General features: G+C 41.0%; 3 protein-coding genes across 14 annotated transcripts; 2 read left to right on the forward strand and 1 right to left on the reverse strand.

Moving 5' to 3' along the window:
* Positions 1-21,674: 21,674 nt before the first annotated feature.
* LOC129150106 (protein TsetseEP-like) lies at positions 21,675-25,474 on the reverse strand. Its single transcript, XM_054720296.1, has 4 exons — positions 25,325-25,474; positions 24,662-25,001; positions 23,980-24,408; positions 21,675-21,751 (listed from the first exon to the last, which is right to left on the reverse strand). Exons 1-4 carry the CDS (start codon positions 25,472-25,474, stop codon positions 21,675-21,677), a joined length of 996 nt encoding a protein of 331 aa, XP_054576271.1.
* A 15,356-nt stretch (positions 25,475-40,830) lies between these two features.
* SCEL (sciellin) lies at positions 40,831-154,369 on the forward strand. Of its 10 annotated transcripts, XM_054719882.1 has the most exons (33): positions 40,831-40,935; positions 41,057-41,231; positions 56,387-56,448; positions 57,080-57,197; positions 59,833-59,892; positions 64,768-64,836; positions 69,679-69,747; positions 70,317-70,355; positions 71,369-71,449; positions 74,017-74,082; positions 93,721-93,801; positions 96,300-96,365; positions 98,405-98,464; positions 101,247-101,291; positions 102,862-102,921; positions 103,224-103,283; positions 103,923-103,982; positions 105,575-105,634; positions 107,831-107,890; positions 115,247-115,306; positions 115,908-115,967; positions 116,860-116,919; positions 120,032-120,082; positions 129,345-129,404; positions 129,546-129,605; positions 129,734-129,790; positions 137,685-137,747; positions 139,576-139,668; positions 140,393-140,464; positions 142,275-142,349; positions 146,277-146,385; positions 148,387-148,489; positions 150,156-154,369. In XM_054719882.1, exons 3-33 carry the CDS (start codon positions 56,406-56,408, stop codon positions 150,170-150,172), a joined length of 2,037 nt encoding a protein of 678 aa, XP_054575857.1. In that variant the 5' UTR covers positions 40,831-40,935; positions 41,057-41,231; positions 56,387-56,405; the 3' UTR covers positions 150,173-154,369. The 10 variants fall into 10 exon arrangements, with proteins under 10 accessions (XP_054575857.1, XP_028004788.2, XP_054575854.1 ...); XM_028148987.2 differs by lacking the exon at positions 41,057-41,231; XM_054719876.1 differs by lacking the exons at positions 40,831-40,935; positions 41,057-41,231 and having other exon boundaries at positions 55,910-56,448.
* Positions 154,370-175,191: 20,822 nt separating this feature from the next.
* Positions 175,192-237,323, forward strand: SLAIN1 (SLAIN motif family member 1). 3 transcript variants are annotated; one of them, XM_054720235.1, is made up of 8 exons: positions 175,192-175,805; positions 190,492-190,631; positions 213,579-213,728; positions 214,952-215,101; positions 218,155-218,496; positions 228,586-228,741; positions 232,630-232,912; positions 236,253-237,323. In XM_054720235.1, the coding sequence occupies exons 1-8, from the start codon at positions 175,192-175,194 to the stop codon at positions 236,326-236,328; spliced, it is 1,911 nt and encodes a 636-aa protein (XP_054576210.1). In that variant the 3' UTR covers positions 236,329-237,323. The 3 variants fall into 3 exon arrangements, with proteins under 3 accessions (XP_054576210.1, XP_054576212.1, XP_054576211.1); XM_054720237.1 differs by lacking the exon at positions 213,579-213,728 and having other exon boundaries at positions 175,192-175,478; positions 175,536-175,805; XM_054720236.1 differs by lacking the exon at positions 213,579-213,728.
* Positions 237,324-288,358: the final 51,035 nt, after the last annotated feature.

Raw genomic sequence — 288,358 nt, forward strand, 5'->3', positions numbered from 1 at the left:
AACAATCTAGTCCCGGAGGCACCCACTCTTTACAACCCTCAGCCCCTATTGCCTATAATCTGGTCCCAGGGCACCTAGAGACGCCAGCCCTCTGCAACCTCCCCCCTCCCAGCCCGCATGATTATCCTTTGCCTACTTTCCCACGTAATATTTATCCTTCTACCCAACAAAAGCTGCTGGCTTATGGGAAGAGGCAGAGCAGATTTTTGTGGGGGACCTGCTGCTCTCCCACACTGCCGGCATTATTGGGAAAAAATGCTCATATATAATTCAATTCTGTCTCTGTTTAATTGTCGGAAGTAGTGACAGGCAGCCTGGAACCTTTGGTTGTCCAGTTACATAATTTGGTGACTCTGGTGGGACACAAGTGGGGTGTCCTCTTGGGTGAGTATGGACGATCCTGTTTGCTGCCTGGACTGGGGGTCTCCAGGGCTGAGGCCAGACCTTTTCTACTTGTAGCGCTGCCAGGAATTTTCCCGTTTTGAGCCCCAGCCCCAGCCTCAGCAATCCCCATTGTCTCACCGAAATCCTAAATTGAATGGAGCATTCTGGAACTATGTAACGGGGGAAGCCAGTTGTCTGTTGCCCCCTGTTTGGGGTGAGTTTGATCAGCTCCTGGTTGCAAACAGCCTCTCAAGGTTCTTGCCTGGGTATTTGGTCTGGCTGTGCATGGTAAGGTCTGGCTGTGCAGTTAGCCACAAATGGTTGTCTGTCTGTTGTATGCACTTGTAAATATTGTATATTAGGGTGGTTTTAGCCTGATGTAACTTTGCCTGGAATCTTGCTTAAATTGTTCAAGGATGGGTGCTGGTGGCTCGATCCCAAAAGATACTCCATTGGGACAGATCTTGGGGAATTGGGCTACTTATGCTTATCCACCAATGAAAAAAGGGTGTTTTACTGCAATACTGCTTGGCCTCATTCTTAAATATCCTCTTGATTGGAGAGAAGTGGACATTAGTGTTTAGGAACGCATGGTGTGAAGCTCTTGTCTGTGGGTTGTGCACGCCAGCAATATTGTATGTAAGAGTGTCTCTGTTGATTGTTTTGTGTCTCTTTGTTGTTTGGTTTAATTTTTTAAAATTCTTTATTGTTTAAAGTATTACATATGCCTCCTTTTTTCCCCCATTGACCTCTCCCCAGTTGTTCCCACTCTGGTTTAATTTTTTTAAAGATGGGGCACATGCCACTTTGCTGGGGAGCCCTAGCTGCTTATGGCAGGCTGAACCCATGGCCATAGATTGCAAGAACTTCCTAGCAGCTGCTGAGGGTTTTTAATCCCTACTCTCCTTCTCAAGGCATCAGCCGCCCCAAATGCTTAACTAGTAAGAGTTTTGTCTGTCTGTAATGTAACTTTGGATAAGGATGTTCTTTGCTTGCTTTCTTACCCTTTGGGGACTTAGTTTACTCTTCACCATTTTATGAACACAGGGAATCCTCTGTCTCTGCTATTTGGGCTTTGTGCCACTCAGAACCAAAGGTCATTTGCTGTTTTGGATTCTCAGTCCCTCCTTTTGGGAGTACTCATTTATTTACTTTAGGAATTGTTTTTGTTTCTATCTTGAAATAGGATACGATCTCTTCTTATATGCAAGATTTCATGTTGTTACAGTCTAATCCGAAAGAAAAATTTAAGAAATAAACCCTCTAAACCCCCCAAGTTTTTCTCCTAGAAGGGCCAGATCTGCAGAAGTGGCCTCGAGCAGGGGCAACTCCCACTTTGTAAAGAAAAAAAAAATAGTAAAGTCTTTGATAACTTAAAACTTTGGAGCTCTGCTGTTTAAATAGCAGAAATTATTAAATATCTAGGTATTTTGAAATAACAGGATACTGAAATATTAATTTATTTGAGTTTATCTACTTTTGACCTTTTATTTTAGAAAAGGTAGAAAAGACTTGAAACTATTAGTGGATGTTTTTTATTAGAAATATGTCTCTCAAAAGTGTAAATGTATTTGCCAATTTAAAGAATACTAACTGCTTACTTTTTAGTGATCACCTAAAAATTAAGATTTCTAAGAGGTAAGAATTCTAACCAAGTGAAAAGAAATTGTATAGTTTTGGTAATAGAAAGCATGAGGCATGAAGATGCATTTTAAAGGAAAAAAGAAAGTGAATTCTAAAGCTGGTTATGTCTGAATGGGTAAGAAGGTTTGTGAAAGTCATTGAAAGGTTGTAAAGAGAAACCTTAAAAGGAAATTATAGATAATCTGAATAATAAATTTAATTAGATAAATAAATCTAAAGTAAGCTAATGCAGAAATTGTTTAGTCTTTTCTAGTCTGTTAAAAGGGAAAAAGGTCTTTCCTGGTTTTGCTCAGGAAGCAAAAGTTCTATAAATTATTAAAATGATTATATATTATGTTATATTAATCAGGTATTTGATTACTTAAAAAGGCTGTCTTCTTAATTTCGGGAACTGAAGTTTTGTTAGCCTATATTTGTGTTTAATACCCTTTTGTCACTTTGAACGAATAATCTAATACTGTTTCATAATAATAAGGATGATATATAATCTTTTGGTAAAATAAGTTTAACAACCTTCCCAGGGTTTGAATTTTAAGAAACTTTTTTGACCTTTAATTGGCTTTAGGTCATTTCAATAGGCCCTGGAATGCCTTAATGATTTGTTTTTCTCTCCTTATGAAGGAAAATGTTATACTTAAGGTACATGGGAAGCTTTGTCAAATAAAGAAATAATAACTATATTATATTTGTATATGTATATTATTAAAATAGATGCAAAAATATCCAGGAGTCTATAAATTTATCTGGATTTATAGAAGTATTGGTGAGTCAAATCAGAGAAACAAAAATTGATTATGGGACTGAATGAACTGAAAAAATTACATAGTTTTTGTACTTTTGTTGAAAGTATTGCTGATTCTTAATTTTTGTTTTTCAGACATAAGGAAACATATCTTTTCTTAAAGCAATTCAGTAAATTATGTATTTTTCTCCCTATCCTATCCCCCCAGAATTTGGCAATTCTTAATAAGTGAGTCATGGCAAGACATTTCTTTGTATGAATTCAATAAGATCAGTTTCTGATTGTGGTTTTATTACCCAAGACTTTGACTGAAATGTCATGTCTAAAAGAGACATGCCTGGACTCTGGATGTTGCCAGAAAGTTTTAAAGAATGAAGACTGACTTTGAAGCGAGTAAGAGTACCTTGGAGAAATAGCCTGGTACCTTGCTTGGTCAGTGGTTCACGGCAGTCTTTCCAAGTAAGGAATGAAAGTTGCTTTCCTGAGAGATGGCAAGGAAGAACCTCAAGAATGTGAGGAATTCACCCAAGTCTACAGGTATTACAGGAAAACCTGATGGCAACTAAGTGGCTCCCACTTCTTTGCCCTGAGGGGCTAATTAAAGCTCAATCATGAGATTCCAGCAAAGTAGATTTTTTTATAAAAGCCTATATGATCAACTGCTATTCTTATTGTGTTCATGCAAACGATCAGGCCAAATTGAAACTAGACTTAAAACTGTAAGTAAGTTGGTCTTAATTTGGCTTCTTAATAAAAATGAGGGTGATTTTAGGGGGAAAATTGTATTTTAGTAGACTCTATAACTCACAGTTGTGAATATTAGGTTCAAAGCTTTATTTTTCATTTATGAATTGAAATGGATCCTGGATTTATCTCTAGCTTTTACCCCAATAATACTAAAAGTTATAACACAGTTTGTCTCCACCACGTTACAAGCCCTACTTGTACTCAGGGAATACCACCTCTAGACTCCTTCCATGCCCAGGCCTCATTGGCCCTTAGTATGTCCATTACTCTAAGGATCTCTTGGCTCTGAAAGAAAACTTCAACCCTCCTCAATATGAAGCAATTATGGAAGCGACCCTACACCCCTTTTCTCTGAAAGAATTCAATGCCAAGATCCTTGAGGGGATGTGGTAGGCAGTTAGACAGACATGAGCAGAGCAAGGATGGTGGGCCAACTGGAGGAGAAATGGACAGGACTCTGAGACGTGCTTCTCGCCACTCCAACTGCTCTGACGCTGGCAATGGCAGGAACCTATGTAGAACAGACTTTTACGTCTTGCCAAGTAGGAGTTGGGACACCTATTACTAATATATAGAATTATACTCATTCTATTCATTTTGGGAGGAGAGTCACATATGGAGACCTTTATGTGTTGGGACACACTGTCCGGGAAAAGGATGCAGGGATGTTTTCTCTAAAGGTTGCTGTAGTAGCTTCCTGTGGTGACTGTCGGACTTGTACTGGGTGTTCTAGTTATTGCCTTTAAGTATCTAATAACTACGATATAAACTCTTCTGATAAGTTCACCGTTCCTTATAGTAATAGACATACTAAGCTGCTGGCTGATTGGTTTCTGATATGTGGGGTAACTGTTTATTCATATATCCCTGCCAACTTTACCAGGGGGCCTTGTTCCCCAGAAATACTAAGGGTCTGAACCAAAAGAGACCTTCTCACTCTGACTGCAAAACGATCACCTGTGGAGCCCTGATGACTATATTGCTTTAACCATTTATGTTATGCTGGTAATTGTAGGTTCCCTTAAGGCAGAAGTGACTCGGCTGGCTTGTAGCACGGTAAAAGCCCTGAATGCCACTTCCAGGTGTGTACATGAGATAAAACAAGAGCTGAGCCAGGTCAGGGAAGCAGTTCTAGAGAATCAGGCTTGATTTTTCCCCTGTTTATTTTTTTAGACTGATTGCTTGCTGCTTATTTAATGTCTTTTTAGACCCTGCATTCCCTGTTTTCCATCCCCATGAACTGCTTTCAAGACAAAAGCAAAGGAAGTCCAACAGGATGAGACTTTTCATTTAAAACTAATCTCATAGATATGAGATGATGGAAATAGCAGTGGGAAATGTTAGGGGCAGACATAGAATATTGGGGACCAGCTACCATTATAAGAAATATCAATCTTGCTCTGTTAACCATAATGGTTCTGTTCTGATTAGAAAGCACATTCTAACCTGGCTAGGAGTTGTACACCCTGGGACATGGGAGCTAACACTGGAATGCAGTCCATTCTCCTGTCCTGAGAACTGCCTATATGGAAAGATTTACAACCTCGTGGCTGAAACAATATAGTTCTGGAAGCACTTGCTTTTTACAACCCCGAGCCCCTGTTGGCTGTAAGCTGGTCCTGGGGCACCTTGAGGCGCCCGTCCTCTGCAAACCCCCTGTAGTGATTATCCAGTGCCTTTCACACCTGTAATTCCTACTTTCCCACATAATATTTGTCCTTCTATCAAATATAAGCAGCTGGCTTATGGGGAGAGGCAGAGCAGATTTTTGTGTATTGACCTGCTGCTCTCCCATACTGCCGGCATTATTGGAATAAATGCTCATATATGATTCACCTCTGTCTCTGCTTAATTGGCTGAAGTAGTGACAGGCAGCATGAATTCCTTGGTTGTCCAGTTACATCCGGACATCTTTCTTGTCTTTTAGTTTGTTTTCTTGGTCTCCAGGAACTGGCTTATTGTTTCATTTACCCCTACCTATGGATAAGTCAGTCTTCCTTATTGAAGAAAATAACAACAACAAAAAACACTTCGTGCTCCACCACCCGATGCTGGTATTCAAGAGGGTCATACTTAGGTCACCAGTGATTCACAGGACCATGACAATGGACTCCCATTGAGAAACAACAGGAGACTCAGCCCTTTGCTTAGAGTGACAACTCAGCTTACCTCTTTAGTCTCCCTGATTCTACACCCAGCAGATTCCTCCCCTCCAATAGAGAAGGAGTTTTACCCATATGCAGGCCAACAGAGTACCTTCATGACCCAACATTGGATTGTGCCCAAAGTAAGCAGAACCACAACAAAACTATAAGGATAGTGACTGACTTCACGTTGGGTCTCATAGGAATCCTTGAGATGAAACGGTAGGATTCCTCTCAAGCTTTTGGCATTTTCCATGATTGACATGGCCTGTGGAAATAAGGGTAGAGTTAAAGAGACATTATTATCTCCCTATACACACAGTGCCCTTAGGACTGAAAATGGTCACTGTGGAGGAGGGCCTGTTCTGGGCCTGAAGCCTATCATTCCCCGTGGGATGTTAGAGGTACTTGCGTCATCCTTACTGAGTTTCCACCATGCACCCCGAATGTCAGGAGCTGTCTCTGGTGTTCCATGAAGGGAAGTAGGTATGATATTTATGCAAAAGATCCAGTATTAGTTCCATCCTGTCCTTGGTTCAGTACATTTGCCAGAGTAAGTTTTGAGTTTTGTTTCAATATTTTAAAGACGTCAGTAGGGAAGGAAAGCAAAACTACAGGTGCTTTAATGTGAATGTGGATTTCTGGATAAAGACAATTTAGTAGTGCTTTCCTGTAGAGAGGCTGTAGATAATCCTTCGGCCCTGGCTGAGGAACTTGCTCTTTCTGCCACACCTCGTGAGGAAGGCAGAGCTGCCAAATTCCTCTGTCTTTGCCTTTGCCAGTGTATTTGCTCAGGCCTTGTCAGATTTGGCTGTGCAGGGTGGGTCAGCCCACAGGGCGGGCTGCATACCTTCCCTGGGAGACCCAGGAAGCTGCCAGCCACTCACATGGCCGGGAAACTTCAGGTGGGACATTAGGGTTTGTTTACCGTGGTTAGGCATTTGCCCAGAGGTATCTGAAGTGCTTCAGTGAGATCCTCTTGGTGGTAATTTTTTTTAGGTATTTTAAAATAACTCTGTTTACCTTCAGTAAATGACTTCAACGACGTAATTTTTAACATTTCTTGATTTGCCTCTGCTATCTTGACAAATTATATGGTTATGTGAAATATGTTGGCTTTCTTTCCTTCTAATCTTTGTAGTCAACTCAGGAAGTCCCTGAAAGAAACCCATCCCCACTGTTTCTCTCTGCCATCAGCTCTGCTGGGTGAGTGAAAGGAAAAGGAAGGCATTTAATACAGCTGTTTTGATGATATGACCCATTGCTTCACTATCCCAGTCTTGTCCTACTTTATTGGAGAGTCCTATGGGCTGCCTCACCTAATTTGACTCCACTTTTTTTTTCTCCGTTACTGTTGCAGAAATACAGATTTGGATGAAAGAGTAAAGGACAACAGATGCTATGGAGTAGCTTTATTAGACCTTGCTGCAAGATAGAAGTTTGCTCCCATTTGAACCTATCTATTTTAACAGAGGCAAATTGGACTTGATTGGGAAAGGAAAGGCAGAGAAGGAATATATGCTTCTAGGTTTCAGTAATCTGAGGATCATGCATTTTATATATGCCCTTTCCTATAGTCTAAAATGGAAATAAAAGTGGGCAGACCACATAACTTCTTAAATAAATGGACAAGTAATATGGCGTACATTCATGAAGATTAATATTGAATTCTGTGACATGAACACATCAATTTATAAAACTTTTTCTTTTTCAGCTCAGAGCTTGCCATCTGTGGTGGCTTTTTCTTTGCTTTTTCTTTTAATGGTGTGACACTTTCCAAACCTTCATGAGGAAATACATTTATTCAGATAAGAAGTGTGCACTGAATGTCTCTTTATTTCTTCCTACATTTTCTATGCCTACTTGTTCCACAGAGCTTATGAAGAAACAAAGTGGGTGAAGTGGATGGATGCTGATGTAGTACAATGTTAGGGATGCTGGAAAGGCCTGACTTTCTAAAAAAAATCACACATTTTAGCTGTGAGACAAAAGGGAATTATAGTCCAGTTTGCCTGGGGCCTTCCCTGGATGCCTGATGACTTAGACACTGGAGTGAGCCCCAGAGTTGCTCCAAGCAACTAACAGAGTAGGAGGAACACTTAGGTGGGTCTTCTGGGATTGGTGTTGCATAAGCCAACAGCAAACACTTCCATTCTCAGCCTTTCTACGTGGGGTTGGCCATGGGTGTGTGAAGTCAAGGTCCACTCCCTGTTTCTGTGTTGCAGAATTACAGTTAGACTGGATTGACAAGTCAGGTTATGCGAGTACTTCTGGGGGGAGAAATTCCTAACCATGACACCTTAGGTCAAATGCAACAGTGGGAAGTCTAATGTTGGCTTCCAAGGACAGAAAATACACAGACTAAAATGAGCAAGCTTTTCCTCGAGGAGATCATGGGATAGTAGCAGTGGAGAGTGGAATGGCAGGCATGTTGCAACAGCAGCAGCAGGAGAAGCAGCAGCCAGTAGCAGAGGGTTAAAAACCCTGACTCTTTCCCTACCATGTGCCTGCTGTGAAACTCTAAGCATGTTACTTAACCTCTCTGAATCTCAGTTTCTTCATCTGTGAAATGAAGATGGCAGTGTTACTTTAGAAAGTTGTTAAGATGAAATCAGGTGAGGTGGAAGTGCTTCTAAGCTTACCAGGCATGGTACGTGGTCAAGAAGTGTTCCATCATTTTGAATGGGCTCTGTTCTCATTTCCTCACAGATGAACTTGTTGGGTCTTTGGCAAGTCACCTGACCACTCAGAACTTCAGTATTTTTGTTTTGAAAGTGAGGTTTCAACTTTATTACCTTTTTAGCATTCCCTCTCCCCAGGGAGAGGAGGAAAAATAAGAAGCATGTGTTTTTTCCCCCATAGGGTTAGTTGCACAGACCAGAGACTGACCCAGTACTGCCAGCTCCAGCCACTCCAGACCATTCTTCCCATGCCCATTCTTTTTTCTTTTAAATTTTTAAGTTCCTTTTTAATTTTATTTTTTATAAGTCTTTATTGTTCAGATTATACAGTTCTTCCTCTTTTTTCCCCCCCATAGCTCCCCTCCACCTGGTTCCCATCCCACCCTCTTCCCTCCCCCACACTGTCCTCATCCATAGGTGTATGATTTTTGTCCAGTCTCTTCCCACATCTCTCACACCCCTTTACCCCTGAGAGTTGTCAGTCCACTCCCTTTCTATGCCCCTGATTCTATTATATTCACCAGTTTATTCTGTACATCATATTTTTAATTCACTTGGTTTTTAGATTCACTTGTTGATAGATATGTATTTGTTGTTCATAATTTTTATCTTTACCTTTTTCTTCTTCTTCCTCTTCTTAGAGAATACCTTTCAGCATTTCATATAATACTGGTTTGGCAGTGATGACTCCTTTAGCTTTTTCTTATCTGTGAAGCTCTTTAGCTGCCCTTCAATTCTGAATGTCAGCTTGGCTGGGTAGAGTACTCTTGATTGTAGGTTGTTGCTATTCATCACTTTGACTATTTCTTGCCACTCCCGTCTGGCCTGCATAGTTTCTGTTGAGAAATCAGCTGATAATCGTATGGGTACTCCCTTGTAGGTAACTAACTGTTTTTCTCTTGCTGCTTTTAATATTCTCTCTTTGTCTTTTGCTCTTGGCATTTTAATTATGATGTGTCTTGGTGTGGTCCTCTTTGGATTCCTCTTGTTTGGGGTTCTGTGTGCCTCCTGGACTTGTAAGTCTATTTCTTTCACCAGGTGGGGGAAGTTTTCAGTCATTATTTCTTCAAATAGGTTTTCAGTATCTTGCTCTCTCTCTTCTTCTGGCACCCCCATAATTCTGATGTTGGTACTCTTGAAGTTGTCCCAGAGGCTTCTTATACTATCTTCAAATATTTGGATTCTTTTTTTTTTTCTTTTAGCTTTTCCAGTTGAGTGATTTTTGCTTCTTTGTATTTCAAATCCTTGACTTGATTCTTGCGTTCCTCTGGTTTGCTGTTGGGTGTCTGTATAATATTTTTTATTTCAGTCAGTGTATGTTTAATTTCTAGTTGGTCCTTTTCCATATCCTCGAGGGTCTTGCTAAATTTATCGGCCTTTTCTAGGAAATTCTTGAAAAACCTTATAACCGTGGTTTTGAACTCTATGTCCAGTCTTTTGTTTTCCTCCATTTCTTTGGTTTGTGATCTGTTTCTTTGTCTCCCCATTTTTGCTGCTTCCCTGAGTTGGTAGGGTAGCTTTGTGTGCTAGTTGTCCTATATGGGCCAGTGGCTTGGCCTCCCCAGTTACCTGAGGTGGACACTCTTGGTGCACCCCTTTGTGGACTGTGTGTACAGCCTTGTTGTAGTTAAGTCTTGATTATTGTTGGTATCAGTGGGAGGAGTTGACCTCCAGGCCAATTGGTTGTGAGGATCAGCTGTGTCTATGCCAGGAGACAGCCTTATTCGACTAGACTTGCACAATTGTAAAAGCCTCTGTGCTCAGCTTGGATGGGGCGGAGTTTCAGAGTGGAGCTTCAGGGTGGAGCCTACAGCCTTAGCTTCCCGTCAGCCCCACTCTATGAGGTTCCTGGGTCTCAGTGTCCCTCGGTACTCGATGCAAGCACCTCTGAGAGAAAGGCGCCCTCGAGTTTCACCCACTGCCAAACAGTCTAATCTCTCCCCCAATGAATCTGGATTCCCAGATTCTTGCCCGGAACTTGGGTTCAGTGCAGTCGGAGCTGGGGTTTAGCGCAGTCCAGAGCTTTTATCTCCTTCCCACTAGAGAATGCCAGCCAGACACTCAGCCGCCCGTCCTCTCTGGCTCCGTCCTCTCCGCAAGCGCACGCCCGTGTCTCCGTACCTCAGTCTTTTACGGCTCCTCTGATTTTCCTTATGGTTTTCTCTTTCCTTCTAGTTGTAGGATTTCCAGTCAGCCAGCTTTCCTGTGGTTCTGGATGATGTCCGTTTTGTCTTTTAGTTGTATTTTTGAAATTGTTGTGCAAGGCTGCAGTTTAGGTGTTTACCTATGCCGCCATCTTGGTTTCTCCTCCCCATGCCCATTCTTTACCATATTGTCTATGGCTGATTTATGTTACAACAACAGAGCTGAGTTTTTGGACATTGCTCACAAAGGCTAAAATAAAATATTTACTATCTGACCCTTTAAGAAAAGGATTGTTAACCTGTGGTCATAAGGAAAAAAAACAAAGAGGAGGGTTGATTCTGAGTTGCATCAGTTATGTTAATAAAAACTTTATATTTTTTATTTTATAACATTTTTATTGTTTGATGCTACCATATCAATCTTTGTCTCTTTCTGTGTTCAGAGCCAAGGACTGTCATATTTTATTTGCTACTGTAGGGTTTGTGAACAAGGATCTTGATGGTTTCTCTAATTGGGAGGAAATATTCTATAAGATGCATTTTTTAAAAGTAACTGTAATATTTTAAACAACATTGACTTTGGAATTATAGGTTAGTAGTGCCCTTTATGTATAAAAAGTGAATTTAGTCGAGTCTTTAGATTACTTTTTAGTATGCCTTAACCCTATCAGACCTGAAGCCCTGAACCTAACTGTCCCCTATACCTGGGCTCCTGAGCATTAAAGAGAAAAAATCAACATGATATAGAAAAATGTTAGTTACATGCAAACAAGTGGTTAGAATAAGATGGAACTTGGAGACATTGTAGAAAATAGGTCTATGCAAAGTACCGAAAATTAAGTACAGAGGTATAGTGGCAGATTCAGAAATTACTGAAAAATCGGTACAGCGGTCTGGAAGGTTTAAGGGTTTGACTGGTTTGTTAATTGAAAATTTCCTCACTTTGTTTATTCTTCTTTAGGCATTAGTGGTAGAACTGTTAAAGTCAAGATTTGTTTTTATGGTAGGTAGACATCTGAATGTATAAACATATATAATTTTTTTAAGGAGAGGAATGGAGTGTTGGCAGGGGGAATTGTTGTGAAATCAAAGTGATGATAATGCACATTAACTCCAAAGAATTTTAAAATCACTGTTTTTTAGGGACATCATTAATGTTGTGAATTTTGTTTCAGTAAAGGTTAATCCATTAGTTTAAATAATGTTTGGAAATAATTCTAGAAAACTCTTCTGTAGGATTTCTACTTTGCTTATACAAAGTGAAAGAAATGGAAGACCATTTTGAGATGAATTGTGAGAAGGAATGTGTGTGGGGGGGAAGTGAGTGGGAGGAATGGGTACAGGAAGTGAGTGGGAGAGGCTGAAGTTATGGTCAGTGGGGGTTCTTCAGACATTATGTGTGGAGAGACACAATTTGGGAGAGATTCAGTCAATTAGAATGTGTAGGAGGTAAATAGCAACAATCATAGGCATGAAGGAGTCTAGCAAAGGCTGAGATACCGAGAAGGTAGATGCAAGAGAAGATGATTTCATTTTCTTGTCAGGTGTCTTCCAGTCCATGTTCCCATGTGCCCCATGGTAATGTGAGTATGTTCCATTAAGAAACAATCACTGAGCCCTGGCCATTGTTGCTCAGATGTTTGAGAGTCTCCAGTGCACGGAAAGGTCATTGGTTTGATTCCTGGTCAGGGCACATGCCCAGGTTGTGGATTTCATCCCTGGTTGAGGTGGGTAAGATAGGCAACCAGTTGATTTTTCTCTCTCACATCAATGTTTCTCTCCCTTTCCCTTCCTCTATCTCTAAAATCAATAAAAAATAAATAAATGGAAAATTAAAAGCTCCATTTTTTTAAAAAAAGAGAGAAAAGAAATTATCACTGAGAACTGGCTAGATCAGGCCCAGGGTAGACACTTGGGCTCCTGCCCTAAAGACGTTTACAATTTTATTTTTTGTTAAACCTTACCTGAGGATTATTATTCCATTGATTTTTATGGAGAGTGGAAAGGGGGGCAGCTAGGGAGAGAGAGAGAGAGAGAGAGAGAGAGAGAGAGAGAGAGAGAGAGAGAGAAACATCAATGTGAGAAAGGCACATTGAATGGTTGCTCCCTCACGAGCCTTGACTGGGGCCAAGATTGAACCTGCAAACCAAGTATGTGCCCTTTACTGGGAATTGAATCCATGACCCTTCCATGTGCAGGCTGACACTCTAACCACCGAGCAATGCTGGCTGGGAAAAGACATTTACATTCTAATAGGGGAGATAAGTACAGGTAGAGCTATTGATGGGTATATATAAATCTAATATACATGTGCTCTATGTGTGTAAATCTAATATATATGATATGCATGCATAAATATAATATATGTATTACATGTGTGAATATGAATATATGGAGGTATGCATATATATGAAGGTATGCATATGTGTTTGCTTATATATATAGCTTATGTATGTTTTCCCTAAGATTTAGCTGGTAACCAATACTCAAGCAACCAGTGATATTTTAAAAACATGCCTAGTAAGTTAATATTGTTTATCTTACTCATAATTGGAATGTAGAAAACAACTGTTTAAAATATTGCATGTGTTTCTAGCATTTTGTGATTTTTAATATATCAAATTTTAGATGCAATCCTAAAAATGTCACTTATTTTTAAGAGCATAGATTTTTTTAAAATTCACTAAATCAAATAATTGCATGCATTTTGAACTTTGGGTTACTTAACAAAATGTTTAGCTGTTTAAATTGTAAAAACATACAAAATTATAGAGAACACTGAGGAATAGTAACCATGCACCCCAGAGTTTCAGGATGGTTTGTCAGCACTGTTTAGGGACAGACCTCAGAAGGCCTGGTCACATAGCAGAATGTGCCTATGTGAGTAGCATGGTGTAAGGAATTCCAACGGAGATCCCTTTGAGTGTTCTCTTCACAAGTCAGTGTTTTTTTTTTTTTTATGAAGTGAAAAACTTTAATTTGCTTGATTTGGGGGTTAGGTGCATGAGTGCATGATTCAGACATTTTTCTACCAATTGAAAGGTACGGAATAGTATAGACTTTCTCCACAATTTCCCTTTCTTTCTTTCTTTCTTTCTTTCTTTCTTTCTTTCTTTCTTTCTTTCTTTCTTTCTTTCTTTCTTTCTCTCTCTCTCTCTCTTCTCTCTCTCTCTCTCTCTCTCTCTCTTTCTTTCTCTTTCTTTCTCTCTCTCTCCCTCCCTCCCTCTCTCCCTCCCTCCCTCCCTCCCTCCCTCCCTCCCTCCTTTCCTTCCTTCCTTCCTTCCTTCCTTCCTTCCTTCCTTCCTTCCTTCCTTCCTTCCTTCCTTCCTTCTTTCTTCCTTCCTCCCTCCCTCCCTTCCTCCCTTCTTTCCTTTTATTGTGCATTTTTTCATATGAATTCAGTTGTTCTTGGTCTGAACAAGTGGGTCCTATAAAGATGCTTCCAGGGAGAAGATAACTGGAACTTGCAAGTGTCTCCTCTGACCTGTTACTATGAGACAGCCTTAGCTGTGACGCTTATCTTTAATGTGCTTGCTACATTGCATCTCTTTCCTATAATTAACTGCAGATTTATAGGTATTATCATTTTGGGTGCTGTGGGTCTTCCCTGTTGAATGACCACTGTTAGTGGGTTCCTATCAACTGAGTTTTCTGGAGCTTATCTCTGATCTTTATAGTCTGAAGGAGGCTGACAAAGTAGAGGAAAGATTTGAACAGGGAAGAGCCCAATAAGCAGGTGATTATGGTAGTATTCCCTCGAGATGATTAGGTTGGAACCAAAGCAGGGGTGGTGAGAGTCAATGGGTAGGTGAGCGTTAGACTGAATTGGAAGATAGACTTGACAGTGATAGGCTAGTGACCATTTAATTGGATGTGGATGTGAAGAGAGTGAGGGAGGAGGTTCCAACCTTGGGCAATAAATTCAGCTATGGTAATTATTATTTGAGCAATCTCTATATAATCTAGAGAAACCTTCTATAGTTTTAAGAGAGCAATGTTACAAGTGAGTTGAAGATCTAATTTTATAGTCTTTAAAATCATATTTATACCAGTAAAACAGATAATCCAAATTTTTGGGAAATGGTGGATACCCTTTGTGTATTCATATTTACTGTTTATGATCCTCACTCCTTTATTCAATAAACAATTACTGAGTGCTATTATAAGTCAAAAACTGTTCTATGTATTTAGAATAAAGACAATTTTGAAGGCCTGGTCTCTAATCTCAAGGGGCTTACGATATAATACTAAGAAATATTTAGTGATGAAGAGACTAGTGCAAAGTGGATGAATTGATTGCAAATTGAAAAAATCAGAAATGATGATCATGAAATTACAAAATAATAATCTAGATATAAAAGTAAGATTTTAATTATAAAATTAGATTTGTGATTCTAAGTTTTTCAATGGAAAATAGAATGATACTTCCAATCTTTGTGAAATTGTTTATTTCAGCCTGTGGCCAGGAGGATTGCAGTATATTTGTAGTGTATCTCATGTTTCTCTACTGAAGACCATGAGACTAGGAAATTGTAAGCCCCCTAGGTATTGCTGAGCTGCAAAAATGCTGGATTTGGTGGGTAGGAATGAGTAGAAAAACTTTCAATCAGGGTATCTCAGTGTTGGCACTATTAAGGAGAGTTTGGCTGTGAGTCCTGTTTACCCAATTACAGCTCTGCTCCTACTTCTCTCACTAATTAGAGAGATTAATGATTGCTCAGATTGCCCAACTATGAACTATATCCATAAGAAGAACAGAATTTAGAAGACATTAAGAGGAAGATCTGGGAAGGCAGAGTGGATGAGTGACACTTTTTCCTCTTGACCATCTATCTATTCACTGCCTATTCAACCTTAAAAGTCAGTCAACATCACCTCCCAGGTCCAGGTAGACTTTTTTAGTCTCTCTGCTATACCATACCCAGCATTGAAAATTGCTCTGTATGACTTTATTCTGGTGTATTATAGCTATTTAATTCAATGTCTGTCTCCCCAAACATGGTGAATTCTTGGAGAGCAAGCACTAGGTGTCACTAATTTTTCTATCCCTTGGTACTGAAACAGTGCTAGAAGCATATTGGGTGCCTAATATCTTAAATGAACAAATAATGAAAGAAGCTAAAGAGAATAAGAGCGATAAGTTGGTAAATCCATTACAGAGGACAATCTGGTAATGTTTATCTACCAAAGTTAAAATGTACTAATCCTTAGATCCAGCAATTACATCTCTAAAAATTAATCCTACAGTCATATACAACATGTGCCAAAGATTTATGTACAGTGTTATTTACTTTAGCATTGTTTGTTAGCAAAAGCTTGGAAATGATGGAAATGTCCACTAATATTGATGAAATTGATTGTGAAATAATTCATACTGTGGAATGCCAAGCAGCTGTGAAAATTAAAATGTAGAAAGGTCTTCAGGATATAATGTTAAAGGAAAAAAGCAAGATTCAGAACAGTGTAATATGCAAACAATAGTGTAAAAAACAGAGGAAATATCTACATCTTACATTTGCATAGATAGAAAGATAGATATACGTATATCTTATATAAATAAAAACGTAAATGTTCGTTTGTTCAAAATCTTAAATCTCCAAAAGTTCTTCACCGATTGCTTTGAAATTTTGACACAACATTGCATTCGAATATGCGCATGTTTTTATATACCTTATACCTACTATTATATAGATGTCACACCTGTGACAGGTAAAAACATGCTTTTTTGAAAAACAGCACCATCTGTTGGACGTAAAAGCAACACACGCTATACTAAATATTTTATGATTTCATTTCAATGTTTCTGATTTACGATCCATTTACGATTTCCAAATTTTCAATTTTACGATTCCATTTCAATGTTGATAATGATTGAATATTTGTGCTTAGAAATCGCGAACGAAGTTCTCAATCAATTGGGAATGCCATCACCGAATCGATCTGCTGCTGCTTTGTTCAATGTAGAATTGCATCGAGAACAAAATTACAACACGGGTGATCTTTTGTCGTATGTGCAATCAAATATTCCTAAGCTAATGCTTGAGCAAAAAGGCATTTACGATCAAATAATGCAAACTGTCAATATCGGGGTTGGAGAAATCTTCTTAGATGCGCCAGGAGGAACTGGTAAAATGTTCCTAATTACATTGATTCTGGCAGCAATTCGATTCCAAAATGACATAGCCTTAGCTCTTGCGTCGTCCAGAATAGCTGCGACATTGCTACCAGGTGGAAGAACTGCTCATTCCGCTTTGAAATTGCCATTGAACATGCAATTCATTGAAACTCCCACATGCAACATTTCCAAAGCATCCGGCATGGCAAAAGTATTGCAGAAATGCAAACTTATTGTTTGGGATGAATGCACAATGGCGCACAAAAAATCACTCGAGGCTCTTGATCAATCACTGCAAGATTTATGTGGAAACAGACCATTTGTTAACGCATTAATATTGCTTGCAGAAGATTTCAGGCAAACATTACCTGTAACTCCTCGATTAACACCAGCAGACGAAATAAATGCTTGCCTGAAATACTCTACTTTGTGGTGACACGTAAAGACATTAAAATTAACTACAAATATGCATGTCCAGCTGTAAAACGATCGATCAGCTGAGATATTCTCACATCAATTACTGGAAATTGGGAACGGAAAGGTGCCGGTTGATCTGACCTCAGGATGAATTTCATTGCCTCATAACTTCTGCAATTTAGTGATGTCAAAAGAAGAATTGGTTGAAAAAGTATTTCCCAATATTTAAACCAATTATAAGAATCATGATTGGCTGAGTAAACCAGCTATTCTTGTGAGAAGAGGGCGAGGCAGAGGTGGTTAGGAGGATCAGCAGGCAGGTGAACACTTAGGAGCCAGCGGTCCCAGATTGTGAGAGGGATGTCTGACTGATGGTTAGGCCTGTTCCCACTCAGGCCTAAACTGACAGTCAGACATTCCCCAAAGGGTCCCAGATTGAGAGGGTGCAGGCCGGGTCCTGCACGATTTTCATGCACCAGACCTCTAGTCCTATCTAATAATAGAATAATATGCAAATAACCATCAGTCTGCTACGCCCACGATTGGGCGGCAGGAGGCTGGGGGGCGGGACTTGGGGTGGACTCTCAATGTCAGGATCCGTGGCTGCTGAGTGGGGCTGCTGCGGACAGGACATCTGGCTCCCCTGCCATTGGAGGCGGGGAACCGGGTGTCCGCGCCGGCTCCAGGCCAAAAGCCTAGGGTCATCACAACCAGAAAGGCCTACCGGTAACCAGGAAGTGCATGGAGCACTTCTTGGTCCCTCCCCTCCACTTCCCCCGCCCCCGGTCCACAGGCTCCCATCAGGCTGGATGGCCAATGGAGAGCCATAGGGAACTGGCCTGGGTGGCAGCGAAGCGGGACTGGGGATTGGCGAGCGGGCACAAGGCAGACCTCCTGCTCCCTCCCCCAGCTGACACTCTTCTGAAAGGCACGTGGAGCCTCCACTGCACAGCCTTCCTGGACGAGGACTCACAGCTGTGAGAGGCTCCAGAGCAGAGACTTCAACAAGGACTTCAGTGCCTCCTCAGGGGGGAAAAACCACCACCTCCCTACTCCCCAGCTGCTTCAGTGTCTGCAAGAAACTGCGCATGCTCCTCCCTGAGAGATGGGCGGTTCCCTGGTGGCGGTTGGGCCAGTGCAGGAATGGAGGGAGGGAGGGCGGGGCAGGAGCAAGGGGGAAGCCCCGGTTCCCTGCACCTCCTCCCACAGGCATAGCCCTTCCAGGTGTTATGATAAAGAGTTGTGTTTTTCTAACTCTGTCCAGGTAAAGGAAACAAGTGTCTGTTGACTTCTGATCTTACTCTCCGAGCCGCCAGTTAATCCCTCTGGATGCATCATATCCAACCTCCAAAGGATCCAAGGGGCAGGTTCAACCTTCGTTCCACAGGTGAGGAAACTGACCAATAAACACATGGGTCTCATAACTCAGTGTCAGCTCCCGCAGAAATCTCCGGGTAATAACTCAGATTGTATATCTAAGGGTATATTTTCTTTTATTTTCATGTTTAATTCAACCCCAGGAATTAAATAATACAATCCTATCTAATAAAAGGGTAATATGCAAATTAACCATCACTCCAACACACAAGATTTCCATCCCCATGTGGTCAAAGATCCTGCCCCCATGTGGACACAAGATGGCTGCCACAAGATGGCCAGGAGGGGAGGGCAGTTGGGAGGGACCAGGCCTGCAGGGGAGGGCAGTTGGGCGGGACCAGGCCTTCAGGGGAGGGCAGTTAGGGCCAACCAGGCCAGCAGAGGAGGGCAGTTAGGGGCTATTGGGCTGGCAGGGGAGTGGTTAGTGAGTGATCAGGCTGGCAGGCAGAAGAGGTTAGGGGCAATCAGGAAGGCAGGCAGGCGAGCAGTTGGGAGCCAGCAGTCCTGGATTGTCAGAGGGATGTCCAACTGCCTGTTTAGGCCCTATCCTACCTGGATCTGGCCTAAACAGGCAGTCGGACATCCCTCGAGGGGTCCCAGATTGGAGAGGGAGCATGCTGGGCTGATGGACACCCCCCCCCCCCGTGCACAAATTTTGTGCACCGGGCCTCTAGTAAAGAATAAAATGAGTTCAGAGGGCTCAGCATTGTATTCCCAGAGCCTTTGGTCCCACACAAACCACAGAGCTCAGTTATTCTGAGATGAAAGAAAAGGAAAGAGAAACATGAAAGGTTTCCTAGCTCAGTCATAGAGACATCTCATAGCCACATACTAAGGACACGGCATTAACTTAGGGGTGGAAAGGACACAAATGGAATAGAAGATGGAGCCATTTCCATTCAGATTCAAACCAAGTTAACAAGGCAGAAAAAACAATGGACACCATGAAAGAATGAGATGAAATGGTTTGGTAGGGAGTGTCACAGACCTCGCAGGGACAGCACCTGGGGCTCCAGACATGATGGGAGGAGAGAGGGGGCTGGTTCAGAGGAAGTGCGTGGAATGGCCTGGGAGTAGGAACAAGAGGGTGATATGCAGAAGGTGGGCCCCACCGGGTGATGATAGGGGGCAAGCCTGCGGGAGGTGGCCAAGTGCCCCCACCTCTGCTGAGGGGTGCATGCGTCTGTCCTGGGAGCTACGGCTGATGGAGAGGGAGGCTGTGGCTCTATGTGGATGAGTTGCCAATGAGAGCTTCCCTGCAGCCAGAGTACTCAGTGTTCTCAACACGGTGGGAGCACAGGATCACATACACAACGTAACGAAAGAAAAAGCATCCTATTACCAACTTTTTCACAGACTTCTGTTTCTGGTATCTATATTCCCAATGTGTCCACAAGTAAATTGGAAAAAGAAAAAAGATTTGTACATGATATGACTGCATCTTTAGAAAACCCAAGTGATCGCAACCAGAGCACTTTTAACACCTCATGAGCCAAATACACTGATGAACAAAAAGAGACACAGATGCATGAATAGACTGTGGAACCTCAGAGGGAAGGCGGGGGAGGGTGGGTGGGTGGGAAGAGATCAACCAATGGTCTGTGCACATATATGTATCATCCCTGGACACAGACAATGGGGTGGTGAGGGCCTAGAGGGGGTTGTAGGCTGCAAAAGATTAATGGGGGGAAAGGGGACCTATGTAAACCTTTCAACAATAAAAATTTAATTAAAAAGAGTAAAAAATAAAAATAAAATAAAAGCTAAGAATAACTGCCCTGGCCAGGTGGCTTCATTGGTTGGAGCTTCGTCCTGTACATTGAAAGGTTGCGTGTTTGAGCCCATGTCGGGGTGTGTCTGGGAGGCCACTGAGCAAGTGGTGCCTGGAGAAGGGAGGCTCCTCAGAGCTAAACACAGTCCAGGCCTCACCCATGATCCCAGGCCCATCCTCTGCTGAGTGAGACCAGACCTCCCAGCTTCCTGTCGAGTCCCTGGTCTCTGAGTCATAAGGCCACTTCCCCATGTTCCCCAGAATGGACTGCTCAGTAACCATCCATACTAATAAAAGGGTAATATGCTAATTAGACTAGGTGACCGGACATCTTCTGGACATCCAACTTCCTTCCAGACAAAGCCACAGTGGTGAGGGCTGAGGCAGAGGTGGTTAGGGGCAATCAGGTGTGCAGGGGAGGGCAGTTGGGGGCCATCAGGCCAGCAGGGAAGGGCAGTTGGGGGCCATCAGGCCAGCAGGGAAGGACAGTTGGGGGCCATCAGGGGAGCAGTTAGATAGCGATTAGGCCAGCAGGCAGGCAAGCAGTTAGGAGCCAGCAGTCCCGGATTGCGAGAGGGATGTCTAACTGCTGCTGCCCTGTGAATGGGGCCTAAACTGGCAGTCAGACCTCCCCCAAGTGGTCCTGGATTGGAGAGAGTGCAGGCTGGGCTGAGGGGGATTCCCCCCGCCACCCCATGCAAAAATTTTGTGCACCGGGCCTCTAGTCATATATAAGTTGCCTGTTGATAAAAGGAGAGAATCAGTGGGGTTTTTAGAAACCAAAGGTCATATTAAGAACCAAGAAAAAAAAAATCCTTCTAAAAGTGCATAGAACAGAAGTTGAACCCCAGCCAGGTGAATATCATTCTCCCACAAGTACACATGGGGAAAAAATTCTATTGACCATGTTCAATTATTTTCAAACTAGAGTCCCGGTGCACGAAATTTGTGCATGGAGGGGGGTGTCCCTCAGCCCAGCCTGCACCCTCTCCAATCTGGTACCCCTTGAGGGATGTCCGACTGCCCGTTTAGACCCGATCCCACGGGATCGGGCCTAAACGAGCAGTCGGACATCCCTCTCACAATCCAGGACTGCTGGCTCCCAACTGCTTGCCTGCCTGCCTGCCTTCCTGATTGCCCCTAAATCACTTCTGCCTGCCAGCCTGATCACCCCCTAACCACTCCCATGCCAGCCTGATTAATGTCTAACTGCTCCCCTGCCAGCCTGTTTGCCCCCAACTTCCCTCCTCTGCCGACCTGATCGCCCCCAACTGCCCTGCCTTGCAGGCCTGGTGCCTCCCAACTGCCCTCCCCTGCTGGCCATCTTGTGATGGCCATCTTGTGTCCACATGGGGGCAGGATCTTTGACCACATGGGGGCAGCCATATTATGTGTTGGATTGATGGTCAATCTGCATATTACTCTCTTATTAGATAGGAGGATAGGCACATGGGGAAAAAATTCTATTGACCATATTCAATTATTTTCAAATATGTGCTCTGAATAGTTTAAATGTCACACTTGTCTTTAGAGTATCCAGTATCTGCTTTCTTCTGGCTAAAAGAACTTTCATTTAAACCAGAAACTAGGCAAAAATTAAACTGTTAAAAATGTGACTTCTTTAACATATCTTTTTTATTTTGGTTAAGTAAGAAAAACAATTTTTTACTTTAAGGATGTGTTCTTTTTTTACTGGAGTGTAATATTCCATTGTGTAGATCAGTGATGGCGAACCTATGACACGTGTGTCAGCACTGACACGCGTAGCCATTTTTGATGACACGCGGCCGCATGCCGAGGATGAAACATTTGCTGCTCCTGAGGATGAAACATTTGCGAAATAATGTTTTTTCCTCAAAGTGACACACTACCCGAGTTATGCTCAGTTTTTTGGCGAAGTTTGACACACCAAGCTCAAAAGGTTGTCCATCACAGGTGTAGATGTACTCATGAGTAGATGTAATCCACTCATCTGCTGATGGGCACTTAAGCTGTTTCCAAATCTTAGCTATGGTAATTGTGCTGCTATGAACATAGGAATGCATATATCCTTTCTGATTGGTGTTGCCAGTTTCTTGCGATATATTTCTAGAAGTGGAATCACTGGGTCAAATGGGAGTTCCATATTTAAGATGCCCATGAAAAACACACACGGTGTCAAAATGAGCCAGAGGAAAATCATTTGGGCAAAAAATGAAAAAGGGAGTTCCATATTTAGTTATTTGAGGAAACTCCATACTAAAAAGAAGGAATTCTTACCAATTACAACAGCATGGATGGAACTGAAGAGCATTATGCTAAGTGAAATAAGCCAATCAGAGAAAGATAAATATCACATGATCTAACTCATTAGTGGAATATAATGAACAACATAAACTGATGAATAAAAACAGGTCCAGAGACAGAGAAGCATCATTCCGACCATCAAATCTCAGAGGGAAGGTACGGGAGGGTGGGGGTGAGGAAGAGAGATCAACCTAAGGACTTGTATGCATGCATATAAGCCTAAGCAATGAACATAGACATCAGGAGCGTGAGGGTATGAGTGGGGGTTCAGGGGATGGGGAAGATAAGGACACATATGTAATACCTTAATCAATAAAGAAAAAAAAAGGATGTGTTCTTTCATATTCCACAAAATATTTTGAAACATATTTTTACAAAGAGGTTTTGACTTAGCAATCAAATAAATGAAAAAATTAGGTTTGAACTGTGGCTTGAAACCCAACTAAATCAAAACAGAAAGATTAAGAGTTAAAATGTTAATGTTTTTAGACACATGTAAAACTTCAGTCAATTAAAAATATCATTTTTACATGAACTTCTTGGTTATCAGAAAAATAGTCAGAAATTAGAGGCACTTCTGGTAAGTCAGTATTTTCTTTTAGGACATCAAACTCTACTTCATTATTTTCTTTTCAATTCATGTGAGAGGAACCCTGAGCTCTTAATTTGTCAGCATGTAGAGACCCCTGCACCGGCTTTAACAGAAGCTGAGCTTCCCTCCTCCACATGGACCAGGATTGGTGGAGCCCATCCCCTTTCAAATTGCCTGCAATTTCATCATTGCACGACGGGTAGTTCAAAAACGCATTTTTGAAAATTTGTGCAAGAATGTCATTGAGGTGACCTCTTAGGGTGAGCGCTGCTAGGGGAGGTTGTGCACCTGTAAGACTTTGACAGTTGTTCTCCCAGAGGAGGGGACTCCCCACTGCTCCCTAGAAAATCTGCTGGCGCCCCTGCTGCCTCACTTTGTCCCCAGGACTGGTCCCCACTAGACAAGAAGCCTGTCAGTCTAATGGTGACAGTGCTCTCTCCCCAGGGTTCACAGTGTGTATCTCCCCTTTGGGGAGGTGGGGCATCTCTGAGATGGACTGGTGTGTGCACTGCCTCTAGAACAGTGGTTCTCAACCTCTCTAATGCCGCTACCCTTTAATACAGTTCCTCATGTTGTGGTGACCCCCAACCATAAATTATTTTCATTGCTACTTCATAACTGTAATTTTGCTACTGTTATGAATTGTAATGTAAATATCTGCGTTTTCTGATGGTGTTAGGCAACCTTGCTAGCAGTTCTCAACTTGTGGGTCATGTAGAGCCTAAGACCATCGGAAGGATAGTGATGATCCTTGCTCAGCCTTGTGAATGTACTTCATGTTCAAGAATGGCACCATTTAAAATAAAACAATAACTTTATTATTCAAAAGGGATTTTACAATGGAAAAATAAAGGTCAAAACTGGAAAAAAGAAAATAATAAAAGCAAAACTCGCCCAAAACCCCAAAGTAATAAAAGGATCAAAAAAGCAAGTACGCCATGGAGAACATAAAGACAAAATAAGAGCAGTAAAGAAAATGGAAATATCAAGAAGGCGGGGGACGACAAGTTCTTTCCTTGGGACGGGGTGAGGGCATTCAACAAGCGGCCCTTGAGTTGGCTCCTCCACAGGCAGCTCCTCCTCTGAGGCAGGAACCAGCAAGGGTCCTGGGGAGGGTTCTTCTTCCAGCGCTGGTGGGGCCTCAGTTGTGTCTGGGGCCGGCCCTGGCTCCACAGCTGCAGCTGGAGAGGCTGCTGGAGGTGGCACGGGCTCTGGAGGTTCACACGCCTCCAGCTCTGCCTCCAGCTCTGCCTCCAGCTCTGCCTCCAGCTGTGCCTCCAGCTCTGCCTCCAGCTCTGCCTCCAGCTCCTCAGGGTGGACTTGGGGTGTTACAGGAGGAGCCACGTCTGCCCCCTGGGCTGGTGCTGGAGTGGTGAGAGGAGAGAAGGTCACCCACGTGCCAGAATTCCCTTCTGCCCCCCAAACACAGAACACAGCTAGAGCCCAGGACCCACCACAGGACGCCCTCCCGCCCAAAGTCCAGCAGGCGGGTGGTCTGAGCCAGTCTTTGCTCCTGGCCAGGCTCTGGGGGGCTCCCTGCGTGTCTGGCAACAATCCCTCCCCATAAGCTCACAGGGACCTCCCCACCCATTCCACCCCCACCGCCCACCTCCTCACCCTTGGGCTCTGCTTCCATGGGCTGCAGGAGGTCTTCTAGCCACGGGACAAAGCACGGGAGCCCCGAGTTGAAAAGTGCCATCTGCCTGTTGGGACTGAACGGCTTCCGGGTCGGAGGCTGGTGGGGCCTGTGTGGCTCGGGTGGAGGAGTCCATCTCCCTGCACCCATGGGCCCTGGCTCCCCAGACCCCCAGGTGGCCACACGCACTTCAGGCCTGCGCTGGCCCAAAGCGGTGTGGCTCACCAGCCCCTCCCTGAGGCACATGGGGCGGGGGTATTCATAGAACAGATGCGGCTGCTCCACGATCATATTCATCCAATCGTTGACCAGGGTTGAGCTCTGCAATGACAGTGATGGGCAGCTGACTGGGAGGACTCAAGCCTGGCCCTGGTCACTGCTGCTTCTGCCCACTGGACCTTCTGCTCCCGGATCGGGTCCAGCCCTGTGTCTACACACACATCCACCCAGCCAGCCTTGACCTGGGGTGTGAACATCACTGGTCCTGACCCCCAAACCCAGCCTGTTCCTCTTCTGGACAGACCCTCCCCAGGTGAACACCCCCTCTACCCCCCACCCCACCCCCCAAACACACGGGGAGGGGACATGGGCTGCTCAGGTGGGATCAGGGCGGTGGCCTGGCCCGAACAAACCGCCTGTGTTACCTCTGAGCGCCGCCGCCGGGAAAAGGGCCACAGGCGTCCTTTGCGCTGAGTCCGGGTCCGGATCCAGCGGCGGCCACGACTAAACACACTCTCCTCGCTGCCTCTCTGGAGGCATCGGCCTCGGGACACGGGGAGACAACACGAAAACATGGTGTCCTCTCCAAGGTCTCTATCCGAGTGAGAGGGAAGGGCAGTTATAGAATGTGGCTGCCTGGTTACCGGGGCTCCAGGTTCTGTTGGGCTCCATCGTCAGGAGGTGAGGTCACTGCTCATGTCTGAGGAGGGGCTTGGGCAAGGGGACCCAGCCAGTGACCTCACTTCCTGACGATGGTGCCGCTGGATCCGGACCCGGACTCAGCGCAAAGGACGCCTGTGGCCCTTTTCCCGGCGGCGGCGCTCAGAGGTAACACAGGGGGTTTGTTCGGGCCAGGCCACCGCCCTGATCCCACCTGAGCAGCCCCATGTCCCCTCCCCGTGTGTTTGGGGGGTGGGGTGGGGTGAAGGGGGTGTTCACCTGGGGAGGGTCTGTCCAGAACAGGAACAGGCTGGGTTTGGGGGTCAGGACCAGTGATGTTCACACCCCAGGTCAAGGCTGGCTGGGTGGATGTGTGTGTAGACACAGGGCTGGACCCGAACCGGAGCAGAAGGTCCAGTGGGCAGAAGCAGCAGTGACCAGGGCCAGGCTTGAGTCCTCCCAGTCAGCTGAGATCACTGTCATTGCAGAGCCCAACCCGGGCCAAGGAGAGGCCAAAGCTGGTCAAGGAGGAGCAGCAGCTGGTCCATGAAGACCCCCGCCCCATGTGCCTCAGGGAGGGGCCGGTGAGCCACACCACTGAGGGCCAGCGCAGGCCTGAAGTGCGTGTGGCCGCCTGGGGGTCTGGGGAACCAGGGCCCATGGGTGCAGGGAGATGGACTCCTCCACCCGAGCCACACAGGCCCCACCAGCCTCCGACCCGGAAGCCGTTCAGTCCCAACACGCGGAGGTTACATTTCAACTCGGGCTCCCCATCTTTGGCCCGCGGCCACAAGACCTGGAGCCCAAGGAGGCAGAGCCCAAGGGTGAGAAGGTGGGCGGTGGGGGTGGAATGGGTGGGGAGGTCCCTGTGAGCTTATGGGGAGGGATTGTTGCCAGACACACAGGGAGCCCCCCAGAGCCTGGCCAGGAGCAAAGACTGGCTCAGACCACCCGCCTGCTGGACTTTGGGCGGGAGGGCGTCCTGTGGTGGGTCCTGGGCTCTAGCTGTGTTCTGTGTTTGGGGGGCAGAAGGGAATTCTGGCACGTGGGTGACCTTCTCTCCTCTCACCACTCCAGCACCAGCCCAGGGGGCAGACGTGGCTCCTCCTGTAACATCCAAAGTCCACCCTGAGGAGCTGGAGGCAGAGCTGGAGGCAGAGCTGAAGGCAGAGCTGGTGGCGTGTGCACCTCCAGAGCCCGTGCCACCTCCAGCAGCCTCTCCAGCTGCAGCTGTGGAGCCAGGGCCGGCCCCAGACACAACTGAGGCCCCACCAGCGCTGGGAGAAGAACCCTCCCCGGGACCCTCGCTGGTTCCTGCCTCAGAGGAGGAGCTGCCTGTGGAGGCGCCAACTCAAGGGCCGCTTGTTGAGTGCCCTCACCCTGTCCCAAGGGGAAAACTCGTTTGCCCCCAACTCCTCAATATTTCCATTTTCTTTACTGTTCTTATTTTGTTTCTATGTTCTCCATGGCGTACTTTCTTTTTTGGTCTTTTTATTACTTTGGGGAATTGGGTGAGTTTGGCTCTTATTATTTTATTTTTTTCTCTTTTTGTTCTTCATTTTTCCATTGTCTAATCCCTTTTAAATAATAAAGTTATGGTTCTGTTTTAAATGGTGCCATTCCTGATCAGAAAGTATATTCACGACACTGTGTATGCATCAGCGCTGTCTGGCTGCAGGATGTTCCATGACCGCAAAAGGAAACCCTGCTCCAACAGTAATCACTCCCCACTCCTCCTGCCCCTGGAAACCCCTGATCTGCTTTCTCTCTATCCCTTTACCTATTCTAGACAATTTATACAAGTGGAATCTTACAATAGGTGTTGTTTTGTGTTTGTTCACATCTTTTTTTTTTTCATCTGAAATATCATTTTTGCTATTTGAAAAGGAAATTTGAGCTAGAGAACAGAGGTAAAAGAAGAAGGAGGAGGAGGAGGAGAGGGAGGAGGGAGAGGAAAGGGGGGAGGAGGGGGTAGAGGAGAGGAGGGACTGGTGAGGAGGAGGAGGAGGAGGAGGAAGAGGAGGAGGAGGAAGCACTTTTAGTAAGTGTGTGCCTGATCTCTGATCTCTGTGTGAGACCTCCGTGCTAAGTGTGACCCTAGGGCCAGAAGCCTGTCAGACAGTGGCTGGCTCTTGCAGTGACAAAACAAAACAAAACAAAACCAAAACAAAACAAAACAAAACAAAAAAACGGAAAAAAGGTGGTAATCTGGAAAGAAACCACCAGCTGGAAAGCATTTCTCACAGCCCAGAGAAAGTGTTAGCATCCCTGTGGTGCCGAAAACCCTCTAAAGTCAGTGTCTCTACCGGGACAAAGGGCAAACACAGGTGCTTCCAACCAGAGGCAGTGCACACTCCAGGTTGTGTCAGAGTTGCCTGACTAACCCTATGGGGACACACACAGTATCTCTACACTGGGGAGAGGGTACTGTCACCATCAGACAGGCAGGCTTCTGGTCTGGTGGCAATCAGCCCTGGGGACAAAGTGAAGCAGCAGAGGCCCCCGCAGATCCCCTGGGGGAGGGGAAAGGCCCCTCCTCTGGGAAAACAGTGTGCAGGACCTGCCGAAGCTCCACAGGTGCACGCCTGCACCTGATAGTGCTCATCCAAGGAGGTTACCGCACAGAAATCCTTGCACAATTGTTCAGAGATGCATTTGGAGACTACCCGTCAGAGCACTGATGAAATACCTGGGAAGGGAGAAAACACTAATGTCCATAGAAAGGGGATGGGCTCCACCAGTCCTGGCCCACATGGTGAAGGACGCTGAGCAGCTGCTAACGTGGGTTCAGGCGTCTCAGATAAAGACCTCAGGGGTCCTCTCATGTGAGACAGGTGAAAAAACTGTCTACATCCAGGACCCCATCAGTTAGACCACATATATGTGATGTCAACATGTACAAAGAGAAAATGGCAAGATGATCTATACTGTATATAGGGAACCCTAAATATTCTACCAAAAACTGCTACTATATATGTTTGCGCTACTAAGATCTGATTACTTTAATCAATCCTTCAATCTTACATATATGCTGACCAAATAACTCAGCTATCTTGCTGTTAGCTATTTATCAAAAGATTTTAAAAATTATGTCCACACAAAAGTCTGTATGTGAATACTTATAGTAGCTACATTGCCAATCATCAAAAACTGGAAGAAAACAAGGTATTTTTGTACAGATGCCCTTGAATGAATAGGACTATGGTACATCCATAAAACAAAATACTGTCCATTGATAAATGGAATAAGCTATATGACTTATATGAAAACATAATGAAACTTAAATGCATTTTGTTAAGTAAAATGAAATGGACTAAAAATGCTATACATTGTATGATTCTATTTGTATGATATTCTAGAAGTAACAATTATTAGCAGAAAACAGATATATCTGGGAGTGAAAGTTTACTACAAAAAGGCCACCCAGGACTTTTCTTAGAGTGATGAAATATGATACATTGATGATGTATTCTTCATATATTTGCCAAACCCACACAGAATGTACTTTGCTGAAAGTGGTTAAAACAAACAGACAAACAAATCAACAAACAGAATCAAAGAGGATATAGCGGCAGCCCAGAATAGGATGGAAACAGTGACAAAATAATCAAATAACAAATGCGTGACATAACCTCACTGAAAAAGGTGGAAGAAAATGGAGTTGACCTGATGCTAGGAACAGAATTGTTGTGTCTCAGCTTCTTATGTTGAAGCCCTATTCTCCAGGATGCTGATATGTGGAGCTGGGGCCATTAGAAGGTAATGAGGTTTAGCTGAGGTCTTGAGGGTGGAGCCCCCGTGATGGGATTTGGGCCCTTATAAGAAGAGACCAGAGAGCTTGTGCATATGCTCCCTTTCTCTCCACCATGTGAATGCACAGTAAAAAGGTGCCTTTCTATAAACCAGAAAGAGGGCCTTCACCAGGAGCCCGGCTGTACCAGCACCTTGATCCTGGAGTATCAGCCTTGGTTTTCATTTGAAATATCCTGAGTCAGGTCCTGGCTCGTGTGGTTCACTTGGTTGGGCATTGTCCCATGCACTGAAAGACTGTGGGTTTAATTCCTGGTCAGGGCACATGCCCGGGTTGTGGGCTCAATCCCCAGTAGAGGGCATGCAGGAAGCAGCCAATTAATATATTTTTGCTCTCACATCTATGTTTTTCTCTCCCTCTCCCTCTCCCTTCCTCTCTCTCTAAAATTCAATTAACAAAACAAAACAAAGAAAGTCTTTAAAATATGCTGAATCAGAAAGGAAGATTTTTTTTTAAGGAATGAAAAGCATATTCCTAAATATGCGCATCTTTACCAATTGATCATAGCCATGTCCCTGTTATTAGATGGGGTAAAGCCTAAAAGAGTTTCCAAATAAAAAAATTTAAGAAGGTTTCTATCTTCAAACATATCCACAAACATTGTAATTGTCAATATTTCGAAAAATAAAGTTTCTTAAGGAAGATCATTATATCAAAACAATAAAATAATTAGTATGTTGATATAGAATATATTTTAGTACCCCTTTATATCTTTCTTGCATTTGGAAATCTTTGTTTTCATCAGTGTAGAAATCTTGTAACATCATCCCTCCTTGTCCCAGTTTGATTTTCAGTAACACTAATATGAATGATAAATTTAATCATTTAAATGATCTAAATCAAAATGATTATTTTTATAAAGTTTAAAGTAGTTTGAAAATTCAAGAGATAGCTTCTTTAAGAAAAATAAGTATAATAGCAAATACAATACCCAAAATAATAAATAAAAAATTGTCAAAGTGTTTCTTTGCTTACATTAGTCTGTGGTATTCTCACTAAAATAATAATCATTTCAATTAATTTAATGGCTTCTGCTGGAATTTAAGATTTTGAAAAAAAATAATTCATATAAGTTATTTCCCTAAAAATTTATGTTTTTCATATTTAACCAGTTTATTACAAAAAGAATAATAGAAAGTTGTGACAGCTATTTTCAGGGAAAAAATCAATTGCAAAAGATTGAAAAATAATTTTAAGCTGTTAAAGGGGGTGCATTATAAACAGCACGTGGAAAGGTAGATAAGCAGTGCTTCATAGCCTAAGATGTTCAAAACTAATATACCCTAACAATCCCTGTTAACCCACCACCGTCACCACTCCTAATAGCATATGCAATAATATTTCCTAAACTGTGCATACAAGCAATTATGGAAAGTTTTATCTAATACAATTTCATTGAAATTCAGAAAATATTATGACTGAAAGTTTTTGTAATAACATAGTAAAGTGCTTATAAATGAAATTTTAATATAATCTTTTGGAGATGCATTTTCCCCCAAAAGAAGGAAATAGAAATTATCATTTTTATGAGTAATAATATCTAAGATACATGATAGCTAAGGAAAATACAATTATTATATCCTATATGTTTTAACATTAAATAGATTTATTCCTTTATATACATGCTAACACATGCACACACACAATGCAGGCTGTACCGTGCATTTATTACATACGTATTTGCTGAGAATCCTTTAGTAGTCCTAGTAGAGTATCTCTTTCAGTACTAGAGGTCACAGCAATGAACAAAATGGATAAAACTCATTTCCTCATGCACTTCCATTTTAATGAATGGAGAAGCAAATACACAAACCAAATCTATATATATAAAAGCCTAAGTGACCGGCCAACCTGCTGACCAGCTGACTGGCTGGTAGCTGTGACGTGTACTGACCACCAGGGGGCAGATGCTCAACACAGGAGCTGCTGAATGCCAGCAACTTTGCAAAGTGCCCTCTCACACTCCAGAAATGCAAACTTATTGTTTGGGATGAATGCACAATGGCACACAAAAAATCGCTCGAGGCTCTTGATCGATCACTGCAAGATTTGCGTGGAAACATCAGACCATTTGGGAATGCATTAATATTGCTTGCAGGAGACTTCAGGCAAATAATACCTGTAATTCCTTGATTGACACCAGCGGACGAAATAAATGCTTGCCTGAAATACTCTACTTTGTGGCGACACGTAGAGACGTTAAAATTAACTACAAATATGCATGTCCAGCTGCAAAACGATCGATCAGCTGAGATATTCTCACATAAATTGCTGGAAATTGGGAACGGAAAGGTGCTGGTTGATCTGACCTCAGGACGAATTTCATTGCCTCATAATTTCTGCAATTTAGTGAGGTCAAAGAAGAATTGATTGAAAAGTATTTCCCAATATTCAAACCAATTATAAGAATCACGATTGGCTGAGTGAACGAGCTATTCTTGCGGCCAAGAACAAAGACATCTAGAAACTTAACAATATTCTTTAGTCTAACATTCAAAGCGAGGCAGTCACATACAAGTCATCGACATTGTTGTGGAAGCAGATGAAGCGGTTAATTATCCAACAGAATTTTTGAATTCACTCGATCTCCCAGGGATGCCACCGCACGTACTGCAATTGAAAATCGACGTGCCAATTATCGTGTTGCGAAATATCAACCAGCCAAAGCTTTGCAACGGCACGCAGCTTACAGTAAAAAAATTAATGAGCAAAGTTGGAGAAGCAACAATCTTGACAGAACCTTTCAAAGGTGAAGATGTCCTCATTCCTCGCATTCCTATTATTCCAACGAATATGCCATTTCAATTTAAGAGATTGCAATTCCCCATTTGATTGGCGTTTTCAATCACCATCAACAAAGCTCAGGGCCAATCTTTAGAATTGTGCGGTTTAGATCTAGACACGGATTGCTTCTCACATGGACAATTATATGTTGCATGTTCTAGAGTCAGCAAACCAGACAATCTCTATATCTGCACAGACAATGGAGCAACAAAAAATATTGAATGCCCACAAGCATTGTGAAATTAAACATATTAGAAATGTGTGCTTTCTCTTTTCTTTCTTTTCCATTTAACCAGAATGAGCCCCAGCAACATGTGGCTGTGTACATCTAGTATCTATATATATATCTGAAAGTACTCAGATGAAACTAATAATTGCTTTTTATTTGGAGGGAGAGAAAGGCTTTTCATTGTATTCCTTTTTATACTGTTATTTTAAAATATATTTTATTGATTTTTTACAGAGAGAAAGCGAGAGGGACAGAGAGCTAGAAACATCGACCAGCTGCCTCCTGCACACCCCCTACTGGGGATGTGCCCACAAGCAATGTATATGCCCTTGACCGGAATCGAACGTGGGACCCTTCAGTCCACAGACTGACGCTCTATCCAGTGAGCCAAACTGGTGATGGCCTTATTATACTTTTAATTTCTGAAAAATATAAATAAATTACTGATTCAAAATATTGTATAAATAATATTTTTAAAATCTGCATATGTCCTGGCCAGTATGGTTCGGTGGTTAGTGTTGTCCCATACACCAAAGGATTGCAGGTTTGATTCATGACACATACCCAGGTTGTGGGTTCCATCCCCAAACAAGGCGCATGTGTGAGGATTAGAAAAACAACAACAACACAAAACTGCATTTGAATGATTAGAGAAACTTTATAAACATTGCCAAGACTTGGAAGCAGCCAAGTTGGCTTCGTTAAGTGAATGAATAAATAAACTGTGATGTATCAAGACAATGAAGTATTATTCAGTGCTAACAAAAAAAGAGAGAGTTACAAGCCATGAAAGACATGTAGGAAACTTAAATGCATATTATTAAGTGAAAGAAACCAATCTGAAAAGGCTACATGCTGTTTGATTCCAACTATATGACATTTTGGAAAAGACAAAACTGTGTAAGACAGTAAAAAGGTCAACAGTTGCCAGGGGCTCTGGGGTAGAGAAGGATGACTAGGCAGAGCGCAGAGGATTTTTAGGACTGTGGAACTATTCTGCATGATAGTATAACTAGAGTTCCCGTTGCAGGAAGATTCCTGCAATAGGGCTTCCTGCTGCGCTCTCCCCGGCCCTGCCTGCTTTCAGTCCCTTCTCCCCCTGCCCCACCTGCTTTCAATCCCTTCTCCCCCAGCCCCATCTGCTTGCAGTCCCTTCTCCCCTGGCCCCGCCTGCTTTCCTTCCTTCTCCCCGCCCTGCCTGCTTCCCTTCCTTCTCCGCCGCCCTGTTTGCTTGCTTCTCCGCAGCTTCGCTCCCTTCTGCAGGCTTGGCTTCTTTCTACACTGTCTTGATATGCAAATTAACCACCATCTTGGATGGGTTAATTTGCATACTCGCTCTGATTGGCTGGTGGGCATGGCTTGAGCATAGCAAAGGTGCAGTCAATTTGCATATTACCATTTTATTAGGTAGGATGGCAGATACATGTCATTATACATTCATCAAAACCCATAAAATGTACAGCACCAAGAGTGATACCCTAATGCAAATTAGGGATGTTGGGTGATTATGATGTGTCAATGTCGGTTCATCAGTTGTAACAAATGTACTACTCTGGTGGGAGATGTTGATAATACACGAGGCTATGCATGAATAAGGGCAGGAGTATATGGGAACTCTCTGTACCTTCCTCTCTATTTTGCTGTGAACTTAAAACTGTTCTAAATGTAGTCTATTTAAAAAGGAAAAAAAAAACAACAACTAGTAGTTAGATTTACACTATCATTCAAGGGCCCTAAATTCTGAAGTGATACCTGGTCATTCTGTGGTCTGACGTTGTGATTTAACGTATGTGGGCTGTGATATATTATTTTTGGTGCTGTGAGTGTATAGGTGCATACATCCATGCATATATACATACATTTCCTGCCAGAAGCCACTGCGCTTTTCTGTCACCCAGTAGGCGGGTTCAGGCCTGCTGTAAATTTAGCTCACCCTGCTGTATGGCCAGTCTCCTGGCCTAAATGCCTGTGCTCTTTTCTGGCTCTTTGGAGAGACAGTAGAGCCTCATACCCAAGAATGTGGGTTCAAAGTCAGCCTGTCTAGCGTGGGATTTTAGACACATCTGCTTCCTAGTTATGTGACCTTGGGCTTTTGTGTTGTTTTTTTTTTTATCTCTATCATGGATACAATAGCAGTTCCTATATTGTAGGGCTTTTGTGAGGATCAAATGAAATAATACATGTAGAGCACTTAGTAGTGATTGGCACATACTAAAACTATTGTTGTGTTGTTATTGTTATTATCATCATTGGCCATGCCTAAGCTCTGCTGGTTTCTTTGGGCAAGAGTAGTTGCTGGTTTGAAGCATGAAGGAGAGTCAGAAAGCCTCATTTAGGAACTCTGGCCTGTCTTCTTGGTTCCTCGTTATGTCCTCTATTGGAGCACAAGCTCGGAGTCCTGGTTTAAAGCACATGACATCATCATGGTGATCTGTCCAGTTGATAAAGAGATTGACTCATCGGTCTTATGGCACCAAGGCAGACATGGGCATGAGGGCTAAGAGCTTTGCCGTAGTGAATAGTGGGTCTGCACAGAAAATGGGTGTCAGGCTCCTGAGGGCTCTCTGCTGTGCTCTGCACCTGCATCATGGTGGCGCCATCGAAATGGATCAAGCAATCTACCAGATCCTGCAGCACTGACCTCTGTCCACTCCCAGCCAAAGAGAAACGGGTTCTGTAATTATCACCATAATGATATGTCTCTTGTTTTAACATGCACATAACATTTACTTTCTCCACTTGGGAGGAAGATTGGGGACCCTCTATCTTTCAGCTCCTGAAAGTCCCAGCATAATAGATTAGAGATGCTGATTTGTTCTAATATATATACTAGAAGCCCGGTGCATGAAAATTCATGCACTGGAGGGAGGGTCCTTCAGCCCGGCCTGCCCCGTCTCACAGTCCAGGAGCCCTCAGGGCAGGAGGTGACCTGCGATCAGGAGAAGGCAATGCCCCCATCACACCTCTGATACTGCCACTTCCAGCAGCACAAGCCTCAGCTGGTCCTGGTTACCTGAGCCTCGGGCGGCCCTGGGAGGATGGGCAGCTGCCTTCGGAGGCTTGCCTGTGCCTTGGGCAGGCCATGGGCAGCTAGGGGACTGAGAGGAATGGGGGACTCCAGAGGCACGCATGTGGAGTAGCCGGGACTGCCGTGCCTTCCACCCTGGTGGGGCTGAGGGGACTGGGCGCCACCATCTTTAAGGGTGTGACAGTCAATTAGCATATTCCCTCCTTATTGGCTGTGGGCACCACCATCTTTGAGGGAAGGGCAGTCAATTAGCATATTCCCTCTTTATTAGATAGGATATATATATATATATATATATATATATATATATATATATTAGAAGCCCAGTGCACTAAGTTCATGCACAGGGTAGGGGGTTGTCCCTCAGCCCAGCCTGCACCCTCTCCAATCTGGGACCCCTCAAGGGATGTCCGACTGCCCATTTAGGCCCAATCCTGGAGCGACTGGGCCTAACTGGGCAGTCGGATCCCTCTCACAATCCAGGACTGCTGGCTCCCAGCCACTCGCCTACCTGCCTGCCTGATTGCTCCTAACCGCTTCTGCCTGCCAGCCTGATCACCCCCTAACTACTCCCCTGCCAGCCTGATTGATACCTAATTGCTCCCTGCCGGCCTGATTGCCCCTAACTGCCCTCCCCAGATGGCCTGGTCGCCCCTTACTGTCCTCCACTGCAGACCTGGTCACCCCCAACTGCTCTCCCCTGCTGGCTTGGTAACCCCTAACTGCCTTCCCTTGCCAGCCTGGTCGCCCCTAACTGCCCTCCCCTGCAGGCCTGGTCACCCCCAACTGCCCTCCCCTGCTGGCCTGGTCACCCCCAACTGCCCTCCCCTGCTGGCCTGGTCCCTCCCAACTGCCCTCACCTGCTGGCCTGGTCGTTCCTAACTGCTCTCCCCTGCAGGCCTGGTCCCTCCCAACTGCCCTCCCCTGCTGGCCTGGTCCCTCCCAACTGCTTTCCCCTGCTGGCCTCATCACCCACAACTGCCCTCTTCTGTAGGCTATCTTGTGATGGCCATCTTGTGTCCACATGGGGGCAGCCATCTTTGAACACATGGGGGCAGCCATCTTGTGTGTTGGAGTGATGGTCAATTTGCATATTACTCTTTTATTAGGTGTGTGTGTGTGTGTGTGTGTGTGTGTGTGTGTGTGTGTGTACATGGCATTTTTAGCACAACTTTTGGAATCTTTCAGAGGTGAGACGGTATCTTAGTCCATTCAAGCAGCTATAACAACATACCATAGACTGGGCAGCTTAAAAACAACAAACATTTGATTCTCACATTCTAGAGGCAGCAGGTTGACATTAGCATGCCAGCAAGCGTGAGTGAGGGCCCTCTTCCTCATTCATAGCGGGGTCTTCTTGCTGTGCCCTCAGATGACTGAGGGGGCCAGGGAGCTCTGTAGGGCATTTTATAGAAACACTAATCCCATGAGTGCTCTACCCTTGCGACCTAACCACTTCCCAAAGGTCTCAGCTCCCAGTACCATCATCTTTGGGGCTTAGGACTTCAACAGATGAATTTGTCAGGGTGTGAGGGACCACAAACATTCAGACTATAGCAGGAGGAAACTATCATTTAATAACAGTTATTAAATTAATGCATAAAAAGTGTTTAGAAAAATGCGTGGCACATTAAAAATGCTATATACATTTTACTATTATTATTATTATTATTATTATTATTATTTGTTCCTAATCAACAATATATTTTTATTTTTATTTATTTATTTTTTATTTTTCTTTCCCTTTTTTAAAAAATTTCTTTATTGATTAAGGTATCACATATTTGTCCTCGTCCCCCCATTTCCATCCTACCCCCGTCCCCACACATGCCCCCACCCCCCTGTTGTCTTTAACCGCTGGTTGGGCTCATATGTCTGCACACAAGTCCTTTGGTTGATCTCTCCCTTTATCCCCACCCTTCCCTACCCTCCCCCCGAGGCCCAACAGTCTGATCCATGCCTCCTTGTTCCTGGGTCTGTTCTTGTTCATCAGTCTATGTTGTTCATTATTTCCCCTAGATGAGTGAGATCATGTGCTATTAGAAATACACTTATAAGAACCGAAAATGAGACAAGCAATAATGGTTATGGTGACAGGCAAATGAATCGGTCTGTAGTGAGTTTCTTTCTGGGCCAACAGTTCTTTTGAGACCCAATTTCAATGTCCAACAGTTCCTTATGTGTACATGTCAGCACTGACATTTCAGTTCTGGATGGTGGACAACTGGTGGTAATGCAGGTCCGACTCTGTCTGGTTTGGTCCTGGGCAATCTGCAGTGATGCACAGCTTCTAACTGCTAGTATGGGAAGGCCACATCAGCGTCTTCTGTCTCTGGACTGCTTCTCTTCTGTCTTCATGGCTGGAGTAGTCCTGTCGATTCTTCTCTTGCTAGAATCCACATGGTCTCGGAGTTGTTTTCTGAAAATATACAAACATATTCTCGACCAAAAGTTAATAAAGGAATATTTTCTATAAATTTGACTGGGGATCCTATTTCAATTTTTGCCCAAATGATTTTTCCTCTGGCTTGTTTTGTCACCTTGTGTGTTTTTCATGGGTGTCTTGTTTTTAGCCTTACAGTTAATTTTCTAAAGTATTAAGTTTCTAGATGTAATTTACTTACAGGATATTTTTCCTTACATGATATTCCTCTACTATCCCCTCCTTTTTTGATTTAAATGTTAGGAGGCTTTTGAAAATTTTATAATGTAGTCTTGATGGCTTTTAAATTTTAATTTTTGTACTATAATATTACTGTTTTAGGTTCATTACATGGTGCACAATTTTATCGTGAGATGAAGTACCAATAAAAATTTTAGTTGACACTTTAGGAACACCTTTTTGTCCAGTACAATTATTTTTTCTAGAATATTCACTTGTTTCGACTGGTCAATTTAAATTTGACTGAAAACTTGACTACTATTTTACTGTCAAATTTACTACTCTAACAATAATCTTGTTTTACCCTGTAAATATTGTTGGAAGGGATTATTTGCCTTCTTGAGTAGGTCCTGAGCATTCTACTATTTTTATTATTACATAGTAATATAATTTTCATTATTATGCAGTGCTCATCTTGGCTGATTGTTTCTTTGGATACAACACATAGAAAAAGTACTGTCCTGTGTTGGGAGGTAGGGTCAGCAAACACTCCCTCATCTGAGGCCTGTGGCAGACGCTGGAGGTTGGCCAGCTGGAGAGGGACTACGGGAGGGCTCCAGGGTTTGTCCAGCCCATCTCGCTCAGTCCCGATTGGCCAGACCCCAGCAGCAAGCTAACCTACCAGTTGCAGCGTCTGCCCCCTGGTGGTCAGTACACATCATAGCGAGCAGTTGAGTGGCTCTAGCATATCATTAGCATATTATGCTTTGATTGGTTGACTGGCTGACTGGATGACCGGACCCTTAGCATATTAGGCTTTTATTATATAAGATCATTTGTGGGCCATATGAAATTATCAATTAGCCCGCTATATTTGGTTAAACATTTAATTAACTCACCCCTAATGCCTTAGCAGGGCTAGACAGAATGATTTCACAGGCCTTACATGGCCCCCAGGCCGGGTGTTCCCCACCCCTGCAAACAGACCTCAGGTACTCAGACACTCACAGTTAAATAGGCGTGGTGAAGTCAAGTTATTCTAAGTATGCTCAAGACTTCCCCATTCAAGGCCAGAGTGAAACCAAGGCCAAACCTATTTGCCACCTCCACACCCAGGCAGGCACATTCTTGATTGACCTCTTCACACTGAGATTTTTAATTTGGGCCAGTTTTTTGGTTTTTTTTTTAAATGTCTGCTCAGTGATAAGTAGGTCTGAAATTTTCCCCAAGTGTTTAGAATTAGCTCTTCTTTTGAATCAAAGGTTTGGTTCTAAATTAAAAGACACTGGTGTGGTTTAGTGATATAGGTTCCTAGTCCATAAACTAAAAGAAACCTTCAATTACATGCAGAAATAATTGCTTAAAAGCTCAAAAGCCTTAAATGTACTTTGAGCATTGTATTTTACTTCATTACAAGGTAAAAAATTTTTCTGGTTCTATATTTTATGAAGAACAAAAACATACATTTAAACATTCTATAATGAAAGTTACTACTTATCCCTATAAGCCAGCTCTGAAAACTATTTTAGCCTTTCATTTGGGCTCTCTAATTTATATTTTTAGTTCAGCCACGTCATACTTGGGCTTTTTAACTTTCTCATCTGTAGTATTAATATCCAACCTCAATCTAACCAACGTTTATGAGCATCACAGAAATTTAAAACATATTTCTAGAATATTTTACATATATAAAATTCCATAAAAGGGCTGAATAAACACACACACACACACACACACACACACACACACACATGTATATATGTATAGACAGATATAATTTAAAAAATTATTTTCCATTTTAGATTTTCAAACTGCTTAGCCTAGAATAAAGGGCACATTCAGGAAGTCATGTCCCAGTTCATAGTGACTGCATATTGCAATTGCTTGTGACCTCCAGTCCGAATTTTTCTACCTCTTGGTATAGTCACTTCTGTGACTATAGCCCAGCTGGCCTGTGGTTTCCAGGAGCTGTCTTGAAACTGGGAGGGTTGGTTAATTGTTGGTGTGACAGATGAATGAGGGTGAAACTCCCATGACCCGGGTTCCCTCAGCATTGTTCCAGACTTGCTAAGCTTCTTTAGGCCTCCCTGGCCATTGTGGAAGGTGCAGCTCAGAACCCCTGCATTAGGGGCCCCTCCTAGCACAGCCCTCTGTATTGCTCCTTCCTCGCCAGAGCAGGTGTTGACAGTGGAGACTGCCGCTGCCCTCAGATGTAGAAAACAGTGTGAAGCATCCTTTCACATGTGTGTACATGGTAAAATAATAAAAGGATCAGAACCCTTATATCTCAGAATGTATTTTCCTCCGACTGTTTTACAAAATATTCCATGTGTACAACTTGTGTAACAGATTCCTTTCATATTTTCTGATCTCGGGGTGCCAGAGGACTTTTCTCTCCTAAGAGATCTTGGTTCCTATGGGCAGTGTACTTCCTTTGGGCGTACCTGTGCCCCAGCCTTCGGCTACTGTGGGCAGGTGGAGATTCCTCCTTCCCTGAGTGCTTTGTTTTGGTTTTTAAAAGAGAATCCAAAATAGGCTGAGTTCTATGCCACCTTGCCAGTGATAGAGTCATGTGTGTTGCTGATACCAATTTATAAAAGTGATAACAGCAGCACTTTTGGTTTTGGCCAAACAAGGCCATAAATTGTAAGAAGAATTCACCCAACAAAGACCGTAGGTCCACGAGTGAGCCTGTTTTCATTGAATTGGTATTTGTACAAGGTGACACCCTCTTTCACACCACCCACCTCCTCCCTGAGTGACTCACCCCCGGAGGGAGAAGCCTCTGAACTGCTCATTAACGCAGGCAGGTGAAGTGCAAGCGCCACTCAGCCCCCTCCAGGTGCACAGGCGGTTCAGCGGGACCCGCCTCGGGAACCAGGCAGGCTTTCCGACACAAAGTCCTGTTTTCAGTCAAGAGAGGTAAGTTGAATCATATTTGCAGACAAATATGTCCGCTTTTCTTGCATAACTTCCTTTGTTTTCTAAGCAAATGATTAAAATTAGAACTTAGAACTTAGTATTAACTTTGTCTTTTTTCCAGTTAAATTTTGACTTCTTCCAGTGGGCTGTCCTGCGTGTCCACAGCTCCTTATTCCTTGTCGTGATGTAGATCGCATTGGCAAGTTCACGCATCTTCGGGCATCTCAGTAATGAGAACCTTTTTTGTGTTTCCGCGTGGGAGCTGTCAGCTAGTGAATCCTCTCAGACACAGGATAGTAAGTTCTTTAAGTCCAGGGGCCAGCACCCCCTGGTCTATTTTCTCAAGTGATGATAAGAAACATTTTTTAAAAAGGCTCTCCCTGTTTTCACAGATAGATGATGCTTTTAGTGAAATGATAAACCCTCTTGTTTTACAGATAATGTTATATTTGTGTTTGTTTTTTTTTACTGCCCAAAACATTACGAGTCACTGAGCTGTGAGAGAGGTGACAAAACCATTCCACACCCATTCTATTTTCTCCATTAAGAAAATCACATATTTTGCATTAATGTACCAAGGAATGAATCAGGGTGGGATTAAATGGGGGAGGGAGGGAGAGGTGTGGTTTCACAGGGATTCATGCACATTTGGCTCACTTCTCTATGCTGTACCCTGAGTTCTAACCTAAGAATTGACTAATGTGTATGGGGCAATTTTCAATTTCTATTCATATCTAGTCCTGAAAAACCAGTTTTAAAAGCCCTTTGATAAGAATAGAAAGGTTATTTTAGTCAGGCTTTCCTTGATAAATAATAGCTAAATTGGCTTGAGGGACTTGTGTTTTTTCTCCACCGTTTCTATTTGTGATACAAAGCTGCAGTAATCAAACCCAGGGGCTCCTCAAAATTTGCAACTAGCAGCCCCTTCAAAGGGGCGTTTCCCACAGCGGCCCCAGGCTCCATTAAGTTCTAGAGTTTTCATTGCTTCCTTTGCTGACCAGGTCATGTGCATCTCAGGGTGGTTTAGAGCTCAATTCCTGAAGGTTTACTGAAGAATTTGATAACTTGGCGTTCCAACTTATAGTAACCAGAGAGCTAAAATTTAACATTTGTGGATTGTACTTTTATTTTTCATGAACTATGATCAGGTTTAAAACTGGCTTTCACTTCCACAGTTTATAATGCAGATAGAGTTTTTTTGATATTTGCTTACTCCAGTGTTTAAAGTATTGGAGAAAACTGAGATATGACATCAGTAAAAATTTTAGTAAAACATTTGGTTGATTTTAAATGTCAGAATAGAGAGAGAATGTAGATAAACCTGCCAGGAATTTTATTACAATTTTAACTTTGTGTAAATCTTAGATCTAATTGACATAATTTTCAGTTGGAAAAAGTATAGGCTCATCCAGTATAACTCATGGGTTTTCTAGATGAGGACAACAAAATATATAAATGTTAAGCAATTTGCCAAGACCAGAGTAACAGGACCTGCAGGAGAAGTCAGGTCATCAGACTTTTGTGTTACTAAATTTCTTCAATGATTTTTCAAGTTTCTTTCACATTAAATATGTATTAGCAATAACTGGGCATTCTTCTGGATCTATAAATGGACTACCACTGATATGGAAGTGAAGATTTTCTTACCCAGTTACACTTGAAAATTTATGACAGTATGTATGGTATGATTATGACATAATAGGGTATATTTTTAATTTGTGGCTTATGAAGTCAATCTTGTTCTTTATTATATGAATGGGTTTTTAATCTCAGGAACTGTTAGCCCATCTGTAGGAAGGTAATGAGTGTGTATAGGTTGTGGTATAGCCAATCAGGGACATACTCACCTCACCTATCATTCCATAGGTGCAGCCTACCTACCTGGCTGTTTTCTCTAACATTGGAATGTTTTTAAATTTATCTTTTGACCCTTCACCCATTTCTTTCACCCACCACCTTCGCATCTGGCAACCACTTTTCTCTGTATCTATGAGCTAATGTGCTCAACGTCCATCCATGTTGTTACAAATGACATAATATCCCCCTTTCTTATGGCTTAATAATACACACTTTATAGCTGATAGATCAATTGATTTTTTTTTCTTTTCAGACTTAACCCATTGAAATTAATAATTATTCAAAGAGTGTATACATTTTTGGGGGACACCTGTATATATGTATATATATGTCTATGTCTGTATGTATGTCTATGTCTATCTATATCTATACCTATATCTATATCTATATCTATATCTATATCTATATCTATATCTATATCTATATCTATCTATAGCACATTGTTTTTATCCATTAATTCATTCATGGGCATTTAGGTTTTTCCATATCTTGGCTATTATGATATTATTAGTGTTATAATAAATATGGGAGTGCATATATCTCTTACATAATCCTATTTTCATATCTTTTTGCTATATACCCAAAAGTGGAATTGCTGGATTCTACGGTACATCTATTTTTAATTTTTTGAGGAATCTCCATATTGTTTTCCATACTGATTGAACCAATATCCCCACCAATAGTGCAAAAGGGTTTCCTTTTCATCACATCCTTGCCAGTACCTATTGTCTCTTACCTTCTTGATGATAGCCATTCTAACAGATATAAGGTAATAAATATCTCATTATAGATTTGATTTGCATTTCCTTGATGATTAGGCATATGAAACACCTCTTTTCATATGTGTTGGCCATCTGTATGTCTTTGGAAAACATGTTTATTCAGATCTCCCGCTCATTTTTAAATCAAATACTTAGCTATTAATGTTTATGAGTTCTCTACACATTTTGGATGCTACCCACATGTAAGGTATAGGATTTGCAAATATCTTCTCTCATTTAGTAGGTTGCCTTTTTATTTTGTTGATGGTTTCCTTTGCAATGAAAAAATTTGACCAGTGATCTCACATCTAGAAATATATCCCAAGAAACTAGAAACACCAATCAGAAAGGATATATGCACCCCTATGTTCATAGCAGCACAATTTACCATAGCTAAGATTTGGAAACAGCCTAAATGCCCATCAGCAGATGAGTGGATTAGAAAACTATGGTACATCTACACAATGGAATACTACGCTGCTATAAAAAAGAAGGAGTTCTTACTATTTTCAGCAGCATGGATGGACCTGGAGAGCATTGTGCTAAGTGAAATAAGTCAGTTGGAGAAAGAAAAATATCACATTATCTCACTCATTTGTGGAATATAATGAACAACATAAACTGTGAACAAAACCAGATCCAGAGACAGAGACACATCTATCAGATCATCAAACCTCAGAGGGAAAGCAGGGGAGGGTGGGGGTAAGGTGGAGAGATCAACCTAGAATAAATCTCATTTCATCATGGTATATGATCCTTTCAGTGTATTGTTAATTTTGGTTTGCTAATATTTTGTTGAGGAATTTTGCATTTATGTCTTCAGGGACAGGGTTATTTCTCTGTAATTTTATTTTCTTGTGGTGTCCTTGTCTGGTTTTGGTATCCGGGTAATGCTAGCCTCATAAAATGAGTTTGAAAGAGTTTCTTCCTCTTCTATTTTTTTAAAGCATTTGAGAAGGGTTGATACTAATTCTTCTTTGAATGTTTGGTAGAATTTTCCAGTGAAGCCATGTGTCCTGGACTTTTGTTTGTTGGGAGGTTTTTGATTAACCACAGGAATTTTGATGGAAATACCTGAGAGATCTATTTTTCTGGTGACTTTGTAAACAAAACAAAGAGGATATGTTTTGAATGACTGAACTCATACTGTGGAATGAACTGCATATAATCATATAATTCACCAAGCACTTAACTTAAGCAAACATGATTTAACTGATAATGTCACATATGATTTTCCCATTAACTTGAAGCATTCTTTAAGGAGGAAGTTCAAGGGAAATCTTTGTTGGTTTCACATGGCTTATCTGTTGACGTTATCCTGTTTACATATCATTTGTTGATTTCTTTTTCCTTGCTAAGAATGTTGAAATAAGGGCTGCATGTATTAATTGCTGTGTACCTGTCTACAATTGCTCAAGTTCACTTATTTATCAAAAGTCTTTATCAAATGTATTTAAGTGTTTTTAGCTTACTGTTGTAAAAATCTATGTGATTTTGGAATTTAAGAAAGATCTTTTCTCAAATGGGTGCTTTGTCAAATGACAACCACATTCATTAGGTTTGCATTTTATGTTAGTTGCTAAATTTTTTAGAGATATAAATCATCCTTTTATTGCGATCATTAATTGGAAGAGTGTACTTTATAGCTGTCCATTAAAGACAACTGGCTTACTTCTAGACATGAGAACTAATAGTCCTAAGTACACATTGTAATTGTATACTTGAGAGCTCTAAGTGTCTAAATAATTTATTCCGTGTTTCTAGAAGCAATTTCTCTGGCCTAAAAAGTTATTAAGTTTCCTTTATATGGAACCTTTTGGGGCAAAGTAGTGAACTATAAACCACATTTTTTAAACTGGGATACACACATCCTGAGAGACTATGGCAGTACTCCAGAAAATGCACAGAAGCCACAAGATTAGTTAAAAGCTTTTGCAGAAAACTGCTCATCTAAAATCCTGCCTTCTTCCTTACTCCTCCCCAGCATACTCTCTTGTGTCATTAGTTAGAAGCTTGAAAGGAATTTATACAGGAAGAAGTGCAGGAGGCTGGAATCCTGACAGACGTGGATTTAATTATGACCCCACTTTAGCTATGGGTAACTTGTATGATTGTGCTCATCTCACAGTACCAACAGATAAAAAGAAAATTTAGGCCCTAACCTGTTTGGCTCAGTAGATAGAGCATAGGCCTGCGGACTGAAGGGTCCCAGGTTCGATTCCAGTCAAGGGCACATGCCTGGGTTGCAGGATTGATCCCCAGTGTGGGGCATGCAGGAGGCAACCAATCAATGATTCTCTCCCATCATTGATTGTTTTTCTCTCTCCCTCTCCTTTCCTCTCTGAAATCAATAAAAAATATTTTTAAAAAAAGAAAATTTAGGGTTCTTAGTGAATTTTAGATAGAGAGCTATAGCTAGGTAGATATAAAAATACATATGCCATATGATATAATATGACATTTTATATTACTATGTCTTTCATAGTAGCACAAAGAAGTGTAAAACATCAAGAAAAAAATCTCTACAAGAAAAATATGGTACTCAGATGAAGAAAATAAAGGTATTTACTATAAGACATCCAGACTTACTTGAGTAAAAGCTCCTTTGAGTGCTGTTCCTGGATAGACAGATTAAATATCACAAATGTCAGCACTTCCCAAGCCATTACATAGGACTCATGCAATCATAATAAAAAATTCCAATAGAATATTTATTTTAGTACCAGACAAAATGCTTTTAAAGTTTATTTGAAAGAAATGAATGAGTAAAAAGAGCTGATATAATTTCTACAAAGAAAATTAATCAGGGATGCATGTACTAGATATTGAAATGTATTATTAAGAAAAGAATAATTAACAGATTTCTTGATTAGAACAGACAACTATAAAGTACATTCTAAACTATATTAGAATTTAATATGTGACAAAGAATCATATATCAATGAGCAAGGGATTCATTCCACCATTACCAAAGTAAACCCATATGCATTAGAATTTCCATGTAATGATAAAATATTTTTGAAAAATTAGAAGAATAATTATGTAAATATTTAATTAATCTGATTTGTCCAACAAATATTCTTCTACTAGAGGCCCGATGCATGAAATTCGTGCAGGGTAGGCCTTCGCAGCCCTAGCTGCCGGGGCCCTTGCAGCCCTGCGGCCCTGCCCCCCCGCTCGCACCCCACTTGGCCTGGTACTGCCTGCATCCACCGCCACACACCCCCTGGGCCTCCCTCTGCGGGGCGATCATGGGGCAATGGCCGGGCCCCTCATCAATCGCATTGCATCCACCTTGGCTGGCCTGGCGCCAGTGGATGTCATAACATGGTCGTCCGGACAGTTGTTCCGCTGTTCGACAGTTTGGTCAATTTGCATATTATGCTTTTATTATTATAGATAACTGATTATGTGCCAGATGCTATAATAAGCTTTAGAAATACAGCTGTGGGGAACATGATCTTGGTTAAGATGTCAAGATTTACAGTGTGTGGGGGTGGGGGTTGGAGAAGAATATTCAGCCACACAAACAGGCAGTCTGTATAGTAATGTTATAGAGAAGTATTCTTTGCTCTTTGAGTACTCAGCCTGGGGAAGTAGGAGTGGGGCAGGTTGGGATGGTGTCACTGAATGTTTCCGGAGGATATTTAATGCATGACTTCAAATAGAAGTCTTTCCTGGAAAGAAGTTAAGTAGTAAAGAAAACTCAGAAATAAGAATGTTTTAGGCACAAGGCACAGAGTGAGCACAATAGCTTAAAGGTGATAAAAAGGATGAAGCCCTTAGGGAACTGGAATGACTCACTGTGGCTGAATGAAGTTAGAATTTGAGTGAGGGAAGGGGACTGGGAAGAAATGAGGCTGGAGAGAATGGACTGGTGAGCCTTAACAACTTGGATTTTACCCTGACTGAAATAGAGCACCATTGGTATCTTCAAATAAAAAGAAATGCAACCAAGAGATATGTAGAAGTAGAGTTGTAGACTTAGTGATTGCTTGGATTTTGAGGTCAGAGAGAAGGATCATGGATGGGCTATAGGGATTTTTATGTTTTTATTTTTTTAAATATATTTTATTGATTTTTTGCAGAGAGGAAGGGAGAGGGATAGAGAGTTAGAAACATCAATGAGAGAGAAACATCGATCAGCTGCCTCCTGCACACTCCCCTACTGGGTATGTGCCCGCAACCAAGGTACATCCCTTGACCGGAATCGAACCTGGGACCCTTGAGTCCACAGGCCGACGCTTTATCCACTGAGCCAAACCAGTTAGGGCTATAGGGATTTTTAATGAGTGGAAGAGTTAATAGGGGAAAGATATAGAATAAAAATCAGAAGCTGCTGAGAAAAAAATCACAATTAGAAGCTTAGTGAGAAACTGAGAAAACATGGATATTTCTGATAAATAAAGAAAATAAGAAATCTATAATAATAACCAATGGATAATTTACAAAATAAGAAGTAACCAATAAAATTAGAAAATGTGCAACTGAAGCAAAATGATAACACTTTCATCTTTTAAATTATTAAAGAGATTAATAAATGATCATTCTAAATGCTGGCAACTGTATGGACTCTCATATGTTGCTAATGGATTATAAATTATTATAAGGTTTATGGAAAGAAATTTGACAATAGGAATGAAGAACATTTTAAAAGTTATAGCCCTTGGCAAATAATTACACATTTAAGGATCCATTCAAAGAAAATAGAAGTGTGTTCAATGACTTTTGTATGGTTTTGTTGCAAAAAATAGAGGAATTACATTATCCTGATAAATAGACCCATAAGATGAAATATTCTGTAGTCACAGAAGAAATAATTATTTTTTAAGTGGCACTGAAAAATGTGTACCTGTAGGATCTAATAGGCAAAAAAATAACAGTGACCGATGAAAGGTGGCTGATTTTTTTCTTTGTGTTTTCTTGAATTTTCCATATTCTCTGTAATAAGCATATATTACTAATATACTGAGAAAGATTATATCTGAAGTTGGGATAAAGAATGACCACATGACAGAGCTGTTGTGAATATGAAATATGATAAAGTATTTAAGGCATCTAACAGGATTTTGGCTCTAGTTTGTGATCTAAATTTGGATTTGCATTCATTCAACAAATATTTTCTTTTAAAAAAATATATATTTTAAATATGTTTATTGATTTTTTACAGAGAGAAAGGGAGAGGGATAGAAAGCTAGAAACATCGATGAGAGAGAAACATTGACTCAGCTGCCTCCTGCACACCCCCCACCGGGGATGTGCCCGCAACCAATGTACATGCCCTTGACTGGAATCGAACCTGGGACCCTTCAGTCCACAGACCGTCGCTCTATCCACTGAGCCAAACTGGTTTTGGCAACAGATATTTTCAATTAGAACTGACAATAACCTATGAGGGGCTCAGGTGACAGGTCATTTTTATTAGCTATCATTCTTATTAATAAATATTAACCCAGTGTTTTTGTAAAATTAAACAGCTGTCCCAGAGAGTAGGACACTTTATGCTAATACTTGATGTTATCATTTGCAGAAAAGATAGGTGGCAGAAACAAGGGTGGGTGGGAGTCTTACATTAAAAATAAAAACCAACAGTAAGAAATTTTATGGTTGGTGGTTATTAGACTCAGAAAATTGGTAGCATATAGATCTCTGACTAGCTAAAAGATTTTCATCTGTGCTACATTCTGAACTGTTTCACCATCAGTAAGCAAGTTTCCCAATGTTAAAATCAGACTATGAGGCCCTGTCTGAGAAATAGCCAACTTACAGCCATTGCAGCAGGCTAAATCAGTCCACCGGCCTGATAAGATTGGTTTCCTTCTACACTGCGTATTTAGAATAAACAGCCCATTAATTTAAATGGGCTTGTTGACATTTATGCTTCATGAAGCTCTGTTTTCTCCTTACATAATATTTCATGTTCTTTTAGGTGATAATTAGTTGTTTGATGGTTTTCTTTGCCTTCTAGAAGACAATGCTTCTGTTTATTGGTTTGTCATTATTGGGCCCCACTTACTCTTCTATTGAAACTGGTTTAATAAAATTTGTGCTTTTCAAGTTCCCAGGGAGTTCTCCCTATTACCAGTGATTGCTGAGATTTAAATACTAGTGGGTATAGAACCATTATTGGGTTATGAAACCCTCAAGTCTTTTTCATACACAAAGGTAAATACCACCAGGGTGGGTACATATGCCATTTTCTGGACATTTTAGCTGTATTTCTTTCCTTATTCTATGTTAGCTTTTTAATACTTTCCATCACTATAAAGGTTTCCCCTAGGTGACTATTTATATTTGGTCTTTTCCATAGAGATATCAACTTACATAAGTATATTAGAAGCTTGATACATTGATTGGAAATGTTTGGAGCAGTGAACATACTCAGTTATCACTCTGTGCTGAACTCATGAGACTTTGGTAAAATGATCAAAAGTCTGCTCCAAGTCTTAATCTTGCTGGAGGTCCACCATGGATGTCTGCAATAAAGGAAATTCCGTTCTTCTCACCCTTTTAGTCTGGTAACTTTGTACCTGCTGGCCCCTTTTTGCTCCCTGGGCTTTTGGAACAGGAACTTTGGTGTTAGGCTGATTTGGGTTGGAATCCTAATGGTGCACAAGCTATGTAACCTTAGGCAAACTAGTCAGCCTAAAACCTCTTTCCAGAAAGAACTAGTTTCACCCACTTCCAACTCCTTCCCTAGCCTTCTTCAAAAAGACTCTGACTTCATTAGAATTATTGGTCATAAAGTTTCACATGAGTGTACAATGAGGGTAATAATAGTGGCACCCTTAAAGCATTGTGTGAGTCTTAAATGAAATAATACATATAAAATTTAGCTCAAAAAGCTAAAACTATCACATGATCCAAAATATCAGCCATCAGAATGGAATTCTTTTCTTATGCTTTCTGTTGTCTTGTTTTTTGGTCTTCTCTTATTCTCTATTTTGTTCACTTGTTTTTGTTCCACAGTTTTTCCTTTTCTGTCTTACTTTTCCTATTCTCTTTTCTTTTTGCCCCACCCAATTCCAGTTTCTTTGCCCATATATTATCTTTCTTAAAAGAGAAAGTTAGCAGGGAATGGTGAAGTTATTATTATAAGGCAACTCAGGAGGCATTTTGTTCTTGGGTGGGAAGGGAAGAGTGAAATCTACAAAGTCTTTATGTCAAGAGGACCCGAAAGGTGAAGAATAAGATTGTAACTTGGTTGGGAGATGGCCCGGGGAATCCTTGGAGTTGGGACAGGAGGAGATGAGGCTGGGGTCAGGCTATGGGAATAGCAGATTAACGGTTCTACGTGGTCCCCAGGAAATGCTATAAATTAAGAAAGACCACAAGGAGATAAAGAAAAGCTGAACAGAAGGCAATTTAAGGAATGAGATGTATGATAGCTTCAAATACATCCAGAGAGCACTAAGAAAGTTTATTAGTTTTGTGATTGAGAACTTCAGATGAGTGATTTCATCTAACACCTAAAGACAGATGTCCTGGGGCAGAAGCTGTAGGTAGTGGGCCAGAAGTTGAAAAGTTTCTTTTCCCCTCTATCCTAATTAACTGGGACGTCATGATTTCATATAAGAGTTTCCAGCTTGTGTATTCAATGCTTTAAACTCAGGAAAAGGTTTTTGTAGTTCTCAGCATAATAGATACACAGCTTTCACACATTTTTGCCCATAATATTCCACACTTAAAATATAGTTGCTGGTGTCCGCCATTGTTAGTCGTATGTACTGGTAACAGCTTTTAGAGGAGCCAAGATTGGAGTTTCATCTTTCTTAAGAAAGTGAGAAGTTAAAAACTTAATTAGAATGAATGAAGGAACTTAGATATGAGCACAGTTGGCTGAAATGAGGCTAAAAGAGTGTTGAGTAGATTTGAAACTCAGGATAACCTCAGTCCCTACATAAATAATGCCTTTAAAGACAGTACACAATTAACATTGTGTTGCATATATTTTTTTATACTATCAATTTGAGAGGATTGTAATCTCTAATGCACGCTATAAAAGGTTATTTTAACAAGGGCATTATTCACAGAGACATATTTTAATAACAAGAAATGTTCATGTATAAAAACATTGCTTTATATTCTGGACAAGATGAAAGGAGTTCCATTGCAGTAAAATTTCTATGCAATTAGAAGGTGATGAAATAGAGGCTTGTACTCAGGGTGAAATGGCCAATGGGTTTTAAGGGGGAAAAAGAAGCAGAGCAGGTCGGGCTGAAGGAGGTCATGCAGGAGATGTAGGAGAAATACACATAGACTTGATGAGAAACATTTTATTTCCTCACAATATTGGTCATTTGCATTAAAATTACTGCATACTTACTGAACTATTATAATCTTAAAAATAGAATACATTGGTTTCCTTTCTCATTTACCTTCTGTAAATGAATAGCATGGGCCTAGGGAAGAGTATAAAATGATATCCAGCTACCTAATGGGGAGATAGATGCAGGGAAGGATTAGGGCCAGGCTACTCACGGCTTCAGTGTGGCCATGGGAGGGGTAAGGCTTGAGGCTGAGCCTTTCCAGGGATGATGGAGCAGTCATTCATTACTGCTGTTCCTTCCAGCTACTCTCCCATTATCTTTCTTTTGTTTAAATTTTCTTTATTGATTAAGGTATTACATATGTGTCCTTACCCCCCCAAATCCCTGCTCATGCCCTCACCCCCTGTTGTCTGTGTCCATTGGTTAGGCTTATATGCATGCATACAAGTCCTTTGGTTGATGTCTCCCCCTTACCCCCACCCTCCCCTACCTTCCTCTGAGGTTTGACGGTCTGATTGATGCTTCTCTGTCTCTGGATCTGTTTTTGTTCATCAGTTTATGTTGTTCATTATATTCCACAAATGAGTGAGATCATGTGATATTTATCTTTCTCTGACTGACTTATTTCGCTTAGCATAATGCTTTCCAGGTCCATCCATGCTGTTGCAAATGATAGGAGTTCCTTTCTTTTTACAGCAGTGTAGTATTCCGTTGTGTAGATGTACCACAGTTTCCTAATCCATTCATCTGCTGATGGGCACTTAGGCTGTTTCCAAATCTTAGCTATGGTAAATTGTGCTGCTATGAACTTAGGGGTGCATATATCCTTTCTGATTGGTGTTCCTAGTTGCTTGGGATATATTCCTAGATCTCCCATTATCTTTCCTCTTTCGGAACTCCAAGACATTTCCCTGAGTGTTTGGTGTTGAGCATATCACATGATACTTTGAGCAACATATAATGTGTCCTGTAAAGAGCCCATGGAGCTACAGTCACAGTTCCTCGTTCTGCCACTTACTGTATGACCTTGGGCAGGTTATTTAACTTTTCTGAATTTTGGGTCCTATAATGAAGTATAATAATGCTCATCTGGAATAATTAAATATATAATGGTCATAAAACATGTAGATACTCAACAAGTGAACCTTGCTGGGAACATCAAACAAATAAACATATTGCTAGGGATAATATTTTACTAATAAAAGAGTCACTAATATCTTATGTTTTGTAGATCATCATGGGCTTTTAGACCTTCTATTTGCTCCACAATGGCCTCAATAACAGGTAGAAAGAACATTATTAGGCTCAAGAAACTGAAATATAGAAATACAATCTCCTGAACAGCTTTATTTTTTTCTCTTGCAAGAAGAAATTCAGAGAGAGAGATAATCCAAGACTATTGTGGCAGCTCTAAGATACTGTCAAGGAACCAGACTCCTTCTAATTTCCCTCTCTGCCATGGTTAGTGTGTGACTTTAGTCCTGGTGGTTAGTCCATGGTCCCAAGGAGGCTACTCCTACCTTTTGCAGGGCATCCTAGTTCCTGAGAAGGGAAGGGTTAAGGCAAAATGCCAAGGCACTTTCATGGAAGAGGCAACAAGATAAAACTGGGAAAGCAAGTGGGTTTGTTGGAAACTCTTCCTAGAAAATACATCACGGACTCGGGTGGAGTTAGTGAGGTGTTTATAGGATACCCAAGGCTAGCAGTTTGCAGGGAGAAGGAGGTTAAGAGCCATGATATTGTTTGAAAGTCTTATCTCATTTGATTCCTTTAAGCTAGGACTTCTGGAGAATGCCTACCTACCAAAGGCAGGGAACTAGCAGACCCTCTTGTAGGATGTTGGATCTGACTAGAGCAGAATGTAAAGAGGTGGTATCTGCTTTTCTCTAGACAACTCTCTGCAGGAAGTGCTGACAATCTGGAGTCCCTGGCATAGAGGAAAGATGAGGAGCCTCGAGCTACAGAACTTTAGGTTGAGTCCCAGCTTGGCCCGTCATCAGCTACTCAAGCTTCTGTACCTGCTAAATAGGGGTTATGTCACTCTTAAAACACTGTTGTGGAAACTCAGTGAGATAAAATGTAAATAACTATAAAGTCAACGAAAGTATTAGTATTGTCTGAACTCTCCTCCCTGCCTAGCAGAGCCTAAAGGGAGAATTGAGATGGAATATCAAGGAAAATCTAAAAACAACATCCATATAGAATCATACAGATGTCATGGTTTATGCCTGGCTTCTTTCATCACTTAACATGCTTCAAGCTTCTTTCGTATTGTAACATGTATCAGTACTTCCTTCCTCTTTGTTGCCGAGTAATAGTCCATTGTATAGATATACCACATGTGATGTATCCATTCATTCCTTGATGAGCATTTGGGCTGTTTTCAGTTTGGGGCTATTTTAAATGATGCTGCTATGCCCATTTGTGTACAAGTGTTTGCGTGGACATATGCCAAGAGAATATCAGGGAGAACACCGAGAAGGCTGTTCTGTGAGGGTTTGTCTGCTGCAGGGATTCCTTGAGAGGCTGCTCTAGGTCTCGTGCTCCCGGGCACTGGAGGCAGAAGTCATGGGACTTCCACAGAGAGAGATGCCAAGAGTCAGGCAGGCCCCTGCTCTCTACCTTCCTTCTCTCACTCTAATGCCAGAGCACCTGTCTGGACTTGTGAAGATTCGTGATGAGCATTATTTCTGGTTGCTGAAGAAGGACTTGGCTTTGGTTTAGAAATTAGATTCTGCTTCTTATCATCTTTAGCATGTTGGATACGCTCCCTGAGCTTCGGTTGTCTTATCTGGGAGATGAAGGCAACAATAACTATCTCGCAGACTTTATTCGAGGCTGAGAGACAGGGTCTATGAGGTAACCTGTTCAGAGTATGCTAAGGATCTGGTCGTCCATTCAACCTATCAAAGCGTAATATGCTAATGATATGCTAAGGCCATTCAACTGCTCACTATGACATGCACTGACCACCAGGGGGCAGACAGTTGACTGGTAGACCAGTTGCTATGACATGCACTGACCACCAGGGGGCAGACACTTCACCCGGTAGGTTAGCTTGCTGCTGGGGTCTGGCTGATCGGGACTGCGCAAGATGGGCCAGACATGCCCTGAGCCCTCCCACAGTCCCTTCCCAGCTGGCCAACCTCCTGTGTCCCTCCCTGGCCCTGATTGTGCACCAGTGGGATCCCTCGGCCTGGCCTGCGCCCTCTCACAATCCGGGAGCCCTGGGGGATGTCGGAGAGCCAGTTTCAGCCAGATCCCACAGGCCAGGCCAAGGGACCCCACTGGTGCACGAATTTGTGCACCAGGCCTCTAATAATAATAATAATAATAATAATAATAATGAATATATAATAGTGAAGCCAGCATGAATTATTCATCTTTATACTAAACAGTCATAAATATAATTTTAAGTATATGTGTGTATGTGTATGTGTGTAAAGGAAATTTCTAAAAACCTGATATGTCCTGTATGTTATCAGTTGAAATTTAAAAATGTATGTTACAGAAAAAGAAATTATTTTTTAAAAAAAGGAAGAGGCCCATGAAAAAAAAAAAGTGCCTAATACAGGCCTGAAACCCAATCAATTCCAGGCAAACTGGGACTGTGGTTTGCCTTCACCCCTTAACAGCTTAGAAGTGGTGGTTGGTCATAGCTAAGAAATGTGGGGCTTCCCCAAGCAGTGGTTACCTAAAATGATCAGAGTGCCCCAGCTCTGTGATTGCCATGCCTCTGGCTGCCTCCTTCCTCATCACACTTTGGCTGACTGGGCTTACCTTGGCTCCCTCAGAGGAGCCATTCGCCCTCCTTCGGGTACTCTGCATAACGTGCTGTCAGTTCCACATCTCATTTTATTGGCCTGGCTAGACACTTATCTAACTCATCTTTTGTCCCCAACTACTGGCTCAGTGCCTGGCATATCATAGGCATTGAGTGCACATTTATATATTTTTAATTTTTTTCATTATCATTCACATATATATTATTATTGACAGTGTTACAAATGTCCCTCTCCTCCTCCCATCCAACGCATATTTACTGATTGAATAAACAGATTAACTGGTGGCCTAGTTCAGCCACTTGCTTGTTCTATAACATTGGGGACACTAAACACTCTGGGTCTCAGTTTCTTCATCTGTAAAATGAACACAGTGAAATAGATGAACTCTCAGGCTCTTAGGGGGCACTTTATGTCATATATTCATTATATCAGATCCTGTGACTTTGTCAGTGCCAATGAAAAATGTGTCTAGGCCCTGGCAGGTATGGATTGGTGGTTGAGCATAGACCTATGAACCGGGAGGTCACAGTTCGATTCCGGGTCAGGGCACATGCCCAGGTTGCAGGTTCGATCTCCAGTAGGGGGCGTGCAGGAGTCAGCCAATCAATTATTCTCTCTCATCATTGAAGTTTCTATCTCTCCCTCTCCCTTCCTCTCTGAAATCAATAAAAAAAAATTTTTAAAAAAAGAAAAGAAAAATGTCTCGTTATCAATGGAGAGTCCCTTGCAGATTCTTAGAGTCATTGTTGTGTTTTCTCCACCCCCATTTTTCTTTTAGATCTGTACTGGAAGGCAGCATGTCCAATGTTTCCTTAAGAAAAACATCTCCCACAGGAAACGGTATGTAGGTGATTTTTCCCTTCCTCAGAAAACTGAAAAATCTGGGGAAAACAACTCACAGGTCCTAATGATTTTATATACATATTGAATGCTTAGAAGCAACCATCTAATTAGCATTGCTAAAGTTAGGCTGAAGAAAAAAGAATGCAACAGCTTTTACTCATGTAATTGCAATCCAAAGATTTTAAAAAATAAAATCAGTAAAAATGTCCTGTTTTATGTATGGCCTTCTATGTTTCTGGCTCCCATTAGATCAAAGAATTAAGTTATTCATAATCAAAAGCTTTTAAAATAGTCCTATATATACTTTGGAAGCATATTTCTTTCTTGAGTAAAAGGCCACCCACGAAGCCCTAGTCTTGTTTATCCTAGGCCCGTGGTTCGATGTTCCCAGGTGCCAGACCAGGCCTCATGAGCTGCATGGGCAGTTTCAGTTGGCACCTGAGCAGTTACATGTTATCTTTGATGATGGGGTGTGGGATTTGTTTTTTCTCGCTAGTACATCCTACTTTGAAACAGTACTGGGCTTGCCAGCCTAGAAGGCTGATGTTGGCCAATCAGATGGGACTTTCAAAATTTCTAGGTTAACAAACCCACACTCAAGTCCATTCTTTCATTTTTCTGTTGATAGCTATGAAGAGTTCTACTCAGGGAACAGCACAGAGACAACAGGGTTTTCTCGAGGTGAACAAAAGAAGGACTTTCTTACAGGATAACAGCTGGATAAAGAACCGTCCTGAAGAAGAAAGGTAAGAGGATGTGGAGTGGGTGGAGGAGTAGAGAGCCATTCTCTGTTTGGGAAGTGAATGGCCATCTAAAAAGGGAATACTTTCATTTTAAGATACTTTGCTACATGGCTTAATTTTTGGTAAGATTTATGAAGCATAAATTGGTAGCAAAAGATTTTCAGGAACATCACTACCATTTCTACTGTCCACATACTGAAGAGGCTGTGTCTCTAGTGAGAGAAAGCAGGGTTTTATTGTTATAACCAAATAGGTGCTTGTGGCGGGGAGATTTCTAGTGCATGTGGACCATGTCAGTTGAAACAAACACAGAATAGTATGATTGCACATTTACAAATGTAATAACAATTTGAAATAAAATTTATTTATGCACAAGTGAAGTCAATAAATTTGTAACTAATTTTAGTCCCAACTAACTATCTCCCTCCAGCTGGTGGTAAATATGGTATTACTTTGAAAGGGAAAAGACTTACCATTCAGAAATCTTTGTCTGCTTTGAGCATTGTTTCAATGATGATTTTAAAGCTATGACCATATTGTCTTCCTGCCAACATAGATTTACAATAGACATTTGTCCATCCCAGATATATCTTTATTATAAATTATGTATATATGTGCACACTTTTCTGATTCCCTTTTATGCATCAGGCTTGATACTAGGTACTTTATGTATCAAGCATTAGTAAATCTCACAAGAATCACACAAAGTGGGTATAATATCCTCATTACACAGATGGGAAATCTGATGCTCAGAGAGGTTAAGTAACTTGTCCAATGGCACACTACTATTAAGTGGTGAAGTCAAGATTCTAATGTGACCATTATCTTTCCAGTATACAAATGGTTTTCAATCCAATCAGGGTAATTTTACCCTCAGGGGATGTTTGGCAAGACATTTTTAGTTGTCAAAAGGGGAGGAATACACCTGACATCAAGAGGGTCAAGGACAGCGATGCATCACAGGACACTTCCCAGAACAAAAAAAATGATCAAATCCATAATGTCAATAGCGCTGAAGTTCAGAAAGCCTGCATTACAGAATACTTACTCTGAATTTACTGTCTGTGGGTGGTTATTTGAGGAGTATACTTGTAACTGTTAAATAAAAAATGTCTAGTGATTTCTGTGATTAAACATTATTTTAAGGGACTATGGGGGTATTTGGAGATTCACACTAACTTTTAGAGTTAACACTCTTGGACAACAACCACTTCCTTCTGTGAAGCAGCATTATGACTTCTGTCAGAGCCTAATATGGCATTTCTGTTTTTTCATAGTGCTAGAGTGATGTCAAATGTAGAGCATAAATTTTGGGTTGCCAATATTTGCACAGATGGGTAAAGACAGAGATGTCTAAGACAAATTACACTTGGCAGGGATGATGGTTTTTATGCCAAGCATGCCTCCTTAAAAAGACCCAGGGAAGCCAGCCTGGGTGGTATGACAGCTGCTAAATGAGGGGAAATTGGCTCTGATGTTTCTCCTACTCCCACTGGCCTCGTCCTGGGCTACGTGCTATAATTTTCTTCAGGTGAAAACATGTCTGGTGTCTGCTACTCTCTTCTAAGTTTAGGGAAGGATACCAAGGAAGATAAAGAAGTTCTCTTTGGATATTTGAGGGTATATATTTGCTGGAGCTGTTTCACTATTCTTCTTTGCTTCTAATTGTCTACTATTATATTTTTATAGCTTTATTATACATGGTTTCAGAGTGTTGAGTAACATTAGTGGAGCAGAACCAGGAGAAATGTGGTATTTCAGGTTTGATTGGGTTGACATGAAAATGGTTCAGGTACTTACTCTCTGCCTTGGCTCAAGACCAAAGGCTCTACTACATGTTTTGACATTTCCTAAAATTGCCTGTACTTTCAGGCCTGCTGTGCAAACTAAGAAGGACATGGCTTTGGGATTTTCTGTCTGATGGTCTTTTGCAGGGTTGACCAATAGGAAAAGCAAAAGTTTGGAGTAAAATGGGTCCTAGACCCATCTCTGTCACTTGCTAACCTTTTGGCCTTAGGAAAGCCACAAAATCCCTGATCAATTTCCTTATCTGTGAATTGGATAGGAGGGTCTCTTCCCTGCCTAATTCATAGGGTTAAAGACCAGAGCAGACTGTGTATTCACATGGATCAAAAATGGACTATATCTCCTGTGAATAATTACCAAATAATATTAGTAATTATTTTCCTACACTTGTCAAGGAAAACTATCAAGTCCATAAAATGAAGATGTCCAGACATAATGGGCTTAATTAATTTTAGAACGTTTTTATAGAAAGCTTTTGCCTTCCTGTAAAAAATGACTCTCCTAATACATACAAAGTAGGCGGCCTCGTGTTCCCACACTCTGATGGAAAATCAAAACAAAACAACAAGCACTCACTCCATTGTTGAATCACATGGAAATCTCATGGAATAAATTAGAATAACGATCATTTGTACTGACAAACTTGTTTCTTTCCACCGTGCTCTTTCAAGTGGGGACTGGTTAAAATGAATACGTAGTTGTGCTTTTATGCCTGAAGTCAAATGAATTGACCTTGCCAAAAATTGTGAGCTGTTTAATGTCTCCCTTATTTAGCGATTGCTAAATACTGTGGTAACTTTTCACGTGACTTCATTTTGTTCCTTCTCTGCAGAAATGAAAATTATGGTAGGGTGGTGCTGAACCGACATAACTCCCATGATGACTTGGAGAGGTGAGTGTTTCAGACGAACGACATCATTAGCAGAAACACAAAGGCGGTCGTTTTTGAGAAGACTTGTTCAAGACAGGCTGCATATTTGCGGTTGCCTCGGGCTTTCCTGGATGCCTGGGCACGTGAAGGATGCTCTGTGATATCACCAGGGGTTTGTACAGGGCAAACCTTGTGCTTCTCCAGCTCTATGCTTCCCTACATGCCGCTTGAAGAGTAGAGTAACCAATCCTCTGCTTCTGATGGGAAAGGGAAAGAGAAAGGGCTCCCCCAGAGACTTGACCAGATAAGATATCTCTGAACCTCAGGGAAAGGAACTCTAAAATGAAGGTCTAACAGCTCCAGAGTTCACGTGCTTTCTGGGATAGTGCACTCCTTTTCAGAAATTTCTAGGCTTGTAGAAAACCAGCAACTAATACTCAGTGGCAAATGGACTGACAAAGGCAAATTAGTAGGGAAATTCAGACAAAACTAGTAATCATAATGATTTAAATAATCTAAGATTGATCAAAGAAATAGATAATATTCTTATTAAGACACATTTACACTTGCACACATACAACCACACCCATCAAAATAACCCAATTATTTATCAGACACAAGTTTTATCTGGTCCAGTGGCCTGCATGTCACCAAGACGTACATAAGAAAGGAGTGCAGTTGTCTTTCATGGTGTGATCTTTAAAAAGTCTGTCTATTTTGGAAACTTTTATTTGTGGACTTTTCTAAACTCTTTTAAACCTGGTCATAATTTTGGCCTGTTGTAAGGTGCTGAGCTTACAGCCCTCTGCACAAAGTGTCTGGTTTTCTGGTTTCCAGCCTCAGTGCATCTGGTTGAGTGACTGCTCTGTGATTCGGCAGCCCCTCCCTGTGCCTTCTCCTTGTTCTTCATGATTTTGAAGATCACAGCTTTGTTCTGAGTGGGCCCCATTCACCAAACAAAGGGAGCCTGATCACTGAGTCCAGCCTCCCGTGGAATTGCTCCCTCCACTTTACTGGCCCATCTATGGGACTATTAAATAACATGAACAGAAAAACTAAGCTTCATATTCTCAGTGTGTTTTAGGATAACAGGATCTTAAGGCCTTCTGTGCTTATTTTATATGTGAAATTATTTTGGTTTCCTGAAACTTTCCTGTTGGTGGGCAGCATTTTGGCTTAAGCAGCACACTTTTATCTTCAATAACAAAAAACCTTTAAGCCCAAGGCATTTTCCCGTTGACCTACATCTAGTGTCTCAAACTACATTTTCTGAAAGGGTAGTATAGATGATTTTTTTCCTTGCACTTGCTCAAACAGACGTCCACTTGACACTTGTTTGCCCCTTTTCCGAGGCTATATCCACTTTGGTGTTTACTCAGCACCACTTTGGAGTACCTACTATGTGTTGACATTGTGCCAGGTGCTGGGAATACAAAGATGCATCAGACACCATCCTTAAGGAGCTCTCACATTCATGAAAAATGGATGGATCCATAAAGTAAAATATTAAATAAAATTTCCTGTGGACAGTGCTCTTGTGGAAGTGTGTTGGAATGCTTTGGGGAGAGAGAGGAGAGAGACTAACTCTGCCTAAATAGAGGCTGAGGTCATGCGGGTGAGTGCTGCCACCTGAAGGATGAAGAGGAAAGATTCCCAAGTAGGAAAGGATAGCTGGTGTACATGGGGCCTGGAAAGAAGCACTCCCAGCAGAAGTGACCAATGTGTGCAAAGAGCTCCTTGTGATCAGAGACTGAAAATAAAGAAAAAGAAAATAATAAATTCTCATCACCTTAGATAAAAAGCTTCATTTTATCACAAACTAGAAAATTTTACGGTGTACTTCTCTGTCAGACCATTAAAACATCCTACCTAATAATAGACAAATATGCAAATTGACCACACCTCCAACACACCCACAAGCCATGCCCACAATCCAATCAGAGCGAGTATGCAAATTAACCCAACCAAGATGGCTACAGCCACAGAGAGCAAGGTTTCCTAGGTAACAGAGGAAGCCAAGCTTTCCGCCTGCCCTTGCCAGGCCTAAGCCTCCACTCAAGCTACAAAGTTTCAATTATAGAAGGTAAACAAATTCAAACAGAAATGGAGGCAGAATGGAGCTTGAGAGAGCAGGCCAGGGTTGCCAGCGGCAACAGGGGAAGCAAAGCTTTCCACACACCCTGGCCAGGCCTACCCGCTTAAGGCAACAAAGTTTCAATTATAATCCCAACACAAATGGCTGCCAGCCCCAGGCTTGGCTCCGCTCCAGGCTACAAAGTTTCAATTGTAGAAGGAAAATAAATTCCAGATACCAGGGCCTCCGCTTGGGTTGCAAGGGGTCGTGGCCGGCATGCAAACCACCACAGGCCCCTTGCTCAGGCCACCCCACGCCCCAAGGGAACCCCACCCTGATCCGGGACACCCTTCAGGGAAAACCAGCTGGCCCCACCCCTGTACCAAGCCTCTATCCTATCTATTAAAAGAGTAATATGCAGATTGATCATCACTGCAACACACAATATAGCTGCCCCCATGTGGTCAAAGATCCTGCCCCCGTGTGGACACAAGATGGCCACCACAAGATGGCCAGCAGGAGAGGGCAGTTGGGAGGCACCCGGCCTGCAAGGGAGGGCAGTTGGGAGGCACCCTGCCTGCAAGGGAGGGCAGTTGAGAAGGACCAGGCCTGCAAGGGAGGGCAGTTGAGAGGGACCAGGCCTGCAAGGGAGGGCAGTTGGAGGTGATCAACCCTGCAGGAGAGGGCAGTTAGGGGTGACCAGGCCGACAGAGGAGGGAAGTTGGGGGCAAACAGGCTGGCAGCGGAGTGGTTAGGGGGTGATCAGGCTGGCAGGCAGAAGCAGTTAGGGGCAATCAGGAAGGCAGGCAGGCAAGCAATTGGGAGCCAGCAATCCTGGATTGTGAGAGGGATGTCCGACTGCCCGTTTAGGCACGATCCCACTGGAATCGGGCCTAAACGGGCAGTCGGACATCCCTCGAGGGGTCCCAGATTGGAGAGGTACAGGCTGGGCTGAGGGACAACCCCCCTCCGTGCACGAATTTCATGCACCGGGCCTCTAGTGTCAAATAAGCGTAAAGGATACTTGCACAGATGCCTACTTTGAGCCAGGTGCTATTGTAAGGTCTGGGCACAAAACGAAATCCCTGCTGTCATAGAACTTGCAGCCCAGTTGAAGGCGGAGGAGGGAGGGAAGGAAGATAAATAAACACAATATAGAATGTTCTGTTGTGGTAAGTGCCAGGAAGACTAAAGCCCACTAATGGGCGTACAGTGACAGTGTCTGAGAAGGGGCAGCTTTACGGAAGGGTTGGATGGCCCTGCAACACCTACTTGCATTCGAGCATTGCATGCAATGAGGAGCCATACCACGGTTTGACGCTGAGTTTCTAAAAACTGGGGGAATTGTGTGAGGCATTTTCCTTTACTTCGTTCTTGCCTTAACTGACACTATTCTCTCTACTCTGTTTCAGTGTGTTCACATTTATGTATCCTCCAAGGTCCTGCTCAAACTGCACCCCACCCATAAAGCCTTCTCTGATTCCTACCTCTGGAAATAAGCTTTCTCAGCTTGGAACTTCCTTGTACTTTACCTGAGCCTCCTTTACAACACTGACCACTTTCTTCCTGTGGGTGTGGGAAGGTATCTAATTTGTCCCTCTAGCTCTGCATGTGTCAGGTCCACAGTTGTTTCTTAATTTCCTTAGCAGCACTGTGCATTGTATACTGTGTACCTCCAAATATTAGCTTAATAAAAATATACAACATCAAGTTGAAAATTAAATCTTAAATATACTGTTTCTGGACTTTTTACCAATTTAATACCTTTGATCTGGCAGCTTCAAAGGAAGCTTTGATGTGCAAACACAGTAAATCATGGCATAATTCCCCAATGAGCTTGCTTTCCCTGTCCCACAGGGTTATGTAAGACTTTAAAAAGGCTTTATATTTTTTGCTGATTGATCATTCTGATCAAGGTATTTCCATGATTGATGATCATAATTCCTACTATTGAGACTTCTATCCTCTCTGCCCTGATTTCCTTGTCTTCTTCCCTCTCCTTTTCTTTTGTCTTCCTCAACTCTCTGTCTTCGGTTTCTCCTCTCCCTGCTTCTTCCTATATCTTTTCTCTTCTCCTCTCCTTCCAACATCCATCTGTTCTATCTTCTCTCACTTTCTTTTTTTTTTTTTCATTTCTTTCTAATTTTTCCTGTTTCTCTTTTCCTTCTTTCCTCTCCTTCCCTTTCTTCTGCCAATATGTTCTCATCTTTCAACCCTGTCCGCGGTGCTGAACTTTAAATAAAGCAATTTGTAATAGGCCTATTGGGCTGCCTTATGTGCTGGAAAAACTCTGCAAACAAAATATAGCTGATTGTAGTAGACTGACTTCCTGTTATGTAAAAATCAACAACATTGACAAGAGTACATACTAATCATTTTGCATGTTGTGTTGTTTCCTCAATGTTACATTCTAGTTAGAAATAAGTGGACTTAGAGAAGAATTCCTTTATTAGCAAGAGATATAACCTGCTTTATAGAACTTTAATAGCATGTTTGGGAGAAATATCCTGGGCAACCCATTTCCCAGGCAGTCATGTCTCCCAACAGTAATCTATATCTCTCAGAGTGTGGAAATAAATGTTTGGGAGAGGACACAGGGGTCAGTATAGAAAGCAAGTGCTGTTAGAAGGAGTTTGGTCCCATAATGTAGGGTTTTCCATAATTTATTTTTTCCAAGTAAAAATATTTGGATACTTAAGGTCTATCTTTTATTGATAACATATATCATCTCCTACTGACTAGGCCAATATTTTACCAAATGCATGGTAGGTTTTATAAACTATTTTTTATCATTTATTTGATTTTATTTATCTTTGCTATAGGAAAATAAATGAGATAAATGAGCTAAAAGCCACAATTAGCCGGTACAGATCTGATGACAGTTTGGACAGGTAAGACAATTTGAACTGTGTAAACAAATGCATGCCATATATTAAATCCCATTTCCTATAAAGCCTGGGGTATTTAAATGTTTACCAAGGTAAGCTTTGAACCATTATATTTTATATGCAGGCACAGAAGGGCAATAAGAATTGAATTTTCTTCTTCAAAACTCAAAATCTTGACTCAATAACACAATTTTCCTAAAATCCTGCTAACAGTAAATTGATAGAAAAAAAATGGAAGAAACTGGTTTGAGTATAGGTAGGGTGGGCATTGTGTGGAATAGGTTCAATTTAAAAGGAAGACTATAGTTATTTTTGTGAATATGAGTTGTCATTTCTTATTCCAATTTTTGGTCTTTCCATCCCAATGGTGGAGAAACAATAGTTTCTATGTCACTACTTTATGGAGAGAGTGTAAATTTTAATAACACAATAGTTTTGATCACTATAGGATAACGACATTAACTCTTTACTTTAGAAAGGGAAATGATTCTTTCAGCCCTGGTGTCACCATATGAATTATAGAATGAGTACATTATTGTTGTGCCTGTTGTTAGGAAAAGGCTCATCTTTATAGAGAAAGTTCAGAAATGTATACTCAGGTTGAACTGTAAATGCTACAAATCACATTTAAATTTTATATTTGGTAGAGATGCATAGTAAGCATAAGTAAAGAACATAGTTAGCATCTTTAATTGGAGTCTAGACAGAATGGACACCTGCAGCCATTGATAATTGAGGCCACTCCCTTTGGCTCAGGATGTGCTATTATTATAGACAAAAATGCTGTCTGCTGCATTTAAAGCAGATATACTGAAACTTATAATATCACATTTGTTCGACATTCAGGCTATGCCAGTGTTAATTGACACAGCAAATGTATATACTTTACTCACAGATTTTCAAAATCAGTTACCTAAAGGAGGACTGTCAGCACTGCTATCCTTAATGAGATGACACCTCTCTTATGATTAACAGCCTTAACAAAGATGAGTTTGTAGAAGTATATGTGCTAGATCTCATCTCCACAGCACTGAGTGGAGAGAGGAGTCAAAATGCCTCTATCCATTCACCCTGGCCTTGCTGGTGTTCTATGCATCGTTAAATCAGAAGAAGAAAATGAAATTTCTAGGAGTGAATTTGAAAGTAAGATAATTATGCCTCAAGAAAGGTAACTATGCAGGAGAACTAAGCCTTTGTAGGCTCTGTGTCTGAAAGTTTATCAGGCCAGTCAGTATAGAGCCTGAAGCATTAGCCAGACCAGACCAGACCAGACCGGACCACATGGGCAAACTAGCTGAGCCACCATCAGCTCAGCTGCATGTTAGAATTACTGAGAGAGCTTTCAACTGTCACTGTTAACTTGTTCCCACCACCTCTCATCCCAAAATTTTGGATTTAATTAGTCTGAAGTGGGATCCAGACTTTTTTTTTTAAAGTTTATAAAGTGATTCTAATGTGCAGACAAAATTCAGAACCACCAATATAGCCACAAACCTTAATTTTATACACTAAAATATGAAGCCAGAGATAACCTGCTTTATTGATGCAGAACTTTAGTAGCATGTTTGGGATAAATGTCCTGGTCAACCCATTTCCCAGGCAGTCATGTCTCCCAACAGTAATCTATATCTCTCAGAGTGTGAAAATAAATGTTTGGGAGAGGACACAGGGGTCAGTATAGAAAGGCAAGTGCTGTTAGAAGGAGTTTGGTCCCATAATGAAGGCCACTCCTAATGCAAGATATGGAATAATTTTAGTAGGAAGATGACAAAATATATATGGTGTATGGGTATATGTGCATTTCAATAAAAATGAATTTAGTTTAAATGAAATGATAAAAGTACTGAGTTTACATTTGAAAAGTTCCCTTTAAATATACATATTTAGTTTAAAAATATGAGATATTATAAAGAAACATAAATAAATAATAGTGTATGTAGCATGTTATATGACACAAATCCTGACAGTGGTTTAATGATGAAGTTGGAAAATCTAAGTTAGGGCGACCTCTAGTGTTTTTTGTGGAAATGTACACCAAATAATATTGTTAATGACATTGGGTATTTTCTATCTCCAAAACCGATTCCTATTAAATAACCTATTTATCACAAGTTTGCAAAAACTTAATTTCCCAGAGTAGCACAAAGTAATCTCTCTAAGTAATAAGACATTGGCATACATATTGGAATGGTGGTTTAGAGTTCTCCCCATGATTATTCATAGACTGGAAGAGATAGAGGAGGTGAAGAATAATAACTGAAGGAGGTTTGGAACAATCCACAACAGAATCCGATGTGTGATGACCTGGGGCCCTACTGGACAGAGTTTGGAGATAGACTACTTCCTGGTTATGTGGCCAAGAGAATGTCACCCACCTTCTCTGAGATTCCATTTCTTCATCTATAAAATGAAAATAATTACACCTATATTATAGGGATGTTCTGAAGAGTAAAGTAAAATGTATAAAATGAGCAGTAAAGAGAAATAGGTAACCATTTGTATTATTAAATGCTATATTGCCTTCTTAGACTTACACTGTAGAATTTTTATTAAATTCATTTAATGTCAGAACTCACCTTTACTTAAACCTCAAGAACGTTTGGTATTGAGGTTCTGTTTGCTTTAGACTGATTGTTGCTTTCAGTGTTCCACAGTAGCAATTTCCCAAGATGATTTTTACTTTATATGAAGATCTCATAAGCAGCTATAAAGTCTGAGTAGAATTTCCCAGGGGCATTTAGGATTTAGGATTATCTGACATCTTACATATGGTACCCACAGTGGTTTACTGCAGTCCTTTACATAGAAACATCTTGGAGGCTCAGTAGCAGTTAGTGCAGGAGACATATTCATAGTCTTTGCCTGATGGTCCCCTTAGGTAGGAGATTTTTATCATGGACTCTAGGATTCTGTATAAGCTAATGGCTGTATTGTGAACAGTCTGTTGAGAATATGGAGCTCTGGAGCTTCCTTCCCTTTTACATTTAAGAGTTATCAGTTTGTGGCATCCTATATAATAAAAGCCTAATATGCTAAGTGTCCAGTCATCCAATTGTCTGTTCAGCCAATCAAAGCATAATATGCTAATAATACGCTAAGGCTGCTCAACTGCTTGCTATGATGTGCACTGACCACTAGGGGGCAGACAGTTGACCGGTTGACCAGTCGCTATGATGTGCACTGACCACCAGAGGGCAGACACTCTGACCTGTAGATTAGCTTGCTGCTGGGGTCTGGCTGATCGGGACTGCGTGAGACGTGCCAGACACACCCTGGAGCCCTCCTGCAGTCCCTCCCTGGCTGGCCAACCTCCCGCATCCCTCCTCGGTCCATATCATGCACTGGTAGGGTCCCTTGGCCTGGCCTGCGCCCTCTGGCAATCCAGGATCCCTCGGGGGATGTCAGAGAGCTGTTTCAGCCTGATCCCGCAGGCTAGGCAGAGGGACTCCACTGGTGCACAAATTGGTGCACCAGGCCTCTAGTTATTTACCATAAACAGAAACTGTGTTTGGGGCTGACTCATAAAATTTTGATGTATTTACCCAATATTTTAGTTACACATGTCAAAATGACATCTAGGAATTTAAATTATTTTAAATGAATGACAATTGAGTCATATTTTTTCTCACATAAATTTTTTTAAGAATGAGGCATCGTGTCCATCTTCCCAGAAATGGTTTATATAAAGCCCTGTACTAAAATTGTTGGTAAAAGTGAAAGTTTCGAGACGGTCATAGTAGACCCATAGTGTGGGATCAGTAGAAAAGTCTCACTGACCTTCTGTTCTCCTGACCCTAATTTTGTTCCATCCTAGTTTTATGCAAGTCTGCAGAATGTTCCAGAAGACAGCCCACATCTCAGGAAGAGCCTGGTGTGAGGGAAGGAAGGGATGAAACAGGGGCTACAATCATGAGATCCCGCCATAGGCATAGAGACTCCAGGGTTTCTAATTTGTCTTTTTTGACCCAAGGGACAGACAAACACACCCTATCTAGACCCATCCTCCTTGAGGAGAGCTGAGAGTAGAGTGATTAAACCCTCTGATGGCTAGTAGGCCCTATTAATGAAAAGTCAAAGTAAATTAATTCACCAGGGTAATGTAACTCTTTTAACAAGTTCCTTCTCTCACCCCCAAATCTCTGTGGGTTAGCACAATAGATTACTGCTTGCTCTCATCAGAGTCCAATGTGATTGATGGAAGAATAGGGGACTCTGCTCATGAAGTCACTCAGGGACCCATGTTCTTTCCATGATTTAAAGCTGCCACCTTCAATCCATGGGCACCAAAGCCATAAGGGAAGGAGAATAAGGAGCATGGGTATCATGCAAGAGGTTTTAGGATGTGTCTGGAAGTGGCAAACAAGATTTTTGCCTACATTCTCCAGTCCAGAACTCGATCACGTGGTCCCAACTTAATGAAGACTGAGAAATGTGGTCTTCCTGTGTGCTCAGAGGGAAATAAAATGAGATTGTCTATGCCACAAAACATTTAAAAAATACTTGTCTTCCTTCGGTGTACTTTACCAACATAGAAAGTACTGTTATTGTCTATGTGTATTACTAAACAATAATGAATATAAAATAGTTAACGAGTTAAATGCTCAATGAATCAGAAAGGCTAATTGCAAAGCATGAACTTTAAAAATTCCAAACTCTATCAAAATTACCTCATAAATAGATTTTTGCCACAGGTAGCTTCTTAATTGTAAAAATTTTCTAAATGTAACACCTTTCTCTTTTTACTAGAGAAAGGTTATGTCATGAGTTATTCTAGCATAAAAGAAGTCTAAAAGGAGTTTAATAATGTAATGTTCATCCAATCTTTTGTCTTGTTTCTTCATAAAGGATCTCAGACAGACATGATGCTGCTAAAACATATAAGGCCAAAACCTTGGATAATCAACTAACCAATAGGTACCAGTATCTACTAACTTTGGGAAAGGCTCAAGTTCAATATATTTCTAAGCATGACTTATTTACTTACAATTCTTCAACCTTACTTAATATATTTCTGTAAATTCTTATCCTCTATGTTGTTGTTTTTTAACACAAAAAAGTCTGGAGTAAAAATCTTTATTCCTGTTCATGGTTAGAGAAATGTAAAATCTTGTTTCCTGGCTTAAAGTTCAAAAGAGATCATTGCTTCAGGCCATCGTTCCTACCACATTTATGCTTGTCCTGATGGATAGATTAGCAAATATACGTAAATGTCAACTTTTAAATTCTTATTGCTAAACAAAATTACTGAAAAAAATACTTTCCTGAAAGAAAAAAATTTCCTCTGCAATCTAGTACAAGACAGTAAAATATTATAAAATCACATTACCAAATTTACTCAAATTCTGATGCTTTCCTTTTCTTTCTCTCAGATAATCTCTAACCCTTAACAATCATAATTTAAAATTCATGGACAATGTCAAATAGATGCAAGTATGTATTAATTCTTCGTGGCTGCTCAAACTTTTGTCTTTTTTTTCTTCTAGAAATATGTCCGCATTTAGATCACCAGAAGCAACAAAAATGTATGTACTTTTCTAATTGAAGTTACGTTTTCAGAATAAAGTGTATTTCTTTATATGTGTTAAAAACAAACAAACAAAACAAAACAAAACAGGATATACTTCCATCAGGCCAAAGTTTAATTGTAATACAATTGCTTAGGCAGGGGGAAACTGTAGAAAGACTGAAATGGTCTGCAAAGCTTCAAATATTTCCTATGTGGACTTTAACAGAAAAGATCTGCTGAGCTCTGCTCTTAACCAAACACCAAAGCCTAACTACTTCTTTTCTTTTCTTTTTTAAATCTAGATTTTTTTGTTTGTTTTGTCCCCACAGAACCATTTTATTTTTTCTTATTCCCATGCAATTAAATCATTTTTTCCCCACATTCAAGTGCCTCTCCAAACACCCATCATATCTACAACTCAACTGAGTCATGCAATCATGGTTTTGTTAACAACCTATTCAGATGAAATATATTTTCCCTTAATGTACTATTGGCAGTTGTAAATTACCCAAACTAGGTAGATTTAAAATGTTTTTTCTTTAATCCTCACCTGAGGATATGTTCATGGATTTTAGAGAGAGGAAGGAAGATATAATTTTTAGTCACAATATAATTATAAGATTAAAACATATATACATAAAATGCATATATATATATATATTTATATATTTGTGTATATATATACATATACATGTATATGTATGTGTGTATATATATATATATATATATATATATATTCATAGCACACCCGAATTGATTGGTCTGGATTTTAGACACACAATTAATGTCATGTAATGAATGATTTCCTCATTCAGTTCCCTGGGTTTTAGTTACTAAGATGAGAACCTGTCAATTTATAAAATAGATAAACTGAAGAAGAACTTTTTATTTTTGTCCTCCATCTTCAAGTTAAACATTTTGTGGTGGATGGCGAGTGGGTGGGAGTATGAGAAGGTTATAAGTCCTTGAACGGTGAGATAGAATGAAAAAGTTTCAGGAACGTGAATATTTGTTCTTGTGATTCAACAGGCGACCTGGAGGTTTTGTCAGTCCGAACACCACCAGCACCCTCCCTCCCACCTCTGCTACAACCCCTGTAAAGAAAAAGAGGTACGGTGGGCCCCTTGTGTCAGCCTCTTGCCCATATTCTCTCAGGGATTCTTCTTTAATAATTACGGAACCGAATCACCTACCAAGGCCCCAGGCAGCATTCAGAAGTTGCTCTGCCCTTCCTCCTCGCCCCTCCGCTTCCCAGGGATCCGCTGCCTGGTCAATTCTGTTGTCCGCAAACTTCAGTCCACCCCCCACCCCCCAATCTCCATTTCAAACGTGGGATCTTTTCTCCAGTTCCCTCAGGGCCTTGAATATCTAGGTGTTGTTTTTGACAATAGAGCCCAGATATTCAGGTAACACATTTTAATAAAATCCTATACAGGGAATGTCTTTCCCTGAAATAATGACCGGTGTGGCCACAGGGGGCCAGGCTCCTGAGACCAGCTTGCTTGGTGGTGCCTCCTCTGCTCTGTGGATCCGGCTGACCCTCCTTCCAAGCAGAGAGTCATATGAGAGCAATATTTTTAATATTTTGAGGGCTCTCCATATTGTTTTCAATGGTGGCTGTACCATTTTACATTTCCACCAACAGTGCACAAGGGAGCATCTTGGGAAGGGCCCTGGTTCAGGCAGAGGCCAGCCACCATTTGTGTGGGTTTTGGGGTTGTGTGGTAGGAACTTTAGTGCAAGCTGAGGACAGCTGTCACTTGTGTGGAGCTTGAAGGTGTTTGGAAGAGACTGCGGTGTGAGCAGAGGCTGGCTGCTGCTTGTGTAGAGAGTCTGAAGCCTCGGGAAAAGGCTCTGGCTGGGTAAGCTGGCTGGCCAGGGCCAGATCCCAGGGAATTATTAGAATTGGGAAATTAGTGTTAGCCAGGTTAATGGAGAGTGCAGATTTTACAACCACCTGTGCAGGGATAGCTAGGTAGGAGTAGAGCTCAGCAAAGAAACAATGGAACCTGCCAACCCTTCTGTCCCAAGAGAGAGTTTACAACAATCCTTGCCCTTGCCCTAAAGTTATTCAATTGAATTCTTCCTCTGTATGACCCAGGCAATTCTGGAACTGCTGCCTCTGTGCTAGAGCTTGGAGCTAGTGAGTTTGTGTGCATACCCTTTAAGGCCAGTATCTCAGTCTCCCACAGACCTTTTCCTCTCTCAGATATAGTCCTTGCCAGATGTTATGGGAACTTTGTTTCCCAGCACAGGTGCCCCCAGCTGAAAAGCCCCATATGGGGCTCAGACTCATTGCTCCTTCAAAGCCGAGATATCCCTCTGGTTTATTAATTGTGTGTGTTGGAACTGCTGGGACCTTGTCTCTATCCCTCTTATCTGTCTTGATGTGGCTTCTTCTTTATATCCTTCGTTATAGGATCCTGTTAGGTAGTCTTCAGGTGGTTCTCAGTGAAGGTTGTTCTATAATTTAATTATAATTTTGATGTGTTTGTGGGAGGAGGCGAACTCAGGGTTTACCCACTCTGCCACCCTGACTTTGCCTTGTGTTTCAGGAATTTAAAGCCAACTCTATGTCCTCCTACCCAAGCCCTCTCTGCTCTAGGCTCTGTCACTCTTCTCTGAACATCTTCATCTTTGGTTTATATCTTAATCTTTTTGACAGAGCCCTTAGCTATTTCTACCAACTAAAATTATGCCCTTGTAATGGGAAAACATTTTTCTAATTGGGTACATATGTATTTGTACATAAGCATGTACAGGGCATCCCCAAAATATATACACACTTTGAATAATTATAAAGGCAGTGTTTATTAAAATACATTTCCTTTTCAAAATGTAATAGAATTTACAGACATTGTGTGTATACATTTTTGGGGGGACACCCTCTATGTGTGTGTGTGTGTGTGTGTGTGTGTGTGTGTGTGTGTGTGTGTAATTGAGGTTAGCATTGCTGTGGTGTTCATTTATGTTTTCAGCATTCTTACTTGTCAGAATTTTCTATCACAATTTTTTTAAAGCCATATTTTAAGTAGAGCATAAAATTGTTATTATTTTTATTGCGAAATGCAGAAAATAGAGAGAAAAATGAGGTATTTTTATGGATCTACTATAAAAAGATTTAAAAAATGTTATTATTTTTCAGATTTCCTTCAGCTCTCTTTTTAAAGAAATTTCCACATTGTTTAGTGTTAAAAGACACAGGAGAGGAATTTATGTAGGGAAGCAGATAGCCTTGTGTAGAGGATGGTTAGTTTCTTTGTTGTTGTTTTATTTTTTAAAATTGTTGCCAGTATTACAGATGTCCCCCATTTTCCCCTCCTCCCCTGCCTTGCCCCCTTCACTGAACCCCTACCCCATCCCAGGCCTCCACTGCACTAGTGTCCATGCCAGGGGCTATGCATATGTGTATATAGGCTCCTTGGTTAATCTCTCTCCCACCCCCACTCCCACCCCTGTCCCCCTTCCTCCCTCCTCACTGAGATCTAGGACAGTTACTTTCTACTGCATTTATGAAGTATCCTTTATTTTATTTCCAGGGCCTTGTAAAAAAGTCATCTCGTTGCTTTTGTTTAGTCTAATTATTTTCAGCTTTTCCTGTAGACATGTGTGTGGTGGGGGGGCGGGGGTCAGGCCTTTCGAGTACAGTGTTGATAACAGATGCCATTTCTTAACAGACAGTCCTGGTTTCCACCGCCCCCTCCAGGATATAATGCCACTCCAAGCACAGGAGCAAGCAGAAGGTAAGGGAGAGGTGCCAAATGTAGTCGCTATGTAATTTGATGGGAAAAAGTGTTAGATATTGACAATGTATAATTGTGGATGTGACAGTTTTGTGAACTCTGAGTGCTGAACAAGACAATGCCCCTTGGAATGCAGCCCTGGTAGGAAAGCTGACAAACTGTAAGGAGTACATAAGTAGCTGAATTAGTTTGCTAAGGGCTGATGTAACAATGTACTACAAATGGGGTGGCTTAACAAAAATGTATTGTTTCATAGTTCTGGAGAATAGAAGTCTGAGGTCAAAGTGTCAGCAGGGTTGGTTCCTTCTGAGGGCTGTGAGAGAGGATGTGTTCCATGCCCTTCCCTAGCTTCTGGTGGTTTCCTGACAACCTTTGCCATTCCCTAATTTGTATAACCATCATCCTGATCTCTGCTTCACTTTCACATGGTGTCCTCCCCGTGTGCGTGTCTGTGTCCAAATTTCCCTTTCTTATAAGGACACCAGTCATATCAGACATGGGGCCCATTCTACTCCAGGATGACCCAATCCTAACTTAACTAATTACATTTACAATGAGCCTTTTTCCCAATAAGAGCACTTTCTCAGGCACTGTGCGTTAGGGCTTCAACATACGGATTTAACCGGTAAGAGTGGCAGAGGAGAGAACAGAGTCAAGCACTAGGCGGGGCTCCCACATGGGCTCCTGGTGCACAGCAGCTTCTAGTCTGTGGTGAACCCAGATGACAGCATGGGGGTATGTGTGGCAAGTTCTCTGCAAACTCTAAGTGATAGATGGGTGTTTTCTATTTTTATTTTTTGTTTGTTGAGAGCAATAATTAAACTAAAATTATAGGCCATGTTGGAGACAGCTTGTTCTACAATTTCTAAACAGGAACGCCAGCAACAATTTAAATTAATAAATATTGAGTAAGTGTTACTGTGCACAGTTATGGTTCTAGGATCGTGGGGTGTGTATCTAGGATCGTGGGGTGTGTATCGTGGGGTGTGTATCATAAAACATGGAGTCTACACTCTGGCCTTCAGAGAAGCAGGCACAAGTGTGGATCACTCCTATAGCCTATGTCATCACTAACATGTGAAGAAAAACAGGTCTCCTATTTGGTTTTGATTTAGGGTGCCTAAAATTGTTTTCATGTTTTCAACCCCTGGAATATCTTTACCAAGTATTTCCATGTTTCAATGGGATTTACACTGAGTGGCCAGATTATTATGATCTCTGAACACATAATAATCTGGCCACTCAGTGTATATCCTATATAATAAAAGGCTAATATGCAAATTGTCCCCTCGACCAGGAGTTTGACCAGCAGGCAGGCCGGCTAACCGACCATGTCCCCTACTCCTGGCCAGGCTGGCCGGACCCCACCCATGCACGAATTCATGCACTGGGCTTCTAATACACACACACACACACACACACACACACACACACACACACTGAGTGGCCAGATTATTATGCATTCAGAGATCATAATAATCTGGCCACTTATTTCTTAAAATTTTCATCTGCTGTGCAGGCTTTTAATCTCTCTTTTATTTCCAAATAATAGAAATATTTGAAAAGAAGTGTCCTTTGTTATAATTCAGGTTATATCTATATGGACATAAACATTAGTCCATGAATAGACACAAAGAGATCAAGGTGCTTTTCTCATGCCTGTCATTGCATCTCTCTCTCTCTCTCTCCCCATGTGTGTGTATTCTATTATTTATATCTATTATATTTATACTAGAGGCCTGGTGCACAAAATTAGTGCATGGGGGGTGTCCCTCAGCCTGGCCCTCACCCTCTCCAATCCGGGGCCCCTCAGTCGAACATCCCTCTCACAATCTGGGACCACTGGCTCCTAACCGCTTGCCTGCCTGCCTGCCTGCCTGATTGCCCCTAACTGCTTTTACCTGCCAGCCTGATCGCCTCCTAACCGCTCCCCTGGTGACCTGATTGACCCCTAACCGCTCCCCTGCCAGCCTGATCGCTCCCAACTGCCCTCCCCTGCTGGCCTGATCACCCCCAACTGCCCTCCCCTGCTGGCCTGATCGTCCACAACTGCCCTCCCCTGCTGGCCTGATTGCCCCCAACTGCATTGGGGAGGGGGCAGCAAAAAATAGAAGACATCCCTCCCTATTGCACATGGACCCTATATACAGGCCCACCCAGCCCAGGCCAGCAGATGCTTGGCACATTCTCAGATCCCTGCTCAGGGGCAGGAGGGGTGACTGGTGGCAGCACACGTGAGAGGGGACCTCCGGGTGGACACTCTGGTCCTGGCTACTGGTCCTGGCACTTCCTGGTCCTCAGTTCCTTCCTGGTCCTGCCTTCAGCCCTGGTCCCCCTACCTGGCTCAGCCTCCCGTCTCCATCCTGGCCTCAGATGGCCCCCTTGGCTCCTGGGGGCTCTGTCCTCCCCTCCCAGCCTGGAGGTCCATAGGGGAGGTTATGGCTTCTCAGAGACTCCCCGGCAGCCCTGTCACTCGTGTTCACACAGGGGAAGGGGTGCGTGTGGCAGAAGCAGCTGTATAAATGCGGGTGCAGGGGCAAGTCCTCCGGGGTCACTTGGACAATTTGCTGATGATGCAGATCAGAGCCGCGTTCTCATCCTTGAGGCGCTGATTGTCAGCCCGGTGGTTGGACAGGCCCTTCAGCTCCTCTTCCAGCTCAGCGGCCATGTGCTCCAGGGCCCTGCACTCAAATCTCTCCAGCTCCAGGAGGGCTGGCCTCTCTGCAAAGTGCTCCTGCCCCTGCGTGGCGCACTCCAGCTCCACCGTGAGCTGCGCCAGCCACAGCGTGGGCTGGGTCAGGGCCTCACGAAGTCTCTTGTTCTCAATGCGCAGCTCTGCAGAGAGCTTCCTGAAGCCCCCTCGGGCTCTTCTGATTTGGGCTGGGGTTCTGGGTTGAGGGCCTGCTGCCTCCTGGGGGAAGGGCTGGATTCTGGGCTGATGTCCGCTGGCTTGGCCTCCTCCCCCTTTGCAGGCCCTCTCCTCTCCTTGCCAACTCTGCGGTGCTCCCTGGAGGCCTGTGGTCCCTGTCCCTGCCTGTCAGGCACCTCTACTCTCTGGGCAGGGCCATTAGAATTCTCAACCCCAGGGACTTGGGGCTGCCAGGAAGGGTCCAGGCTCTGTTCAGCCCGCTCTTGATTGGAATGGGAGAGTCTGATCAAGGGCAGGCTGGCAGGGTTAGGGGCTGTGAGGTTGGCTGGCCCCAACCCCTGATAGAGCTGGTTTGCTGGCTACAGTGGGCAGCGGAAGTTTGCTTGAGGCGGGTGGGAGCGCTGATGCCCGCAGGAAGCGGGAGCAAGAGGCAGGAGTGAGCCGCTGCCCGTGGGAGGCAGGAGCGAATTGCCACTGCCCACGGGAGGTGGGAGGAAGCTGCCGCTGCCCGTGGGATCCAGGGGAGGGACCAAGAGGTCAGCAGTTCAGCCCACTCGCCAGTCAATGCCACCTCATGGTGACCAGTTGTTTGGTTGTTTCGGTCATCACGGCCCCTTGCTTTTTATATATATGGATATAACATTAGCGAACATGCTGAATAATCACAACTTGGAATTATATCCACCTTCTGTTAAAATGTTTTTTAAAAAAGCCTACTCATTAGTAGGTGACTTCCAATTATATGAACTGTCAAGTATGGATTATATTTCTAGTTTAAAACCTTCTTTCCCTTCCAGCTGTGTTTAGATATTTCTCTATGAGTGATACTTGGCTACCTAAGTGGGAAAAGTTTTAAGTAGGAGTTTTACTAGCTGCTATTACTTCCTGAGTATTATAAAATCCATCAACTTTTGTCTTGATAGAGAATAACTGGCACTTAGAAATATATATATTACTTATTTCCAAAATAACTTAGTACATTTGTCTTCTATTTAGTATTCCAATATTAATGTAAATTATTATTATAATAAGCAACTGGTTATATAACTGTGCAAAAATGTGGAAGGATTATTCATGAGTTAACATCTCATGTTCTCAATGCGCATTGAGCTGTGGATCTATGCACAGAACTGACAGATCTTGGCTATGTGCCCTTACAATGAATGTTTGCTGAATGTGATTTACATGGAAGATAAAGTGCTCCTATTTCTGATTCCTGGCTCAGATCCACAGCACCAGAACTAAGGAAAAGAGAAGATTATTGGACTAGGTTGATCAGTTTAGATATTCATTCCTTTTATAGAGCACAGATTATTAATATAATGGCTAAACTGAAAGACTTCTATGTGAGGATCAGAGCTAATGCCATGCCAAGCTTTCGGGGGGAAGAAGAGAGTAATAACAACATAGCAATGCCTTTTATTTCTAAAGTGATTTTCTTTGGAAGAGCTCAAAGTAAAGCTTCTGTTTCTTACCTTTAATGCCAGGGCATTCCCAGGGCTGAGAAATAGTCTTTTTACTAAAATCTGAAAAATAGAAGCAATTATTAAATGATGAAAGAAAGCAAAAGCTTCAAAAAGAGACCTTTGTCCTCAGAAGAGCCCAAAGAAAATGAAAATAGGTCAAACACAGATTAAAAATATGTTTTTTTCTAAATTCTCATCTGAGGATAAGTTTGTGTGTTTTTTTTAAACTGAATTTAGAGAGAGAGGGAGAGAAAGGGAGAGGGAGAAGGAGAAGGGGGGAGAGAGAGAGAGAGAGAGAGAGAGAGAGAGAGAGAGAAGAGAGAGAGAGAGAGAGAGAGAGAGAGAGAGAGAGAGAGAGAGAGAGAGAGAGAGAGAGAAAGAGACATTGTTTGGTTGCCTCCCATACATGCCATGACTGAGGATCAACCCCACAACCTAGGTCTGTGATCTGACTGGGACTCAAACCTAAAACCTTTTAGTGTATGGAATGCTCCAACCAATTGAGCCACCTGGCCAGAGAAAAAATGTGATTTTTAATATTAGCTAATAGCTCAATGTTAACCTTATTTTCTTTCATCCTTCACTTATATACTGGTTTCCTTCTCCCTTTTCTCTCCCCTCCAATCTTCTGCAAAGGAATTTTCCCCTAATACTGACACTCTCACTGTCTTTTCTGTTCTTCATTTTGTGAACCTTCTTTTTTTTTCATCACATGATCTTTATCAGAGATTTCATTTCTCCCACACATCCCTGTTTGTGTAGCACATGTGAAAAAGGACCACCATACTCTGCAATCATTATAAGAATTAGCATTTTTACTGAACTTTTCATTGTTGCTGTTTATCCTCAACCAAGGATATTTTTTTTTCATTGATTCTTAGAGTGTGTGGAAGGGAGGGAGGGGGCAGAGAGAAAGAGAAACATCAAAGTGAGAGAGACATATGGATTGGTTGCCTCCTGCACATGCTCACCAGAGTAGAGGATGGAGCCTCCAACCCAAGTATGTGCCCTTGACCAGAAATGGAACCCTGCAGCCTTTCGTATACAGGCCAACGCTCTGACCACTGAGCACACTGCCTGGGTCACTCAACTTTTTAACCTTTGACCTTTCTGTGGCCTTTGAAATCAAGGTCCACTCCAACCCTCCTTTGTTCCTTTCTTGACTTATATAGTGTGGAACAATCAAATTTAGTTGTGTTTGGATTCAAACTTCTGTTGGCATTGTGTTTGGATAAAAATCTATCACTGGCATGATGTAAACTGCACCTAAAAGGTCTCAAGCCTTTTTTTTTTAATCAACAGAAGAAAATATAAATAATATTTATATTTATATGTTTACCTATACCTATGACTACATAAGTCTGTGTTTATGTCTATATTTATTTTCATATCTACATCTATAACTATATCTACATATAATTCTATATATTCAATTAATATAAGGCTATTGAAGTCAACTAGAGCTTAAATGATAAAATTTAATTTTCTAAAGTAACCATAAATTTTAGCCAAAGAAAAAAGCAATTTCCTAAAATAAGTATCATTTTATGAATGATATCCATTAGTTTTTCAATGAAAGGGTCAAGAGCTGTGTGATCAAATAAAATTCTGGAGTTAAGAACTGAATATCTGTGAAAGCTTCTTGCCCCCTTTTTGATAAAACAAGATTAAAGAGATACGTTGTAATTCATGTCAGCGAGATATAGCATGTAAAGTTTGGAGCTTAAATGAAACCTCTATTAGCTGATTTCTAAGGTAGCTCCTTGGTCATCAGGAGATAAATGTTCTCTGACCTCCTCTTCCTTCTCTTGCTGAGAAGGGAAACAACAGCATAGTGTTTGGAATGACCAACCTATGTCAACACTATTGTTTTCTCTGAAATCTATCCAAGGCCATCAGAACCGGTAATTTTTTTCATTTTCATAAAGACTGAAACAAGATCTTAGCTGTTCTTCATTACATTCATCTGTCTCTCTTCCTACCTCTCTGATCAAACCCCTGCTTCACTGTTTTTCTCCCCTTTCCACGTCTAAATCCCTTTCATCTTAAAATAGTGTTTCCTAAAATTTAATAGCCCAATCTTACAAAAAAAAGTGAAAACCCACGAAGTTCTCGGAATTGTTAATGATACTTTCCATCTCCACTTTCTGGTTCCTATCATCATTAGTTCATGGAAATAGCTCTCCCAGGTCACTAGTGATCTTGCTGATAAATTCTTTTTGACCTCTCAGTCCCTACGACTCCTTGACCTTTCAAAAGGCATCACTGGCCATTCCTGCCTTTATGAAGTCTCTCTCCTTGTTTTTTTGAGAAATATCCTCCTCCCCACCACTACCACACTCTCCTGGGTTTTATTTCTCTAGCCATTCTTTCTCAGGCTCCTTTACTACCCATCATCCTCTGTCAAGCATGACATGCTGATGTTCCTAAAGGCTCCAACTTGTTCTTCTCTTCTGAGTCTGTGCCCTGTCCTTCTACAGCATCTTCCATGCCCAGGGCTCCAATGGCCACTTGTTTGCTCTCAAATCCATCATTTATATCCATTCCATACCTATCTGAGTTACCTTGGGTGACCAACTGCCTACTCGACACCTTCACTTCAATATCTGAAAAGCACTGCAAACTCAACATGTTCAGAATAAAATTCACAATTCTCCACGCCAACCTGGTTCTCTATGTCAGCCAGGCAGTGCCACTGAAAATCTGAAGTTATTTTTTACACCCTTCCATTCTTAACCACCAATATTCAATCCACCAGTCAGTCCTGTCAATTGATTTCTGAATGCCTCTTGAATGTATATATGTCTTTCCATTTCTATCATCATGTCTCCCCTGGATCACAACGGTATCTACCTAAGTATTCTCCCTTCTTCACACTGATACACATTTCCCTAATCTCTTTTTCACACAGTTGCCAGAATGATATTTATTTACTTTTAATTGGAACATATCATGCTCCTAAATAAAAATTGTGACCTTTATCATTCTTAGAATAAGGATACAAATCCTTAGTGTTGACTGCCAGCTCAGACCCTCATAACTTCCCTGTGCTCTCTGTTCCAACCTTCCACAGACCCTTCACATATAAGGTTTCCTCTGCCCGGAATGCAAGAGGGTCAGTTGAGCTCTTGTGGCCATGTTTTAATCTGATTCCAAAATGTCACTTTGGGCTTATCTCTGTTGTGCTCTCTCTGCTCCGCACTAACTCAGGCATAGGTGATAGCAGCTTCTTTTCCTTGGTTTGTCCAAATACCACTTGCATAAGATTTTAATAAGGATGTGGGATGGCGGGAGTGGTAGTAATGCATTGTAGAAGCCCAGACAAAACTATGTAAAATGTTACATTACAAATTCCCATTTGTAAGTTCGTTGGCCACCGCTGCTATTGGTCCTTTCTCATTGGCTGACATTTCTCTGTAGGCATGACCCTGTTGCTAGTCTGCTCAGCACCCCCTCACTTCTTCTTTCTTCCATCTCTCTTTTCCTCATTTTCCTCTTCCTCTCTTCTTCTCCCTCCTGCTCACCTACAAATTACTTAAGCCAGGTAGTTTAGGTCTCTGTATCTGTGCCAGACTATCCTCATAGAAGCTTGTCCTCATAACTAAACATAATGTTATACTCACTCTTTGGGAGGCACTCTATGCTGCCTTTAAAAATAAAATTATTTTTCATGTCTCAATAATATAAACATCCAGTCACACACACTTAAAACGTCAAAACTGTCATTGACCTCTCTGTCTCCCTTACTACCTTTATTCAGTCATTGTAGTTCCGGGGATGTGCTGATCAAGAAAAAAGATGTGACCACCTGGTGGCAGTAGCACACTGTAGGCTTCATTCTGATGGTGCTTTGACAGGTTGTCATGGGGAGAAAGTGACTGACAGCATGAGACTTGGGGGGCGGCGGGGGAAGGGGGTTGGTCAGAGATGAGGCTTACATGTCTAGGTGACTCCACTCAGCAGCATAGTGGGAGCTCCAAAGGATAAGAGCAGCTTGGGGTCTTTTATAACTCCAAAATTTGGATAATATATGGTGGCACAAGTAACCATAACACAAGATTAACTGTGGGATCATGAGAAAAGCATCAACATTTTTTGGGAACTCTGATGTGATAAGGAGAGCTTCTAATAAGGGATTCAGGAAAGGGTCCTGAAAGAAGTGGGGTTGAGGAGAGGCAGGAGAGAAATTACACAATGCTAGGCTTTCGATCCCAGGGTGATTTTAAACATAGTGGTGTCACCAATCAGTGTAGGAAGGGATAGGAGCAAATGAGAAGTACACAGTTGGTCTTATGAAGCTGCATGTGCGTTGAGTTTAGCAGGTAGAGCCTGGGATACTGGAAAAGTATATTTGTGGAGGTAATTTCCAAGCAGTGAGAAATGGGAGAGATGTTCAGACAAGAGGTTGGCCAGAGATTTGATTTGGGAATGAGCCCCCACATTTTAAATATGGTATCTTCAGAGTGAAGTTACCTATGGATAAAATATTAAAGGGGAAGAGAATGAAAGTTGAACATTGACAGTGTCTATACATGGAGTGGTAGAGGAGGAATCAGAAAATGAAACCTTAACTAGTGCAAGTACGTGGTAAAGGTGCAGTGCAATGAGAGGCAGCCAACACCAGCCCATTCTTCACATTGTTACTTCCTCCACACAGCTCTCTCAGCCCAAGGGGTGGTCTTTGTAATCTGAACTCAGAAAGCTCATGGTCTGCAATCTTCACTTGGCAATTCATTGTGGATGACCTTTAAACATTACTTACCTTTGGGGTATACTCATTGACTAGATAGCATCATCTTATAATCCTTTGACTCATCAATAAATTTGTCCATAGTAATTTGTTAATAAGTACATAGTGATTAATTACTTTTAATATTTCTTAGTATATACAAGATAAGGAATTTTCCTCAACCCATTATCAGAGTTGTCTCGTTGTAGTTAGGCTTTATTCTATGTGCTTAAGTTATGATGACTGTTTAAACATAGCTCTCACCCTGGTTGGTTTGGCTCCATGGTTAGAGCGTTGGTCCATGGACCAAAGGGTCATGGACTCCATTCCTGGTCAAGGGCATGTACCTCGGTTGCAGGCTCGATCCCACTCTGTCAGGGAGTGAGTGGGAGGCAACCAATCAATGTGTATTTCTCACATTGATGTTTCTCTCTCTCTCTCTCTCTCTCTCTCTCTCTCTCTCTCTCTCTCTCTCTCTCTCTCTCTCCTCCTCCTCCTCCTTCTTCTCCTCCTCCTCCTTCCTCCTCCCTACCTTCCACTCTGTCTAAAAATCAATGGGAAAAATATCCTCATGTGAGGATTAAAAAATATAATAATAAAATAAACATAGCTCTCTTGTTCTCTCTATCCCACTGTGTGTCTGTCTCTCTTTCTTCCCCAAAACACTTATTGAGCCCTGACTGTGTGCTAGGAAAGACCTTTGCTAGAATTCAGGAATGCAGAGATGTGTAAACCCAGTCCCTATTTCGAGAAATTCAAAGTCCATGGGGGAGTCAGTTTGAGCCAGGGATGCTAAACATGAAGCCTGTCCCCAACTGAGTGGCTGTTTGGGGGTATGATAAGCACAAAGGCTGAGACAGCCACAGAATATGTGGCAGCACAGGGAGGAAGGCAACGGAGGGTGTGTTTGAGGTGCAGTAGGGTCCAAAGGGGAGATGTCTGAGGTAAACCTTAAAGAATGGATGAGAGTAAGCCAGGTGCAGAGGTGAGGAGAGGACAGAGCTCTTCCAAGCAGCAAGGAGAGAAGGAGCAAAGATTCTAATGTCAGAATGCATGCTGTGATGTGTGTGTATGCGTGCATGCATGTGTCTATTTGTGTGTGCAGAATTATGGGATTTCTATCCAGGACACCTTCTCTGCATTCCTCCTTTATCAGTTGTATTTAGTAGCAGCAGGAAATCCAGTAATTCCAAACATGATGTCATTGGAACAATGTTATTTAGTATAAGAAATTATGGGGACATACTCATTTATAATTTGTGATAAGGTCCGGTACCTTTTCAGAATATCATTTCTGTTTTAAGAGTTAATGCTTTGCTGTTATGTAATTTCAGCTCTGACTATGCACTAGAGATTGTGAAATATATATTTATAAGAAAGCACAAATATAATCATTGTGCAAAATTATTAGAAGGTCAGAGCCAGTGAGAGTTTTTCCTTTCCCACTTCTTTCATTTGAAGATTTATTAAAAGGCCAGACACCAAAACTGTTTGTCACTAATCATTAGTATATGTCCTAACTTTCAAGTTCCTAAACCTTTTCTCACCTTCCAGTCCTTCAGGAGTGATAACATTTGCCAGGCTTGATTCAATAGAGTGGATAGTAGGTGCCATTCATGAGAAATGCTTAGTTGCATCACAATGAAATATGGAAACAAGATTTCTGAAAAGTTGATGTTGAAGTTGCTTCTGATTTCAGAACCTACCTTTCAATATTAGTATTCTGTTTATAGCAAATCCAGTGCTTCTGACTATGCACTTAGGTGACTTAGAGACTCAGTGGTTAAATGCCAAATGAAGCTCTTGGAAGTTAAGTTAAGGTAGTTGCTCACCAGGCAGCATGAATGTTTACAACTGTTACCTAATGTTTAATGATTCAGAATTAACACAAAAGCCATCACCACCAGTAACAACAAAACAACAATATGGTGTGTGTGTGTTTTTTTTCTGAAATCATTTTCAAAGACAGAGAACAAAATACGTAATATCTGATAAAACAAATCATGGAGAAACACCTAGGAAAATGACCATATAGTTAAATGCTTGCTTGCTATGTTCCTTCATAATTTTTCATCCAGATTTGTTTCAACCTCTTTTCCTTCAGTGGTTTTCACTTTCTGTTAGCTGATTGGTAGATTTGGGGAAAAAAAAATCCTGATTGAGAAGTGTGTTGCCATGGCAACCTTGCACTACAGTGATATATTTTTGTCTGTTACTATAAATGGTAAAATATAACCTATCTAATTATGCTGCAATGTTTTTAACTCTTTGGGTACCAAACCCTCTACAAAGTTTGCTGTCATGCTAAATAGAAACAATATATTTTATTTTTACCTGAATAAAAAAATGTGTATATTAACTAGAATCTGCTTTGTAAAAATTAAGATTCTAATGCACTCAGTAAAATGTCTAAGTGCAGTGATTTTAAAATCTTATTTGAATGCCTAAAATGCCCATTCAAAACATTAAACACACACACACACACACAACACACACACACACACACAACATTATCTTGAGTTAAGGGGTATTATTGTTAAAAGTGTTATTCAAATAAAATGAAGAGGAAGCGGATTCACAATGTGGAATGAAGGTGTGAATCTTTAGCAATCAGCTGCTTTTTCCTCAGTCCTGTGGGATCAACATAGATAGTCTCTGACCTCCTGACACTAGTTTTAATTAACTCATACATTCAAACAACAACAAACAGAAAATATCCCTGTTTCCCCTTAACCCAGATTCCCACTGCCTGTCCCTCCCATAGAGCCTGGGCTGTCTCTACCTTGACAGGGGAGCCCCTTGAAGTATGACAAAGGAGGGAGCCTTCAGGTTCAGAAGCAGGGGCAAAGAAGAAGCTGTGAGAATCAGGATTCCTTGGGGCAAGCTCTCTGCCCAAAACATCACCCTCCAAACTACAACTCCCTCTGCCCAGCCATAAAAACCAAACTCTTCCATTAAAAAGAATTATTTCATCATTTAGTATTGCCTAAAGGTTATCAGGTATAGGTTATAAGTCTCACCTCAGTTAATAGCATGAACACCTGACAGGCTAAAGGGCTGTCTATGGTCATTCAAATCTTAGTGTCAATAACATAAACCAGGGTTTTTTTTTCCTGCTAAAACTGAGCAGAATTGGAGCACATTGAGGGAATGGTGGTTTTGATTTTGTGGAGAGCAGATGGCTTTGGAGCAAGTAGACCCTGGGAGGTAGGGAAGCCTGGAGTTGGGTGGCAGGAGCATACTGTGACATAGGGATGGTACTTCCATGAGCCTTGGGGGAGGACAGTGGTAATATCAGGTTGCGGGGTGTGGGGGGGGATGCAAGGACCAATGTTTTATTTAGGACTGTCCTCATACTTGGCAAATGGAGGGCTATTTTCCCTCTTGGGCATGTGCAGAATGCCATGTAAGTGGAATCACACAGTATATAGAACCTTTTGAATCTGCCTTTTTTCACATAGCATAATACATGTGAGATTCATCCATGCTGTTGCATGTATTAATAGTTCAGTCCTTTTCATTGCTAAATAGCATTCCACTGTACGGAGATAGGAAGATCATTTATTTATTCACCAGTTGAAAGACGTATATATTCCCCCCCCAAAAAAAGATGCTTTAAATATTCACATACAGGTCTTCATATGACCATATGTATTTATTTCTCTTGAATAAATGTCTACAGGTGGGATTGCTAGGTCATATAGTGAGTATGTATTTAACTTTATGAGAAACTGCCAAACACTTTTTAAAGAGGCTGCACCATTTTGCATTCCCACAAGCAATGTATGAGAGCTCATGTTTTCCACTTTCTAAACATCACTTAATATTGTCAACTTAAAAAAACATATTAGCCATTCAAATAGGTGTGTAGTGTATCTCAGTGGTTTAAATTTCATTTTCCTAGAGACTAGTGATGTTGAGCATACTGATGTTGTGCTTATTTGTCATGTATACATCTTCTTTGGTGAAATATCTGTTCAAATTATTTATCTAATTTTTGATTGGTGGTTAGTTTACTTCTTGTTTACTTTTGAGATTTTTTTGAAAAGGCGTTCTGTTTACATGTTCTTTGGCAGGTATGTGATTAAAAAATTTTTTCCCCCAGTGTGTGGCATGTATTTTCATCCTCTTAATGTCTTTTGCAAAGTTTTTAGTTTAATGAAGTCCAATTTATCAAGTTTTTTTTTAAGAGAATTGTACTTTTGGTGCTGTATCTAAGAACTCTTTGCTACCCCATGGTCACAAATATTTGTCTTCTAAAAGTGGTATAGTTGTATGTTTTATATGTAAGTCTATGATTCATTTCTAATAGACTCATTTTGAATGCTGAAAATGCTTATAATTTCACCTGATAATCATTGAACTGTTCTTACCATGTCTTTGAGAAAAACATTTAAGGACCAAAAGATGCTATGACTTCACCAAGACTTAAAAATTTGTCTCTTTGTATCTACTGACCACCTAAAAGGGTTATTAATGTTCTTATAGATCCAACATAAATTATACTAATTAAGATTTTATGAACCACAACAGCATCCACATACATTAGGAAAGTGCAGTAGACAATGTGCAAGGTGCTTGGTCTACAGCAAGTACTTGGGGCACCATGGAACTGAGGACTCCTTATAATAACTCTGCCGACCCATAGTTGTGTAATGGTTTGAAGCCATAGCACTGGGCCAATCTTTTCCTTTTATGCATAAACTAGAGACCCGGTGCATGAAAATTCATGCACTGGAGGGAAGGGTCCCTCAGCCCAGCCCTCTCACAGTCCGGGAGCCCTCAGGGAGGTGACCTGGCAATCAGGGGAAGACGACACCCCCATCACACCTCTGCTGCTGCCACTGCCGGCAGTGGAAGCCTTGGCCAGCCCTGGTTACCTGAGCCTCAGGCAGCCCTGGGTGGCTGGGGGGCTGAGGGGACTGGGTGCCGCCATCTTGTGGCTGTGGGCACCACCATCTTTGAGGGTGTGACAGTCAATTAGCATATTCCCTCCTTATTGGCTGTGGGCACCACCATCTTTGAGGGCATGGCAGTCAATTAGCATATTCCCTCCTTATTGGCTGTGGGCACTGCCATCTTTGAGGGTGGGGTGGTCAATTAGCATATTCCCTCTTTATTAGATAGGATAAGCAGAGGTTTAGAGAGAATCAGTGCTCTTTCCAGGTCCAAACTGAAGTTAGTGACAGAGTGAGTCTAGGACCTAGATCTCCAAATTCCAGCCCACTGCATGCCCCGTTGTACTGTTATGACTTATTGAAATGGTCACTGGCTGCCACCAAGTGCGACATCAGCAGCAATCATTCTTCTGAACATGTATCTTGCAATCTATAAGCTCATTGACAGCATGGGCCACACTTTTCTTTGAATCATCAATTTTGCTTCATACACTGCTGTGTGTCCTAACAGTATAACTGAGTAACTGTGGAATAAGTACTTGCTGAGCTAATGATTCTTTCCTTGGGCAAGGAAATTATGCAAGACAACTTGTTGTTATTAGATTTTCATTGGAAATACCTGAAGAATTTTCGTTGGCTAGAGTATGACATAAAGAAAAAAAGCATGGGATGTGACCTCAGAAAGAATAGAATAAAACCACTGACTAGCCATGTGATCCAGGGCAAATTACTCAACTTTTTGAGACTCAGTGAGTAATAATAATGATAATAATAATAATACACACTCCACAGGATGGATGGATGGGTTCAATAAAATAAAGTATACAAGAGCCTGGCAAATTGGCATGTTGCTGGGACTCATTAAATATAAGTTCCATCTCCTTTGTCATCGTTGGAATGAGAAATAAAATTTGTGGGATAAAAAAGCCGGGAAAAATGGAAAGTGAAAATGAAACTCATAATTAAATATTAGGGTCCATTGTTCTAGTTTCAACCTAGACCTGCGCTGCAATAATAGAAATATTCTTCACCAAGTCAGTTTTGAGCAGAAGTCACAGAGCTAAGCTTATTATTAAAAACAAACAAACAACACTATGAGAAGATGTGATCTTTGCAGTAGCACATGAAAAGGTATAGGAACAGCTTTACAATGTTATTTCTATTAGCTCTCGTCCTTGCACTACTATCTGCAAGTTTTTACATGCTTCTTGTGAGTGCTGCCATTTTATCCCTGAAAGTTATTCATTACAAGTTGTAGCCTCTAATGTGTTGGCATTGGTCCTGCAAAGGTCTTGTGGGACTGAGGGAAAGACAGAGGGGAGAGCCAGGGTCAATTAATCCAAGCTTAAACATATGTCTCAAAGTGGTATTCAAACAGGATCATTCTACATGAATATCTCTTGTTTCCTTCCCTTCAATACATTCCAGGTCCTAGCTTCCTGCTTTGCTCTTGTATTTTAATCCCCCTGCTTGGCATCACCTCAAGCTCCTGGCATGACTTGAATGATTTCTCTCATTTTCCCAGAGGGCTGGGGTCCTATCATCTGGGACTGTCATTGCAGAGATGCAAATGAAACCTTCTTTGAGATGAATTGAAGTCAATGTGGCATTGCCTAGCCCCTGCCCAGCAGGGGTGTAAATGCATTACCCTCGGAAATAAATATGCTCCCCAACTTTTCTTGGCTTTGACAACTCTACGCCCACCTTTTCTTTTCTTTCCTGGGTATGCTCCAAACCATCTCCACACATCTCCGCCTCCCGGACACACCCAATCAGTATTCACCCGCCTCTTTGGGGCCTTAGCCATTCCAAGCTGGAAGAAACTTGGCTTTTCATCAATGAGTTCTGGCATAAGCACCGTTTGGCATCATCCTTTTTAAATCCTCATTTTCATCTTGTCACCCTCTCCTGCCTGTTCTCAGATATCCAGTGCCCTGTGCAGATCCATGATTACCCAGGACTGACCACTTCCTTACCCCTATCCTTTACCCCTGGGAGAAAACATATAATTAGCTAATCCACACAGGTACAATAAAGACACATGATCATGTGAGTGATATCAAATTACCCCCAAACAGGGATATTTTTTGAGAAGATGATGGCAACACTAGTAAATTACTATCTAATTGTAAACTCTAACTCTGAGCCACAACAGGAGACCATTTTTATGTAAATAGTTTTTCCCAGCATATCATGTAACACAGAAACTCAGCTGAACACCTGGCACCTACTAGGTACTCAGGAGTGGAATCAACAATGGACTTCTTCTGTGGTGCAGCTGAACTTGAAGATTTTGAAAGTTTCAGATCCCGCTTCAAGTACCCATTTCCTTCTTCACCAAATAGAAACTCATCTAATCACTCCTTTCACTCATTTCGCACATCTTTATTGGACACCCATGTCATACACAATTCTAGTACTTGAGATATAACTATCCTTTCAGGAGCTTACAGTCCAGTGTGGAGACAGAAAATGATGTGTAATCCAAAGCATCATGATATGTTCTGTGAAGAGGGTGTGCTGTGAGAAACACAGGGATATTCCCAACACAGCTTTGGGTACTTCTAGAGACAGTAACACACAAGCCAAAGTCTGAAGGGCAAGGAGGAGGTATCCAGGTGAAAGGGAGAAGGCAATAATCCAGAGAGGAGCCAGAATATGGTGGTGTGTGTGTGTGTGTGTGTGTGTGTGTGTGTGTGTGTGTAGGGGTGAGGGGGATAGGAAATGCAAGTAATTGGCACAGGTTCAGTTTTGGGTTTCTGTGGGGTAAAAACAAAGACCATAGCACTAGGCATTTCTTGAGCACTTACAGTCAGGAAGTGCTCTAATGCGTTCATGCCCTTCTCCTGGCTTCAGTGCCACCATCAACATGAGAGTCAGGAAACCCACCATGCTCCACTCTCTGTTGCTTCACTGCCCATCACCCAGTCTCACTACCACACTCTGGAGAAAGCTCTGGGACTAATTCAACTATGTCTGCCAACCTTGTTAACATCATCCTGATCTCCCAAACGCTTCCACAGTGCCTCATGGATGTGCCATCCAGTATCATCAAAACTTGCTGCTCTTTAACCTAGTCTCTGACAAAATGATCTCTCACTTCTTCGTTGGGTTCTCCCAGAGGACCCTGTTCCCACAGCCTTCCTCTCAGGGAGGACTGTTTTGCTCCTAACCCCACACATCATGGGGCTCTGTTTGCTCCTCGTTGCTACTTCCTATCAATTTAAACTCCCTCCTCCTTTGCACGCCTCATCTTCTTTGAGCCATGCCATTATGCACTTCTCTTCCTCACTGGAATTATCTGAAGGTCTCTGGATCACTCTTTTCACTCCTTGAAGATTTTAGCACCAGGCTCATTGTCTCTCATAATCATGCCTCCTGTCAGAATGCTTGGTGATTTCCAAATCTATGAAGAGGGTCTTTTTCCACCCTGGCCTTTCATCTTCTTGACCCCTCCAATGATCTTGTCCTTGAGCATACCTGAGCCACCCATAGGTATTGCCCTTGTAGGTAACCACACACAATATAAAATTTCAGTTTCAAAGCTTTCTCTCTCTGGCTTCCACTTTCTGTCTGTCCAGCTCCCACCCCTCCAGTTTTCTGATTCCAGAAATTTCTCACCCCTACCACAACCACCAATCCATTGATTTTATTATCCTTTCACATTGCTCCCCCTCCCTCCATATCCATATTTCCATCCATGTCCATGTCATGGTCCCTCATTGTAATTGCTTCTATGTGTACCCCTCCCCTCCCTTGCTACTATTCTTTTATTGTACTTACTTGGATGAATCCTAAACTTAGTTGAATCCAACTCTCTGTATATTCTCCCAAAGCAACTTAATATGGCAAGATAAAACAATGTTAACTAGCCTTATTTTAATTCTATGAGTACTAACCTCAACTGATCCATTGGCGCTGCCCAAGGAGCCATTAAGAGGCAGTACAGGTTGGGGAGGGCTCATGGAGCCAGATTTCCTGGTTCAGAGTCCTCATTTTTTTGCACCATCAACTGTAGCATCTTCATTGGATCATTCCCATCATCATATCTACCTACTCTAGTAACCTTCCTTGACCTTCATGTAGCTATGCATCTCTTCTCTCTTCACGGTGGAACACCTCAATGTCACTACTTCCCATTTTCTCTTAAATCCACTCCTATACTGTTTATTCACCACTGCTCCATCAAAACTGCTCTTATCAGAGTTACCAATGACCATTATATTGCCAAAACCATGCTAACTACCAGTCTTTGTTTTGTTTGATTTATCAATGGCATTTGGCATGGCCAGTTACTCCTTGAAACACTTTTACTCCTTGATACTACACCCTCTCATTTCTCCCCACACTCTTTTGCTGTTTTCTTTTCATATTCTTGACATCTAAAAATATTGCAGGGCCCAGGGTTCAACACTTGCCCACTTTTCATTTCTACTTACACTGACACCCTTGGCGATTTCATCCAGTTCCAAGTATTAAACATTACCTGTAATTTGATCATGCCCATATTTATATGCTCTGCCATGGATGTTCTCGTGGCTCATTTATCACTTCCTTCAGGTCTTGGCTCAAATTTTACTTCACAGAGAGGCCTTCCCAGGCCATTCTATATAAAATACTATTCCTACCCCTTATTCTGTTTTATTTTTTCTTCATAGCACTTTTTCCATCTATCATATATTTATTTGTGTACTGAAAGCCTTTTGAGAACAGGGAAATTGTCCACTCTGTAGAGTGCCTTATACATAGAAAGCTACCAATAAATGTTTGTTAAATAAAAGCATGATTCCATTCAGTTCTGACAATACCCCAGCAGTCCTAGTAGAAGGGTTATTACAGATGAAGAAATTGGATCTGGTTAACTCATTGTCACACAGCTGACAGTTTAGGCAGCCTGGGTCTAGAGCCCACATGCTCACCTAGTGTGCTGCAGGGACCAGAGAGGTACACGGAGTCTAGATCACAAGGCTACTTTCAGTAGGTATGGAATTCATCTTGAGAATGATATGGACAACTGGGGTGTTTGTGGTGGTGAGGGGAGTGACATGCTCTGGGTAGGATGCTGACTCGATTCAAAACAGCACATCATTTCCTGACTCCAGTTCCTAGTTCATCCAGTCAGGCACTGTTGCAAAGTTTAGGCTGGCAGTATGTATATGCTTTCTAGCATCAAACTGGCCTGCACTAACAATATTTAAGGGGGATTTAGAAAAGAGTTTCAAATCAACTTTACCTTGAGGTCTGTGGAATTGAAAACCTTCCTTGCTGTTTCTGTAGCTGCCTGATAGTTGACATAATTCCTTAAGGGGCTTATATATTAATACCCAAGAACCATTTACTATGCTCAGGCGCTGCTGACCCAAAATGCCACGACTTGAGCTAAATAGCCTAGCAAAATATTAAGCTGTTTAAAAAACACACACATGTTTCAAACCATAGTTTAAGAAGATAAGACTCCCCAAAATTTGATTACATACTTAAAGTATCTATAATTTAAATATTTGATTTCTTTAAAGTTTAGTGCTTTTTAGATTTGACCTTTTATTTATCTCATGTGGGGGGGGGTTGTAAGATGCATAAGATATTTTCATGTAGGTAATAAGTGCATTCGGTTAATAGATGCTAAAATAGATCACGTTTCCATGGTGAAATGAACTGCTGTGTTCTGTTTTAAAGGGAACCAGCTGTTCACCCTCCAATACCACCAAAGCCCAGTTCTCCTGTTTTATCTCCTAACCAGCTGAGACGGGATAATAGGTAAGACCTAGCACTCCAAAATTTCTGAAATGAAGAAGTTCAAGGAAAATGAAAGCAGTTGAACTGTGACCTGTTTTGTGTAAAGTATGGGTGTGTTTTGTGTGTACATTTATTGAAGAAACACTTGTAAAACTTTCCTACTTCTGTTTGTCAACACAAGTGTATGTTTATGTTTGCCTCTGAATGCTTATGACCATTAATTGTCTTTGGAAATACAATTTCTAGATAGAAACTGAACAATGTCAATGTCCATGAAATGTTCATGCTCAGATGCCCTTTAATTTATGTAGTAGGAACTGATATGCAAGGAACCTCTTTCTCTCTCTTTCATAAATATACATGCCCACATATATATGGTTTATATTACATGCAAAGATATATACATATATATATATATATATGTGTGTATATATATATACACACACATATATATGTGTGTGTATATATATACATATATATATATATTTGACATATGTATGGTTTATATTCAGTTATAGTTAGGTTTCCCATTAAGAACTATAATTTCTGATCAAAGATGTTTTTGAAATTTTTTGTTACTGCTCAAACCCTCCCTAGGTAAGAAATTCCGCTGGGTAGTTTTTTAGTTTTATTTCAGCTAAGGAATTTGTAATTTACTTCAAAACTATCACAAATTTTAAAAAATGCTCTAATTAACTTGTCTCCAAATCAGGAATAAAAGACAAACTGCTTTTCCACTTTGAATCTGACACTCTGTAATTAGTACTGAGAAGCAAATTCAGAGACCTGAACATCTTCCCATGTGTTTCTATTAAACTGTTTAATAAGCTCAAATCACTTTTCAAGATTTACATTGCACATTTCCATTATTATTGTGAAACTTAAAAATGGTGTCTCAATTAAGACAATACATCAAATCCACGTCATTGCCTGCCTTTGATTCTTTTGTATTTTTGCTTTTTAATGGTGATTTTTTTTTTTTTACAATATGTAAGACAATTCTGGAACTATTCTTTAGTAAGAGGGTAGCTGTAGCTAGAAAATGCTAATTAGGCGATGGAGCTATGTAGCATTAAGTGTTCAGCTCATTGAGTTAAAAACTCAGGTCTGAATTTCTATCCAATGAAACTTCATAGGGCCTTTGAAATGTTCTTAGAATAAGAGGATACATTTTAAAAATATATATATTTTATTGATTGTTTTCCAGAAAGGAAGGGAGAGGGATAGAGAGTTAGAAACATCGATGAGAGAGAAACATTGATCAGCTGCCTCCTGCATACCCCCTACTGGGGATGTGCCTGCAACCAAGGTACATGCCCTTGACTGGAATCGAACATGGGACCCTTCAGTCCGAAGGCCGACACTCTATTCACTGAGCCAAACCAGTTAGGACAAGGATACATTTTTTAATGCGTCAAGAGAATATGTCTTCATTGAATTAATAAAAAAATATAAGCCATATTTATAACTTATTTGTACAATGGTTATAATTATACTCTTAAAAAATAACTTCTGAAGTATTTTTATCTTACATTATATTTCTTTTATAACATTGAGCAATTAAATCTTTATTTAAATAGCATTTTTGGGGGGCTAACATAAATTGGATTTAGTACTCCTAAATTCTAATCTAAAATCAGCAACTCTAGAGTAGTGAACTTATGTAGATTCAAAAGAAGATACATTTCATGGGAATTGGTCTAATCCATTTTAAGTAGTCTAATTTATTTCTTCCACCAATGATCTTAAAAATAAAATTAGGACAACTTATATGCTTTAAGTTCTGATTACTTTAATCACAGCAAGATGATTTTAATGAAAGAATATGAAAGGGAAGTGTTTCCTATGTAATTAACACATGTCCTCAGGAGTACAAAAAAAAAAGTTGAATACAATTTCTTGAGAACAAGCAAGAATGTGTAAGTAGGTCAATAAGATACTGGGAAAAAGAGCAGAGAAAAACCTATATCTTAAATTGTGACAGAACCTAGCATTGTAAAATTTAATTCTGTCAATTCAATGTGAACATTCTGGATATAGTGGGTATACTGGAAATTTAAAAATATTTCCCATCATATTTGAGCGGTTATATTTCTTGATAGTATTCAAATGGAATATCTTTAAGAAAAAATTATCCCTCTGATGTCTAATATCAAAAAATTATTAATATTTTAAAATATTATATCATTATCTAAAAGAGATAAGTATGAAAATGCTTTATTGATGACTGAAAACTAAAATAAAACAAACATAAATGAACATATTTAGAATAGATATTGCTATATATATACTCAGTGGGTAAAAATATATTAAGTGAGATAGATTAAATTGCGAAGTTACTATATTAGACTCTATAATTTCAAATGGAATCTGTGGTTGAGTTCTAGAGAAGTTTGTTATCTCAAATAGTGTTCTAATACACTTTGATTTTTTGGACATAAATGTTTTACTAACAATTTAAATTTTACAGAGAAGTGTTTTCTTACCTAACAAATATTATTTTAACTTTTAAAATACAGGCAGATTTGTCCACCTAAAGCAAGTGTATATACAGAAACCAACAGATCTGCTGAAAGAAATATAAGGTAAAATGGACTATTTCTATGTCTATGCATTTGTAGAAATGATAAAATATGCTTTATTAGAACACTTAAAAATACTAAATAATCCTATATAATAAAAGCCTAATATACTAAGTGTCCTGTCGACCAGTCAGCCATTCAACCAATCAAAGCATAATATGCTAATGATATGCTAAGGTCCTCAACCACTTGCTATGACATGCACTGACCACCAGGGGGCAGATGCTCCGACTGGTAGGTTAGCTTGCTGCTGGGGTCTGGCTGATGGGGACTGAGCGAGATGGGTAGGACATGTCCTGGAGCCCTCCCGTGGTTCCTCCCCAGCTGGCCAACGGGTGATGTCGGAGAGCCAGTTTCTGCCTCATCCCATAGGGGGAGCGCTGCTCAGCCAGAAGCCGGGCTCACGGCTGGCAGCGCAGCAGTGGTGGCGGGAGCCTCTCCCACCTCTGCGACAGCACTAAGGATGTCCAACTGCTGCAGGCCTAAGCCGTCAGTTGGACATCCCCCAAGGGCTCCCGGACTGCAAGAGGGCACAGGCCAGGCTGAGGGACCCCCTCATGCACTGGGCCTTTAGTTAATAATAAAATAGTTTTCCAGCTGATTTCAATATAGTGGGAAATAAGTATTCTTATATGTACCTTAGAATTCTATTTATTTAATTTCTATTCTAAGATTTACATAAAGAAAGCAACCAAAATTGTCTGAACATGATAACAGAATAAGATTAAACCCCTTAGACAGGAAACCACCTCTTCATGTCCCAAGGCTGGTGTTGTATAAATGAATAGGTGGAAATCTAGTCCTTCGATTGAACTTGTTCTACAAAAGCTTTGCCCATGGCTGTGTAAATAAGGTCACATCCAGCTCTACCTGCATCATCAGGAAGAGGCCCACACACTGTATTGACATCTTTGGGAAAGGTTTCCCCAGGGCAGTCCTGAGTTACGCCTGTTGTCTTGCACATCTCTTTTAGTTTAGTATTTGTTTTGGATATATCATTATGACTTATTTTTTAGAGAAAACACTGTTTGAAATTAGCTCTTGAGCCAGTGCTATTTTATAGACCTATCAATTTGATAAGCCGATTTTATTATTATAAGTTTACCATTTTAATCATTATGGTAAACCAATTTTCCAGTCAAAACTTCTTTTTGAAACATACATCGCACAGATACCTTACCTATGGGAAACATCATGTTTCTCTAGTATCTGGTAACGTAAGGTGCAGCTCTACTTCAACATTTCCCAGACTGTGTCCCATGTGCCACCAGAGGCTAATGCACGTCCTGCAAAGGAAGGGTTCGCTGGCCCAGCACATTGAGGAAATACAAACAGCGTTCTCTGACATAAGACTTCTCAAAGCCTTCAGTATGCATGTGTATCTCCTGAATCTCCAAAAGTTGGTTACACTTCTCAAATTTACTAGACTACAAAATTTTTTCTTTATCAAACATTGTTTGTGAAACACAGGTCTTAATTACAGGGAAACCTATAAGGATTTTCCCAATTATTCCTTTTCATGATGTAGAGGGACCCACATCGATTTAAGCTGTCTGGGTATCCTGTCCTGTGTTTACAATGTACTTCCTTTCCCTTTGGAAGCCTAAGAAGACAGTGCCTCTTCACCTCATGTGAGGGATGAACCAATCATCTGAATAGGCTGCTTAATACTGCTTGGTTCCGGTAGAAAAAGTTCTGAACACACTTCTGTATTTTCTTTTCCACATCCTTCTTTTTAGGTATAGAACTTCAGCCAATTACATCTTAGGAGAAACTATAGTTGTTTCAATGAGCACTAGATGGCAGAACAATGCCCAAGTGGAATGACAGTGTGGAGTGTGTGTGTGTGTGTGTGTGTGTGTGTGTGTGTGTACCATGAGTTGATATTATAGAACTATTTTGTTATTCAGTTAGACTCAATAATCTCTAAATATCACATGAACTATGGCTTTTTTCCCCCCACTGAGAACAGTGAGAAATGTTAGCTGCTTCAAGGGTAGCTCTACTGTCATTGACCTGTATTTACTTTTCATTGTTTGAAGTCGTCAGGATCTGGAGAACATCGTCAAAGTGGCTACTTCACTTCAGAGAACTGACAAGGGGTGAGATCTCAGAGCTTTGAGCTTGTTTTTTTCTTCTCTTTATGTTTCAAAATGCTTTACCAGTACCTTAAAGTGCCCAGTATAAGCAACATTCTGATGTTTGTAATATAATACAGAATTTAAAAGAAGAAAGAATCAGTGTCTGTGGATGTGTCCCTGAAAAATTTGCTTATATTTATGGATACTTTCCTTCTTCTGCTTTCTCTTCTGGTGACAGTACACAGCCTAGTGACCTCAGCGTCCATGGTCTTGACCTCATTCCAAACCACCAGCCCTGTAATTATGTTGCTTGTCCGATCTCTATTTATTTCTCTCCCAGCACTCCCATTTAGCATGTCCTAGGCCATATTCAACTTCCTTCCTAAAGAGGCTGCTTCCCGACTTCTCCTCTGTTCTAATATTCATCTTTCTGGAATCATTCTTGATCTGTCCAGGTCTTTTTCTCTCTATGTAACCAGACATATATGGATTAAATGTCTAAAGTATCCCTCATACCCTCATGGCCTCACCCCTGTTCAAACTTTCATTGACTCCAGCGCAGGTTATTAGAGTAGCTTGTCCAGATTTACTTACACTCCTCCAGTCTCTGCTCCCACTGAACCATGACTACCCATCATCCCCCCCAAAGTTCTTTTCCTAAGTTTCTGCTTGAACCATACTCCACTGGCCCCCCATTGCCCACTCAATCACATAAAACCTCATACAAGGCCCTTGCTGAGCTGGCCCCAACCTAACATTCTAGAGTTATTTCTGACTTTACCCTAGCTTTATTTATCCCAGCTGCTCTTTGTGAAGTTCCTTTGTGAAATTCTTATCTGATTAAAAGCATTTAATTTATTGCAAATGCAATGGTGAAACTTAATATCCAAAGCTTTCATCAATTTAAGGTCATTTTAAGAGCTGAACTTCTTCATTCAGGATGTAATCTCTATTTTATTTAATTTACTACAGAGTGTCTCCTCATGATTTATGCTAATTTTCTTGTGATAAACATGAGCAACCCCTAATCCTGATAATCTCATTCTTGTGACTCATACCAGTCAGAAAGGTCTGTGGCTAAAATTTACAGGATTGTTAGGTTTGCTCTTTCCCTTGGGGACATGGACAGATTCACAGCCTCAGAGTTGGAAGGTAGAATTTCAAGCAAGAAAAGACAATGGGGCATTGTGTCAGGGGCCTGGGTAATGTTTGTCCCACATAAGGAGAGAACATTCTTTTTTTTTTCACAGTCAGTGACTTTTGTATTTCAGTATTTATTCTCAGCCTTCAGTCCTACCATAGATTACATAATATTACCTGTGATATTCAGCTATGTGATGGTTGTTGACCTAATGTGTTCTTAAGGGTCTCTAAGAGGACTGTTGTTGCTAATTGTGTCAGGCCTCTTCAAAGCACATACATGACTCCGCAACTATACCTTTCTAAGGCTAAGCCAATGTCTTGGCATCTCTAAATGCAGTTCAAAAGTAAAAAATGAAAATTTTATTATTGACTGGGAACTGTTTAATATAATGGCCAAAATTAATTTATGGCTTGCCAGGCATCATAATAAGCACTTTATCCTCATTGGTTTATTGATTCTGTGAGGTGGGAATAATTTGTATTCCTATTGTACAGATGGAGAAGTCAAGGCAGAGGTTAGGTAGCTCACCCAGAGTCGCCAACTCGTACGTGGTGAATCCTGCACTGGATTCCAGGTATCCACGTATTCCTCACTTGGGAGCCTGACTGTGTAACTATCAAGTTACTGGGCCTCACAGCCTCCTGGTTAACACCAGTAATGAATCAAGAAAAAAAGAGAAACATTGAGAAAGTATGAAAAACATGTGGCTCTCGATCAGGAAGCAGAGAGAACCAAAATTTTTTAATTGACAAAATGAATGAGGAACACCAGAGAAATGGTGGTGAAGAGGGTGGACCTATGAGGAAAGGACACACCTGAGGAGGGAAGAGGACCATGAAAACCCACTGAGGCGGCCTTCTCGGGGGAGAGCTGAGCTCGTGTTTCTAAGGAATATTCTGGAACCCAGGGGATTCGCTGAGACAGGTTGCTCTCGAAGAAGCAGCCAGTGAAGACTTTACAGTCCTCAAATACAAAAACAGGCTACCGAATTTAGCTGGCCTGGGATGAGGTTAACAAAAATTCAAGAAAGCAGTCAGACTTAACGAGGAACAAGTGTTATTGAATAGCTGCTTTGTGCAAATACATTGTGCAAGAGTAGGATCTATGATTAGCCAATGTACCTATATTTGTTGATTCGGTTAAAAATCGGTATTAAGCATCTACTGGATGAAAGATTGACCTGTAGTAGTGTATGTATGTGGGTGTGTAGTAGTGTATGTGTGTGGGTGTGTAACTCAAGTCTTTTTACTATATTGAAGACTGAGGAGGATCTGAGGTAAAACACAGTTCTAAATTCTAAGTGGGATATGTCTGTGTGCACACTTGTATGCGCAGGAGCAGGGACAATCGTAGGGGACAACTTGCAGTTGCCATGTTAAGTGCAGTCATGTAAGTGCCCTAGAGGAGGTGCAAATAAACAAAATGCTGCTGGGATTGCAAAAATGGAGGGACTCTATTCAATTGGAAGACAGGAAAGAAGTTCTTCAAGAAAGAGGTGTTTGAGGACAGTTTTGAAGGGTACATAACATCTTCATAGATGATAGAGGTGGGACACATGTTGTATTTCAGAGAACTCAGAAATAGTTGTTTTAAGGTGAATCTGCTCTTTGATTCTGGTCAAGCTTTGACTGAAGTGAGATTTTTCTTTTCTTCCAAAAGTGAAGAATTGGATAATATCATCAAAATGAACAAAAGCTTGAATAGGTAAGATTTCAATACATTTATTTTTTGCTTTTATTACTGAATTACATAGCATGACTTCTTATGTCTTTTCAATATTGGAGCATGAGGACCCACATTCTGGGCTAGTCAAAAGTATCCTACAAATTTTGAATAAAAAGCTTGCGGAAATCATCATTGCACCATTATTATGAATGGTTATTACAATGCAAAGACTCTAATATTAAAGTGACTTTGATTTTCACATTCCATTTAATAAAGCAGTTAAATAAATAATTATATTTCTCTTCCCGAAATATTACCTTAGTATATAAACAGAGTTTGGTTTGATCACTAACTACTGTTAGTTTAACCATTACATAAACCACTTATTATCTTAGGTAACATTATCTCTGTATTTTGAATCATTTATAAGTGTATACTTTAAAAATTATAAAAAATTGAGGTTTGTGTTAGAGATGTGTGAAGTTTTTTTTAAGATATAATTTTATTGATTTCAGAGAGGAAGGGAGAGGAAGAGAAAGATAGAAACATCAATGATGAGAGAGAACCACCGATCGGCTGCCTCCTGCAGGCCCCCCACTGGAGATTGAGCCCGCAACCCAGGCATGTGCCCCTGACCGGAATTGAATCTGGGACCCTTTAGTCCACAAGCCGATGCTCCATCCACTGAGCCAAACCAGCTAGGGCTGGAGTTTTAACTATCTCTCTGTCACTTTGCATTCTAACATACTGAAGAGACCGGGACCAAAGAAAAGGAGAAAAAGCAAATGTCAAATGAGTTCATTGATCAAGAGATGTATTTTTCATACCCTGTTCTGACAATAATGATCCACATGAGAAGGAGGTATGAGGTCATGAGTCGCAGACTCAATGGCTTGTGGAGGCCAGGCCGGTGTAAATGACTGTATAACACTTAGGGGAATGGCCTTTCCAAAGAGCACAGCTGCTTCCCAGCTCCAGCTGAGTATTGCCATGTGAGAATTTGAGCCAATGTTGCAGGACATTTACAGGAGGTCCTGAAAATTCAGGTTTCTATAGGTCAGGCCATCTGGTAAATATTGGCTCACATTAAAATAAAAAGCACTCCATGGCCTGGCTGGTGTTGCTCAGTGGTTGAGTGTTGATTGAGGCACCAAGAGGTCGCTGGTTTGGTTCCCAGTCAGGGCACATGCCCGGGTTGCAGGCTCCATTCCCAGTAGGGGTTGTGTGGGAGGTAGTGGATCTCTCATCAATGTTTCTATCTCGCTTTCCCTCTCTATAAAGAAATCAATAAAAACATATTTAAAAACTACAAAAAAAAACAAAAAAACGAAAAAAAAAAAAAAACCACTCCATGAACCCAAACAATACACCTGTGTACCTGTTATGGGTTATATATCTCCAATTTGTAACTTTTTTTTTAAGTTCCACTGCAATTTAAATGTTGAGTCTATCAAAGTATCTGTTTGGAATAAAACATTTTCAAGAATGTGGCTTATCTTTCCCAACAAGCTTCTATTTCCTGTCTTAGATGTAAACTGGTCTATGTTTCTATAGAGTCTATGTTTCTATTATTACCACTGACAAGGTTTTTTATTTAATACATTTGAAGAAATCAAGGTCTTGATAGCATCTTCAGAACAACTCCTAAGGCAGAGCAAATAGAGAAAAGGTAAGTGCATCTGTCTCTAACCTGAAAATGTGACCTCCCAGATGGCTTGTTTCATTCTGTCAGACACTAGCTGGGAGGGAGTTGTATCCCCTGGCAGGAAAATGCACTAGCAGATGGGGTGGTGCCCTCAGCATTGTACATTTAGTTCAGACATAACTGCTCAGAAGCAGTTCTGCTCTTTTGTTCACTAAGAGTAAATGAGCAATTCATGAAGAACATTTATTGTAGCTGACCTTTCAAGATACCACCTAATTTTATTGCAATATGCAGTTTTTTTATTTGAATTTTTTTCTGTTTTACAGAGCCCAAAGCCTTGACAGTCTCCTCTTTCTGAATAGCCGGCCAAACAAAGATGGCAAAGGGTAAGGCGTTATTAAGACTCTAACAGGCCTCTTTGGTTGAGTCCTAGCCTGTATTTGCTGAGGGAGACCATCGGCTCAGAACAGGGATCAGGAAGGCTGGTGGAACAGGCCGCCCAGTCAGGGTCAGGGGATGGGTGGATATCTTAGGGCAGGCTCTGCACCAACATCCATCTGGGTGACCCAGAGCGCGTCACTTAACCTCGGGGGACCTCTGTTTCCTTATCCCATAAAATGAAGGGTATGACCTAGATGATCTCTAAGTCTCCTTTTAAATCTAAAAATGGAAGAAATCTGGCTACTCTAAGTAGTGGACAAAAGGCTGGTTTATGAACTAAATATATTTATTATAAGACTTAATGCTAGGAGCACAGCCCTTTACCACTGATGTATTTATTATACACTAAGGCCATTTTCATTTGAAATCTTAGTTGAGTCACTTCATAGATATATTTCAAATATATTTGTAAATATCTCAAAGTCAAGAGCTATGCTTTTGTTTATTTTGTCTCATTGAAAGGGTTGATGAATGATTAGTAACTGAACTGATAGCATTTAAGGGATTAAGTTATAGTTCTAGACTTTCACTGATGTATTAGAAAATTGACTTGTGTTACTGGTATTATTTTTTCATGTTGAAAGAAACCAAACTCTCGACAGTTTCATTAAAGAAAACCCCAGAACACTCAAGAATGACAAAGGGTAAGGATTTATGAGAGCTCTGTTTTTACCTCAGGTTGGCTGTTTACTTTGTATTTGGTTAGTCACTAAGTTTGCCTTCCTAATGTGATAATTATTTCTTTTGTCTCGGTTATCTTTTAAAATTATTTATCTGTGCCAGTCTGTGCACAGAATGGTATTCTAGCTTTCCATGCCACTCTTGGCAGATGCATTCTCAACTTTCTCCAATGTAGAACACTGAAAGTGTATTTGACAAAGGTGTTAGCGATAATAATCCCACAGACATGGAATGCTTGTTAATAATACGGTATATTATTATAATGTAAATATGCAAGTATTATTACAGGTTAATTTTTCAAGTGGAGAACAGATGAAGTGGGAAACTGGTCAATTCTCTGTAAGCGATTATATAAACTTTGCAGGAAAAGGTGGGATTTCAGATATTTAAAAAATGAAGTTTAGAAAGGTCCACAAAAGTAATAGAAAATAGGGAGAGTAGAGTGAGCATCACAAGTAAGCATTTCGTGGGCTAGAAAGGAGGACAAAAGTGATTTGTAATCTGGAATAACTTAATAGCAACTGGGCTTTGATGCAGGAATGACTGATCTTGTTTGTGTAGTAGGGGGAGTTCACAGTTCCTTTTTATTCTTCCATCTCTCCCTCCCTTCCTTCTTTCTTATTTTGAAAAAAATTAAAATATCAATAGTCTTATCACAGCGAAGTCAGAGACGGATGAAAATAGCCAAGGGGAATGCTTGGATAATTGGGGACTTGAAAGGGATAAGTTCTGATATTTCCTAATAGTTTTATGCTATTGGCATGTGAAAATTTTATTGGTTATGGTCAATTTATATAACATGCTAGAACCATCATAGTGTCATTTCCACTTTTCCAAGATTACTCAGAACTTTGGACTTTTTATTTAAAAATGACTTCTCCAACTGTTCAACTTAAAGAAGATTTAAAATGCTGATTATCTGACTTATCCCCTGTTGTGAATGATGTTCATGTTTAAAGAAGACAGTGTCTGAACAGATATATTAAAGTTACTTCCCACCAACCCATCCATAAAGGACAAAGAAAAAAAAAAGCTCAGAGCTGGAGGAACTTATACTTTTAAAATCTATATATATTTTTTATTGACTTCAGAGAGGAAGGGAGAGGGAGAGAGATAGAGATAGAAACATCAATGATGACAGAGAATCATTGATCGGCTGCCTCCTGCATGCCCCCTACTGGGGACTGAGCCCGCAACCCAGGCATGTGCCCTTGACTATAATCAAACCTGGGACCTTTCAGTCTGCAGGCCGTCGCTCTATCAACTGAGCCAAACCAGCTAGGGCGGAACTTATACTTTTAAGCTGATTTAATCATAACTGAGGATGGTTAGGACCTTGCTATTAAATAGCTACTATATCTCGTCAGCATATTGCAGGAGTAGAACCACTTGAACTCAATATTTCTAAGGACTTCTGATGCTTTGATGCTTTAGGTACTGATAACATCTTAACTCCTGTTGTGAGAAATCTGCTATTGTCCTAAGAGATTGAATTGTTCTCTCTTTCTCTGTCTCTGTTGCTCTGCCCACCCACCTCTGCCCCAATGTGATCAAGAAATCAAGGCCTTGGAAGTTTTATCCAAGTTAATCAAAGGACTGACCCGTATGAGAAAGGGTAAGGAGAACTCCTACTTGATGGGGCTCCCTTTTTTAGGTCAGCTTTTCACACCTCATTAGAAATGGGAGTGCTGTGCTTCCCTCTGTCTCAGATGAAGCTGCAGTTTTAGGCCTATTAGAGATAGCAGGCGAAGGAACAGGACGAATGCTGTTTCCATAGGACCACATGTTTGAGTTACATTAAATTCAGGAAAACCTGCGACATAATCTCTTATTCTGTATCGTCCTAAACAATTTTAAAATGAGCCAAATGTTATATTTAAATGAAGAAATATAAAGGACAAAATTACAAAGTGAGAGTTATGTGAGCAAGTTTTTCTAAACTGATTTATAGCAAGTATTACTATGGAAATTAATAAAGATAAGCTAAGGATAATTACATCAAAAGTTTTTCTGGTCATCTGGCCCTGGAAACATCTGACACCCTTTCCGGGGCATTCTTGTTTGTATGGGTAAAGCTCAGATAAAGCTCAGATGTGACTTAACTGGCATGAATTTTTCATGGTTTTCCAAAGAAGTCAAGATCTAGAAACAACTATCAAAGCAAAAACCAGGGCAGATAAAACTAACAGAGAATGAGAACCGTTTTGATGTTTCAGAATCTTGGTTATTTTCATCCAGATTGATCGTGTGATCTTCTCAGTGATATTGAAGGGGTCGCATCTTTAAATTTGTCTTCTCTCTTCTGTGTCTGACCCCTACTGCCCTGGCCTTCACTTTGGAGACTCTATAGTACATTTTGTATGAATTTACATTTACATATAGGCCAACTAAACCCCCAAAGATTAATGTAACTATATTGTTTATAGGCAATTTTATAATAAAAATGAATTTAAAATCAGTATAATAATTTTCTTTAAAATCTTGAATTAACCATTAATAATATGGAATATATATATATATATATATATATATATATGTATAACACACAATAATGTTTGAAACTGATTTAAACTTTTAAAAAAGTGGTGAAGACCTTGACAATGTTAACAAAATTAATCCCAGAGGAAGTGAAAATACCACTGGCTAAGACTTATTCGTGCCTTAAATCTGATTTCTGTAAGTGATAATTAATAAGAAAAATGATTTAGCATTTTGACTTTACAGACATATTTTATTAGCATGGAATTAGAAAATAGCAATGGGCCGCATGACCTTCCCTCTTTGCTCTAAAAAAAAATCACTTATTTTTTAAGAAATGTCCCAATGTTGCCCTTTCTCCCAGATTTTAGACTTGAATTGTTTTTAAGGATGAGCTACTGAATTGAATTTCTTGTGTTCAATGAAAGCACAATCTAGATAATATTTTCAAAGTGGATCTCCAAAGTGACAAAGATAGCCAAGAGTGGGGTTTGACTAAAACTCTTGAAAACTAACTTCTCTAAGGATGGTGGTCTCAGAAGGCAGCCCAGTGGAGGGCTGGGCAAGTGCGCACAGTGGGAGGAAGGACATCCTCCACCTCTCTTCCCGCTATGTGGACATGGCAGCAGTAGTCAGTCACCTACTATTGGCATCCTCTACTGTCCCTTTGGGTTCAGCTTCTGCTCCTTTTGGTATTACTCAGTGCCTTTTAATGGGGGAACATATGTCCTCTGAGAAGGGAGTCATTAATTTTTCTACCATCTAAGGTGTTTATTTTGGCCTTTGTAACTCACCATAACTCGATTATTTTTAGAAGGTTTGAGTTGTGGGAATGGTTGAGTTTATATGAAAGGATATATTTTTATTATTTTAAAATATTTATTATTAATATGTATTAATAACTTTGATATTTTAAAGTTATTAACATTATTACTCTTAGTTAAAAAACAGAATAGGCAATTATATATGATTTATGGAGTAGAAATTTATATTCTGATTAGATCCAGCATAGAACTTTAACTTCAATGCTGACCATTTCGGGTATTCTTACAAGATGTATCTGAGGGCAAAGTTGATTTTATTAAATAACAAGTTTCACATTTACTTATGCATTTTGAGAATAGAACAGAAAACATGTTTCTTGTTAACAAAAAAAGGAAACTTAAATGGTCTCCAGCTCAAGATGTAAGAGGATTTTTATTTGTACTTAGAGCTTGAACAATTATAATGATAGAGAACTTGTATATTTACCACTCAATTTGTCGAATCATTGTTCACTTAATTAGTGTTTTATTTTAACAACATTCAGTAAAATTTATTTTCTTTCTCAAAGAAAACAAGACCTCAGTGGGCACATTAAAGTGAGTCCTGAAACAAATAAAAATATCAAGAGGTAAGACATTTAAAGCTTTTCCCTCCCTTTGTCTGGCATTTGTAAGCATATTAGCATCCTAAGTGCTTGTATTCAGGAGAGTAAATTGAAAATCAAGCCGAAGCAGAACTCTCTTTTCCTGAAACATTAGATTAACCAATTGTACTTTAGATACACAGAAATATCTCTTGCATTTTATTCTTGGTTAAAGTTTGCTGCCAGGTAGATTTTGAGATATTAAATGAAAATTTTGACTGAGCTCCTCTGAGCTAAGTGATTTCTATGTATGTATATATGTATGTATGTGTGTATAAGTAGTACATGGATAACAGGGTGGGACAAAAGTAGGTTTATAGTTTTTCATATGGAAATAATATAATAATCCTCTATAATAAAGAGCTAATATGCAAATGATCCCCAGGCCCTCACACTGTCATACAGTAAAGGCTCAGACACTTGACACTAGGGAGAGAGGAATGGGGACCAGTCAGGCTGTGGCCCAGGAGAGGGACAAGCTGCCCGCTCGGTGGTCCTGGGTGCCTGCAGCTGCAGCCCGGGCAAAGCCACCCAACCATGGAACCCTGCGGCTATGGCCAGCCCAGGTGAAGCCGTCCCAGTTCCTGGGTGCCTGCGGCCAGCCAGAGGGAGGGATGCCCGGGTCCCAGATGCTTGCGACCAACCAGATGCTGGCTGGGTCCTGGGTGTGGGGCAAGGCAGAGGCAGTTAGGGGCAATCAGGCCAGCAGGGGAGCAGTTAGGAGTGATCAGGCTGGTAGGGGAACCATTAGGGGTGATCAGGCAGGCAGGCAGGCAGAGGTGGTTAGGGGTGATCAGGCAGGCAGGCAGGCAGGCAGGCGAGCAGTTAGGAGCCAGCGGTCCCAGATTACGAGAGGCATTTGAACATCCCCCGAGGGATCCTGGATTGGAGAGGGTTCAGGCCTGGCTGAGGGACACCCCCCCCCCCCCGTGCACAAATTTTGTGCACCAGGCCTCTAGTTAATAAATAATAATATAAGAATAAACTCTGTTTCACATACTCACAACTATAAACCTACTTTTGTCCTTCCCTGTACATATGTATATGTATATCCTACCTAATCCTATTTAATAATAGAGTAATATGCAAATTAACCATCACTCTGCGACAAAAATGGCGGTGCCCATAGACACAAGATGGCAGCGCCCAGTCTTCTCAGGCCCGCCGGAGACCCCCAGTCCCAGGGAGGGCTGCCGGTGAGAGCTGGCAGCACGGCCCAAGCTGTAGGCCTGGGAGGTGGCCGTGCCCCCCCCTCCCCCCGCACGGATCTGCTACTAGCCTCGGCCCATGCAGCCCTGGCACAGCCCTGGCTGTCCACCTGGAAGACTCCCGCACCCCCCCCAACCCCCCTCCCACGATTGGCTTCCAGCCCCGCCCGTGGGCCTGTGAGGCGGCCACACCCTCCGGCGCGATCCACTCCCAGCAGTGACCCAGGTCGTTGGCCTGTCGGCTGGGAGGCACCTGCACCCCTCTCAGCACGATCTGCTCCCAGTCCCGGCCAGGGCTGTAGGCCTGTCAGCTGGGAGGTGCCCATGCCCCTCTCAGCATGTTTTGCTTCCAGCCAAGGCCAGGGCTGTGGGCCTGGGAGGCAGCCGTGCCTCTCCAGTGCAATCCGCTCCCAGACGTGGCCCGGGCCTTAGGCCTGTTGGCTGGGAGGCTCCTGCGCCCCTCTCCGCACGTTCTGCTTTTAGCTGCGGCCATGGCTGTGGGCCTGGGAGACAGCCGCACCTCCCAGATGCGATCCACTCCCAGCTGTGGCCAGGGCTGTAGGCCTGTCAGCTGGGAGGTGCCCATGCCCCTCTCGGCCCCTTTTGCTTACAGCCTTTGTCAGGACTGTGGGCCTGGGAGGCAGCCGGGCCCCTCTCCGCATACTCCACTTTCAGCCGCCGCCAGGGCCAGGGCCGAGGCTGGTCGCCTGGGAGATGCCTGCGCCCCTCTCAGCGCGATCCCCTCCCGCGATCTGCTCCCAGCTGTGGCCCTGGCCGTAGGTCTGTCAGCTGGGAGACACCTGCACCCCTCTCAGCGTGTTCCGCTTCCAGCTGTGGCCAGGGCTGTGGGCGTGCCTCTCCCGTGCGATCCACTCCCAGCCATGACCCGGCCTTAGGACTGTTGGCTGGGAAGCATCTGCGCCCTTCTAGGCACATTCCGCTTTCAGCCGCTGCCAGCTTCTTCCCAACCTGCAAAACTCCAGCTTGATTCCCCTATAAAGGGAAGAGAATAGGACAGGACGTTCCCAGGAAACGGTGACAACAGGTTGCATGTGTGGACTGTGCTGGAGCTGTGTCCACGGCACTGTGGGAACACTGAGGAAGGAGCAAGCAGATCTGGCTGCAAGGATGGGGAGAGGGCCACAGAGACTTGGCCAACCCTCAAAGGGCCCAGTAGAACTTTCATAGGTAGAGAGGATTGAGATTATTAAGAGGAGAAAGGCACCTTGGAAGGAGTATTTCTAGCAGAAGGGGAAAAATGGGCCAAAAGTTTGTGGGAAAATGGATAAGTACAGTGTTAGTAGACCTCTATGTGAAGAAGCCTTCCATCTTGACACCTACATTACTTAACAGACTTGGCTCCAATTGACTTTGCCCTTTCAAAATAATTTTTGGAGGGAAAGATGGACAGTTGATTACATGTCTATTGTTTATAAAAGAAAAGGAAACTTTTAGAAAATATGAAAAAGTGTGAAATCACCTATAAACCTTCTACTTATTCAAATATATGCCCAACAACCACATGATATCACCTTTCCAAGGTCTCATGAAATTCCTGTTTAAGGAGTTTATTTTATGACACCTTTAGTTTGGGTTTACATTTTTACTGGTTTGTCAAGACCATAGCAGGTACACTGTCCAATATGTTAAAGAAAAAAACCCTATCTAATAAAGAGGGAATATGCAGGGGAGGGCATTTTGGGGTGACCGGGCTGTCAGAGGAGGGCAGTTGGGGATGACCGGGCCGGCAGGGGAACAGTTAGGCGTCAATCAGGCTGGCAGGGGAGTGGTTAGGGGCAATCAGGCAGTCAGGCAAGCAGTTGGGAGCCAGCAGTCCCGAATTATGAAAGAGATGTCTGACTGCCTGTTTAGGCCCGATCCATCGGGCCTAAACAGGCAGTCAGACATCTCCCAAGGGGTCCCAGATTGGAGAGGGTGCAGGTTGGGCTGAGGGACACACCTCCCCCCCAGTGCACGAATTTCGTGCACCGGGCCTCTAGTAAAAGAGTAATATGCAAATTGACCGTACCTTCGCTATACCCACAAGCCACGCCCACCAGCCACGCCCACCAGGAAACCATCCGCCGGAGGCTTTTCCAGCCTTGGGCACCAGCGGGGAGCCTGCGATGGATGGCAGGCAACTGGGGTCCGCTTCTGCGAGGGGGTCTGCTCCTGTGGTGGATTGCAGGGAGCTGGGGTCCCCTGCCCAATGGGCAGTGTCTGCGATCACAGGGAGCTGGAGGTCCCCTTCCCAGGCCTAAAGCTTTGGCCAGAGGCTTTAGGCCTGGGCAGGGCACAGCCGATGATTGGTGTGAACTATAGAGGAAACACCTTTTCTGACTGCACATTGGCTAAGCTTCCTGTATGCAACTGGTAATATTCTTAGTAACTTGGGTAATAAGAATCCAAAAAGGTGATCTAAGGTTTTTCCACCACACTCTTGGAGAAAAAAATGAAGGTCCGCTGCTAGAGGGCTAAGAAATGTCATATCCTGCCCTAGCTGGTTTGACTCAGTGGATAGAGCCTCGGCCTGCCGACAGCAGGGTCTGGGTTCGATTCTGATCAAGGGCATGTACCTAGGTTGCAGGCTCCTCCCTGGCCGGGGCCCAGATCAGGGCTCATGCAGGAGGCAACCAATCAAAGTGTTCCTCTCACTTTGATGTTTCTCTCTGTCTTTCCCTTTCTATTCCACATTCTCTAAAAGTCAATGGAAACATATCCTTAGGCGAGGATAAAAAAGAAAGAAAGAAAGAAAGAAAGAAAGAAAGAAAGAAAGAAAGAAAGAAAGAAAGAAAGAAAGAAAGAAAGAAATGCATATCCTATGAAAGACACATCTTGAAAATGCCTAAAGAAAGTTGTCATTTTTTCTTGGTGAAGGGACTGGAGTCCATGTTGATGAAAACACCTTGGTGGCTGCGGTGATTGGCAGTGGCTCCAGCAGCAGAGTGATGGGGCTGGTGCCTTCCCCTGACCAGCCCCATTGCCTCCCACAAAGGGAGGCCAGACTGCGGCTTAGGCCCGCTTCCCGTGGGGATCGGGCCTAAGCCATCAGTAGGACATCCCCTGAGGGCTCCCAGTATGTGAGAGGGGGAAGGTTGGGTTGAGGGACCCCCCCCCCACCCCCAGTGCATGAATTTCATGCACCGGGCCTCTAGTATATATATAAGTAGTGTGTGTCTATAAGTGTATGTATTAATTAGGGTTCTTCAATGAAGTAGAATAGGAGATAGATAGACATATAGATAGATATAGATAGACAGGTGGGGAGAGAGAAAGAGAGAGCTTTATTAGAAGGAATTGGTTCATGCTGAGAAGTCTCAAGCTCTGTATTTATGTAGCAAACTGTAGCTCCTAGTCCAAGTCTAAAGGCCTGAGAACCAGGAGAGCTCATGGTGTAAGCTCTTGTTCAAGGGCAGGAGAAGACCAATGTTGCAGATTAAGCAGTCGGGCAGGCGAAGTCCCCTTTTTCTTAGACACTTTGTTATGTTCAGGGCTTCAACTGATTGGATGTGTCCTACTCATGTTAGGGAAGGCTATCTGCTTTACTCAATCTAAGCATTCAAATATTAATTTCATCCAAAAACCTCGAAGGCACACCCAGAATAATGTTTGACCAAATACCTGGTCACCCTGTGGTCCAGTCAAGTTGAAACATGAAATTAACCATCACAATGTATGCATATAGAAGTATATGTGTACATGTATATATAAGTAGTGTGTGTGTGTGTGTGTGTGTGTGTGTAGTAGTGTATGTATGTGGGTGTGTAAGTAGTATATATGTGAACTGTCTTCATGTGTGTAGTGTATTTATGTGTACTATATGTTATGTGGGTGAAGCATGGTGTGTGATTAAGATGAAAAGCTTAACCAAGTGTACTTCATTAAGAGGTCTCCCACCCATGAATTGTCAAGTAAATCTGGAAAGCTTATGTCCTCTTGCTTTTTATTTTTTAAAAAGCAGATGGGAATAGATTTGAAACTGAGCTTGTGGGCTTGTTGCTGAAAACAGTGTACCAGATAGTTCCATGTGGTTTTAGTAGAACTCGTTTCCATTCAGTTAACTCAGGACATGATATTATTAGATTCTAAATGTGTCACTGATGCCTGTAGGCCCAGGGAGCAGGGCCAGGGCTGGGGCAGCGGCAAAGCTGGGGAACTCACTGCCAGCCCGTCCTGCTCTCAGCAGCCTGGCTTGGTCAGAGGCCCACAGACCTGTACAACTTTGCAACCAACAGATGGAAAAGAAAGCATTGATTTCCTTGGCTACTTGGGTGGTTCAGGGAGGTATCTTGAGGTAGTGAATGTGAACAAGGAGTCCAAAAGACTGGGACTCAAATTCTGACTCTGTCACTGGCTAGCTATGATTCTGTGCCTCAATTTACTCATCGACAAAATAGGAATCATAATACTACCATGTCCAGCACATAGTAGATACAAGTAACTGAGCAGTAATAAAGATCAGGTGAATTATGCTTTCTTAATGATTTATTTACTGTTCAAATATTTAATTTACTTTGACTCTCTAAGAAATATCCATTTTCCTTTCTAATTTTTATTAGACTATTTCAAATCATCACCTATTGTTTTTCATATGTTGGTATGTATGCGTGTACTGCATGCCTATGTGTGACATGTGTACACATACACACAAAAGTTTGTGGGGATTCATGTGTGTATGATTATGTGTGCAATATTCTGTAGATTTTTTTTAAGTAAAATAAGATTATGTTCCCTTCCTTATTAAAAACTTTCAGCATTATCACATTTCAGATAGAATTAAATCCTAGCCCTTGGTGATGGTCTTTGACTTGTTCAATAAGTCCAGCCAAAACTATCTTAGATTCCAGGCTCATTCCTACCTTACTGACTTTATGAACTTTGAAATTTTAATAACCTTACACTAATATGTACTTTATTTAATATGTTTAAAGAGATCAAAGTTTTGGCAATATAATGAAAGCAAACCTTACAACCAACACCAATATTACAAGGGAGGCGTTACAATGCTTATTGTTGTGTTATTTATTTATTTATTTATTTATTTATTTATTTTTGAGTACTTAAATGTGGACATAGCATCCTAGGAATTTTTATTTTCAGTCACTGGCATTTAAATCTCACATACTTGGTTTAAGCAAAAACCAACAAAGTGTTTGAAAAATCAACAAGGAGTTTTCTGGAGTAGAATAGCTATTTCTGTTGGGTTAACTGTTTCATTATCTGTATGGAAAAGGTTCAAATATTTTAGCTGCTTTTAGCCTGGGTATACACATTCTCAGACATTTGGATACAAGTAAAAACTTGAGTCAACATCTGGTTGCTTCCAAATATCTCTATCCTTGATGTATAGATGCAATCACAGAGACTTTATGATATGATCTTAGTAGGGCCACAGGGCGTGGAGAAATGATAAGAAAAGCAAAATTCCATTAAGATCAGATGCAGGTACTCTAAAGGGTAACAATGAAGTCCTGACATGTTTTCAGGGGCTATGTAGAGTTTTATATTACAGTAAATATATTTTACATTTCAGAACTCCACGGATTTTAATCTTTATATTGTTTGTTGCCAACACAGAACTAGTAAAATGGTGTAGTTTTAACACACAGTTATAAGTACTAGAGGCAGATACCAGGCTGTATATCATGAACATTAACAAACTGGTATATTAATATTAATCCATTATTGTGAATAGCAAACTTGCTAAAGAGTGTCATTTACAAAATATATATTCTCCAAAGTTAATTTGAAAGTTCCTCAGCATGTTGAAGTATGATATTAAGAGGGTGCTTCTGGAATGTGCCATGAGACATATATAGGGACTACTACAAAATGTTTAATGCACCTGGCAAAGGTCAAGAGTATAGCATTAGATAAATCAGATAGAAACAGAGTCCTAGTATGGCATTTGCTACTGGCATAATGGCTCCAAGATTAAAATCTCTCGCTGAGTCTCCGTGAGTTTTAGAGAGTTCCCGCATTCTTCTGCATAGTCACCTTCACCAATCTTCAACTCTTTGACATGATCTCACCAAGTGTTGATACTGTTTCTGAATTTTAATAAATAATTTTGCCCACTTGTTATTAATCTCTCATTAACCTCATCATTGTTTTTTTTTTTAATGTTTTAAAGGGGCCAGAGTCTTGGCAATCTCAGCAGTGTGACCCCTGAAGTGAGCAGAAGTGACTCAGGGTGAGGATTATGTCTGATCTTCCTTCCTTCCCCAGCCGCATCCATTTGTGGCACTCTTCAGAGAGGCTGTGTTGAAAAGTCTTTGAATTTGAATCAGGAAGTCTGGGCTCCATTATTTGCCACATGGGTGCCTTGAACACGCTGGCTTAGGCTTCTATAGTTATAAATGTTTCTCCCACCTTTTTCACTTGATTATTGAAAGAATGGATATAAAAATAATGGGTATAAAATCCCTTTAAAGCAAAAAATGTACATCATTAACAGAAAAAGAGTATAGCTATAGCATCAGAGGGGCCAGGTGAAAGTTTTTGGAAAATCATTAAATAATTCCTGAATGTTTTTTAAAACTCAATCTTGCCTACTTTTATGGTTTTATTTTTAGGGTAAATGACAAACTTGCCAGTGTATCAGTGATTTGTATAGAGGTTTTTTTTTTTTTTTGTTTTTTTTCTCTTTTAAATGAAGGGCATAAACTGGTATTAATTCAAATACCAAAACTTAATAGTATAATTCATCTTGAGTACATATATTCTTTAAATTAATATACTTAGTTGATTTAATTCCATTTTTACTTACCATGTGTTTGTTTTTTGATTTAAAGTTCCAAAGACCTTGATAACCTCATCAAAGTGAATCCAAGAACAGACAAAAGTGTGCAAGGGTGAGATTTAATAAGCTCTTCTTTTCCATTTCATGCTGACCCAATGCTTAAAATAGAATTAAATCATCATTCCAGCTGACTGGCACTTGAGAGTTCAGGAAAAGCCATGTAACCTCCACAACCTTATATCTGAAATGTTAACAATTTTGACCAATTAGGTGAATAGTTATTTTTCCAGGATGGACAGGACACTTTTATTCATTGATTTGTTTATTTTATTTTTTTGAGCAGAGGGATGGCACGGGAAAGGGGAAAGAGAACTGGACTGGAACCTGCACATGTGGGTCCAGGCCTGGCTCTGCCCTCACTAACTGTGTGAACGCGATTGGTTCTTTCCCCGTTTGGGCGTCAGTTGTCTCATCCTCAAAGCGAGGAAGCTGGACCAACTGCTCTCTTGTTACTTCCAACGCTAATTCCATCACTACGTCTCAGTAAGATGGTTGGAGTAATGGAAAGTGCATGCACTCTGGAGTTAGATTACTTAGCTTGAAATTTCAACCCTGCCAACCTTAGCCATGTAGGAAAATCTTAATCTTCCTGTGTCTCAGTTTTTCCCTTTGTGAAATTGGGATGATAGTTCTGTCATAGATTTGAGGTGAGGTTTAAATCACATTAATTACATAAATCACTTAGAACAGTGCCTGGCCCATCACAAATTTTCTAAAAGCTTTAGTTGTTATTTATTATTTTTATGCAGTTATAATTAGGGCCACAATAAATATATTCACAGTCAGCATGGAAAAAACTCTAACCCTAGGAGGTACCTCTGTTATAATAAATACTTCATAATAAAATGTTTTTATAATAAAATGTCCCTAAGTCTTAATAAATATTTGCAACTGCGTGATACAAATTGACCATTGACCTGATCATTTCTTATAATGTTTTAAAGGAGCCAAAGTGTTGACAGCCTCATCAAAGTGACTCCTGAAACAAAGAGAACTAACCAAAGGTGAGATTCATGGAACTCTCCTATCTCTTATCCCCCTTTTTTCTATTCAGCTTAAAAACATGATAAAATGTATTGTCCCATCATGGAGACAGCCAGTGATGGGACTCAAAATCAATAACTCTGTGTCAGCAATCTGGCATTTACGTCCTTGCTCAGGGCTCCCTGGCTGTGAGCTTTAGTGGAGGAGAGAGAATTCTTTAAAGTATCTCTTATCAGTATGGGATTTGTGTTCCATGCTTGGGGTTCCCTCAAAATGAATCAGAATTGCCCAGGAGATGAAACATCAGCCCAAAACAATTTCCTAGAGATAAGTACTCTAAATAATGTTGTTTTTTATTTTTTTATTTCTAAAAATCTTTATTGTTGAAAGTTTTACACATGTCCCCCTTTTTCCTGTTGACACCTTCTAGCCCACTCCGCCACGCCCAAAGGAAATTTCTCCTTCCTTCTTCCTCCCTTGTTTATTCCCTACTACTTTGCTGTCTACCACTAAAAAAAAAAAAAAAAAACACTAAAATTGGAAAGTCATTTTAAAAATTATTCTTAGTTCATTGAAATAATAGGGAATATAAAAATTGACATTTGTCTGCCTAGCCGATGTTGCTCAGTGATTGAGCATCGACTCATGAATCAGGAGGTCATGGTTAGATTCCCAGCCAGGACACTTGCCTGGGTTGCAGGCTCAATCCCCCACAGGGGATATGCAGGAGGCAGCCTATAGATGATTCCTTTTCATCATTGATGTTTCTATATCTATCTCTCTCTCTCCCCCTTCCTCTCTAAAACCAATAAATGTCATATTTTTAAAAAATGACATTTGTCTTTTACATAGAGAGAATTTTCTCTAAGACACATCATGTTAAGGAAGCAAAAAGAGGACAAAACCATTAAGCTATAAACATATATTGTTATGGTAGTTTGAACATGAGTTAAATACAAAAGGTACTAAGAAATATATTTTTTTTCTGGTAGATTTCCTATCTTTGCACATAGGAATGCTCTTCTTTTACACTATGTAGCTATCATAAAAAGATTCTTAGGATAGATCAGGAGTCAGCAACTTTTGCTTGAAGGTTCTAGACAGTAAATATTTAAGGTCTGGGGGGTCCAAAACAGTTCTGTTTTAACTAGTCAACTGGCAGCCATACATAGTACATTATAAACAAATGGGTGTGGCCATGTTCCAATAAAACTTTATTTACAAAACCAGACTGCAGGCTGGACTAGATAGTATTTTATGTGAGTGTGAAAGATGAATTCTGAATATAGTTGGGATAACTTCCCAAACACAGCCTACTGCCCACCCATCCCCAACCTTGCATATATTTTAATTTATTTTATGGTTACCCAAAAATTTCATCACTCTTTTATCTGAATATTTAGTGCTAAATTGTTCTTCTTTTTGTTTTATTTTTCACCAAATAAGAATATAACATTATTGTCTTTGTCTGGGAGTCAGATACTGAGTTTAGAGGCTATATAATACTTTACTTTGCAGATTAAGATTCAGTGAAAGATAGGTCTCCCTTGTTCCTCTTCCAAAAAGACTTAATTTCTACAGTTGTACACTCTTGGACAATTGGCTTAATCTCCTTTAAGCCTGAGCTTCTTTACCTGTAAAGTGAGTTCCTACAAAAATTAGGTAAGATCGAACTTGTAAAACATTCAGAGCTCAAGTACTTATTAGCCATTATCTATTAGTGTCATTGTTACTGTTACTATTTTTTCTTCATTGTTGGGTCCTTGTAGCACTACTCAATGCTTAAGTCAAAGAAGATAGCAGCCCGGCCAATGTGGCTCAGTTGGTTGAGCATCATCCCATGCATCAGGAGGTTGCCAGTTCAATTCCTAGTCAGGGCACATGTCCAGGTTGCAGGGTCAATCCCCAGTAAGGGATGTGCAGGAGGCAACCGATCAATGTTTCTATCTCCCTCTCCCTCTCCCTTTCTATAAAATCAATTAAAAATCATTAAAAAAAGAAGATAGCAAAGAAATTATCCTATTATGTTGAAACTTCTAAAATGATTGAAATTCAACCATTTTTGACCCACCAAATGATAATTTCATATAGTTCAACACAGTGCACATGGAAAGATATGTACATAAAATGAGTTTATAGGTTAATCCAAAAATTATTTAAGTGATATAAGCCTTTCTGATCTTAGTTTCTCATTAGGATCTATAACATTGTCCCCACAATAAAGTACATCAAATTAGGGTTCTCATTCAGGCTCTTTGGTATTAGGGTTTGTATGAAAGCCCAGTGTACTAGCAGAAATGTCCCTTTAAAGTTATGATTACCTATTTGAATGTTTAGAATAAAAACAAGTTTTATAATCTGAAGTCTCACTAGTTCTGATTTAGCATTGCATAAAGTATGATTCTGAAGTTATTTGATTTATATTTTGAAGTATCCTCAATATTACATATTCATGTCATATACATTACTATATGCCGTAGAATCAGAAAATAACTTTTTTTTCAAAGTCTCAGTTTTTATATTTGTTTAGTTGGTTGGGTTTTTTTGGAGGAGAGGGAGAGAAATATAGAGAACACGAAAATGATGAGCAATTTTGTATTTTCCTCTTATCCATTAAAACCTCCAAAAATATTCTAAATGCTAATTCTACTATAAAAATATAATATGGATAATAAGGAATTTGTAAGTAATTTAAATTTGAAGTTGCCTTTAAAGAAATGAAATAAAATGAAAATGAATTTTCATAAGTACAAAATTATGCAAGAAATGGATAGTAGCAATCTGGTTTTTCCTAGGGCTAAAAAGAGAATTTAAGTAATGATGAAGTTTTAAATTAGCATCAATCAGCACTGGCCAGGTAGCTCAGTTGCTTAGAGTGTCGTTTCGATCTGCCAAGGTTGTGGGTTTGATCCCCAGTTAGGGCACATACAAAAATCAACCAATGAATGCATAAATAAGTAGAATAACAAATCTGTATTCTTCTCTCTCCCTTCCTCTCTCTTTGTCCCTAAAATCAATCAATAAAAAATTAAATTAGCAACAATCATTTAATTAAATATTAAGGTTGAAAAAATGTACATTATTGATTTTAGTTGATTTTACCAGCTATTGAAACTTACAACATTGTTTTAGGAACCAAGACCTGAACAATCTTATCAAAGTGACCCCCTCAGCAAACAAGAGGTAAGCTTATTAAGGTTATTCAAGACTCCTGAGCAAGTCTCCAATTTATGCCAAAAAATAAAATTAGTTATTTGGCTAAGGATATTTTGCAAGGGGACATGAGAAATAATGAGAACAAATTGATTTTATTTGTTTTGTCTTATTTTGTTTTTAATCCTCACCAGAGGATATTTTTCCATTGACTTCTAGAGAGAGTGGAAGAGAGAGGGAAGACAGAGAGAAATATCAATATGAGAGAAACACATTGATTGGTTGCCTCCTGCATGCACCCTGACCAGGGCCAGGGCTGGGGAGGAGCCTGCAACCAATGTACGTGCCCTTGACCAGAATGGAAACTGGGACCCTCTGGTGCACAGGTAGATGCTCTATCCACTGATCCAAGCTGTCTAGGACAAATTGATTTGTTGGTGTATAATAATGCTATAAAGATTTTTCTTTTATTATTGCTTTCATTTATTTCATTAGAATATAGTTTAAAATAATAATAAATATTGAACCTAATTCTGTATAACTAGAGGCCCGGTGCACGGATTCGTGCACCAGTGGGGTCCCTCAGCCTGGCCTGTGGGGATTAGTGGACCTCCATCCCTCTGCAGCCCAGCCTTATCTGCCAGCTTGTTGGGGAGGGGCGTACAGGGGGAGTGTCCATGGGAGAGGCTCGCGCCACTGCAGCGGTGCTCACCAGCCCTTGAGCCCAGTGTCTGGTGCCTGTTGGTCAGCTGAGCGGGGCTCCTGCTGTGGGAGCACACTGACCACCAGGGGGCAGCTCCTGCATTGAGCGTCTTCCCCCTGGTGGTCAGTGCGCATCATAGCTACCAGCTGGTCATCTGGTCGCTTAGGATTTTATAGATATAGACTAGAGGCCTGGTGCATGAAATTCGTGCAAAGGGGGGGGGGTGTCCCTCAGCCCAGCCTGCATCCCTCTCCAATCTGGGACCCTTCAAGGGATGTCTGACTGCCCATGTAGGCCCGAACACACCTAAATGGGCAGTCAGACATCCCTCTCACAATCCAGGACTGCTCACCTGCCTGCCTACCTGCCTGCCTGCCTGCCTGATTGCCCTTAACCTCTTCTGCCTGCCAACCTGATCACCTCCTAACCACTCCCCTGCCAGCCTGATCAATGCCTAACTGCTCCCCTGCTGGCCCGGTCACCCCTAACCAACCTCCCCTGCAGGCCTGGTCCCCCCCAACTGCCCTTCCCTGCAGGCCTGGTTCCCCCCAACTGCCCTCCCCTGCTGGCCATCTTGTGTCCACATGGGGGCGGCCATCTTGTGTGTTGGAGTGATGGTCAATTTGCATATTACTCTTTTATTAAATAGGATTATTACTTGAGAAATTCATTTTGACACAAAATACCAAAACTAGTTTATTACTGTAAATTTACAGTAAATAAATATTAAGTTCATAAAACTGAATAAATTAATATTAGCTTTCTACTCCTTCACAAACCCAAGGATTATTTTTTTAAATGACTCCTAAGAAAATCAGCAACATAACATTCTTATATTTAAGATATTTTTTGTGACATTTAATTTGTTTCTGTCTTCTTGAGAAGTTAAGACCCATTATACAATGGAACAGAAGTTAAGAAAAGCATGGCAGAGCAACTAACTCCAAGCTACCTTTCATTCTTGTGAAGATAATGTCAGTGAAAAGCCCTGTGCAGATGTAAAGAATCATGAACAGAGAGAGAGGAAGGGTGTTAGCAGAAAGGAGCATGGGGTGTGGGATCCAGTTGCCATGGTTTCAATCTTCAATGCTGGGGCAACAGCATCACAGTTTTTCAATCCTGGTTCACCCTCTCAATCTCTTCTTAGGTACCTGGCCCCAGGAGTGTCTTAACTTCTCTGAAGTCGAGTTCCTTTATTTATAAAGGAGGGGTGGTAGTAAACATCTTATTAGGTTGTTTTGAGGATTTAAAGAAGATAACTAATGTACAGTTATATAAAGTAGAAACAGTAAACTTATTGCTTTTTATATAGATTCCATTGAATGATTCAAGTGTCAAAAGAAAAAAATGCCAGTGATAAAATTTGCTGATTTCCATTGAATTTGATCTTTTATTTTATTTTAGCAGTTAACAAGTTCTTAATACATTTAGTAATCTAAGCCCCAAAGCTGTCAAAAACATGGCTGGGTAAGAGAAGGATGTTTCTTTTTGTTGTTGTTGTTTTGTAATGTTTTGTTTATCCTTAACTGAACACAACAAGAATATAAATGTCTTATAATCATTGTATTAACAAATTGAATATGTCTTTTAACAGTATCGTACATTTTTAAATTAATTAATTGTTAACCCTCACCCAAGGATATTTTTTCCCTTGATTTTTAGAGAGAGTGTAAGGGAGGGAGAGGGAGAGAGAAAGGAACAGAGAGAGAGACAGAGAAACATTGATGTGAGAAAGACATTGATTGGTTGCCTCCCCCACATCCCCAACTGTGGCTGGGATCACACCTGCAACCCATGTACTTGCCCAAGACCTGGAATCAAACCCACAGTCATTCGGTGCACAGGCTGGTGCTCTAACCACCGAGAACACTGGCTGGGGCAAAAACATCACAGTTTTTAAAAGTCCCTGAAATTTTAGATTACCCATTTGTTAATAGCAGGAAAGAAAAGCAGCTGAAAAAAAAAATGTGGTGGCTTCACTTTTTTTCAGCTTCAAGTAAAACAATTGAAGAGCGTGATTGTGGTAGCAACATAACTAGTCTATGTGCTGTTTGTTTTGTAGAATTGATATTAATACCTTTATCTCTTTAATTGATTAAAAAATAATATAATTTTTAAAAAATACTCAGACACTTCATTAGACTCATGACCAGCAAATATCATTCACCCTTGTTTTAGAAGAGTATTTTTTGATAGTTAGTGGAAATTTTATGTTGTTTACTGTTTCTTAGATTGTTTGCTGCTCCCAGCAAAGTTATGGCCCTAAATTTTGATAATTCTTTAAGTAGTACACATGCGTAAGATGATAAAATTCACTTTTTGTCTCTGGTTATATGATTAGCTTTATATCACTATACATTACTATTATATATATTATACTAGAGGCCCAGTGCACGAAATTCATGCATACAGGCGGGGGGGTGGGGTCCCCTCAGCCCAGCCTGCACCCTCTCCAATCCGGGACCCCTTGGGGGATGTCCAACTGCTGGTTTAGGCCCAATCCTAGGGACTAAACTGACAGTCGGACATCTCTCTCACAATCCTGGACTGCTGGCTCCTAATCACTCACCTGCCTGCCTGCCTGGTCGCCCCTAACTGCCCCCCCTGCCAGCCTGATCGCTCCTCACTGCCTCTGCGTGCTGGCTTGATCGCCCCTAACTGTCCCCCCTGCTGGTCTGGTTTCCCCTAACTGCCCCCCGCTGCTGGCCAGGTCGCCCCCAACTGCCCCCTCCCTGCTGGCCTGGTTGTTCCTAATGGCCCACTCTGCTGGCCTGGTCACCCCCAACTGCCCCCCTCTGCTGACAAGGTTGCCCCACATAGCCTGCTGTTCAGTCATTTGGTTGTCCCTCACTAACCCCCCTGCCAGCCTGGTTGCCCCATGCAGCCTGCTGTTCAGTCATTTGGTCATCCCTCACTAGCCCCCCTGCTGGCTTGGTCGTAGGCAGCCATCTTGTGAGGGCGTGAGGGTTAATTTGCATATTATCTCTTTATTATATAGGATATATCTTGACAATGTTTTCATGATTTTTTTTTTTTTTTAGTTTAGTTGGTACATATGAAAATTGCGAAATCTTAGAGGTGAAATGAAGGAACTTCAAGGAACTCATAGCCCAGTTAGTTTGAACAGTTTTGAAAACCTCTGTTTCAGTTTAACCTAATCAATTTACAGAAGAGGAATTTAAGATTCAGAAAGGGTAGGTGATTTAACCAGGGTCATAGAGAAAACTGGTGGGAGACTGATAGTAGTTCTGTGCTCTAAGTAATTATTGAGCACCAACTGGTTTGAAGTTTACAACTAGGTGTCATGAGTAGCACACGAGATATAATTATAGGCCATGAACGCCAAAAAGAGAATTCAGCAGACATACTGAATCCTATTAACAGCAGGCAATTATCATAGATTAAAGCTAATTGTATACCAGAGATGTTATTCTGAGACAATAATAGGTTGTCAATTTAATATATTACATTTTAGAATACTCATGTACTTCTTGCTGGATATAGAATGCATTCTTAGTGTGTTACATTTAAAAAGAAAAAAAAAGGCATTGAATAGCTAACTTAATAAGCATGAAAAGTGATAAATTTCAGATTCATAGATTCCTAGGAGTAGGAGATGTTAGAGATGGGCAGAGCCTTAGAGATGACCCAATCCAATCTCCCCATTTTATATGAGAATACTGAGGCCAGGGGCAAAAATCTGTCTTCTGTGAGTTCTTCTAATTTCTAGCCTAACTCCCAGCCTGACTACCATTCTTTAAATGACAGCACACAGACTTCGATCTTAAAATAAATGAAAGTTAACTGAGAACCTCGGGAAATAAAGGAGGCTGTAAGGCTGGGATTATTGCTCTTGCCATGGGACAGCCAGGAGGTGTCTTTACTGCTTTAAAGGGTCATTTGAATGATTACTTCATAGAACGATTACTGCCAAGTACTTTACAGCTTTTAGAGTACTATATGGAAGTAATAATAGGTTTTAATATTCCAATGTATCCCTTTACTACATCCTTAAGGCAAAATAAATGAAATCAGTAACTTCAGTAGAAAAAATGTTATATTTTTCCTGGATAAAATCTATACATATAAAGAGGTAATATGCTAATTTGTCCATGATGGTGCCCCATAATGACCTATTTGCATATTGATGCACACACAGCAGGGGGCGGGCTGCTGGAGCCAAGTTCCCAGGGGTCTGAGGAGAGTGCCTGACAGGAGCCCGGACTGCAAAGAAGGAAGAAGAAGTGGCCACAGAGAGATCTTCCAATCTCCCTGCATGGGCACCCTACCCCAGCTCCCTCACCCCTGGGGGGACAGGGAGGCTGACCGGACGGGGAGAAGATGCAGCCTCTGGGGTAGCTGCAGCCTGCACCTCTGACTCCCAATCTCTTCCCCCGCCACCCCTGCCAGGGGCACCCACAACAATAGCACATCGGCAAACACCCATCAGCGCCCCCGAGGCACCCGGGGCCTGTGGCCCGTCCTGCTGGGCCCCCTCCACTGGGGCTGGGCATGCCTCTCCTCCCTACAACTCCAGACCCAGGTGGAGGCAGGCCTGAGTGGCCCCCCAGGGTCAGACCCTTCCCCCTGACAGCAGCAGTGCCCTCTCCGCAGAGGAAGTGTGCTGAACCTCTCTGGGGGTGCGGCTAAACCCGCCCTCCTAGCCCGCCTGGCTCCGCCCTGGCCCGGCCCCTGCCCTGCTCCAGGAGATTGGATGCCCCCCACCCCCTCCACCCCAGCACATACAGCTGTGAAACAGCCACATAAAATTTAAAGAATGGTGCCAAGCAGGAAGGTTTGACAATTACTTCCCCTTCGGCCTCACCGCCCCCCCTAGCACACCCCTAATGCTCTTCTCCCTGCCAGCACCTCCAGGAACGACCACCACTACAGGGGTGCAAAGCTTCCATAGCTACAGTCCCATGAAACAATCATGCCCTCCTCCCCTAATCAGCACCTGCTACCTGCGAGGGTACCCGTGAGCTTAAAAATAACAATCCCTTCCGGTTTAGACATCACTTACTTGATGAAACATTTCTAGGTTTATTAGCTCAGAACCTCCTCATGACAACCCAGTGAGGCAGACGGAGAAGAGATTACAGTTCCCATGGTATATGCGTATGTATTCAGAAATGAAGCTCAGAGAGGAAAAGTTTCACGCCCAGTGGTTCCCAAGGTGCAGCACATGTCCCCCTGGCAGGGGGAGGGGGCGCAATTTGATTTTAAGTGGGGGCAATTCGAGAATGAGTTAACAGTGAATTTTTTGCATTTCTTATGGTTCTAGGGGGCCTCATCTACAGCATATCCTACATAATAAAAGGCTAATATGCAAATGACCGAATGGTGGAATGACCGGTCACTATGATGCGTGCTGACCACCAGGGGGGCAGACACTCAATGCAAGAGCTGCCCCCTGGTGGTCAATGTACTCCCACAGGGGGAGCGCCAGTCAGCCAGAAGCCCGGCTCACAGCTGGCGAGCACAGCGGCAATGGTGGGAGCCACTCCCGCCTCCGTGGCAATGCTAAGAATGTCCAACTGATGGCTTAGACCCACTAAGCCATCAGTCGGACATCCCCCAGGGCTCCTGGACTGAGAGAGGGTGCAGGCCAGGCTGAGGGGACCCCCCCCCCCCAAGTGCACAAATTTCATGTACTGGGCCTCTAGTGTAGATATAAGATTCCTGTGGTTGCAGGTACTCAGGGCCTGAAAAAACAACTCTATAAATTTGTTGTTTTCAATTCATTGAGATAAATTGTGTGTGCTGGCAATCAAGGCAATTCAGGACTGTTTCTGAGATCCTTGTTTTATTAACACACAGTATTGTCTTTTTAGGACTAGGGATAGAATATAGCGTACATTTATGTTTTCTAAGTTAGTATTTCTCAAACTGTGGGTTGCAAACCATTAAAGGGTTTTGTAATTAATTTAGTGAATAGCAATCATAATTTTTTCTCAATTAAGTAAAATTAATTAAATAGAATATAGAAAATGAGAATTTTTATGTAGTGAGGGTATTAGTTCATGAAATTTATGTTTCATTGTGTGTGTCTATCTGAATAAAGAAAGTATTGGGCTGTGATGTAAAATACATTTCTTAATGGGCTTTACAAAACAGTAGCTTAACTATCACTGTTCTAGGTAGTTGGATGAATCAAATTTTTTATGTTCAGCATAACAGTTAAAATGGAAGTTCTCATGTTTGTGGTTAATTTTATATATTGAAAGGTTCTGGCTTTTGAGCATTTTATCTCCTCTACAAAGTTTTATTCTTTGTATTTTTTTTCTTCCAATATGTCACATTAACCTAATTTTAAAAATTGTTATCTTTCAGGCATGGTTTTGCCTTATGACAGATTGATAGGTTTTTTTGCAATGGATATTTTTCATATGTTAATCATTCTTTTAATAGTAATTGTAGATACCAGTTGATTATTTTTGAGAATAATATTATTGAAGACTAGAGGCTCGGTGCATGAATTTGTACACCAGTGGGGTCCCTCAGCCTGGCCTGCGGGATTGGGCTGAAACTGGCTCTCTGAAATCCCCCAAGGGGTCCCTGATTGCGAGAGGGCACAGGCCAGGCTGAGGGACCCCACCGGTGCACGATCAGGGCTGGGGAGGGATGCAGGAGGTTGGCCAGCCAGGGAGGGACCACGGGAGGGCTCCAGGGCATGTCCGGCATGTCTTGCTCAGTCCTGATCAGCTGGACTCCAGCAGCAAGCTAACCTACTGATCAGAGTGTCTGCCCCCTGGTGGTCAGTGCACGTCATAGTGAGAGGTTGAGTGGCCTTAGCATATCATTAGCATATTATGCTTTCATTGGTTGAATGGACAACCGGACACTTAGCATATTAGGCTTTTATTATATAGGATAATTCAAAACAGTGAAAATTCAATGAGTGGCTTTTCGCCTACCCCAGAGATCTAAGAAAGGTGATGAGGAGATCAAACTGAGTGAATCCATGGGTTGGTGGGAAGCACATCCTATGGAGAGGCCTAGGCTGGGGACCTTTCTCATACCTTTTTGATGATTAACCTCTAAGAGGCTCCCCTTCTCTTGCATCAATGTTTTTCATGGGTAAAATATATTTTATTTTTATACTAGAGGCCCATTGCATGGAGATTCGTGTAAGAATAGGCCTTCCTTTCCCTGGCTGCCAGCACCGGCTTCCCTCCAGCATCTGGGACCCGGGCCTTCGCTCCGGCTGGAGCCGCCTTTCGCCTTCGCTCCGGCCCTGCCACCCTCCTATAGCTCCCTCCATCCCCCACCCCCCTCTCATAGCAGGCATCCCACCCTGCCCCGGCCGCTCCGCACCTGCACGCGCACGCTGCCCAGAGGCCCGGCGTGGCTGAGGCAGGGCGGAAAGCCTGCATCATTGCCATGGTGATGATGCAAGCATCCCGGCCTGGCCACTGCCAGCTTTGTCACGTCAATTTGCATATTCCCTCCTTATTGGCTGTGGGTGCCACCATCTTTGTCGTGGAGTGATGGTCAATTTGCATATCCCGTCTTTATTAGATAGGATGATTAAAAAGGGTTGTTGGAGGGAAGGTGGTACAGGCAGGTTGCTGTCCAAGATAGTGCTGGGAACAGATGTCAGTCCTGTGACTTCTTGACATGGCGGGCTATTGTATTTCTTTGAATAGATATTAAAAAGGAGTTTAGAGGAACACTTTGAAAAGTCACAACTTTCCAGCCTTTAAAACAAGGCATTATACACAATGAGGCAGTGAATGCTGGCAAACCATGTGAAAGCAAATATTGTTCTGTGACTGGGAAAAGAAATTGGTAGGACTTCAAATAGGAATCAGACATTTTCAGAGGATGTTATTCATTTGACCATGAACAACAGAGTTTAATTTGGTTTTGCAGTCATCATAGAGGGAAGAAAACTCAATTTTGATGGATTGCTGAAACTCACTTTTGCCAAATCTTATGTTAAGTGTAATCCTAATTTTAGAGCTTATATTTAAATATATATATATATTTAGTTGGTGAATATGATTTTTAAAATAGCAAGGTCATTAGAATCAGTTTGTGTCTTCATAAAGTTAAAACATTTCAGAGTGGCTCTAGCTGTTTTGGCTTAGTGGATAGAGCGTTGGCCTATGGACTGAAGGGTCCCAAGTTCAATTCCAGTCAAGGGCACATGCCCGGGTTGAGGTCTCGACCCCCAGTAGGGCGTGTGCAGGGGGCAGCCAATCAGTGATTCTCATCATTGATGTTTCTATCTCTCTCTCCCTATCTGAAATCAATAAAAAATATATTTAAATTAAAAAAACAAACAAACATTTCAGAGTGAAAAGTTCTGAATCACCAGATGTCCGCTGCAAACACTTCATCAGTGTGTGCCCTAGGCTCTGACAAGGAAGCATGTGAAATCAGAGTAACTTGCCTTCTGATCCAGCATCATTCATCCTCCCCTGGATTGGTTAAAAAAAAACAAACTTATTTCAAGGCTGTTCTGAGCCAAATCAATATGTCTCAAACTAAGTGATAAGATAACAAATCCTTTCTTCCTATTTCCAACCAACTTAAACCCTTATTACCACTAACCGAGCGGCTTTCATTTTTTTCCACTTAAAGAAATCAAGATCTCGACAAGCTCATCAAAGTGAATCCTGAAACTCTCACCAACAATAGGAGGTAATAGAACTGTACTAATTTTTATGCTTTAGTCGGGAAGACTATTTTGTTTTATCAGTACTCTAGGCAGATTTGTAACCTTCATGATCTTATCAAAAGAACCTTCTCATTAATCAGCAATCTTTTTATTTTTCTCTAAAGAAACCAGGATCTCGATACTCTCATCAGAGTGAACCCCGCAGCGGTCCGAAGCACTCAGAGGTGATCACATAAAATCCGTCATATCATGTTTTCATGAGTCTGTTGTCCCAGGGTGCAGCGGGTTTGTTGAACTAGCACCACCAAAAACCTATCGCTAACTTGAACTTATTTTTTTCTCTTTTGAATAGCCAAGACTTGGACAATCTTATTAAAGTGAAACCGTCCGCTCTCAGGAACACGGCGCGGTTAGTGACTTTGCCTGACTATCATGACATGTTCTTAAGGTTCTGGGTTAGGTATTTTCTTTCTTTTCTTTTCTCGTCTTGCCGTTCTTTCTTGAAGGCTTTTATTTTTTTTAGTGTCAAACGGGGACACATCTATAACCCAGGTGTCTCCTGTTCAGCAAGGAAACATGTTGTACCCTTTTGGAATCAATGCAGTGTTTTAGACTCAGTTCTGTACTTTTTATTTGCACCAAGACAATGTGGTGTTTGTTGTATTTAGGAAATAGACTGTCAGAACTGAAATGAAAAATGAGCGAAATTAAGTAAGAAAAAATGTTTTGGGGAAGCTGAGCCAAACTTATGGTTCACGTAGATACCTTCTGAGATCCGAAAGGCTATTCAGGGTCTTTGAAACCACAGATCCACAGCTCACAATATGACAGCAGATTTTAGCCTTGAACTTCCATTTGAGTTCTGCAAACATCTTATTGTTCATCCACTTTATGTCATATCATTCACCTAAAGAGCTTTATTAATAGTTAATAGATAATGCACCAGAGTGCATTAGAGGTCCAGACTGTTCTACTGACATGAAATTTTCTCAGAAGAAACATATAGATGGGAATCATAGTCTCAATCTTCTGCGGGGAAGAAAGCAATTAGGACACGGAAAAGTGCTTTAATCCAACGGGAGAAAGAGGACAGACAGGGCCATTTTCTCATTAATCTAGATCTTATGTCTTCTACTTGGTTTTCAACATTAATGCTTTTTTCCACCTTTTCTGTCTGTATGTTTTTATCTGTTGTGGGGGCTTCTGAAGCAGGAAGGAACAAAGGCAGTTGCTACTTAGAGAGTAGCATTTATTAGGCGCCTCTCATGTAACTGGCAATTTATACACATTTAATCCTCACAACAACCTCATGAGAAATATATTCATTCACCCTACGTTATAAAAGAGGAAGCTATAGATCAAAGATGTGAAAACACATTCTTGACCTAAACTCACTATCAGCAAGAAAAACAAAAGTTCTGTGGCTAAAACAGCTCAGAGTCTCCTTCTCTTTTAATTCTTTACACTCTGTACAGTCCCTTCCCTTCTGTTCCCTTCCTACCTCTGCAATTAAAAAACTACAACCAGAAACATGTATTCTAGAAAGTTATTGTTAAAATGAGAGGGAGGAGAGAAAGTACTGTCTCAGAGACTTTTTCTAGCAGCTGAAATACCAGCAGACTTTTGGTGTTGCTTCTGCCACTGAAAATCATATGAAAACATCTTTATTAAGTAGAACCATTTCTCCATAGTGTACTGGTTGGGGCAGATTTCCTTTTTATTAGTAACAGTTTTAGGAATGATTAGGTTTAATAACCACATGTGGCTACTATAGCAAACTCTTCCCTCAGTGGGCCATTCCATAAAATGTTCTCTTTCTCTCTTTCCCTCCCTTCCTCCTTCCCTCCTTCTTCCCTTCTTTCCCTCCCTTCCTTCCTTCCTCCTCCCTTCCTTCTCCTCTCTTCCTCCCTCCTCCTCCCTCCATCCATCCCTCCCTCACCTCCTCCTTCTAACTTTCTTCTTCTTCCCTCCCTCCCTCTAGCAAATGTGCTATGTTGTCAGACCATGGTAACTTTCTCATAAGAGTTTTGCCTTTTATTAGAAGAGGCTAATTTTATAAAAATATGGTTTTTATCAGCAACTCCTGATAAAAATATCTATAAAAAGAAGACATTGTTCTTACATAGGTAGGATTTCTATAATTTTTAAAAAATATTGGCCTTCGTGTTGTTTTCAAATGGCAGCTTGATCCACAAATGTAACCTAACTGATACCTGATGATTCTTTAGTATTTATACCAGATTTGACGATAATCAGCTTGGAAGTTCAAGAATTTTCTCAAAACAGCTGAGCAAGGATGACTAAGCTGCCTATTTGAAAAAAGTGACTTCATTCAGTCGGTTCAGCCACCTGTATCTAGAATGTATTTATGCTGGCTGCTTGATTTTAGTGGGTAAAGGGAGAGGGGTCATTTTAAAGTGCCCCCCAGTGGGAATAACAGCCACAAGGCACTTTTACATCCAATGCAATGTGACGTGAACGCTGATTATTTAATAGTGTAACTGTAGTGAATCAGAGTCCTCTTTATGGGACTTTGCTGACATTTCCAACAGCTGTATATTTAATTCGCAGTTAGGGGCAGAATAAACTTCAGCCGTTGATCCGAACGAATGTAAGCAGGTGTCCCTGAGCTCCTTCTAGGAACACAGCAACCCGAACAAATGCAGATGTGCACAGAATTTTCATCGATTCAAGGAGAAACTGCAGGCTCTTAGCAGTGACAGTTTCATATCTTCATGAAATAAGAGAAACTAAAGGGAGATATTCAATTATTTGTAGCCTGTAAACTGCTGCTCCCAAATGAAGGTTGAAAAGCATCTCATGACATTTAGGCCTTTACAGTTAGAAAAAGCATCCTTCATCTGAAGTAGAAAAAATACTCTGAACTGTTGGGAGTATTATCCTTCCGTTGTTTTAAGGGCTTCCCATTTGCTGAGAAGGGAAACATACCTCCACGTTTTCAGTATTCCAACAAGAGCTCCTTCCTATTTTACATTTCCCATATTTCTGCTTAAGCAGAAAGCTAGAGGGTGGGGGAGAGGGAGACACTGACTCTTTCCATTGCTTCATTCCCCGTAATCAATAGGTCCCTTTGGATGCTTCTAATAATCTCAGGAACTGAGATATTTCAGCATCCCCAGGACTACTATAGTCTAGATTACTGGACAGTCTCCTAACTAATTCCTCAGCCGCCTGTCGTACTTTCTGCCCTGCAGTCCATTGGCCACATTATAGAGTGATTTTTTTTTCTAAAACACCAATCTGTTCACCTCATTCTTCCGATTAAATGGCTTCCCATTGCCATTGCCATTGGATAATGTCCGTACTTCTTAACCTGCTTTCCAAAGCCCACCCTATCCTGCCTCCACAGCCTTCTCACCACATCCTCTATTATGTCCCACCCACATACCCTAACTTACCCACACTCCTCAGTCCTCTTTCATGGCTATTGTATGGTTAACTTCTGCTTATCCTTCAGGTCTCAGCTTAGGCGTCAATCTCTCCGGCTCCGGAAGGCTCCACCCCCTGCCATCACATCTGTATCAGGTCCTTAGATGTTCTCAAACTCTCTATCCTTTCTGTCCCCTAGCATTTGTCTCTTAGAGGGAATGGTTACTTAATCATCTCTCTTCAACTAGAGGATTTTTAATGGTAACATTGAGTGTCTTGTTCACTTCTTTATCTACAGTGCATTGTACAATGCATATTAGGTGCTTAATAAACTGTCGACTAGTGGTTAAATCTCAAACTAATCAAGTCCCTATAATCCTCCTCCTAGATAAAGTCTATTGCTTTCCAGCTCTAACATTCTGAGCCCCAGGAGTGAAACCAGAATGAAGAAATCTGGTGTCTTCTAAGTGATCTCCTTTAGCCAGTGATCATCTCCTGGTCATAGCATAATCCCAGTGAACCATGGTGAATTAGAGCCATTAACATTCTTGGTCACATCTTATATTTAAAATATCTAAAATGTCCAATTCTTTATGGAACTGTAAATTTCTTTAATATATAATCTTTATGACTCCATCATTGAAAAGAGTTATAAAAATACATAAAGTTGGGCCCATTTGGGGGTGTCAACAGAGTTGAAGAATTATATGGTTATCTCACTGTATTCTATACTCCTTTCAGAGAGACAAAATTTCCTTTTGCACTAAAGTTAAAGCCTAAGATTTAGTTCTTGGCATGAAAGAAGTACCATAGTAAAACTTTTATATGGAGACTCTTAATTTTGCACATGTGTTTGATATTCTATGAAAGCAATTTAAGTAAGCTGAAGAGAGAGAAACATATTGAGACTTTTAATAACTACCTCTCACATCTCATGGGAGAGGAAGAGCAGTTGGGAGCGAGCTGATAACTTTCTCTCATACAATACCTATCTTAGAAAAAATTATCTAGTAAAAGACCATCATTAAAGGGGATCAAATATACGGTGATGGAAGGAGGCTAGACTTTGAGTGGTGAGCACACAATGCAATATACAGATGATGAATTATAGAATTTATACTTTAAAATTGTATTGTGTTATTAAATAATGTTACACCAATAAATTTAATTTATAAAATGAGACAATAATACCGTGGTCCCCCAAATCTCTATTTTCCCCTTAATCTGCTCTGTAAAGGACAATGGAAAATAAATTACATAACGACAACACAGATAAATGCTTATATATGAAATTTATGCTATGGCTCTACATAACAGACAACTAATATTTTCTCCCAAACATTTTGAAATCTACATAAAGAAAAGCATTATTAGTTGCTATGGTTAACAAAATTTCTTTTTAGCGTTTCTCACTGTATCCACAGAGAAGTGATAGTTTTTCTTTGAGTTAATTCCAGCTGCTCATAAACTATACAATTATAAGGTGCAACTGACACAGGAAGGGTTTGGAATTAAGCCTTTGCTCAACCCTGAAGCACTTGGCTAGGCTTCTATAAAAATCTTTTTTTCACACTTTGACTCACAGCTTTTCATCTTCTACCACAGTGTAAAAGACACGATGCAATAGATGTGGTCTTAATTAAAGAATGAAATTTATTTTTATATCCTTCAGCTTGAGAAGTTTATGGGCAATCTGAACTTCTTTTACTGGATCTTCAAATCTAGCTAATGACATCAATCTGGGTGAACAACCAAAGCAGATACACATTTTATACTTCACATAATCTAGAACTTTTTATTTTGCTTTAAATATTAGTGTAGACTATTCAGAATTAAATCTTATACTCCACCCTACCAAATTGATATGTGACACTGTTTATTGAAAACTCCACTAATAATATGGTTTATTCAGTGATTCACTCTGAGGTCACTTTGGGAATGTTCTTCTTTGAAGGCATGCATAGGTTCCAATTTTGGATGATCTATCTATAATTATTGCATTTGTGAGATTCTAGTTTCTTTTCTTTCCTCAGGTTCAAATCCATTCCCCTTCTCTGTCACAATAGCTAGGGTCCAAAATGACTTGGGGGCAGGGAATGGGGAAAGTGTAGGAGGGGGTGGAGGAAGTGGCAGTGGGAAGTGGGGGTGGAGAAGAAAACACAGTACCTGCAACAGGCAGGAGTAAAAAATGCTGGAGGAAGTGAGGATGCCCACCATCGGGCTGAGAAACTAAACCTAATCATGTTGTGAGGGCAGAAGCATACCTGTATTAGTTTGCTAGGGCTGCTGTAACCAGAACCACAGACTAGATAGCTTAAAACAGAAATTTATTTTCTCACAGTTTTGGAGGCTGGAAGTCCAAGATCAAGGTGTCAGTAGGGTTGCTTCCTTCTGAAGGCCATGAGGGAAGGATCTGTTCTAGGTCCCTCTCCTTGACTTATAGAAGGCTGTCTTCACCCTGAGTCTTCCCAATGCCTTCCATCTGTGTGTGTCTGAGTCTAAATTTCCCCTTTTTATAAGGATACCAGTCATACTGAATTAGGACCCATCCTATACCTCATTTGAACTTGATTATCTTCGTAAAGACCCTATCTCCAAATAAAGTCACATTCTAACATAATGTCATTAGGACTTCAACATATGAATTGGGGGGAGGGGGCATTATCCAATTTATAACAACATCCCAAAATAAGGAATAAGGTTATGGCCATGTGTCTCTACTCTCAAGTTGCAATGAGAAAGGTTCTCAGTTCATCCACAGTTAGCGGAGAATCACTTTCTGGGACAAAATTCTAATTTCTCAAGATTCACATTTCCTGGTGATCTCTCACTGCTTACTATGGTATTCCCTAGTTTAGCATTTGTAGGAAGCTGGATTATGGAATACCATGATACTCTACTTTTTTATTCCATTGTCCCCAAGTATTTAGTGAAGTGTTATTTTAAAATGTTAAGGGGAGAATCACTTCATGCCTAGGCTATTAAGATAGTACAGTGGCCCCAGAGGCCAATAAGGTGGCACTAGGAAGTAGTGAGGGACCATCAGGGGTTAGGCAAATGCAAAGTCTTCGGTCTCCATTGCTGAATTTGAAGGATGTAATCTAGGAGGTTTCCTTATACAGTTCTAGCAGTTACGTTGAGGAAGTCATTTTTTGAATTTTATATATTTAAGCTGCAGAGTCAAATGATTTTGATACTTCTGAGAGATTTCTGTTGAAATCCTATACATTTTATATATATTAATTGGCATATTTCCTACTAAAAGTGTGAAGCTAGGATTTTAAATGTGAGGAGTAAGTGTAGCTAAGGAATGTTGATTAACTTGCAGATTTATCAATTATCAATGGTTGGGTGTTATAAAAAAGAATATTAAAACTTATTTCATATATAAGATAATTTTGAATATTATTTTTCATCCATATAAATATTAATTTTGTGAGAGTCCTTTTACTGATTCCATGTAAAATAACCTTTTTTAAGTGTACTATTCAGGATCAGAAGGGAGATTTACAAAAGCTGAAATTCTAAAGTTGTGCAAATTTAAAAGAAAGAGAGAAAAATGAAACAGTCCCTCAAAATTTTGGAATCAATTGTGCCTACTATCAGTGTTATATCACAGATATACTGTAAATAACTATAATTCTCTTAACTATCATTTATCTATGCTTATTCAGTTCAACTACAATTGTAGTCATTATGCCCATAAATTTTATTTACATTAACTCATTTGCTCTCACTGCAACCCAATAAGATTGGATTTTATTATCCTCATTTACAAAAGGAACCTTAGATAGGTTGTCAAACTTGCCCAAGAAAATGGAGGAATAGATGGCCTCACTTTTACTCTTTTTAAAAAAATATATATTTCTTACTGAGTTCAGAGAGGAAGGGAGAGGGAGAGATAGAAACATCAATGATAAGAGAGAATCATTGATTGGCTGACTCCTGCATACCCCACACTGGGATCAAGCCCGCAACCCAGGCATGTGACCTGACTGGGAATCTGACCATGAGTTTTTGCTTCATAGGTCGATGCTCAGAACCATGCTGGCCAGGACACTCAAACTCGTAAACTATGTTCCTAACCAATGAAGTTCATGACAAAGGCTTTTCCAAACTCATGGGGGGAAAAAAATCAAGAACTATCAGTGTTAAAGCAAAGATATATTATAAATAACTAATATATAAATAACATACCACAGGATATTTATTGTATCTTATGAAAGTGTGTCAAATCATAAATGTAGCTCAAGATTTAAGAGTCTAATTGTCCCATTTATCCTGCACATTATGAATTATTGATTCAAATTTTATGTTGATTTTTCATGTTTCTGTAATCCAAAAAGTTGGAATGAAGTCTCTAATTAAATAGCCAAGAATTGATTTCAGAAGGACAGGTGGCTCAGCCTCAAATCTTGACTCTTTTACAAATTAGTTAATTGACCTTGGAAAATTCACTTAGCCTTTCTGAGCCCCAGATGCTGTCCTGCAAGATTTTGTGAGATCTGAATGAGATAATCCATATGGAAATACACAATTAGTACTTTGTGACACAAAGTGGTACTCATTGAATATTCGCTGAATGTGAATATCAATCAGTTGTTTCTTTTCAGACCAGATTTCTCAAACCTTCCAAAGATTAGTTCTTTGTCTCATAATATCATGCTCTCATCCTTGAGTTGTATAGATTAACAGCTCAATGTCAGATTTTCAATGTCCCATAGCTTTATACCACAATATCTATGTCTAAGATTGTGTACTGATTTTTAAAGTTTTTATTCTGTTTTTTTATTTCCTAAAATTATATTGTATATATATATATGTGTGTGTGTGTGTGTGTGTGTGTATATACAAACATATACATATACATATACTTATATATATATATATATAAAATTTATTTTTTTCTATAGAGATCGGGACCTGGAAAATTTAATTGAAGTAAATTCTAATGTGCCCAAAAATAAGAATGGAAGGTAAGGCTTAATTTAATTTACTTTTATTTTATGAATTCTATCTGAGCTTGCATTAATTATGTAAACTTGAAATGTTTTCTAAGGAATTGCACTATAGTATGGTATTTAAGTATAAATACTATCTCAACACAGGACAATGTACAAGGTGATTAATAAGCTGATATAGGAAAAAATTATTAAAATTCAAATTCTGTTAAAATTTCTGACTAAAAGCCTGCTGTGCTATTGCTTAGTATAAAAGGCATCATGAAAATTCAAATTTCTGCACTTGGCCTGTGAAGACTTATTTTTACTTACTGTTGCTTGGTAGATTTTTCAGTGGTGCAGAAAACACACTGAGAATATTTTCTTTGGCTGCCTGGTGCTAAAAGAATACACAAATTCATCACAGCCACAAAATAGGACCTAATTTTGAAGTTTCTTTATACCACACAGCATAATGGCTTTAAAAACTATTGTACCTTGGTTGCTTTTATAGGAGGGTTTGGGTAGAAACTATACTTTATTGTTTTTCCAGACTATTTAAATTAGGAAAGAATAAAAAATTATTCCATGGCAGCAAATCTTTTCCCCATATCTATATAGAGGGAACTCTAAAAACAATAGGGTTCTATTTTATATCTTCTTAAGGTGCAGCTGCCTTTTCTGTTTAAAAGTTTTTTAATCTAAAGAAGTGATATTGTTGATATTTTGTGCAAGAGAATATAAAATCAGGAAAAGAGGCAGGTTACTTATTCCTCCTCCCCTCCTCCCTCAATTGTATAGAAGGCTCTTGCATCTAACAGGTAGTTTTTCTGTTCTCTTAGCTCCCCAAATCACCTCCCTCCCTCCCTCCCTTCCTTCCTTCCTTCCTTCCTTCCTTCCTTCCTTCCTTCCTTCCTTCCTTCCTTCCTTCCTTCCTCCCTCCCTCCCTCCCTCCCTCCCTTCCTTCCTTCCTTCCTTCCTTTCTTTCCTTCCTTCCTTCCTTCCTTCCTTCCTTCCTTCCTTCCTTCCTTCCTTCCTTCCTTCCTTCCTTATTTATTTATTGGTATTAAGAAAATCTTTGATAAAATGAAAGAGTAAATTTTCAATCACATCGCCTGGCCAGCGTCGCTTTGTGGTTGAGCATCTACCTATGAACTAGGAGGATGCAGTTGGATTCCTGGTCAGGGCACATGCCCAAGTTGCAGGCTCAACCCCCAGTGTGGGGCGTGCAGGAGGCAGCTAAACTTTCCTTTTGGTTTTCATGTCATTTCTATATTGAAGTTTACTAACATAGAGGAGAATAAGGAGCTAAACCTTTCACTGTTTTTGCATTAGAATTTTTCTCTGTTTCATAGGAAAAAGCAAATATGCCTATACTTTGTTAAGCATAGTGACATTTTGAGTTTAGCAGAAATCTAAGTCAAAGTTCTTCTACAATCTTTGAAGTATTGCTTTCCATTAAAAATAAAATGAAAACTGGAATTTCTCCAAGCAACCTCTGGATGATTTTCATTAAATTGATAAACTCTCAGATATATTGTACATTAAAAGCTTTCTAAAATGGCACTGCTGCTGTGAAAATGTTACCAGTACCAACTTCAGGTGGTCCCTGCCCTTAATAAAAAGTATTCCATCCTAGTACTAGATAATGTGTCGTATGCTGAAAGATTATTCTTAAAGGTGGTTTCTGTGAATAAGTAAAATAGGACATGTATTCTGCTTGTGTACCTGTGCAGAAACCCAGCAAACATAAATGGGTTTCTGTTACTTAACAGAATTTTAATAAAATTTAAAAAAAATTAAGATAAGAAAAATTCTAAATCGCTTTGATTTTTAAGTGGCAAACATTTGTTTGCTTTCTCAGGCTGGAAGACCAAGTCAATGGACTGACTGATGCTTCCAACAACCGGTCCCCCAGAACGACTACCCATTCTTATGAAGCGAGGAAGAATCTCAGGTAGTGTCACGGTCAATTATAAAACAAAGGACAGGACTATTCTTCTTCTGTTTTTAATAAACATCACATATCCAACCTGACCCTTCTTTTCAAACACAGAAATTTCTCATTTTATTAGTGGCTAAACAGGCTTACACAAAGGTGTTGAGTTAGCAACTTGGTCCTTGGTAAATTGTGACATCTGGATAAGAAGATATAAAATGTAATTTTTCCCTAAAAAGTCTACAGTGTGGTGTGTTTTGTTGTTGTTTTTTATTTAAAGCATGATTGTGATATTGGCGTTGACATTCTTTAGCTAGATTTAAAAGTTTTATTAAAGTCAGATGTTATGTTTAGTTAAGATCCATTTTTGTTTGAGATTTGGGGGACAAGCATGGTTTGGAAAGATGAATGGAACATCAGGGAAACTAAATGTCCCATTAAAGACACTAAAACATAGTGCACAAATACTCAAAATAATCTTCATGCTCTACAACAGATTTAGTGAGTGACCAATTTTCATATTAGTATTCTAGAAGGAGGCCAAGCCAGTGGAAGGCAGGAATGAAATGGGAGACATAGGAAATTTTGTAGAAATAAATTAATACTACTTTAATGTTGATATTTCAAAGGTAATAGTTTAGAAGTATTATAGTATTTTTTGCATTGGATTGAATAATAGCCTTGTTATTTTTTATTATTCTTGTACATAAACTTTAAATATAAAGTTAATATTTTTCTCCAGTTCCAATGCTGACCCCGGGCCTGCAGGACCAAAGGATACCGTTGTATACACGAGAACATATGTGGAGAACAGGTGCTGGAAGTTTATTTTTTAAATATTTTTCTATACTTACAATTTTGAAATGATCTATGTTTAAGAAGAAATGGTATTATTTTAGAGTGTACTTATATATATTTTTTCAAATAGAAGACCATTTAAGAGTACATTGGATTCTAGGTATATAATTCTTCATAATGTTTCTAATATTAAGTAGTTATCAAATAATCATAAAAAGTCATTTGGTAGACTAATAATTTAATATAGCACATGTATACATAACAGGATAGACATTTGAAAGTTTTCATATATGTTTATGTGAGAATATGACTATTTATTTATAATTAGCTTTATAAAATCACACAAGAATTTCTATGCTAATTTGGACTTGAACTTTAATTAAATGGTAGTATCCACTGTTGTTTGCCATTTATCTGAAATAGGGGGTATACCTTTTGGTAGATATACTCTGGCCCAAATTCCAGGGAATTGTTGTCCCACAAAATCTGCTGGTTATGTGATGGATGTTGAGGAAAATATCAACCAAGGCCAGGGACGTGTGCATTTGATTTTCAAGGAGAATAAAAACAAGAATTAGTCTAATTGTGGGGTAATGTAATGGCGGGGCATGCAAATGTAGATATAGGTGACATGTGTTAATCAGAGCCCATTTCAAAGAAACCAAAGAGCAGAGCATCTGGGAGGGCTTTTGGGGGAAGGAGACTCAAGGAAATTCAGTCCACTTAGTGTCAGAAGGTGAACAACCATCCAAAAAAGTTTCTAAACCCCACACATAATTTATAAATTATAAATTTAAAATGCAGCCTCCAAATTTGATTTTTCTGCTGAATCCAATTCTCCCTAAAGTCTACATGGATGGTTCAGTGCAGTACCGAGGCCCCAGAATCAGACTTGGGATTGAATCTTTGTCATTTACGGACCATGTGCCTTGGCAAAACTGCTTAACCACTTCAAGTCTCAGTTTCCCCATCATTAAAATGGGAGTAATGATATACGTGTCATGCAAAATATGTGCAAACTCTTATTTAGCATTGTGGGTTATGTGTTCCATAATATAGATTCTATTTCTGACAGCAGTCTGCCTATGGGCAATTGGGAGGGAAAGAGAGTTTTCTCATTAAAAAAATCTCAGGGGAGGGCAGTGGAGTATTGCTTACACAAGGAGCATATTGCTTCCATTCCTAATATATGCACAGGTAACATATGTACCTGGGAAGCAATTATGAGCAGCCAGTTGGTTAGTGCACTACAGATTTCATTTGTCTCGAGGAAAGAGTGACGTTTAAAAAACTGAAGCCACCTAAGAAATGGAACATGGAGGACTTTTAAAAATTATGCTTTTTTTTTTTTTTTTTTTTTTGCTTTCACACTAAACTAATCTTTCTTGGCTGTATTCAAGTAAAAATAAAATCGTCTATAGCTTGTGTAAAAGTTGAAGCGTCTCTAGTTCTCCATGTGAGCAATGTACATGTACCTGTGCTTGCACTGGCTCTCACTTTATGCATTTCCTTTATTTTAGACTACATGTACCTTTCTTATGGTAAATAAATGAGAAAGGTGCAAGCATAAATTTTATGAAAAATGACATATTTTGCTGTGCACTCTTGCCTCGTTCTCTATGTGAACTTGGAGATGGCTATATATCAATATTTCTCCAGATTGAAAAAAAAGGTATTAGTATATTATCCTGGCTTGTACATCACAAAAAAATATAATAATAAGACTGCATGAGGAGGTGTGTTTGCTTTCTCACCTGTCTACAGGTATATACATTAACACTAGGGAAATAGCCCAGTTCTCACATGTCCATATGTGTTGTTTGTAGTAAATCTCCAAAGGATGGCTACCAGGAGAACATTTCTGGAAAATACATACAAACTGTTTATTCAACTTCAGATAGGTGAGTATGTCTATATTTCCATACATAAAATTCTATGCACACACATCTATGTATATTTTATACACACACATTCTTGTTGTCTGTTGTACTTGGAGATGGTGCTCCTGATGGTGATTGTTATACACAGGGTGGGGCCAAAGTAGGTTACCGTTTTGAGTACGTGAAACAGAATTTATTCTTATATTATTATTTATTAATTTTTGTATTATTTCCCATACGAACATCTGTAAAACTACTTTTGCCCCAGCCTGTGTGTAAAGTACTACAACCTCTGCACCCAGGAATTTGTTCCTTGGTTCTGGGCTGTTGCTAATGCATTTTATTCCAATAGAGCTTCTGTGCCTTACAGCTGCCCCCCCGCCCCGCCCCCGCTCGCCCCAGGCCAGCCCCTCTGCTTTGCTGATTCCCAGGAGCCCCAGTACCACCACATCTGAGAGTCTAGGTCTCATTGCATCACTAGACTGTGCCCTCAGCCCTCCCTCGTCACGGTTTTCTAAAGCCATCTCACCTTACAAACAGCTGCGTGGATACTGCCATGACCCACTCTGGGCCCGCACTCAGATCCCAGGAGGGGTTACAATGAGTATCAATTTTGTGCTGGTAAACCGACCCCAGGCTTTTGCTGTTAGCGATCATCTTTTAACATTTAATGCTCAGTGGGGCACATAGATGACCCTCATGAGAGTGTGGCCAGCAGATTGCCAGTGGAAGAAATGAAAATAAATAATTAGCATTATATCCCAACCACTAGAAACCAGCTGCAATGCAAATGTCTGATGTCCTACTGATGGTGTTTCTCTATAGAAGAGCCTGGGAATAAGGCTCGTTGTGGGTAAAGACATATCTAATTTTTATGCACAACCTCTATTTGTAATGAGGTGCTTGTCACTGACCAGTTATTCAATAAATGTTTTCTGTTTTGTTTTTTTTGTTAATCCTCACTCGAGGATATTTTTCCATTGATTTTTAGAGAGAGTGAAGGGAGGGGGAGAGACAGACAGACAGAGGGGAAAACAGAGAGAAACATCGATGTGAGAGAAACACATCTATTGGCTGCCTCTTGCATGAGCCCTGACTGAGGCTGGGGAGGAGCCTGCAACCAAGGTACATGCCCTTGACCAGAATTGAACCTGGGACCTTTCGTTCCGCAGGCCAGCGTTCTATCCACTGAGCCAAATCGCCAAGGGCAATAAATGTTTTCTGAAAAGCATGAACCTATGTTCTGTTTGCTAAGGGAAATATGGATGGACCAGGAATCAAAATTGTATCTCCTGCCCTAGCCAGTTTTGTTTAGTAGGTAGAGCGTTGTTGGCCCGTGGACCGAAGGGTCTTGAGTTCGGTTCCAGTCAAGGGCACGGACCTCAGTTGCAGTCTCAGGACCTCAGTTGCAGGCTCAATCCCCAGCCCTGGTCAGGAAGCATGTGGGAGGCAACCAATTGATGTATCTCTCTCACATTGATGTTTCTCTCTCTGTCTCTTCACCTCCATTCCACTCTCTCTAAAAATCAGTGGAAAAATATCCTTGGGTGAGGATTAACAACAAAACAAATATTATGTCCCCTCTGTCGCTTTTATAACATTTTGCCCATTACTAATGCTCTCTCAGTGTCTTAACTGTAAGTCATTGCTCTTTGAGGGGTGAAATCTACCCAAGCGTGAGCTATAGATACTGCCTAGGTGACCAAATACCAGAGCTGGATCCCTCACATACTTAGAAAACACCTTTGACTAACAGTGTGATTTTAATAAGGACAATACCAGCATTGGAGCTTTCCCTGGGCTCATAGCTTTAGTGTTAACTTAAGGAAGGAAAATATTCTTCATAGAAGTATTGCTCTTAATATGAAGAATTTCAGTCCTGGTCCTTAAGTGGTCCTTGAAATTTTTCTTAGTCATGAAAGCAGAAGTCAATTTTCTAGTAAGACCAGTCAGTCCAGCAACTTTTTATGTTGATTATTGTGTGACATGAGCCATGTCCCCACAGTTCTTATCGAAGCACACTAATCCCATTTAAAGTGGCTTCCCACTTCACAGGATTAAGGCAAACTCCTCCGCACATTATTTATGGCCTTCAGAACCTGCTCCTGCATATCGACTACTGTTTAATCACTCCAGACACCCTCATTGAGTAGCACTTTGGTACAACCTGGTTACTCTGCTCGGAATCCCCCATCATGCCCCTCCCCACCTCACTGAGCTCACCTAGCAGGCTCCTTCTTCCTCAAGCTGTAAGTCACATGATACTTTCCCACAAGCCTTTCCTGCCTTCACCTGGGATTAGTTGCTCCCTTGGCTGTTCTCTCCTAACTCTTTCCACGTGTCTATAATATGCTGCGATCATCTAGTCACACACCTGGCTACCCCAGTGGACAGGAAGCTTCTCGTTGGAGGAGACTGTCTCACTCTTCTTTATAGTCCCAGCTCCTAGCGCAGTGCCTCTGGAATGGAAGAATGATAGAGCATGCCTGTCTTCTACTATTGAAGTGCTTGCATGGGACATGAAGTGTGTGTACATATGTGTAGAGTCCATAGGAAAATATTTGCCAGGATTATATAAGCAAGTAGCTATGGAGTGAGATGGAAGAGGAAGTTTTTATTTCTATACATAAGGTTTAGGAAGAGGTTACTTGACTGGCTGAACGCATAAAGCCAGACAAGGTTATCTACTCCAATCTCTTTCCTCTCCACCTCCTCCTCCCTTTCATTTCCCTCCTCTCTGCTTCTAGTCCTGGGCTAGATGACAGGATCATCCTGGCTCTTGGGTATGACTCATTCATTTCAACAATGTGAGCCCAGCAGTCTGCATGGGCAGGCCCAAAGGTAGCCCAGGGACCCTGGGGCCATGTGGCCTTGCTCAAACCCTACCTCTGCTACTCACTCACTGTCTGGCAGGCACCCTTCTGTGCCTCAGTTTACTCTTCTGTAAAATGATGATAAAAAGAATAGCATCTGCTTCTCAGAGATGTGAAGAATAACTGAGTTTAAATAAGCAAAGTGCATGGAAAATATACTGTACATATTAAGCATATTAGCACCATATAAGTATTGGCTGTTTTTATTTCACCACTCCATTATTTACCAGCTCTGGAAATTTCCGGCCTGCATGCCAACAACCCTGAAACTAGTAAAGTCCTCAAGGTGCTATTTAAGACAGTCCTAAGACCCTCCAAAAGGAAAACATCACATAGTTATTGGCTTTTCTTAAGGCTCTGTTGTGACCCAAGGTCTTTTTGGACATGCTGATTAAATATGTACAGTTCATTTATTATTAAACATTATTTTTCCAAAGTAAATAATAAAACTATTTTTTCTTCATCAAATTTGTGTGTGCAGGGGTGTTGTATCATATTGGAGAATATAAATTTTGTCATAAAATGTAGCCCAGTATTCTGTCTTTTAATGATACCAAGAGTAGTGTCATAGGAGAGCATTTTGATGACTAGAACCTAGACCCTAAGGTCCTAGGGATCCATCATTTATTAATTTATTACCAACACACTCTTGAATGAAGTTCTATTTTGTCCTATTGAATGTTTTGAGAGTTAAAATTTTATATTAATCTATAGTATAATTTTTCTATGATATATATAAATTAATAATTCAAAATCCTCTTTGAGCTTCAAGGGGTACTTATGAATTAGTTCAATTAGGAAACTGTAATTATCTTTGCCCTGCCCAGACACACTTTTGATTGCTAATGGATTAATAATTTGAGACCTTCCTTTGTGTTAATTCTTTGATGTTATTTTGAGGAAACTAGAAGAATCAATTCTATCACTAAAATAAGTAAAATCTAAAACTTTCCTCAATTTCTACAGCTTCCTAAAGTATCAACAAAATTAACATCATTTCCACATGACTTTATGGGGAATACATTTGTCTTTTGTAAGATGACAAATTTATTTTTAATTGCTAATATCTCTCTAGGTCTGTCATTGAAAGAGATATGTGCACCTACTGCCGAAAGCCCTTGGGCACAAAAACCAAAATGATTTTAGATGAATTACAAATTTGCTGCCATTCCACTTGCTTCAAGGTAAGGTTATGTTTATTGTATTTAACTAAATACAAAATTGCATAATGACTGGAATAAAAATAATTATTTAATGAAATAGATGAGATGAAGTAAAAGCTTTCAGAAACACTCTCATCCACATTAATAATGCACTACTTAAGTATTTCTCAGAGTTCTTCAGCCTAACCTCAAAGGTTTTTAATTACTGTCTTGGTGTTAGGCTTAGAGTTGATTACTGAAACATTTATTCCTCTTACTCTAGAGATTTAAACCTATGAAAAGATAAACACTTGTTTTCTTTATAAAAGTTTTTGCAACATTTTAATAAATCATGCATTGCATAAAATATATAATGAATGCAGAAAGGAAAGAAATTTGTTGAGAAGAAAGCTAGCAGCTCCTTATGAGTCCTATCAGTTAGGACTGATAAGGGTAACAGCAATTGAAACTCAGTCTGCTTTTGAGAGCACTATTAATGATAGTTAATTGTGGCTCAGTATAATAGCAATGAAGCTTACATAGTAGAATGCTTCAGTTTGTATTTTCATATTGCATTGCTTTTATTTCTCAAAATAACATTGAGTAGGTCAACATCTTAGTTTTTGGTGTAACTGGATGAGCACTGAACTGGAATCTAAAGATCTGAGTTCAAGTTTTCTAACTCTGTCACTAACTATGGCTGTGCGACTTCTGGACAATCACCTAACTTAACTTGGCCTCAGTTTTCTCATCTGTAAAAATTAAGAAGCTGACTAGAATAATGACTATACATTAAAATCATCTGGGAGGTTAGAAGAACAATAGAATGCTTGGGACCAGCACTAATTAAATCAAGACTCTCAGAGATAATTTCTGGGCATTGGTAGATCTAATGGGCAGCCAGTATGAGAACTATTTGCCTGACTTTATAGGTTCTTTTTGTGTTGACATTCTATGGGTTGATGGAAATTATCTATTTCAGTCAAGTAGCTGTAATACTTTGACAACTAATTGTTTCTCCTCCAAGTAGCTTCAGTGATACATAGCAATCAGGAATAAGATGCTTAGTTATGAACAACAACAAAAATCTAATTTTAGGCCAATCTATATAGAATACTATATAAAATATATTCTGAAAATTTTATAATTGTTTAATGATGAGAAAATTGAATTTTCTTTTAGTTATTAAAATTTACTCAGTAAAAAAAAAAGATTATAGTTCTTTATTTAAAATTAGTATGCAGAAAAAAATTTTTAAACAAGGAAATTCTCTTGGTTGTGGGTATGGGTAAATACAAATAATTTCCATTTATTATATTTTGGATTATTTATTTTCAACTTAATTATAAAATTCTACTAAGAATAAAAATGTCCCCACACTCCTAGAAAAAGATGGATTATTCTATAGCCATGGTAATAGAGAACCACGTAGAATAGTTTAAACAAGATGAATTAATCAATGACAATTTGCTTCAATGAACTGGCTTCTGAGAACCAACCAATCAATGATAGCTTCATGCTTGAAAGTCAGCCAATGGACAGTGGATTTGCTCCATGAACATAGGTCTAAAGCAAGCTAACCAACACAACTCAAAACAAGCTTTTCCCTATACCCTCTTAAAGGTATAGAGGAACAAACAGAAATTTGTTTTGCTTAATGTTTGCTTAATGTCCTGTGTGTATTCCTGAACTCTGGATTGCATAGGTCTCCTTAATAAGCAAACAAAAAATATGCTTTGTGTTTCTGTTTGACATATCAACTGGTGATCTTGTCCTTAGCATAACCAATTTTTTAAAATTTATATCTACTCTATAGTGAGTTAAGTAGAAACTTTAATGATAGATATGCCCTGAAATGCACAGTTTTGCATGTGGATTATAGACAAGTATACTCTCACTTTCTCTGTGGATTCTCATGAGGCTGCACCTGAGTGCTAATATGGAGAACTGTACTGACTGAATTGAAAGGGCTTTTTATCCCATTACACTAAGAATCTAGACTTTATTTGTAATGTAAACTTTATATATTGCCTTTTCCTTTAGTGTGAAATATGCAAACGGCCTCTGGAAAACCTGAGAGCGGGAGACAGTATTTGGATTTATCAACGGACAATACACTGTGAACCTTGCTACTCCAAAGTTGTGGGTAAGTGTTAAGCTCTTTAAGAAACGGTTACTTTTGCTAATATTAATGAGAATTTAATATTGTTAAAAATGAAGGATTTCAATAAAGCAAAAAACATTTTATTAATTATATTTAGTTAGGAATTCAGTTGCAGATAGTATGGTAGTATTTTGTTTTATGGTATAAAATCAGTCAACATTTATATTGTCTTCTGATATCAGACCTGGCATAGGTACAATTAAAAAAAGAGATTATTTATTATAGAACATTTTCCATTTTTTCTAAACAAAAATAGATCTTCTCTGCTCAAATAATTGGAATTGAAGTCCATATCTGTGAATTACCTTTTACATTTGCACTGAAATATACTTTTCTACCTAATTTGGTTATTATGCTAAATGCCTTGTAATGTTTTTCATGGGAAATTTAAAGTTAATTATATATAATTAAATATTAAATTCTATATTAAATATAGCATGTATCTTTATCAGTTTAAGATCAACATTCCTATAATTTGGTCTTTTCATTGGCATAAATGATGTGAGAAGCAAACATTAATGACTTGCATTTTTAGCTCACATTTCCTGTAAATTTATCATGAAAGCTTTAAAAGTTTATTTAAAAGACATGCACAGTGCCCAGTAAGTTAGGAAACTAAAGTCCTATAAAACTTGATTCATGTTTTTAAAAGCCAGTATCAACATTTTATTTTTAATTCATAGTAAATAGATACAATAACCAAGATAATATTGGGGAGCTGGTCAAAGCACTGCATGGCCGGCCGGGTTCCTGATGTTTCAGTGGTGAATGAAAGGGGAACATTTGTGATTCTTACCTGGGATCCAAAATATGGAATTTGGTGACAAATGTGGAAAATGCTCTAAGAAACCCCCTTTTCATCAGGCTGCATAATCAGTAACAAGAACAAACCTAATTATATTCATACTTTGCCTTTTATTTTCTGCTCTCCCCAGCCAGTTCTCATATTCTACTTTCTTCCTAAGTTAGCAGCCTTTTCATGATCCAGTATTATATCAAGAGCCTTGATGATATGGTAACAGCTCTAAAACTTTCAGCCTCCCAGAAATCCATGGTATGGCTTAGGAGGTGTGGCCACCAAAAGACTCAGCAGTCATTGTGCCTTCCTCCCTGTCTATGTGTACTCCATAGGCATTGCATTTTTTAAAAATCCTCTCCTGAGGATATGTTTTTACTGATTTTAGAGAGAGAGCATGGGAGAGAGAGAGAAAGAGAAACATCGATATGAGAGAGAAACATTGATTGGTTGCCTCCTGTACACCCCCCCTCACCCCTCTCTCCCGCCCCCTCTCAACCTGGGACCTAACCTGGAACCTAGTATATGCCCTGACCGGGAATTGAACCTGCAACCTTTTGGACAAGGCTCTAACCAACTAAGCCATACCAGCCAGGGCAGCATTGCATTTTTATTGTAAATTTAAGTTGTCAAACCATAACTCTCAGTCATCTAAATATGAGTACCAGGCAACAGTCCTTCATATTTATGGTGTGACCCAAAGCCATAGTGATGAATGAAGTAGAAGGAAAATGTAAAATGCTGAATCTACCATGACCCTCTTGATGAATGATTATTTTAAAAATTTTAGTTATCGAATTATTTTTGTACTGAATTTGCATATCTAACTGTTATTTTCTTTAAAAATTTCAGCAAAGTGGATTCAATAATTCTGGCACATGGAAATCAAGATGAAAGCATTCATTAAGGAATTAAAAAATTATTTTAAGAATATGTAATTTAGAAAAGCTTTTACTCTGAAGATTGAGTTTTGTATACAATGAACAATTCTGCTATTGCATAAATAACCTAATTGCCTTCAAAAAGGTCATATACATAAAGGGAACCATCTGTTATCTGGCTAGATTCAGTCATCAAAAATTCAAGTGGTTTCAGTTACCAATGTCAAAGGAATGATGCTCCTGATGGCTGTGAGCATCGTCACCCCAAGCAGGTCCACCCCTGCTCCATCAAGCTGTGCATCGTGATTTCTATTATAAACAAATTTCACATTGTCTCACCTTTGTTTCCCTAAGAATTTGGATTTGCAGACATTATTGACAAACTGTCAAGAAAGCAAGATATGTTTCCTTCATGTGCAAAAGAAATGTTGATAGAAATTTTCTTATAAAGTTTGGCCAATAATAACATAAAGTCATATGGACCTCAGAAAGTCATCTGAACTTTCTGGTCTCTCTTTTTTATCTACAATATGAAGGGCATTGAAAACTGTCCCAAAGGTCCCTTTCTGCTCCTCAAATTATTCTAAAGCAAGTTTTTGTTTGCTCTTTAGAAATATATCTGAATATGTGTTTGTTAATCATTTTGAACTAGAGAGGACATCTGAATAGCTTAACTTCAGTGTCATTATTCATTTTATTGCAGATATAATTTTAAAAAACAGAAAGACATTGGCTTATGGGTAATGGGTAAAATTATATGACATGTATTTTACATATTATAATTTGTTAATTTTTTGCATGTGTTTCAAAATCTGGTTATATAAATAATCTATGAGAAAATAATGGTTATGGACTACAAAATACATGTTCTTTAGCATGTTACATCTATTCATATTACATAGCACTTTATGTTTACAGATGGCTTATGCAAATAAAATGAACTATCAGTGATAACGAATCATTTTGTGGCCTGTCTATAAATATCATTCATTGGCATTGATTTTGTCAATTACAGTGATCACACTTTATTATATTCTATACCACACTGGTTAACTTAATTATTTAGCTTCTAAAGCTATAGCTTTTATTTTCAAAGAGCTTTTTTCAAGGAATTGAAAATCCAGTAATCATATGTGAGGAACTTAGACTATTGTTAAGATTGAGAAATTGAACTTATAAACTATTTTATGTGTACATAGCAACTGCTTCTTGAAGGAAGGCATATGGAACAATGAGGAGAGGGTGTCATTTGGGGGAAGTTTAAAGCAGTTGTAATCAACTGACATAAATTAGGGAGATTATAAAAAGATAATCATGTATTTTTCAAATGTTGATAAATTTAAAGAATTAGTCTTCTGGATGATGATTTCAAGCATCTGCTCTTCTTAGAGACTAGTCCGTGGTTGTAAACACAAAATGCTTATCAAAATTCAGCAATGTATAATTGTTGTCCTGTAAAAAGGAGCCAGGAAAAAACAATTAATAATAATTTGATATTCATTAATTCATGCTTGATGAGAAGCAGTGGTAATTGAGCCATATGTTTTATTGTTCCTTAATTACATGCTATCAGAGTGGATCAAAAGAAATCATTTTCTTAGAGTTGGAATTCGTGGCAGAAAAAGATGGATGGAATAGTATCCCTGCCTTTTATGTAAAGTGTATTAACATCTCAATACATTTGTAGTAATTAAAAATCATTTGAATGCCATTTTTAAAGTAGTCTACTTTATAATGCTTCATTTAAAAAAAAAAACCCTAAAAGGAACATATTTCTGAAGCTGTTTAATGGACCCTTTCTTCCACTATAATGTATTCAATTAAGCCAAAAGCTGTTGTAAAAATGGAATAAATATGGAGTGGAGAGAGAAGGGCTTCTGATTCACCTAGTCAGCTTCATCATGTCTGGGCTTATTCACACCATAGGAATGACAGATTCTTAAAACAATTTGGAAAGTCTCTTTATATTGCAGCCAGTTAAAAGATGTATCTGAAAGAGAATGAATTGCTTCAGGACAATATCCTTCTAAAAAGCAAAATGGCAGAAATATAATAATCTCAGAAATAGAATTTGTTAAAATAGTATCCTCTCTTTTAATAAGGCCAAGAAATAAAAATGTATTCAAGAAGTAATCTGTACATCCCTAGCTGTTTGATTGCAATCACTTTTACAACCAGGCCTGAGTGAGGAATGGCCAGCTCTCACTGTGGTTCACTCACCGAGTCGTTTCCTACAACAGAAAATCCTGAGGGTTTGGCACATTTTCCTGATTCAGAGCTCTACCAAGACAAGGGACTGTTTGGTCTACAACATGGCAAACTGACAATGAAAAGTTTTTGGTACTACTGAATTTACTGGTTATTTTGGTACAATGTAAATAAATGGCTTTTAGAGTTTTACCTATTCCATATTACTCAATAATTCCCAGAGGCACCCATAAATATCTGCATTAATGTGGGCAGACCATTTCCCTGATAGGCCTATTCCCTGCTATTTCAAATGCAAGGCTTAGATTATTGGCTTTCTAACATACCCCATGCTTAGATGGTCTCTCTTGCTAGGTGCCTAAGAGCTGTCTGGTGTTTTGTATGTAATTTAGAATTGCATGTTAACTTTATCACAACGCAAAATTAGACACCATTCTGGAATTTTACTTACTGTGTCTTTGTCCTGCCATTTGAGAGGTATGGTTTCTGAGAGATATTCTGAAATGTTCAAGTGCATGAATTAGGTAATGGTTTCAGTTTTGTACTATGAGAGGAAACTCAACATCATCATTGTGTTATAAATGCCATGTGGGAAAGATGTTTTACTTCTTTGCCTCTGTATTCTCTTTGATATATTCTTCTCATTAATACATTGAAATGCCCAATTGTGCTAGGCTCTGAATTTTAAAAAGCCTGGTTTATAATCTACCATCATTCATTCATCCATCTATTCTATTATTCAGTAACTTAAAAATCTTCATTTAAAACCAATATTCCAGATCTTAGTGCAGATCAATACCAAGGCTCCTGCCCTCATGGAATTTACATTCTAAAGAGAGAGAGTGGAGGAGGAGTTTGAAAGGCAGAAAACCAACACAACAATTTCTGAAAGTATGAAGACCCGTGAAGAAAATAAAATACAGTGGTAGGTGAAGGGGGAGTTTAAAAATAATTTGGTAAACAATAATGGTCAAAACCAAACCATTTTCTGGGCTAACCTTGTCCTTGCTTCTTAAAAAAAAAAAAAATGAGATGGAAGTTCAAAGATGCTAGGGGACAGAGACCAGTGAAAGAATTTTCTCTATTCCTCATGCAAGATAATATTCAGATATCACTTAGATAGCTTTCAACTCTCTGCCCTGGGGTGAGTTACACCAAATGGCTGCTTCCTCCTGGACCTCAGACTAAAGTCACCCACTTGGCTACAGGAGCCCCCAGGCATGCTCTGCTGACTGCCTCAAGGCTGGGTCTGAACCAGCCCCAATCTGGAGTGGAATCAGCGGGCGGGTATGGTTTCCTCACCTCTTTTAAGGCATTAAGAATCAAGTCCCTTTCTGTTTTCCAAATAGAAACATTAGAAGATTAGGCAGCATTTCAGATCGAGGAGAAACTTCTCCCAGGAATTTTATAAACATTACATTGTCTCTTGTTGCAATATGACCAATGTATCTGGTGGAAAGGAACATTCAGATCTTGGTGTAACTTTTTTGATAGTTAAAATTTGTTAATTTTGCATTTTTTCCAAAAAGAAAAGGAAAGTTCATGAGTTTCAAGAGCCCTACTGGCCCACAAAGGCAAATTGGATTGAAGGCAACTGCAACTTTGGTGTGGTTTAGGAATAGAAAGACCGCCAGGGGCTGGAAATAGTGAGCATGGAGAGATGAGGTTGAAAAAGCAGGCAAGAGACAGGTCATGGCAGTTTCTCTCATAATGGATCATTAAAAATCTACATCATCAAATGAATGTTGGCATTTAGTAGAATTTATACCTTTTATATTTGTGTCATTAAAATGTCATTGAATATTTTTAATTTCATGAACAGTTTACATTATGTTGAGACAAATATAGTCTACTGATTATGAGAAACACAAAGGCAATTCAATGGAGAAAATATAGTCTTCAACACATGCAAAAATTGTGCTAGAACAATTTGACACCCGTATGCAAAAAAAAAAAAAAAAAAAAGAAAAAAAGAAAGAAGGAAAAGAAAAGAAAGTCAACACAGACCTTATATCCATCTTTAAAAAAATTAACAATTATCTCAAGATGGATTGTAGATTTAAATTTATAATATACAACTATAAATTTCTAGAAGAAAACATAGAAGAAAATCAATATGGCCTTGAGCTTGGTAAATAATTTTTAGATACAACATAAAAAGCACAATCTATAAAAGAAAAAATGAAAAGTTCAACTTTATTAAAATTAAAAAACTGTGCTCTGTGAAAGACAATGTTAAGAGAATGAAAAGGTAGCCACATACTGTGAGAAAATATTTGCAAAACACATATTTTATAAAGAACTTGTCCCCATATATGAATAACTTAACACTAAACAATAAGAAAGCAAAAAAAATTTTAAATGGGCAAAATATCTTAAAGACACATAACCAAAGATCTATAAATGGTAAATAAGCATGTGAAAGATGATCAACATCATTTGTACACAACAGTGAGATAACTACATTATGTTTACTAAAATGACTGAAAACTAAAAACTGAGAATATCAATTGCTGGCCGGGATTCAGAGAAACAGGAATTCTCCTGCATTGCTAATGGGAATGCAAGAGGGCACAGCCACTTTGGAAGACAGTTGGACAGTTTCTAACAAACCTAAACATAGTCTTTCCATAGGATTCAGCCATTTTGCTCCTAGGTATTTACCCAATGAATTTGAAAACATGCCCATACGAAAAGCTGAATGTTTATACCAGTTTTGTTTATAATCATCAAAACTGTAAGAAACCAAGATGTCCTTCAATAAACAAATGTCTCAACAAACAGTGGTACATTCATGTAATGGAGTAATATCCAGCAGTAAAAAAGAATGACCTATCAAATCTGCAGAAACACGGATACTTCTTAAATGTATATTGTTAAATGAATAAAGCCAATCTGAAAAGGGGCTCTATATGTATTATTCCACTTATATGACATGCTGGAAAGGCAAAACCTACACATTCAAGCAGACAAGTGATTGCTGAGGGCTCAGAGAGATGGAGAGTTAAACATAGGGAATTCTTTTTAGCACAATTGAACTATTCTGTATGGTACCATAATGGTGAATAGGTAACACTTTGCATTTGTCAAAACTCATCAAACTTTACAGTACAAAGAGGGAATCTTGATATACGCAAATTAAAAAAAAATCTAATTTAGATGGTCAGGGGCACGGGATCCAAGGATGGAATGCAGAATGTAACAAATAAATTCAACTGTATTACAAATGCTTGAAACAGTCTTACTAAAGGCTTCCAGTCTATTTGCTTCTAGTTTGTTCTATGTGAAAGTGACCTTAGCAAAGGCCTTGTGTGGTCATACTTCTGTCTGCTGATTCTCTTATTTACTGGCTTCTGTGCTTGGCTTGTTCCTCTCTCCTTCAATTAAATCAGGGATGAGGAATGTCGGGCCTGCGGGCCATATAAGGCCTGCAGAATCATTTGGTCTGGCCTTGCCAAGGCATTAGGGGTGAGTTAATTAAATGTTTGAACAAATATAGCAGGCTAATTTTTAAGTTGATAATTTTATATGGCCCTCTAGTGATGTTATAAATATCCAAATGGCCTTTGGCAGAAAAAAGGTTTCCCACCCCTGAATTAAATGCTCTTTGCAATTGTCTTGATTCCTATTTTCTGAGGAAGAACATTTAATGGAAGACCTTGTTACAATTTCTGAGAAAATGCTATCTCTAGCTCTTTGCCATAAAGTTACAATTGGTTTTTCTGGCTTGGTTAAGCCCTCTATCACTAGCCTCTTAGTCCATTTAGATTACAGGTCCTGACAGAGCAGAACTACAATGTTTAAACATTTATGTTTGCTAACTGGCTAATTTAGGCCTTTCATCTCTCTCAAGGTATCTTGTTAAATAAAGTAAGAAGCAGCTAACATATAGCTAATATTCTGAATGATGGGCTCCATAGCTAAGGTAAGAGAACTTTGCCAAATATTTTGCCATGGCATAACAAGGGTCATCAGATTTCCAGCCTTCAGAATTTATTTCCTTACTAGAGGCCCAGCAGGCGAAATCATGCATGGTAGCCCACTGCTGCTTGCAGCCCCCACCCGCCCACCATGCTGCCATCGGAGCCTGTGGCTTTCGGGGGAGGGACCAAGAGGTGCTCAATGCTCCTCATGGTGACCAGTCGTTTGGTTGTCCTGGTCGTCACGGACACTGGCTTTTTATATATATAGACTAGAGGCCCGGTGCACGAAATTCGTGCACTGGGGGTGGGGGTGGGGGGGTGTGCCCCTCAGCCCAATCTGCACCCTCTTCAATCTGGGACCCCTCAGGGGATGTCCAACTTCCAGCAGTCGGACATCCCTCTCACAATCCGGAACCGCTGGCTCCTAACCACTCACCTGCCTGCCTGCCTGATTGTCCCTAACCCCACTGCCTGCCTGCCTGCTCGCCCCTACCTTGATCTCCTGCCAGCCTGATTGCCCCTACCTTGTCCTCCCCTATCAGCCTGATCACCCCAAACTGCCTGTGCCTTGGCCCCCAGTCTGGCCTCCCTCTGGAGGCACCACCCCCATAACCCCAATGCTGCTGCCACTGCAGCTGGTTATGGCTGCCTGAGCCTTGGCCTTTGTAGCCACTGCGGCTTTGTCTGGAAAGATGTCCGGAAGACAACCACTCTAATTAGCATATTATCCTTTTATTAGTATAGATTTGGGGACCATTAAAACCACGCAGAACTTGAAGAAAACACATGGCCCTGGTCAGTTTGGCTTAATGGAGAGAGCATCGGCCTGTGGACTGAAGAGTCCAGGTTTGATTCTGATCAGGGGCACACATGCCTGGGTTTTGGGCTCAATCCCCAGTAGGGGGCCTGTGGGCGGCAGCTGATCAGTGATTCTTTTTTTTTTTTTTAATATATTTTATTGATTTTTCACAGAGAGGAAGGGAGAGGGATAGAGAGCTAGAAACATCGATGAGAGAGAAACATCGACCAGCTGCTTCCTGCACACCCCCCACCAGGATATGTGCCAGCAACCAATGTACATGCCCTTAACCTGAATCGAACCTGGGACCTTCCAGTCCACAGACCGACGCTCTATCCACTGAGCCAAACCGGTTTCGGCTGATCAGTGATTCTTATCATTGATGTTTCTATCTCTCTCTCCCTCTCCCTTTCTGACATTTTAAAAATATATATTTTTTAAAGAAAACACATGAGCTTCACTTTGGGCTTTGTCATCTTACAATATCCTTTGTGCAGTGTTTTAACTTCCCTCAACTTTCCTTTACCCACCTTTAAAGTGCAATCTATTTTGGGGAAGATGATCAGGAAAGTGATTCCAATGGGTAGAAGTTTTTTTTGGAGGGGATGGGTCATGAAGATATTTAAAAATTGAGCATGGTGATGGTTGTACCACTCTGAATTTACTTTAAAAAACCAGTTCATTGTACACTTTAGGTGACATGTACAGTATATGGATATTTCTCAACAAAGCTGTTCTTTTATTTCTTTTTAAATAAAGACCAGTCTTATAATCAATTGCAGATGTTTTCAGAGGCCCCTCAAGATTTGCTCACCATGTCCCAAATCACGGCTGTGATTCCCAGTTGCCTCCAGTCCTGGTGGATCTGGATGGTGTGGTTTGCAAAGGAGAAGGTGGCAAGAGGCTTATGGAATTTCGGCAACCCCATTCCCCCGGTCTCCTCATAGGGCACCAGGGCCATTCCCACTGTGCCAGCTCTGCTCCCTTTAACCTGTTGGGCAAAAGAATCCTGCGTGCTCTGGCCAGAAAGTGCATTCTTTCTTAGGTGGCCCGGATGCTTTTTTTAAGGTCGTTTTATGGATTCAAAAGAATAAACAGAGATGTGGAAAGCTTTTGTCAAAATCCTTTTACATGGTTCTTCCAGTGTCATGGGAAATGAGATGTGGCTCTGAATTCATCCCAAAGTGTGTCTTTGGGCAAAAGCACCCAGAACGGCACAACTCCTGCAGAATGCCCCACACACTTTGCTGTCAGGACTCAGGGGGGCTTGAGGGTGAGCGAGGCGGCGGTGCCAGCACAGGACCTGGGAGAAGGTAGCGCTTTCTACACTGCCCAGGCCACGTGGACTACAGCAGTACCCGCCCAGGTGGGCAGGGTGTTTCTGCTGTTTTGTTTATGGTCTGGCCTCCACCCCGTCAGCCACAGACCTGTGCCTGCTCCTTCCACTGGCCCCATTGATCCCTCTCAGCACCAGCCATTTAGGCGAGGGTGGCGATTGCCCAGGGACATCACCCCTGGAGCGGCTGGCTGGGCCCGGCCACGCCCCCCAGGTCGCGATGGGTCCCGGTACCCCAGGGAGGCTGCTGGCTGTGCCCGGCCACGCCACCCAGGTCGCGATGGGTCCCGGGACCCCCGGGAGGCTGCTGGCCGTGCCCGGCCACACCCCCCCCACCCACGGGTCGCGATGGGTCCCGGAACCCTCGGGAGGCTGCTGGCCGTGCCCGGCCAAGCCCCCCCGGGTCACGATGGGTCCCGGGACCCTCGGGAGGCTGCTGGCCGTGCCCGGCCACGCCCCCCCGGGTCGCGATGGGTCCCGGGACCCTCGGGAGGCTGCTGGCCGTGCCCAGCCACGCCACCCCGGGTCGCGATGGGTCCCGGGACCCTCGGGAGGCTGCTGGCCGTGCCCGGCCACGCCACCCCGGGTCGCGATGGGTCCCGGGACCCCGCGGAGGCTGCTGGCCGTGCCCGGCCACGCTCTCCCGGGTCGCGATTGAACCTGGGACCCCCGGGAGGCTGCTGGCCGTGCCCGGCCACGCCCCCCCGGGTCGCGAAGGGTCCCGGGACCCCCGGAGAGGCTGCTGGCCGTGCCCGGCCACGCTCCCCCGGGTCGCGATTGAACCTGGGACCCCCGGGAGGCTGCTGGCCGTGCCCGGCCACGCCCCCCCGGGTCGCGATGGGTCCCGGGCCCCCTGGAGGCTGCTGGCCGTGCACGGCCACACCCCCCCCACCCACGGGTCGCGATGGGTCCCGGGACCCCTGGGAGGCTGCTGGCTGTGCCCGGCCACGCCCCCCGGGTCGCGATGGGTCCCGGTACCCCCGGGAGGCTGCTGGCCGTGCCCGGCCACACCCCCCCGGGTCGCGATGGGTCCCGGGCCCCCGCGGAGGCTGCTGGCCGTGCCCGGCCACGCCCCCCCCGGGTCGCGATGGGTCCCAGGACCCCCGGGAGGCTGCTGGCTGTGCATACCACGCCCCTCTAGGGTTGCCATCACTCACCAGGACCCCCGGAACTAAGAGGATTTGGCGCCGCCATCTTGGTTTTCTCAATGGCCAGTTAGGCCACCTGGAGTCCCGCCCCCAGCCTCTGGCAGGCCCAATCATGGGCATAGCGGAGGTGCGGTCAATTTGCATGTTTCTCTATTATAATGTAGGATTCCATACTCACAAGCAATTAGCCAATACCATGTATGTTCAGCTTTTGTATGATAGCACACTAGTTCTAGCACCAGTTTCCAAATAAGGTATGGCACAACCAAGTGGCTAGGACAAAGAACCACTAAAATGCAGTGGCTCAAACAGACGTTATTTTTCTCTTTGTCATAGCAAAACAGAAGTAGTCTCTCTGCTCATGAAGTTGTGCTGCCACCTCCTAGTGTCTCATGATCAAAGCCGGCCCACCGGCTCCATAACTGTGCCCCTGCCTGAGGGAAAGTAGAAAGAAAGGATGCGATGAAGCTGCCCCCACTCCTGATACACACATCCCAGTGGCCACACCTAACTGGAAGGGAGGTTGTGAAATGTTGATCCTAATCCTGTGTCTGCTCACACATGTTGAGGTTTCTATTTCTAAAGGAAAATGAAGAAATGGATTGTGGGAGCAGGTGGAAGTCTCAGGGTTCCTGACCCATCCCCGGTGATAGCTTATCAGTGGATGGTAGCTCAGGGTCTCCTGTAAAACGTCTCTTTGTTTATACAAAGACACTGTGATGAGACCCTCCATTCATTGCTAATATGTCTTTCCTGATGAACAAAGGATTTGAAATCTGTGTGGCCATTTGAGAATGATGCTGGCCTGATGCCCTCAACTTACAGGATCTGTGGATAAAGAGAATCAGGGACCTGGGTCCCTGAACAGTTCCGTAATATAGCCAGTTTATCAGAGGCAACACTAGGGCTGGAAACCAGCACGCTGGAGTCTCTTTCACTAACTATGGGGTTTTTAAATGAGTACAATGAATGGCAAAATGATCTTACCAGAACAGAACACAGCAACAGACTTAGCCTCACATGCCATTCTCTTATTTAGATAATTCAGGATTTCATTAACTTTTAAAATTTCTGTGACGCACTGCTAACTCCTACTTAACTTGTGGTTTTTATGATTCTGGATTAATTTTTAAAAAAATTTTTTTGGGGTGACATTGGTTCACAAAACCATACAGATCTCAACAAAACATCATCTGCACACTGCATCGTGCGCCCATTGCCCAAAGCAAAGTCTCTTTCTGTCCCCATTTCCCCGCCTTTGCTCACCTCCACCTATTCCCACCCCCTTTTCCCTCTGGCTACCACCACATTGTTGTCTGTGTCTCTGTATTATGTGTGTGTGTGTGTGAAATATATATATATATATATATATATATATATATATATATATATATTTCTTAATCCTTTCACTTTCTTTCATCCAGTCCCCCCACGCCCTTCCCCTCTGTTCCATGTATCCATGCCTCTGTTTCTACTTTGTTTGTCAGTTTACTGTGTTCATTAGAGTCCACATGTAACTGAGATCATATGGTATTTGTCTTTCTCTGACTGGCTTATTTCACTTAGCATAATAACCTCCAGGTCTATCCTTGCTGTCACAGAAGGTAAGATTTCCTTCATTTTCATGGCTGAGTAGTATTCCATTGTGTAAATGTACCATTTGCAAAAATAAGCTCTGTTTTAGCTTGCATTTCTATAAATTTCTTCTTTCACCAGTTGCTTTTTGTACTTTGTATGTGTCACTTGAATTTGTTGAATTTACAGTCCCTTTGAATCCCATTTAATATGAGATGCTTTATAAAGTGAAACCCTGATACTAAATAAAATTTTTTACTAAAGTTAGTATGTATTATATCCATCATATGCTGCCCCCTCCCCTAATTTACTGTACTTGCCACTGTTGTAAAAAAGTTAGATTGTGATTTACTCCAATGGGGAAATGGGGTAAATCAAACCATATACCAATATTACTCACTTTTTTCTTGCGCAGTAATAACTTCCACTCACCAACTGTGTTTCAGGCATTTTAAATACATGTGTTTCTGTGTCTCACCTTTTCAGAAATTGTCACAACCTAGGAAAATTTTCAATAGTTAAGTGCCTGCAAAATTATTCAATAAGTACTATAGTAATTCAAGAGGTCCCCCAAACCACTGTTAGATTCATTACACTCTCTTTAGTAGAAAAAAATGAACTAGAGAAAAACTTTTTCTATTATATATATGCTTTAATGGTATCATTCATTCATTTGCTCATATACATGTTTCAGGATGAATTAAAACCAAATTTAAAATGTGATTTGTAACTTATTCTACTGGCAAAAGTAAGTAACAAATCTTTCTTTTCCACCTTCCCTCTTTCATCCCCACCCTACTCCAACTTACCTCTAGAGACTGGTTCAATGGTAGTTAATACAGCATGCTTGCTGTATTACACTTACTATGCTTACATTTAAAAAAATACAGCATAATATCATCAATCTATCTCCCTAATCAGCTATAATTCTTTAGTCTCCTCAAATATCCAGGCAGTGCTCACACTTCCCAAAATATGCTATCAATGTTCTTTCTATATTTAAGTCTGTTTGAACCGTGATTCAAAAAGCTCTATACATTGCATTTGATTAATATGCTCTTATCTTTTATAATATACTAGAGGCCTGGTGCATGAATTCGTGCACCAGTGGGGTCCCTCGGCCTGGCCTGTGGGATCAGGCCCAAACTGCCTCTCCGACATCCCCCAAGGGGTCCCTGATTGCAAGAGGGTGCAGGCCAGGCCAAGGGACCCCCACCAGTGCATGATCTGGGCTGGGGAGGGATGTGGGAGATTGGCCAGCTGGATAGGGACTATGGGAGGGCTCCAGGGTGTGCCTGGACCGTCTCACTCAGTCCTGATCGGCTGAACCGCAGCAGCAAGCTAACTTACTGGTTGGAGCGTCTGCCCCCTGGTGGTCAGTGCACATCATAGCGACCAGTTGAGCAGCCTTAGCATATCATTAGCATATTATTCTTTGATTGGTTGAACGGCAGACTGGCTAACCGGACACTTAACACATTAGGCTTTTATTATATAAGGTAGATACTTTCTCCATCTCCCTCCCTCCTTTGCAATTATGTTGTTGTAGAAGAAGAAGGAGAAGGGGAAGGAGAAGAGACCAGGAAGGAAGGGGGAAAGAGAAGCTGAGTCATTTGCCTCTTAGTTTCCTACAGTTTGTATGTTGTTTTGTTTTGTTTCATACGTGTTTCTTGGCCCTTGTATTTCTATATCATGAGACTCAGTCAGATTCAGTTGGTGGTGATGGTGTGGTGGTGTGTGTGTAAGTGTGTGTGTGCAAAGTCTATGTAAATGATCGTGGGTGCTTTTATCGGAAGCACATAACGCCTTTCATTTTGTGCTTAGCAATTTATTTAAGTATTTAAATCTATTTTGAACTAATACATTTCAACATATTTTATGTGTTTCGATCCATGGGAGTTATTGTTCTTCTTGACACTTAAGAAGTATAATGTTTGGACAGTGGGAACTTACTTCCCATTGGTTCCTAAGTCCTTTTGACACACTCCTTCCAGCTTTGATGAAAAGTTCCAGGCTCGCCTAGTCCATTTCCTTCCTACCTTAGACCTGCAATCAGCACCTTTTTTTTCAAGACCCCTCGACTCTCTTTATGAAAAATGGTATTTAAAAACCAAAATCTAGTCACTAGGGTAAATCATTGCTATTGTGCTGGTCAATATCTCTAGGCCATTCCAATATATATAAAAATTTATTTTTTCTTAATAAAAGTGTAAATGAGTTTGCACTGATATTCCAGTGAATTCAAGTCAGGATTATAATAAGGTTAAACTCATTAACCTAGTGGATATCATTTTTTCTCCCGTGCCATTAATACCAGTTCTCCATGAAGCAAACCTCTGATTTGCTTTATGCACAGTGTACACATCACAGTCTCAAAATAACCAATGAGCATCAGTATCAACAGTATATTTTTAGTGATTTTTTTCAATTCAAAAGTTCTCTAGGAAAGGGCTGGTCTCTAAAACGGGCAGTATGGATCATTCTTTTTTAAGCAAATACGAAATGTATGGCTTAAACATATTTACTTGGTGTTATTTAACATCTGTATGAAAATGCTGAAGTTCTAGATGTGTAGAAGTCCATCTGAAGAGGACGGTACAATTTTCTGCTCAGAATTAGCACCTGGTAATTCAAATGAGTCACAAGAATGTCTATAGCTACTTCTCGTTTCTGCTGTGCATTAACCAGAGGGCTAACTTATTTGCAGAGAAACTCTCTAGTGATGTGACAAGACTCACAATGAGTTGGTCTCCCTCCACGAGAAAGGCACAGGAGGGGTCGAGCCATACCCGATTATACCATGCTTCTGTCTGGTATCCCTGAACGCTTACCACAACCACTTTGAAGCCCTGCAGTAACAGATGGTAAATTGAAAAGGACAGCTTTTAAAATTTAAAACAAATCCAAATGTAAACCTCCCTTCTCTTCTCCATTCCACTCTTTGCCAAAAAAAGGGGAGAAAAACATCTCAAGTGTGATTCTGAGATGTTTATTTTAAGAGTATCATTTACTGTAGATTTCAAAATCCATTACAACTCATATTAAACAGTGTTGTGTGTGTTTGGGAAGCCAATGCCTCATTTTTTTGTCAGCTGATGACCAGTATCTGGGAACAAGAGTTACTGAGGCCACACATTCTAGGAGGTGGTGCCGAGAGGTGAGCTGCTGCCACGCGCAGTGGACTCCTTCAGACTGGTACCAGACGTCATATCACTGTACCTGGGCGAAAGTGACACTTTCTAGTCTTCATTTCGATGAGGAAATGTTTTATGTAATGTGCCTTTTAGTTTTTATCTAAGAGAGTTTAAAACCATGTAGAACTTTCTTTCATTCTCTGACAGGGCTGGGCTTGCAGATGAAGGGTGCACCCAGTAGGGTGCACTAGGAGCTGCTGGAACTGGAGCTGTAACCTGCAGAGACAGGTAGCACACAGTCAGCCATCTCCTGTGGAGTGAGGGTATGATGTCCTGTTTGGCGTTTTTTAAAGGTAGATAATAAAAAAGTGTAGACTTCTTACCAAAATGGCATTCGAAGTTCACACTTTTGAGTCACCACAGACTCCACATCCAACCATATAACAATGGAAGAAAAACTCCGTTTAATGGGGACAAAATGCGAGATGGAAGCCACAGGACTGCCATTCTCAGTACCAGTGTGGCAGAGACAGGGGGATTCAGTTTCCCCAGGCCATGGACAAGTGGGATGGGGTAGCAAGTCACTCCCCACCATCCACCTTCCTCTCCCCCATCCTGGGAACAGTGGCAGGAAAAGGTGCTGCCTGGAGCTACAGCTTGTAAGAATCCAAGAGCCAAGGTAGACGCCAGGACACTCAGCCTTCATGACCAAGTCTAGCTGACTTATCATTTGACTTTAAGCCATCCCTAATATGGTGGTGGAATAAGAACACTGAGCATCAAGAAAAGCAATGGTTTTGGACTATGAGTCTTTGAGTCTGGACTGAGGCAACCACAAAATTTCTAAATAGAGAGGAGGAAGAGGGAGAGAAAGAAAAGTCGTACCAACTCAAGTGATCTACAGACCAAAATTCCAAAACATACAAACAAAATTAACACTAAGAAAGATAGCAAGTAATATAAAATACTGGGAAATGAAATCAATCTAGACAAAAATGAAAATAAATGTGCCAACTTAAAAAGCCTTTAAGATTAGTATGCGTAGAGTTATCAAGGTGATACAAAAAGGAATAGTATCATTCCAAAGAAATGGAAAGTTATGCAAAAAAGTTAATTTCTAAAAATCAGTAAACTGAATAAACTCTAAACTTGGATAATCAAGATTTGAATAACATAAGCAACATGATTTCAATCATGTATATTTTCATAAATATAAGTTTAGATAAATGTTATGTATTTCTATGTATATAAATTATATGTGTGCATGTATCCTACACCTAACAAATAGAATAGATACATACTATTCATGCACACATGCAACATTTTCAAATATTGACTGTGTACTAGGGCACTAAGGATGTCTCATCAAATATGAATAAATCAGATTTATGTAGTAAAAGATGATGAAAATATATACAAGCAAGTAAAATTGTATTTTCTAAATTATAAATGAGCCAACAATCCTTTTCATTGTGTAGAGGGCCTCCTGGGAAGGCACCTGAGCATTCTATATTGGTCCCTCTTACCCTTTAGGCCAAGAGAGACCCTCTTCTCACAATTCAATTGCTCACAGCTGTTGCATGAGCTCTCTGTTCATGTCGAGGTTGAAGTCTCGTGATGACTGGTGCCATGGATTTGTCTCTTACCCAGTGAGGCGAACTGAGCCCTCCCTGGAGAAGAAACCCGGGTTCCACAAGATATGTGATCAGTGCTGGGGCCCCGCCAGCAGGCGAGGGGATCCCAAGGCAGGTGCTGGACATGGAGGCCACGGGGGCATAGGCTACCAAGGAGACAAAACTGAACCTCACGTCACCCTGCTTGGCCCTGGAGGATGGCTGGTTAGCCAGAGACGGGTAAGATTCCTCAAGGAAGGAACAACCTAAGACAGGCACAGTCGCAGAGGGACCATCAGGAGAGAATTTGGGGATCAACAGAGGTGGGACACAGACCCTCACCCCCCCAACATTGCAGGGACCTGAAACCTAGCCCCTTCTGAGGGAGGTCTCCTGCCCCCATGGCTGCTTCGTGCTTCCCATGCCCAGCTCAGATCAGGACCCAGGTGACCGACAGAGACTTGGCTGACAGCAGCTGCCCTCTCACTCCAGCAAGAATTGTTTGAGTTGTCTTGTACCCATGTCGTGGGGAAGTGGGTTTACGATATCTAAATCCAGCCTACCACCAGGAATGCTCAGGACCTACTCAAGAAGGCAAATAATCCCTTCCACCAATATTTACAGGGTAAAATAAGATTGTTGTTAGAGTAATAAATTTGACAGTAAAATAGTAGTCAAGTTTTCAGGCAAATTTAAATTGGCTAGTTGAAACAAGCAAATATTCTAGAAAAATTAATTGTACTGGACAAAAAGGTGTTCCTAAAGTGTCAACTAAAATTTTTATTGGTACTTCATCTCATGATAAAATTGTGCACCATGTAATGAACCTAAAACAGTAATATTATAGTGCAAAAAATTAAAATTTAAAAGCCATCAAGACTACATTATAAAATTTTCAAAAGCCTCCTAACATTTAAATCAAAAAAGGAGGGGATAGTAGAGGAATATCATGTAAGGAAAAATATTCTGTAAGTAAATTACATCTAGAAAATTAATACTTTAGAAAATTAATTGTAAGGCTAAAAGCAAGACACCCATGAAAAACACACAAGGTGACAAAACAAGCCAGAGGAAAATCATTTGGGCAAAAAATGAAATAGGATCCCAAGTCAAATTTATAGAAAATATTCCTTTATTAACTTTTGGTCGAGAATATGTTTGTTTGTATATTTTCAGAAAACAACTCCAAGACCATGTGGATTCCAGCAACAGAGAGGAATCGACAGGACTACTCCAGCCATGAAGACAGAAGAGAAGCAGTCCAGAGATGGAAGACGCTGATGTGGCCTTCCTATACTAGCAGTTAGCAGCTGTGCATCACTGCAGGTTGCCCAGGACCAAACCAGAGAGAGTCGGACCTGCATTACCACCATTTGTCCACCAGCCAGAACTGTAATGTCAGTGCTGACATGTACACATAAAGAACTGTTGGACATTGAAATTGGGTCTCAAAAGAACTGTTGGCCCAGAAAGAAACTCACTACAGACTGATTCATTTGCCTGTCACCATAACCATTATTGCTTGTCTCATTTTCGGTTCTTATAAGTGTATTTCTAGTAGCACATGATCTCACTCATCTAGGGGAAATAATGAACAACATAGACTGATGAAGAAGAACAGACCCAGAAACAAGGAGGCATGGATCAGACTGTCGGGCCTCAGAGGGAGGGTAGGGAAGGGTGGGGGTAAAGGGGAGAGATCAACCAAAGGACTTGTGTGCAAGCATATGAGCCTAACCAGCAGTTAAGGACAACAGGGGGGTGGGGGCATGTGTGGGGAGGGGTGTGGGATGGGAATGGGGGGATGAGGACAAATATGTGATACCTTAATCAATAAAGAAATTTAAAAAAAATTAATTAAGTAAAAAAATAAAATAAATGAGCCAACAATAAAATAACAATAAAATTACAGCCAAACAACCACAAAAACATTTCAGAGAGGAAGAGAGACGGAGAGAGAGATGGAAACATCAATGATGAGAATCATTGATTGGCTGCCTTCTGCACGCCCCCTACAGGGGATCAAGCCCAAAATCTGGGCATGTGCCATTGACCAGAATGGAACCCGGGACGCTTCAGTGGGCAGGCCAAAGCTCTATCCACTGACAAAACACTCTATCCACTGAACGAAACCAGCTAGGGCTCAGCCAAAATCTTTAAGGTAAATCTTACCCTTTATATAGTAGCAGAAATAATTCACATAGAAGTATATTTAGTAGGTAGTGTCTACACTAAATATTTCTTATTCTTCTGGTCATATGTTATGTGTAGCCAATGACTTGCTTTGGTCAATGAAATGAGTAGAAGGATTTTGTGTCAGTTTTAGGCAGGGGCTTTATAAGCTAGTACACAGTTGGCCAGACCCTTTGTTCTTACCCTGGCGATTAGAGAAGCAGGGAGATGGAGCCTCCCTGAGCCTAGGAACCTGAGGAAGGATGACTGTCTCCCAAGCCCACTCGGACTGTCTTCCTGTTTGTCCACCTGAGCACTGCACCTTCGTGGTGATGGAATGCCACCATCTCGTTTCCAAGTTAGGTTTCCACAGTTATTACCTGGATTTCTGTCTTCTACAATATACATTATTTTAGATTTTTTGTTTTTGGAGATGCATCTGCAATCTCTTGGACTAATCATCTATAATGAGCCTGTTCTTTTAAAATCATGTTTTATTGTTTTTGTTTTTCTCTGCCTCCAGTTTATTAGTAGCATTTGGGAGCTTTCAGACACTGTTTTCCACAGACTAATAAAAAATGCTTACAAATACAATCAGATAAAGCTCCGAGTCTGAAAACAGCCTTTAAGCTGGTTAGAAAGCTGGAAAACTATCCCAGTAGTTAATCCTCCATCCTACCCATTTGACACTTCCTTAGTTACCAGAGTTCATTCATCTTTGAAGCTTTTTGCATTCTGTTTTGGTGAAAGCAACCATATCTTTAATAAAAGTATTTTCTGCTAGTTGACACATATCTTCCTTTCGGAAAACAAACAAGAAAAATATCCCCAAAGATAAGAAATAAGAACCTATCTGTAATCATTAGGACAAATCCTTTGGTGACACAATTATAATCATTGTTTCTTTGAAGGATCAAGAACAAGATATTACAGTTGAAAACATAGATCACTCCTTTACGATATAATTATCATTCTTTTCTGAAAATTAATTATGTGCACAGACTGTGATGAGGTATTCACTGACGGTTTGTTTTGAATAAACTTGCAGCGACTTCTTTGAGGCTGGCTTATAACTTCTAGATATGATGGCTTGCCCGTGAGAATGCTGCACTATTCTCTGTACGCTGCCTTCCAGTGCCATTAACTGAGATTCCAGCAGTCACAGCCCTGCAGCTGCCCTGGTCCCGTGAAGGAGAACTGAAGGATCCATTGTCATTGGAAGGCTCCTTGCACTGTCCTGTCACACAGACTTTCAAATGCCTTCTGACTTTGGTTTGTAAACACTCCAGGGTGATTGCAATTTTTTTGCAAGGGAGTTTTACAAAAGCTCTGGAAATGATCAAAGAAAATTCTTTGAATTGAAGAAAGAAAACTCTACCACATTGGCATTTATGATAAAACATTTGGGGGAAAACAAGAAAATAGATTGTTCTAAATACTTTCAAGAGATCTAGAGTAGACCCTAAGTGTGATGGCAATTTAAATTACCAAATTTTGCTGGCAAGACTCAAGTCATACCAGATTCACTTTTCTCTTTAAGGAATTTTTTAAAAAATAAAGATACTTTTAAGTATGAGGTTATTCTTCCAGGTTTAAGTAATCTTACATGCTTGTTCAAAAATGTCTATCTGTTTTGGGTAAAAAATGTTTCAGGTTTTAAAAACGATTCTGAATTTATTTATTACATTTAAAAATTTTAAAATACCCCCCAAACCATTTTGGGATCTGTTCAGGCCCGACATAGGCTGTGAGAGAGGTTACTGGCATTTGAAGAATTCAAATGGCTAGAAATGTAAAACAAAGAAGTAATGTAATGGTTTATGCTCTTTTGTCATCTGAGCAGAAATAAGGATTGAATGAATAGCCATTGTAATGTTGTTCCAGCCCTGGCAACTTTGTTGATCTTGGAAACCTACTGTTTTCTAATCTGTGCTTGGCGACTTTTAAAGTTTCAATAATATTTGCTTGTTAATGAATCAGACTTTGTTCCAGGCATTCCTGACTATTGATTTTGCATTAATTAATAGCTTTTATTGATAAGTCACTAAGACCAGAGCAGGGTATTTTGCTGGGTGCTGCCTAAGACCAGAAAAGAGATATTGCAATTTATGATCTTGAACTCTGAGTCCAGGCTGCCTGGCTTCAAATCCTGGCTCTGCCACTTATTGGCTGGGTAACTTTGGGCAGATTGTTTGACCTCTCTCAGCCTCAATTTCTTCATTTATAAAATAAGGATAACAATAGAAACTACCTCAAAGGGTTGTTTGATGATTAAATGAGTTAATACAAGTTAAAGGCTTAGAACAGTTGCTGGCATTTACTAAGCACCAATAGCTACTATAAAGATAACTTGCAAAAGTTTCATTTTTAAAAAAAATATATATTTTATTGACTTTTTACAGAGAGGAAGGGAGAGAGATAGTTAGAAACATCGATCAGCTGCCTCCTGCACATCCCCCACTGGGGATGTGCCCGCAACCAAGGTACATGCCCTTGACCAGAATCGAACTCGGGACCCTTCAGTCCTCAGGCTGACGCTCTATCCACTGAGCCAAACTGGTTTCGGCAACAAAAGTTTCATTTTAATGGGAGTAGCAGTAGATAAAAACAAAGCGATTTGACCACAGAGGAAATAATACTAGCTAGGAATTAGAACTGGGTGCTGTATCCTAGTTCTATCCTTGCATTAATATATTCTGTAGCTTATCTAATGGTGACTACCACACTTGCCCCTAAGGCTCGCAGCAGGATGAAGAGATCTGGATGAAATAACGTATGCTTTCTACATGAAGTCTTCCCCTAATTAATTGTTCCTTCTTGGACATTCCTGGTGCCGTTGACTTGTATTTTCTTTTTTTAAATTACCTTTTTCAAAACATTGAATTTATTGGGGTGACATAGGTTAATAAAACCATACAGGTTTCAAGTGTACAATTCCATAACACATCATCTATATACTTCATCATGCACTCACCACCCAAAGTCAAGTCTCTTTCCGCCACTATTAAATCTCCTCTGTGGCCGCTTCCCGCTCTGGCAATCACCATACTGCGTGCTGTATGTGGGGTTTTCTCCCAACCGCCCTCCCCTCTGACAGCTGTCTGTCTGTTCCCTGTTTTCATCATGATACTTATCACACTAAGTCTTGTACCATAGTTTCTCATATGCTTTTTCTACAGCCAGATAAGGTCTTGGTGGCAGAGACACTGTTTTACTCACTCTTAAAATACCATCTAGCATTGTGACTTGAATGTAATAGACATGTAATAACTGTTTATGATAAAAGGGCTCTGACAAGTATAGCTTGCCAAATAAACAGAACTGTTATTATTACTATTATTGTTATTATAACTACTACTGCATGTAACTTTATAGGATATAATTACATGGGTAGTAGAGTAGTAGAGTTGGGTGGGGTCAGAACAGAGGAGGACTAGAGCCTTACCCCAGAGTTATCGATTGCACGTTCAGTTCCAGGTCACGACAATGAAGTGAAACGTAATCTTGCTTTCAATTAAAAAAAAAAAGCAAAGCAACATCTGTAGAGTGTAATAAAGCAAAGCACATAAAATGAGGAATGCCTGTATTTACACAAATTCTGGCGTCATATTTTCTTTTGTTTTCTCTCTGCATTATCCCCTTACATGAAAATGCACTCATTCGATGCATGTGTTTTTCTACCTTATAACTGGGTGAGATGAAAAATAATCAATTATTATGGGGTCTGTAAAAAGCCTTTTGATCCTCCTGTGTTATTACCATTTGGTAAATGAGTTTTATGGAAATAATCAGGTTCTTGTCTAAATTTCAACTAGAACTTGGAGAGTTATGTATGTACTCACCTATTCTTTAAAAACCTATTTCAATGTTTCTTTGCCATGTGCTAAACACTGTGCTAGGCACTGCACAATGGCAGTGGGATCTCACAGTAGTCAAGTCTATTATGTGTGGATAAACAGGAATGTCCATTAAGATGCCAAAAAAAAAAAAAAAAAAAAAAAGCAAACACTGTAGTCTGGGCTGAATCCACATGAAATCACAGCCAGGGACCTTTGATCTCAGTGTAACACATTCGGTGACTTTCTCTTGCAGTAATTGGATCCATCAACTTGAATGAATGTGATGCTCATATTAAGGTATGTCCACTGCACTGATTGAAAATGTACATTTCAGACATGGCACTTACTCTGAGAGGAATTGTACTCTAAGACAATGGTATGAGGAAAGGAGTGGTTGGACCACCAGAAACTGATGAGAATTGTCATTTTCATGATTTAACTTGGGCAAGTAACCTAACCTTGTTAGGTCATCTATAAAAGTGGGACAATAATCAGCTGTTCCTAGGTTTCCTTGGAGAATTCAATTTACAAATTCAAGAAGAAACTACGCTGTTTTGCAATTCTGTGGCTGCATCAATTGGATGGCCATAGATCATTAGAGATGTATGTGAAAACTACAAATCAAAATAAGTTTACTTTCTCTCTTAAAAGAACGAGTGGTATATGGGTGTTTCTCATCAGCTTATGGTGTTTCAAACATATCTGTAAAGCATGAAGTTTTCAATGAGACATGTAAATATTTTTCCTATCTTCTTTGAGAACCTCTGAAACCACCTTGTGTATTTCATTTAAAATGAAAAAAAATTAAAATCGAGCAGCTATGTGTGAAATTTCTTCCAAAACACAAAGCCTACAAATTTGCATCAAAATAAAAAAATCAAGTCTGCTTAATTAAAACCTTGACACCATCAACCTCTTTTAATTACGTCCATGTTAAAGAGACTGGCATCCTGGGGGTACCAGCTTAAAACCAGTATGCATTTTTCGTGTCTCTGGTGTGTATACATGTGTAATTCACAGAGGGGGGTAAAAAGAGGAAGGAAAGAAACGATTTAAAATTTCTCTAGACATAAATCTTTTCACACTTTTAAAACAGGAAGAGGGCACAGTTCTATTTGCAGAATAGAAATTTAGGCCAGAATGTTTTCTCTCTCTTTTAGGTCTAAATTTCAATGAACGCGTTCTTTTTAAGAAACAAAGACTTTTATAATAAGTGCTACTTAGAAAACACAGTTCTGAAGCTCGACTACTGGTTGCTTGGATGTATTCTATAGACCATATGGGGCAAATGGGGGAGGAACCGGCTGTTTATTCCTCTCCTCTAGAGTGTATACATTTTGCACTACAGCGACTGCTGTTCTTTTCATGTTAGTTCTTGTTGTCTTCTCTAGCCTGTGCCTAGTCCCAATTTCTTTTCTAATGTGGAACTCAGCAGCTCTTTGTTCTCATTGTGTCTATCGTCTCCCTTTCTTTGTGTTGCAGGGATACTGCTACCCGCATCTGCCACTGAGCATGCGGAAAAAATCCTTCAATAGATTCTTTAGTTAGGACTTTTCAGTAGTCTTATTCCACTTCTCCAGGTTTTAGTAATAACCAGAATATCCAGAAGATAAACGGAAACTTGGAAAGGTGATGGGTGATACAGGTGGTTTGGTGGTGGTCTAGCCAGCTGGAAGGAAGGTTCCGGGTAATTATACACACATGCTTATCTAATTTATTGAAGCTCTCACCAAGCAAGTCAAGTACAGAACACCCGCTTCACATAGAAGCTAGAGATACAGTTTGACAACCGAGAAGACACAAGTGTTTCTGAGCAGGTAGGCACAGAGCCAATCTAAGACCAACTGATACAATGGGTTTGTGTCCCAGAGCCATGTGGTTCATTGTCACAAAGATTGGTGTGTAAAGTCCCTGAGTCAGCCCTTCACAAGATATCAGAGGATGAGAACCAGTTGTGTGGACTTTTCTCAGAATAAAATCTATGACTTCTGTCTGATTGTATTAGACATTTAAAATGCTAAGTCAACAGCAATGGAAGAAAACTGGATTCAATTCTTCTGCTTTAAAGCCTCTCCTTCCTCATCTTAAAGCAAGTTTGCTAATGTTTTCCACAAGATGTAAGAAACAGGTGAGTTAGGGGTAGAGTTCTGAGGCGTTCTGTTTTTCTTTTGTCCCCCAGCAAGTCTGACCTTAATAGCTTGTAAATTATTTAACAGGTGGAGCGCTACACAGTTTTACTCATGTGTCTGGCATAATGACTTTCATCTGTTTTATTCACTGCTTGCATGGCCAAGTCTTACAAAGGTGTCAGGCGCAGAGTGGGTGCTGTTTTTTGTTAAATGAATATATGAATATATATGGTATGGAGAAACGATCGTCTTATCGGGGCAAACATTGGTGGTAATAGAATAGTTCAAATTGGACTATTTTTGAATAAACTGAAGTGAACATTTGTCTCTTTAGCAGTTGGCCACTTTCCCTCTCTTAGTGAGGGAGATTTCTTCTTTCTCCTCAGCCTCCCCTCTCCCACCATTTTGCTTCTGTATCACCAATTAGTGGATCGACAGCATCGTTTCAAAGCCTTTGTGTTCCCTGTATTTACCTTTCGGGTCTTAGGGTAACAGTCCCTTGCCTTTTGATTTTCTATGGGTTTCATTAGCTAGTGCCTAGCAGACAATGTCGCTAAAGCCCAACAGTGTTTTTGGAAGGTAACAAACCAGAGGGCGCGAGGTGCACGCCCCTAAGGGCTCGCACCTGCAGCAGCGGATTCTTGGGGACCCCGCCCCCGGCTCGGGGATGCTCGCACTGCGCACTCCTCCCGGGGGCGGGAGGATGTGCCTCTGGCGGGAAAGTTCCGTCAAGGTCCAATCAGGCACCTGGGATTAGGTAGCCTGGGCGGAGCAGAGGCCCCGCCCCTTTGAAGCCTCGCACCCCAGGCCGGTCCTCCACCCAGGCCCCGCCCACCGGTGCCCGCGCCCCACCCCACCCTGGGGCCGCGACTAAAACCCGGAGCCGCGCTGGCGCCCAGGGGACTGGAGAGACGCTCTGAGCATGTGCAGAGCAGCTCGGCGGAGGCTGCCTCGGCCCGAGGCTGGGGCCCGGTGCTGATGCGAGCATCCGACTCAGCCTCAACCTCAGCCCCAGCGCGGTCGGCCCTGCCGGCGGGGGAAGCAGGGAAGGAGCCGTAGCCTCCCCGCGGCCGGAGGAGCCGGCGCGACGGTGCGCAACCCCCAGCAGCCGCGGCGCCCACGGGGCCCACGATGATGGCGGAGCAGGTGAAATGCGCCTCGGCGGGGGGCGGCTCCGGAGCGGGCTCCGGGCCGGTGGTGAACGCGGAGCTGGAGGTGAAGAAGCTGCAGGAGCTGGTGCGCAAGCTGGAGAAGCAGAACGAGCAGCTGCGGAGCCGGGCGGCCAGCGCGGCCGCCGCCCCGCACCTGCTGCTGCTGCCGCCGCCGCAGCCCGCCGCGCCGCCGCCCGCCGGGGCCTGCAGCCCGCTGGGTCCCCGGAGCCCCCCGGCCACCGCCGCCGCCGCTTCGGGGGGCCTGGGGCTCGGGCTGGCGCTGGGCGCCGGCGGCGGCGGCGGCAGTGGGAGCGGCGGCACCAGCCCCGCTTTCCCGGGGACCTACTGTCTGCCCAGCCCCGCGCCCTCCCTGCTCTGCAGCCTGGCGCAGCCCCCCGAGGCGTCCTTCGTCTACTTCAAGCCGGCCGCGGGCTTCTTCGGCGCGGGCGGCAGCGGGCCGGAGCCGGGGGGCGCGGGGACGCCTCCGGGGGTCCCCCCTGCGCCGCCCTCACCGCCCCCCACGCTGCTGGACGAGGTGGAGCCGCTGGACCTGGAGAGCCTGGCAGCCTGGCGGACCGAGGACGACTACACCTGGTATTGCCGAGCTCCGCTCCCTGCCCCAGGACCCTGGCCTCCGAGGCCCCGGAAGGCGGGGAGGGCGTGGGCTGGAAGAGGGGGGCGGGCGGGCTCGCCAGGGCCCCCGGACGTGGTTGTCTGGCAGGTGCCAAGTTGGGCGCTGAAAGGAGGCTTAACTTGAGGGCGGAAACCTGCTTCCAGTAGCTCCCGCCTTGCAGAAGGGGATGCACGGGTCCCTCCATCTCCTTGTATTCTGCTCTCTGCTGATTGTTGGGTCCCAAGCTCCCCGTTTGCGTGAATTGAAAAACCCGTGCTATTTTGTCCTTTTGTTACTCGGTATTGCTCCTTTTCCCAGTCTTTTTTTTTTGGTAGTGACGGGGGATGGGTAGGGGTTGGCCTCGGCCTGTGACTGTTTCTGTTCTTTCTTCCCACACGAAGGCTGGATGGGGTTCCCGTGTGGTCCCTCCTCCCGTGGCATACCAGGCTGCTTAGCGATGGAGCTCTCCTTAGAGAGTCTTCCTGCACTCTGCGTTGCCGCCCTATGTCCATTCCCTGCATTTTCATTGAGAGCTTTCATTTCAGAGACTGACTTTTTATTTTTATTTTTAAAGGTGGCTTTCCTATCAATAATGTTGAAAAATTGCGGGCTTTTTAGGGAATGGAGTGGGAAGCTTGAGGACACTTGATTGCCTAGCAACCAAGGCACTTTCTTTAATTTTTAAAATTGAACTGTTGATTGAAGAAAAGTGAGATTAGAGGAACTTATTTTTTATTTGTCAGAAACTTGGAAGTTCTTAAAACATGTGAGGCTGGCAGAATTTATTTTTCAGTTGAAATCTGGTTAGCTCTTTCTGCTTTCCATCAGTGAGCCACTTTGGAGGGGTTCTAATTCTTGTATTGCTTATTTTTCATGCAACTTGCTCATGGAGTCATAATAATATACTTTCTTCAGTCACTAGAGGTGGTGGGATATGGTCAGGTGAGTAGAAGCTTCAGATAGGGTGGAACTTAGGCTCATGCCAGGGAAAAGGAACAGCACTCTCCTCCACACAGCAGTGACATGAAGAAGAGCTGCCATCCCTCTTGTATCGTGGCGTTTAAAATTTAAGACCCTTCCTCCTTTTGCAAGCTGGGCTTTCCTTGCTTCCTTTGTTTTCCTATTGCATGATTGCACAGGAGGGACTTGGAAATGGAGAACCTTACTGGTTTCCTTTTGCGAACTGTGCAGTTCCTGTTCCCTTACTCTTCCGTGTGAGCTCTGTAAAGTGCATTCGCTAATTGGTTTGCCTCTGAGAACCAAAATGCATGGAGCATATTCATATGTAAGGCATTCATCCTCCTTGTCAGTACTTTACTCTTTGGTGGTAGCTCAAGTTGTAAAAATCAAGACAACTTACTACTTTCTGGGACTTCAAGCCATTCTTTTTAGAAGCTGCACCTTTATTTTTGTGGAACCCAAGTGTATTGTAAGCTCAGTTTCAGCCTGAATATGGTACTGGAAAATGCTCTGTTGGTGGTTCTTAGGTTATCACTAACTATAAGACCTTATGCCACTCTCATATTATTTTGGGTTGATTTCGTCCCCGTTTGACCTTTTCTGAAGATATGTACTTAAGTCATGGAAAGGAACTTGTTTGCATTTTTTTGATGGGGATTAATTATGTGCCTTAAAATATTAGCATTTAAAGATTATGATGATGCTATTACTATTTTATAAGTATATTAGATTGGTGATAGTATATACATAGCTAATATGCTTTTAATATTTTCTCTTTTGAATGGATTTCTACCATAATTAGTTATCATCCAAGTATTGCTAGTATTTGATATCTAGACTTTCCTTTTGTAGTTTATTTTTAATCAAAATAGCATTGAAATAACTTTAAAAAATAATCAGGCTAATCCAACTAAGTAGGTATCAGCACTTTAGATGGTTTGAATCGAATTTAAATTGTAGTAGGTTCTACTAATTTACACCTCAAGTATATAGGTGAATAGATAAATCTTGCCTTGACACTACAAATGTTTTTACAGACAAATGGCAGAGTACTCTATAAATACTATATCTTCCTCAAAACAAACCTAGGAATAGAATCCCAGGTGGAAAAACAGGGAGGGATCATTAATCTTATTGGGATGGATGTAAACATTTTTTAAGGTCACCTGATTTACAGGAAACTTTCTATCATAGCATTTTATGCATTGAGATATTTTGGTATTGCAATATTTGGGCCTTTTGATGAATAGTCACCAGGGTTTAACCCATTTGTTAATGCTTGCAAAGCTCTCTAAAGTTCTGTCATCACTGCAAACTGTATGTCCCTGTTTTGTGGTGTCTTAGGTCTTTTTTCCAAACAGTTATTTAACCTGTACGTATTTTCCATCTATAACAAAACAACACAATTTTAATGTAAGAAGAATGATGTGTTTTGCTTTTCATTTTGATGAAAAGTTTTGAAACAAAACAGTTGGCTTATTTCTTCAAATACATATCTCAGTCGAATTTAAAACATTTAATTTTGCCATAATATCACCTAGTTATCTTAGCACAGTGCTGCTAGAATGAAATGTCTCAGAAAATTAAAGTTGACTGTGGTTCCAGAACCTTAATTCTTAAGTCCAGTTATTATAGTCCCATGCCATAGTGTGTCAGCTCCCTTATTTCATTGTTAAGGAACTGAAGTTATTAAATGAAATGACTTATGTAAGCTCCTCCAGTTATGTACTGAAATAATTAAGACCAAAAATCCAGATTGTTTTCACAGATTCAGAAGTGTTTTATACCATTGAGAATTTCCCTCAGCTTTGATGTGACCCATTAGTGGGCTATATAGTCAGTTTAGTGGATTGTCAGCATTTTTTTTTTTAAATGAAGTGCAGTAGAATATAAAATTAGAGTGTATTAATATCTTACAATACAAACTTGTCTTGGGTAAACTTATTTTAGTTTTACATGTGTGTGACCTGGGTTGAAATAGTAAATGTATTTGTGCATTGTGGTCAGAGTTAGAAAAATTCCCAATTTGTACTGTTTGAAAGCAAAATGAACTTGGAGAAAACAGGTGGGAAAGCATAGCTCTCTCAAGATAGAGTGGCACTGGGGAAAGTCAGTTCTTGTACACCTCAACCAGGAAGATAAATCTATATTCAGAAAATGCCAAGATAAAAACATGCCAGCTAATACATACAAGGTAGTCATAAAGCAAGGCCGCTATTTTAGTGGAGTGGTAATTAGCAGAATATTGAGACTTGTGTAAAGGAATGTGGCAGGGATTTTAACCTTGTCCAACTGGAAAGGACAGGAGGAAAGTTCATAATTTTAGAGGGGAAAAATGTTATGTGTACAAAGTAAAGAAAATTTAATGAATGAATATTCATCTTCCATGTGTAACACCAAGACCTCAGACAGCTGGCTAAAACCCTTGCCAATTTTCCATCAAAGCTGTTGAACACCTTGTACTATACATATGGCGCAGCTCAATTAGACCACCTAAACTATTTTTTTCTCCCCGTAATTGATTTTCAGTGAAAAGGCCAGAGGGTGCGGCACTTTCTGACAATGCTAATTGAAAACAGCAGTGTTTTCTAGGAGCCAAAAGGAGTTGACTGAAGTATGTGCTGATGTGTCTTTCAAATGAGTATCTTCGAAATACTTCAAGGAGACACTGAAATAGAAGTTTAGACTTAACTGCGGATGGAGAGGAGAGAGTCTGCTATAGGACAGTTCAGTCACTAAAATTTAGATGTCACATATCCTTTTATAGCTTAGTGTGGTAGTACCTTTCTTTTGCAATGGCTGATCAGTTTGACCCTAGCCAGGTGCTTGTTCATTAAACACTGTTTAATTTGACTGGGGATTGATTGATTTTGCTTATTAGTGCTGATGTTTTAGCTTTCCTTAAAACTTGTGATTGAAGTCTCTTAAAATTACTTTGGAAATTGCTACATATTATTTTTTAGAGATGGATGTGTGTGTGTGTGTGTGTGTGTGTGTTTGTGTGATATAATATAGATATAGATTGATAGATATAGGTAGGTAGTTAGATAGATATTGCTTTACCATTTGCTTTTGTATTATCTGGAGAAAGATGACTTTAGAACCAAAACATTTACTTCCGAATAATAGAGATTTTTTTCTGGGCAGTAATAATACTTTATTTGAAGCATTATAATGGGCTTTGTGTTACTTCTGACCTCCCAGTGTTAGCACATGAATTAAGTCTAGGGTCATATATGGAAAAGAAGATAGTATATGAGAAGGGTCAATTTCTAGTCATGTGCTTTTGGAAGTTATTGAAGTAAAGTTAAAGAAAATCATTGTGGGACATTTCAAATATTCTTGCGAGACTCAATTACATCAATTAAACAATAGAAGTTGAAAGAGTAGTTTCAACTAGGAGGTATGTTGTATTAATGATGGCAAAATAGGGTATTGTAAATGTTGCTGGAATTGTAATGACAATGAATGAGGCAATTTTTTAAATGACTTTTTAGAAGATTAGACTTTTTAGGAGAAATTCAGGTTTTTCTTTGTTTACCCAATTTTAGAGATATATTGTTTACCCAATTTTAGAGATATATTGTACTCAAGGAGTTTGTAGCTACAGGATTTCTCTAACTGCCATTTTTCTTCTTTATTTAAATTCAGCTGTAGTCCTTAGCTGTAGAAAGAGTAGGCTTGAGGCTATCTGGGCTACATTGGTTGGAGACTAACTCTGAAAATAATCACTTGTTTTAATACCATATATTTACATAGTGCTTCCAAAGTTTTATCAAAGTAATGCAATAAATAGGATGTACATAGTTCAGAACTCACCTATAGCAAGGCTCATTCCAGAAAGCAGCAGTCCTCTACTCGTCCCTGCCTTCGAGTCCTCCACATGGGCATCGCTTTATGCTCTTCTACCTGTTTCTTTTGTCCTCAAGTCTTTATGCTGTAGGGACTTAGACATCTGTGGACTTGTTTTGGAAGGAGCGCTCTTCCCCTCACCCCCAAACCACCATATCTCCTTTCCCTTCTCTTGTTTTCTATAATTTTTGTATTAAATCATTGTAATGCCTGTATTATGATTATAACTGTTATTAGCTGAACCCTTTTAATTGTATCTTACATTTATTGTCTCTAATCCCTTTGCTCCTCCAAGAGTTAATAATGGTCTCTCTTTTTCCCCCTTCACTTTCTTTAACCTATTATTATTATTTATCCAAATACTACTGGAGCCATTAAATTCCTTAGTAAGCCCAAACACATTTGTTAATCTTTTAAACCTGTCTTTAAAAATGTAGGCGGTTTGGCTCAGTGGATAGAATGTCGGCCTGTGGACTGAAAGGTCCCAGGTTTGATTCCATTCAAGGGCACATGCCCAGATTGCAGGCCGATCCCCAGTAGGGGGTGTGCAGGAGGCAGCCGATGAATGATTCTCTCATCACTGATGTTTCTCTCTCTCTCTCCCTCTCCTTTCCTCTCTGAAATAAATAAAAATATATTTTTAAAAATGTATTTTGTAGTGCCATTTCTTCTGGAACTCTTAAGCCCATTACTCCAGTCTTTACTGTTTGCTCCTTAGGCTGGATGCCCAGTATTGTTGTCATGCGAATTCCTTAGGTTTCATTCCTCTATAGGATCTCCCATTTCTTAAATTATTTGTCTTCCTATTTAATTTATTCTTGAAGGTGGGGCACAGTCTCCATTAGCTTTCTGAGAAAGGGCACATGTATGAGAAGTACACTTTGAAATCCTGCATATTTTGAAAATGTCTATATTCTCTTCTCATACAAAATTCATAATTGGGCTGGGTATAAAAGACTAAAAGTCAATCGTTTTCCCCTCATGTTTGAAGGCATTGTTCCATTTTGTTCTAATTTTTATTACTTTCTAGATACTTAAGTGCACTGTGGTTTGGATATATAATCCTTCCTGACCTTTTTTTTTTTTTTTTTTTTTTTTATCCCTAGTATTCTACAGTATCACATTGTACCTTGGTATGGGCCTCTTTACTCATTTATTGTACTGGGCATTTGTGGTACTTTCACTGTAACTCAGTGGCCTACCTTTAGCCCTCAGAAATTTTCTGCTTTTTCCCCCCCATAACCTTCTGTGTGTGTCTTTGTGTCTGTGTGTGTGTGTGTGTGCGCGCACGTGCGTTTTAGAACTTGCAATCAGGTCTAGGTCCACCTGGTGCAGCCATTTAATTTTATCTCCATTGTAAATCTGTCTTTGTTTTGCTTCAGGGAGACTTCTTCAACTTACTTACTGAATATAATAGTTTCATTTTCCAAGAATGAAGAAACTATTTCTTTTTAATATCCTGTTTTTGTTTTATGAATGCAACATTTTCTCTCAGATGATCCTATATAATAAAAGCTTAATATGCTAAGTGTCCAGTCGTCCATTCAACCAATCAAAGCGTATTATGCTAACGATATGCTAAGGCTGCTCAACCACTCGCTATGATGTGCACTGACCACCGGGGGCAGAAGATTGACTGATTGACCAGTCACTATGACGTGCACTGACCACCAGGAGGCAGACACTCTGACCGGTAGGTTAGCTTGCTGCTGGGGTCCGGCCAGTCAGGACTGAGCGAGACTGGCCAGACATGCCCTGAAACCCTCCTGCAGTCCCTCCCAGGCTGGCCAACCTTCCGTGTCCCTCCCTGGCCTCAATCATGCACCAGTGGGGTCCCTTGGCCTGGCCTGTGCCCTCTCTCAATCCAGGACCCCTCAGGGGATGTCGGAGAGCCGGTTTTGGCCCGAGTCCGCTCAACACAGGATCTTCTCCCTGGTGGTCAGAGCGCCGCTCAGCCAGAAGCCGGGCTCACGGCTGGCGCTAAGTCAGTTGGACATCCCCTGAGGGCTCCCGGATTTTCGTGCACAGGGCCTCTAGTATTTTATAGTTGTCTCGGGTTTTTTCATCTGTTCTCTGTATTGTTTTTCTCCTCAGTTCTTTTTCGCCCCCTCCACTTTTAGTCTCAGGGTTTTATTTAAAAGGGATAGTCCAAATATCTGGTATCATTGGTTTTCTGTTCATACCCAAAGGAGGTATTGAAATTGATCTAAAATTCTGCAGGGGTGGAGTTTTTGGACTGGTATACTTTACTAAGTGGGTGGATAGCAGTTCAGGTTTCAGTATCTTTGAGTCTTCTCATGGGCTTTTCTGTTTTTCGAGACATAAACCTTCCATACTCCTGGAAGTTATAAGGAAGGCAGTCAGTTTTAAGGATGGAAAGGGTTCTAATCCATAGACTCTCATTTAGATACTTTGCTTCAGTAAGGTTCTTCATCCCTCCTTGAACTACATTTGATGTGCCTGAAGTCAGAGCTTCTCCGGCTCAGCTATCCACATCGTAAGCCTCTGGTGTTAGGTTGTGATGGAGAAGCGGTGGTGGGACTGGCTGTTATGGGGTAGAGTCGGGGCTCTTGGATTCCATTTGTTCCTTAGGCAGACTTGCAACTGAATTCCCTGCTTTTAGTCACATGATCTATGTTCTAGGAACTTCAGGGTGAGGGTCAGACAAATAGCATGGATGGAAATAGAGTAGGAACAACAGAAATCCCCATAAATAAATATGACAGAGTGAGTCACATAGTAATCAAATGTGCCTGTGGAAAGTGAGCATTGCTTTTGAATTTGCTGTGAGGCTGTGTGGTCAAACGAAAGAACTAGATTACATAGGCTCTAAGAGATGAAAGAAACCTTCCTGTGGAGTTCCCCTACAAGCAAAAAAAAAAAAAAACAAAAAAAAACCACCAAAAAACACCTCCCCCCAAAAAGTAAACAACAACAACAAAAAATGGTGTGAGGATCTGAAGTCCTGAGGGACGCTGGTTGATGGAAGCTTCCTAGTAGCAGAAGATAAGAGCTTTTGCCCCTCGTGAATCTAGAGGTAATGGGCAGAAAGTGCTTCAGAGAGTAGCTTCACATGGCAGCTGAGAAGGATTTGAGAAGAAGCAAAGGCTCAGACAGTGACATGATTTGTATTTTTATTAAACAGTGAGGTTGTTTTATCCACTTAAAGCCTAGAGATAAGGAAGTTTCTCACTTGACTAATTTAGTGGCTCATTTATGTCAGGGCTGTGGCACCTGCTTTTCTCTCTCTGATTCACCTATGTGGTAGATGGCTACTTGAGTTTCAAGTCTCAAGAATATTGAGGGACAGTCCCTATCTCATAACTTTTATTTTAAAAGCTTTATTAAGGTGAAATATAAACGGCATATACTTAAAATGTGCTATTTGATAGGTTTTGATTTGTGGTCCACCCATAAACACACCACAATCAAGAAAGTGGCTATGTCCCCACACTGAGTTTCTTTGTGGCCTTTGTATTCCCTCTCTCCTGCTCCTGCTCACTTCTCCAGCCCAGGCAACCAGTGATCTGTTTTCTTTCCATCTGGATTGGTTTGCATTTCCTATACTGTTAGAGGCATGAAATCATATAGCATGTACTCTTTTTCATTTATTTGTGTTTGTCTTTTTACAATCAAAATAATTATTTTTAAATTTATCTGTGTTCCTTGAATCAAAATATATAGTTCATTCCTTTTCATCAGTTGTATGGACAACAGTTTATCTAGTCATCTTTCTTTTTTTTTAAATATATTTTTATTGATTTCAGAGAGGAAGGGAGCGGGAGAGAGAAATAGAAACATCAGAGATGAGGGAGAATCATTGATTGGCTGCCTCCTGCACGCGCCCTACTGAGGGTCAAGCCCACAACCCGGGCATGTGCCCTTGATCAGAATCGAACCTGGGACCCTTCAGTACTCAGGCTGACTCTCTATCCACTGAGCCAAACCGGCTAGGGCATCTATTCATCTTTTAATGAACAGTTGGGTTGTTTTCAGTTTTTGGTTATTACAAGCAAGTCTTTGTTATGGACACATGCATTCATGTCTTTATAGGCTAAATACTTAGTGACTTTTGAATGGCTGAAACGGAGAGTAGGGGTATGTTAACTTCTTAAGAAGCTGCCATAATCTTTTCCAAAGTGGTTGTGCCGTTTTACATTTCTACCAGCAGTGTATCAGTTTCAGTTGCTCCACATCATCAGTATTTGCTGTGACTGGTCTTACTAATGTTAGCCATCTGATGCATGTATAGTAGTATCTCATTGTTGTTCTAGTTTGTATTTCCCTAATGACAAGCATATTTTCTGTTTGCCGTTTGCCATCCATAGATTTTCTTTGGTGAAATGTTTGCTCAAATCTTCTGTCCATTTTTAAAAATTGGGTTGCTTATATATAGTCTACATACAAGTTTTTTTAATCAGATATATGATTTGCAAATATTTTCTTCCACTCTGCGGTTCATCATTTGTTCTTTTAATAGTGTCTTTTCAAAGAGCAAAGTTTTAACTTTGAAGTTTAATTGATAATTTTTTCTTTTACGGATTATGCTTTCAGTATAAGAAATTATATCTAAGATTAAATATTTGCCAACCCAGGGATACAAAGACTTTCGCCTGTGGTTTCTTCTAAAAATTTTGTAGTTTCAGGTTTTACATTTTTGTCTGTCATCTGTTCTGTGTTAACTTTGAATATTGAGGGAAGTATGGATCAAAGTTTATTTTTGCATATGGATGTCCATGTTCCAGCTCCATTTGTTCAAAAGATGATCTTTTCTGCATTGAATTGTCTTTGTAATTTGCCAAGAATCAGTATTCCATCTATGTGTAGCTCTGTTTCTGGACCATCTCTTTTTGCCTATTGATCTATTTATCTTCATGCCATGTTGAAACTGTCTTCAGTACTATAGCTTTGTAATGAGTCCCAGTCAGCAGAAGCTGTCTAACTTTGTTATTTTATTTTCTAAAGGTTATTTTGACTATTCTGGGATCTTTGCATTTCCATGTGAATTGTAGAGTCAGCTGTTACATTTCTGCAAAAAGCCTTCTGAAATTTTGATTGGGATTTTGTGTTAAATAGATAGCTCAATTTAAGAATAATTGACATCTTAATATTTAATCTTCTGACCCATAAATATTTTATTGATTTTTAGTTGGAGAGAGAGGGAGGGAGGAGGGAGGAGGAGAGGGAGAGAGGGAGAGAAATAGAAATGTAAAATTACAAAAACCTACCCACAAAGAAAAGTCCAGAACCACATGTGAAAGTGAAACTTTCATGGGTTGCCTCTTGTACAACCCCCACTGGGGTTTGAGCCCAAATCCCAGGCATGTGCCCTAACCAGGAATCGAACAAGCAACCTTTTGGTGCATGGGCCGATGCCTAACCAACTGAGCCACACCTTCCAGGTCCTGACCCATAACTATTGTCTCCCCATTTATTTATATCTTTAATTTATCTCAAGAGTATTTTGTAGCTTACAGTATATAGGTCTTGGCATCCTTGTCAGATTTATCCTTAGGCATTTTGTGTGTGTGTGTTTTTTTACGGTAGTGTAAGTGGAAAGTAAAATTTCAAAAATACTGATTGTTGCTACTATTATATAGAAACACAGTTAACTTTTATACATTGATCTGGTATCCTACAATCTTGCTAGAAAACTCCCTTATTAGTTCTAGTATCTTTTGTGTAGATTCCTCAGATTCTTTTTATATAGATAATCATGTCATCTATGAATAGACAGTTTTACTTCTTTCTTTCCAGAGTAGCTGTTTTTATTTATTGTCTGATTGCACTGGCTAGGACCTCCAGCCCTCGTCTTGTTCTAATATTAGGGGAAAAGCATTCATGGTGCTTCACCATTACAGATGCTGTATTTGTACACGTGTTTAATGCGATCAAGGATGTTTCCTTATATTCCTAACTTGCTGAGAGCTTTTATCAGGAATGGATGCACTATGCTTTAGTCTTTGAGATTATTATATGGTTTTTCTATTTTAGTGCATATGATAAGTTACATTTATGTTTGACTGGGAAGCCAACCTTTCATTCCTGGGATAAACCCTACTTGGTAATGATGAAGTATGCCTTTTATGTATGGTTGAACTCAATTTGCTTAACTATTTAGAATTTTTGCTTCTATGTTCATTAGGGATATTGTTCTTTAATTTCCTTCCTTATAAGGTCTGAGTCTGGTTTCAGTATCAGTAACACTGACGTCATAGGATGTGTTAGGATGTGTTTCTTTGTCTTCTTTTTTTTTTTTTTTTGGTAGGGTTTGAGAAGAATTGATATTCCTTTTTTATGTATTTGATAGAATTCATTGGTGAAAACTTCTGGGTCTGGACTTTTCTTTGTGGGTAGGTTTTTGTAATTTTCCATCCTTTTAGCCCGCATGTTTATGTTTAAAGTGTAAATATTGTAGGCAGCATATAATTGGGTCTTTTGTGACCCATTTGAAAATGAGGAGAATATTATCCACATACCCATCAGAATATTTCCCCTTAGTTTTTATTGGTTAGGATTGTGTCTAGGGCTTGTGCCTAAACCAGTCACTGGGCAAACAGGGATAATGGGATTACTATGATTGGCTTAGCTCAGTGCATCCATTCTCACTGTGTCTCCAGACAGCAGTATCAGTATCTCCTGGGAACTGGTTAGACATTTCAAGTTCTTAAACCCTATCCCAAAACCTACTGAATCTGGTAGGTTAGACTTGCCTGCAAGCCCTCTAAGAGATTTCAATGCACCAAAGATTGAGAACAACTGGCCTAGACTAACCTTTTCTTGGGGGTCTAGAGAGCTACCTAGTGCTGGACAGTTCAGGAGTCCTTTAGCAGGGGAGGGTGAATGGGATGGATTTACATAGGTAGGTGATAATCTTGTCCCAGTAGACGGAGGTGGGGCCCAGGAATATAAATTTTTAGCTAATCAATATACTCTTGATGAAGGCAGGATTGTCCACATTCTCAGGGAATAATGATATATTAGGGTTACTATTAAATCTATTAAAACAGATATTTTAGAATCCTCATTTGCAATAGGAGTTAGCAGATTGTATCCTACTGATACATTGGGCCTGCTGCCTGGTTTATATGGCTGGTCAGCTAAATTTTTACATTATTATTGTGTGTTTTTTATACTGCCTACAAGAAACTCACTTTATTCCTTTTTTATTTATTTATTTTTTTAATTGATTTTTTACAGAGAGGAAGAGAAAGGGATAGAGAGTTAGAAACATCGATGAGAGAGAAACATCGACCAGCTGCCTCCTGCACACCCCCTACTGGGGATGTGCCCACAACCAAGGTACATGCCCTTGACCGGAATCGAACCTGGGACCCTTGAGTCCGCAGGCCGACGCTCTATCCACTGAGCCAAACCGGTTTCGGCTATTCCTTTTTTTATTTAAATTTTTTATTGTTGACACTATTGCAGATGTCTCCCACCCCAATCCCCTCCTTTTCCCACCTCTATCCAGCCCCTGCCCCCTGCCCCTCCTTTGAACCTCACCACATTATTGTCTGTGTCCATGGGCTATGCATATGTGTTCTTCAGCTAATTCCGTCACATTTCTTGATCCAGTCTTCCTCACCCTCCTCCCCTCTGACATTTGTCAGTCTGTTCTATGTATCCATGCCTATGATTCTATATTGTTCATCAGTTTATTTTGTTTGTTAGATTCCATATATTAGTGAGATCATATGGTATTTGTCTTTCTCTGGATGGCTTATTTCGCTTAGCATAATAATCTCCAGGTCCATCCAGGTTGTCTTAAAGGGTAAGAGTTTCTTCTTTTTATAGCAGCGTAGTTGGTCCATTGTGTAAATGTACCACCAATTTTTAAAATATGTATTTTAAAATATGTTTTTATTGATTTCAGAGAGAGGATGGAGAGGGAGAGGGATAGAAAAATCAATGAAGAGAGAGAATTATTGATCAGCTGTCTCCTACACACCCCCTACTGGGGATGGAGCCTGAAACCCAGGCATGTGTCCTGATTTGGAATCAAACCGTTACCTACTGGTTTATTGGTCAACACTCAACCACTAAGTCACTGATGGGCACTTGAGCAGTTTCCAGATCTTGGCCATTGTAAATAATGCTGCTCTGAACATAGGGGTGCATATATTCGTTCTGACTGGTATTTCGGGATTCTTAGGACATATAATCAGAAGTGGGATTGCTGGGTAAAAAGGCAGTTCCATTTTTTATTTTTTGAGGAAACTCCACACTGTTTCCCTCAATGGCTACACCAACCTACATTCCCACCAACAGTGCACTAGGGTTCCCTTTTCTCCACATCCTCGCCAGCACTTGTTGTTTGTTACATTACTAAATGGTTGAAAAGAATCCTATTTCATGACATCTGAAAAATCAGCTTTTAATGTGTATAAAACAGATATTTCAGGTAAATTATAGGAACTTATTCATTTGCATAGCATCTATGATGTTTTTGGACTGCAATAGTAGAGTCGAGTGGTTGTGACAGAGCCTGTCCTACAAAGCCTAAATGCTTACTAGCTGGCCCTTTACAGAAAAAGTTTACCCATCCCTGACTTAAAAGAATAATTTACCAATGAACAGTATATCCCCAACCATCTTGGATAACTGATAAATTACTCTAGTAGGTGGGAGTCCTGACTATAAACAGTAAAAGAGTGAATAATGAAGTGTTATTTCAAGAAAGTGCACTCATTAGAATTATGGTAACTTTGAAGGAATATTACTTTAATGAGATTTGTAATTAGAATGCAGCTTTATAAAATAAGGTCAATTATTAGTCAGTGATTATAATTTTTTCTTTTTTTAGTTAACTATTAGTTAATCCTCAAGATAAACCTTTTTATATAACCCTATCACTGAAATTCTAAAATTTACCTTAGCACAGTATATCAATGAGAAGAAATCTTTGTTTTAACTTATAGTGCCTCCTTGTTATTTTGAGTCCTACCCATTATTATGTAACTAGAGGCCTGGTGCACGAAATTGTGCACTTGGTGGGGGGGTCCCTCAGCCCGGTCTGCGCCCTCTCATAGTCTGGGAGCCGTCAGTCGGACATTCTTAGAGCTGCTGTGGAGGTGGGAGAGGCTCCTGCCACCACCGCTGTGCTCGCCTGCCGTGAGCCTGGGCTCAGGGCTTCTGGCTGAGTGGTGCTCCCCCTGTGGGAGCGCACTGACCACCAGGGGGCAGCTTCTGCATTGAGCGTCTGCCCCCTGGTGGTCAGTGCATGTCATAGCAATTGGTCGTTCTGCTGTTCGGTCAATTTGCATATTAGCCTTTTATTATATAGGATGGTATAGATGCTGGAAGTGAACTCTTCCTATAACATACATTCGAAAGCTGTTGTTTGGCTTCAATGAGAAAGAAGCACTTACCCAATTTAGAATAGACTTTGACTAGAGAAATAGCTGATTATTTGAAAGTTGAGAGCATGAATAAACAACTGACATTTCACTTGTAAAAAGCACATAAGATTTGCTTTGTTTGCTATGTCATGCTTACATATATTAGCTCAAGTTCATGTAAGATTCTATTGCCAAGAAAGAGATGAAAATGTTTCTTTCTAGAAAAGTGAGGTAGTCAGATCATCCTGGTATCTGTTCAAGGTTAGTTCAATAACAAAAGCCTCCAATCTCTGACTCTGAGATATATTTCCACAGTTTTTGGAGTCCTTCCCACCAAGCTGCATCCCCATTCTATTTGGGGATGTTTGTTAAAAAGTAATTTTGGTATTTAAACTAATCAAATGTGAGTTCTGTTTTGGTAGAAATTGTTAATAAATATGTGTTATTTTCTCTAGAAGACAGGTAATCTCTACATACCTATATAATACCTATAATGTAGATTTCTCTTTTTAAGGTTATACGTTGGGTCTTCAAAGACATTCTCATCATCAGAAAAATCCCTGAGCCCTTTGCAGTGGTGTAGACACGTCCTAGATAATCCGACTCCGGAGATGGAAGCAGCAAGGCGCTCCCTGTGCCATAGACTGGAGCAAGGTAATTGCAAACCGATACCTTTACATTCTCAGACTCTCGCCACTGTCAACTCTGTTTTTGCTGATTTTGGAATAGATACTTAAATGGAAAAACCTTGCCCTGAGGTGTGGCTGTTGCATGCACTTCACTTCACATGTATTACACATCAGGGGTTCTTAATATAGAACATATTTAGTTTTTAATATATAACATATTTAGTTTCGTGCTTATTTTTTAGCCAGATTTCTAGCTTGTATTAGTTTGTATTGTACAGTAGGAATACATTTTTTTTTCCTTTCTGTTTTCAAATATACTATAAGTAAAACAGGTCAGTCTTAAATTCTCTGAGATAGTAACAAGGTTGTGTGGCTGAATTCCAAGATAGAAAACTGAAGATCCATTGGACTGACCATTTTGAGTTCCTTAACTGTTTAGTTGGTTGTATAACTGGAAGTCCTAACCTTCATAAATCAAAGCACATAAGATTTGATTTAATAATTATTTGAAAATAATCTTGTATTATATGTAACGTTAGTTAACTTATGGAGCCTAACACAAGTTTAAATTAAAAAAACATTAGGACTGTTATAAAAAGAAAAACGGCAAAATAAATGAGTAGTACTCAGCGCCTTTGATTAAGTAGACTACTTAATTAAAGCTGTGATTATTTAGGCTTTTGATTGTCTCTTAACTTCTCAGTATCTGATTCAGTATTTAGGAACACTGTTTCTATCCCATGGACTACCTGCCTCCAATTGTCAACTTGAGTTTGAAATTGCAGATTTCTGCCTGGCCGGCATGGCTCAGTGGTTCAGCATCCACCTATGAACCAGGAGATCACAGTTCGATTCCTGGTCAGGGCACATACTCAGGTTGCCAGCTTGATCCCCAGTGTGGAGTGTGCGAGGCAGCCAGTCAATGATCTTCTCTCATCATTGGTGTTTTCTAGTTCTCTTTCCTTCTCCCTTCCTCTCTGAAATCAATTTAAAAAAAAAAAAGAAAATGCAGATTCCTGCCTCTTCCAGATTAAACAATCAGTGTAGCTGGGGGTAGGGCCAAGGAAATCGGCATCAACGAGCTCACAAGTGTGGCTCTTATGGGCACTGCAGTTTGAGAACAGTGCCTGTGAAGCTCTTCAGGGATAATGAATGATTATAAAAATATTTGGACGTGATAAGACAACGTATAATAGACAACATTTCTTGAGCTCTTAATTCTGTGATAGAACATTACGTTTTTCATATCCTTTATTTTACTCAGTCCCACCCCACTCAGCTGTGGTAGGTACTATCCTCACTTTTAGAGGTGAGAAAAGTGAACTTGAGAGAAGTTTGGGGGATTATGAGGCCAGAGTGATACCCTGGGGTCAGAGATAAGAGCCTGGGCGTCCCCAATGCCAAAGACTGTCCTTAACCAGAATTCTCAACTGTGTTTTTTGTTTGTTTGTTTGTTTGTTTGGCACAGTCATAAGTAAATTTCAATCTGTTTTAAATATTTGGGGAAGATCAAACTTTAAAAGCATGTTTTATTAACATTTTAACTAAAGTGAAATAAGTTATTTAGTAATAGAAAGTTGAAGAGTAGAATAGGAACAAAGGAGTATTGGGGTTAAAACTTTGCAACAGATGCTTATCTAAGAGAGCAGCTCTCTGAGTCTGAAGACGCTAATCTTGATTCCGTTCCCTTTTACCTGCATGACCCTAAGCAACCATTTAATCCCTCTGGATTTTTTTCCCTTTCAAGGTTATTTAGCTCATTCCTAAATTTCTTTATCCTTGATTCAAGGACTTTTTAGATGTACATTTTTTAAATACATGAATGTATCTCAACTTTATTTAAAATAAAATTTAGAACTAGAGTTCTTTAACTCAGGGGTAAATTCAAAGTTCTTTAGCTCAGGGGTCACAGACTTTTCTGAAAGGGACCAGATAGTAATAGGTTAGGCTTTGTGGCCCCACCATCCCTGCCATCACTAGAAAGCAGCCATAGATGCAGACATTAATGAACACGGCTGTGTTCCAATAAGTCTTTACCTTCTGACATTGAGATTAGAATTTCATGTGATTTTTTTTTTCATGTGTCACAAAATAATATTTTTATTTTTTTAAAACATTAAAAAATGTTAAAACCATTCTTAGCTGGTGGTTATTACAAAAACAGGCAGATTGGATTTGGGCCCTTCGGACCATTTGCATATAGGGTACATTGATATACACTCGCTCTCTCTTTATTTATTTATTTTTTCAATAGGGGAGAGGCTTTTGTTAGGTTTGATGTAAATAATCCTGATTGCTGGGGGCTTTTGAGAATTTAGACTAAGTGCCTGATTATCTGATTTTCCACTCACTGACTAGGGGCTAAAGCAGAATTGTGAGGTCATGGGGAAATGAATTGAAAGCTGGAGTTTTTTTCATGATGTTATTTATTTAAATTTTGTGTAATAGAGGTTAAGCAGAGAACTAGCATTTCAAAACCAACATTAGTCTTGCTAAATCCTCTTTTGCTGTGAGACTAAACGCTTTTGTTCCAAAGATCCATAATCCCAATATGAGATAAGAAATAACCCCGTAGACCAGGTAATCATTGGTTGAATTTCTATTTTTGAAATTCATATTTTATAAAGCATTATGTCTGTAGTTTAGAAATATTAGTCTTATGGGTACTTTAAGAAAAATAGCTAATTCCTACCCCATCCTCTCATTCCCGTTTTATTACCTAGATATAATTACCTAACAAAAGCTATTTGGCCCTGGCCAGTGTTGCTCACTGGTTAGAGCATAAGCCTGTGCACTGAAGGATCGAAGGTTCAATGCCTGGTCAAGGGCACCTACCCCTCCTGGGTTGCAAGTATCAGTTGGGGTGGGTGTGGGAGGCAACCAGTTGATGTCTGTCTGTCTGTCTCTCTCTCTCTCTCTCTCTCCCTCCCTCCCTTCCCCCCCCCTCCCCTCCCTTCTCCCTCCCCCTCTCCCTCCCCCTCCCTCTCCCTCTCCCCTATACTTCACTCCTTCCCCCTCCCTCTCTTCTTCTCTTTTTCCCTCCCTTCTACACTCTCTCTGAAATGCAATGAGGAAAAAAAATCTTCCAGTTAGGGCCCTAACCGGTTTGGCTCAGTGGATAGAGCGTTGGCCTGTGGACTGAAGGGCCCCAGGTTCGATTCTGTTCAAGGGCATGTACCTTGGTTGCTGGCACATCCCCAGTAGGGGGTCTGCAGGAGGCAGCTGATTGATGTTTCTAACTCTGTCCCTCTCCCTTCCTCTCTGTAAAAAAGTCAATAAAATATATTTTTAAAAAAATCTTCCAGTTAGGGTTAACAAAAAAAGCTATTTGTTTTTACTTGGTTGTTTGCCTCTATTTATAAATTCCATGCCTATATGGCTATTGCTTGAGTTGTAAATTTTAACCCTTTGCACTCGCTTGCTTTTTCTCGATTCCTTTATTCTACTCGGGATTTAGTTTTTTAAATACCCCAGATTTTACAATGCGCGGCAGTAGAATAAAAAAACTGGAGTTTCTTTTCATACAAACTTATTTATTTGGATTTTTTTATATTTCAAATTATTGATACATTCAATACAATTCGACATACGAGCTGCTACCGATGCTAACCGTGTCGAGTCACACTCGACATCCGAGTGCAAAAGGTTAAACATTATCCATTGGCTTTTTACTTTGGGTGGTGAAGGTTTAATTTTTTTAACAACCCTCCCCCCTCCTTATACGGTACTTTTTTTTTTTTTTTTAACATATCTGTAGAGAACCCCTTTCACGACCCGCGTGGTTCAGGGTTCAGGTTCAGGGTTCGGGCTCTGGAGGAGGCCGCACGCAAATGAAAGAGGCTAGAAAATATTAATTTGGAAATATTGGGGGCCAGGGGAGAGCCCAACTCAAGGGGAAGGACTTCACCCCGCTCTGGCTTTGCTATCCCTTTTATTAAGACTATGGGATACACCCATAGCCTTTAGGCAGGCAATTCCAATAATAGCCTATCAGCAAGGATTTACACAAAACTAAAAGATGGAAGTTGCTTTAGCTACCATTGTCTCAACTAAACAGTGGGTGGTTGGCTCTGACCTTTCAGAGCTTCAAGGTTAACCAGCCTTCCGGGTTCCTTGTCCACACCTCTCTGCTAGTGAAGGCAATGGGCGGCTTCCAACACATATCCTCCCATGTAGCTTTTTACTAATTTTAGGATGCATCAATTGATTATGATAGAAATAGTCACATCTAAGCCACACAGTATTTTATCATTATGTTTCTTTTCTCATCTAACTTTCTGTTTTTCCTAGAGTTAACTGTAAAAAGACACTTACTTGATTTTTTGGTCTTTGTCATTAGTTTATCCTCAGACTCTCCAAATGAGCCATCCTTTGTACAGTTGGACATATACAGCTAAGTTTTGTGTTTTTTTAAACTATCCCTTCTGGTAGTGTCCTGTGATCTCTTACTCCAGACTGAACTGGCTCTCTGTGGCCCTCTGCACAGCTGTCACGGTGGACCTTCCTTCTTCTCTCTTCAGTGCTGTATCACCTGTCTCCTTGCTGGAGAGAATTCCTTTTCCTTATATTCCATTTTGGTAAAATATATTCTCCTGTTGCTTTTTGGGGGAGTGGGAGAGAATAGAGGATCCATGGGAGAACCTCATATGTCTGGAAGTGCCTTGCTTGTACCCTCACTCTTACACTTGATCGGTTTTTGGACTCCGTATGGAATTCTATGGTTTCTCAGTATAGAAACCCTTTCCAACAGAGTTTAGGAGGCATTATTCCATTATATTTTAGCTTCAGGATTGCTTCTGAAGTCCTGTTCCTTTCTTGTTTCTGAATCTTGTGACCTTTCCATTTAAAATACCCCAGGTATTTTAGAATCTTTTCTTCCTGGTATTTTGGAATTTCATTTTTGTTCTGGACAGTCAGTGTGTAATTCAACCTGGAAACTTAAGTTTGACAAAATTTTAAGCATTAGTTCTTTATAATTCTCCCCTCCCCTCCAGTTTTCTCTGTCCTTTCTTTCCAGATACTCCTTTTATCAGATCTCAAATCTCCTGGATTCCTGTTCCCATTTTTTATTTTTCTCTCTGTGTGTGTTTTTTTTTTCCCCCTTGATTTTTTTTCCTACTTTCTTGGAGATTTTTTAAAAACCCCTCTTCTGCACTCTTTGCTGCATATTTATTAAGTATCTTCTGTGTGTCAGAGACCATTGTAGGTAATGGGGATATAGCAGTGATCAAAACTGATGTTAAGTCCCTGTGCTCTCAGTATTTTTTACCTTCTGGTGTGTACTGACTTTACACTTACTCCTCCTGTTTTTCTGTAAGGTACTCTTATTTGTGTAGTGTATCTTAAACCTAGCAGCTTTCTGTTTCAGTTTAAGTAATAAAATCCATCTTTCAGGAAAGCAGGGGAGGGAGCCCAAGGGTTTCAGTACTTTGCTATAGATTTTGAAACAGTTGTCCTATTTTGGTTTCATCCTAGAATCCCTACCCTCTGGTACCTGGCACCTTCAATTCCAGAACCCTCCTAGGTCCTTGTTGGCTTATCCCCCTCAGAGCAGTGAGTGCTGAAACGGAAGTCTGTTACCTGATGTTCATCTGTTTTCTCACTTCTGAATGAAATGACTTAGTCTGATGGGGCCTCCTCTCCTATTGTCTTTCATCTGGGTTTAGAAGACTTTTAGTTTAGTTGCCATTCTAGTGTGGGTTTGTAAGAGAATAAATAAGAACTCATATTTAGTCCTTCATATTGAAGAATTCTTACTGGCTTTCCATTAAGGGGGTCTTTTGTCAATGATAGCTGATTAACATATCACAAATTATAATTTACTTAAATTTTATTAATAATTAGTATAAATACTTAATTGAAATAATGTGAACATTCTGTATTTTAGAAGTTTCAAGTAACTCTCTAATAAAGCATTTTCTTTTTTATTTAGGCTTAATTTCTCTCCTGAACAATCAGCATTTTCAGGGAACAAATATTATTGAGCATTTTCTTTGAGACTAGGACTCTTCATTTGAGTATAAATTGCTCAAGGACAGGGTCACACCAGGTAGAAGGGAACCTGACCTATCCTATAGGCTATTGCTAAAATAAATGAATTTTTATTTCTTTCTGAACCCAATGTCACAATGATAACTGTTACGATTTCAGTTTGGGTTTTGAATATTTTAAGATGGGGTGGAGTCTTTGCACCACTTTCCTTACTAGCCATCTCCTTCTTCCAGAAGAAAATCTGGCGTCACTTGAAGTATCAGCTTGTGGCATTGTTTTCCCACTCACCAGCATGTTTAATTTTAAATAATCAGTTTTTACTTATTTTACTGCATTTTATTGCAAAATGATCAGTGGTTTCATACATTCCCATGATTTTAAAGACTGTTTGGTAAGACCATCCACTGCCATGACAAGGAGCAATTAGGGATTAGATTTGAAGAAAGGGTAAAGTCATCCTTTCAGTCAGTCTGTCTCTCTCTCTGTCTCTCTGTCTCTCTCTCTCTCTCTCTCTCTCTCTCTCTCTTTTCTTTTTTTCTTTAAATCCTCACTTGAGGACATGCTTAGAGAAGGAGAGAGAGAGAGAGGGAGAGAAACATGGATGTGAGAGAGGAACATTGATTGGTTGCCTTCTGTACATGCCCCAACTGGGGATCGAACTTGCAACCCAGGCATGTGCCCTGACCGTAAATTGAATGGGCAACCTCCTGGTGCCGAGGATGACGCTCAACCAATTGGGCCACTCCGGCTGGGCTCTGTCTCTCTTTATACACACTCACACTTTTTACCAAGGGATGGGTAAGTCTTTTTTAGCGTTAGCCTGGTGCTTCAGATAAGAGGCTGCTTCTTAGCAAATATTTTAGATATTTGGTTATAGTTCTTGACCCTGATTTTTTCGGGGGAGAAAATTACTCATAAATTAAAGGTTAATTCCCTGTAGAACATGCGTAGAGAGGCCATAGCTAGGAGGAGCCATAGTGTATCTAGTGGGTGGACCTTATATACCCTCCGGTTCCTTGGTCTTACATCCCATCCCATTCTTTTCTTATTCCCTCCTATACTCTAGAACTTAGCCTCTGCTGTTTTCTTGATTACAAATTATCTGTCTTTCCTGCTTAGGAAGGAAGTATCTCCAGGAACACATTGTAGTAAGGGTTTGTCAGCTCAGTTTCTGTAGATACGTTAGGCAGCATTTCTTCCAAGATTCTCTCTAATTGTGTCATTGCTAATGGTAACTTCTTGAAGGACCTCTAGCTCTCCTTTTGCTGCCAACATTTTTTCTTTGGGAGATCTTAGACAGCCTTGCTCTGTCCGACACCGTTGTGAATGTGGATCTGTTACCGGAAAGTGTGTGGAAGTGTCCAGGTTTTGTCTTGAAGTTGTGAGAACAAGCTTATTAAAATCCTGATCTTCTGAAAGTTTATTTTTCTGAACAAAATGAGGGAAAGTAAGTCATGTTTTGTAATATTTAATTTTATAGGGTGATAACAAGGGTATTACAATTGTTTTAAGATACTGCTAAGTGAAGTTTGTCTTCACAGCTCCAATTTTGCAAATTGGTTATCTGTGTGTGTGTGTGTGTGTGTGTGTGTGTGTGTGTGTAAATCACAATGGGATAATTATTTTTGGTGGAAGGTATATATATTCTTAAAGATGACTAATATGTATTAAACACCCTTAAATCCTCATAGGGTAAATTAATTAAACATTAATTAACTGAAACTTTTTATTGTGGAACTAAAACTTACTTTCCCTTTTCCAAACGGTTGTTTTTTAATTTATAAAGTTAAATCTTTTGGTACTTCTAAATGTGCAGTCTATTGGTATAAAATTAACTAAGAAAGCCTAGAATGATATTTTCTCCCCCCCCCAAACAAACAACAACAAACAAACAATAACAACACTGAACCCTCATTTGAATGTGCAATATTAGACAAAACTCAAAATTTTGGTTGTTTTCTTCTCTTTGGAAAATTGTCCTAACATTTGTTATTTTCTGTTTGGAAGCATCTGAGGATAGGGGCCTACTCCTCAACTTCATTCTGAATTGCCAGTGCTTAATGACCTTTCAAACAAGTTTTAAGTTCCAAATGTTTGGTTTTTGTGATTTATTAATTTGACTATATTTAAGTTCCTTAGATGAACAAAGAAAGTAATTGAACATTTGGTGTTAAAAATGGTATCTGAGTAGCCAAGCCAAGAAGAAAAATCACATAGTGGTGCTCATTAAAATGCTAGTCTGAGGGTGGAGATTTGAGTCTGCTTTGTTCATCGCTTCCCCCCCTCTCCCCAGTGCCTGGAATAGTTCCTATCACATTGTGGGTGTTGAATGCTAATTATGGTGGAGAGTTTTGACCTAGTAGTTAGACTTAGTGCCGGTAATGCCTCATCCCTAATTGAACTGTATGACTGCGAGCATGCCACTTGTTTCTAGTGTTTTGCTAAGTAAGTGGGGACATTGAGTAGGTTTCACAGAGCTATTAGAAAGATTTCAGGAAATGTTGAATGTGAAATTACTTTGAAAAAATGTGAAGTGTTTTATATGCAGTTATTTATTCAGAAAATGAACCCAAAAATACAGGGAACCCTCTTCGTTTAGCTATGTATACTTTATAGAAAACTAATAGTATTTTTTCCTTTGGGGATGTCTGTTTTCTGTAATTATAAATAAAAATATTAGAGTTAGAAATCTCAAATTGAAAAGTTTTAATGAGTATAGTTTATTCAAGAATAGTAAAAAATTCAAGACACAACCATGTTAGTCTATTTCTTTTCTTCTTCTGTTTCTTCTTAGATCGATGTGTATTCCATTTCTGACATGCTTTTCTATATTCTTCCCCACTTCCCCTACCCCTTTAGAATATAAATAACAAACACTCACAGAACTTTCATGGATAGCGTTAGCTCACATGATACCCTACATTGGAATGAGACTAATCTAGAGTCTGAGCTAAGTTCAGGTCATGAGGCTGGGATGTTAAATAACCAAGTAATGATCAAAAAGCTTATCTAAGTAATTTGAAACACCCAATATGTGGTTCAGTTAATTTGGGCCAGTTAATAAAAGCTTATCTTGCCTTAAGATACTTGAATGTCCATAACTATTGAATCAGGACAGGTCACATTTGAGGAGTGTGGGTATAGTTTTCACAAATAGTGTAGCCCTGCACAATTACTATCTTGGGTCATGTTTCCCTATGACTGTCTCTCATCTCCTCTGGGATTATGCTAAGCAAGTGTGAATGGATATTACTTCTTTATTGAGTTTTTCTTAAATCTTCATGATACCTGCTCCATTCTTGTCTCAGTTGTTATGATGGAGTATTTCTCTCTCAATTTAGCCAATGAAGTGGAAAGTGGTTGGCTCATCCAGTGCTCTGAAGGTGACCTTTTCATTTGTAAAAGCCACACAGATAGAACTGAGACATTAAGAAGCTTGTTAAGTGTCTGTCTCCTGGAACCTGTCCAGTCTCTCCTTGCGTGGCCCAAGATGTTATCTCCATCAGTTCATGTTTCCAGTCTTGAGGTTCTCTGTCACATTTGGAGCACAAAATTGAAAGTTGGTCTGTGCAGTTCATTTTAGGTAATCTTTGTAAAGGATTCCCTTTCTCATTGGAAAAGTAATCTGGACCCATACTGACATTTTTGTGTAGAGACAGGGTCTCTTGACATTTGCTATTAATCCCATGTGCTGGAAATAGAAGTCACATTTCATGCCTGTGAGCTTCTGTCACATATTTTCTTTGTTTTTATGTTCAGAATAGCCCCAATGCTTTTGCTCCACTATTGGTAATGTTATTTAGTACAGATAGTAACAGATAATTGAGATTGTGCTCCTATGAAGCTTGCAGTTTCTACCTCCACTATTGGTAATGTTATTTAGTACAGATAGTAACAGATAATTGAGATTGTGCTCCTATGAAGCTTGCAGTTTCTACCTCATGTGTTTCTCTGTAGTTTTTATTTTGACTTTCTATCATGATTAGGAATGTGTTTATTAAAATAAGCAATAACTTACCCTGGCCGGTGTGGCTCAGTTGGTTGGGCATTGTCCTGTGCACCAAAAGGTTGTTGATTAGATTCTTGGCCAGGGCACATGCCTGGTTTGCAGGCTTGATCCCCAGTAGGAGTGTGTAGGAGGCAGGTAATCGATGTTTGGCTCTGACATCGATTTTTTTCTCTCTCCCTCTCTCTTCTTCTCTCTCAAATCTTTAAAAAAACACCAAAGCAATAACTTATGACAGTGAGGATAAATGTTTGTTATAACGAATATATAATTGACATGCTATTTTGTTACCTACCTCAATAAGGAAAAAATAAACAATAGAGATTCTCCCAAATTATTTACTGTTTTCATACTACTCTGATAATTGATTAAATTTGCCTCCATGGCAGCGAAAATTTATTTTGGTTGCTGTTCGTGTCTGTTATTTGTGACCTCTACAAAATAGAATTAGTTTATGCAATAATTTGTAGACTCTCCTTTTTTGAAACACCAGGCCTTGATCAGATAGATGATGTAAATGCTAGATCGTAAAATAAATGTATTGAGTACTTGCTGGTGAGGCACAAAGCTAGATACTAAGGATACAGTGGCAAGACAAACTCAGTGGCTGGTGTTTGGAGCATGCAGTCTAGTACAAGAAACATTATAAATATAGCAGCTCTTGTTCTTTTTCTTCCTTACCTTTAAAACAAGCATGATGACGCTAATGGACCTGAGTCCGAGTGCTGTGGCCAGGAAATGCTTTCCCAAGGATATGATATGTTGAGGAGTCATCAAGAGATAAGCAGGTACCTCTATAGGAGGGGCTGGGAGCAGAACAGCCCAGAGCACAGGAACAGCATGTGCAAAGGCCCTGAGGTGGGATGAGACCCATGATGTGAGAGGAACTGGCAGACCATTGTGATGGTTGTTTAATGGAGGGAGGTGAAGAGGGAGAAAACATGAACTGAGTGACTCTAAATGAAACTAGAGAAGTGAGTGTGCAGGATTTTCAGGTAGTTAAGGATTCTGGACTGTACCTTAAGATGGTTGGGAGGCCTCTGAATAGTTTTAAGCAAGAAAATGACATGATTCTGGATAGGAAAGCTACAGGGTACAGTCTGGATTGTCTTATGTGGCTGAGCCTTTTTTGAAATCTGGAAAGATATGGGGACTGAAATAGTGATTTTAGGAATTTTTTGGAATGTGAGTAAAGTTAGACTTTAGCAGTTTTTAAGGGGGATTCTTTAGATAAACTTGGAAATGCTTTCATTAATATTCTGGTTTTCTCATTAATATTCTGAATTTCTCACATGACTTCATGTGAGAAGTGGTAGATGAAAACGTGGCCAAACTCTTCATGATACTTAATTAACTTTGAAAACATAAGGCTTTGATATTCTCATTTACTTATAATACATAGAGCTTTAAACTTTTATATAGTAACAAGTTTCGTGTGTTTGAGTTTTGGAGCTGTTGTCAGTTTCTATTTGTGAGTTTAATTTTTTTCCACTGTTATAGCTGCAAGATTGTAATTCAAGGAACAGGGTGTGTGTGTGTGTGTGTGTGTGTGTGTGTGTGTAAGTAAAAGTATGTCTTTTGAAATTTAGATTTATAGTTGTGTGTGCATTTCATAAGCATGTGTGTGTATAGTACATGCTGTATGATTGTGATTTTCGTTTTTATAGCATTTTTAGATAAGGAATGTTGGATCAGGAACAGGATTTTCTGGCAGTAGGAGTTGCTAGCATTTGCTGCAGATGGTGATTGCAAGTGGTGGGGATGTGTAGTCTTTAGGATGAAACAAGATACCTGTTTTTAAAAAAGGTAGAGCAATCTAAGTGTGGGATTTCTACTGCTCATTGAGACACAGAGCTCGAGCTAACGTCAGATGTGCACATTACATTGAGCAGGGGCTGGGAGGAGTAGCAGATGGATTCCCAAAGCAGCCCACTGCTAGGATAAAGACCTCCTTACTTTGTGTTGTGAGGATCCTCAGCCATTTCTGCTGTTGCATGTCCAGCACCATATGGAAAATTTGCTATGGAATAACCCATCCTTTACACTGTGCCTGTTTTCAGTTTTCTCTATTAAGTTAGAGGCCCATTGGGGTAATACCTATATTGGTGCAGAAGAAACTCATACTCGTTACCTCTAGGATGAATTTAGTCTTTATTCATAAATATGAGTCAGTAACTAAGTCTTACTTGCTTTTTGGGAAAACTAACAGCAAGAAAAAATAAGCAGAGCAACTGACTTGGTAGGAAATGAGTACCTTAGGACCAGAGAGGAATTCACATGCTCATATTTAAGACGGTAATATACTTTTAAAACAAGAACAGATTTCTGGGAAAATAAGCAGTCAAATCACTTTTAAGTCATTTTTAATTTCTTGGAAATACTAAAAAAAAAAAAAAGAAGAATGAACAGGGCTAAAAACCAAGCTGTTCACCTGAATTAGTCAAAGGGATTTCCCAAAAAGAAAGACAAAAAAAGAGAAGTTAGGGAACGTGGAGGACAGATACAGAACCTCTAATTTTTAAATAGTTTTAGAAGCAGAAACAGATAGTTGAGAGGAAGAGAGCACCAATAAACAACAAAAGAAAAACTCCTTGAGCTGAAGAAAGGCAAGTCCTCAGTATGAACTAGGGTAGATGAAAAAATACCTGCACCCAGATATCCTGGTTGAACTTCAGATTTTCTAAAGTTAAAGAGGAAATCCTAAAAATGTTCAAAGAAAGAAATAGGTTATTTACAGTGGTAACAGGGCCTCAGACATTTCATAAGCAGTATTGGATGCTAGACAAAAAAATGAATATTTTCTTTAGTTTGAAGGGAAGTTATTTTCAAACTATAATTTTGCACCCAGATAAATCCTAAATTGTGAAGCAAATGGAAGGGGATTTTGATTCTGCAAAGATTTAGAAAATTTTACTTTGTGCACCCTATTGTGATGGTGGGAAAGTACAAGGAAAAAAATCCCTGAGATCTAGAGAACAGTGGCCACCAAGCTGACCCAGGAGAAGCCAATAAAGAGGAAATAAGGAAAGAGTTGGAGCTGTAGGCTTGTCATGTACTTCACCTAGTGGTTAGGGTCTAGTGCCAAACAGTTGCATTTCTTTCCCTTGGTTCTTTTACAATATTTAGTTCGTCAGTGAATGGTAATTATTACATCAAAACACTGAAAAGCCACATTTATGTGGTTTACCATCTAATGATCACTTTACAGCTGTCCTAATCACAACTATAGAATGGAATGAAAATGCAGTAAACCTCGACAGTGTAAAAATAGAACTGTCAGATCTGGAGATGGAAGTGGCAGGTAAGAGAGTGTGTGTGTCCTAAATGTCTAACCTTTTCACTGTGGGGAGTCGGCTACCAACAAGGTGGTGGTTTGTCTACTTAAAGTTACTCTTATAAACACTAATTATATAATCGCCTCCCAATTCTAAGATAACACTCTTGGAAAGCGGGTCTGGCTGTTTTAGACTTTTATGTATATTTTAATGTTCTTCTATGTGCAGGTATTATAATAAAATAATGAAAGTGGTTAGTTTTAGGGACCCCCCCCCCTCCCAAATGTGTCTTGTTTGTCAAAACTTTTAAATTTATGTTTACAATCCACCACCTCCCAAGATTAGTGGGTCAGAGGCCTTTTCTGTCACTGGGATATAAGCCACATGTGTTGTGTCCCTCACTAAAAGGAGAGTAGTTAGCCCAGGAGGTGCTGAATAGAAAGGATTGTCCAGATTTCATTTATATCACTCTTCTATTCAGGAACTTCTAGTGCATCCCAATAGCCTACTGGGCTTGGATTTCCTTCTATACTGTACAGTCAAGCTCAGGAGACTCTTATTGGTTATCTAGTCTATCCTTAGTTTTGAGGGGTGGGGTGGACCCACTGCTTTGAGACAGGAGATAGTCTAGCCTGTTCCTTCATAGAATTAGATTCTGTAGCGTCTTTCTTAACTAACTTCAGTATGTCACGGTAGAACTTGGATGCTATTCTAGCTGGCTGTCGCAGCCTGCATGGTTGCTGTAGTCCAGTTGAAAGCGGCGGTCTAGAATCTGCATGACAGCGTCACATCCTCGACAGATTATTAGGTCACTCTTTCCCCTTGTTCTCTTCAGGTTAAGTTACTACTTTCACACAGACCCTCTTGTCACATTCTGTGGCTGTTTTCACTGTCCTTAAATTTGATTTAAGCCAGAGCAGTCAGGCCTAAGGAGAAAATGGCTCCTATAAAAGGGAATTTTTAAACATACCTTTGAAGTGTGATTACTACTAAAGTTAAATTTAAAAAAAAAATCCCCCTTTTTAACTGCAGGTGGGAAGTCTGGTGATGATCTGTGAAGCCGTAGAGATCACTCTGGTCCTGGATACCACTGTATTTGGTCCGTGTGTGCTTAAAGCTCCTCTTCATTTTGACCAGCAATTAAGTGGAAATAGTTGACAGCCATAGAATTTCCTCTTTCCAACCCTCACTTTTCGGCTTAGCCTATGTCCTGGTTGTAGAAGACCCACAGAAGGATCCAGTAGTGGCAGTGAGAGATGAACATTTGACATGAGGTCTTGGTTAAGATTTGAGCAGAAGAGATTTGGTGCTTTAATTATGATGACTACATACTTTAACCAATGAGATTGCTGTAACTGTTAAGACCTAGGAAACACTTGACCTATTAAATTCAGATTAAGAACTCTTCTAAAACTCTGATTCCTAGGGACTAAGTGCTATTAAGCAATGCTTTTTGTGGTGAAATTTTGTAACTCTCATTGACTAAACATTTATCTGCCAATCATTGTAGGTATATAATCCCTTAGTTACTCTCAAACTTAATATATTTTAAAACTTCATCCTAATGTTGAAAGTGACTTTCTTGATTAGTTCTAGGTATTATTTAATTATGAACTCTTTTACTAGATATTTCTTAAAGGTGGTACGAAGTCATATTTTTGTAAATTATTACATTTTTTAATGAAATTGGAAATTGAAATATTGAGTATCTACAGTGTTTTGGGTTATACATGGATATATATCATGGCTACTAACTTTAAATCATTACATTGGTCATCATAGGTTGAATGAGCTAAAATTGTGTGAAAATATTCAAATTAATCCAGTAGATTTTTCTAGCTATAATTTGAAGATTGAGAGACTTGGGGGTTATGACTAACTTACCCTAATTAAATACTCCCTAAGTATACCAATTAGGAGCATCATTTACTTCTGCTTATATGAATACACTGGCAAATGCATAATAGTTAAATCCTCTTTACTTTGTGTATGCCTGGGAGAAAACACTATGAACACCTGTTTCTAAATAATCGGACTTCCTAGATCCCATATGCTTATTTATCAGGTCATGGGGAAATAAATGCTACTCAAGTTTACCCCATAAAAATAGTGGATCAGATAAGCTGCAAGCCGTATGTTACTGTGACAGGGGGCTTGCTCAGTTTGGAGCCAAGTCAGTCATGCTTTCTTAAAGTAAACATGTAGCCTCTCCAGAGAACTTGTACCTCAGCCTGCAGAGTTTTTAGAAGTGAACCAGTAAAACACTATCTTTGCCTTTGTTGAAGCTTAGCCCAAACATCTGAGTGCATCTATGGGCCAGGCATTTCTGTAGGATCTAGGTACGTAACGATGTAATATGACCACCTAGGAAGTTTATACTAGAAAGGCTAGTTGTGAAAATTCAAGTCTTCCTGCCCTGCTGGTTTGTGGGTTTAGGTTAAAATGCTGTGTCTGCATGAAACTTCCTGTCTGTATAAGGGAGAAGAAAAAGTATTAAAAGAGTTGATGTCTCCCATTCTTCACTGATCTCAGAGCACTCTGTAACTAGTGTTAGTAAAGGGCCATGTAGTTAAATTCCTCTACTTGATTGAATTAGAATTCAGGGCTGCCTACCTGTTGTACAAAGGGAAAATAAAAGCAGAAGAATTGAAGGTTTGTTACTTTCTCCTTGCTTCCTTTTCCCTTACTTTCCGGGACTCTGGTAAAGAGGCAAAGGTATGAACTTGGTCTGTGGTTTTGAAGAAACCTTATTTCTGAAAAATGTGGCATTTGGGACATTTGTTTCCTCTGAGATAAGTGAGATAATAAGTGCGCACTGACCACCAGGGGACAGACGCTCCTGGATAAATAAGTGAGAACAGTTGACCTAATTTGATTAATTGTTGAAAATTAAGGTTCCTTAATTTGCCACTGAGTTGGTAACATCTGAGGAAAGACTAAGTCTAGATATATCCCTATGTTCATTGCAACATTATTTACAATAGGCAAGATGTGGAAGCAACCTAAGTGCCCATCAATAGACACGTGGTACATATGTACAATGGAATATTACCCATCCATAAAAAAGAATGAAATCTTAACATTTGTGACCACATGGATAGACCTACAGGGTATCATGCTAAGTGAAATAAGTCAGAGGCAAAACCATATGATTTCACTTATATGTATAATCTAAAGACTAAAATAAATAAAACAGAAACAGACTCAGATACAGAGAACAAACTGATGGTTGCCAGATGGGAGGGGGTTGATAGGCTGGGTGAAAAAGGTGAAGGGATTAAGAAGTACAAATTGCCCATTATAAAAATAGTCCTGGGTATGTAAAAAACACATAGGGAATATAGTCAATAATATTGTAATAACTATGTATGGTGCCAGGTGGGTAGTAGACTTATTGGAGGACTAACTTTGTAGATTATATAAACGTCTAACCACTATGATGTACAACTGAAACTGATATTGCAGTTCAACTATAATTAGAAAAAAAAATATATAATAGAAAAAGCATGCCCGTTTTATTTTGAGAGGACAGGTTAAGCTACCTAAGAATTAGGAGAAGTGAAAGTGTGGAAAATGTCTGCACTCTTTTTCCCACCTAGCTTTTAGAACATTTTTCCTCAGTATTTTTAGAGTACTAGAGGCCCAATGCACGACATTCGTGCACTTGGGGAGGAGGGGTGTCCCTCAGCCAGGCCTGCACCCTCTTGCAGTCTGGGACCCCCAAGGGGTACTTAACGCTGCTGTGAAAGTGGGAGAGGCTCCCGCCACCACCACTGAGCTCGCCAGCTGTGAGCCCGGCTTCTGGCTGAGCGCCCCTCCCCCTGTGGGAGTGCACTGACCACCAGGGGGCAGCTCCTGCGTTGAGCGTCTGTCCCCTGGTGGTCAGTGCGCATCAAAACACCCGGTTGATTTGCATATTAGGGGTTTTATTATATAGGATTTTTGCTACAACTTGCTGTAACTTTTAAGTAGTTTTTAAAAACTGCTTTATAGTTTGAGAAGGTATGCTGCAAACTAGTCTTAATATTAACCACAGGCTTGCTTATTATCCTCTGACAAACACCTTTTTTCAAATGAGAACACTTCAACACTAAGTTCCTACCTTGTCAAGTTCCAACTTTCAGAACCAGTATGTGGCAGGATGGAGAGTGGAGCTCTGGTTATCTGCATTCTCAATTTAGGGTCTCTTTTTGGTCTTTTATTATAAGAATGTTATGAAAAATGGCAGTAAAGAAGTATGCTATCGGCCATCATTGTAATGTCTCGACACCTGACATAGACCCTTGCACTAAAATTCTAAACCTGTGCATGTTTCAGAGTGAATGTCATAAAATTGGCCTGCATGTTAGTCCAAGGGTTGGCAAACTATAGCCATATCTGGCCTTCTGCCTATTCTTGTATGGCCCCTTTCACATTATTAAGTGGTTGAAAACAAATTCAAAACAATATTTCATGGCTCATACTTTTTATGAAATTCAGCTTTCATTCTATATAACTAAAGTTTTACTGGAGCATAGCCAGGTTCCTTCATTTCTGGATTGTCTGCGGTTGCTGTAATGCTGTGGTGGCAGAGTTGAGTAGTTGCACCAGAGACCATGTGGCCAGCAAACCTGAAATATTTACTAGCTGCCCCTTTACAGAAAACATTTGCCGAGAGTGTCTAAAGGTCTATTAATTTATTGTCTATACATCTTCAAAGTTGCCTGGCCTGAAAAATAAATAACATATCTATGTAGTTATTTTTGTACATCATTAAGCAAAGTAGTACCTTCCAAAATGGACTTGATGAAATGCTCCAGTGATGATACTATCAAGTGATGAAAAATCACAAAGGCCAGGTGACATGATTCGTTTAAGAAAGAATCTAAATTTCTTTAATTCTCTACACTGAAAATTATTCTTTTGGCCACACACACACACACACACACACACACAAAAACAAACAAACAAAAAAAAAAAAACACAAAAAAACAAAAAACATTTTAAGAAGCAATGACATTCCTACCACGTCTTGATCATCTTTGCCTAGACTCGTAGTGAATACAATAAATATTTAAGTTTTTGTTGTGTAATTCCTGCAGGTGGTCAAAATCAAACGTGACAAAGCAGTATATAATACAAATACAAGAAAAAATAACTGATTGAATGAAAATCTTATCAAAAGGTCAGTACTACATCAACCTAAAAGAGTTAAAAAATAAAGCAACATTCTAACATATTCTGGAGTCAGTTGTTTTCACTTTTTCTTTTCACAGTAGAAACAGCTAGTTCAGTACCAACGGACACAATGTCTGGCCCACAGTATACAATCAATAAATGTTGGGATATGTTCAAAATCTTGACAGTTGCACACCTTAGTGATTTACAACATTTATCTTAATAGGAAATGCTCATTAGGCAAGGGAGACAACATTAGAAAGCTTAAACTATATGAGTATAATTTTTTAAACATCTTTTGAACTTTTTATTTATTTTAAATATTCTTGAAAGTATTACATATGCCCCCTTTTCCCGCCATTGACCTTTTCTAGCCCCCCTTCCCACCCCAGGCCTTCACTACCCTATTGTCTGTGTCCATGGGTTATGCATATATGAGTATAATTCTTAACAAGGAAGTTTCAGAAACACTGTAAAGGTGGACATGGAATACATGGCAGTAGGTTAGGATGCCAGTGAGATGATCTGCAGTACCTTTTCATCAAATACACCTTGTGTATTACACCTTGTATTTGATGAAAAGCCACTGTAGTACTTAATGGAAGAAAGTAAGAGTTAAAAGAATAGAATCTGAAACACCGGTCAGAAAGAATATATGCACCCCTATGTTTATAGCAGTGTTATTTACAATAGTGGAGATCTGGAAACAATCCAAGTGCCCCTCAGTAGGTGAGTGGATACAAAAGATACGTACATTTACACAATGGAATACTATGCAACTGTACAAAAAAAGGATCTCTTACCCTTTGAGGCTGCATGGAGGGACCTGGAGAGTATTATGCTAAGTGAAATAAGCCAGGCAGAGAAAGACAAGTATCACTACTAGAGGCCCGGTGCATGAAATTCATGCACTTGGAGGGGGGTTTCTCAGCCCAGCCTGTGCCCTCTCACAGTCCTGGAGCTCTTGGGGGATGTCCTACCTAAGAGTGGGCCTAAGCCATCAGTTGGACATCCTTAGTGCTGCTGCAGAGGCGGGAGAGGCTCCCACCACCGCTGCTGCACTCGCCAGCCGTGAGCCCGGCTTCTGGCTGAGCGGCGCTCTCCCTGTGGGAGTGCACTGACCACCAGGGGGCAGCTTCTGAGTTGAGCATCTGCCCCCTGTGATCAATATGCATCATAGCAACCTGTTGTTCTGCTGTTCAGTCGATTTGCATATTAGCCTTTTATTATATAGGATATGTGGGATCTAATGAGCAAAATAAAATGATGAACAAAATAAATCCAGAGACATGGAAGCATGGATGAGACTGACAAATCTCAGAGGGAAAGGAGGAGGGAGGGCCGGAAGAGATTAACCAAAGAATTTATCTGCATAACCCATGGCCACAGACAACAGTGTGGTGAAGGCCTGGGGTGGGACGGGAGCCGGGTGGATGGGGCAATGAGGGAGGGAAAGAGGGACATCTGTAATACTTCAGCAATAAAGATTAAGAATTAAAAAATAACATATGACTAGCACAGCTTTGGTAGTGATGTTCAGACAGTCTTGGCGAGGGCAGTGCTGTGGCTGAGAGTTCATTGAGGAACAGGTTGCAGTAACCTGGTGAGAGGTAGTGAGAGGTGGCGAGAGTCTTCAGGAAGTTGCAGTGCAACTGTAGAGAAAGCAGTGTTCTGAGAGGCAGTTTAACTTAAGGCATTTGGGAAAGAAAACCTTGCCAAGGGTGATAGGAAATTTATATCCTTATGTTTGGGCCCAACTCTCTGCTATTTCAGGGGTTGCAAGTAAATGAAAAATACATAGTCATGCCCCCTCCAAGTATGAGAAGCCCTTTACCCATAGCTAGAACTTTGGTGTAGGAGTATAGGAAAATACTGCTGTTCAGAAGTTTATCACCCATTTTCTCCTTTAGTAAAGACTTTCTTAGGATAATTTTGATCATCATTGGACCGCTCAAAAATTTTAATGTCCTTATATAAAAAATTAATTTATTGGAAAACAAAATTGCCCTATGAAAAGTTCTTTTTGTTTTATTTTCTATAAAGATGCTTCCTGTTACAATTCTTCAGCTACATAGAGAAGAATAAGTAGGATGTGCCGGTTTCCACTTCCTTCTCCACTCCTCCACCGCAACCTTGGGCACTAATGTAGCATGCTTGCTTTCTTAGCTCTCCTCCACAATGATGCTCCTCCCTCTTCTTAAAAGCCTCCATGCCAAAGGACAATGCACAGCATTCTCTCTTGCAATAGATGCTAATTGTGTGCTTGGTTGGGCTCTTGCTGTCATCATAGTCAAAATCATTGCGCCATTGTGCTGGGAGGCTGGGCACAGTGGTTACTGTGCAGAGCGATGAATGCTGTTTACTTGGGATGCGACGTTGTCTGCATCTGTGGGTGACAACACGCGGTCACTGTAATTTGCCTGGCGAGTGATCAGACTGGTAAAAAATAACATTATCTGTTCAGCAAGTTAGCAGCCACAAAGAACTATTGATTTCTTTTATCATGGAATTTTTAATGAGAAACTTCGAGTAATGGAGATTGAAGCGGTGAGAACAGCTACCAAGTGTGTGTTGCATATTAACCCCTATTTTTTCAGTGTATTTTGGGATCAAGTTTATATACCCAGAAGGTAAGGAGCTGGGAGTGCCCACTCCGCACATCTCTCTGCTCTGGCTCAGCTTAAGAAGGGCTGCTTAAGCACAGTTATTTACGTATTGGATACGTGACATGATTGGTGTCAGTTAGGAACGAGGCTTCAGGGAGTGTTCCCTCCATGAAACTTACGAATTCTGAAAGCATAATCAAGTGAATGTAGACACTTTCTTGCCTAGTTCTTTCACCTACGTGAGGAAAAAAACATTTTGTTATGTAGTTGTTGTAAAGGGATGGTATTTAAATTTCAACAGTGCTTGCTGAAATGCTGAAATAAAAGGAAACATTTTGCTCTTTAAAAAAATTACCTTGGTGGTATTTTGCAAGGGTCTTAATTGCAAAGACCCCAATTTTGGAGCTGATTACTTTCTTGACTAATTCCCATGGTTTCTATCTTTCCACCCTGCTGCCCATTTTTAAATACTTGCCAACTGTTTACTCATTAGCATTGCTTATTAAAAGTGATTTGGGGAACACATTTCAAAGCAGTCCTTTTTGTATGTTTTTCAAGTTTTGTCAAATTTCCAGCAAATATAAACCTATTCATTGCCTAAAGGTGAAGTTTAACCAAATTTATAATTTTTTATTTATTTTTCTCATCCTGCTTGTGTACATGTCTAAATGGTTGCTTTTTAGGAAAGTGGATTTTGACTAGTGCAGTGATTTGTATTCCTTGAAGGGAGAAGTGATGTTTCATGTGACTTAATTCAAATTTGTACAGTTTGGGGTATTTTTCATGATCTCAAGCACTTAGAAATAACAAGGGCTTGGTAATTTTGGAGGAGGGAAACACACTAATTAGCCAGGTGAGATAATGTAAGCATTAGATAATCCAGTGATGGCAAACCTATGACACGCGTGTCAGCACTGACACGCTTAGCCGTTTCTGATGACACGCGGCCGCATGCCGAGGATGAAACATTTGCTGCTCCTGAGGACGAAACATTTGCGACTAGAGTCTTGGAGTTAGTTTTTTCCTCAAAGTGACACACTACCCGAGTTATGCTCAGTTTTTTGGCAAAGTTTGACACACCAAGCTCAAAAGGTTGCCCATCACTGCGATAATCTAACCATTGCAGGTAAAATCCTTTTTTGTTCCTTATTTTATAGTATTAAAGTAATAATGTGTATAGTTCTACCTTTAGATGTTATAGGAATAGTATATGATCAATATGGAAATTTGGGAAATATTTTTATGAAAAGGAAAAATCCAGTAGATCACCAATTAGTCTCCATACTTGCCATGAAAACTAGCAGTCATTAAATTTTGCTGTACCCTTCTGTGATTTTTGTATCACTTTTGCATAAGTCTTGTTTGGATCAAGGCCATTTAGAAACACAAGAGTCACTTCAAGTTTCTTCCATAATTTAATATGTTTTTATTAAAAATGTTACCAACATTTTCTGATATTAACCCTTTGCACTCACTTGCTTTTTTCTCGATTCCTTTATTCTAATGCTAACCGTGTCGAGTCACACTCGACATCCGAGTGCAAAAGGTTAAATGGGTTGAAAAATTAACCTTAGAAAAAACATAAGACTGTGTATGGTTAATATTAAGAACATTTCCTACAGTTTGTAAAGATGGTAAGTTTCTTTGAGTTTTCCAAAACAAATTTTTCTTGTTATATGGGCATGTTGGCTTTATGAAGGTGAGACTGATTTACTTATTCTTAAGGAGGTGTAAATATGACCCTCATTCACAAATTGCCTTTTTTTAAAACGTATTTTTCCCTTAGATAAATAGAAGTCAGTTAACTTATTCTAATGAAAAGTTGCTCTTTTGTCTTTTCTTTTTTTTTTTTTAACGTCTTCCCTTCCTTCCTCTGACAAGTCATATTCTGCTTCCATATTGCTAACTGCTGCTGTTTATTTCTGCTTCTGTGACAGCCAGCCGATGGCGGAGTCTCTTCTCTTCAAATGTCTCCCTGGCTTTTCCTTATAGTCCTGTTGCAAGACTCAGCCCTTATAGCAATGGCATTAATACTCCCAGCTTCTCTAAAACCTCAAATAAAGCAATACTAACACCTGAAAGAACAGGTAATACTTCAACTTCTCGACTAGCCGCTTGCTTTCTTGTCCTTAGTTACTAAACACAGCTTAAATATCCATCTTTCGTTGAAAAACTTGAGGGTAATCTTATCACAGTGGAGAGTTTTGTTGCACACTTACTTTGGATATGAAAAAGGCTAACGTTAATTTGTACTTTAACACCATTAATCTGCTCTCTGTTGTGTGTGGTCGGCGGTCGGTCTGCCCTCATTGTCAACAGTATATGTATATATATAGTTAACGTGTTTCCAAGTGCCTAGCATGCTTTTAAAATGAAATGTCAAACAATTCAGTACTTTTTATTAAGATTCAAGAATATAAGGATTTATATCTTGTTCTTTTAAAAATTTTTATTATTTTTTTATTTTTTTTTTTAAAAAATATACTTTATTGATTTTTTACAGAGAATAAGAGAGAAGGATAGAGAGTTAGAAACATTGATCAGCTGCCTCTTGCACACCCCCTACTGGGGATGTGCCCGCAACCAGGTACATGCCCTTGACCGGAATCGAACCTGGGACCTTTCAGTCCGCAGGCCGACGCTCTATCCACTGAGCCAAACCGGTTTCGGCAAAAATTTTTTAGCTTTTTATTGTAGCTTTTTATGCAGCCAGAGCTACATAGAAAATAGACATAGCTGCTCTTTATGAGATGAAGATTCCATTCCTGCAGCTTCCTCCCTTTGGGTCCTATCTTCCTTGTTCTCTTATCTCGAGCCATTGCTTTTTCACTCTCATGAGTGACTACCAGTCTCCTGACTGCTCTACACTCAATTTCACAGGTTTCGTAGATGTTTCTGTGTATGTATGTGTGCTTTTTATATGTGATATTCTTACTTATTTGTAACACTATTGTTTGTAACTGTTTAAAAAATGGACCGGGTTAAATGTTCATTTTAAAATACATAATAATTACTACCGAGACAAGCATATCTGATTATTAATTAAAGTGAACATGGATATGTACTTATACAGTGCATTTAGATACATGCTTATCTAATGGGATTCAGATTTTAGCATTAATGATTTCCTTTCTTATTGTGGTAAAAAAACAAAACAGGAGATCTCTCTTCTGTACAGTTTGTATTTGGTCGCTTTTTGGTGACATGTAAACAGGGCAGAAACTGGCGATTGTCGATAACATGAATTATAAAGCATGAATAGGTATCAGTTCTTTAGTCTAAACGATAAACCTGCATCCTTTGTTTTTAGGTTACACCTCCAGGGGCTCCCCTCTCAGTCCCCAGTCGTCTATAGACAGTGAGCTGAGCACTTCAGAACTGGAGGACGACTCCATCTCCATGGGGTACAAGCTGCAGGACCTCACTGACGTGCAGATCATGGCTCGTCTGCAAGAAGAAAGTACGTTTTTTTTAGACCAGAACACCTTTTAAACGAGGGGCTTCTCCTTGAACTGTGAGGGCATGGGGAGTTTTCAGGTATTTCTTCCCAGGTAATGGGCAAACACTTAGGTCCTTTCTCTCATACTGTCCTGCTTTGTAGATGGGGCAGTTCATGCTTCTCACATTCTCATGAGCATCATAAGGTGTTAGGACATGTTCTGACCAAAATGCACTGACACAAAGACTGTTGCTGGGATGGCCACTGTGAAAACAGTTTGACAGCTTTTTTAGAACCAAACCCATGATTTCCACAAGGCCCAGCATGTTTCACTCTGGGCATTTATCACAGAGCAGTGGGAATTTGTGTTCACACAAAAACCTGTACTGAACATTCGCAGGAGCTGTTTGTAAAAGCCAACACCTGGAATGAACTCAGATGTCTCAGTAGGGGAGTGGTTAATCAGACAGTGGTACCTTGCATGTCCTGGAGCCTTGCTCACCAATAAAAATGAATAAACCATAGATTCATGCATCGTCATGGATCAATCTCCAGGGAATTACACTCAGTGGGAAAAAAGGTCATTCCAAGAGGTTGTATACTGTATAGTTCCATTTATATAACATTTTGGAATGACAGAATCTTAGAAGTGAGCAGTTTAGTGGTCACTAGGGTTAGGGGTATGGTGTAGGATCTCAGGAGGAAGGTGGATGTGGTTATAAAAGGGCAACACAAGGGATTTCTGGAAGTTTTTGGAACTGTTTGTTCAGTATTTTGACACTGGTGGTAGGCACTTGATCCTACAGGTAGAAAACTTAATTGTAACTTAAATAACTTAAATAATTGTAGAAAACTTAAAACTAACACATACAAGCATGCATGAGTAGAACCGGAAACACCTAAGATGGGTTTGTGTCACTGCCAGTGTTCTGGTTATCATGTTATTCTATAAGTTTGCAAAATGTTACCATTGAGAGAACTGGGCAAAGTGGCAAGAGAACCCTGTCTTATTTCTTTAGAACTTCATGTGAGTCTATAGTTATAAATAAAAAAATCAGTTAAATGCATTTGGTATACTTTTCAGAATTAATAATTATGGAAGAGGAGATCATTGGAAATGGGACAATTTATCCTTGGTTCTACAATAAAGTTACAATAAATAATCTGGGAGTGAACACTTCAAGAATATTTATGGCAGGAAAAGGCACAATACAATGTAGATCACAGAACCTGGCTAGGCTTGTTTTGCAGTTATCTTTTCAGGTCAACATAAGTAGAAACAGCCAACTATCATTTAAGTGTAACAGTTTCCTGGTTTCAGAATCAGTCAAGGCTACTATGAGAAACATGGTACTGCTTATGCAGGATTTAATAAGGTACATTTTGAGGGAAAAGTGATTATTTTTGGTCATTATTTAGTAACAGTAAATTAACACTAACTCTACATCCATATGGCTAAAAGATTAGATGTCAATTTTCAGAAGTTAAGAAACTTAAGTTCACTATTTTAAGATAGTTATCCTTTAGGATGACCTCAAACCATTGCGATATTGAAATGTCACTATGCTTCGAAAAAGAACAAAAAGAACGAACGAGAGGCGACCTTGTTAGAAAATACATACTTGTACCACAGGTTTTGAACTTTGCGCTGATTTGAGAGTTGGGGTGGGGAGCAGGAAGAGTTCCTGCTTGGGCAGAGATTTGATTAATTGCCTAACTCATAGCAAACAATTTATAATGATGATGAATACTATTTCCTAAGCAGCCTTTCTAAGTATCTCTGGAGTTCAGAAGGGATCATTTGGGGAAATTGACAGGCATTGATTGATAAATTATAGCAGTAGGTACTATATTTAATTTTCACTGCAATTGTGGCAATCGTTTTGCAAAACAAAATAGTCTAATCCTTTCTAATAAAAGAGTAATATGCAAATTGACCATCACTCCAACACAAGGTGGCTGCCCCCATGTGGACACAAGATGGCCGCCATAAGATGGCCAGCAGGGAAGGGCAGTTGGGAGGGACCAGGCCTGCAAGGGAGGGCAGTTGTGGGCGATCAAGCCTGCAGGGGAGGGCAGTTGGGGGGGACCAGGCCGGCAGAGGAGGGAAGTTGGGGGCGACCGGGCCTGCAGGGAAGGGCAGTTGGGGGAGACCCAGGCCTGCAGGGGAAAGCAGTTGTGGGGGGACCAGGCCTGCAGGGGAGGGCAGGTAGGGGCAAACAGGCTGGCAGGGGAGCAGTTAGGCATCAATCAGGCTGGCAGGGGAGTGGTTAGGGGGTGATCAGGCTGGAAGGCAGAAGCGGTTAGGGGCAATCAGGAAGGCAGGCAGGCGAGCAATTGGGAGCCAGCAGTCCTGGATTGTGAGAGGGATGTCCGACTGCCTAGTAGGATCGGGCCTAAACGGGCAGTCGGACATCCCTTGAAGGGTCCCAGATTGGAGAGGGTGCTGGCTGGGCTGAGGGACAAACACCCCCGTGCACGAATTTTGTGCACTGGGCCTCAAGTCTATATAATAAAAGCCCAGTGACTGTTATGGCAGAACAACGAGAATGACTGGTCACTATGATGCACACTCATCACCAGGGGGCAGATGCTGAATGCAGGAGCTGCCCCCTTGTGGTCAGTGAGCTCCCACAGCTGGAGCGCCACTCAGCCGGAAGCTGGGCTCACAGCTGGTGAGCGCAGTGCCGATGGCAGGAGCCTCTCCCGCCTCCACGGCAGCACTAAGGAGTGGAAAGCCAAGTGGTAAGGAGCGAGCAGGCGGGCAGATAGGACCCAGGGATCCTGGATTGCGAGAGGGATGTCCTACTGCCGGACTGCCAGTCAGGCCTAAACCGGCAGTCAGACTTCTCCCGAGGGGTCCCGGATTGTGAGAGGGCTCAGGCTGGGCTGAGGGACATACCCCCATCCCTGTGCACGAATTTCATGCATTGGGCCTCTAGTATTTTAATAAACTAAGAACAAGATAATGGGTCTCTGAATCATTTGGCACAAAATTTCCTCTAATATTTGAACTTAATTTTTGCTAGATTGAAATGTCTCTAATGATAATACTATTTCTTATTATTTTTTAGGTCTCAGGCAAGATTATGCTTCCACGTCAGCATCCGTGTCAAGACACAGTTCCAGTGTGTCACTGAGTTCAGGAAAGAAAGGGACATGTAGTGATCAAGAATATGACCGATTCAGTTTAGAGGATGAGGAAGAATTTGACCATTTGCCACCACCTCAGCCCCGTCTTCCAAGATGTTCACCTTTCCAAAGAGGAATCCCCCATTCACAGACTTTCTCCAGCATTCGGGAATGTAGGAGGAGCCCCAGTTCCCAGTATTTCCCTTCAAATAGTTACCAGCAGCAACAGTGTTACTCACCTCAAGCCCAAACTCCAGATCAGCAACCAAATAGGACCAATGGAGGTAGGTTATGATGCCCTTTTGGTATGTGGTGGGCTGAAGAAATGGTTTTGAAGTCATTGTAAACATTTCCCAGCTTTCTTAAGTACATTATCAAGACCTTATCAGTTTGGTCTAAATTCGAATCTGTAATTGCCTGGCTTCTGATTACATTGTCCCAGATTTATAGACCTAGGGCTTCAAGAACATCACCGCAATGTAGCTGGCACAGAATGGGCCATAAATGGGAGCATCTTTTTGCTGTTGCCAGTTCAGCTGTGGGATGGGCAGGGTTGTGCCAGTTGAGGAGCTCGTAGTGGATCTCCATGGAGCCCGAGGCACTGAGTTACCCTCCCTCACCTTTCCCACAACCTCCAGCCTCCTCCTGCCTGTTTCTAGCACAGAGTGGTGGATGGTTAGTGCACGATGATGCTTGGAGAGGATGCTGCTTGTCACATCCAGGTTACGGGGAAGTTGGAATATGTCTTTCCCTCCGATCCTGACATCTAGAATTGGGATCTGTGTAGCAGTAGGAAAATGGAGGCTGATCTTTGGCATGGTATTGGAAGCTGATTAGCCCTAATGTCAATGTGGTGAGTTGGAATATGTGTCATTCTCTTGTGTGGTTTTCTGTCTGCCTCTTCATTTGTCTTCCTTCTCCACTCTCAGGAGTTACACTCCTTGACTTCCAACAAATGATAGGGAGAACAACTGTAATGTTCTAAGCCTTACGGTATGTTTTCTGTACTAATAATCACTCACACGCAGGTCTGTGTACTATGGAGAAACAAACCATATTTATACAGGTATAGCATCCTACCTAATAATAGAGTAATATGCAAATTGACCATACCTTTGCTACACCCACAAGCCATGCCCACCAGCAAACCGTTGCAGGGAAGCTGGGGTGCGGCCGAGCCCAAGGCCGGAAAAGCCTCAGGCCTTGGGCACCAGCGGGGAGCCTGCACAGATTGTAGGCAACCCCTGGGGGTCGGCTCCTAAGATCCGTAGCAGGGAGGCTGGGGTGCAGTCAAGCCCAAGGCCGCCGCCCGGGGCCAAGCCCGGACCCTGAAAGAAGGCAGAAGGCGGTGGCCACAGCCAAGGCCTGGGTCCCTGCTGCCGGCAGAAAACTGGTGCAGGCAGCCAGGTGAATGAAGGTCTATTGCATGAATCTTTGTGCAAACGGGCTGCTAGTTTAATTATAAAGCACCGTTTCTCAAAGCTGAAGCCAGATGTGCTCGAGCAGGTAATTTTATAATATTGCAAAGCCAAATACAAATTATATTTGTGGTCATCTGTTACCATGTTTTTACTTCTTACCTTTTCTTTCTGTGTACTTGTGTCATTAATGCTAATTAAGAGATAATTGGAAAATATTAGTCCTAATTTCTCTGTTTTGTACCTTCAGATTTAAAAGAAAACAGTGGCAGCTAAAGAGTGTCATAGTGGCTAGTTTATAAAAGCTCATAATATCAGAAAGACAGTATATGCCATATGTTTAATGAAAGTCATAGCCTTATTTTACAATTGAGGGGGAGGGCACCTTGCATTGTTTCTCTGAAGAGTTTTTTGTCAAGTGCCTGTGAACATCATATCCTAGTTGTCAAGCAGATGCTGGCTCTGTATCTTGATTAGTACTGTCGAATGGGATCATTGTCTCACCTTGGAAAAGGGGTTTTGACTTACGTTAAACACCATTATGAGCAGGATTAGGTTTCCCCGAACCTGTGCTGTGTGACTCCTGTTAGGAAAGTGGAGCCATATCACAGCTCCGCGTCTGGCTGTGGTAGTTGCATGGTTTCCTACAAAGGAAAATGTGATCCAGTATCAGAACCTTCATGTGTTACCAGGGAATATTATTGGAACACAATTGTGAAATGAGAATGGTAACTTTGAAACTAATCCATCAAATATTTTTCTAAAATACCAAAATAATATAGATAGGAGAAAATAATTGTTAAATCATTGATGCATTAAAAAATAATCAAAAATAAACCAGAAATGTGTTATTTACATTTATTGCTTCTATAGCACCTACATGGTCTAGGTTCAAAAGAGATGGCTCTTAAAGGTTGTTGGAATATTTCTAGGGATCATAGGATTGAAATAAGCCTTTTTAGAGTAATTTACCAAATAGAAAACATGACTAAATCTTGCAGAATTTGTAGGACACAGCAGGGGTTATTGGTAGCATGCTGATGTAATCACTCTTAGCCGGAGGATCTACCTGGACCCCATTGACTGTTTGGTGGTAACTGAGTCTTTTCTTTATCCCCTGGTTCTTTAGTCTTTATTGCAGAGTGGGGAGTTTTGCTGCTCCTTTCCTGTGAGAAAACTCATGTGAAATCTTGCCTTGGTCTGTTCCTCCAGCTTCCTGCTGCATCTTAGTCCTTGAGGATAAATTGCTGGTTTCTTGTGAAGATAGAACATTATTTTTGATTCCTTGAATATTAAAATGTAACCACACAGGAACCTTATTTTCTTTCATCTGCCCTTTATTTTTATTTTTTTCCCTTTAACTCAAACTGGCCTCACCTAGTGCCCAGACTCACCCACCTCCCTCTCCCTTGCTTAGTCATTAAGCCCTCAGGACCATGAGGTTCTGGTCAGCGTCCAGTAGTCCTAGGAACAAAGCCTCGGGTCTGTTGACCACAAGGACAGAGTTCTGGTCAAACTAGAGATAACATCTAGTTGTTTCAGCTCCCGAATGACCCCCCTGACTGCATCCTTGTGAAACCAGACGAAGCGATGCCATGGCTGACATCAGGACCAGTTGCAATGATCAACTATCCCTACCTTAGTGCCAGCCCATCAGTGGAAACCACGACCCAAACTCCATTAGTCACCATGACTAATGATTTTCCCTGTATAATCCATTTCCTGGAAGCCATCGGGAGCCAGGTCTTTGAGCATGAGCTGTGACGCCAGGCATGGCACCATCTCCTTAAAAAATCCTTTCTTCTTTAAAAAAATATTGATTTGAGAAGGGAAGAGGAGTGGGGGAGATGGAGAGAGAGAGAAAGAGAGAGAGAGAGAGAGAGAGAGAGAGAGAAAGAGAGAGAGGGAAGCATTGATTTGTTCTACTTATTTACGTATTCATCAGTGATTCTTTTGTTTTCTTTATTGATTAAGGTATTACATATGTGTCTTTATCTCCCCATTTCCCTCCCACCCCCCACTCATGCCCTCACCCACCTGGTGTCTGTGTCCATTGATTAGGCTTATATGCATACATACAAGTCCTTTGGTTGATCTCTCCCCCTTCCCGCCACCCTTCCTTACCTTCCCTCTGAGGTTTGCCCAATGTTTCTCTGTCTCTAGATCTGTTTTTGTTCATCATTTTATGTTGTTCATTATATTCCACAAATGAGTGAGATCATGTGATATTTATCTTTCTCTGACTGGCTTATTTCGCTTAGCATAATGCTCTCCAGTTCCATCCATGCTGTTACAAATGGTAAGAATTTCTTCTTTTTTACAGCAGCATAGTATTCCATTGTATAGATCAGTGGTGGGCAACCTTTTGAGCTTGGTGTGTCAAACTTCACCAAAAAACTGAGCATAACTCGGGTAGTGTGTCACTTTGAGGAAAAAACTAACTCCAAGAATCTAGTCGCAAATGTTTCATCCTCAGGAGCAGCAAATGTTTCATCCTCGGCATGCAGCCGCGTGTCATCAGAAATGGCTATGCGTGTCAGTGCTGACACGCGTGTCACAGGTTCGCCATCACTGGTATAGATGTACCACAGTTTTTTTAATATTTGCAGATGACATGATACAGTATATAGAAAACCCTAAAGACTCAATCAAAAAATTATTATATTTAATAAATGAATTCAGCAATGTAGCAGGATACAAAATTAATGCCAAGAAATCTATGGCATTTTTATACACCAATAGTGAACTTACAGAAAGAGAGATTTAAAAAATCCCATTTACCATTGCACCAAAAATATTAAGATACCTAGGAATAAACTTAACTAAGGAGATAAAAGACCTGTACTCAGAAAACTACAGGACACTGAGAAAAGAGATAGAAGAAGACATAAACAGATGGAAGAACATACTGTGTTCATGGATTAGTAGAATCAACATCATTAAAATGTCCATACTACCCAAAGCAATCTATAGATTCAATGTACTCCCCATTAAAATACCAATGGCATACTTCAAAGATCTAGAACAAACTCTCCAAAAATTCATCTGGAATAAAAAAAGACCCTGAATAGCTGCAGCAATCCTGAGAAAGAAGAACAAAGTAGGAGGGATCTCAATACCAGATATCAAGCTGTTGATTCTTATAAGTCCCCTTACCTGGGATTGAACCTGCAGCCTTGGCATATCGAGACAATGCTCTAACCAACTGAGCTACCCGGCCAGGGCAAATTCTTACTTTCTTGGCTGCATCTCATGTTCATATTTTATTGGGCTTTGATGTGTGCAGGCAAATGGTCCCTGTCAGTCGGTAACAAAAGTAAACATGGCCACTAATAGATTCCACATTGTTTGACAGGAAAAGGTACCTTCATTTCCAGATGGTCCCAGACGCAACTTGGAGATCACAGCTTAGTTCCAAAGGAGTAATGTTTTAAATATTTACCCTTGACAGCCTTTATTTTTAAGATTGTATTTCAGATTTAAGTCTTTGTGAAACTGACTTGATACTTAAATGAGTAAAGATAGGTTTTAAAGACTGATACATCTGTATTAACAGAGATAACAGGCATAAGGACCAAGTCTAATGTGTGAGTCTTGATTGGATTGTGTGGTTTAGGAGGAAAAGATTATGGAAGACATTCTTGAGAGGCCTGGAAATTGTTGTGTATGGATTATTATAAACTACTAGTGGCCCGGTGCACAAAATTTGTGCACAGGGGGGCAGGGTGTCCCTCAGCCCGGCCTGCACCCTCTCCAATCCTGGGACCCCTCGGGGGGGACATCCCTCTCACAACCTGGGACCACTGGCTCCTAACCGCTCACCTGCCTGCCTGCTTGATCGCCCCTAACCACTCTGACTGCTGGCCTGCTCGTCCCCAACTGCCCCCCCTACTGGCCTTCTCACCCCCAACTGCCCTCCCTTGCTGGCCTGCTCACCACCAACTGCCCCCCCCCCCCGCCAGCCTGCTCGCCCCCAACTGCTGCCCTCTGCCAGCCTCTCGCCCCCAACTGCCCCCCTCCCCCACGGCTGGCCTGATCACCCCCAACTGCCCTCCCCTCCTGGCCTGATTGCCCCTGATCGCCTCTGCCTCGGCCCCGCCACCATGGCTTTGTCTGGAAGGACCTCTGGAAGGTCTCCTGGTCTAATTAGCATATTACCCTTTTATTAGTATAGATAGAGGCCTGGTGCATGGGTGGGGGCTGGCTGGTCTGCCCTGAAGGGGGTCCCAGATCAGGGTGGGGGTCCCCACTGGGGGCGGTGCCGGCCTGGGCTAGGGGCTAGGGTGGTTTGCAGACTGGCCACACCCCCATAGGGGTGGGGGGGCCCTTTGGGGGGCGTGGCCAGACTGGGTGAGGGGCTGAGGGCCATTTTCAGGCTGGCCATGCCCCCATCATGGTGAGGGTCCCTGCTGGGGAGCATGGCCGGCCTGAGCGAGGGACTGAGGGCCGTTTGGGGGCGGTTTGCAGGCTGGCCAAGCCCCTGGCTTTGTCTGGAAGGATGTCTGGAAGGTCTCCCGGTTTAATTAGCATATTATTCTTTTATTAGTATAGATTATCAATTTTTTACATGTCATGACAGTATTGTGATTCTATAGAACTTTCTTACTAGGCCTTACCTAGATTTCAAATTACCTGAGTACCTCCAGATTTCAAATTTAAAATAAACAGTGGCAGCTAAAGAATGTCATAGTGACTCATTTATTAAAGCTCATAATATCAGGAACACAATGTATTTTATGTGCTTAATGAAAGTCACAGTGTCGTATGAAAACAGAGAGAGGACATTTAGGGTTAAAGTGTCAGAAGGTATGCAGCTTTTATGTTGCTTAACAATAGCAAACAATCTACACTAATAAAAGAGAAACATGCACATCAACCATCACTCTGCTACACCAAACCACGCCCACCAGCCAATCAGGAGCAAGTATGCAAATTAACCCAACCAAGATAGCGGCCGGCCATGGAGCTGGAGCAAGCAGGAGGCTTGGGTTGCCCCGGCAATGGAGGAAGCCAAGCCACCCGCTGGCCCTGGCCTCCACTCAAGGCTACAAAGTTTCAATTATAGAAGATAAATAAGTCCTAGATACTTGCTTCCAGCTGGCCCTGGCCTCTGCTCAGGGAGGTGCTGAAAAAAAGAAAAGAAAAAGAAAAAAAAGAGGGTCTGGGATCTTGGGTTGCCAGGGGGTGATCAGGCCAGGATGGGATGGAAGGGGCCATTGGGGGTAAGCAGACCAGCAGGGGGGCCAGTTGGGGGTGAGCAGGACATCAGGGGGGGGCAGTTGGAGGTGAGCAGGACAGCAGGGGGGTCAGTTTGGGGTGATCAGGCCAGCAGGGGGGGCAGTTGGGGGTGAGCAGGCCCGCAGGCAGAGTGGTTAGGGGCAATCAGGAAGGCAGGCAGGCAGGTGAGCCAGCAGTCCCGGATTGTGAGAAGGATGTCCGACTGCTGGTTTAGGCCCGATCCCTGTAAACTGGCAGTAGGACATCCTTCGAGGGGTCCCAGATTGGAGAGGATGCAGGCAGGGCTGAGGACACCCCCCCCATGCATGAATTTTGTGCACTGGGCCACTAGTATATACATAATATATGGAGAAGAATTACTAGTAAATGTGACAAAATGAAAACTAGTACATCTAGATGAAAAAGATACAGATTTTTTTTTTAATATATTTTATTGATTTTTTACAGAGTGGAAGAGAGAGGGATAGAGAGTTAGAAACATCAATGAGAGAGAAACATCGATCAGCTGCCTCCTGCACACTCCCTACTGGGGATGTGCCCGCAACCAAGGTACATGCCCTTGACCGGAATCGAACCTGGGACCCTTGAGTCCGCAGGCCGACGCTCTATCCACTGACCCAAACCGGTTTCGGCGATACAGATGTTTTTGATACTACTTTACAACTATATATATATATATATATATATATATATATATATATATATATATGTATATACACACACACACACACACACATACACACACACACACACACACACACACACACACATGAAAACTTTTATAGTAAAGAGTTGGAAAATTAATAAACATGAAACTCAACTCATTTTCTAAATATTCCTATCTAATAAAAGAGTAATATGCAAATTGACTGTCACTCCAGCACACAAAATGGCCGCCCCCATGTGGTCAAAGATGGCTGCCCCCATGTGGACACAAGATGGCCACCACAAGATGGCCTGCAGGGGAGGGCAGTTGGGGGGAACTAGGCCTGCAGGGGAGGGCAGTTGGGGGGGACCAGGCCTGCAGGGGAGGGCAGTTGGGAGGGACCAGGCCTGCAAGGGAGGACAGTTGGGGGGGACCAGGCCTGTAGGGGAGGGCAGTTGGGGGGGGACCAGGCCTGCAGGGGAGGGAAGTGGAGGGGAGCAGGCTTGCAGGGGAGGGCAGTTGGGGGGGATCAGGCCTGCAGGGGAGAGCAGTTAGGGGCAACCAGGCCGGCAGGGGAGGGCAGTTGGCGGGGACCAGGACTGCAGGGGAGAGCAGTTAGGGGTGACCAGGCTGCAGGGGAGGGCAGTTAGGGGCAACCAGGCTGGCAGGGGAGGGCAGTTAGGGGCGACCAGGCTGGCAAGGGAGGGCAGTTAGGGGCGACCATGCTGGCAGGGCCGGGCAGTTAGGGGCAACCAGGCTGGCAGGGGAGGGCAGTTAGGGACGACCAGGCTGGCAAGGGAGGGCAGTTAGGGGTGACCAGGACTGCAGGGGAGGACAGTTAGGGCGACCAGGCCTCCAGGGGAGGGCAGTTGGGAGTGACCAGGCCAGCAGGGGAGGGCAGTTAGGGGCGACCAGGCTGGCATGGGAGGGCAGTTAGGGGTTACCGGGCCAGCAGGTGGGGCGACCAGGCTTGCAGAGTAGGACAGTTAGGGGCTACCAGCCTGGCAGGGGAGGGCAGTTAGGGGTGACCAGGCTGGCAGGAGATGGCAGGGGAAATTGGGCCGGCAGGGGAGCAGTTAGGCAGCAATCAGGCTGGCAGGGGTGTGGTTAGGGGGTGATCAGGCTGCCAGGCAGGCGAGCGGTTGGGAGCCAGCAGTCCTGGATTGTGAGAGGATGTCTGACTGCCCGTTTAGGCCCGATCCCACCGGATCGGGCCTAAACGGGCAGTCGGACATCCCTCAAGGGGTCCCAGATTGGAGAGGGTGCAGGCTGGGCTGAGGGACATACTCCCCCGTACATGAATTTCGTGCACTGGGCCTCTAGTAACATATAATTATTTCCCTGTACCTCTCTGCTGCTTAGTCAAAGTAATTTAATCTTTTATTGATAGAGACTCACTTTTTCATGCTAGTCATTAATATGTTCAAAAACCACATCCTCCAGTGAGGATGAAAAAAACACAGTGATAATGAGGTCCAAACCAGGTGATAGTAATGAAGATTCATTAAATATTTATGAGGCAGACTTTTGAGGACTTGGAAACAAGGGTGGAGAAGGGAGGCAAATCTTAGGAGATTCTCCAGATTTCTGGATTAGGTGACTTTCCAGATAGGGCATACAATCAGCAGATCTAAATAATGTGGAAAGGCCCTGTGTGAAGCAGAAAGAAATGAATCCAGTTTTGTACTTAATGAGTTTTGACTTAGTATTTAAACACTAAAGGCCCAGTGCACGAAAATTCATGCACTGGGTGGGGGGGATCCCTCAGCCCAGCCTGAACCCTCTCACAGTCTGGGAGTCCTCAGGGGATGTGGAGATGTCCTACTGGGGAGCGGGCCTAAGTCACAGTCTGGCCTCCCTCTGCAGGAGGTGACGGGACAGGCTGATCAGGGGATGGTGCCGCCCCCCCCCCCCCCATTGCCTCTCCATCACCACTGGACACCGCCCCCCTCCCCGCCATCGCCATTCCCTCCCTCTGCCCGCTGGCACACTCCTTGGCTGGCCTGGCGCCGCCTGCTTGCTGGCCCTGCCCCCCGCCGACTGGTCGTTCCACCATTCGGTCGATTTGCATATTATGCTTTTATTATATAGGATATCCTTTCTTTTCTAAGCTCCAGTGACCTGATATATGTATTTTAGTGGTTGTGTTTTTTTGGGGGGTGGGTGGGGAGGGGGAGGTATTATTAAAGAGAAAACTAACTTGTAGAGTTGCAGTCTTGAAGCTTCTCAGCAACACTGAGACCCGTGCCTGACTCTGCTGCCCCTAAGTAGTAGAAGATGTACATACCAAGGAGAAAGAAATGGAAGCATGTTCTTTTTAAAGCCTCTAAACGTTTGGTGGCATACTCTTGATAATTAAAACTTTTTAGAAGTTATATGGTCATATTGATGTGATCAGTGGATTTCTCAAAACATCTCAAGTTTGAATTTTAGTAATTTCTATTTTGATATGCTAGCAAAATATCCAGTGCTGGTTTTCACTCTTCTAGATTTTCATTAACAATTTCTAGTATGTTTTTAAAGCTAAATGGCTATAAGATTATTTTCTAACCTCACTTTGATACAGTTTTATTCACTTAATGTATGTGAACAAATATATCATTGACTAATCTCTACTTTTTTTTTTTTTATTGATTTCAGAGAGGAAGAGAGAGAGGGAGAGAGATAGAAACATCAGTGATGAGAGAGAATCATTGATCGGCTGCCTCCTGCACGCTCCCCACTGGGGATCAAGTCTGCAACCCAAGCACATGCCCTTGACTGGAATCGAATCCGGGACCCTCCAGTCTGCAGGCCAATGCTGTATCCACTGAGCCAAACCATCAGGGCTTGACTAATCCCTACTTTTTATAGAACTCATGTTCTTTTAGCAGTCTATTTGGTGCAAACTTTCTGGAGACGTTGAGTGTGTATTCCTATACAGAAGGTTAATTCCATTAGCTTTTTAATGAATATAATAATTTTATTTTTGAACAAAATACGATTTATATGTGTACTTACTTTTGAAAACTAGTATTTAGTAGGCATTACATTTGTGATTTTTAACTTGGTAAAATTTTTTTCTCTTCTAGACAAGCTCCGAAGAAGTATGCCTAATCTAGCTCGGATGCCAAGCACAACGGGTGTTAGTAGCAATGTGAGTTCTCCAGTCACCGTGCGAAATAGTCAGAGCTTTGACTCAAGCTTGCATGGAGCTGGAAATGGGCTTTCAAGAATACAGTCTTGTAGTAAGTACATCAATTCTTAAATTTTTTGTAATTTTTAGTTAGTCATAACACCATTAAGCAAATATCTTACTCTTCCATTTCTTGTTTTTCCTCTCAGGAACAATTTTCCCCTTATCTTGTAACTTTTTTTCCCCACTGTTAAAATTAAGTAGTATTTTTATCAGTACCTATGATACCAATTATATGTAATCCTTCATATCCAAGGATAGCAGCAGAAGCACTAAATGGTGATTAATTTCATACTAAATGGTGTACTTATCACACAAAATCTGTTTTCTTTATAGATCTGCCTCTTTCTGTCTACTTGATACCTTTACTTTGAAGAAAACATACCACTTCTGCCTAGCTGTTACTTTGGTGTTGTTTTTCACTACCCCACAGTCTCCCCCCCCGCCCCCCCGCCCTCAATGAAGTTTTATTTGTCTACTTCATTTCATCTTACCACACAGTCTGTCATTCTATGTTTTACTCAGCAACAAACAGAGTAATGAGTGTTCAGTCTGTTGTTCATATTTTTACTTTTTGTGGGGATGTGGTGGTTCCAGGTGTCCACACCCCCATTCCTGCTCATGTGGTCTATATTGGTAGTTGGGGTTAAGTCTGACCCCTGGGAAGCAGACTCAGTCGTAGTATTGATATGCCCAAACCTGGACGCCTGGACATGATTTGTCAACCAACAAAAGATTACTGTGTCCCAAAAACTTGATGGGAACAAAACTATAGCAGAATTTTACATAGACCTTATTTTTTTGTTGAATTTGACTACTATACACATATCTCAACACTCCTGGATATAGAATTCACCTACTATATACTTGAGAAAAACTAATTTAAGAAAATATTTTCAAGGGATCTAGAATAATCCTCTCTAATAAAATGGTAATATGCAAATTAACCACTCTGCTACATAAGCCACGCCCACCATCCAAGCCACGCCCACCAGCCAATCAGGACGAGTATGCAAATTAACCCCAGCCAAGATGGCTATAGCCACAGAGAGCAAGGTTTCCCAGGTAACAGAGCAAGCCAAGCTTTCCGATAGCCGTTGCAGGCCTAAGCCTCCACTCAAGCTACAAAGTTTCAATTATAGAAGGTAAACAAATTCAAACAGAAATAGGGGCAGAACGGAGCTTGAGAGAGCAGGCCAGGGTTGCCGGCGGCAACAGGGGAAGCAAAGCTTTCCGCACACCCTGGCTGGGCTCACCCATTTAAGGCTACAAAGTTTCAATTGTAGAAGGTGAATTAACTGCCACAGAAATGGCTGCCGCCCTGGAGGGAGCAGCAGGCTTGGCTCCGCTCCAGGCTACAAAGTTTCAATTGTAGAAGGAAAATAAATTCCAGATACCAGGGCATCTGCTTGGGTTGCCAGGGGGCATGGCCGGCCTGCAAACCACCACAGACCCCTCGCTCAGGCCACCCCACGCCCCAAGGGAACCCCACCCTGATCCGGGACACCCTTCAGGGCAAACCAGCTGGCCCCCACCCGTGCACCAGGCCTCTATCCTATGTAATAAAAGAGTAATATGCAGATTGACCATCACTCCAACACACAATATGTCTGCCCCCATGTGGTCAAAGATCCTGCCCCCATGTGGACACAAGATGGCTACTATAAGATGGCCAGCAGGAGAGGGCAGTTGGGAGGCACCCGGCCTGCAAAGGAGGGCAGTGGAGAGGGACCAGAATTGCAAGGGAGGGCAGTTGGAGGTGATCAACCCTGCAGGAGAGGGCAGTTAGGGGTGACCAGGCCGGCAGAGGAGGGAAGTTGGGGGCAAACAGGCTGGCAGGGGAGCAGTTAAGCATCAACCAGGCTGGCAGCGGAGTGGTTAGGGGGTGATCAGGCTAGCTGGCAGAAGCGATTAGGGGCAATCAGGAAGGCAGGCAGGCAAGCAGTTGGGAGCCAGCAGTCCTGGATTGTGAGAGGGATGTCCGACTGCCCGTTTAGGCCCGATCCCTTCGGGCCTAAACGAGCAGTCGGACATCCCTTGAGGGGTCCCATATTGGAGAGGGTACAGGCTGGACTGAGGGACAACCCCCCTCCATGCATGAATTTCATGCACCGGGCTTCTAGTAAAAGTATAATATGCTAATTAGACCGGACAGCTGAATGACCTTCTGGACTTCATTTCAGATGTCCTTCCAGTGAAGCCACAGGGGCCAAGGCAGAGGTGGTTAGGGGTGATCAGGCAGGCAGGCGAGCAGTTAGGAGCAATCAGGCAGGCAGATGTGTGGTTAGGGGTAATCAGGCAGGCAGGCGAGTGGTTAGGGGTGATCAGGCAGGCAGGCAGAGTGGTTAGGGGCAATCAGGCAGGCAGGCAGGCAAGCGGTTATGAGCCAGTGGTCCTGGATTGTGAGAGGGATGTCCGACTGCCAATTTAGGAGGGATTGGGCCTAAACTGGCAGTCGGACATGCCCTGAGGGGTCCTGGATTGCGAGAGGGTGCAGGCCGGGCTGAGAGGCCCCCCTCTCCCCCGATGCATGAATTTCGTGCACTGGGCCTCTAGTATTAAATAAAACTTATAGACATTTTCTTTTTGCTTTCCTCCTATTTTTATTTCAAAAGATATTTATTGTATATTCTATGCTTAAGTTCAAAATCAGCTAAAATGTTTTAGAAAATAGGGTATGTCCCTGTTTAACTGAATGGTAAGTATGAGGCAGCAAAGGCTGGAGAAGTTAGCAAACAACAGGCTGAGTTGTGTGCATAAATTTCTGTTAAATTTGTGCTTCAGTTTTCCCTTGGAGAAAAGAATTATAAAATTAAAAAATTTCTGCCAAACAGTTCAGTTTCTTAATGTGAAATTATATGCACTATTGGGCCAGTACATTAGTGAAGCTTTTAAGAGTCTTGCTCTGAGAGGTTTTTTCATTTTATAGATTTTGCTGTCCTTAATCAAGGTAGTAATAGCTAGCACTCGCTGAGTGGTTACGACATGCTGGGTACCTTGTAAGGCTTCATGTAGAGTAACTCATTTATTCTCCCCACAAACCGTAAATGTCATGATGAAAACTGTTTAGGAAGTATATCTGTAATAAGCTGAACTTTGTACTTACTGATGTCACCTCTGTCTTCCTTTCTATAATAACAGCTAAATTGTCCCTTGTATTTTCATGAAATCCTCCTCAAAGTAACCATCAAGAAATTCTAATGTCTTTCAAGCAAGGAAGAAATTGTCCTGTGAGAACTCAAAATTGTTAAAGAAAAGGAGGTTATTCTTAGACTATAATAATATATTAGTCTATATATATAAAAGGCTAATATGCAAAATGTCCCCTTGGGAGTTCGACTGGGAGAATGGGAGTTCAATCGCTCGCTGTGACGTGCACTGACCACCAGGGGGAAGCGTGGAATGAAGGGAGGTCCCGGCTGGCAGCCAGAAGGTCCCGATTGGCCCCGATCACTGGCCAGGCCTAGGTACCTACCCATGCATGAATTTCGTGCACTGGGCCTCTAGTAATAATATAATACAGTTAGGTACTCAAAAACGTTGCTGATTGATAGAATAGAATACTTTCTTGTCAAGAATTAGAATTTTCTAGCCCTGGTTGGGTAGCTCAGTTGCAGGCTTGATCCTTGGTCAGGGCACATACAAGAATCAACCAATGAATGGATAAATAAGTGGAACAACAAATCGATGTTTCTCTAAAAAATCAATATTTGGATTTCCCAATACTAACAGAGTCTTCTGGCAATTGGCAACATTGTATAATGCAATACAATTATATATAATATATTAAAAATTCCATTTTATATAGACATATATTAAAAGTCCCATTTTATATATACATATATCTTTCAGACAATATAGGCTTTTTAAAAATATAACATTTCTTAAGTTGGATAGTGATAGAAATTTTGTCTCATATGAACATCATTTTCTCTTCCAGTTCCATCACCAGGACAGCTTCAACACAGAATCCACAGCGTGGGTCATTTCCCTGTGTCTGTCCGACAGCCTCTTAAAGCCACAGCCTACGTGAGCCCAACTGTTCAAGGCAGCAGTAACACGCCTTTATCCAATGGCTTACAATTATATTCCAACACAGGAATCCCCACACCAAACAAAGCTGCCACTTCTGGGATAATGGGCCGCAGTGCACTTCCAAGACCTTCACTGGCAATAAATGGGAGTAACCTGCCTCGAAGCAAAATTGCACAACCTGTCAGAAGGTAAGAGTCTTCGTTCCCTGGTCTATGTTACTTCATTTGCAGCTTTAAATTAGAAGCTGCTCCTGGCACCTTGCCTTTTTCTTGGTCTCAGAAGTCAGGCTACCTCTTTGGCCTGACTTGTGTCCCTCTTTCTCTGGAAAGTGATGGGTGTGAGTGTCCCTGTGTGGTCAGGTCTTCCTCTCTCTGATCTCATCTTCTTCCTTCCTCCCTCAACACTTCAACCTGATGCCCTGTTTGCTTTAATTTACCAGGAAAGCTCCACCTCCAGAACTCTTGCATTTTCCTTCCCCCAAGTTATTTGCAGGGCCTCCTCCCTCTCTCTCCCTTCTTCTCCTACTCCACTTATCCTATCTAATAAAGAGGGAATTTGCTAATTGACCATCACTCCATCACAAAAATGGCTGCATCCACAGCTGAGGCCAATTTCCCATAAGGAGCCTTAACGAGCAATCAGCAGGGACCTGAGGCTACACCCTCCCCCTCCCCCATGGGGCTTGACAGGGGACCTCAGGCTGTGTCCCCCACCCAGCAGGGCTTGACAGGGGACCTCAAGGTGCGCTTCCTTCCTTGTACTGGGCTAGGGAACCTCAGGCTGCTCCCCCCGCCCCAGCACCAGCCCGGGGGACCTCAGGCCGTGCCCCACACCAGGTGGGGCTTGATGGGGGACCTCAGGCCATGCCCCCCACCCAGTGGGGCTTGACAGAGGACCTCAAGGCATGCCCCCCGCCCTGGTCTGGGCTGGGGGACCTTAGGCCACACCCGGCAGGGCTTGACAAGGGTGGGACTGGCTGGGTCTGGATCTAGCCCAATGGTGGGGGGACTGGCTAGGTCTAGGTCTCACTTGATTTTGAGGTGCATGTGGGTGGGCAGGGACTTGACTCTGGGTCCCATGGTGAGCCCCAGATTCTGACAGGAGGAAGGTTTTCACATACATTTTACTAATTTTCTTTCATCTCTGACACTTCTATTATAGAGAAAGGGCAAATAGCAATATTAAATTATTTCCTCTAATTAATCCCCTTTTAATGTGCACGAATTTTGTGCACCGGGCCACTAGTTAGTTTATAATGTGGTCTGACTCTCCTCACTAGAATGCAGGCTTTCTGAAAGGGGGTAGTTGATCTTTGCTTCATTGCTATATGTCCCTAATACCAAGCGGTGTGTCCAGCACAGAGTAGGATTGCAAATGTTTTATGAATCCATTTTTATATCAAAATGAGCCCAAATGTGTTAGGCACACATGCATTTGCACACATATACCTTCCCATCAAATGCATGGTTTAAAAAACATCTTAGTGATAATTAGTGGGTTTTGTTAGCTTGTGTAAGTTCATTGTGGTCCAGGTAACAGTCCTCCCCACTCCACAATTCTATATTACTTGCAGGACACATTTTAGATGAGCTCATAGTCATGAAGTACCCTTCTTGAACTTAGATATCCTAGAGCAGTGGTTCTCAACCTTTCTAATGCTGTGACCCTTTAATACAGTTCCTCATGTTGTGGTAATCCCCAACCATAAAATTATTTCGTTGCTACTTCATAACTGTAATTTTGCTATGTTATGAATCGTAATGTAAATATCTGTGTTTTCCAATGGTCTTAGGCAGGCGTCCTCAAACTACGGCCCGCGGGCCACATGAGGGTGTTTTTGCCGTTTTGTTTTTTTACTTCAAAATAATATATGTGCAGTGTGCATAGGAATTTGTTCATAGTTTTTTTTTAAACTATAGTCCAGCCCTCCAACGGTCTGAGGGACAGTAAACTGGCCCCCTGTTTAAAAAGTTTGAGGACCCCTGGTCTTAGGCGACCCTGCAGAGGTTCTCAAGCGGTTGAGAACCTCTGCTGAGCCTAAGACCATCGGAAAACACAGATATTTACATTACGATTCATTAACAGTAGCAAAATTACAGTTATGAAGTAGCAACAAAAATAATTTTATGGTTGGGGGTCACCACAACATGAGGAACTGTATTAAAGGGCTGCGGCATTAGAAAGGTTGAGAACCACTGTCCTAGAGTGTTTTACGGTTAAAAAAAATTCTATAAAAGTGGGTTGAGGAGAGCTTGGAAGATGAAACAATGGAGGCAGCAAATGTAGACAACTCTTTATTTTATTTATTTTATTTTATTGATTTTTTACAGAGAGGAAGGGAGAGGGATAGACCGCTAGAAACATCGATGAGAGAGAAACATAAATCAGCTACCTCCTGCACACACCCCACTGGGTATGTGTCCACAACCAAGGTACATGCCCTTGACCGGAATCGAACCTGGGACCCTTGAGTCCACAGGCCGAAGCTCTGTCCACTGAGACAAACCGGTTAGGGCTAGCCAACTCTTATAAGAAAAGAATATATGAAGGAGGAGAGGGAGGGAGTCAGTAAAAGTTTGAAAGGGATGTGGAAACAAGTAATTTTTCTTTATGTACTGGTATGTATAAATAGTTTTGCTTTTTTATTTTCTGACTAGAAGTCATAGGTGCTCAGGTCAGAAACAAATTCAGAAACTATTGAAAAACACAGAAAATAAAGGCTGACTGAGAATCCTACTACCCAGATAGAAATAACTTTGGTGTGTGTTTGTTAGATAAATTCTCCCCCAGTGAGTGCAGAGCTGTGTTGTGCTTATGGCTGAATAGAACGTACATAGGTTATTTGACACACACTGTCGAGATGAATAGGACCATCTGTTTGTCTCCAACCTAACCTGGAAAGGTTGTCACTACCAGACTATTTGTGAGGGTCTGTTTTCCAAAACTGGAACACACTGGGAATTCTTTGCCAATCTGATAGGCAAATGTCTGATTATCCATAAGGTTTAAAATTTCTTCATGTTATGCTCTGGCCAATGTGGCTCAGTTGGTTGAATGTCATCTCATGCACCAAAAGGTCTTGGGTTCAATTCCCAGGTTGTGGGTCCCTGATTGGGGTGCATATGGGAGGTACCCCATCTATGTTTCTTTCTCCCTCTCCCTCTCTCTATAAAAGTCAATAAAAACATACTTTTAAAAATTTATGTTAATTTGCTGTTTATAGTCAATGAAGTAACTGTTTGTTTTGGGGCCATTTTTCTATTGAGTTTACCTTTTTCTTTCTGATTAAAGTATGTTTTATACATTAAGGGTATTGATCATTTTTCACTCATGCCCACACAGAGGACATAGCACTGTGGTGATCACTGGGTTTCTGCAGATGCGCATGTTGCAAGGCTCCAGAGTGTGGAACACAAGGCTCACTTGGGGAAGTGCCGACAGGTTGTCACTACTGGAGGAGCAGATGAAAGGAAGCAACGTGACCTGGAGGGTTATTCACACTCTGTTTCCTTTTTCTTACCTTTATAGCTTCCTTCAGCCTCCAAAGCCTCTGTCTTCACTCAGCACGCTGAGGGACGGAAACTGGAGAGATGGTTGCTACTGACGCAGTTTTATGTACCCTTGAAGAATGGGGAAGAAGTGGAAATGAGGGTTGTATTACCTAGCTGGCTGGGTAACAGTGGATGTCAGGATATTCTTTCCCTTTTGCATTTTAACATACTTACTGCATTGTTTTTCAATGAACCAATCACCAGAGACTAATTATTGCACTTAAATATTTGCCTGAGATACTGCAGCATTCTCAAATCCATGGTTGCAGTATTGCGACACTTAGATCTAGAAAGTTTTTGTAGAACTGCTACGTACCTTTTTGAGAGAATTGAGATGTATCATTAATGCTTTCTTTGCCATATGAGTTTTTAAAGTAACTTGTTCAATTTACTTACGTGTTCTAAACATCTTCCCATTACATGTTCTGTGTTTTAATACATTACATATTTACAAATATGTTCGATCAATGTATGCTTTGAAATTTACTTTTTTATAGTTTACAGGAATTTTATTTTTTGTGCCTATTTCTTTTTACACCTACGTGAACCACTATGGAACAACTTAAATTTTGTGCCATAAAAATATTTTTGTGGTAAGGTACTATTTTTTTAACTCTGAGGATATATCAGCAAAAATCCACCAAACAGTTTCAGAGACATAATTTTGTGTTGAATGAGCACTGTGTAATCTGAAGCATTGCAAGGAGGTAGCCAGACAGCAAGTTAAATGGTCTTGTCTTTTTCATTGTTAATTTATTGTCACACATGGGTTTCATATTTATAAAGGCATCACAAGCTCATTGCACTTAATACCTGCAATGTTTGCTACTATACCACCACTGATTTTCAATACTTTATTACAGAGGATGAAACTGTAATGTTTTATTAACAATGCTTCTGGAAATGAATGCATTTTAAAGCAAATAAATCTTTTTGATAGACCTTTTACAAAACCCATTTGCACTAATGAATGCTTTTCTTATGGTATATGACTTAATATTTGTTACTGTGTACACTGCTGTTTTGGAATGTTCAGAAATAAAGACTATTTCAGCAATATCAGGTCATGTATGAATGTGCAGCATAAATGTATGACTACCATATATATATCTCATCACATTCGTGAATGTGGTCATTGTTGCTACGTTCTCATGCAGGACATTTATAGCTAAAGCAGGTAGATAGGATATCCACATTTGTAAAAATTATTTCTTTCTCTAAAATACTTGTAAGGTTTAGTTTTAGTCCCATTTAGAAGGGCTACTAGAAAACTCAAGTACCCTGTTATCTAGAAACACATTTATGGCTGAACATGATCAGGAGAGATTTTAATACTTTGTGGGGATTGAACTTGAAATACTTTCTCAGTATCAGCAAAATATTATCATTATTCCACATTATATTTAATATTTGTTGGAAGACTTTTCATCTGAAGGTACAGTTATAGAAAGATGATGCAAGGGTTTTAATGTTTAAGAATAGAGTTCTGCCTAAAGTCCTTGGAGATTTTTATTTTTAAAAAATGTGCCTTTAGATAGGATTCTATCTAAAATTAACAGACAGGCTTTAAAGTAGCTTGTACTTTAAGTGAAATGTGAGCTAGAGGAGGAGAGGTATCAAGGGGGAAGTGATATGCAATACACACTTCTTTAGTGATGAGACTGTGCTAGATATTTTGTATACATTTGTCTAATTCTAACAATCATCAGTGTTATCACAAGTTTAAAAGTAAAGACAGACACTGAGCCCTAGAAATGTGACATGAACCTTGTGTACATATCAGCCAGGAAATAGTGAAGCTAACTTCTGAACCCAGGTGTTCCTGATCTCAAAAGTCTGTTTTTCCCACTATGCTCTCTTCCTATGAACACGTGTAGTTATGTTAGTATATATTTTAAGTGAGTTTATATTCTGCTGAGGAAACTAAAGGATCCAATTCGCATGTTTCATTTATATTAAAAAAGAAGTCTGTTCAGCCTTTAGAATAAAAAACAAAAATCCCTGCATTTTAGACTTTACAGTCTAATTGGGGGGAGAGACAGTAAACCATAAACAAGTAAATTACAGTATGTTAGGTCCTAAGTGCTATGGGAGAGAAAGAGAAAAGGAGATCAAAGGAAGAGGAGTTGGGAAGATGGAGATGGGGAGAGTCACGCTAATAGTGGGGTCATCAGGGTAGCTCTCTCTCATTAAGGAGTTGACACCTGAACAAAGACTTGGAGCCAAAGAGACAGAGTGAGTCCTGAAGCTTTCACAGCCTTTTTTTACCTATTTTCACAATTTTCCCTAGGTTGGTACTTAACAATTATTCTAGGTTCATAGGAGAGAATTTAAAGTGTTGCATACAACGGATACCTTAGGGTAGTGGTTCTCAAAGTATGATCCCCACATCAGCAGCATCAGCCTCTCCTGGGAATTTATTAGAAATTCAGATCCTCAAGCCCTCCCCAGACCTACTAAACCAGCCCTCTAGGTGAAATTTGGAGCAATACAGGCCTACCTCTAGAAACAAGAAAAATATCTAGTAAATAATCTAATGCTTAAGGGAACTATAAAACGAACAAAGTCCAAAGTGAGTAGAAAGAAAGAATAAAGATCAGAACAAAAAAATAGAGTCTAAAAAAACCCAACAACAATAGAAAAGATCAATGGAACCAAGAGCTGGTCTTTGATAAGATAACCAAAATTGATAACTTTATCCATATTTGTCAAGAAAAAAAGAGAGGGCCCAAATAAAATCAGAAATGAAATAGAAATGATAGCAGATGTTAAGCGAAATAAGCCAGTCAGAGAAAGATAAGTATCACATGATCTCACTTATACGTGGAATCTAATGAATATACTGATGAGCAAAACAGATCCAGAGACATGGAACAGACGGATGAATCTCAGAGGGAAGGGGGGCAGTGAGGGATGGCAGGAAGAGATTAACCAAATAACTTATATGCATAACCCATGGACACAGACAACAGGATCTGGGGGTGGGGTGAATATGGGGTGGAGGTGTTCACTGGAGAGAAAAGGGGACAACTGAAAAACTTTTAACAATAAATTTTTAAAAAGGAATGACAGCAGAAACCACAGAAAGACAAAGGATTATAAGAATATACTATGAACAATAATATACCAACAAATGGGACAACCCCCAAAAACTGATAAATTCCTAGAACCATACAATCTTCCAAGGCTGAATGAGGAAGAAACAAAATCTGAACAGATTAATAACTACTAAAGAATTTGAATCAGTAATTAAAACCCTCCCAACATAGAAAACCAAGATGGCAGCATAAGGTATACACCTGTACGTGCTGCCTCTCACAACCACACCAAAACTACAACTAAAAGACAAAACTATCACCCAGAACCACGGGAAAGCTGGCTGAGTAGAAGTTCTACAACTAGAAGGAAAGAAAAAAGTGCATTGAGACTGGGTAGGAGGTGCAGAGACATGGAAAAGCAGAGGTATGGAGGCACGTGAATTGGGCTGATGACAGGGTGCGCTGTTTTTTTCCAATTGGAAGGGAGATACAAGCTCCCAACTGCTCTGAATCCCAGTTTTCGGCGAGACTCTGTGGACCCAAAGTCCTACGGGGAGAAACTGGACTGTCTGCCCTTGGGTCGGAAAGTGAGGGTGGCTTTCTCGCAGAGGTGCTCGCAAGAATTGTTTACTGAGCTGGGGCATGGGATGCAGGGACGCAGAAACGCAGAAACACAGAGACGGCTGACTGGCAGCCATCGCTAGTTTGTTAGGCCCTGGTGATTCCCCAAAACCCTGCCCCACCCAGTTTACAAACCCACCCTAGCTGTGCACAGCGGCTTTTGCATATGAATGGCCTGCCCTTTCGCAGCTTAACCTAACAAATTTCAGCTGGGTCAGAGAGCTCCAAAATTTCCAAATCCCAAACAAAGAGGAGAAGTCTGTAGATCTCGCTGTAGCTCCTGCTGGGTGGCCTCACACAGTAGCTGACTTGCACCTCCTTGGAGATCCAGGAGCCAGTGTACCTAGTGGTGAGTGTGAGACGACACCAGATTTTAACTCCTCACATCCATAAGTGACACAGTCAAGAGGCAGAATCAGTGAGCACCAAAGCTCCACTGAAGCAAGTGCTGCCCCATAAGGCTGTCTCCAGCACAGCAGTTCTTCCATTATAGACACAGCTGGTCCTCACAGCCAATTGGACGTCAATTCCTCCCAGTGTACCAACAGCAATCAAGACTTAACTACAACAAGCCTGTGCACCCAGCCCACAAAGGGATGCACCAAGAGTGTCCACCTCAGGTGATTGGGGAGGCTGAGCCACTGGGCCCTATAGGTCACCTACCATACGAAGCCACTCCATCAATACAGGGAAGCAGCCAAAATTTGGAGACAAAGAAACATGTCATGAATGAAAGAAATGGAGGAAAGCAAACTATTGGATATAGAGTTCAAAACCACAGTTATAAGGTTACTCAAGAATCTTCTAGAAACCTCTGAGAAACTTAGTGAGACCTCTGAGGAACTTAGTGAGACCTTCAAGGATCTTAATGAGAATGCCAAAAAAAAATGGAAAAGGACCAGTCAGAAATTAAGCATACACTGTCTGAAATAAAGAATAATATACAGAAATCCAACAGTAGACTAGAGGACCCCAAGCACCAAACCAAAGATTTGAAATATGAGGAAGCAAAAAACACCCAATCAGAAAAACAAAAAGGAAAAAAGAATCCAAAAATATGAAGATAGTGTAAGGAGCCTCTGGGACAACTACAAGCGCACCAACATCCAAATTATCGGGGTGCCAGAAGAAGAGAGAGAGCAAAATATTGAAAACCTATTAGAAGAAATAATGACAAAACTTCCCCCACCTGGTGAAAGAAATAGGAAGCATAGAGAACTCCAAACAAGAGGAATCCAAAGAGGACCACACCAAGACACATCAAAATTAAAATGCCAAGAGCAAAAGACAAAGAGAGAATCTTAAAAGCAGCAAGAGAAAAACAGTGAATCACCTACAAGGGAATACCCATATGACTGTCAGCTGATTTCTCAACAGAAACTATGCAGGCCAGAAGGGAGTGGCAAGAAATATTCAAAGTGATGAACAGCAAGAACCTACAACCAAGATCACTCTACCCAGCAAAGCTATCATTTAGAATTGAAGGTCAGATAAAGAGCTTCACAGATAAGAAAAAGCTAAAGGAGTTCATCACCACCAAACCAGGATTATATGAAATGCTGAAGGGTATTTTTTAAGAAGAGGAAGAAGAAGAAAAAGGTAAATATAAATAAAAATTATGAACAACAAAGTGACAACAAATACATATCTATCAAGTGAATCTAAAAATCAAGTCAATAAAAAATCTGATGAACAGAATAAACTGGTGAATATAATAGAATCAGGGACATAGAAAAGGAGTGGACTGACAATTCTCAGGGGGAAGGGAGCATGAGGGGTGTGGGAAGAGATTGGACAAAAATCTTATACCTATGGATGAGGACAGTGGCAAGGGGTAAGAGGATGGGGTGGGGTAGGGGAATCAGGTGGAGGGAAAAAAGAGGAACATCTGTAATCTGAACAATAAAGATTTATTTTTAAAAATAAATAAATCAACATTAAAAAAATAAAAATCAACTAAAAAAAACAAAACACTCCCAACATAGAAAGTCCTAGACTAAATGACTTCACAGGTGAGTTTTACCAAACATTCAAAAAGACTAAATAGCTTATTCTCAAACTATTCCAAGAAATCAAAAAGAGGGAAAGCTTCTACGCTCATTTGATGAGGTCAGTATTACCTTAATACTAAAACCAGACAAAGACAACACAATAAATGAAAATTATGGGCCAATATCCCTGATGAACATAGGTGAAAAAATCCTCAACAAAATATTAGCAAACTGAATTCAGCAATGCATTAAGAGATCATATATATCACATCCAAGGAGCATTTATTTCTGAGATGCAAAGCTGGTTCAATATCTCTAAATCAATATGATATACTACTTAAAGAAAATGAAGGATAAAAATCATATGATAATATCTATATGAAGGAAAAAAGCATTTAACAAAACCCAACATCCATTCATGATAAAAACTCAGCATACTCTGAAAAAGCTGAAAGCTTTTTTTTTTTTAAAGATCAGGAACAAGACAAGGATGTCCACTGTTACCACTTTTATTTAATAGCACTGCAAGTCCTAACCACAGTAATTAGACAAGAAAAATAAAAGTCATTGAAATTGGAAAGAAAGAAGTAAAACTCAATATTTGCAAATCACATGACATTATGTAGAGAGAACCCTAAAGAATCCTCTTCAAAACTACTAGAACTAAAAAATGAATTCAGTAAAGTATCAGGATTAATATTCAGAAATTGGTTACATTTATATACTAAAAACAATCCACAGAAAGATAGATTTTTCTGACATTAAGTAGCTGTATCAGATTTTTTTTTAGTATTAATGATACACATTTTAAAACTTTACTGTCACACCTTTATCATTTTGATGTTCAACAGTGTATAGTTCAATTTTTTTAACCTTGTATAAGAAATTTTGCTCTTCAACTTGAGCAGGACAAGCCATCTATCTATATAAAAGGCTAATATGCTAAGTGTCCTTCCCACCTTCTGACCAGTCGCTATGATGTGCACTGACCACCAGGGGGCAGACGATCAATGCAGGAGCTGCCATGATGCAGACAGAGAAACGGCACTGCAGACCTGGCACCCGGAAAGCAACACTCGGCTTCCCCGAAGTGGGATACAGGCCCTGCCACCATCCCAGAGCAACAGCCCACCAAATCACAGCTGATGCTGCAGAGACCCCATGGTACAAAATGCAGCCCATAGCCCAGCCCAGAAACGGTCACTGTGGATTCTGGGTAATGACATCACGTAGCAATGCCTGGCTTCCTCTCCCTAGCAACTAACCTCCTTGGAGTTCCAGGAACACAGGTGGAAACATTTTACACTTTAATCAAATGTCTGTGAAGCATTTTCCCATGCCTCATCTCATTTGATCCTCACAGAAGTCCTGGAGTAGGTAAATAGACTCGGTGGAATCCTGGTTTCTTTTCATTAGCCAGAAAACAGATTTAGAAAGCTTAGAAACTTGACCTGACTGAAAAGAAGTAAGAAATGGTGGACCTTGAAAATGACTTCTGGTTTTCTCACTGCACAGAATATGATCAAACACTGTTGCAGTTAAATATTTTACCCTTTGTTCTCCCTGCGTGATCTACAATAATAATCTGCTTCGTGTTGATATTTACTGCTGTGTTGCTGACAATTACCTGAAAGAGAAGTTGGGGTGCTTCACTGGGCTGGAAAAGTTTAGCTAAATCAGAAAGCAGGTCTAATTAAGCAAGTTTATTCTATGTACCATATTTTCCGGCGTATAAGACAACTGGGCGTATAGAAGATTTTCCTGGGTTAAAAAGTCGTCTTATACGCCGGAAAATACGGTATATAAAAAGCTAAGTTGACTCGTGCATGTGTAATACATAGCTCTTACTGGCACCAATCGCACGCGTATGTTTCGATCTGTCATTGTCTATCATAAATTTGGTTGACACCTCTATTATGGAGAAAGGGCGAATAGCAATATTAAAAGATTTCTTCTAATTAATTTCCTTTCAATGTGCATGAATTCGTGCACCGGGCCGCTAGTATATTTATATGAAACAAAACTAATGGTTAGTGTATACAATAAAGAAAAAAGACAGTTCATATCAAATATAATATTGGTAATATATAAAAACAGCTGTGAAATGGCAGCTAAAACCATAAAACGTTGGAGGGGGATTAAAATGGTAGAGCTTTAATAATTATTCAAACCTAAGTTGTTATCAACTTACAATAGACTATTGTAAATATCTACACTAATAAAAGAGAAACATGCAAATTAACCATCACTCTGCTATGCCCACCAGCCAATCAGAGTGATTTCATATCGTCCACAATGTGAATTAACCCATCAAAGATGGCAGGTAAATTTGCATACGCAGACGGGGCGGGCAGCGCCATGGCCCGCCCCTGGGGTCCGGGTCCATCTGGGCCGGGGGAGGCCAGGCAGGCAGCGCCAGATGCCACCTGCGGGGTTGGGTCCATCGCAGGCCCCGGGAGGGGCAGCGGGCTGCCTAGCCATGCCCGTGGTGCCCTGGGAACATCACCGCTCTGGGGAGGAGCGGCCGGGCCTGCCTAGCCACTCCCGTGGGACCCTGTGAACATTGCCACCCCAGGGAGGTGCAGCCGGCCTGCCTAGCCACGCCTGCAAGGCCCTGGGAACATCACAGGCATGGGGTTGCTGAGACCCAGACAGGGCCTCTGACCACAGATTCACAGCTTTGCAGAGACTGACTCTACCAGGCCGCCCAGTGGCCATGTGGCTGGGCCACAGGGTACCTGTTCAAGATGTGACACAGAGAGGAGATGCAGGAGGAAATCCAGAGAATGGGATGTGGTGGTGGTGGCGGGGGGCGGGGGGAGAGGGCGGGGAGCGTTTCAAGACGCACTTCCTTTGGGCTTTGTCCTTCTTGGTCTTGGTTCTTTTCTTTCGGGCCTGGAGCCCAAGCACTGCAGGAGAGAGGGATGGATGAAGGCCGAATGGGAAAGAAGAGGCGCGAGGCCCGACTGCGAGGCTGTCTGAGGGGCGGCTCCAGGGCGAGTGCCACTGCTTTGGCAAACGGCTGGCCAGGAGTCAGGCGTTCCAAGGGGCACCTGGCAGCGCCTCGCCATCCCTCTATGAGGACACCCCACACAGGAGCTGCCTTTGCCAGCAGGCTCTGGGCGACATCTGCAAATGCTACTGCAACCTCTAACATTCTGGGCAAAGAACTGACCCTGTGCCCCTCTGGGTACCAGGCTTCCTAGGAGTGTGCTGTCGCCAATGCCATAGATCAAAGGCAAAAACCTGATGAGGCGGGGTGCACCAGAGGGGGCTCGGGCTGGGGCAGGGGACCAGCAGGCAGGGATCTGCCTCACCTGCAAGAGAGAGGTTCTGCAGTGGCCCCAAGATGCGGGTGGGCCTGGCCAGGGATCAAGGGGCAAGGAAGGACACCCGGGCAAGGACCCACAGCCCTTAGGCAGGGATTGAGGGGCGGTGCCACCTCAGTGGAGGGGGTGCCACACTGCAGGGTACTGGACTGACTGACGTGATTCAGAGAAGGTCCCAGTGCTAACTGGCCTTGCCCAGGCAGCCTGATGGGGAGGTTTGTTCTGTTTGCCCCACAGCTGTCCTTTGGAAGGGCGGAGAGAATGGCTGTGAGGTCTCCCTGCATGCTGAGTCAAGTTCCGCAGCCAACTGGAATTGGCCTCAGTTTCCTGGTCTGTAAAATGGATGAAGCGTGTCCTAGTGCCTTCACTGAGCTTTGATGGCCAATTGAGATACTATATAAAGAAAATGAGGAAAGAAGTGAGAAAGAAAAGGAAAGGCAAACAACACAAAAGAAAGACTGAAAGGAACCTGTAAACCCATTGTCACTTAAATAGGGAATATAGTCAGTAGTGTTGTAATGATGGTATGATGCCAGGTGGGTACTGGAAATATCGGGGAATACTTTGTAAAGTATATGATTGCCTAACCACTATTCTGTAACTAATATAAAACCTGAAACAAATACAAAATAATATTGAATGTAAAGAAATGAAAATTGGAGTGAAATTTTTATAAATTTCAAAGTTTAAATAAAGGCTGTAAAGGAAGGAAGGAAGGGGGAGAATAAAAATAGTGTTTTTCATTTTACCACTTTATTATCTTTTCATTACATGAAAAAGACAGTTGTCTTTATATGGTATTTTTATACTTTTCTAAGTCATTATCTCATTTTAATTTCAGGGCAACTTAAAGACAAGATAATTATTCCCTCCAATATTCAAGGAAAGGAAATCTTGGTGTCTGGTCCCAAAGATTCAATCATTAAGCCCTTTATTGTAAAGCAGGGTTAGTAAAATTTTCTGTAAAGGGTCATATTTATACTAATAAAAGCCTTGGGGGTGATCAGGCCAGCAGGGGAGGGTAGTTGGGGGCAATCAGGTTGGCAGAGGAGCAGTTAGGTGTCAATCAGGCCGGCCAGGGAGCAGTTAGGGGGCAATCAGGCAGGCAGGCGAGTGGTTAGGAGCCAGCGGTCCTGGATTGTGAGAGGGATGTCTAAACCTGCAGTCGGACATCCCCTGAGGGGTCCCAGATTGGAGAGGGTGCAGGTTGGCCTGAGGGACACCCTCCCCAGTGCACAAATTTTGTGCACCGGGCCTCTAGTGTTATTATATATAAGCATCATGGTAACCACAAAACAAAAACCTATAGTAACTACACAAAAGATGAAGAGAAAGCAATCGAAGCATACTGCACACACACACACACACACACACACACACACACACACACACACACACACAAATATCATCAAATCACAAAGAGAGCAAGAAAAAATAAGATAAAGTACAAAAGAGCCAGAAAAGAATGAACAAAATGACAATAATTACACAGCTACCAATAATTACTTTTATGTAAATTAACTAAATGCTCCAATCAAAAGACAGAGTAGGTTGGTTAAAAACAACAATACCCATCTATATGCTGCCTATGAGAGAGACTCACTTCAGATGACACACACACATATTGAAAGTAAAGGGTTAGAAAAAGATATTCTAGGCAAATGGAAACCAAAAAGAAGCTGGGGTGGCTATATTCATATCAAACACAACAGACTTTAAAACAAAGACTGTGAGTGATGTCATGGTGTCATGAGATATTCCTTTTTAAAAATCTCTTTCTTTTTTCCTCTCTTCTTGAATTTTTAAATAACCCGACATCCCTAATAATTTTTAAAGGTGCCTCTGCACAGCACACCAGAACACCTAAGAGATTCATCCATTTGGGCATCCAAAAAGTGGGTGGATTGGATCTTGGAGGAAGTTACAGAGCCGAGGGAGCTGTGGTCAGCCTATAGCTGTAGCAAGCTCTAAGAGGAGGTGGAAAGTGAAAGTGGTGAGTGGAAATATACCAGGCTGTTCTGGCTGCAGCTGGGGTGGGGGGAATCCGTTCCTCTTCCTGAGGAGGGACCTTCCTGAATAGGGGGAGGGAAAGGAAAGGGAAGAAGGCAGACAAAGAGAACTGAGGACTATGCTTCCTGCCATCTGCCCCGAAATTTCAATAAGAGATCTACCAACTAACCTCTGGGACTCCTTCCACTTGAGAATTCCTCTTCTGAGTTATGGGTACACCCTAAACTTCAGGTGCTAAGCCCACACCTCCCTCTGCTGCCAGCTTTTTTTTTTTTTTTTTTTTTAATGCCAACACACACACACTCCCAACTTTCTCAGCCTATCAAGCCAAAACTTGTTCTATAGTGCCACCTTCTGGAAAGTAAAATAAAGTTTCTAATTGCCAACCTGATGAAATGTTAGAATCATACAAAACCATCCCTAAATAAGAGTGGTGTTTGCTGCTTCAAATGTGATGGCAGAGCACATTTCATCAAACATTTTAAAAAACCAGGGTACCAAATACCTCAAAGAGAAAAGGACAAATCTTCAGCAACAGAACTCAAATACATGGAATGTTACAATCTAACTGAACTCAAATACATGGAATGTTACAATCTAACTGAACTCAAATACATGGAATGTTACAATCTAACTGACAGAGAATTGAAAATGGCCATATAAAGAAATTCAGTGAGCTACAAGAAACTCAGAAAGGCATTTCAATGAACTCAGGAATAAAGTGAATGAACAGAAGAAGTACTTTACTAAGAAGATTGAGATTATAAAGAAGAACCAAACAGAAATTCTGGAGTTGAAGAATTTAATGAATGGGATGAAAAAATGCATTAGAAAGTATTGGAAATGGAGCAAATCAGGAAGAAGAGATAATAAATGAGCTGGAAGATAGGAATATAGAAGTGATTCAGGTGGACAAGGAGAGAGAATTAATATTTTTTTTAAAGTAAAGAAACCACAAGAATTATCAGACTCCATTAGGAAAGCCAACAGAAGAATAATGAAAATACCAAAAGGAGAAAAGAAGGAGAAGGGGGCAGAGAGTTTTCTTCAATATAAAGCTGAGACCTTCTGAAACCTTGGAATGAAACTTTACATACAAAGCTATTAAAACACATTATTTCAGTGAAAAAAAGATTTTCTCCAAGACACATTATAATGCAACTGTCAAAAGTCAATGATTAGGAGAAACCAAGATGGTGGCATAGGTGAAACACCTAAACTGCTGCCTCGCACAACAATTTCAAAACTATAACTAAAAGACAAAACAGACATCATCCAGAACCACAGGAAGGCTGGCTGAGTGGAAATTCTACAACTAGAAGGAAAGAGAAAAGCACACTGAGACTCAGAGGAGCTGCAGGAGGCAGAGATACTGAGATGCACGTGCGCGGAGAGGACTGGCAACTGAGTGCACGGCTGGCTTTCTCAAGTGGGAGGGAGACAAAAGCTCCTGACTGCACTGAACTCCAGTTCTGGGCAAGACTCTGGGGACCCAGACTCATATGGGGTGAAACTGGACTGTCAGGAAAGAGAAAAGCACACTGCGACTCAGAGGAACTACGGAAGGCAGAGGTACCGAGGCGCCCACGCGGAGAGGGTGGGCAACCGAGTACATGGCTGGCTTTCTCAAGCGGGAGGGAGACAAAAGCTCCCGACTGCACTGAATTCCAGTTCCAGGCGAGACTTTGGGGACCCAGACTCATTCAGGGAGAAACTGGACTGTCTGGCAGTGGGCGGAACTTGAGGGCGGCTTTCTCTCAGAGGTGCTTGCAGCGATTACCACGGGACACTGAGACACAGGGCCCTATTAGGGCAGGGCTGATGAGAAACCAATGCTGTCTGCTCTGCCCTGAGACTCCACTCCAGCCAAGCTGAGCACAGAGGCTTTTGCAAGTCTTGTCTCATAAGGCTGTCTCTAGCACAGAAGTTCTCCCAGCGTAGATACAGCTGATCCTCACAGCCAATTGGCCTAGAGGTCAATTTCTCCCAGTGATACCAACAACAATCAAGGCTTAACTACAAGACTGTGCACACAGCCCTCAAAGGGTTGCACCAAGAGTGTTCACCTCAGGTAACTGGGGAGGCTGAGCCACTGGGCCCTATAGGACACCTAGCACACAAAGCCACTCTATCAACTCAGGGAAGCAGCCAAAATGCGGAGACAAAGAAACAGGTCCCAAATGAAAGAAATGGAGGAAAGCAAATGACTGGATATAGAGTTCAAAACCACAGTTATAAGGTTTTTCAAGAATTTTCTAGAAAAGGCCGATAAATTTAGCGAGACCCTCGAGGATATGAAAAAGGACCAACTAGAAATTAAGCATACACTGACTGAAATAAAAAATAATATACAGAGATCCAACAGCAGACTAGAGGATCACAAGAATCAAGTCAAAGATTTAAAATACAAAGAAGTAAAAAACACCCAACCAGAAAAGCAAAAAGCAAAAAGAATCCAAAAATTTGAAGATAGTGTAAGGAGCCTCTGGGACAACTTCAAGTGTACCAAATTCAGAATTATGGGGGTGCCAGAAGAAGAGAAAGAGCAAGATACTGAAAAGCTATTTGAAGAAATAATGACAGAAAACTTACCCCACCTGGTGAAAGAAATAGACTTACAAGTCCAGGAAGCGCAGAGAACCCCAAACAAAAGGAATCCAAAGAGGACCACACCAAGACACATCATAATTAAAATGCCTAGGGCAAAAGACAAAGAGAGAATATTAAAAGCAGCAAGAGGAAAACAGTTAGTTACCTACAAGGGAATACCCATAGGACTGTCAGCTGATTTCTCAACAGAAACTATGCAGGCCAGATGGGAGTGGCAAGAAATATTCAAAGTGATGAATGGCAAGAACCTACAACAAAGATTACTCTACCCAGAAAAGCTATCATTTAGAATTGAAGGTCAGATAAAGAGCTTCACAGACAAGAAAAAGCTAAAGGAGTTCATCACCACCAAACCAGGATTATATGAAATGCTGAAGGGTATTCTCTAAGAAGAGGAAGAAGAAGAAAAAGGTAAATATAAAAAATTATGAACAACAAAGTGACAACAAATACATATCTATCAACAAATGAACCTAAAAATCAAATGAATAAAAAACCTGGTGAACTGAACAGACTGGTGAATGTAATAGAATCAGGGGCATGGAAAGGGTGCAGACTGACAATTCTCGGGGGGAAAGGGTTAGCGGGGGGTGAGGGAAGATATTGGACAAAGAGCTTACACCTATGGATGAGGTCAGTGGTGGGGGGAGGGAGGTGTGGAGTGGGGTGGGAATCAGGTGGAGGGGAGCTGAGGGGGGAAGAGGAACATCTGTAATAATCTGAACAATAAAGATTTTTTTAAAAAAGAGAAGAAATAACAAGTGCTGGAAAGAATGTAGAAAAAAGGGAACCCTTGTGCAGGTGGGAATGTAAATTGATGCAACCACTATGTAAAGCAGTAGAGAAGTTTTTCAAGAAATTAAAAATAGAACTACAATATGATCCAGCAGTTCCACTTCTATGTATTTATCTGAAGAAAATGAAAACATTCATTCAAATATGCACCCCTATATTCTTTACAGAGCTATTTATAATAGCAAAGATATAGAAATAACCAAAGTGTTCATCAATTGATGAATGAATATGGAAAATGGGATATATATGTATATAGAGAGCTATAGATAATTGGATTTTATTCAGTCACAAAAAAATAATGAAATCTTGCTGTTTGCAACAACATGGACCTTGAGGGCATTACACTAAGTGAACTAAGTCAGAAAAAGACAAATATCATATGCTCTTCCTTATACCAGTGTGTGGAATCTGAAAACAAACCAATAAACATAACAATCTATAATAATAAAAGGGTAATTGTGAGAGGCCACGTCCCATGTGGTTAGGGTTCGGGATCTGGAGAAGGGCCATGGGCAAATGACGAGATAAGACAAGAAATAATAATTTGGTAATTGGGTGCCAGGCGGAGAGTCCAATGCAAGAGGAAGGACTTCACTGGTGCCCAGGCCTTGCAAACCTTTTACTCAATTTTGGATACACATATAGCCCTTGGGTAGGCAATTCCAGTAATAGCCAGACTATCTTAAAGGTCAGTAAATATTAGTAAAGATTTACTTTGAGACTATTTGGTCAGGAAATTGCTTGAGCCACCATTGTCTCGAGTAAACAATCGGTGCATAGCTCTGGCCCTTGCCAGAGTTCAAGGTTCACGAGCCTTCTACGTTCCTTGTTTACACTTTTCTGATAGTGAAGACAATGGGTAGCTTCCAACAGGTAATATGCTAATTAGACAGGATGTCTTCCGGACTTCATTCCGGACATCCTTCCTGACGAAGCCGGGGCCAGAGGGAAGCCAGCCTGGGTCCTGAGTGCCTGCGGGTGGCCATGGGGAAGCCAGCCTGGGTCCTGGGTACCTGCCAGTGGTCGGAGGAGGGTAACTCGGGTCCCAGGTGCCAGAGGGAAACTGGTGCTGGCAGCTGGGGGAAGGAAGGACTACTCTTGCATGAATTTTCATGCATCGAGCCTCTAGTCTATAATAATAAACGTGTGATATGCTAATTAGACCGGACGTCATTCTGGACGTTCTTCTAGATGAAGCTGGTGCTGCAAGGGAAGCTATCCTGGTCCCCGGGTGCCTGTGGGTGGCCTGAGGGAAGCCAGCTTGAGTCCTGGGTGCCCTTAGGCCATGAGGAGGGAAGCAGCCTGGCTTCAGGGTGCCTGCTGGCAGCCAGAGGAGGGAAGCCTGGGTCCCAGGTGTCGGAGGGGGCAGCCCGAGTCCCGGGTGCTGGAGGGAAGCCAGTGCTGGCAGCTGGGGGAAGGAAGGCCTATTCTTAAACGAATTTTCATGCATTGGGCCTCTAGTTCAATCTAATAAAAGAGTAATATGGTAATTGGTCATCACTCCATGACGCCCACAGCCAATCAGGAGGGAATATGCAAATTAGCGGGACAAAGATGGAGGCGGCCATGGAAACAGCCAGAGCGGGCAGGAGGAAGCCAAGCTTCCCACCTGCCTGGGCCGGCCACCGAAGGAGTGGCTTGTGGGTGGTGGCCACAGAGCAGGCTGGAGCAAGCGGGAGGCTTGGGTCTCCTGGGCAGGCTGCTGAGGGAGGGGCCTGCAAATGGCCCTCAGCCCCTCATCCAGGCTGTCCATGCCCCTATGGGGTGAGGGTCCCTGCTGGGGGGCTTGGCCAGCCTGCAAACAGCCCTCAGCCCCTCACCCAGGCTGGTCACGCCCCCACACCCCCTAGCATGGACCCTTATCCCATGGGGGCATGGCTGGCCTGCAAACTGCTCCAGCTCCTCGCCCAGGCTGCCCTGCTCCCCAAGGGAACCCACACCCTGATCTGGGACACCCTTCAGGGCAAACCAGCCGGCCCCCACCCATTTACCAGGCCTCTATCTTTACTAATAAAAATAAATAAATAAATAATAAATAAATAAATAAATAAATAAAAAACCAACCAACCAACCAACCATAAATAAATAAATAAATAAATAAATAGTCCAAATTGCATGACCAGCAATATGCTGGAGGAAGAAAAGTCACCCTCAGGGAAAGGTCCCACCCTACAATTGTCCTTTGCTTTCTGCACTGGTGACCTTCTTTACCTGGCCTACCCCCCTTGCTCTGTTTAAGGCTTTACCTGGCCTATCCCCCTTGCTCTGTTCTATCTGCCTACCACAATTGTATCTACTGCTCTATCAGTTGATCTAAACAAAAAACAAACAAACAAAAAATAAGCAAGCTCATACATAGAGGAACAGAGAACAGATTGGTGGTTGCCAGAAACAGGGAGTGGGGGGTTGGAGAAATGGGTGAAGGTGGCCAAAAGCTAAAATAAATAAGTAAAATACAATACAATACAATAAGGAGATGTGGCTTTTTACATATTAGTTTATTTAGCATGGAAAGTCATGGAAAAAGTCATGTAAACGTCATGTGCACATAGCAGAAGAACTTTATTTTGCTGGCTGCTCGTCCTTTCATTACATAATATACTTATAAATACAATAAATTGGAAGCTTTCTAATTAATACTTGTAGAATGGCTAAAAATACTTCCAACAGCTTTGCTAGTTTTATTTTTAAAAATAATATACAAGGGACTCATTGATAAATTTACATTTTTGTGTTTCCAGGTGTTTGGCTAATTTTGAAAAGTGTAAGCTTGCACATTTAAGACTCTTTTCAAGATTACACCTCCCGGTTTGTTATTTTCATTACACATATAATAAAACGTATATGAGAGATTGTAAAATCCTGCCTTTTTTTTTTCTTTTTATAATGAGACTCAAATAACATTGAAGTTTTCTGATTAGAGTCAACATTTTTCTTATAATACAAATTTTATACATTTAGATCCTGCAGTTAAATCTGAACTTGATCATATCTCTGTATTTTGCATGTCATTGTTCTTTATACCTTCTAATAACAAGCTACAATTTGCAAGACAATTGGACTCTTCTCCTGAAGAACTCAACAATTGTCAAGAACTAAGGACATGTGATAAGCAGCCTGAAAATTCATAACCAAACTCAGTGGAAACTCCTGACGTTTTTTGAAGCCAAAGGATAAAATTATGCTGCTCTTTGCTTCACAATTAATTGTAAAACGTAAAATCAGATTGTGGAACATTCCCTGCATTAGTTTTCAATTGCTGCATAACAAGTTGCTACAAGCTTAGGGGCTTAGAACAACACAAGTTTATTATCCGATCATTTGCTCCATCAGAAGCCCAGGTTCTCTGCTCCGGGTTTCTCAAGGCAGAAATCTAGACATCCCATGGTCAGACTTCCTTTTTCACACTTGGGGTCTTCTGCACTCATCCATGCTGCTGGCTGAATTCACTTCCTTACAGTTGTAGGACTGGGGCCCCCATTCTACAGACTGTCAGTTTGGGGTCTATCTCAGTTCCTAAATGTCCTACTTTGTCATGCGGCTTTCTCCTTATGCCTCGTATCTCTTTCTAGAGAGGCCCAGATGCTTTTAAGGGCTCCTTAATTGGATTTGGCTCACCTGGCTACACTTCCTTTTGATGAGCTCAGAAGGCAGCTGGGGAGTGGATACTCCATTTTATACAGGTGTTCTGAATGCACTCAAGAGGGAAGCATACATAGTGTGTGCACTAGAAGGCAATAATCTTGGGGGGAGGCACCTCAGAATTCTGCCTATCACATCGGTCCATTATGTGGATAGTCAAATGAACTATGACAGGCCAGAACCTCAAGTGAGATACTAGTGAGCAAAAGATCAAATGACCTTCCCTAACTAAGACATGCAATTATCACATTATTCCTGTCAGATGGCTTTTTATACACTTACACTTCCCAGTGACCATTTCTTAGTTTGCAGGGGTCTTGCTAAGAATCTGTAAAATCCTTTCTAATATTTTCTGTTAATTATTTGCTGTTCTATTTCATAACTTTTTAAAAGAAAGCTGATCATGACTCCCAAAATGAATTTCACAAAATGGATTTCATGATCCATGATTTAAAAACAAGGTCTTAAGGGACACATTTTATTTTAATGAGTAATCTAAAAATAATTATCTTTATAGAAAAAAATCACTCAAATATATTTATTAAAAATAATTATTTATTAATAAATTAGTATGAACTAAATTATAGGTGCAGATGAGATAGATCCACAAATGTATAATCTTCAAAGGATCACAGGACAATTAACAATATCATAATCCTCCACAGGAGGGCAGCATCGGCTCTAGGTATGCTTTAGCCTTAACTTGAAGGTGCTGTTTTCTAGTGAGTAGGAATTCTGGTAAATGAATTATTTATTGTGTACTAAGAAAGGCAAAAGGTGTTTCTGCTTGATAATTGTGAATCATTCTTGTCAAAACCAAAAGAGCTATTATTGATTTTTCTGTCTGCTCCAGGAGAATCTGTGGAATTATTCTTTTATCTCTTCCTTCTTTCTCTCCTCTTGCATTTCTTTCACCCTATTTTCTTTTTCTCCTACTTTCCTTTTTTGTCCTCTATGTCCATTGCAGGCCTACTTCTCCCACAGGTCCATGTAAGGTCAAATACCATGGGCTCAGGTATTAATATTTGGTTCATAAACATTTGATTCACTGTAAAGTCACTCTCTTAATTTCCTCACTGAACACCACCTCCTTGCTACCTGTGCTAACCAGGGGCTCCTGTGGCATCACTTCTGTGAACTGATACCATGCTCTTCACTAGTGTGAGAGGGGTGGCCTGCCTGGAGATGTGTCAGGATGCCTAATGAAATATTGTTAGACTATTAGGTCTTTTAAGCTTAAATCTAATTATGAGTATAGAAGGGACTGTACTGTTTTGAATCCTTCTTCTCACCTTTACTCTGGACCCACTACAATCTCACCTTAAAATCATGGTCTGATTTAATATCATCCTGTAACTCAATCAACAGGAAATGGGCAAGAGTGCCCACATGTTGTAGTTCGATATGGAATGAATTCACTGCCCTTTGTTTTCCTTAGGCCTGCAGGGAGGGGTTGAGTTAACCAGATTGTATTTCCACATTTTTAAAGGGCCTAAAGTGTATTGAGCATAGCTACCTATGTGAATTTCATATTTTTTTCTATTTACCAATGTGCCATTTAGAGAGGTTTTGCAGTTGACCTGCTTTCTCATGATGTTCCCACAGCCCTTTCCTTGTCTTCATGCCCTGCTTCAGGAGTCCCCTGAAACCAATTCCGGGAAGTCTGATCCATAGCTGGTGTGTCCTGTAGCCACTCATCATCTGGCATTGTAGGTCCCTGTTGACTTGCCAGTCTTTCTAAATAGACTGTACCCTCTTTAAGACAAGGACTGTGCTCTTATCCTAGACATGGCATGGTGCCTAGTAGGAACATAAAACATTTTGTATAAACAGAATCAGAATAACTGCGGATGCTGTTGTTGACCTTGAATTCATAGACAAAGTAATTGATAGACAAGTTGGTAGACTAGGTCTTATAGGTAGGAAGAAGCCAGAATGGCAGGGAGACAGGGAATTAAATGTGTTTGGATGGGAGAAATGTCCAACATAAGGTGAGATGAGGACAAGAAATTGTGGGGAATGAGAAAAGAGCTGATGATGGACATGTCAAGTGTCTGACGAGGTTTTGGGAGGTATGGGTTGCAAATACAGCTGAATGCTTTGGTTCTGGGAGGAACAGGCAACAAGTATTCAGCTTAGCATCCTTTATTCTGGTGCCATGACCACTAGGAAGCACAAGAGACCTGCTAGATGCTTGGGGCAAGGAGGAGGTGTCAACTTAGAAGAGGGGTACTGAAAGAGCAGAGAGGACTCATGCTCTGGACCATGAGAACTTGACCTGAATCCTGAGTAGAATGTGGAGAGGAGGAGCAATATTATGGAGGAGAGGAGGAGTAACACACTGGTGGAAAAAATCCAACATACCAGTTTGCTGGAGCTATGGTCTACGTTTGAAGGAGAGCAATTCAGGATCTGCCATGAGAGGAACATAGAATGGCATAAGTTTCCATAGTTAGGGACCTAAGAATCAAGCATTTTAAACCACAGTTTGAAGATCCCTTGGAAAAAGTCTCTTATTACTGAAACCCAGAAATGAGCCATATTCTGGAAATTGGATAGTTTCTCTCCTGTGAATGCACATATTCTCCCATTGGTAGTGGAATATCAAACCCTTAGAAAAAAACCCTTAGAAAGTTAATAGATGAACACTAAGTTGCTTTGCTGCCATTACAGGTGATACTAAAGTTGATGAAAACAAATTGACTAAGTTTTTCTTAATTCAGAAAAAGTGTTTGGGAAGCACAGAAAGTTTTTGTTATAGATGTATATATGGACATTAGGATGAGGAGTGAACTGAACATTTCTCCTTTAAATTTATTTTTTATTTTTTATTTTTTTTCATAACTATTCCAAAAAGAAGACTGATAAAATAAATATGTGAAGAGCAAGGCATATCTATATATATAAAAGCCTAAGCAACCATTACTACCGAACAACTGAACGACTGGTCGACCAGTTGCTATGACATGCACTTACCACCGGGGGACAGACGCTCAACTCAGGAGCTGTCCCCTGGTGGTTAGTGCACTCCCACAGCCAACCTCCCGTGGTGGGCCAACCTTCCACGGTCCTTCCCCCCAGACAGCCAACCTCCTGTGGTCCCTCCCTCCAGCCGGCTGGTGGGCCCTGATCGCCCCAATAGGGACTGGGTGAGATGGCCCCGATCAGCCCTGATCACTGGCCAGGCCGAGGGACCCCATCCATGCAGGAATTCGTGCACCAGATTCCCAGGACCTCAGCGAGGCCTCTAGTATATGTATGAAGGATGAAAAGTTCTAAGTATAAGGACATTCACTGAGGTATTTTTTATAGCAGTGAAAATAGGGGATAATATAGAAGAGCATCAGTAGGAATATGGAACAGTAGAAGACTGTATAGTGGTTTAAATGAATGAGCTAAATTATATGGAATAACAGAAACTTTTTGAAAACATTTTTTTTGAGTTTATTGTGATATAACAAATATATAATGAAAATACAATTTTGAATGAAGAAAGCAAGTGATAAAATGATAGCATTTTGTGAATGGTAATATTGAAACAAAATGATAAATTGTATAATTCATAACAAAGCTTGAAAACACTTGCAAGGAAGGATAAATCCCCAAATCAGGATATTAAATTTCTAAGAGGTGGAAAGAGAAGGAGATGGGAGCTGGAGGTTGTAGCTGAAACTATAATATCATATTTTTAAAAACACAATTCTGAAGCCAACGTGGCAAAATGTTAACATTTATTAATTTTTTTGTGATGGATTCACTGATATTTTGTTCTTTTTGGTAGTTGTGAAATGTAAAAATACAATTAAGGAGATGTGTAGATATAAACCTTTAAAAATTAACCTCAGAGAAGAACTATTATCAAAAGCCTCAGTTTATCAGCCTTTTCAACAGAAGCCCCACTTCATTAAATAGTGCCTCCCCTATGCTGTGGCCTCTGTGAACTCATCAGGGGAAGGAGAGGCTGCAGAGGGAGCGGGAATGCAAACCAATAGGAGTCTTTGGCTACCAGGAGGTTTTTATTTCCTCCCAAATGGGGACTCTTTGAAGGGAAGGAAGGTCTTTGATCTTCCTGTACCAATCCAGCACATCCAGCCAAGTGCGAGGAACACACAGGCAGCTGAAAATATCAATAACAAAATTTTCAGTTGTCCTTCTGAACAGCTCAAAGCAGGTTCACACGGATTCCCTCCTGTTCCTCGCTGAGGTCCTGGGAATCTGATTCAGATCACATTATCAGCACCACTCTGCCTCATCACAATGGCCTGTCCTGTTCAATACGGAGCCAGAGGGATTTGTTTTAGGAAAGATGACCTGGGAAGTCCTGCCGAGATAGGTTAGTCTGGATTGTGTTTGGCTCATCTCATTACCGGCTGGAGAAACGTGGAGAACAATGACAATGTGTTTCTCCTTTGGATTTTATTGAAAGGAACTTGTAGTCAATACTTCTGATGGTGACAGAGCCTTAGTATGTTTTCTCTCAGTGCCTGCCATAGAATTCCGGAAGGTTTTCATGGTTTCTGTCTATAAGTCATCATTTTGAGGGTTCTCTGTGTGAAAGATGTAGTAAAAGTTGCCTTAAGGTGATTCAGGAAAACTATAGAGATCTGTGTATATTGGGCCCAAGTTAGTCATTCTCTCTAGGCAAGAAAAAAAAAATACAACTTTAGCCCTGTCCTATCAGATTTCATTCTTTATATCATGGGTTAGTGATTAACATGGAGAGTCAGAGAACAGAGTACACTGTTTGTTTTATTTGGTGTGCAGAGATTTTTCTGCCCGTTACCAATCTAATTCCTGATAAGTATCTTTGACTCACAGCCAATGGCTTGATTGTTTCCAAAGGATAAAGAAAACACCCTGGATGTTATAATACAGGTTTTACAGCTTCTTTAGGCAGGTGAGTGGTATTCAAGTGAAAGTGGGTTCCACTCTAGGCCAGCTACCTCCCTCAGCCAGACAATTCTAAAGACACAGAGAAATTAAAGACAACAGTCAATCTCTTCATTTACTAGGTAGCAAACTATGATGCAGGAAATTATCTCTGTGGTGCCCTGAGTCAGCTAAAGAGGCAGAAATGAAGAGTGAAACCTCAGAGCCCTTATAGTGAAAGCTCTGATGTATGGCTTCTATGTAAGGGATGGGGTCAGGTGCCTGGTGGGCAGTGACTGGGAAGAGAGAAGAGAGACAATTTGCAGGAAGAGGATCAGAAAGTCCTACTGTTGCTCATGGCTATGAGTATAACACTTCAGTTAGATTTGTCTTTGATTTTGGTGGAAATACTTATTTTTTGAGCTCTTCTGATTTTCCAAGCATTTCATTGAGCATTTAAAAATAAGTTTAAATTCACTTGTCAAACATGCGGATGTATCGTATCTAATAAAAGAGAAACATGCAAATTGACCATACTACCACTAGCCCACAAGCCATGCCCTCCAGTTACACCCACCGGCCAATCAGGAGTGAGTATGCAAACTAACCCAACCAAGATGGCAGTTAATTTGTATATACAGTCACAGAGCAAAGACTGAAGAGAGCGTAGAAGGAAGCCAAGTGCTGCAGAAGGGAGCAAAGCTGCAGAGAAGCAAGCAAGCAGGGCGGGGGAGAAGGGAGGGAAGCAGGCGGGGTGGCAGAGACTGCAGCAGGAAGCCCTATTGCAGGAATCTTCCTGCAATGGGCCTCTAGTATGATTATGTTAATTTTCTAAAGTAGAAAATCAAGCTTGGAGAGATTTACTTCCCTAAGGTCACGGGTCTAGTAAATGGAAGAGGTGGAATTAAATCTAGGTTTGTACTTGACTTCAAGGCAATTTTTATTTTACTATTCAACATTTGGACCATGAAGTGGATTATAGTGCAAATGGGAGCATCCATGAGCACAAACACGTTCACTCACAGGCTTTCATTGTGTTAACAAAAGGGTTTCCACAGTGGGGTGCATGTCCCCCATTGTGTACACAGGCTCATCCATTGAGAACTTTCATTTATAGTTTCATCTCAGCTTGTAAAAACTACTATTTTTTGTACATGTTGTAATAAATATACACATGCTATATTACATATATTATTTATATTAGATATAATATATGTAAGTGTATATGTACTTGTGTGTTTGTGTGTGATGTTTGTATGCATATATAAGATACGTGACCAGAAAGTTTGGAGTGTGCTGATATAGACCAGGGGTCAAGATAAACAGCCCATGGATCAAATCTGGGCCATAACCTGATTTTGTAAATAAAGTTTTAATGGAACATAGCCATGCTCATTTGTTTACATATTTTCTATAGCTGAGTCAAGCTGCGACTGAGACCGCATGGCTCACAAAGCCCAAACTGTTTCCCATGTGGCCTTTTACAGGAGAAGCTTGCTACCTCCTGATTTCAGTCATGAAGTAGAAGTAGACAACATAAGTTTTGAAGCAAAAGATTTTACTTTATTTATTTATTTATTTTTTATTTTTATTATTATTTTTAAACTTATTTTTTAAATATTTTTTCTTTATTAAGTCATTACATATTTGTCCTTATTTCCCTATTACCCCCCTCAAAGATTTTACTTTAAATACAAATTGATATTTAATCACTGTTCTGCCTAGAAGTGGATAGAGCCCACTATCTCAGCTCAACAATCATAAATCACCTTTTTAGTGCTTGATATCTCATTACCTAAAATTCTGCATCTTATCAGCATGTTCTGTGTAAAATAGGTCATGATGAGCAGGCAGAAGAGTTAGCACAGAAAAACTAAAGGAAAATATGCAATAACAAACAAAAACAGGATACTTTTTGCCCTGACTGGGTAGCCCAGTTGGTTATAGTGCCATCCTGATATGCCAAGGTTACAGGTTCGATTCCCAGTCAGGGCATATACAACAATCAACCAATGAATGCATAAATAAGTGGAACAACAAATTGATCTCTCTTCCCCTTCCTCTCTCTAAAACCAATCAATAATTATTTATTTTTAAAAAGCAGACACTTTCCATAACAGCCTGCACTAAGCTAACTACCTGTGGCTCTGAGGCTTGCCACCTCTAATTTTACTCAGCTGAAGAAACTGCAGAATTTAAACTGTAAACTCAGTCTTGCTTGGTGCCTTAGTCAATCCAGACCAGCTTGGCCTCAACCCCACCAGCAGGTGGTTTCTGGAGTAACTCTAGGATTTGGTCTACCTGGCATCTAGATTTACCCTCTATTGTCCCTTTGGGATAAAGTTCTAACCACAATATAGTCAGCTAGGGTTGTAGTAGTCAGTCAGCTAGGGTGGTGAAAACTTTTGTTGTTGTTTAATCCTCACCAAGGATATTGCTTTTAGATAGAGTGGAAGGGAGTCAGGGAGGGGAGAGGGAAAAGAAACAGCGCTATGAGAGAGACACATGAGTTGGTTGCCTCCTTCAACTACCAATGCTCTGACTGGGCCCGGGATCCAACCTGCTCTTGGCTGGAAATAGAACTGATGACCCTTTGGTGTGCAGGCCAACTCTCTAAACACAGAGCCACACTGGTCAGGGTGGGTTGTGATAAGTTTTTAACATCTACCTGCCCTTATACCTGAAAATATCCTGTTCTGATTGTGTAGTTTTCTCCCCTGCCTTACTCAGAGCTCTCTAGAACCATGATTCTGAAACCAAAATGTGGGATGTTGAGTCTGAGTTAGTTGTCTCGTGAAATCGAAGAATGAAGTTGCGGACAAAAATCATTAGTGGAACCAAAGTTTATTGGGGAAGCCAATCCTGGGAAAGGTGCAACTGGGGTTCCAGGAGCAGGTCAGTATCCAAAGCTTTCTTTCCATGTTACAGTCAGGAGTAGTTTAGTATCCAAGCTCATTAAAGTCTAATAGTCCATGTGGGCACAGGGATGTGCTCCCCCACAGAAACCCATTGTATGCAGGGTAGGAGAGAGAGAGAGAGAGAGAGAGAGAGAGAGAGAGAGAGATGGAGGGAGAGAGAGAGAGAGAGGAAGCGCACACTTTTGTGCATATATGCTTGTTAGTTCCTGAATTTTGCCTTGGCAACATCTTTCAGCTTGTTTTTTACGCCTTACTACCTTGTGATTGGTTATCTGCAAGCTGCCTGTCTTGGCAACATTCATACATTTTAAAGTTCATGTCTCTTGGGCACGGCCTTCATTCCCCACCTTAGTAACTCGGACCAGTTGGGTTCAAGTTTTACTCCCCCCGACCCGCTATGGTCCCTGTCTACCTAACTTTCCTCTGTCTCCTCATTCCCACCACTTGGGGATCTGAAAGAGTGCCCTACTTAACCCACCAGCACAGAAATCTTAGCAGTTAAACAGCCTGAATGGAGTACAACTGCATTTCTACTTGCCCTCAGACATTGTGCTTTGGGCTGCTCCGTTCCAGAATGACCTAATCCCATGGCTAGGTTAGACTCACATTCTCCACAGATCCGCCCTCACTCCCCTTTCTCTGACAGCTCATTGTGAGGCCCCAGCAGGCCTTGCAAGGAAAACCAAAAGGGTTTTGTCTGAGGCCTTCCTAACCAGTAAACTTTGAGCATCAAATGTTGGAAAAAAATAGGATAACAAAGCAAGCTACTTATGAGATAAAGCAGTCACAACTAAGGTATTCCTCAAATGATAAAGCATCTTGCCTGCGAGCTCAGTTCCGCCTGTGAGTTCTTCACAACTTTCTCAACCCCCTTCAGGACCGAGGAGCTCCTTAGAGGTCTGAACCCTCCTATCATACAGTGATCAGAGACTAAGAATTCCCTCCAGCAGTGACTCCTACACTCAGTGGATTGGTGACCTTGCAATGTCACTCCAGGCCTCACAGGCTCTCACCAGTGTCCTCAGTTTCCAAATAAGGGAATGCCCACTTACACTGGCCACAGTTCAGTGAAACGCAGCACTGGTTCCTGATTGCTACGTGATGTTATATGGCAGTGGGGCTGACCCGGTAGCCATCCCAGTTGTTAAAGGATGCCCACAGATTGTTACCTTGATTTTTGTTTGAATAACTTTGAGGGAAACTATCTTTTGGGATCTAGTTCTTTCTAATTGCTGTAAAGATTCATCACATCATGGAAAATGCCTTCAAGAACGTGGCTGATTTTGTACCTGGTCTTACTCCTTCAGCTCTTGTTTCTCTAGCCAGGCAGATGCTTCAGCACATAAATCAGATTAGATTTCTTTTCTGATTAAAATCTCTCATAGTTTCCCATAGTAATCATTAAGGCGCTTACGGCTCTGCACAGTCTGGCCGTACCTGCCTCTTCACACTCTTTGCCTTCTCCATGCTTTGGGCACATTGACCTTCCATGCTCATTTATACCTCAAGGCCTTTGCAGTTTCTGCTTCCTCTGCCTGGATATATGCTTTTCCCCAAGATATTTGTGTGACTGGCTCAATCTTATCACCCATGTCTTAGTACAGACATCAGCTCCTTAGAGAAGACTTCTCTGACCACCCACTAAAATAGATACTCCTCAAGGCCCACTCTCTCTCTCTCTCTTCTGCCATGACCCTATTTTATTGTTTTCATAGCACTTATTACTCTTCATATTTATGTTATTTATACTACTTACCTCATTTCATTTGATTGTTTATTTATTATTCACTTATTTATTCATTCATGTCCACATTCCAACAAGAATATGTTCCATGCAGGAAGAATTTCCTTTGTCTTATTTACTACTTTATATTCAGAGAATAGTAGTGTGTTTTCAATAAATATTTGTGGACAAATGATTGAATAAATAAATGAGGCAATGACTAGTTTTGCCACTACTTCTTCCATCACTTATTCATCTTCCAAAAAGTATTTCATCTCCATGAGATTTTTAGGTACATCCTCTCAACCAGGCCTCACATTTCACATATACCACTTAGAAAGCCCTTACATTAACTTTGAAGTAATGGTCTGCCATGTCTCTGTAGAAAAATAGGAAACTCAACTGAACAATCCTATAATTCTAGTTTTTCTAACTTCCATTTAATTAAGCTGTTCACAATTATTAACAAGAAGCCCCCAAAACTTCCTCTGCAAAATACCTACATATTTTTACAAATTTATAAAATTAAATAATGGAGGTGAGAAGGCTATGAAAAGTTTAAAGCATTGTACTAATTAAAATTATATATATATATATGTATTTCAGAGATATTTTCTTTTATGATTTTGAGAAATGTGCTATATCAAAAGATACAATTTTGATAAAACATGGTAGCCAATAACAATTTTCAAATGTGTCTAAACCATACATTACTAATTGATTTTAGTGTAGTTGGATTCAACCAGAACCACATTGAGTAATAAAAGGAATTTATTATAAGGATTTGACTTTATGCAGTTATGGGAGCTGGTTTAGAAGTATGTTGACCTAGTGGCTAGTGCTGGGCCCAAGTCACCTGGAAGAGGTTAGAAAAGGAAAAATAGCATGAAGGTGGGAGGTCAAAGACGAAGTGAAGACCATGAGGAGAAACCGGAACTTGTGTCTGTCTTCCCCTGGAACTCACACTGGTCTTTGCTCCTAAGCTTCCTACTTCATGATAAGGGTGACTGCAGAAGAGCTGCTGCACTTTGCCATGGAGAACTGAAGAAGGAGGTCTTGGAGTTGCTGGAAGAACTGAGGCCTGGATATTGCCCCGTGCCAACAAGGTGATCAGGCGAGTCTGTGACACTGTGCATGACGTGAGTTGCAACAGCGCCTGACTTCACCCGATCTTCCCTGTGTAGGCTGCTGCTCTCCTTCCACCTTGTAAATCTTGAATAAACTTCTCTTTTGACCCATCCTAACTCAAACCATGCAAGGAATCATAGTCCCCACTTATGTAATTTCACACAATGCCAAGTCATCATAGTAGGTAGCAGATTTTATTAAGCTCTACAGTCCCTAAATTGAAGCTCATGGACTCCAGATAGGCCTGGGATTTCAGGTAGTCTAGACCAAGCATGTCAAACTCAAAGGCTAACAGGGGCCAAATAAATGAAACATGCGGCCTGTGGGCCACGAGTTTGACATGCTTGGTCTAGACTTTACCTCCAACTAGCAATCACCTCTGGGAGGTCACTTAAACACTTGACCATAAGATACTGCATTGGTTAATTCAGAGCATTTAGATGCTATCTCTAAATGGCTTTCTAACACCATGATATCTAACTCTAGGATTTACCTTCTTATTTTTTTTTAATTGAAAAGAAATGAGTTTAGAAAGTTCAACCAATGAACAATTTCTTTGATGATAAATGTGTAGACCTAGATGCTACTTCTAAATCTCTGAAGTTTTAAAACACTTATACTTTTTTGGAGAAACACACTGACCTCTTTGTGGAAGAAATGACATGATGAGTGAGACTTGCATCAAAATAATAAGGGATAAAAGCAAGTGCCAGGGAGGGAAGGGAGTAAACGTGAAACACAATAGGCCATAAGTTAATAATTGCTTAAGTTCATAATTGTTAAATGTGGATAATGGGATCATTACACTATTCTTTTTACTTTAGTATATGTTTGAATTCTCTATTATGAAGTGTTTATTTAAAAATTGCATGCAAAGTTTTGGTTGTTTCATTTTCCCCTCATTTTATTTAATAATTGACTAAGAAATATGAGGTGTGATTATTTTATTGTAAGATTCCTGGGAAGACAGAGCCTTCTGCACATATGATAATTTATATTGACTGGTCCCTATAAATTATTCTCTTCCCACCTCCTCGGGTTGCAGACCCAGGCCTGGGAACATTTGTTCACTCACACAGCAGAATATTAAAACGTTCAACGTGCAAAATGTAATACAATTACTGTTTTCAATGAGGTGCTTCACTCTTGCCCCCGGAGAGCCTTTTAGGTCCAACTTCACCAGAGAATAAACCTCCTGCCTCATGTTTGTGTTGGAGGGAATAGTCATCCAGCCAAAAGAGTCAGGAGTGGATTTGGAATTCTACCTGTTTCTTCAAAGGAGTCCTGTTTTATCAGCCCCCTCCCACATCCCAGCCTGGCTGGCTGGGGCCTGAGGTGGGAACTGACTTAGGCAGATGGGACCCTGCTTTTTGGACTCCATTGAGTCAGTTGGAACTAATACTTGGAATTTCCATCTTCTAAAATGTTGTTGACATATCATCTCATCTACAGTTCTTTTTTTGTTCTTATTAATTGGTGTTATTTTTATCCTTTTTTTTCCTAAATTTTAGGGCTTAGTGGGTGTTAGAGATAAATGCGTTTATTTAATCCAGTCCCTTTAGCTGGAAATCCCTGCTTGAGTATGTCAGCCCAGATTACTGTATCCCCTTGTTTTCATATAACTAATTTCAGGTGTCTTACATGGATCTACAATTCATCCTTTCTTCCTCATAAGTTAACTGGCCGTGTATCTTGAGCAATGCCTGCCTGGATTTGCAGTACCTGTCAGGCTCACCTGCTGGATCAGATTCCTACTTTCCGAGTCTTTTGATCAGTCCTGTCTCTCCTGGCATGAGTAATGCTACATTGGATAGAATTTTTATTCTAGCTTAACCAAATTATTTTGATTATTTCCATCAAAAGCATCCAGACGTACTACAGAAGAGTACACTTATCTGTGTTTAAAAGCAGAAGCCAGAGTAATTCTTCCACCTGGCAGGTTACAGCCAAATCCAGTTTAAGCAACACAAACAGCTTGAGGGAGTTCAGTTGGGTACATTTGCAGGCTCAGTGAAAGGGGACTTTTTCTTACACAGAGCAATAATTCCTTCTGGTAATTTTCTTAGCAGTATACTAGTATAAGGCATCTTGGGAATGAGTGAAATGCTTGCACAGGTGATGGGGACAGCTCCCTTGCATAGATATGGTGGGGAGGTAAGGCCAGGAAAAGGAGGAGCCAAGGGATCAGTAGGGACCCTGGGAAGTTTCACAAGACTCAGCAGAATGGGGCCCCTTTTCCCACATCCTACCTCACGTAGGTATTCATGCTCAGACCACAATCCTAACTCAGATGAGATCTGAAAGGAGTTGTGATCCTGTGCCAATTTGAAAAGCTACACTTGGAATGTATACTTTAAAATATTTGTTTTGATTTAGACAGTGGTCATCACTATAAAGAGAGTGGTTTTGACTTAGCAATTTAGGTCAAGTATTTAAATGCAGAAAGCCCCCATATTCAGTGGATCTATTTTTACTTGATAACTTCTCATTGCAAGATAGGGATAAGGCCTCTGATAATAACACTGACTGATTTTCTTCACTTCTTCCTCCTTCTCTGTTTTGTTCTTTTCAATTATTATTATTATTATTTAACATTCATTGATTTCCTGATATTTGAGATAAAAAGGGGATAAGACATAGTTCCCTGTCCTCAAGGAGCTTACAGTCAATATAATAACATTTAACTTTGAGATTGTTATTCAGTTAAGAAGAGGAGGAAATACTTTTTAAGAACCCATATTTTCATTTTCCTCTTTATTTAAAATTGTATTCTCCATTCTCTGCTTCAATTTGTTTCTGTGCAAAACATTGTCATTGTCACATACTCACATGCCACTCACATTTGCTCAACTCCTTTTCCCCCCCCCCCACAGAGGGATGTGTCACCTTTGTTAGTCATTAATTAGGAAATCTTCCTCAAACCACCTATCCTTTTCCTGTATGTGTGTGTGTGGGGAGTGTTACTCTTCCTTTTTCTTGACATACAACTGACTGTAAATGAACGTTTCATCTGTTTCACATTTCTGTGTGCAAGACTTATGAGGTTTGAGTTGGTTTCTCCCATTATCTTAATTGAATCCATCTTCTACATATAAACATTTTTAAAGGAAATGTGAATTGTGCAAGGGAAGGCCAGGGCCTGGAGGTTGAGGCCTCTTTTTATTATTAACTGGCTGGGTTTCCCATGCTACTAAGGCATACTTTTGCCTCAGTTTCCCAATCTTGAGAATTCCCTTTGGAGTAATGGCTCTGTTTATTGCATAGCTGTTGGAGATAGAAAGGAGCTACATAAACAGGCATGGAATGTTGCCATTTCTGTTTAAACTACTTTCAAGATTGTGGGACATCACAAAATATGTCTCCTCATTGCCATAAAGCAGAGCAAGAATATGTCATGTTTTGTATTTCTTCCGTGTTCTTCAATGTTTGTTTTGAATTTTCAATTGGCTTCATGCCTTTATTGTTATTCTGAAGAAGTTATATTGTTCAGATGAGGAAAAATAAGCATAAATGAGTCCAGCTTGTGGAGGTAACTTTCTTGGCTTATAGTTTTCTTTTTTGGTCCTTTCACACTACATTTTGCTTCTATATTTTTATATTATTTTTCACCTGTTTGAGGTAAAAATAGCTTTAATAAGTCTGACAGTGAGGTAATTTTTTTTCTTCTTGTTCATATAGACAATAAAAAATATCTAGGTCCATAAGTTTGCAGGGGATAAAAATAAGGGATAACTCTTCTTCCTCTATATTAAGATTTTTTTTCTTGTGAATCTACTTAGTTCAGAGCTGTAATTGTTTCTACTTTTTTTTTTTCTACCTTAAGAGGAAAATCTGCTGCCATAAAATAGCAGTCATTGACTATAGATTTCATCTCCTCCTCCTCCTCCTCCTCCTCCTCCTCCTCCTCCTCCTCCTCCTCCTCCTCCTTCTTCTTCTTCTTCTCCTCCTCCTCCTCCTCCTCCTCCTCCTCCTCCTCCTCCTCCTCCTCCTCCTCCTCCTCCTTCTTCTTCTTCTTCTTCTTCTTCTTCTTCTTCTTCTTCTTCCTGTCTTAATCAAGAGACAAAGTGTAGAAAAGCAAGCAAGAATTTATTGACTGCAGCAAAAACATACTTAGGACAGTGAAACAAGGAAGGGCTTAGAAGAAACAACTGGAGAGCTTAGGCTGGGCTTCTTTGACTCACTGGGAAGTCAGAGAAAGGGGGCTTTGGAGACAGGTTCAGGGGGTTAACCCAGGACAAGCTGCCACTGCCTATTGCTCCCTTGGTTATAAGTCTGGTGGGGCCCCTTGGAGTTTAGGAGATACATGCCTGTTGGGGAAGGAGAGAAGGAAGGGAATGGCATGGACATGCTTCCTGGAGGGAGAGCACCAATCATGGATTCCTTATTTGATAAAATTGAGGATCACTATAATGCCTTAAGAATATTATTCAACGTGTCAAAATCTTATTTATGCACAGATTTTCAAGAAATTTCATAAAATCATGTATATCATTCTCTACAAAGCAGTCAGTCATCTTTAAAAATATTAATTGGATGATATCTTTTCTCTCCTTAAGATCTTATGTAGGTTTTTATTGCATTTAGAGTAGAATGTAAACTACTTCTTGTACCTTCAAGGCCCACAGTCATTTGACCCTAGCCTACCTTTGCAGTGTTCTCTCTCCCAATTTTCTTTTGTTTACTCTAAGTTATTGATTCATTTTTTCACTTGACAAAAAAGGGGACCTAATATGTATTAGGCACTGTTCCATACACTATAAATACCACCGAGAACAAGTGCAGCAAAGTCTTTGCCCATATGGAATTGGTATCCTAATGGAAAATAGATAATAAACAAAACAATATGGAATATGTTAAGAATGCATTCAGTAAAATCAAATGCAGCAGGCACTGCAGGGCAAAGATGGAGGAAGATATCTTTGGTTTGGGTGGATAGGAGAGATTTCTTTAAGGAGATACCATTTTAGAGAAGCGGTCATTGAAATTAGGATAAAGCATACGATGTAGTGGAAGAGCATTCTAAGCGAAGGGAATAATAAGTGCAAAGGCCTTGGAGTAGAAATGAATTTGTGAACGTGAGGGACAACAGGAATGGGAGTGGGGAATGTTAGTGCAAACGATGAGAGAGGGAGAATTGGGGATTAGATTATAGATGTAGGCAGAACAAGATCATGGGAGAACTTGCAGGCAAGGAGCTGGATTTTATTCTGTGTCTGTTAGAAATAGACTCTAAAAATGTAAGAGAGGAAGCTGAAGGGGGGTGTGGATGTGGAGATTGTTGTAGTTGTATACATGAGAGATGATGGTATCTGGAACTGGGAAAATACATTAGATTTTGGAGAAATTTTTGGATTATAAAAAGTATTTTTAAAAAATATATTTTATTGATCTTTTACAGAGAGGAAGGGAGAGGGATAGAGAGTTAGAAACATTGATGAGAGAGAAGCATCGATCAGCTGCCTCATGCACACCCCCTACTGGGGATATGCAGGCAACCAAGGTACATGCTCTGACCTGAATCAAACCTGGGACCCTTCAGTCCTCAGGTTGATGCTCTATCCACTGAGTCAAACCGGTTAGGCCTAAAAAAAAAAAAAAAGTACTTTTAAAATTGACCCAAAAGTATTATTATTGCATTTGATATAGTGTTTAAGCAGTGGTGGTGGTGGTGTGGGGGGGCGGTGGAGACTAAGAATGACTACTAAATTTTTAACCAGAGCAGCTGGATAAATGGAGCTTACATTTACTAAAATTAGAAGTATTGATGGTAGATCATGATTTGAGGGGAAAGCAAGGGTTTTGTTTTGAATATGTGGAGTTTGAGCAGCCTATTAGAAATCCATTTAATGTCGTGGCAATTCCAAATGTAAATTTGGAGCTTATTGGAGAGTCTACTACTGGGATATTTAGATGGTATTTGAAGTGGAAACTGGATAAAATCAATGAGGGAGTTGATGAAGATAGAAGAGAGGGCAGAAGAGGTGAAATTGCTTATAAAGGAGACTACAGAGAATCATTAGCTGAGGCAGAAAGAAAACTGGAAGTTTAATGCTCTGAAAATCAAGTGAATAGACTTTCAAAAGGGAGGAAATAATTAACTGTCAAATACTGTCAACTATGCCAAGTGAAGTGAGAACTGTCTTGACAACTGGATTTGGCAATATGGAACCACTGGTCACCTTGACAAGAGCAACTGAAGTATAGTGGTGGAGTTGAAATGAACAAATTGTTGTTGTTAGCAATTTAGCAGCTGGCTAAGAAATATATTGAATGCAAAAAACAAGCACACATACACAATATTTTTGTGCTTAGCAACATACTAGTGTTAAGATTAAAATAGCTGTGGTTGCAAGAGTTTAATGTCTTTGTTAGGTTGCATGAAACTTGAGTTTATAAAATACAGGAAGTGGGTTCTTGAGATACAGGTGTTTAGATTCACGGAAAGTAGGGGGTAAAGAGAGTGTACACAATTTCCATGACCACATGGTCTGAGTTCAAATCCTTGCTCTTCCAGCTGTGTGACCTTCACTCAGTCAGCTTCTTGAGTTTTGGTTTCTTTGCATAAATTAGGAATAATATTGACTATATCAATAAATTGCTGCTAAAATTTATTTACTGGATTAACATATGCGAAGGGACTAGTGGCACATTCACTTAGCTTTCTTCTCTAAAGAGTTACAGAAAAGTCCAGTGATATAACTGTGTCATTTGTGCTGAAGCTCATGCCAAAGAGAAAGACTTAAGCTTAAGTGTCCTTAGATTTTTTTTTTTAACCTGGAGAAATAAAAATAGTTTAATTAAAAATGTCAACTTCAGCTTCATCCAAGGGTGAGTTAACAGTAATTGTGTAGAGAACTCTTTTCTTAGAAAGGGACTGTACTAGTGTTTTCTTTTTAAAGAATCTCTCTCCCTTTCTCATTTCTCTTAATCCTTCTGTACATTTCTCTCTCTCTCTCTTTTTTTTTTCTTCCTGATTTCTACTTCCTTTTATTTTCTTATTCTACAAATAATACCTGTAGATTTCAGGGAGAAAATGAGATTTAAAAAAAAAAATTCTTAAAAAGATGATTCAAACCAAAGATGACAGTGTCAGGTAATTTTTCCTAGGAATTTCCCACCAGGTGACTTCTCAACACTCCTCTAGCTGCTCTTGCTTCATATGGTTGAATGCAGGGAGAACTCAGTCCCGCTTTCATTCAGCAGATAGTTATTAAACATGATAAAAGACCTCTGTGGAAACGTCTATGGATCTTAATTCTGTGATCTCTTTCAATCTCCTTCCTTTTCCCCACCACTTTTTTCTTTTTGCATAGTATCTTTCAAGATGGGGGATTTGAGTAGTTAACAACTTGTAGAGTTGCTGAGTTCCTACCCTTCTTCCTGATTTACTAGAGTGTCCCTTAGCCCGGAGACTCCTCCATCCTGACTCTGAGGTGTTTTCTCTGGCGTAGAACTATTACTTCACAGTTATATTTTAGGAGGTAGAAGACTTCTCTGCCTGGTGACAAATGTGATATTTCAGACAGCTGAATCCTAGATAGAGCACTTGAGGAAGCAATTGCTCCTCTGAGAGAGTTGTGGGTTGGGCGACTCGTTTGCTTGTTGTTTCGTGGAGGTCGATACATCTGTGGAAATAAGATGTGCTCCAAGATGTCCCTGGAACTAGGTTACAGACTTTGTTTTTGCCTAAGTTGCGTTTGTTAAACTCAGCGACCATGCTGTGAAGAGGGAGGAGGCAGGCCTTGGTCAGGACTGATGAGAGGTGCAGAAGGCAGTGGAACCCACACACTGACAGGAGCAGGGCTTTTCCTGCCTTTTGAGAAGGGACCGGTTTTCTGTGCCTGAGCTTCTGGGGAGCTGTCAAGTGCTAATATGAATCTGACAAGCACTTGTGATTTATATTTTGAATCTTGCCCAAGTTTGTGCAGTGAGCTTTTGGTTTAGTCTGTGGGGGAGATTTTGAGCTTACTTGAGAAGGCTGCTTAAAACCAAATGATGTAAGTTGATGTGCAATTGCTGTGAGTTTTTTTTTTTCCTTCTGAGTTGTTTTTAAATGCAGGAAATATGCAGTTGGAGAAATATGGACTCAGCGCCAGTGTTGAAGTTCTTGGCTAGGGATCAGATTGGGATGGGAGAAACTTAAGAACTCTGAAGTCTTGTCTACCTGCATTTCATTTTTCATCTATGCTTTGAAAAGAAGTATCTGTCACATAAACCATAGAAACTCACCCACATTACTAGATCTTGGAGCTCCTATCAGGTTGAGCAGCATGGAAAATCCCAAGTGGCTAATGCTGGGTCTCATGATTTCAAAGTCCTGTTAGGAAGACTCATCTTTACAAAGTAAATTTTGTGTTTTTTTTTTTTTTAAAACAACCACTTAATTTTTATTTTCTCAATAAATTATAACTAAAGGAAATACTTTGAATTTTTAAAAAGTTACAGCCTTTTATAAACATAAACCTGCAGGTGTTAGCTTCTCAACATTTTGTACAGGGTAGGGCAAAAGTAGGTTTACAGCTATTTGTATTAAAAATAATAAAATAATCCTATATAATAATAGACAAATATGCAAATTGACCATACCTCCGACACACCCACAAGCCACGCCCACAAGCCACGCCCACCACCCAATCAGAGCGAGCATGCAAATTAACCCAAACCAAGATGGCTACAGCCACAGAGAGCAAGGTTTCCTAGGTAATAGAGGAAGCCAAGCTTTCTGCCAGCCGTTGCAGGCCTAAGCCTCCACTCAAGCTACAAAGTTTCAATTATAGAAGGTAAAGAAATTCAAACAAATGGCGGCAGAATGGAGCTTGAGAGAGCAGGCCAGGGTTGCCGCCGGCAACAGGGGAAGCAAAGCTTTCTGCACACCCTGGCCGGGCCCACCCGCTTAAGGCAACAAAGTTTCAATTATAACCCCAACACAAATGGCTTTGGGCCTCGGAGGGAGCCCCAGGCTTAGCTCTGCTCCAGGCTACAAAGTTTCAATTGTAGAAGGAAAATAAATTCCAGATACCAGGGCCTCCGCTTTCGTTGCCAGGGGGCGTGACCGGCCTGCAAACCACCACAGGCCCCTCACTCAGGCCGCCCCATGCCCCAAGGGTACCCCACCCTGATCAGGGACACCCTTCAGGGCAAACCAGCTGGCCCCCACCCCTGTACCAGGCCTCTATCCTATCTAATAAAAGAGTACTATACAGATTGATCATCACTGCAACACACAATATAGCTGTCCCCATGTGGTCAAAGATCCTGCCCCCATGTGGACACAGGATCGCCACCACAGCAGCAGGAGAGGGCAGTTGGGAGGCACCCGGCCTGCAAGGGAGGGAAGTTGAGAGGGACAAGCCTGCAAGGGAGGGCAGTTGGAGGTGATCAACCCTGCAGGAGAGGGCAGTTAGGGGTGACCAGGCCGGCAGAGGAGGGAAGTTGGGGGCAAACAGGCTGGCAGCAGAGTGGTTAGGGGGTGATCAGGCTGGCAGGCAGAAGCGGTTAGGGGCAATCAGGAAGGCAGGCAGGCAAGCATTTGGGAGCCAGCAGTCCTGGATTGTGAAAGGGATGTCCGACTGCCCCAGGGATCGGGCCTAAACGGGCAGTCGGACATCCCTTGAGGGGTCCCAGATTGGAGAGGGTACAGGCTGGGCTGAAGGACAATCCCCCTCCGTGCACGAATTTCGTGCACCGGGCCTCTAGTTAATAAATAATAATACAAGAGTAAATTCTGTGTTCTGCATACTCACAACTGTAAACCTACTTTTGCCCCACCCTGTAAAAAAGCCAAATGAATGTATTTGTTGTTCGAGGAGAATCACTGGATTACATGAAGTTTTAAGGCTAGGTTTGGTCTTCTTTTTAAGGTAATATTAATAGCTTTAAATAACCAAAGCAAATTCTAACTCTCTACAGAATGCTAATCAACAAAGGCTTGCCTGTTTTCAGAACCCCATGATAAATCAACTTTATGGCCTCATGTGAAAGTTCTGAGATTTTAGGGGAGAATGTTAAAAGCAAAATCTCAAGGACCATTCTAGCTGTTATGTTTCTACATAAAATAAATTAAAACAACAACAACAACAGTAACAACGGAGAAATAAGACCAAAATCCCAACGTCAACTGTCCAACAACTTCCAGATGGTTCTTATCTCATTAAAGCGCACAGAGACACCCAGAAACCACATCAGGAAACAGGCCTGTTGGTTCTTGTCCTTTGTCCTGTCTCTGTCACTTTGCTAAATTTTCTGTACAGTGAGAAATAATTAACCTCCTTCCTTCCACATCTGTATCTACTCCTAGGAATGTGAGGGGAATTCTGCCGTATTTTCTCATGAGATTGTGGGTTGTGGCGGCTGGTGAAAAGCCCTCATTTGCAGGGCATCAGACTCTACTAAACACCAGCAACAAATGCTTGCTTTGGCCCCTTAGACACTGTTGAGGGAACAGGGGTGGGAGTGCTCTCTACAGTGAAGTTCCAGGGCTCTCGGGAAGATACAAGCTTCTGTAGCCTGAAGCAGAACTGTATATGAGCAGTGACATTTTAATCGTTGCTTTGTTTCTCTGGGTTGAGATCAGAAGTTTTCTAACACAGAGCATATTCATCATTGGTAAAGCCCACCCTGTTGATGCTGAAAAAAAAGACTTTGACCTAATTCTGAATGCCTCTGATAAATAGTTCGGCTACACAGGTTTGACTACTAGACTTTTCTCATTTAACAAAAAAAAGCCACTTGAGAATTTGAAGCTATTCAAGATGCTAGCTATAGTTTAAATGGTTTAAAGTAATCAAATGTCTTCATGTTCTCCCAAAGCTCCCTTACAATTGTGTTAATTAATGTAATAAATAGTTGTTGCTTTTCTAAAGGATTATTTAGTACAGACTTTTCCCTGTATACCTCAAAGTTAGAGTGTTAGTAAAACATGGCATACACTGCATACTATTATTCAGCTGTTGCAGAAAGTAGTCATCATTCCTATTGCATTGTAGTAATTTTTTACTTTTTTTCCTGAGTGTAAGTCTTGTCTTAATAGTTATCAAGCACCTGAAAGGCAGAAGCTGTATTATGATTCTCTTTTATTACCTTTACCAGAAGGAGAAATGGAGCTCAGTTGGCTAGAGAATTGGTTATTGAAGAAGTGGTACTGAGGACAAACTCACTTTAGCTCTCAGTCCTAGTTTTGTGTCCTCACCAGGAGTCGGGACTTTGTGTGGACTCTGGAAGTATACAGATGACACCTGCAAGCACCTTTACACAGTTCCTGCTTTACGCCCATGCTCAGGGAACAAACCCTGACTGTCTCTTTAGGGAGCTAACGTTGCCCCACTTTATCCCTTACCTTTCTTTATTTCTTGGCTCATGGCAGAACTAAATGGAGTATTTTTTTTTCACCCCAAAATGGCAAATAATTTTAAGCAATCTCTGTTTTTCAGTCTTTGCTTAAAAATGTTGTCTCACGGTAATTGACATTTACTATCTAAGAAGATACGCCAAGCACAGAGAAAGTGCCATATATATTCTCTTTCTTTTTCAACTCTTCTGTCCTCACTCACCGTGCTCAGCATGGAGACCTTCCTTCTGTTCTTTGATGGGAACAATTGTGTTTACACCTCACAGCCTTTGAATTTGCTGATGCCTTTGCCTGAACTACTTTGAAATGCTTCTCCCTCTGCTACATAAAATTAATGGTAGGTCTGAGGTCTGAGGTCGATGTCACCTTCTCAAGAAGACTTGTATTACCAACTTCTCTATCACAGCGTTTTCTACCATCTGAAATTATTTTGTTTGCTTATTAGTTTGTGTATTTATTTTCTGCCTCCTGTTGGGAGAATATATACTTCTGAAGAGAAGGAACCTTATCTATGTTGTTTTCTGTTCTGTTCCGGCATGCAGAACAGTTTGTTATGTATATACATATGCGATATATATACACCATATAGTGTATAGTAGCAATTGTACTGGTTGAATAAATAAGTGAATTATCTCATCACATATTCATAACAACTGTATGGAATATTATCTTTCTCATAAAAATAATAAAAAAAGAAATGGAGGCTCAGTGAAGTTAAATCATTTCCTTAGTGATACAGAGCCAGCAAATAAATTTTTCTGTGTAACCAAATTTCTCAGATTTTCATGATTATTAATAACTGTGTCTTCATTCTTATCTTCATCTTTGCCATACTATCACAAGAATCACCTTGTCATGTGAACAACTGAGGTGCTTAATTTTAACATATATTTAGACCCTGACATGCTCTTACAAAATTTCAGGTGTCTCAGAAACACACACCCTGAAGGTAGATACCATTCATGGTCAAATAAGTAAAAGAGGAAAAACCTCCCAAGAATACATGAGATGGTCAGTGTGTAAAATGCTCATCAGAAACTCTGGGGCATGTTCTAGTGGTGGTCTGCAACTTTGGTTTTACATTGCCCAGAAGAGAAAGAACAATTACATTCTTAACATTGTTCATTAGGCAAAAAGTAACCAGTGATTCAAAAGCAGAACAATTCTGAGACCTCAGAGTACTATTTCTTGGGTTTTCTCACAATGAGGACACTGTGTTATGTGAGAAATAACATTTTCTACAGCATTTATGTAGTAAGTACAGCCAAAATTTTCATGTTTTTCCCCTATAACATGACACCACACCAAAGCCTCATTGAGTGAGAAACAATTCTATGAAGAACCCAAAAGTTCTGTTTGGTTGTCCAGCTTGGTTCTGGGAAGGTTTAACCCCTTTAAAGGATACTGTTTAAACCATTTTGGAAGGAACAGGTTTACATAAGATCACAAGTATTTCTCTCTCTAATCTAGCTGGTCAGTACCGATTAGCACTTGATACAAGTTACAAGCACACCTGTAACTTCTAGCAACTACCTATAGTTCAAAGACTCTGATACTGGTTATGTATGTAATTATAAACTTTGAAGGTTAGTGTTAGAAATTAGGCGAGCCCCCAAATTGTTAGAAATAAGGTGAGCCCCCAAAATCAGGGGTCCTGGTAAAACACAAAGCATACTCAGGAGCCAGACAGCAAGGCAAATATCTTTACTCCTGCAGAAGGGTACATACCAACACAGAGTATGGCAGCATGTACCCTGAGGGAGTGTTCCGCTTGGGCTTTTATTTCTTATGCACGTGATCTTTCCCTCACTCTTGATTGGAAGAGCTTAGGTTCAGACTCTTGCATGATTGGCTAATTTAAAGGAAGGGGTTGACCTTTGCCATTTCAAAATGGTGGCCCCCAGGGGAGCTTCAAGTCATCGGGGGCCAAACTCCCTTAGGTAGTTGCCTAAACTCGCTTCTTTGACAGAAAAAATTACTTGTTTATTCTCACTTTAGTGAAGCTCAGAATAGGCATATATCATTGGGTCTGCGGTAGAAAATCTTAAGGAATTGTACTTGAATTTTAAGAGTTATTAATGTTAATGTATTATTAACTTGTGCAGTGACAGTATTTTAGAGCAAGTTTTACTGGGGTCATCCACTTGGCACTCCATTTAACAATGATTTTTTATTTTGCAATAGTTTACAAAAGTGGAACATTTAATTGTGGGCTTGAACTGATACTTCATCCAATCTCATATAAGTAGTGATTTAATTTTGTCTAGATTTATTTAATCACCTGACTGGCTCAAAATATTAAATAGCTCTAATAAGATTTCCACACACAAGCAAGTCATTTTCAACAGTGGATTGGTTATACAAGATAGAAAATGTTTGGTGTGTCAAGCATGTGTACAGTTGCTAGGAAATAAGTCAACAAAATACTAATCAGTTCATTGAGGAACTAATAACATCAGTCCCAAGGCTATGAGAGCCATTCAGACTAGGCTTACTTCATGAGAGGCACATGATCTCCCTGAACTGGTAGTAGGGTGGGTTTCATCAGATAAGCTGTCAAATGCTTCATAGACCATGCCTTGGAGAATTAAGCTTCCACTGTTCATACAATTTTATCAGACACCAGCAAAGTAGAATTTCCAGTAAAACAGGAAATTGCCCTAAGGCCATGCTTTTGAACATTTATTCAAGATGTACTTTAAATGCTGTTTCAGCTGTCATTTTTTGCTATCGGCAGGAATGTCTTTGCTTTTGTTGCAGATGAACAATTCTCTTTAATCACCAAAATCAACTAAAATGCAGAGAAAACAAGAGCTGTAAAATGAGAAGGGATGAGGGTATTTAGGTTTCTACGCAAGAAGGAGTGAGGGTAAGTCAGTTTTGACACAAAAGCAATTTGAGATGATTTGAAACCATGTTTGAGATCTTGAATTGGCAACAAAGAACTTTATAAACTTACTTTTTAAATATATTTTTATTGATTTCAGAGAGGGAGGAACAGGGAGAGAGAGATAGAGACATCCATGATGAGAGAGAATCATGGATTGGCTGCCTCCTGCAAGTCCTCCACTGGGGATCGAGCCCACAACCCAGGCACATGCCCTTGACCAGAATCGAACTTGGGACCTTTCAGTTCACAGGCTGACGCTCTATCCACTGAGCCAAACTGGCTAGGGCTAAACTTTTTTTTAAAAATAAGGTAAATAGATTTCTATACTAATAAAAGGGTAATATGCTAATTAGACTGGGTCAACCAGACATCTTCCGGTCATCCATTCCTCCTTCTGGACAAAGCCACGGTGGCAGGGGCCAAGGCAGAGGTGGTTAGGGGCGATCAGGCTGGCAGGAGAGGGTGGTTAGGGGTGATCAGGCCAGCAGGCAGAGGGGTTAGGGGCGATCAGGCAGGCAGGTAGAGGTGGTTAGGGGTGATCAGGCAGGCAGGCAGAGGGGTTAGGGGCAATCAGGCAGGCAGACTGGTGAGCAGTTAGGAGCCAGTGGTCCTGGATTGCATGAAGAATATCTGACTGCTGGTTTAGGCTCTATCCCGCAGGGCCTAAACCAGCAGTTGGACATCCCCCAAGAGGGGTCCTGGATTGGAGAGGGTGCAGGCCGGGCTGAGGGACCCCCCCTCCATGCACAAATTCATGCATCGGACCTCTAGTACATTATAATATAGTACTAGAGGCCCGGTGCATGAAATTAGTGCACCAGTGGGGTCCCTCAGCCTGGCCTGAGGGATCGGGCTGAAGCTGGCTCTCTGACATCCCAAGAGGGGTCCTGGATTGCAAGAGTGCAGGCCAGGCCGAGGGACCCCACTGATGCACGATCAGGGCTGGGGAGGGATGGGGGAGGTTGGCCAGCCAGGGAGGGACCACGGGAGGGCTCCAGGGCATGTCTGGCCCGTCTCACTCAGTCCCAATTGGCTGGACCCCAGCAGTAAGCTCACCTACCAGTCAGAGCATCTTCCCCTGGTGGTCAGTGCACATCATAGCAACTGGTTAACCAGTTGACTGCCCCCTGGTGGTCAGTGCACATCATAGCGAGCAGTAGAGCGGCCTTAGCATATCATTATCATATAACACTTTGATTGGTTGAATGGCTGACTGGATGACCAGACACTTAGCATATTAGGCTTTTATTATATAGGATATGGAAGCAATATAGCAGAGTAGTTTAATATATAAATTTTGGAGCTAGATTGCTTGTAACACTTCTAATTTTTGGACCTTGAGCAAGTTATTTAGCTACTTTGTGCCTCAGTTACTTCATCTGTAAAATAAGAATAATTACCTAACACATGGGACTATTGAGCAGATTAAGTACAGTCCTATATAGTAAAAGGTTAATATGCTAATCGACTGAATGGCGGAACAACCAGTTGCTATGACGTGCACTGACCACCAGGGGGCAGACACTCAATGCAGGAGCTGCCCCCTGGTGGTCAGTGCACTCCCACAGGGGGAGCACCGCTCAGCCAGAAGCTGGGCTCACAGCTGGTGAGCACGGTGACGGGAGCCTCTTCCGCCTCTGCGACAGTATGAAGGACCCCTCGGGGGATGTCCGCTGAGGAGTCCCGGACTGTGAGAGGGTGCAGGCTGGGCTGAGGGATGCACCCCGCCCCCTGCAGTGCATGAATGTCGTGCACTGTGCCTCTAGTATTTAATAAAACACTATTGAATATTATTTGCTATTAATAATATAGCTCTCTATAGAATCAGTAAGGAGTCATATGGATATTAGAATGCAAACATTTTGATTCTAGGTAATAGTTTAAAGTACCAAAATTAATAACTTCTGAAAGGTATATCAGTATAAGATTTTAAGATTTCAATATAAAATTTCCAACTTTGTTTAGGACGTACAGAGTGTATGTATCAGCAATATGGAATGAATAGCTAGCAAAGGGAACACTCCATTTTTAAGGAGTAGAATGCAGAAAAGTTAAAATCTTCATACCTTTCAATAGGAAATAACCTCCTGATAGATGATAAATACATATACAAATTTTATTACACAAATATCCTTATCCTAGCAAATAAATAAAAAACTACAGTTATTTCCTGTTTTATTACTTAGGAATCTAAACCAGTATCTCAGGAAATGACTAGATGGTCTCATGTGGCATTCATGTGGTCTCTACTTTCTTCTAATCTGATTATAGAAGAGCCTTTATAATGTCTTCTTGCCTTAAGTCATTTTTGAGGAGCATCAGTTCATTTCCTCAGTACAGTAAAAAAAAAAAATAGTTGCATCTTTGACATTGGCCTTAAAAGGCAAATTTAATTTTAAACTATAGTCCAAATCTGTAAATTTTTTTTACTACTAGAGAAACAAACTACTTCAGGTCACTTACAGCCAATATAGTTAACACAAGAGACACTGACCTTGAAGGACCAGCTTTAAACAGGGCATCACAGGACCTGTGTTTCTTATTTGGAAATGTTGACTGTCAGTCAACTACTGAACTTCTTCTAGAAAGTACAAATCCTATCTGTTGGCAAAGCTCATTCTTTGATATGCAAAAAAGAGAACTTTGTTATGAAGTTTATAAAAGCTCTTTCCTTGGAGTTTATCAGAATGACTTCCATCTTCACTGGCTGTGGAACATTACCCAGTCATCACACTGCACCTGTCCGGTAAGGAGATGTCATGTTATTCCCATTTTAGAGAATGTAGAAGAAGAGCAGAGTAAGCTTATGTGATTTGCCTACATTACATCCTAAAAGAAGATCATAATCTATGTTTTCGGCTCATAACCTCATACTTGAGCATTCTTTGGAAGCATTAAAAATGCATCTTTATGTAGAGTTTTTTTGGTCCATTTTCAAATATAAATCAATAATATTTTACACTGTATATGTAATATTATAAGTCAGTTCTGCTATTACACATTTTGAAAATGTGAATGTGCCCCCATGTGATTGATATATTAGGAAAGGATTTGTGTCCTCAGAAACAATAGGTAGACACAGAGAATTACACTCGGCTGGCACTAGCAGCATGGGAATGCATAAAACTCAACCCCACATACATCAAACGTCTACCATCTATCTGGACGCATTATGAGTCAGTCCCATCCACAGCTGCCTTTACAACTTTCCTTTGATTTCAGAAAATCCTGCTTCTACCACTCCACAATGACTCACAAGCTGCAATTCTTCCAGACTTCACTTCCACCAGCACGCTTCAGGTCTTTTTCAAGTATAGTGCAATATTTATTGTAACATTTCTTAACCACTTAACATGTGCAAAACTGTACTACTGTTTTCACATGCCACTAATGAATGTGGTACACCAATCTCATAGTTTCCCATGTGCCCTATGGTTTATATAGGAAGATATTGCATAGCACAATCATTTTTAGGAATGCAAATATCACATCACAGAAGAACCTTACGCGGCATACAGATCATCACACTGAAACTCCACAGTTATCTAGCACTTGGTATGTGACAAGGCACTGTTACCAGCCATGGTGGATGTTACAAAGATGACAAATTCTGGTCCCTGCCTTCTGGGATCATGGTCTGTCAGAGGCTGTCATATATAAACATCTCTAATAATAACTCATACTCTGTTCATAAGCAAAGGGTTACAATGGCAAGGTAGAGAATAATTCTACCCCAGATGATCTAGGAAGGTTTCTTAAAAGATGTGGGATTTGACTTGGGTCTTGATGGATGAAAGGTGACTTTAGCAGGCAGGTGGAAAAGATTATAGAAGGGTTTTCTGGTGCTTCTTACTGACAGTTTAAAAATGCTTCTATTAATGGCCAATGTTGAATATGTGATGATAGAATCTTTGGGAAAAAGCTGACTACCAGGGAAGAATCTCTATGTATCACACTTTTGGCTTCCTTGAAGAAACTGACATGAAACTGTTAGGAGTCTGTATTAGGTAAACCCAAGTTTTGTTATGTATCCATTGTCCCTATGAATAAGCCTCTTCTCATTTTTGCTGTTACTCTTCCTCTAACTCCTAAAGGATTTTTTGTTTTTAGTAGTTGGTTTTCTGCCTAAGTATTATTTGATAATGAAACTGTCACCTAAAAAGAATATGGCCTCCCCCAGACAGACTGGTAGTTTTAGAGGGGAAACTGGAAATAAGTAGGGGCATAGATAAAATATATGTTGAGTAACTATCATGTGCTACTCACTAAGTCAGTCAATTTTATTTTTTAAATATATTTTATTAATCCAAAGAGGGAGGGAGAGGGAGCGAGAGATAGAAACATCAATGCTGAGAGAGAATCATTGATCAGCTGCCTCATTCACGCCCCAGACTGGGGATCGAGCCCACAACTTGCACATGTGCCTTGACCTGGAATTGAACTGTGAAATCCTGGTTCATAGATTGATGCTCAACCACTGAGCCACACTGGCAGAGCTGAGTAAGTAAATTTTATATGTGTGATCTTATTTGATTGTCACAATAATCCCATGCATCCCCCTAATTGATCATATCACCTGTAGAAGATAGAGGTGCTTGCTGAGCCTACAACAAGAGTTCTTAAGCTTGGCTGCACACTAGAATCACCTGCAGGTGGAGGGAGTTTTTAAAATCCCTTTGCCTAGACCAGTGGTCGGCAAACTGAGGCTCACGAGCCACATGCAGCTCTTTGGCCCCTTGAGTGTGGCTCTTCCACAAAATACCATGTGCAGGTGCGCACGTACAGTGCGATTGAAACTTCGTGGCCCATGCGCAGAAGTAGGTTTTCGGCTCTCAGAAGAAATTTTAATCGTTGTGCTGTTGATATTTGGCTCTGTTGACTAATGAGTTTGCCGACCACTGGTCTAGACTGTACTCAGCACAATGGGATCAGAATCTGTGGGTGTGGGACCCAGGTATTTTTTTAATGTTCCACAGGTGGTGCCAATGGGTGACCCAGGTTGAGAACAACTGACCCAAAGGAAGGTCTCATATCAATGCAATACCAGAGGGAAGTGTGAGAGTAAACTCATTTGTTTGATTTAAATGGTAACTTTGTATAGATTATAACTTTCATATTTTAAAATAAGAGAAAAGACACTCTTAAATGTACTTTAACTTAGAAATTTTAGAAGGGCTGTGCTTCAGAATTATGTGTAGATGAATTGCTAGGTTCCTGTCAAAATGAATGAACCTGCCCTAACTGGTTTGACTCAGTGGATAGAGTGTCGGCCTGCGGACTGAAGGGTCCCAGGTTCGATTCCGGTCAAGGGCATGTACCTTGGTTGTGGGCACATCCCAGTAGGGGGTGTGCAGGAGGCAGCTGATTTATGTTTCTCTCTCATTGATGTTTCTAACTCTCTCCCTCTCCCTTCCTCTCTGTAAAAAAAATCAATAAAATATATTTTAAAAAATGAATGAACCTATTACTGGACATTTGGATTGTTTCTAGTTTATTGGCTATCCTATATAATAAAAGCCTAATATGCTAAGTGTCTGGCCATCTGGTTGGCCATTCAACCAATCAAAGCATAATATGCTAATGATATGATAAGGCCACTCAACCGCTCGCTATGATGGGCACTGACCACCAGGGGGCAGATGCTCTGACCAGTAGGTTAGCTTGCTGCTGGGGTCCAGCCGATCAGGACTGAGCGAGATGGGCCGGACCCGCCCTGGAGCCCTCCTGCAGTCCCTCCCTGGCTGGCCAACCTCCCGTGTCCCTTCCCAGCCCTGATTGTGCACCAGTGGTATCCCTCTGCCTGGCCTGTGCCCTCTCGCAATCCGGGACCCCTCATGGGATGTCAGAGAGCTGGTTTCCGTCCGATCCCGCAGGCCAGGTCAAGGAACCCTGTGGAGAGTGGCTACAGCGTTTGGACAGGTTCAAGCCTGGGACTAATGAGAGGGCACGATCCTCTTGTGGCAAAGCCATGTGCAAGTCCCAGCACAATTATAGCCAAAGGCTATAGTAAGCTTGAACCTATGGTCCGAACTTGTGGTCCCATGTGGCTGAGTGACACAAGCTGCAGGAGGTGCAGCAAGTAAACAAAGCTGATCAGGTGCATGTAATTGAGTAGGTTAGAAACCCACGAGCATATTATAAACATCTTGACCACGCCCTTACTTTGCCTCGTGGAAACTGGCTATAAAATAAAGACTCGGCTTATAGTCCGTGGCGCTGTCGCTAGCTCTCCATCAGAGAGGACAGCGTCCCACTCAGACCCAGCTTTCTTTTCTTGTCTGTCTTTTCTTAATCCTTCACTGCCCCTCTCAGGCTCACTGATCCTGGCTGTGCTGGTGCAGCACAGGACCCCACTGGTGCACGAATTCATGTACACTCATGTACAATCTTCATTAAAAGAAAAAGAAACAAATTGATGTACTATGTCAATATCACGCTGACCAAGAGAAGCCAGATCAGCTTTTGAGTCTAAGACTATTTTTAATAGTAGTGCTTCTATGCCAACCTTTAAGTAAATATACCTGAACACAGATTTCACTAACTTACTGAGGCATATAGACTTCACAGTTATGGGGGTGGGGGGAGGGATACACATATGTTTGTCTTATTTGTACTGTTTAAGAGAAAAGCATTTTAAGTTTTCTCAGATTCAAACAATCTTCCTTTCTAAAGGTAAGTAACAGAATGTGTTACAGGACCAATGGAACTGGGTATAGAGTTCAGAAAGACCTACCTGTATATGGTCACCTAATTTATGATACAGATGACACTGCCATATAATGGGTAAAGAATAATCTTTTAAATAAATATTTCAGGGCCAACCTAATATCCAGATGAAAAAAATTGAACTTTGACTCTATCTCACACCATACACAAAAATCAATTTCTACACCAAGTTGAAAAAAAAAAAAAAGCTTTTAGAAGAAAACCTAAGACTACATCTTCATCACTCTGGAGCAGATGCAAATGTCTTAACAAGGGATAAAAAGCTCTAAAACATAAAAGATAAATTCATAAATTGAATTATATTAAAATTAAGAACTTCTGTTCATCAAAAGACACCACTAAAGGAGAGAAAAGACAACCCACTGCATGGGAGAAAATATTTCTAATCACATAGTAAAAACACCTAAAAATTAATAAGAAATAAATATAAAAACCAATAGAAAAATGGGAAAAATACTGGGACAGGCATTTCAAAAAAGACAATATCTAAACAGTCAAAATAAATATGAAATGTATATTAATCATTAGGAAAGTGCAAATTAAAACCATTGCATGACTTAATATACATCTACTAGAATAGCTAAGATAAAAAAAGAAAAAAAAAAACAAAACAACACCTCAGAACTACAATTCTGGTTGAGGATGTAAAGCAACCAGAATTCTTGTACATTGTTGTTTGCGTATAGGTAGAAATAATCACTGGAATATTTTGGGAAAATATTTTGTATATCAATGTGCATATTCTATGACCCAGTAATTCCAGTTCTACTTATATTCTTCAAGGAATTGAAATGTACAAAATTGTTTATAGTAGTATTATTTATATTAGCCCCAAACTGGAAATTTCTCCAATTGCTCATCAATAGTATTATCAATAATAAGTTGAAGTATATTCATGTAATATAATACTATACAGAAGTAAGAATGAATACACAATATATATATGCAACAACTTAAATGAATTTCAGGAGCATAGTGTTAAATGAAAAGAAGCAGATACAAAATAGTGCATACTCTTTTCCATTTGTATAAATGGAAACATTTAAAGCTCATGTATGGTGATAGAAGTTATGATAGTCCTTGAGTATGCTAGGAGTGACTGGAAGTGGACACAGGGTGGATTCTAGGGTGTGATTATGTTCTGTTTCTTGGATGAGTTCACTTTGTATAACTTCATTGAGCTGGACATTTTTGAACTTTGCCTTTTTCTATGTGTATTTTATACTCAAACTAGTGGCCCAGTGCACAAAATTTGTGTACGGGGGGGGGGGGCGGTGGTGTTCCTCAGCCTGGCCTGCACCCTCTCCAATCTGGGACCCCTCGAAGGATGTCCTACTGCCAGTTTACAGGAATCGGGCCTAAACCGGCAGTCGGACAACCCTCTTGCAATCCGGGACTGCTGGCTCCTAACCACTCACCTGCCTGCCTGCCTGCCTGATTGCCCCTAACCACTCTGCCTGCCGGCCTGCTCACCCCTAAATGCCCCCCCCACCAGCCTGATCACCCTCAACTGTCCCCCCATGCCAGCGTGCTCACCCCCAACTGCCCCCCCCCCCCGCAAGCCTGCTCACCCCCAAATGCCCCCCTGCTGGCCTGCTTGCTCCCACCTGCCCTCCCCACTGGCCTGCTCACCTCCAACTGCCCCCCTGCTGGCCTGCTCACCCCCGACTGACCCCCACTGACAGCCTGCTTGCCCCCAACTTGCCCCCCTGCTGGTCTGCTTATCCCCAATGGCCCCACCCCCCACCAGCCTGATCACCCACAACTGCCGTCCCATCCTGACCTGATCACCCACAACTGCCCTCCCCTCTTGGCCTCTAACTGCCTCTACCTCGGCCCTGCCACCATGGCTTTGTCCAGAAGAAAAGGAAGGTCTGGAAGATCTCCTGGGAGGTCTCCCAGTCTAATTAGCATATTATCCTTTTATTAGTATAGATAGAGGCCTGATGCACTGGTGGGGGCTGGCTGGTTTGCCCTGAATGGTGTCCTGGATCAGGCTGGGGGTTCCCTTGGGGCGTGGGGCAGCCTGGGTGAGGGGCCTATGGTGATTTGCAGGCCGGCCATGTCCCCATGGGGTGAGGGTCCCCGCTGGGGTGCCTGGCCAGCCTGGGTGAGGGGCTGATGGCTGTTTGCAGCTGGCCATGCCCCCCAGTGGGGACCCTCACCCCATGGGGGCATGGCTAGCCTGGGTAAGGGGCTGAGGGCCATTTTTAGGCTTGCCACACCCCCTTCAGGGTGGGGGTCCCCACTGGGGTTCCTGGCCAGCCTGGGTGAGGGGCTGATGGTTGTTTGCAGGCTAGCTAAGCCCCCCAGCGGGGACCCTCACCCCATAGGGATGTGGCCAGCCTGGGTAAGCGGCTAAGGGTTGTTTTCAGGCTGGCCACGCCCCCCAGTGACCCAGGTTCCCAGCCCCTCCTTGAGCAGAGGCCAGGGCGGGCAGGAATCT

The sequence above is a fragment of the Eptesicus fuscus genome, chromosome 8 (genome assembly GCF_027574615.1).
Source record: "Eptesicus fuscus isolate TK198812 chromosome 8, DD_ASM_mEF_20220401, whole genome shotgun sequence".
Taxonomy (NCBI): Eukaryota; Metazoa; Chordata; class Mammalia; order Chiroptera; family Vespertilionidae; genus Eptesicus; species Eptesicus fuscus.

Excerpts from the sequence above, each read along its gene's own strand:
- LOC129150106 (XM_054720296.1), bottom strand. The coding sequence starts at position 25,474 with ATGTTTTCGTGTTGTCTCCCCGTGTCCCGAGGCCGATGCCTCCAGAGA. Across the intron at positions 25,002-25,324 it reads CCCGGCGGCGGCGCTCAGAG|AGCTCAACCCTGGTCAACGA; the intron begins GTAACACAGGCG and ends CTGTCATTGCAG. Across the intron at positions 21,752-23,979 it reads GTCTTTATGTTCTCCATGGC|TTTCTGGTTTAAATGAAAGT; the intron begins GTACTTGCTTTT and ends ATTTTTGCCTAG.
- SCEL (XM_054719876.1), top strand. The coding sequence starts at position 56,307 with ATGTCTCGTTATCAATGGAGAGTCCCTTGCAGATTCTTAGAGTCATTG. Across the intron at positions 74,083-93,720 it reads AGCACAGGAGCAAGCAGAAG|GGAACCAGCTGTTCACCCTC; the intron begins GTAAGGGAGAGG and ends TCTGTTTTAAAG. Across the intron at positions 98,465-101,246 it reads CTTCAGAGAACTGACAAGGG|TGAAGAATTGGATAATATCA; the intron begins GTGAGATCTCAG and ends TTCTTCCAAAAG.
- SLAIN1 (XM_054720235.1), top strand. The coding sequence starts at position 175,192 with ATGATGGCGGAGCAGGTGAAATGCGCCTCGGCGGGGGGCGGCTCCGGA. Across the intron at positions 190,632-213,578 it reads GTGCCATAGACTGGAGCAAG|CCAGCCGATGGCGGAGTCTC; the intron begins GTAATTGCAAAC and ends CTTCTGTGACAG. Across the intron at positions 228,742-232,629 it reads TTCAAGAATACAGTCTTGTA|TTCCATCACCAGGACAGCTT; the intron begins GTAAGTACATCA and ends TTTCTCTTCCAG.